The 288,358-nt window shown below is 50.5% G+C and overlaps 1 protein-coding gene across 4 annotated transcripts; it reads right to left on the reverse strand.

The window, feature by feature from the left end:
* Positions 1-23,527: 23,527 nt before the first annotated feature.
* EXOC2 (exocyst complex component 2) lies at positions 23,528-147,046 on the reverse strand. Of its 4 annotated transcripts, XM_052647748.1 has the most exons (28): positions 146,695-147,046; positions 122,924-123,081; positions 118,249-118,425; positions 115,340-115,466; positions 108,193-108,306; positions 106,766-106,890; positions 105,501-105,581; positions 97,803-97,948; positions 97,591-97,672; positions 96,757-96,859; positions 93,523-93,641; positions 86,016-86,141; positions 83,063-83,187; positions 76,540-76,605; positions 76,209-76,366; positions 75,675-75,796; positions 73,970-74,031; positions 68,450-68,530; positions 68,153-68,212; positions 67,358-67,419; positions 65,844-65,910; positions 62,375-62,491; positions 56,234-56,375; positions 33,128-33,183; positions 31,122-31,244; positions 27,901-27,962; positions 26,577-26,636; positions 23,528-25,020 (listed from the first exon to the last, which is right to left on the reverse strand). In XM_052647748.1, exons 2-28 carry the CDS (start codon positions 123,039-123,041, stop codon positions 24,927-24,929), a joined length of 2,775 nt encoding a protein of 924 aa, XP_052503708.1. In that variant the 5' UTR covers positions 123,042-123,081; positions 146,695-147,046; the 3' UTR covers positions 23,528-24,926. The 4 variants fall into 4 exon arrangements, with proteins under 4 accessions (XP_052503708.1, XP_052503710.1, XP_052503709.1 ...); XM_052647750.1 differs by lacking the exon at positions 86,016-86,141; XM_052647749.1 differs by lacking the exon at positions 62,375-62,491.
* Between the last annotated feature and the right edge of the window lie 141,312 nt (positions 147,047-288,358).

The raw sequence follows: 288,358 nt of genomic DNA on the forward strand, positions 1-288,358 counted from the left end.
CAGCGGACGGGCTCTGGCCTGTGTCCAGGGTGGAGGCCCGACCCACAGGGGCGCGTGAGCACGAGGCCTCGCGCAGCCCCGGGAGCCACTAGGAGACGCCTCCTCTCCATGCTGAGCGTCGCTCCTGCCCTCAAGCAGCCTAAACCACGCTCTGCCCGCGGGGCTTGCGTGCAGCTGCCTCCTGGTGGCCGGGCCTCCTCCCGCCCGCCCTCTGCTCAGATGCACGTGGACACACGCTGGGCCCCAAAGAGCTGATGGGCAGTGGGGGCTGAGGACAGAGAGGAGAGGGGGTGGCAGGGACATGGCTCGCCGGTCAACAAGCTCTCGCAGCCCTTTCCCGGCCCTTGGCGTTTCTCTCTGGCTGCACAGAGTGCAGAAGGCCAGGACCCAGGAAATGAGCAGCAGCTCCAGTCAGGGTCTGCGGTCTCTCCTCTCCTGGCTAGCACACCGCACACTCCCTGAGCCCCTGGTGGGCCGTGCTGTGCGGATGCGGGTCCTTGGGTGCAGGCGTCCTCTGTTCACTGCGTCCTGGGGCTGCTAGTGCTGTGGGCTGCGTTTGACTGGACCCACGTCCTCAGGGACTGACACCTGGTTCCACGCTACAGTCTTGCCTCCTGTCCCGGCTCTGCCTCTCCTGGGAAGGGGGAAACAGAGGGGAAAGGTGAGCAACCTCAAATGAGTTCTCTGCACAGCACCTCTGACCACACACACTCAGAATGGATATTTCATAACTGACATAAGAATTACCTTAATCACAGAAGCGGCCAAGTGACACCAAGCGGGGTGCGTTCCATCCCCCCAGGCCAGGCAGGAGCGCCCAAGGACCCTCTGTGTGCTGGGTATCTGTTCTCTATGCCAGGGTGGGGGCTTGCCTGCGAGCCCCCTGGCCTGCAGGGCAGCGAGGCCGCAGCTAGGAGGAGCCACAGCCAGAACGAGCGGTCAGAGCAGTGACTCATCTTGTTCCGCAGCAGCAATCAGCGTTCGCTTTCAGGGGAAAACGCCCAGGTCAAACGCAGTTCCTCAGTTATTGGAAACGCTGTGTGGTTCCCCGTCCTTGGCCCGAGTCACTGGCACAAGCCAAGTGTGCGAAGAGAGCCGCCCGCTCACTGGCCTCGCTTGGTTTTGATTAAGATGAACTTTGTGTTAGAGACAGGACATAGCAGGTCTTTCTTGAGGTTCTAGGGCTGCGACTGGCTCAGGACCTGCCGAGGCAGGAGTTCTGACCCAGAGGCTCCTGCGCGGAGGTCTGCGACCGGAGGGTCGCGCGCCGACCCGCCCTGCCTCCCGGCCTTGGGGCCTGCAGGCCGGCCCGGGTGCCGGGGCTGGAGACGCTGAGACGGCCCCACGTGTGAGCCCCGGAGTCGAACGCGGCGCCGCCTGCACCCTGAGCAACGCTCGGCTGCCTCCCCGAATCAATCTCACTGACGCCTGTTGTGAATTCTCCCAAGAACCTGCAACCTGTGCCCCGGAGAAAGACTTCCCGAGGGCAGACGCCGGCTCGGACTCCAGCTTCACACGCAGCACGTCACACCGACCGTCCTGATCGCGCTGACGTGACGGCCCGGCCACCAGACGCACAGCCACCCTGTAGCGCGGCCGCCACCACACAGCGCTCCCCTGCGAAGCCCAGAGCGACGCCCGCCCACCTGCAGCCCGCCCTCGCCCGCCGCCTGCCTGGGCGCCTCCGGGCCTCCCGCGAGCGGAGCCGAACGGCGGCGTTTGCCTCACCGCGCCTGGTTCCCTTCACGGGGCGGCACGTTCTGAGTCCGTCCGCGGGGCAGCCGGGTCGGGGCCCCCTCCTCCTGAAGGCCGAGTGATACCGCGCCGTGCGGATGGGCCGCGCTGTCTGTCCTGCAGCCGGACACGGGGCTTGCCCCCACCTCCCAGCCGCTGGGAGCCTGCGAGCGTGCACAGCTCCCGAGGCCCCGCTGTCCTGTCCCCCGGGTGCACGCCCGGCGCGGAACTGCTGGGCCACGTGGTCCTCCCTGGCTCGGGGTCTTGAGGAGCCGTCAGGCTGCTGCCGGCGAGGGCTGCGCCGTGTCGCCCGCGCTCCTCTTGGTCCAGGGGCTGCCGGCTGTCGAGACACGTCTGCCCCGCACGGTTGTGGGGGTGAGGCCAGGACAGCAGTGTGGGCAGGCGCGCTGTCTGGGAGGACCTTTCCGGCGCACAGGTCTCACGTGGTGGGTGCTGGGGGCACGGGAGCTTTCAGGGTCCCTCTGACTGGGCCACCAGCCCCGAGTGATGAGCCTTGAGACCCAGCCCTCTCCCCTTGTCCTGAGACCATTCCCTTCAGTCAGTTCAGCCACTCAGTCGTGTCCGACTCTCTGCGACCCCACGGACTGCAGCGCGCCAGGCCTCCCTGTCCATCACCAACTCCCGGAGTCCACCCAAACCCATGTCCATTGAGGTGGTGATGCCATCCAACCATCTCATCCTCTGTCATCCCCTTCTCCTCCTGCCCCCAATCTTCCCAGCATCAGGGTCTTTATTGGAAAACACCCTGAGGGGTAGGGTTTCAGCAGATGAACTCGGGGTCACAGGCATGCAGACCACAGCTGTCCGGGACCGAGTATTCTCTAAGTTAGAGACAGGCAGGTGCAGTGGAGCTGCGGACGGCGCTGGGCCCCGGGAGAGCCTGCCAGCTGACCAGCGTTTCTGGGGCCTCTTCGGGGGATGTGTCCTTGTGAAGGAGTGCACTCTGGCGGGAGGCAGGGAGGGTCACCCATGCGCTGGGCGGCGTCCTCGATGGGGATTGGGGAAGCTGGAGGTGAAGTCCAGCCGCTTGAACCTGCCGAGACTGCAGGGGGACCACGTGCCTGGGGAGCACGTGGGGCTATCAGACTTCGGGAGCCTTTTTGGCCCGGAGGTGGATCTAGGGGAGTCAACTCAAGGGACCTGCTGGTAGGAGTTCAGACACTTTGAGGGCAATAATCACAGTAAACCTGCAAAGAGCTGTGATTTACAGGTGTCCGCGTACTGACCCCCTTCACAGGTCCACGAGGGAGGAACCACAAGCCCCCACTTTACACACGTGAAGAGCCACCCAAGGTCCCGCCACGGACAGGGAGGGGCCCGGCTTGGGCCGGGTCGTCTGGCTCTGCCCTGGGCTCTGCCTTCTCTGCCCGACACCCAGGCGCCCGCCCCCAGGAGAAGCAGACACAGCCCGGGGCGGGCTGGGGCGGGAGGGAAAGCCCGGAATGTTCTGTCCATCTCTGAGGCGGCTCCTTAAGGGCCCGCTGCGGGGGTTCCACGTCAGGCGACACCGCCGAGGGCCCTGTGAGCGCGGCTCCAGCCGGGCTCCGTTTGCGGAAGCTGACGTTTCACTTCTGACGAGCGTGGGCCCCCAGGACGGGGTGGGGGTCTTGTGCCCTCATTTTTGCCTTAGATGTGTCTCTACCAGACACTGTAGCAGGGTCTGCACAGCACGGTCCATGGGGCCAGGCCATTTGACTGGGTTTGTAGTTTTCACCAGCCTTAAAAAAAAAATGTGAAACACTTCTTAGACCCCATTGAGTGGTATTTGACAACTTCCGTCATCGACAGCAGCACCAGGAACTGCTCTGATGCCTTAAATGACCTTGATGCTCAAAGTGTGAATAAAACGACGGTTGCGCCATCAGCCACTCCCAGCACACAGCCCAGGCCCGTGCCGCAGCTTCTCCGGGGTTCCCTGTCTTCGGTAGGGGTCTTGCTCCACCTGTGACCCCGACGCTACTCTCACTCCCAGAATTAGAGTGAAATGACTCCAAGGCATCACTCCAAGAAATAAATAAGCTTTAAAAGCACATATGCCTTAGAAAACTTTTTATTTAACATATCAAGCAAATCAATTAAGGATTATATTAAAAGTCCATGATTTTGTATTGCTCAGATTCATCTGGGTTTACCTCAACATTTCCTGACATAAATGCGCCAAAGATGTCTCTCGAATCTAGTTGACCTGAAATCACATTCCAGTGCACATTCATTTGCCAAAAAAAGAATGGTCAAAGAGAACATCACGCAATATTAGAAATACAAGAAAGTTTCATTTCCCTGGAGAGCCCTGTGGACGTACGGCCGGAGGAAGCCCCAACGCGGACGGCTCACAGGCGGCGCAGCTCAGAGCAGAGCCGTCCCTGACCATCAGCGCTTTGTGCTTGGAGCCCAGGGCGTGAGGCCGGTGTGACGCCCACCAGCAGGCTGGCAGGTGCCCCCTGGCCCCGGGAGTCCGCCGCCCCCCGACTGCATTTCTGGGAAACTAGCAGATGGTGCCTACATCATGTGGGCAGAGAGCCTGGTGCATCAGCCTGTTCGGGGGCTGCCTTGTGGGTGAAGGAAGGTCACTCAGCCCTGCTTTGAGGAGGGAACATTTCAAAGCCCCCAGTTCCACCTTCATGCTGGCTGGGGTCTCCCACCCTGCGTCTGCGCTGTGTCCACACCAGACATGGCATGGATATGGAGGGTGAGCAGCCCCCCTTTGCCCCCTGAGGGCCCCGGGACACAGGCTGGCCCCCACATCCAGGCTCAGGGGGAGCAGCCTCCTCACTGCTAGCATGCCGTCTCCACAGCAGGACTGGGCCACCTGTTGACCCCGCCTGGATGTTTGGGGCACAGGCGGGTTCAGAGCACCCGGAGGAGCGGGGTGGGGGGCAGTGCCAACCTCAGAGGGGCAACAGGGGGCATCAAGCCTGGGGGCCTGGGGGCACAGAGCAGGTACGAGGGGAGTCCATGTGACGATGTTGTGCTGAGTGTTGAATGAACTTGAAATCAAAGACGAAACCACAGCCCATGAGAGGAAGCAGAGAGGCTGCAGAGAGAGTGAGGCTGCAGGGATGGAAAAGCGGCCGTGGGGCGGGGCTGCAGAAGCCCAGAGACGCGGCTTGTTCCTTCCCTGATGACAGCGGCGATTGTTTTGCTTTTCAGACTTTGAAGTGATCCGTTAGGGGATTCGTAAGAATCAGGGTAAATAAGCAGCCGCATGCCACTGGCCTCTGTGGTTTCAGAGCAGGTGTTACAACAGAGTCTGGAACAAACACGGGGGAGGCGTGGAGCTTCGCCCAGAGCCCAGGTCTGGCCTTTCCAGAAGCTGTCGTGGGAACCGATCAAAGAAACTGCAAAGAAGCTGGAAAACGGCAGCAAGTGGATCAGCCACGATGAGCACCTGCCCTCGGCAGAGCACGGTGGAATGAGCGACAGAGGCAGAGACGGGCAGGGCAGGGGGCCCTCGGGGACCCTGGGGCGGAGCCCCCCGAGTCTGCAAGCGCACAGCCCTCGTGGGCCCTGGGGCGGAGCCCCCCGAGTCTGCAAGCGCACAGCCCTCGTGGGCCCTGGGGTCGGGAGCCCTGGGCGCTGGACTCCAGCAGGTCCAGCCCTCGAGGAGATGACGGCAGGGGCCTTGCTCACCGTACACGCAGGGGCATCGGACCTCTGCAGGCTTAGCGCCAAGTCACGGTTTTAAGGGACATATTTGCGTCCTGTCCCTGAACGCCTGCCCAATTCAGATCCTGTGTCCCCTCTGGGCTGGGGCTCCCCATCCCTCCCCAGCTGATTCCCAGGACACAGAGCCTGCTGGTCCCCTCCCCTGGCCCGCCTGGGAGGATGCAGAGCGGGACGCTGCCCGTGGGGCAGGGGGCACGGGGGGTGAGGGGGAAGTTCTAGAGCAGCGTGACCAGAGGGCTGCAGGCTGACAGGAGGGGCCCTGCTGCTGTGGGGGCCGCAGCCGCCCACCCGGGGTCCCGGGCTTCCAAGGCTCCTGGCGCTGCTGAGCAGGCATCACCCCCGGCCTGTCCGGAGCCGGGGTCGGGGGGGCGCTCTACTCTGTTGGGAAGGTGGACGGCGGATGAAGAGGGGCGCTCACTCCTCAGAACTCACCTGGTGACTTTAACACACCACAGGACAAACACAAACAGCCCCCTCTCCTGAAGGTCCCGGGAGAGCGGGTGCCTCGGTGGAAACAGTGATGGAGCCGCGAGGTGCCTGGGCAGCGGAGCCACGGCCCCGGCCTGACTCAGGGAGGAAGTCGTCTTTCCACTCAGCTCAAAACAAGTGGTTTCAGGACGGCGTGTGTGTCACCGGCATTTCCCTGTCGTGTTTATGAGATGAGGTGGGAATAGGCCCCGTGGTTACTCTAATCTTGTCTTTTACAAGAAACAAGAAGCCCCCAGTGGAACACTGGGAGGGGGCTGAGAGGCGGGAGACGCCGGGGAAACCCGAGGATGCCTGCGGGGAGGGGGCCCGCTCCAGGCTGTGCCCCAGGCCGAGCCCCCTGTCCAGCGGTGCCTTCTCGAGACGGGCCGTGCCAACAGCTGACATCCGGGGGCGGGGGACGCAGGTCCACCCCAGGGCCAGGCCGGGCTGGGAGCCCTGGAGGACGGTCAGTGCGCAGCAGGTGTGCGGGGTGCCGGGACCCTTGAAAGGCTGGGGCCCAGGCGTCCTAGGGGCCCTGAGGTTGGCAGTTTCCCCAGAAACCAGTTCAGAGGTCACAGCTCCTACCCTGTAGGGACAGGGCTGAACTGGTGAGGGCTGAAGCGAGAAAATGACTGTTTCGTTGACATGTGAATGGTGTCCGCCACCCTGGGGAGGTGGCCAGACTCCTAGAACACAGCGTCCGTGGAGGCCCAGCCCCAGGCCCCGGCTGTGGAATGTGGGCCAGGGTCCGGGGGCCAGGGACCGGAGGCCGGGGGCCAGGGGCCAGGGGGGCCGAGGGCCGGGGGCTAGGGACCATGGGCTGGGGGCCGGGGGCCTGGGGCTGGGGCCCTGGCCTCCTGCCCTCGGAAGCAAGGTTCACAGGAGGCTCCAGGATGAGCAGCCCGGGTGAGCTGCCTTTGAAGTGCCACACCGGGTTCGTGTCTATATTTAAACCAGAGTGAAAGACAATAAACCAGATGAAAGAGTTCGCTGAAAACACCCTCCTCGGCAGAGGTGACGCCGGGCAGCCAGGCCGTCTGGGCGAAGCGTGTGTTCCACTCACCTGTTTGGGTGGTGATCAGGCAGCAAAACAACGGGAGAAAAAAATCCCCACTTTTTCACCAGGAGGCTTTACTGGAAAATCTTCTAATAAACAGAGTCGGAAGCACAGCAATCTCGAAACCGCCTTCTCTGCGCTCAGTGTTGTTTTCACGATCGCCTCTCTCTGTGGCCAGCGCCCTGAGGCCTGGGCACCGGGTCCCCTCCAGTGGCCGGCAGTCACACACTGCACCCTAGACTGCAACCCTGTCATCCGTCGGGGGCGGAACTGGTCCCTTCAAAATTCATGCGCTGCAGCCCTAACCCTGCACCTCGGGTCTGGAGACGGGCCTGTAAAGAGGGGAGGTGGGGTGCCTCGGGTGGGTCCCGACCCCACTGGACTGGTGTCTCAGGCCAAGAGGAGACGAGGGCACAGGCAACGGGCACGCAGAGGGCGATGCCCGCCCGGGGGCAGGGGTGCGGGCAGCACGCGCAGGCCCAGGACAGCAGCCTCGGGAGGACATGCTGGGCCCGGCCGGCCAGCCTCCAGGGCTGAGTGCGGACAGCCTTCCTGGCTTCAGCCGCCCTGTCTGTGGCCCTGCTGCTTGTGGCCCACACCATCTTTCTAGACACCTCTTTTTTTTAAGAAAGAGGAAGCTTGGAAGTAGCGAGTCCCCCGAACTTTACAGACGAGAAAAATGAGCCCCCAAATCTGCGATGCATCTGAGCTCAACTCACAACCACTGAGCGAGTTGACAGGCTCCCCCTTCCAGGAGGCCGGCCAGGGCAGCCTGAGAACCGAGGCTGCCGGGGGCAAGTTACAGACACACTTTATTTATTTATTTATTTTTAATTTTTATTTTTACTTTATTTTACTTTACAATACTGTACTGGTTTTGCCATACATTGACATGAATCCACCACGGGTGTACATGTTCATGTTTGGGACGGACACACTTTAAAGGGAGACGACAGGATCTGCCAATAGATCCGACGTGGCCGAGTCCCAAGACCGGGCTGCAGAGACCGGAGGTCCGGGCTGGGCCGGAGGCCCAGGCGAAGCCGAGAGGGCACCTGGGGCCAGTGGGAGGGTCGTGGGCGGGGTGAGGACGCTGGAGGGGCCGCGGCTCAGCCCTCAGTGCGGGAAGGGCTGCTGGCCGCTCCTCCGCCCCTGGGTGTCCATGAATCCTATGTCTACAGGTTACAGACCCCATGACACGTTTTCCTACTTTTGGCTTAGACAGGCTTTTAAAGCAATTAAGAAAAAATGTCTTTGATGTATATTCTTTCTCATTTTAAAAACAGTATTCTTCAGTGTGTGTGTAGGTAATAATTTCCACCTAGCATCTTCCCCTTTGATTGAAAATCTTCCTTGAACATTTCTTATAAAACAGGTCTTTGTTTGCCGGAAACGAACTGCCTCAGCTTTACTTTGTCTGAAAGCACCTATACTTTACTCCCTCATTTTGGAGAGCTGCACTGACTTGGTAAAGAACTTCAGATGGGCGATGTGTTTCAGTGCTAAAGATGTTTATCCACTGTCTTTGGCAAGGTTAGTCCTCCCATAATTTCCACTCATTAAATCCACCTGTTTAGGCTAAACATAAGTTCAATACATCTTCTATGAGTTAGCCATTCAAATACTTGAAGATAGGTCTTATTCAACAGAATATTAAAGACTCAGTGTCAAGGTGCCAGGTACTCTCACAGGAAATCAGCGTTAATTCTCGCTTTCCAAGACGGTGTGGCAGGTGAGCCTCCATGGAGCCAGTGAGGCCTGGCTGGTGAGGCTGAGTCAGGGGCCGCGGCCGCCCTATCCATGGGGAACCACCACCCCAGCCTCACTCAGCATCGTGGGTCCTGCTGAGAAGCGGCCTCAGTGGCCGGCCAGGCCTTACCCAACTGGCTTGAGGCTGGAGAGGCTTAGAATGCGGGGAATTTATGCTGGAAGCCTGAAAGTGAAAGTGAAGTTGCTCAGTCTTGTCCGACCCTTTGTGACCTTATGGACTGTAGCCTACTGCGGGCAGGAATCCCTCAGAATAAATGGAGTAGCCATCATGGTCAACAAAAGAGTCCGAAATGCAGTAATTGGATGCAGTCTCAAAAACAACAGAGTGATCTCTGTTCATTTCCAAGGCAAACCATTCAGTATCACAGTAATCCAAGTCTATGCCCCAACCAGTAACACTGAAGAAGCTGAAGTTGAATGGTTCTATGAAGACCTACAAGACCTTTTAGAACTAACACCCAAAAAAGATGTCCTTTTCATTATAGGGGACTGGAATGCAAAAGTAGGAAGTCAAGAAACACCTGGGGTAACAGGCAAATTTGGCCTTGGAATACGGAATGAAGCAGGGCAAAGGCTAATAGAGTTTTGCCAAGAAAACACACTGGTCATAGCAAACACCTTCTTCCGACAAACACAAGAGAAGACTCTACACATGGACATCACCAGACGGTCAACACCGAAATCAGATTGATTATATTCTTTGCAGCCAAGGATGGAGAAGCGCTATACAGTCAGCAAAAACAAGACCAGGAGCTGACTGTGGCTCAGATCATGAACTCCTTATTACCAAATTCAGACTTAAATTGAAGAAAGTAGGGAAAACCACTAGACCATTCAGGTAAGACCTAAATCAAACTCCTTATGACTATACAGTGGAAGTGAGAAATAGATTTAAGGGCCTAGATCTGACAGATAGAGTGCCTGATGAACTATGGAATGAGGTTCGTGACATTGTACAGGAGACAGGGATCAAGACCATCCCCATGGAAAAGAAATGCAAAAAAGCAAAATGGCTGTCTGGGGAGGCCTTACAAATAGCTGTGAAAAGAAGAGAAGCAAAAAGCAAAGGAGAAAAGGAAAGATATAAGCATCTGAATGCAGAGTTCCAAAGAATAGCAAGGAGAGAGAAGAAAGCCTTCCTCAGCGATCAATGCAAAGAAATAGAGGAAAACAACAGAATGGGAAAGACTAGAGATCTCTTCAAGAAAATTAGAGATACCAAGGGAACATTTCATGCAAAGATGGGCTTGATAAAGGACAGAAATGGTATGGACCTAACAGAAGCAGAAGATATTAAGAAGAGGTGGCAAGAATACACAGAAGAACTGTACAAAGATCTTCACAACCAAGATAATCGCAATGGTGTGATCACTCACCTAGAGCCAGACATCCTGGAATGTGAAGTCAAGTGGACCTTAGAAAGCATCACTACGGACAAAGCTAGTGGAGGTGATGGAATTCCAGTGGAGCTATTTCGAATCCTAAAACATGATGCTGTGAAAGTGCTGCACTCAATATGTCAGCAAATCTGGAAAACTCAGCAGTGGCCACAGGACTGGAAAAGGTCAGTTTTCATTCCAATCCCTAAGAAAGGCAATGCTAAAGAATGCTCAAACTACCACACAATTGCACTCATCTCACACGCTAGTAAAGTAATGCTCAAAATTCTCCAAGCCAGGCTTCAGCAATATGTGAACTGTGAACTTCCAGATGTTCAAGCTGGTTTTAGGAAAGGCAAAGGAACCAGAGATCAAATTGCCAACATCCACTGGATCATGGAAAAAGCAAGAGAGTTCCAGAAAAACATCTATTTCTGCTTTATTGACTATGCCAAAGCCTTTGACTGTGTGGATCACAATAAACTGTGGAAAATTCTTCAAGAGATGGGAATACCAGACCACCTGACCTGCCTCTTGAGAAACCTGTATGCAGGTCAGGAAGCAACAGTTAGAACTGGACATGGAACAATAGACTGGTTCCAAATAGGAAAAGGAGTACGTCAAGGCTGTATATTGTCAGCCTGCTTATTTAACTTATATGCAGAGTATATCATGAGAAACGCTGGGCTGGAAGAAGCACAAGCTGGAATCAAGATTGCCAGGAGAAATATCAATAACCTCAGATATGCAGATGACACCACCCTTATGGCAGAAAGGGAAGAGGAATTAAAGAGTGTCTTGATGAAAGTGAAAGAGGAGAGTGAAAAAGTTGGCTTAAAGCTCAACATTCAGAAAACGAAGATCATGGCATCTGGTCCCATCACTTCATGGGAAATAGATGGGGAAACAGTGGCAACAGTGTCAGACTTTATTTTGGGGGGCTCCAAAATCACTGCAGATGGTGACTGCAGCCATGAAATTAAAAGATGCTTACTCCTTGGAAGAAAAGTTATGACCAATCTAGACAGCATATTCAAAAGCAGAGACATTACTTTGCCAACAAAGGTCCGTCTAGTCAAGGCTATGGTTTTTCCAGTGGTCATGTATGGACGTGAGAGTTGGACTGTGAAGAAGGCTGAGAGCCAAAGAATTGATGCTTTTGAACTGTGGTGTTGGAGAAGACTCTTGAGAGTCCCTTGGGCTGCAAGGAGATCCAACCAGTCCATTTTGAAGATGAACCCTGGGATTTCTTTGGAAGGAATGATGGTAAAGCTGAAACTCCAGTACTTTGGCCACCTCATGCGAAGAGCTGACTCATTGGAAAAGACTCTGATGCTGGAAGGGATTGGGGGCAGGAGGAGAAGGGGACGACCGAGGATGAGATGGCTGGATGGCATCACGGACTCGATGGACGCAAGTCTGAGTGAACTCCGGGAGTTGGTGATGGACAGGGAGGCCTGGCGTGCTGCGATTCATGGGGTCACACAGAGTCGGACACGACTGAGCGACTGAACTGGACTGAACTGGAGCTGGACTGTTGCCTACCAGGCTCCTCTGTGCATGGAATTTTCCAGGTAAGAGTACTGGCTCCCATTTCCTTCTCCAGGGGAACTTCCCGACCCAGGGATTGAACCCAGGTCTCCCGCACTCCAGGCAGACCCTTTACCACCCGGCCACCTTGGTGAAGAGCCACTGGAAGCCTGGCTAGAGCCTTTTGGGTACACAGCCCTGGATTTAACGGAAAGAGGTCCCGCAGGGAGAGGAGCGAGGTAGGGGGAGGACTGGGGACCGGTGTTTGTGAACAGTGCTCAGAGCAGGGCCCCGGACAGTCCAGGACGTCGGTCAGCTAAGGCACCAGGTCTGAACACCTGTAAAAAGTGGGCTTCAGTGTGACCTCTTCCAGAGCCTCTGTGTCCGCCGGGACCCCTGGTGCCTCCTGCACCCGCCCTGACCCCTGACCCAGGAGTTCTGCCCTGGACCCGCCCGTCTTCCTAGCTAATGGGATCCGTCCCTCCGTGCCTTCTCGTTCTCACAGCCCTGGGGGTCCTGAGGGGCACATCCAGCTTCTTCAAACGCAAGCAGGAACGCTGGGCTGCTGGGCGCGAGGAGGCTGGAGGCTGGTAGGTCAGCCGAGCGTGACGGGGGAAGGGCCCCCTGGTCACCGGGCGCCGGGCCTGGGGGCGGCGCGCAGGCCTTGCGGCCTGGGGCTGCGGCGCCTGGGCCGCGTCCGGGCCGGGGTCAGGAGCTGGGCGAGCGGCTGGGCCCCGCACGCCCGTCCCGCGTCGCCGGCGGGCGAGGGACTTCTCCGAGGCTCCGAGAGGGGCCCGCAGGGCGGTCGCGCGGGCGGCACGCCGGGCGCCGGCTCCCGCGCGGGCTCCGCGCCCTGAGCTGAGCCTCCCCGCCCTCCGACGGCGGAGCGGCCGCGTGGGAGCACAGGGCCCCGTGGGAGCACAGGGCCGCGCGGGAGCACGGGGCCCCGTGGGAGCACAGGGCCGCGCGGGAGCACGGGGCCCCGTGGGAGCACAGGGCCGCGCGGGAGCACGGGGCCCCGTGGGAGCACAGGGCCCCGTGGGAGCACGGGGCCGCGCGGGAGCACAGGGCCCCGTGGGAGCACAGGGCCGCGCGGGAGCACGGGGCCCCGTGGGAGCACAGGGCCGCGCGGGAGCACGGGGCCCCGTGGGAGCACAGGGCCCCGTGGGAGCACAGGGCCGCGCGGGAGCACAGGGCCCCGTGGGAGCACAGGGCCCCGTGGGAGCACAGGGCCGCGCGGGAGCACAGGGCCCCGTGGGAGCACAGGGCCCCGTGGGAGCACAGGGCCGCGCGGGAGCACGGGGCCGCGCGGGAGCACGGGGCCCCGCGGGAGCACAGGGCCCCGTGGGAGCACAGGGCCCCGTGGGAGCACAGGGCCGCGCGGGAGCACAGGGCCGCGCGGGAGCACGGGGCCCCGCGGGAGCACAGGGCCCCGCGGGAGCACAGGGCCGCCTTGCTCCTGAGAAGCCGCCGGCGTGCCCCATTCGCCCGCGTCCGGCTCCGCGCGCCGCCCACCGTCGGGTCCGCCTCCGCCCGGCCTTCGCGGCCGACCGCGCCTGCGGAACCCGTTTCCTTTGGGATCGGTGCTTCTTCTTCCCTTTGAGTCCGACGCTTAGCTCATGGCCAGCATCTCCTCCTCTTGGAGTCTTCCCTTAGCTGCGTCTCACATTTTGGTGTGAAATTATCATTCAGCTCTCGAGTTTTTCTACTTTTTGCGATGGTTTCTGTTTTGACCAATGTGTTCTTCAGAAATCGGGTCGAAAATTCACACGTGTACTTTTTTTTTAAGTTCCCTCTCATCACTAATTTCTAATACAGTTTTATTGTGGTTAGGGAACGTGATGCTGATCCTGTTATTTCTTGACACTTGCTTTGTGGCTACTATGACTGCAGCCATGAAATTAAAAGACGCTTACTCCTTGGAAGAAAAGTTATGACCAACCTAGATAGCATATTCAAAAGCAGAGACATTACTTTGCCAACTAAGGTCCGTCTAGTCAGGGCTATGGTTTTTCCTGTGGTCCTGTATGGATGTGAGAGTTGGACTGTGAAGAAGGCTGAGCGCCAAAGAATTGATGCTTTTGAACTGTGGTGTTGGAGAAGACTCTTGAGAGTCCCTTGGACTGCAGGGAGATCCAACCAGTCCATTCTGAAGATCAGTGCTGGGATTTCTTTGGAAGGAATGATGCTGAAGCTGAAACTCCAGTACTTTGGCCACCTCATGCAAAGAGCTGACTCACTGGAAAAGACTTTGATGCTGGGAGGGATTGGGGGCAGGAAGAGAAGGGGACGACAGATGAGATGGCTGGATGGCATCATGGACTCGATGGACATGAGTCTGAGTGAACTCTGGGAGATGGTGATGAACAGGGAGGCCTTGCGTGCTGCGATTCATGGGGTCGCAGAGTCGGACACGCCTGAGCAACTGAACTGAATCATAGTAGGGTTCTATAAACTTCTGCCAGATTGCTAATTGTGCTTTTCAAGTTTTCTTTACATTTTATAATTATTTTGCCTTCTTAATCCATGAATACTGAGAAGAATGTTTTAAAAAAAACAAAAACCCTACCAATCTGTGGATTTCAGCAGTTTTAAAATTATATTTCTTGAGATTATATCATTAAGTGTACCCTAAATTTAGAGCTATTTTAGCTTCCTTGAGAATTATTACTTTTACCATGACATAGCAACTATTTTTATTCCTGAGCACATTTTGCTTTAAAGTCTCCTTTATTTGATATCAAATTAGCACTACTGCCTTCATCAATATTTTCCCAGCATACTGGTTTATTTTTTCCCTGGTCTGGCATTCTTTTGCTTTCAATCTTTATGAATCTTTATCTTTTAGGGCCCGTGCGTGTCTAGGCACTCAGTCATGTCTGACTCTTTGCGACCCTGTGGACTGTGGCCCGCCAGGCTCCTCTCTTTGGGATTCTCCAGGCAAGAACACTGGAGCGGGTTGCCATGCCCTCCTCCAGGGGATCTTCCTCACCCTGGAATCAAACCCGTATTTCCTGTCTCCTGCACTGCAGGCAGATTCTTTACCTGGTGGGCCGTCAGGGAAGCCCACTTAGGATCCAGAAACAACGTATTTAAAAATACCATGTACATGGAATTTGTTCTTGTTCTAATCTGAGGTTCTAGTTTATCTGAAAACATTGTGATATTGTTTTAATTCGTTTAATTCCTCACCAACATACACTGATTTGAAAGTTTTCTATATTTTTCTTTAAAAAAAGGCAATTTTTCATTTTTAAATAATTTAAGACATAAAAAGTTTCAAAAAATAGTATGAAGGATCCACATGCTCCTTCTCTTCGCCCAGCTTCTCCAAATGTTAGTCGCTGCACAGTGACCCACACCAGGAGGTCCACGCTGGAAAGATTGTTGATGCATCTGCCGATCTTATTCCAGCATCGCCAAGTGTCCGTGGAGGCCCTTTTCCTGGCTCAGGACCACCCGTCTCAGGGATGTCGTGCCTCCAGCCCGGAACAGCGCCTGGCCACCTTCCGTGACGCTGCACTCCGGAGACGGTCGGTGCGGCACTCTGTGGACTGTCCCTTAGTCACGCTTGTTTCGTGCTTCTTTTTGGTTAAATTTATGAGTATTGCTTCTCTGACAGTTTTGCCAAAAAGTATGTTGATGCTGCCAGTCGGCAAACTGGGAGGTGTTTCATTCCAAATACTGTGCTTATCACATACAATTCAGTGGGACGAGGTCAGCCCCAGGCAGCCCACTGCCTCCCGCAGCCCAGAGAAGCTGCTGGGGCAGCTATTGTAGCGGCCTCTTGGGAGCTGGTCTGGAGATTGAGATGGTCTGGTACTACTCAGAAGGGTGGTTTATTCAAGTGTAAGATGCAGCGAGGTGTGCTTCCTTCTAGACATTAAACCATATTCTAAATTACTATTGCAGGAATCCAGTAACTTTGAGAAAGAATCTCCTTTAATGAGAGCTGGGACAAATCAGAGATGCTCCTTGTACCTGTCTTACCAGAATTTATTTTGAGGCAGAAGATTTTGACTTTGCTCAGTATCTGATTAAATCTTAAAAATCATGCAGGCAACTTATAAGGGGAAATACACCCAAAGAACAAAGACAGTGATTTTCCAAGGGCCTCCGGAGCAAGTCAAACAGAAATCAGCTCGGACCTCCTGCCTCTGGTTTGCACCGACTGTGAGAACAAGGTCACTGGCAGGGAAGTCAACCATCTGGTGCTTGAGACAGAACTGTTTGTGCCACGTCTGTGCCCCTGGGAAACATCTGAGCACTGAGAGAACACGCCAGCCAATCTTGTAGCCTGGAGACACGATTGTACTTGGAGGCTTCATTTATTTGGCGTCTTCACTGAGCAACTACCAGCACTTGCCTACGGTTACAATTCCACTTCGGTTGCTTTCCTGCCTCGGAAGCACCTACAACCTAGAGCACGGAGTGTGGCGTCTGAGCCCGACCATTTGCTACAGATGAGTCAACAGATGCTTTGAGAGTTGGAAGCGTTCCCGGCTGCTGCAGAGCTGAAGTGGAGGCTGGACAGAGGGCCCACCCAGAGCCGCTCAGAGCCGCCCACGCCGTCCTTCGCCCACTCACGCGGGCTTCCTCTGCTCTTCCCAACCACGGGCGCGGAGAGCGTCTATCCACTGCCACCTCCCGCCTAAAATGAGCCTTTAAAGCCCGCAGCCCTTCTCTAAGCACTCCCCTAGCTGCATCCCCCCCAATCTTGTTTTCATTCAGTTCCTTTCTATTTCAAAGTATTTTCTAAATTCTCTGGTGATTTCCTCCTTGGGTTAGGTTCCAAATATTTCGAAGTGTGTTAACTTCCAAATATTTAGCTTTATTTTATTGACTTCTAATAAAAGTTAACAGTTTATTGACTTCTTAATTCTCCATCCGACGTACATGTTGTGTGTTAGGTCAGTCTGTCCTGGTGAATGTTCAATGGACCTTAACAGCGTGTATCCTACAGGTGCTGAGTGTAGTTTCATGAATGCACTCAGGTTAAGACAGGTGGTGGTCTTACTCAGAACCTACATCTTTCCTGATTTTTTTTCTTTTTGGTCCAGCTGTATCAATTGCTAAGGAGTTTAAAACCCTCCAAATATGGTAATATCAGAATTGCCCATTCCTCCCTCTCTCATTTTTTCTTCATGTATTTCAGTGCTCTATTTGTTCTATTATTAGGTCAGACACATGCAGAATCTTCTTTCTGAATGTTTTAAAATCATGAAAAGTCCTTCCTTGTCGCTTGTGACATCTTTGTCTTGAAATCTGCTTTATCTCATTAGTAGAGCCACTTCAGCCTTCTTTATGCTTAACTGTTTGCATGGTGTACTTTTTCCATCCAGTTACTTTCAATCTAGGCTTCCCTTGTGACTCAGCTGGTAAAGAATCCACCTACAATGCAGGAGACCTAGGTTTGATCCCTGGGTTGGGAAGATCCCCTGGAGAAGGGAAAGGCTACCCACTCCAGTATTCTGGCCTAGAGAATTCCATGGACTGTATAGGCCATGGGATCGCAAAGAGTCGGACACGACTGAGCAACTTTTACTTCACTTTCAACCTATCTGTGGTTTTAATTATAAAGGACATATTTTTTCCATCTTTAAATATAAAGTGAATCTTCTGTGTATAGCATAATTTGGGTTTGTGTTGCTTAATATCCATTTTGACATCCTTTCTGCCCTTTTAATGGACATGTTTAGCCTTTTAATGTTTAATGAAACTGCTGCTATGGTTTTGTTTGGGTAAACCACTCCATTGTTTGCTTTCTATTCTTTCAAACATTTTAAATATTATTTGAATACAAAGTATTATTCCAATTGTAACTGAACTTTTCAGTTTTCCTGTTGCTTTTCAGCTGTATCCCCCTATATGCCTGTCTTCGTGACTGTGTGGGGCGACAGTGCACCCCTCCGCACAGCCCACTTGCGGTCAATACCCATTTCATGCAACTTGCAGAAAGCTTGCAGCTGCCTGTCCATACCTTGTTCTCTCAAGTTACATCTACAAATTCTGTAAACCCACATGACAAAAATTGTTCGTTTTTACTCTAAACAATCAAATGTTATGTGTGTGTCACATATAAGTCTTAACAGAGAAGCAAAAAAACAAAAACAAAACAACAACAAACCTCTGCATTTCCTGAGATGTAGTTCTACGGTGCATGCAAGCGTCTGTACAGATGCTGAGAGGTACCCGCCATGCCAGCTGCCTTCGGTCCACTGCTGAGGAGTGGAGGCCTCATCAGATGCCACCCCCTCTCAGTCTGAAGAGCTCCCTTTAGCGTTCCTGTGGCCCAGTTCTGCTGGCAACGCGTCCTCTGAGTTCTATCTGAAAATGTATTTTGCCTTCATTCTGGAAGAGTATTTTCACTTGATGTGGAATTCCGATTGACTTCAGACACGGCCATTTCACTTTTCTGGGCCTGTGGTTTCTGACGTGAGGCCAGAGTGAATCCAGAATTTGCTCACCTGAGACAGCTTGTTTCTCTGCTGCTGCTACTGGATTTGCTCTTTATCTTTTTGCCTCTCTCTGTTATCCTCCTAGAAGTCCAGTTACACATGTCACACTATCTGACAACATCTAACACTTTATCCCAAATATTTTCCTCTCTATTCTACATTTTAGATTAAACCCAGTGACCTGTAGATGTCGGTCTCAGTTGATTTTTCTGTTCTCTTGAAAATGTCCTCCATTTTCCTTGTTCACGTGTTAGGTGATTTGGGGGTTTTAATTCTAGATCAGTTCAGTTGCTCGGTCGTGTCCAACTCTTTGCGACCCCATGGACTGCAGCACACCAGCTTCCCTGTCCTTCACCAACTCCTGGAGATAAACTGCTAATAATCTGATCAGCAACCAACTGCAAGTGGTTGGTTAGACTTACGGAAAGAGTCTGTGCGAGTTTCTTGCCTGTAGCTTTCATCTCAGGCTGCATCTTGGTCTTTAGCTCAACTGCTCCACGTCTCAGGGGTTCAGGGGTGTTGGCCAGAAAGTTAGGCAGCAGAATTTGGGGATCTCATCTCTGGCTCCTTCTTCCCTAAAATCCCTCCTCTCTCCAGTACGGGCGCTTTTCCAGACACAATCTTCTAAAAGCAGAAACACATCAGTTCCCCCCAAGAGCCCCTTGCCACCCTCCTCACCATGCCAACTGCACCTGGTTCCCAGCTACAGGCCACAGAAGCAGGAGCTGCTCCAGGCTTCACGATCGTTGAGTGGACGCCGCTTGCTCCATCCATTCCTCAGGGCCTTCAGGTGGTTGCCTTATGGACGATAGCCAGAGTTCTCGGTTGTCAACCCCAAGACTCATCCGAGAGGATTTTACCCAGCAAGGAGAATTAGAACCCTACCTTTCGAAAGACTAAGCTTTACTCTGATGGTAATTATTATCCCCTGAAACACTAATACTCCTAGGATGCATAAGGGAAATACCTGTGTTTTTCTACGTAAATTCGTCTCCTTTCATAGAGGTCATCTTTTTCTGAGAGTTACTTTCAGAATACACCCACAGCAATTTGGCAGGAAGGACTGCTCCACCCATCAGAACCTGTGGCTGGTGCCACGGCAGCAGCCATCAGCGCCCTCTTTATGCTGAGGCGAGACTGCAGCTCCGATTCCTCAGGACATGACCCAGGACAATGTGCCTTAACCAAGAGCCTCAGCCACACCTTCTTGTTTGGCAGTGCATGTGGGCAAGTGGTGGTGCTCACAGTGCCTCACGGCCCCTCGCTGGGCCTGATGCTCCCTCACCCTCCAGACATCTCTATTCAATCACAAAAGGGCCCCCATCAGTCACCCCTACTAGCTCTACTGATCGTTACTGTTCTCAGCGGCTCAGTCGTGGCCGACGCTTTGCAACCCCATGGACTGCAGCACACCTCCCTGTCCATCACCAACGCCCGGAGTTTGCTTAAACTCACGTCCATTGAGTCGGTGATGCCGTCCAACCATCTCATCCTCTGTCACCCTCTTCTCTTCCCATCCCCAATGTTTCTCAGCGTCAGGGTCTTCTCCAGCTGACTGTACTTTAGTAAACGGAGCCGGGCTATTCAGTGGCTATCTCTGCGTGTCTTTCCTGTTTAAAAATTTACTATGGAAAATTTCAACTGTATCAAAAGTGAAGAGAATGATATATATGTCTCTCACTTTAAGCTTAGTGAGGAAGGCACATTGAAAGGCGAGATGGACCCCTCCTGCCAGCTAGCCAAGCTGTAACAGTGAATGAAAAGTTCTTAAAGGAAATGAAGAGTGCTGCTCCCCTGAACACACAGGTGATAAGAAAGTGAAACAGCCTCACTGCTGATAAGGAGAAAGTGGAGAGAAGAACAACCAGCTGCGTCATCCCCTTCAGCTAATGTGCGATCCAGAGCAAGGCCCAGCTCCCTTCACTGTGAGGCCAAGGCAAGTGAGGAGACTGCTGGAGAGCAGCGTGAGACCACAGAGGCTGGCTCGCGGGGCCGCCGGGAAGCTGCCGCCTCCAGGACGGGAGTGCTCTGTGAGGTGCTGGTGCCGAAGCGCAGGCAGGTGCCGAGAGGACGCAGCCACAGTGGCCACGGGGTGCCGCCAGCCACGGTCCAGCAGGAGGAGTGCCGCCCAGGACTCTGGTGCCCAGAGAGGCCCACGCCGGCGCCCAAGCTTCCAGGGGAGGCTGACGCTCTTGGGAGCAGCTCTGGCAGCTGGTGACCAAGTGAGGCCAGTGCTCATCTACCACCGGGAAACCCTGGGCCTTAAGAATCGTGTTAGGTCTACTTTGCCCGTCCGTGCTGTGAATGAATAGCAAAGTCGGGACGACAGCAGAAATATTTACTGCGTAGTTTACTGTTTTAAAAAATTTCCTGGTGACTCAGATGGTAGAGAGTCTTGCAGGAGACCCAGGCTTGATCCTTGGGTCATGAAAATCCTTTGGAGAAGGAAATAGCAACCCACTCCAGGAATCTTGCCTAGAGAATTCCATGGACAGAGGAGCCTGCTGGGCTACAGTCCGTGGGGTCACAAAGAGTCAGACATGACTGAGCAACTAACACTTTTTTTTTTTACTATTTTAAGCCCACTGTTGAGACCTACTGCTCAGAAAACAAGGTTCTTTCCTGATTACTGCTTGCTGACAGGCACCCGCTCCCCCAAGAGCTCTGACGGATGATGAGGCTCGCGCTGTTTTCACACCTGCTAACACAGCCAACCTGCAGCCCACGGAGCCCTGACTTTCAAGTCTTGCCATTTGAGAAACCCATCTCACCAAGCTATAGCTGCCACAGACAGCAGTTCTTCGGTGGATCTGGGCAACCTTCTGGAGAGGAGTCGGCATTCCAGATGCTGTGAAGAACGTTTGTGATCTGTGCAAAGAGGTCAGAATGTCCACAGTAACAGGAGCTGCAGGAAGTGGATCTCAGCCCTCAGGGATGGCTTCTCAGGGCTCAAGATTCTTATTCATGTACGACAAAAACCCACAAAATTCTGTAAAGAAATACTCCTCAATTTAAAAAAAAAAAGGAGAAAAAGGAAGAGAGACTTCAGTGGAGGAGCAGCAGCAAGTGTGGTGGCGTGGCAGGAGGCCTGTGGTCATGCACGGAGCCTGAAGACGGGACTGAAGCGCACGGATCCCGGGGCGAAGTCTCAACAGAGGCGGCACTGCTTCCCAGGGGTAAGCAAAGGAAGCGGTTGCTTGAGACAGAATTTACTCCTGGTGAAGATGCTGTGAAGACTGGAAATTATAACAAGGGTTTAGGATGTTCTATAAAGCTTAAAAGCTAAAACAGTGGCAGAGTTTGAGAGGATGGACTCCAATTTTGAAAGAAGTTCTGGGTAAAATTCCACCAAACAGCAGTGCTACTGCAGAGAAGCCACTGGTGAAAGGCAGTCAATCCACGGGGCAAAGTTCACTGACTCATCTTAAGGAACGGCCACAGCCACGACGACTTTCAGCGACCACCACTCTGCACGACGACTTTCAGCGACCACCACTCTGAGAACCGGCAGCCGTCAACACAGAGGCGAGACCCTCCACCAGCAGAAAGACTGTGACTCACTGAAGATGATGTTTCGTCAGCACTGTTCAGCAATGAAGTGTGTTTTAACGGAAGGATGTACACTTCTTAGGTATGCTATTGCAACTTACCGTGCAGTGTACACACACTCTTTGAGAATCCACCCATCTTCATGCTTGCCCCTTCTGCTGCGGGGGCCTGGGCTGAGCCCACGGTCAAGGCCGACCACAGCAATTCCGCTCATCGTCCATGGCGTGTTCTTCACTCCCCTGTATTTCCTGTAGATTATGAGGCAGGCAGACCCAGACTTCAAATCTCACTTTTTAGCAAGAATTCGTCATTGTATTGTGAGACGTATTTCTGATTATGGGATGAAAGGTATGTTCTGCATACTCAGTCTGACTTGGCACCATCGGCTCCCGGCATGGGGAATGGGGTCGTCAAGACAGGAGGCTCATGGCTCCTTTTTCAAGTTTTAAAAGTTGCCATAAATGCTCATGTGTGTGAGCAACAAATACGAAGCACGCGTGTGTGAGCAGTTTGGTATTATGATTAAACAGAACAAAAACAAAAGGCTAACCTGAACTTTCAGTTACGGACGGCAGACTGAAGCCACACATCAACCGTACCTCTAACCAAAGCCCCACTTAGATGCCAGAGCAGCGTGCGCGCACAGTGCATCCTCTGCACACAGCACAGAGGTCGCTGTACAGAGAGGTAAACCACAGTCAAATAAACACACAGGAGTTTACCAGCTGCCGAGGACATGGGTGCGTGGAAACTGACGGGGTCAAACTTAGGTCCTTACTTGGCAGTATGAGAACAAAGATGCAACCTAGTTCACACTGCAGAACTGAGCCTGAGTCAAGAGCTTACGCTACGGGAACACAGTCCATAAAGGCTGTTGAGAAAGACGCAGCTGTCCCCAACCCAACCCACCCACCCACCACAGTGGAGCTGGTGCGTCCTTCTCCTCAACGGTGAACGCAGGAGCCTGTGTGGTACCAGGGCCAGAGCAGCGTGGACACCTGCGTGAAAAGCTCTGCTCCAGTCCCGCCAGAGAACTGACTAGGGACAGCTACTTCACACGAGTGTTAATACATGACAGACACTCAAATCTACGTATTTTAGGGAACTTGTCTTCATTAAAAACTGGTGGAGACACGTTTTGACCCTCATGCAGCCACCGGCCGAGCCCTTAGGCACATGAGCAGGACAGAGGCAGCATCGTCTGGAACCACGTCAGAGCAGAAGGCCATCTCTTTAGTTCACCTTCAGGAAAACCGGCTGTAGGACGGGGCAGGACTGACTCGGGTACCAAGACAAGGCAGTGATGCTTGTCTTCAACGATGGGGTCGTTTCTGGAATGCACTTTCATGGACGCCAAGGTCTCGCAAACCCAGACTGTTTCCAGGACTCTCCTAGCGCAGAAGGCCAGGCCGACATGCAGCTGTGGCTTTGCCAAACGCAAGGTCCTCAGCACACCTCACTTCTCAGCACCTCTTTCCCTCTTTGTAAGGTTGCTCCATGTTCTGCTCTGCCTCTTGGCTTCCTCCTAACACCACTGTATCCAGCGATCTCCTCAACTACTAAATTCTCTTTCACAGCCTAAGCAGGTCTTCTCCAGGAGCTGCTTCTTCCATGAGCCCGGCTTTGAGTCTGGAGTTCGTGTGTGCCCACACTCCACCCAGAGCTGGAGATCCTGAGTCTGTGCATCACCGCCACTGTCCTCAGGCGCTGTGCGGCTCTGGGCCCGACACTCTCGTCTGGCTCCCAGGGGCCTGGTGGCAGGGAGCCGCCGACAAGAGGACAGTTAGCAGGACACCTAGTAATGGTGTCCAGCAGTGATCAGAAGACACAGGTAAACCGGGACTTAAGTCTTTATTCGGGCGTTAGAATCAGACACACAGAAGAATCACACAGAATTAGGTCTTGTACTAAAGACACATTCTTTATTGACTGAAGGGTCTTCGTCATCCACTTAAAATAAGGCAGATGTTCAGGACTGTGGCTCTGTGCTCTGAGTTACAGCCACAGTGGGTACAGGCGTGAACATGCCTAGAGAGCCCCACCTTCAGTGTATTTCTTCATAGGTTTTGTTCAAGACAAAACCTCCCTGACACCAAAGAAACAAGCACAAGACTGACTGACTCCAAATGATGGACACAGCACATGGCCACGGAGGACCTCAGAGCTCCCTGCACGAATACACTAACGCCAGCATAGAAAACGGGCCTGTGGCACTACCTAAAACCTGATTCAGTTTTCTGAAGCAAATGGTGTGACGAAGGCAGGCCAGGGAAGCCGAGTCTGCAGGAGGACATGGCAGCCTGACCTGTTCTGGTGACAGCGTCACTGGTGGCTCCTGTGCCTGGTGACAAAGACACCACCAGAGCAGAGACCCCGAGCTAGCGGGCAGCACACTGCAGAGGCCAGAGCCAGCGGGCAGCATACTGCAGAGGCCAGAGAAGCAGTGCGGGTGGGCGGCAGGGCGCCCGGTTCTGGAGGAGACGCTGACGGCAGCCCCTCACGTGTGCAGGGGTCACGGGGGCAGGAGGCCCATGTCAGGTTCAGGGCGAGTCACACAGAAAAGGCCTGACGACCTGAGTGCTGTGAACACAGAAGCCAGGCAGCGAGTCAACTCTGGAACCGAGGCCCACAAGTAACCTCCCCAACGTAACAGCTTGGTAGGCGGGCCGCCCGCTTTTCTGAAAGTCCACTTGGGTCAGGAGCGCTAGAGCCATCGGCGTGAAATGAAGGCTTTCACACAGCTGCACAGTTCAGGGCGGCTCCAGGTGTTCATGTGTGACTTTCTGCTAACCCACGCATCCCCTCCCAAGGTGTCCTGGAAGCTGCAGGAAACCCGGGAAGAAGCCCTGGGTCTGAGCTGCCCTGCCTTCTGTAGCCTTCACCATGCAACATGTAGCTTTGAGATGCTCCCTAATTTTTAGAAAGGTATTTTAAAGCCACACTGTGAAAGTCGCTCAGTCGTGTCTGACTCTTCGCTACCCCATGCACTGTACAGTTCATGGAATTCTCCAGGCCAGAATAGGGGTGAGCAGCCTTTCCTTTCTCCAGGGGATCTTCCCAACCCAGGGATCGAACCCAGGTCTCCTGCATTGCAGGTGGCATACAAGGCCTAGGGTAATAAGAATAGCAAAGCAAATACTTCCTGGGCATTTTAAATCAGGTCAATTTGGTTGAAATAACACATACACCAACATCTTTCTAAGCTCCCCAATAAAGGGAAAGAAGAGAGAGAGGGGCAGCTTGAGCTTCCATGCAGACACCTGTGGGCGCTCAGCGGAGCATGACCTGGAGGCTCTATGTCTTCACGGCGGGCGGCGGGGCAGCCTGGAAGCAGGCCAGCTGCAGATGCATGCCGCTCTTGACCCGGCTCAGCAGCTCCTCCAGTAGCCTGCGGGAGAGACACACAGCCACATGGCTCCTGCCCTGCGGTGCTGCTCCAGCCAGCAAAGTCATTTTCTATGGGCTCTGAACTCCATGGCAAAATAAAGTCAGCTAAAGGAGGGCTCTAAGGGAGCATCTATCTGTAGACATACTTACGTTTATGCACAAAACCATCCTCCTGCCCCTGCCCCTGGATTAACTGGACCCCTCCCTAAACAGACTGATGTCTGGGGTCCGGGCACTCCAGAGCTCTGACAGGCACTCTGCGACTCTGGTAACACAGAGCAGCGTCTCATGACCCCCACGTCAGGACAAGCCCTCCTGTGCTGCCCACCTGCAGTCACCTTTGCCCTCACCCCACTCCTTGGCAACGACTGGTCTATTTTCCATTCTTCTTATTTTGCATTTCTGCCTTTAATAAGTATTGGAGAGGTGAACTGAAGGGGTGAAGCAGGCACCCACAGAGTCCGGGTAGTCCAAGCGGCAGCAGTGACTCCATCTGGCCCCCGTGCTGGCCAGACACAACTGGATAATTTCACGGCCATGAGGGGTCTGGATAGCTCACTGGGCTCAGGTGAAGCAACCAAGAAACGAGCTTGCTGGTGCTTGGGTCACGGGCTCGCTTCCTGGTTTAGCGATGCTCCCAGCAGACCCACAGCAGCCCCGCCTGGCCTTCCTCACGGCGTCTGCTGCTGTCGGCTGCCCCAAACCACTAGTCTTCTGAGCAGATGAGTGAGCCCCACTTGCACGGGCTGATGGTAAGTGAGGCTTTAAATCTTTCACTTCATTATGGTAAAGGACTGCACAGGCTTTGAACATGCGGTCAGTGAGGAGGCGGGACGGGAAGGCAGGGCTGCCCAGCTCTTCTCAGACAGACCAGGTCACCCCGCCCTCCTAGCCTCGTCCACGCCTCCGGGGACCCCCTGCCCGTGCGGGTCCACCACGCTCCCCTGAGCCGTCACAGCTGACCCCGAGGGCTGCACGCAGCCGGGGCTCCGTAACTGGCCACGACCCGTCCAGCAGCTGCAGGGTGGGGGACCTCGGCTGGGCTGAGGAAGAGCCCAGGCACGCTGACATCTGCCTGGCCTAGGCTGTGTCTCAGGTCAGAATTTCCTGTTACGTGAGTAGCAAGTTGAAGGCCAGGCTGAGGCTATTAATTCAGCACTAGCGGAGCATGTGTGACTTCATTTCGTCACGTGTGCACACTTACTCTCCATGCTTCATGTCGCATGGAGCACGAACGTACACGCTGACCTGCTTGACAGACGAAGCCCAAGTCCTGCCTTCACCATGCCGTCTCCTCTCACGTTTCTCTGAGTGCTATCTTCTTAAAAATTTTAAACTTTCTTATAAAAGTTTAAGCGACTGGTATAGTTACTTAAAAAAAGGAAAGAACTAATTTCTGAAACGTCATAAACCAGGTTCCACCTCCTCCTGCCACGTGGGAGACGGGCTAACACAAGGCGTGTCTGAGAGCCACCGAGTCCCACCTCCCTCTGGGCTCCGCGTGAAGAGGAGATGTCCAGGTGGCAACACGCCACCCGAGAGCAGCTCGTGACTTACTTTCTGTCGGCTCCGCCCGAGAGCTGAGGCAGGGCTTCCAGGGCCTGCTTGAAACTGGATCTGTAAGAGACAGCGTCCCAGGTGGAGACACGCCGGCCCCACCGGGAAGAGGGACGTTAGAGAAAAGCGTGTCTTATGTTCAGAGGAACTCACAAGCCGGCGAAGCAAGTAGAGCAGGAGGGAAAGTGAAAATGAAAGCGAGGTTTGCAGAAGCAGGGCCAGAAGAACTAAACCAGGAAATAAAACATGACTTTAAAAGCAAAGGAGAAACTGAATTCACACAAGGTGCTTCTACTGGTAGATGAGAGCTTGGTATGGAGTTGTTAAATTTATAAAGGTCTTTACTTTCAAACCAAAACTGAACTATACAAATAAAGCAGCTGCTAAGAAAGGAAGGGAGCTAGGCAGGAACAGGGGTGATCTTGTGCAAAGTGATACAAAGGGGGCACTTCTGGAGTCGACACGAGCCGGGCCTGACGTACAGCCAATTTCCTACAATAAAGGAACACGTCTTACGAGCACTTAGCTATTGCATCTAAAACCTGTAAGATAATGGAGAGATATGTGCATACATGTGCATAACTCGACATCATTTCATTCTGTGAAATGCAGAAAAGGGAGAGAAGTTTTTAAACGATCTGGTATGTCTAAGTTTCTAAAGAAGAAAGTACCAGCAGAGTAGCTAAGTCAAGCAGTGACGCAGAGCAGACAGCGGCGGGAGCCACCAGACAGGCTCCTGGTGAACAACCTCACACCAACTGCGTGGTGACAGGCAGGATGGGGGCCCGAGCACGCCATCCAAACAACGGCAAGTGCATTGTGGGACGTGTTCAAACAGCTTCCTTGTGGACCTGGCACTTCCCAGGCGGCCCTGCCAGTGGGGTAAACAGTCTTGCGTAGGCAGAGCTGTTTCAGTTCGCCTAATGATGTCTCAATGATAGGAAATCCTGACTTTCATTCAAAACAGCTAAAAATTATCATCAAATTTCCACTACAAAATTTTGCAGAGAAACCACAAGGCTTCCTCTTATGCTGATATTCACTAAGAGTCTGCAATGCGTAAACTGACTCAATTCTTATTTTCTCCTTTTCAAAAGAAGTACATGATGCTCTGTGACAACACTCACAAGACCGAGGCTCATCCCCACCTTGAGGAAAAGCCTGTGTGTCCTTGGCTTGGTGTCACTTCGTGTGTTTAGCAGGACAACCGGTCAGATGCAAACACGAGGTTGCCGAGTCACGAGTGCACATGTGGGCCCACCACCCGAACCAAGGCCTCGTGGAGGCTCCCGGGGCGCGCGGGATGCAGCACGGAGCAGCTCACCTGCTTTCCAGCGTCAGGTGGGCCGCTACAGTGTCCCGCAGGGTGCAGATTTCAAGCCTGGCCTGGGGTGAGAAACGGACAGGTGACCACAGGGAACCACGTCAACGGTCCAGCAGAGAGAAGCGAGGATGGGCCCCAGCCTGCTCCCCGCAGAGCAGACCGCCACGGCCACAGCAGCAGCTCCTTACAGCAGACCTTTTGAATTTTCCCAGAGAGCCTGGCTGTGACAACGTTCCCTGTTACTGAACAAGGGCACAAGCTGTCAAGTCTGACTCCGTGAAGGCAGGGGTCTTGCTCTGAAGGATGCAGACTGTGCCAGGGCTGTCCAGCCCCCAGACCTCACCATTCAACAGCACCTCCCTGTCTCCTCGGGGAAGAAGTGAGGCCTCACTGCACTGAGGCTGACGGGGATGGAGGGACCCAGGCTGCCTCGCTGCCCCCTGCTGCCTTCCAGCACCATGAGTGCCCTTGGCGCCAAGTGCCACAGACTCACGCAGTGCAGTGAAAGCTATAGCTGACTTTTCTCTTTTGTTTTTTCTTTTCTTTTTAAAAACAAAACATGACAAGTTGGCCCCAGACAAACAACATGGCAAAGGAGTAGCATCGTTAGAGAAACTCAGACCTCCAGGCTTCAAAATGTACTGCAAAGCTACGGTAATTCAAACGGTGTGGCACTGGCACGTGGGAGGACACGCAGGTCAATGGGACAGGACTGAGGCCCAGAAGCAAACCTGTACATCTACAGCCAAGTGGCTTTCCGCAAGGTGCCAGGGCCACTCGCTGGGGCAGACGGCCTCTCTAATCCGTGGTCCTGGGGCAGCAGGACAGCATGTCTGCACTCCCAGGACTGAAAGTGAGTCTCTGCCTTAAAACAAAACCTAACTCGAAGTAGAGCACAGATCACGTGCACAATGAGACTGTAGCACGCCGGGAAGAAAGCCAGAGCGGACCTCTGCGGTGTCGGGCCAGGCCTGCCTTCTCAGGGATGACAACAGAGGTGCAAGCAACAGAAGAGGAGGAGGACACGTGGGATTCCTCAGGGTAACACATCCTCTGCCACCAAGGACATCGCCACAGGCGCGAGGATCACACAGGAGACACCCTTGGCAGACACGGGGATGGCCACGACCAGCCAGTCACACTGCCGCTGAGGATGTGGGGAATCTGGGATCTTCGTGGACCGCTGGGAGGAAAGCAGCTGCAGCTGCTCTGAAAGCAGCCTGGAGTTCACCCGGCGATTCCAGTCCCTGGAATGCGCCCAAGAGAAGTGAGAACACGTGGCCGCAGAGAATCTGCACACACGCGTTCACAGAACCATGTCTCCTATCAGCCAAACAGCGCAAACCCTCATGTCCAACAAATGAGGAGCAGACGGACACGAGGCAGCGCACCTACACGGTGGAACCTCAGCCACAGAAAGGCCCAACGCAGGCGCCGCGCGGACGGGCACGACGCAGGCGCCACACAGACGGCCCTGGAGCTGCCCAGGAGGCTGTTTAAGACACATGGCCCTCAGCAGCATGGGCACACACACACAAGCAAGGATGAATGCCAGGGCTGGCTTTAAATTCACCAACAGAGAGGAAGGCTGACTTACATAAGGTAAACGTGCAGTATAGAAAGCAGATATTTGGTCCCATTTTTCAGTGGGTCAGAAGCCTGAAACAGCTCATAATGAGAAAGTGTTCATGGGACTATGTGTCTTTACTGTTTATGTTCTGTGTATATACAAAAATGGACCTACAAGGAGACTATCAAAGAGAAAAAATTAGGCAGAACTGTCAGCTCAGTATTTTAGGAGATCGATTAAATCACTATAAAACTAATCTTTGCTAGAAACTATTCAGACAAAGTGATAAGCTGCTTTAATTGGCCTATGAATTATACCTACTGTAAGAGCTGATGATTCACACAAAACACATAGGCTGCTGGCCAGCAAACGCTCCTCCTGGCTGGCTCTCAGGAAGGTCTGAGACTGGTGGCCGCTCAGCCCTTCATGTTAGGCCCTCTCGGTCACCTGCTGAGGAGGAGGTCACACACAGGAGGCCCCAAGGGCAGCGGGCAGAGGTTTTCAGAACAGAACTGAGTGTCTCCAGGGGGCACAGGGCACGGGAGGCCAGGCGGGCATGGAGGCTGGGCCTCCAGCTGATTCTGACATTGCTTCTGGCCCCTTCCTGTCAGCCGTGAGAGAAACTCGGCCACCAGCTAGACGGGCTGCAGAGAAGGTGTGGGGAGGGGGGATTTCTGTTGTAATTCTAAGACCCTTTGGGCTTCCCCTGTGGCTCAGCTGCTAAAGAATCCGCCTGCAATGTGGGAGACCTGTGTTTGATCCCTGGGTAGGGAAGATCCGCTGGAGAAGGGAAAGGCTACCCACTCCAGTGTTCTGGCCTGGAGAATCCCATGGACTGTACAGTCCACGGGGTCAGAAAGAGTCAGAGACGACTGAGCGATTTTCACTTTCACTTTCAAGACCCCTTAGGCCCAAAGCAGATACTGCAACTTCCCTTTGATTCATCTTCACACACAAGGTTCCTGTTATGAGTCTTCAGGTTTTTCTTTTTACTGATACATTTTCTTATTTTTACTATTACTCAGGTTTAAGTTGTTATCTGAAGGGGGTTAGGGCCTCAGCCAGTACTAGAAGCAACACTTCCGGGATTTTTAGCAACCCCCACAAGGCCCTTGCCATGAGGCCCGTGGGTGGGGCTCTGGCCCCCACAAGTCTGCAGGCCTGGCTCCTACAATCTGGCCACATGCAAACCCAGACCCATCTGACTTGTCCAAGTTACATTTGTTACTGTAATTATGTAATTCCATGAAACGCAACATAAACCAAAGGAGTATGAGTAGAAAGAAATAGCTGTCATTTCTATGCAAACTGCACTGACTGCTCTGGAAAGACTATTTACAAGTAAGTTGCTAAAAATTTCCTGTTAAATTAAATGTAGTGAAGACATTTGTAAAAAAACAACAAAAATATCACTGAGCTGCAGAAGGGCTCTGCATTCAGACCGGCACACAAGCACTGCCACACTCTCAAGGGAGAGCAGTTCTGGGACCACTGACGTCCTGGATGTGGTCCCAGGGGACGATGCACCCCACAACTCGCAGAGCCACCGAGAAGATAGCACAAAGCCTGTGCGGACCTCTTGGGACTGCAGCTGACACACATCTCTGCGGTTCAGACAACTGGGTCCACGTGCACAGCAGCAGCACGGTACCTGCAAAGCTCCGTTTCTGCTGAAGGACGAGACGCACTGCATGAGCCGGCTCAGCTCCTCAGAGACTGCCTCCACCACCCTGGACAGCACCCGGGGCACCAGGTCCTTGGAGACAGTGAACACCTGATAGAAGGTTGGAAACACAAAGAAACGGTGTGTTATGCAGACTCTCCTTGACCCGAATGTGTTAGAAATAAAGGGACGCACACAGCAAAACCACGCCCAGGTCTCCTCAGCCAGGAATGGAAGGGAGACATGGCTGACACTCAGGCTGTGTTCACCACGCTCAACAGAAGGTAACCTCCGAAAATAGATCGGCAGACAGAATTCTGAAAGGTGCTGTTGATGGTGACAAGGTGAAACAGTTTTAAGGATTTTTTCCTCCTCTCAACCTTTTCACAAGAAGAAACGTGATTTCTAAAGAGGAAATTGGAGAAATAAACACATACTGGGTCAGGCTCTCCTTGGACCAAAACAACTGCTACTTCACACTGGGTGCGTAACTCTGTATTGCACAAGCGTTCTCAATTTTACTATCTGCTGAATTAAAAATAGGTTTCCTTTCATTTGACAAAAACACCACTTGCAAGTCTTGAATTTTGATAGTTTCAAACTAAGAATTACTATATTTGGCGAAACACTACGATCCTGACTTCTATGTTAAACTAAATCATATTTTTTTTTAGCTTTTCCATTTTTCAGATTCAATCCCTAGTATTAAACCTTCGGGTCAACCCAAACATAACCTGAGCATTGAAGAAAATTCTGGGCAAGGTAAGAGTGCTTGCGAACAGTAAATAGTAAATGTTATGTACAGAATTCTACTTTCGGCCACTGGGATGTGCGGGAAACGGACTGGAAGAGCCTTTCTGTTTGTGTGTTTGTAAACAGTGACAGTGGGTGCCTCAGTCGGAGCCACCATCATCACGCCAAGGCCTGCGCACCCTGCAGTGCCCTTGGCACCGCCTGCGACGGGCCTTCCCCACCGCCTGAGGGCCTGACGCCGCACTGACTTTCCCAGAAGCTAACCTAACAGAAGAGCGTTCTTATAAAGGTCTCTGATGTATAAAAAGTATCCAAGTTGAAAGTATGTCACTCATCATAAAAAGGTGTGCGTGCTAAGCTCCCGCCTGAGCTAAACCATGTAAAACTTTATCTCACGGAGGACGAGTGTGCTGTGCCTCACAAGGGCCTGAGGGGGGGGACCCCGTGGCCGCTTTCCGGGGAGGCTGCTGGGCTTGGCTGCCTCGGCAAGCAGGCAGCATTGTCCTCTGCTCACACTCCGGTTCAGCCTCCGTGACCACGTGTCTCCAGGCCACCGAGGTGACCCAGACAGCACGTGTGGGTGCAGAGGGGGAGGCAGCCCCACCCCCCAGCGCACCTGCACAGAGGCAGACACTCAGGGGGAGGGTTCTGGCAGTGGCCACTGCAACAGCAGTCTTCTACCGAGAACCTCTGCTGGATGACGGCCCACGGGCTGCAGCCAAGCCGGAGCGATGGTGGACGGGACACTAGCGGAAAGCTCCCCGGGAGCGGGCCAGGCGTGACCGGCAGCACCAGCGTCCAGGAACCCTCGTCAGCCACACAGGGGAGGCCATCGCCTGTGCCCTGCCGCAGGCTGAGCCTGTCCTCCAGCATGCCCCACGGCTGCCAGAATAAGACGCCAGTGCTCACTGGTACACTGGTGAAGACCAGGGCAGCGGGTGCCCAAGGTGGAGAAAACACCCTTTCACTCTCTTATCTCTTTACCTGCCAAATATCCATTAGTCTTAATTATAAGGAAAAAACATACTGTATTTCATAAAAAAGACTCTCACAGTTAAAACATGCATATATATGCGTTGAAACAAGATACTGTACTGTACTCAGTAAAACACTCAAATCTCTGTTTTACTCAGACTAGAAATACATTGTGAAGGGAGAAGGCGCCCGTAAGAACCACTGAATTTACCCCTTCTCTCTTGCCCAGTCACCCACACCCCGCAGGAGCAGCAGCGACAGCTTACCTCTGCGTGCACGGCGATTATATTCACCAACGCTTCTTTCAAGTAGTTTCTGACACCTGCAATCAGACGGGGAAGGGAAAGGCACTCAGTGGAGACGCGAGTGCCTCGCGCCTTCCAGGAGGCAGAGGGCCAGCACAGGCCCAGAGCTCCTGAGGGCACTTCCGTCTCCGTCTCCTCCTCACAAGCCAGGACCCACGGCAGGAGGGCTGGGAGACCACCTCATCTCCCATCCACAAGTGCCAGGTTCGCACCCTCATGGGGTTGCAGTGAGGAGGCCCTGGTGCTCACAGGGTTCCTAATAGCCCCAGTGCTATTTTGCAAGAAAAAGTATAAAAACAAAATACTGCTCTAGTAACTCCAAAATAATTACTTTCACTTGGAGGAGAATAGTGTTTCAGGATGCCTTTGCAAGTTAACAGCACAAATTGAGAATTTCTTCTGCATGAAACAGAAAATCATACTGTGTCGCAAAGTTGCGTTCCCCACAACCTGCCCGGGCTGCTGATTAGCTGGAGGGCGGGACCACAACTCGCGAGGGCCCAGCGCATGCCGGCTCTGCACACACCGCTGCGCCAGGCTGCTGAGCTCCGGGCCATGTGTGGGTATGCTCAGTCTGTGAGGGGCCAATCTCATAAATATTTCTTTGGTTCTGTTTTGTTGATGGAATAACTGAGAAAACAGATTGAAACATGATTAAATACAATCCAGAAGTAAGTTGGTTCTTCCTGAGAACAAGGACAGCTGCAGGGTAGTGGGTCCTGTCTGGGAGGAAAGAGCCGTCCTAGCAAAGGTGAAAGGTGGAGCGTGTGGCTAGTGTGAGGACCAGCAGAGCTGTCTCCCAGAGAGGAGGACCCCAGGCCAGGCAGGGGCTTGTGGGCCCCAGTGCTGTGCTCTGGTCAACGCGACCACTGGGCTCTAGACTTGAGTCTTTAAACCGAACCATGTGGAGCGCTGGCTTCTGCACATCCAGAGGTAAACACAGTTCCTGGGCCTGCCACAGCGACCATACACACACACGCACGTGCAAACACACACGGAGTCCTTGGGAGGCTGTGAGCCCGCTGGGACTCTGGTCACACTCCGCACAGGTTTGGGAAGGATGGTGCGTGTCGCTTGCCCCAGGGAAGGGGCGCCTGGCTCCCCGGTGACATCGGGGCATTGGGCTGAGCGAACCCAGAAGTCCGACCTGCGGGCCGCAGCCAGCCCTGACCTCAGGCCTCCCTGGTGGCCGTGCTCAGCCTCCCCGGAGCTCCTGCACGGCCCTGACTGGTGGGCTGCCTGGGGCTGCAGCAGAGATGCTGCCCACTCCACACAGGGCCATCTCTCAGAGGACAGCAGGGTGGGGAGCTCTCCCCAGTGCGGCCACGCCGGCATGCAGGCCCCCCAGGCACCCCGGCCCAGGCCCGGCTAACACTGTCTCCCAGCCGGACTGTCAGCTCCATGGGCACGGGGCTTGTCCCCTTCACCGCACCTCTGGAGCCGCAGACCCACCACACCGGCTGGGCAGCAGCTCAAGAATGTTTACGCATAAGAAACAAAAAGGGCAATGGCAGCATATGCTTACTCACAACGACGCTCCTAGGACTGAGCCCTCTTAAGCTGAAAAGTCAATGCGTGAGTGAACAAACAGGCGAGAGAAAAAGTACAGGCAGGTTCTGTAGTGCCCACAAAGAGGGTCAACACTGGGTGTCTGTGTGAAGGGGATTCTGTAGTGTCCACAAAGAGGGCCAACACTGGGTGTCTGTGTGAAGGGGATATCTGCTAAGGCAAGTCTCTCCCCTTTCAAGGGATTTAAGAAAACAAAGACAGCCTTCTGAAATAAGTTTTCAGGATCCATTTGAAAAATACAATTTGAATAAAGAAAGTATAGCAGAATACAATATTGCTGAGGCTAAATACATCTGTTTTCAGTCTGATTTTTCCAGCTGTATCCCTGAGCAAACGGCCTGCCCCAAAGAGCAGATCATTAACACGGCCTCAATGCTCACAATGCCAGGTACTTAGAAGACGCCCGCTTCCCAGAGCGGTGAACACTCGGGACAGGTGCTGGCTCTCGGGTCGGCCCAGCAGCAGCGGGTCACGAACGCCAGCCTCACGGGCCTCGGGCCGGCGGGCACGCACAGGAAGGGCAGAGCAAGCGCCGCTCTGTTGTGATGCGGCGGTCGGTGTTGTTTGTGAGAAGGTTCCTCTTAGAAGAACGCCCACAACTTTCCATGTTCTTCAGATACAGAATGACAACAGCTTCTAAGTATTTACAATCTTGCCTCCTCAACTCTGAATGTGGAATCAGAGTGTGTCACGGTATCTGACGAGAGAAGTGTCCCCACCCACACAGCACCAGCCCAGACCGTCACCGAGCCGCGCGCCCAGCGGCCCAGTGGGAATTCCCCACGGAGAAGGCAGAGCCCAGCTCTTCTGGGCAAGAGTCCCCGTGCCCCCGGCAGAGTGGGCTTCTCATGTGGGGGCCTGGATCTCCGAACATGTTTGCCAACAGTGAAGGTCTTGTTTTTCATACATCAAAGTGGAAAAGAAGTCTCTCTTCTAGCTGTATTTATTGGTTTCCTGTTTCAATCAGATAGGGAGGACACCATTCTGGGATACCTACCAGGATTTTTACTGAATGCCTGTTCCTATTGCCTGCCAGACTCTGTTCCATGTGCTGGGGACACAGGAGTGGCCTCAGGAAGAGACTCACAAAAAACAAAGCCCCCTCACGCCCCTGAGCACACGGCCACTGGGCACAGGAGGGCGCCGTGGCGGGCTCGGAAGCAGCCCTCAGGAAAGCAGGCGCCAGGAGCAGACCGCTCGCAGCAGCCAAGCGGAGCGCCTCTGCCTGACGAGACCCGTCAGCACTGTCTGTGGAGAGATGGGCCCTGCCAGGCGGAAAGGAAGCAGAGCCCCTCTGCGCCTCCCTCAGGACACCCAGCGACAGGCTGAAACGCGGGTGCACGGGGGCACGCAGTGACTGAAGCTTCGGGTTTTCCTCGAAATACGGGAGACTGTTTTTTTAATTAAAAAGTGTTATACAGGCAGACTCGAGTTTTGCTATAATAATTTGGACAAATGGGAAACTCTCTATTCAATTAAAAAGTGTTATACAGGCAGACTTGAGTCTTCCTATGATAACTTGGACAAATGGCTAGGCAGACCTCTCTAGAGAGTACCCACATTAAAGACCAGAATAGTGAAAACTCTGGACTGATCAAGCCTATATGCTTGTTTTGAAACTATTAAGTGCACACTAAAAAGAAGACACAGAACTGCAAGGCCCCCTACTAACAAGTCAAAGCCCCGTGAGCGCCGCCTTCATCCTCCTCCCGAGCACGCTGTGCCTGCTAGATCTTCTGCTATGAGTGCAATTCTTTTTTTCCTAAAAAGCGAGTCTTGCTTGCTTCTTTCCCTGATGTCCACACACTCTTCTGTGCTGGTGTGCACACACTGACCGTATCTTCACTGGCTGCTGAGGGTTCTTTAGCATGGATGTCCTGTAATTTACTTATTCTATTTATTCTAAGTTGTTTCATTACTTCTCCTTACTCGTAACTACTTGGCAGGCATGCTACCTTTCGGTATACACCACCATAAACACCACCACGAGGCTACCGGTCCTTACATTCTCATAGAATAATTTACTCAGATACCTTCCAGAAGTGAAACTGCTGAGTCAAAGGTTTTGATCCATTCTGCCAACTTGAAATTGAAAAGGCTACTCAAAATTAAACCCCCACTTCCTCATGCCTTTTTCACTTTCTTAACTTGGATTCTCTACTTACTATAATTAATAAAAACCATAATATACGCTTCTCAACTATGATGATGACAAAACTTTCCATCAAAACACTCTAAGAAAAATTCAAGCAAAATGCAAAGGTCAAAGGAAATTCACTTTGTTATACAAGACTTATATTCAGGCCGACAGAATAAGAGTGTCTGAGAAAGAGGTGGACAGAGAGACACTGCATGTACTGAAGACACGGGTGGCCCCCTGCACACACACGCCCAACTTTCCTCCAAGGCACTTCCTGTGAAGCCCTCCACACACACACTGGCCTCAGGCACCCTGCCTCCTGCTGTTCTGAAACGCTGCACTCAGTCAGCAATAAAAGTCCGGCTCTGGAAACTCTGGAGAGACTGCCTGCTTTATAGACCACATTTCCTGTTTTTAACCCTTGTGCCTAAATCAGTTACCAGTCCTAGTCTGCAGATAAAAATAGACTGAAAAATACTATAAATATCCCACAATGTACTTTTTTTTTTGGGTCAAACTGAAACATTACATGAAAGAACTTTGGGGCATTTCTTTTCAAGTAAATCATCTATTTAATTACAGTGTGAAGACACATGATTGAAATCACCACCTATTAGCAGCAACTACAAACGGCACCGACTGTCAGTTAGAAAGGCTCGAAACTTCGGTAGCAGAATCACTTGTGCTGGAGCAGAGAGCAGTTTCAGGTCCAGGCCTTTATGTGTAACTCACTCTTTCTCGACATATCCGAGATTTATACATGAATGCTTGGGGTCAAAGTAACGCATTTCGAATGCAGCATGTGAATGAATAAACAGGTCTCTGCAGTTTCCTATCTTCTTTCTCAGAACCTTTTTTTTTTTGGCTTTAATTAGTATATGTCAGATCATGGGCTCCTTTTTGCCAAATTCAGACTCAAATTGAAGAAAGTGGGGAAAACCGCTAGACCATTGAGGCATGACCTAAATCAATCCCTCAAGATTATACAGTGGAAGGGAGAAACAGATTTAAGGGCCTAGATCTGATAGACAGGGTGCCTGACGAACTATGGATGGAGGTTCGTGACATTGCACAGGAGACGGAGCAAGACCATTACCAAGAAAAAGAAATGCAAAAAAGCAAAATGGCTGTCTAAGGAGGCCTTACAAATAGCTGTGAAAACAAGAGAAGTGAAAAGCAAAGGAGAAAAGGAAAGATATAAGCATCTGAAAGCAGAGTTCCAAAGAATAGTAAGGAGAGAGAAGAAAGCCTTCCTCAGCGATCAATGCAAAGAAATAGAGGAAAACAGAATGGGAAAGCCTAGAGATCTCTTCAAGAAAATCAGAGATACCAAGGGAACATTTCATGCAAAGATGGGCTCGATAAAGGACAGAAATGGTATGGACCTAACAGAAGCAGAAGATATTAAGAAGAGGTGGCAAGAATACACAGAAGAACTATACAAAAAAGATCTTCACGACCCAGATAATCACGATGGTGTGATCACTCACCTAGAGCCAGACATCCTGGAATGTGAGGTCAAGTGGGCCTTAGAAAGCATCACTATGAACAAAGCTAGTGGAGGTGATGGAATTCCAGTGGAGCTCTTTCAAATCCTGAGAGATGATGCTGTGAAAGTGCTATACACACTCAGTATGCCAGCAAATTTGGAAAACTCAGCAGTGGCCACAGGACTGGAAAAGGTCAGTTTTCATTCCAATCCCTAAGAAAGGCAATGCTAAAGAATGCTCAAACTACCACACAATTGCACTCATCTCACACGCTAGCAAAGTAATGCTCAAAATTCTCCAAGCCAGGCTTCAACAATACGTGAACTGTGAACTTTCAAGTTCAAGATGTTCAAGCTGGTTTTAGAAAAGGCAGAGGAACCAGAGATCAAATTGCCAACATCCGCTGGATCTTGGAAAAAGCAAGAGAATTCCAGAAAAATATCTATTTCTGCTTTATTGACTATGCCAAAGCCTTTGACTGTGTGGATCACAATAAACTCTGGAAAATTCTGAAAGAGATGGGAATACCAGACTACCTGACCTGCCTCTTGAGAAATTTGTATGCAGGTCAGGAAGCAACAGTTAGAACTGGACATGGAACAACAGACTGGTTCCAAATAGAGGAGTACGTCAAGGCTGTATATTGTCAGCCTGCTTATTTAACTTATATGCAGAGTACATCATGAGAAACGCTGGGCTGGAGGAAGCACAAGCTGGAATCAAGATTGCCGGGAGAAATATCAATAACCTCAGATATGCAGATGACACCACCCTTATGGCAGAAAGTGAAGAGGAACTAAAAAGCCTCTTGATGAAAGTGAAAGAGGAGAGCGAAAAAGTTGGCTTAAAGCTCAACATTCAGAAAACAAAGATCATGGGATCCGCGCCCATCACGTCATGGCAAATAGATGGAGAAACAGTGGAAACAGTGGCAGACTTTATTTTGGGGGGCTCCAAAATCACTGCAGATGGTGACTGCAGCCATGAAATAAAACTCTTGCTCCTCGGAAGGAAAGTTATGACCAATCTAGACAGCATATTGAAAAGCAGAGACATTACTTTGCCAACAAAGGTCCGTCTAATCAAGGCTATGGTTTTTCCAGTAGTCATGTATGGACGTGAGAGTTGGACTATAAAGAAAGCTGAGCGCTGAAGAATTGATGCCTTTGAACTGTGGTGTTGGAGAAGACTCTTGAGAGTCCCTTGGACAGCAAGGAGATCCAACCAGTCCATCCTAAAGAAAATCAGTCCTAATGTTCATTGGAAGGAATGATGCTAAAGCTGAAACTCCAATAATTTGGCCACCTGATGTGAAGAGCTGACTCATTTGAAAAGACCCTGATGCTGGGAAAGACTGAAGGCAGGAGACTGGGACAACAGAGGACGAGATGGTTGGATGGCATCACCGATTCAATGGACATGAGTTTGAGTAAACTCCGGGAACTGCTGATGGACAGGGAGGCCTGGTGTGCTGCAGTCCATGGGCTTGCAAAGAGTTGGACACAACTGAGCAACTGGACTGAACATATCTCCTAGTTTTTAAGGAAAATTCTGTCCTATGAAAACAGAAAATAAAATATCACCATCCATGAAAATAACAGTAAATTTATTTCATGGCTTATTTTTTCCATTTCTAAGAGGATTTATACGTGAACCGTAAACTTCCAGATGTTCAAGCTGGTTTTAGAAAAGGCAGAGGAACCAGAGATCAAATTGCCAACATCCGCTGGATAATCGAAAAAGTAAGAGAGTTCCAGAAAAATGTCTATTTCTGCTTTATTGACTATGCCAAAGCCTTTGACTGCATGGATCACAATAAACTGTGGAAAATTCTGAAAGAGATGGGAATACTAGACCACCTGACCTGCCTCTTGAGAAACCTATATGCAGGTCAGGAAGCAACAGTTAGAACTGGACATGGAACAACAGACTGGTTCCAAATAGGAAAAGGAGTACGTCAAGGCTTTATACTGTCACCCTGCTTATTTAACTTAGATGCAGAATACATCATGAGAAACGCTGGGCTGGAAAAAACACAAGCTGGAATCAAGATTGCCGGGAGAAATATCAGTCACCTCAGATATGCAGATGGCACCACCCTTATGGCAGAAAGGGAAGAGGAACTAAAAAGCCTCTTGATGAAAGTCAAAGTGAAGAGTGAAAAAATTGGCTTAAAGCTCAACATTCAGAAAACGAAGATCATGGCATCCGGTCCCATCACTTCATGGCAAATAGATGGGGAAACAGTGGAAACAGTGGCTGACTTTATTTCTGGGGGCTCCAAAATCACTGCAGATGGTGACTGCAGCCATGAAATTAAAAGATGCTTACTCCTTGGAAGAAAAGTTATGACCAACCTAGACAGCATATTCAAAAGCAGAGACATTACTTTGCCAACAAAGGTCTGTCTAGTCAAGGCTATGGTTTTTCCAGTGGTCATGTATGGATGTGAGAGTTGGACTGTGAAGAAAGCTGAGCACGGAAGAATTGATGCTTTTGAACTGTGGTGTTGGAGAAGACTCTTGAGAGTCCCTTGGGCTGCAAGGAGATCCAACCAGTCCATTCTAAAGGAGATCAGCCCTGGGATTTCTTTGGAAGAAATGATGCTAAAGCTGAAACTCCAGTACTTTGGCCACCTCATGCAAAGAGTTGACTCATTGGAAAAGACCCTGATGCTGGGAGGGATTGGGGGCAGGAGGAGAAGGGGAAGACAGAGGATGAGATGACTGGATGGCATTACCGACTCGATGGACAGGGAGGCCTGGCGTGCTGTGAATCATGGGGTTGCAAAGAGTCGGACACAACTGAGCGCCTGAACTGAACTAAAGAGGATTTATATTCATAAGAGTTTAACTTTCATAAACTTCAGAGACAAACTGTACCTTTGAAGATTCCAATACAGGCAAGGGAGTCATATTCTCTCCGATTTGAAAGTCAGAATCTGATGTGCAAAATAGTCTGTGAACTTATTCTAACCTAAAATAGTACAGAACACGATACATTTAGGATGAAATATCAGTTTCAACATTCAAAACTGATACTGAATTTTAGACTTAAAGGTATAAAAATATAATTAATATAACACTAACATAAATCAATTCTATTTGTTTCAATTTCTTCTTTTGGCAGGAAAACCATGTTTCCATCAGAAGGCAACTTCACCTAGAAAAGGGACATGACGGAGCCAGGTGGACTGAGGTGCATGAACCCAGAGCCTGTCACACAGAGTGGAGTGAAGCACAGACAGACACTGCTCATCAATCACAGATACGGAATCTAGAAGAATGGCGCTGACGGGTCTATTTGCAGGGCAGGAACAGAGACGCAGACGTGGGGGACAGACTGTGGACACAGCGGGCGAAGGGCAGGGTGGGGCAGACTGAGAGCAGCGCTGACACTATACACGGCCCCGTGTGAAACAGCCAGTGGGGAGCCGCTGTGTGACCCAGGGAGCTCGGCTCGGTGCTCCGTGACAACCAAGAGGGGCAAGTGGGACTGCGGTGGGAGGGAGGCGCAAGTGGGGAGGGACACATGTGTATTTGTGGCTGATTCACGTTGTTGCATGGCAGAAACCAACACAACATTATAAAGCAATTATCCTTCAATTAAAAGTTAAAAATATAAAGGTGACAAGACAATGGAACTAACTCTATGCACACAGACGCGCTCTGCTTCACACTGTGAGGTGTCACAGTTATCGACTTACTTGATAAAGGTCTGCAGAATCTTCAGGTTCACAGTCTCCAGGAGCCCCGCCCCAGCCCTCAGCAAGAATGACCTCAGAGGAAATCAAACTAATAAATGCTTGTGAGGGAAGCCAGCCAGCAGACCACAGCTCTGGAGCCTGACAGCCTGGGTCAGGACGGCAGCCCCGCCGTCTACGCCATGGCCACGGCCACGGCCGAGGACGCACATGGACAGCCTGGGTCAGGACGGCAGCCCCGCCGTCCACGCCACGGCCACGGCCACGGCCAAGGACGCACATGTGCAGCCACTGCAGGCGGCCTGGCCCTCAGCAGCTCTGCCCGCAGTGCTGGAGCTGGCATGGTGAGCAGAGCACACAGTGCCCACTCTCAGGACCGGGTTCCACCCACAGTGTAAGAAGTAAGGGACAACTAGGCCACATTTCTGCTATTAAACCAAAGAAAAGGCCTTGGAATTGAAGACAGAGGAGTTGTAATAAAATCAGAGGCAGAAAAAACATGAAAGCCAGGAACTGACCTAGAGCTTCGTCTTCATTTGTGTCAGAAGGGATCTCTGGAGTCGGCGTATGGAGAAGTGTAATTGTGAGGAGGGGCTGCAGGCCTGGCCGGTTGCAGTGGAGACCTTGACCTTGCAGCTATCAGAGCTGAGAGAGTGCCAAGCTCCACGTGGCAAGTGAGCCTGGAAACAGCGCCGATGGTTATTTGCTGACTGTGCCGTTCCGCTGGCAAGGTTCCTACGTCTGCAAGTCGGAGTTGTCCCCTTTACTCCAATTAAGCAGGACTCGCGTCGAGGAAAGCACACAAATCCTGTGTTTCCCACGCACACATGTACCAGCATCCTGACGGAGACGCGGCAGCCTGCTCCCCGCAGGCACTCCTGCACCTCGTCCCTGTGGGCTCAGGACTGGGAGGTCGCCCTGCTGCCCGCGCTCCCCAGCAGAGGAGGGAACGCACAGCAGGGCGCTGCCCTCCAGGCTCTCTTCAACGTCATGGCCTGGCCTCGGGTGGGACGGGTCTCCCTGCCTGGACCAGCACATCATGCTCACGTGCCCATTCCACGCTGTGGGCACTGACTGGTCTCCAGCTTCCGGTTACTTCAGACAGAGCTGCAGTGGAGACGCCGTCTGCTGGTGCAGAGACGCTCCCCTCGGGGCATCCTGGGAAGGAGTGGGCCACTGCCAAGCACACCGCTGCCTCTGCCAGCCTTCTCCCGGGGAGAGCAGAGCGACCCTGCATCCCAAACAGCCATGTCGGGGGCAGTCTACGTGCCGTCTCGGTGGATATGGGCCCATGAATGTGTCCAAAGGAGCATCTGCTCTAGTTTAAAGGAAAATGGACTTCTGCACCTGTTTTCCTTAGCATAAGATGAAAAAGCCACAGCACAAAGGGAAAAAGAGAAAAAAGTCTGAGAATATACACAGATTTTTCTTTTCACTAATACAACCCAACCGCGCAATGTAAGAAGGCGTGTACCTTTCATTTCCATCACATCTGAAGTCCCTGAAACTGTCTTTGTGGTTTCATAAAGCCTACCATCACCTCTCCTTCAATACACAAACCTGCTCAGTGACGTGCACTCCACGCATGTCTCAGGCCCTGCTACTGCCACCACAGGCTGCCACGCCGTTTGCAGTCAGCAATGAAAAAGCAAAGCTGGAAACTGCGTTTTCAAATGTATCATGCTTGTGAATAGACTTCGGTTGTCACTCAAACGCTTCGATTATTAGTATGAGATATTGACAGAAAATTGAAGTAGAATGATCCAAAAGAATACTCTTACTCAAGTGCCTTCCCGCACAACATGAAGGCTTCATTCAGTCTCTCCCACTGGCTCCTGTGGAGGGCACCCGCCCTGTCCCCAACACCTGATCCCCAGCTGACCGCGGGGCAAGCTGTCCCGCGCCCCACCTGAGTGGCGGAGACAGGCGGCTGCCAGGGAGCCGGCTCGCTGAGGAGTCTACACAGCAGCCCTGCTTCTGCCAGCCATGCATCCTCGGCTTTAGGGAGGGAGGCTGGCCTGGAAGTCTCCGTTCTATCGTGGGCTCCCAGGAAATTCTCGAGATGCTGCTTTAAAACACACACTCACAAGTTTTCCACCAGCATGTGAAGAATAAAGAGCCATCAAAATGGCTAACTGTTTAGCTATACTCAGAACAGTCAGGGGCTGGCTTTCTTGGCTCATTTATATTAAGAGAAGACAGTCACGAAAGGTCAGCTGGAGTTGGGAGAGACACAGAGAGCTGGCATTTCTGGTCCAGCTGTGACAGGTAAGAGGTGAGACATCCAAAGACCATTCTGTGGTTTGGTGTTCTCACAAAACCCGGCAGGCGTGCGCGCTCTGCTGGAACCAGCGAACTTGGCAGTTTCCGAGCGTGCAGTACACGCAGGTAACAACACTCCCCAGGTGCATGAGACTCCGGGCCAGGCTGCAAAGGCCAGTCCTGCGGAGGAGGAAGGGCTGGAAATGCCAAGCGAGGGTGAAGAGGCGTCCCTGAGCACGCCCTGCGAGAGACCTGAGCGTGGGAAGCCTTGAGGCCGAGCTAGCAGGGGCTCGGGGCTCTCCTCCCCCAGCCCGCGGTGGGGAAGGCACATGGACGACAACTTAAATGACATGACACACTCTGGGGTTCACAGCAAACCCTCCAGAAACAGTCACTGCTGTTCCTGCACAGAGGAGAGCAGCTCTGCCTAGAAGGCAGCAACTGGAGGCCCTGACTGCCCCAGACCACTCCAGAAACCAAAGGGAAACGGGGAGTTCACAGCAGAAACTGCAGGACGGCAGGCGAGGGAACACAGGCAGCGGGAGTGAGTACGGAGGGTGAAGAAAGTTCTGTCCTTAACATCTTTCTACCCTTTCCACACCGAGTCTTCAGACCTGTCTACCCATGGCTGTTCCCTAATTTCTCTTGCTCCCTTTGAAATCAAAACGTCTGCACCACGGTTGGAGGTAAGGCTGTCTTGGGAGGTGGAAGTGGTGTGCTGACAAGGCTCACTAGTCCTGTGGGAGAGGTAACAATGACATCATGTCATCAACGACTGTCAGTAAAGAGAGGAGACCATGTACACACACACGCACGCACACACACACACACACACACACACGCACACACACACACACACCTGTGCACCAAGCTTCCTGGGTTTCCTTTAGCCACGGTCTGTCCTCAGTTTCACTACTGTGACTTCAGTACTTCAGAGTCTGTTAACCACTAATTTATTAAAACACTTTGATGGTGACCTAATTTGTTAAACAGTCAAAATACAACAGCTGGAATCATCTGAACCTCACCCTTCTACTGTGGTGCGTGTTTTAAACAACTGGGAAAGTGAGCGCTGGCCACCACTTTCAGGTTAAAGCAACAATTTGGAGTTGTCTTCTTACCACGCTACTCATGCACCCCATGCCCCCAAGAACAGGGGCAGCACAGTGCTCCAAGGAAACCCGTACCCGCGCCGAGCAGCGCCAGGAGGACGGGCACACGCCTTTGGCTCTGAGGAGGAGTCTGAGTGGAGGCAGCGTGGCTGCAACAGCCAGGCCAGGCGCTCAATGACGGGCCAGTGCTCCTGGGCTGAGCCGCGGTGTCCGCCCCGTGGACGCGTGGGGGTGCCCGCCTGCTCGTGGGCTGGGCTTGTGGACAAACGGAGGGGCCGCTGTCGGCTCAGCACGCTGGGCCACGGCCCCCGCCAGCCTCCAGGTCGTGCGCTGAGCTGGAGAGCAGAGCCGGGGCAGACCCTTTGGCGCCCTTTCAAACTCCTCACCCAGAGCCATCTGCAGACAGACACCTGTAAGTTCAGAGTGTGCACTGAGCTCACAGCAGCCAAGGTCACAGGAGGCAACGAGCAGCTGGGAAGCATAAAGGAGTGCCCAAAGGGCAGGATGTGCATGAGGGCCCCCGCCACCTCCCACGGCGCACACACGTTTTAGAAAATGACTCTTGGTCATAATTGGACAAAATCAGGCGAAGTGAGTGAAAAAACCTCCGACACTGTTCACAAGACCCAGGAACAGAAGTTCTGCAGGCACAGTTATGAGACGTCCATGCAGTTTCCCGAACACCAGAGGGGACACAGCCTGGCAGGACCTGACAGGCAGGACCCTGTGGTTAAGGAATGGGCCAGCTGATGCGACTGAGCAGAAGCGATGGCACTGCCGGGACTTAAGAAAGCAAAGGAATGCAGTGCTCGTCCAGTCATGCAGGACTTCCGGGTGCGGATTCACGGGAGCGAAAGGGGTCGCAAAAGGCAAGGGGGGTTCCAGGGAGGGCGACGCACACATAGAGAGAGTAGGACAAGTTTGACAGAGGGAAGTTTTCCCGCATTTCCTGTCATTTCATTCCCGACTGACGGCTGGCTGCACATCCAGGAAGAGAGGGCACGCAGTGGGTGTGGCCTGGACACAGAAACCAGGCAGGGCCCCGAGCCCCTGTGCAGACTCCCAGCCAGAGAGGGGACAGTTTCATTACTAAAACAGCAGCACTATGATGATGAATTGAAACTCACTTAAATATGCTGAAGCGGAGTTAGAAAAATATGCTCAAGCCATGATAATTACAAAACATCTTCACTACCTTTAAAAAAAATGGTGAGGGAACCAACTCATTCTGAAAACGAATTAGAGAGTGAAATCAAGGTTTACCCTGCCTTTCCTGTATGAACTGGACTTCAGAGTAACTGAATCGTTGATGAAATTTTTTATTTTTTAATTTCATGCTCCAGCTACCAATCATTAGTTTGCAATCTCCAAGGAAATAAGGCCAATACTTTGGCCACCTGACGAGAAGAGATGACTCACTGGAAAAGACCCTGATGCTGGGAAAGACTGCAGGCAGGAGGAGAAGGGGATGACAGAGGATGAGATGGTTGGATGGCATCACCAACTCAATGGACATGAGCTTGAGCAAACTCCAGGAGATGGTGAAGGACAGCGAAGCCTGGTGTGCCGAAATCCATGGGGTCGCAAAGAGTCGGACACAACTCAGTGACTGAACAACTAGGAAAAAAAGGATCATGGCAACAATTACCAATGGTGCTAAAACTATTAGATGAAAAGTCTGACCGTTTTAAAGGGTGGAGCGAGCTGATAACACTTGAATCCAGTTTTCAATCTTAACATCACAAACAGGGAGACACATTATGGACTCTGGTGACAAAATCCAAAAATCAAGCCTGAAACTGATAAAACTTCGTTAATCCTAAGTTTGGAAACACAAGGAGCAGAGAAACATGCCACTTGCACAAGGAGGAAGCCATATGGAAGCTCCAGAAAATGAGAGCATCCACAGAGCCATGGCTCACCCACAGAGCCATGATTCACTCAACAAGCAAGCTGAAGGGAAGGCCGTCAGTCAGTTCACTCGCTCAGTCATGTCCGACTCTGTGTGACCCCGTGGACTGCAGCACGCCAGGCTTCCCTGTCCATCACTAACTCACAGAGCTTGCTCAAACTCACATCCATCAAGCTGGTGATGCCATCCAACCAACTCAACCTCTGTCACCCCCTTTTCTTCCTGCCTTCAATCTTTCCCAGCATCAGGGTGTTTTCCAGTGAGTCAGTTCTTTGAATCAGGTGGCCAAAGTATTAAGAGTTTCAGCTTCAGCATCAGTCCTTCCAATGAATATTCAGGACTGACTTCCTTTAGGATTGAAAAGACCCTAGAGATGGGAAAAATTACTTCAGAGATGATGAGTAAAAGCAACACACAGACCTTGGCAGAAGCCCTGATCTGACCGCACTGTCTAAAGAACTTTTATGAGAATGGACGCTGACTGTGTTCCGGAGCCTAAGCTCAGACTGCTTGCTGCAAAACAGGCCAGTAATCGAGAGGTGAGCTGTCAGGACAAGGAACATGGCTTTATTCGGAAAGCTGGCAAACCGAGAGGATGGTGGGCTCATGCCCCAAAGAACCTTGTTGCCTGAGTCAGGATTCAGGCTCCTTCTGCACTGGAAGGGGAGGGAGTACAGCCAAACACTTCCCTGTCCCTGCCAGCCTCCAGAGGGCCTGTGTGAATTCCTCCTTCCCTGCAGCCATTCGCAGGGGGCCTGCTCAGGAGGCTTCCTGTGAGCTACACCAAAGCATTTTATTAGCTTGATGCTCATGACCTGGGAGGCAAAATTCTCAGAGATGAGCCATGTACAATCTAAGCTTACAGGCACCATCGCTCTAGTGATTAACTTGTAATAGAATACAAAAGGTTCTTTCCTATGCAACTGGATATTTGATAAAATTAACGGATTGTTACATTTTTTTCCAGATCTGATAATAGCACTGAGACTGTATTTTCAAAGACATCATCCTTATCTGATCCGTGTGTGGATGAAATGACCCTTCATCCAGAGAGGGCGGGGGACTGGCCATGGGCTCAGGGCTGCTGAAGCCGCCACGAAGTCAGCTCTGCGCTTCCCTGTTCTGCTGTGATCAACCTCTAGGAATGTCCAAAATAAGTTCAAACAATGGCCTTTTGCACAACAGCACATTAATTTACCCTGGTGCCAAACAGCTATCAGTTTAAGACATAATAAAATAAATACTTCAACAGATAATACATGCAATGCCGAAAGCATGTAGGCCATAGGTCATCTCAAGGTTAACACATTTCACATTGAACAGCATCAGAGCCAACACTTAGCTTTACTGAAAATGCTTGGCAGACATTCTGCAGCCAACTGTCCAAAGCGCTGCACGGTCTCACCTCCCTGACAGCGACGCAGTGAGCTGCTTATAAGAAAGGAAAAACGGCTGGGAGAAAAGGAAAGGTAAACAGTGAAAGTGCGATTCGAGAAGAGAGGACCAGGCCACCCTCCTTTGAAAAATGTAAAACTGCTCTTCTCCTATACGTAGATGAAATACAAATTTATTAAAATCTTCCTGACAGTATTTTTTAAGTGAAATTAAGAAAAACAGTTCAAGGAACTGATAAAACTACTCTGAGTTCAGCACCAGGAAAGACCACTGAGTTGGATGTCTCTCCAAAGGTGTAACTCACTCAGCTGGGCTCTTTCGGTTAAAAGCAGAATCAGTAAGGTGGCAGGCTGGCCTGCGCGCAGGGCACGGGAGACCTGTGGAGGGCGGTCAGGAGTGTGGCAGGCCAGTGGGCACTGCCACTCGGGTGCCACGCCAGAGGCGAGAGCAGACGGCACACGGTCTAACAAACAGCACCGGGAAAGGGATGCTCATCGAGGCGCCCTCAGAGTTCTGTAAGGCTCGGTCTTCAGAGCAAATCTGGAAAGGTGGACTGACACTCAGAGACCTTTGGGTGACACCTATTTTATAATAATCTAATTACTTCTAAATGAATAGCTCACATCGTGTTTTTGGTAACTGTTTTCTTATTTAATCAACCAAAATTCTCTTCTTCAACATTAAACTGAATTAAAAGATAATTCAATCTGATATCCTGTTGAAAATACCTATTAGGGTAAAAGCCAAACTGCAAATTAGTATTTTACTGAACGTGTTTTCCCTGTTACCTCCAGCTTGAGTAATTTATGCCAAGGTGTTTCTCACTAAGCAGCCAACCGATGGAGGAATGTACTAAGGCAGGCTTTCTCTACACTGGCACCCAGGAGGGCTACGGCACAGAGGGAGGCCTGGAGACAGTGGGGACGAGACAGGGGAGGGAGCGGCCCTGGGTGTGCAGGGCAGACACTGCTGAGGCCCTGTCTAGCTCCACACGCGCTGTGGACTGGCCCTTGGACGGCTGGCTGGGGTATTAGAAACAGGAGCTAATATTCGGATGCTGAAATCACTCCTCTTCTTTGTAATGGGACAGAACAAACTCTTTCTTTGCTGAGCTCAGCTCGGGCCTTTTGCCGGCACGCCTGGAGCCAGCCTTGGCTGGAGACTGGGTTTAAGGAGAGAGGTGCCTCCCGGCGCTGCTGGGTTCCGAGAGGGGCTTCCCCGAGGGAGGGAGGAGAGCCTTCGTCCACCTCTGGGGGAATCTGTCCCCTTCTTCTCCGCTCCCCGCCTTGCCTGTGGGAGGCAGCGAGAGGGCAGAGCAGCTGCCTGCAGGAGGAGCTGGCGAGGGCTGGGATCGCTCGGCCCCCACGGCCCCCACGGCCCCCACGGCCCCCACGGCCCCCACGGCCCCCACGGCCCCTGCGGCCCCGCCTGCCGGTGCCTTTGTCTTATCCTGTGATTAGTGTGAGGTCAGGAGAGACGACTGTCCTTCACAAGTTCTGGGCCCAGAGATTCTAATGGTGTTTCCTGCCTTTTCTGCATGCAGGCTGAGGCAGCGACGGGTGACAGTCCCTCCTCTCCGCCCCTCCGACACAGGACACGACTACTCCTCTCTAAGGAGGATCCAAGGAGCTATCCCAGCACTTAGTAAACCTCCCCACATGCTCCAGGAAAGGATTCTCCCTAGGGGTGTGCACAGTTTAACAAGGAGTGAGATGGGTGTTTCCAAGGAGGTGCTGCTTTGATGAGACAAACGGCAGGCAGCCTGCCCACCACCCGTGTTCTTCACTTGAGGTTAGTGCAATTAGCTCATTGGAACACAAGGATCTGGTTAAATCACAAAAGAGTATTAGAAGAAAAGTGTTAGGGAAAAAAGAGACATACAATAGGCAATCAAGATACTCTTCACACAGCAGTGGAAATGCCTTTATAGGCAGGAAGAGGCGACCAAGCAGGATGAAGAGCGCCGACTGCAGGCTGGTTTCTGCCTCCGCACGTGGGATCCACCGTGAACAAGGGAAGCGCCCAGTGTCCCACATGAGCCGGCTGCCCTCCCCGGCCACCTGGCCCCCCCACACTCACAGCATCCACTACACAGATGTCTTCCCTCCCCCGATACTTCCAATGACTACAGTTAACAGGAAAGCATTTTGAGATAAAAATCAGTTAAGTACTTATTTAAAAATGGTTGATTTTATATTAATCTATTACCTTTATGAATATATGTAAACATACATGTTCTAGATAGAAAACAAATATTTAAGCGACAATTTAAAGAAAGATTACTTCTCTTATTTAATATGTTTTTAAGATTTAAACTTTCAAGTGTACTTGTAAATGAGATTATTTTTAACTGAGCTAAAACTTATTAAACGCAAATACTCAGAGCTCTTAATAACTGAGGATAACAGGAAAATGAGAGTCAGGTAAGTGACTCAGAACTAACCAGAATAGCCCTTCCTGACATATATATAATTAGAGAGGTGATCAACTGGATTCTTTAAAAAATTACTACAGTGTCGGAAACTAAATTTATTTCTAACTACAGCAATACACAGGTACCTATATGATTTGCAAAATTCAGCTCTGAAATGAAAAATGAAATTGGAGATGAAAATTCTAAAGATAATACTCAGGTAACTGAAATTCTTTTGGAAGACTAAAGTCAAACTACTGTGGCTGCTCAGCTTGGTCTCAAAACTTCAATCAACTTTAAAGAAACAAAAAGTCGCTCTGTGACTATGAGAGACTGAGGTTCAGCTGGGGATCCAGTCAAAACTGCAGAGAACAGGACTCGATACAACTCAGAAGAGTCTGTAAAAGGCGGTGTTGGTCTCTAAGCGTCTCGGCGCCAGAGGAATGGCACGTGACGGGCGGACGGCGCAGTGGTGTCATGCATGCTGAGAAGAGGGTGCTTGCCTGAAAGAGAGCACCAGGGCCTCCATGCCACAGGCCAGCAGCACCTCAGCTTGTGCAGAAAGCTCCCTGGTAACTACCACTCACGCTGTGGGCTGGGAAGACGTGAGGGGCAGAGAAGGACCTCAGACCTGGACACTGAGTCGGTCCACACCTGGCAGCAGGGAGACCGTATTAAAAACTGAACAAGAAGATTAATGGAAATGAGAACATCACACAATTTCCTATCGAAAAACAACTGAGAAAAATCACTGCTGAACCACAGAACAAATACGCGAAAGATAAACTGAGGCATGACCCACGTTTGCTCAGACTCTGAACCATGAATTCCCACTGTGCGACTAGAGCTTGGCAGGGAGATGCGGCCTGGGAACCAGGAGAGGCCCTGGCTGCCTGGAGGCGGCGTGGGAGGAGCCAGGAGCAGGAGGAGCAGTGCCCATGAGCCAAGGTCTCAGCCTGGGAAGGGAGGAGGCCCGAAGGGTTGAAGCAGGGGTGACAGATGGGCTTTGCCAACAGGCGAGGGGCTGGGGACAGGAAGACAGTGCGGCCCTGCAGTGACACGGGGCACCCTGCAGGGACCGGGCACGGTGGGGACAGAACTAGGGTCTGAGGAGGAGCGGCACCCTGGCGGCCAACCCGAGGGGTGAGGAAGGTGCAGGAGAGTCCGGGCGGGGGGACATCTGTCCACAGAGGAGGGAGGCCTGAAGCTCAGAGCAGAGGGCAGGCCGCAGAGTGGACGCTGAAGGCACCAGTCAGCTTGCTCGAGGGGATGGAATCTTGGAGTTTGAACAAAGATTGGCAACCCCAGGGGGAGCCGGCGTCCAGGGCCATTCCCAGCGCAGGGGTTGCAGGAGGAGGCTGGGGGCCGCTCACCACAGGGGGAGGGCGGCAGGGCAGGGGGGGGGGCGTCTCTCCCAGGAGCGGGACCAGCCTGGAAGCGCTCTGCAGAGCACCAAGGCCAGCACGCCCACGGACCCCAGGGTGGCTGGAGGCACAAGAGACACGAGAGACACGAGAGGACACAGGGGCCTCGGGTGGAACCTCCGAGGCGCCGCCCAGACGGCTAGTTCACGCTGGGCTGTAACGTGGAACATGTGGGGCTGTGAGTAGTCAGAGCAACAGGAGCTGAGGGGGTTCAGAGCCTGAGGTCCTGGCCAACCCTCCCCTACCCTCCGGAGGGAATGAGGATTTGTCTTAAGACAGCTGAAATTTAGACAACTGTAATAAACTGGCTTAAAGCTCAACATTCAGAAAACTAAGATCATGGCATCTGGTCCCATCACTTCATGGGAAATAGATGGGGAAACAGTGGAAACAGTGGCAGACTTTATTTTTGGGGGCTCCAAAATCACTGCAGATGGTGACTGCAGCCATGAAATTAAAAGATGCTTACTCCTCAGAAGGAAAGTTATGACTAACCTAGACAGCATATTGAAAAGCAGAGACACTACTTTGCCCACTAAGGTCTGTCTAGTCAAGGCTATGGTTTCTCCAGTGGTCATGTATGGATGTGAGAGTTGGACTGTGAAGAAAGCTGAGCGCCAAAGAATTGATGCTTTTGAACTGTGGTGTTGGAGAAGACTCATGAGAGTCCCTTGGGCTGCAAGGAGATCCAACCAGTCCATCCTAAAGGAGATCAGTCCTGGGTGTTCATTGGAAGGACTGATGCTGAAGCTGAAACTCCAATACTTTGGCCACCTGATGTGAAGAGCTGACTCATCTGAAAAGACCCTGACGCTGGGAAAGACTGAAGGCAGGAGGAGAAGGGGACGACAGAGGATGAGATGGCTGGATGGCATCACCGACTCGATGGACGTGAGCTCGGGTAAACTCCGGGAGCTGGTGATGGACAGGGAGGCCTGGCGTGCTGCGGTTCACGGGGCCGCAGAGAGTCGGACACGGCCGCGCGACTGAGTTGGACTGAGCACTAAGAGGCAAGCATGCACAGGCTCGCGCGCCACAGGCGCGGCGACTGACACTGCGAGGAGTAAAGCGCCTAGCGTGCACACGCGCGCCCACAGCTGCCCATGTGTGCACGCGCGTACATGTGTGCAGGGCCTGCGGTACAACAACTCCTTTATTTGTGAACCAGGGATTGGCTAACTGTTGTTACAGGAGTTTGGTACGGCAGGGCCCAAATTTTGGTTGTGAATTTGCAAACTCCCAATAACCCTTCATGGTGGCACACGTCACCTGAACTGATAAGGATCTTGACCGTCACTCCTAATCTAACCTCGCTCACTTCCCGGCCGGCATCACTCCTGGAATGTAACATGAAGCGTGGCATCTGCACTGTATTGCCTTCCTAAAGCTCCCAGATGGTGAGATTCCCAAAGTCACCCAGCCCGAGAGTTTTGAAAAAGACTGTAGATCGAAAGCTCCAGAGGCTGTTGACAGATGACCTTGAGACCAGTGATCCACCCAGGGAGTTAGGTTTGCCCATGCGAGGTCAGGAACTGAGCTTACACTGAAGGTGTATGTCATCAGCTGCCCTGGGTAACTGACCACTACCCCTGAGCTCACAGACTGGGCTGTAAGAAGCTCCACCAATGTAAAGGGCAGTGCTGGAACCAATGGACAGGATACTCCCTGGTAGGTAATTATCTTGCACATGAAACACGTGTAATTCCCACAGGGTCCATCTAAAACATGACGCCCACCCTCCAGCAGCCATGTCACAGGTGCAGAGTGGACGCCTGAGGACCAAGGACTCCTGACCACATGGGCAACGGAAAGACCCCGCAGGGAGGACGTGGGAGGTCTTCCCTGTGTGCTGCGGGCGGCTGGCGAGGCCGTGGGGTAAAGTATAGGGTAAGTACTGACTGCGTTGCACATTTTGCTGTAAGACACTACAAGAATTTTAAGCAAGTTTCTGACAAGATCTGACATACTGTAAGAGGATGCATTTGGGATGTGAGCTGCCATCCAGTCTGGACACAGAAAAGAACGTATGCATGAGCAAACCCAGCTCCCGGCGGGGGGGGGGGGGGTGGTCACTGGTCTCAAGGTCATCTGTGAGCAGCTTCTGGAACCCTCCATCTGCAATCTCTCTCTGAACTCTTGGGCTCGGTGACTTTGGGAACTTTAACATTTGGGAGATTTAAGAAGGTAATACAGGAAGGAGCATCTAGGAAGGTAATGCATGGCCTTGGGGGAGAAAGATCAACTATGATCTCCTTTAGGCAGAAGGCTCAAACGTCTGTAATGATGGATGGTGACTTCAGGAATTAAACGGCTACAATCACATAAACATTACTAATTTAATGATTCTGATTCTTAGCTTATACTTCCGGCATCATGATCCCTAATATGAACAACTTGATGCTTTCAAATGGTGGTGCTGGAGAAGACTCTTGAGAATCCCTTGGATGGCAAGGAGATCAAACCAGTCAATCCTAAAGGAAATCAACCCTGAATATTCATTGGAAGGACTGACACTGAAGCTGAAGCTCCAATACTCTGGCCACCTGATGCGAAGAGCTGACTCACTGGAAAAGCCCCTGATGTTGGGAAAGATTGAGGGCAGGAGAAGAGGGCGACAGAGGATGAGATGGTTGGACGGCATCACCAACTCGACGGACGTGAGTCTGAGCAAACTCCAGAAGACGGTGAGGGACAGGGAGGCCTGGTGTGCTGCGGTCCACGGGGCTGCAGGGAGTCTGACACGACTGAGTGACTGAACAGCAATGTGAACAGCAACAATAGAAGCAAAACCATGTTTGAATAATGACGCCACCACCATCTAATAAAAGCGCCACACAGCAATGACGGCAGCATGTCACAGCAAGCTGTTGAACAAATAAAGGTAACACAACTTTCCAGCAGGTCACGGGTACAGCCACGCGCGCCCCAAAGACCTGACATCTAATAAGAACAGAGCCATTGTCACACCAGGCAACACCAACATGTTAGTAGGTGGCCTGGCTTTGTGTATTCCACGGTACTTCAAACAAAGAAACAAGTGTCTGATCATCAAAACTGTATCTTTCAATGACAAGTTATTTCTAAAACACACATTATCAAGCGATCTAAGTGACATTTATTTGACGTCACAACGATAATACCGGAACCGTCTGCCATCTTTCCGCAGCTGAATTTTCTCTGCTCGATTATGATGCTCTCACTCCCATACCTTCTCCTTGAATCTTTCATATCTTCGGCAACTGTAACTGGGTCTTCCGTAGAAACGATCAAACGTCTTAAGTAAATTTTTCGATGGAGGTCACAAGGTCACTGCAGAGAACAGCGCTGGCTACTGCTTCTATGCAGGCAAGAAGCACCCCCGGAAGCAAGTGTGTGTTACTGAGATGATCACACACTCTGAGGTGTAATTAATTATCCTCTGGAATCTAAGATGATCTCTAAGCCATTTTAAGCACTAATAATTTAAAGTCTCCTAAACTCCAAACTATTTACCTAATAAAGACTTAAAAACCAAGTCAATCCCTTAGCAAATATGAAAAAAATGGGAACAAAAAGAAAAGCATCTTAAGCATGTATCAAGAGAAGCAAATCCACAGTCACAGCTCAGGATGCATGGACCTAGAGACCAGGGACCTGAAACCACCCACCTGTTGGGGGCAGGCAGTCCCTCCAGTCGAAGTAGCCAGCGTAAATGCCAGGTTCCAAGGAGCCCACGATGGGGTCTGCCTTCAGCTCAATGTAGCTTTCAAACAGCCTCTGGTCCAGATCTTTGAGTGAGGCCATGCTCACCTGTGAGCACAGGGAGGGCACACCAGTGAGGCCGCGCCCGCTCACACGCACAAGTGGAGCACGCAGGGCGTCTACTCGCGGGTGGAGAAAACAGTGAAACAACGTAAGTGAATGCTGAGTAGGCTTGAGCAGCACTTACCGGCTTTCCCACAAAGAGGCGTGACCTTACTTCGCCACAGGTAATAAAGAGCATTGCTGCATGGCAGGCGCCCTGCTTCCCCGCTTCCCACACAGCGCTCTGAAGCCCACTCAAAACGGGTACAGAACAGGAATGCATGGTTTTATTTCAATGTTTCCAACTTAAATTTTCTAGTTTACTATTTTTAAAACTTTTTTGGTAACAATAGTTTGTAAAAATTAAACTTCTGAGAAAGAAAAAAAATAACAGAAAAAAAAGCCCTGTTATTTTCATTTCAAAGATGACAGAAAGAGCACTTTTAACTAAGCCAGCGCTATAGAAATAAACTCACTATATAATCAGAACCACTATGGGGAGCAGTGGGCGGGGTGTAAACTGCTGGGTAAGACAGGCTCAAGAGGCTCAAGGATGGACTGTACAAGACTCTAAGATGAGGAACAGAGCCACTTTTTCGTAGTAACTGTAAATGGAGGGTAACCTTTGACAGTTGTATTAAAAAAACAACAAAATTTTAACTAGAATAATTACAGCAAAAAAAATTATATACAATTATGCTAAAAATAATCAAATATGTAAAATATGTTGCCTATGGCTCAAGTGACTCTAAAATCGTTAAAACTGTTTGCTGTAAAGGAGTTTCCCTGGACTTAAAAAAAAAACAAAACCTGTCCTTTCTCTACCTTCACGCTGAAATACTGGAAAGAGATTTACAGGCTTCACAGAAAACCTCACTCAAGAATTGAATGCCAAACTAAGAGAGTTCACATGCCTCAACTAAGACGTGGCCCGGCCAAATAAGCAATAAATACGTAAAAATGAGTATACATACCTAGAAAAGAGAGCCTTCCCTCCCTGGCCTGTGAATGTTTCAGGAGATAGGAGAGGTTGGGGGTGGGGGCCCCATCCCATTCATTTCTCTCTAGGCATTCCACTTTAAAAAAAATAATAATTTAACGCCAGGCTTTAACGGCAATTATAACATTCTTGGGTAGATCAAAAATCTGCAACTATCCAAACTGCAAATTAGATCATTCTTTTAAAAAGACTGGCACAGAGTAAACCAGCTTTTTATATATGTAAAGGTCATTCCTTGGGTTTATGTAATTACAGCTACTAATAAAATTATAAGCCAAAGTTTATTAACCATACAGCTCTGGTTTTCCCTTCTCAAAGGGCTCAGAGGCTGCAGGCCAGTCTCTCTAAAGAGACCGTTCTGGCCAATGAGCATATGAGAAAGTGTTAACCTGCTAAGCAGGGAAAGACATGCAAAAGAAAACACCACAAGGGGATGTTTCCTATCAAATGAGAACTAATCAGCAGTGACGGCCAAGTGTGAGGGCGCAGCTTCTGGACAGCAGCCCTGGCGGCAGCGTCTGCCGGGAGGGAGCCTCTGGGGCGGCAGTTCACGTCCAGGAAGTCACTGTGAGGAAGGGAGGGGGGCGACGCAGCCAGCGTCCCCTCTCAGTGACAGCCACAAAGACCTCCTGAAGGTTCCCAGCAGGAAAAAGTGAGAGCAAGGGTTTTACAGTGGCACGTGCAGCAGTAACACATACTGTAAGCCATGAGGCGCACACCTGTAGAGGAGGAGTGCTCTCAACAGAACGGCCGAGAGAGAGCTGTGCTCACCACGAGCTGAACTCAGAACACTGCTCCACAGTGCGGCGGCATGTCCAGACACAGGCCCATGGAAGAGACTGATTACTACATACTCTAAAATAAGACAGAGTTTATCTTTGGTGGATTACAGGTGATTAAAAAAACCTTTTTTAGGTTTTTCAGTATTTCTCCTTTTAAAAAATGATTAAGTTTTACTTAAAAAACAACACGCTTGTTCTCGGCTGTGCTGGGCCTCTGCTTTTGCGCAGGCCATCTCTGGTGCGCTCCGAGGGCTTCTCGCTGCGGCTCCTCGTGTTGCGCAGCGTTGGCCCCAGAGTCTCAGCAGTCCTGAGGCATGCACGGGCTTAGCTGCCCTGCGGCATGTGGAACGTTCCAGACCAGGAACTGAACCTGGGTCCCTGCACTGGCAGATGGGTTCTTAACCACTGACCACCAGGGGAGTCCAGAGGTCTTATTTTTATAATAAGAAAAAGAAAATGCACGATAAACAAACACTTCTAACACTTGAGACCGGGAGGCGCTGGCACCGCACGTGGCGGCGCGGGCACGCAGGGCTCCCCAGCACAACCCAGCGACGGCCTCCAACAGGGCTCGTCCGGAAAGAGGATCTGGAAATGCTGACAAGTTTCATGTTTATTACTTAATGCTGTTTTATAAAGCTCAAAATGATACACACTTAACCAACCAGCATCAGATCCTACTCCTCTGGTGTCTTCTCATAGAAACAATTTTGTCCTTTTCTTTGGCACATGTATGATGCCAGACCAGCAGGCACTCTGGACTCAGCCTGAGAAAATGTGAACTGAAGGCCTGCTGTGCTAACCTCCCTCTCTCTGAGCATCTTTCTGCATGAAAAACGGAGTTAATAATACTTTCCTTAATTACTTCAGAGAGCTATTTTCATCAAACAAAACTGTAAAAAAAATCATGCTAGTTTTAAAGGATGAAAAGTGAAAAAGCAAGTTAGTCGCTCAGTCGTGTCCGACTCTGCAAGCCCACGGACTGTGGCTCACCAGGCTCTTCTGTCCATGGGATTCTTCAGGCAAGAATACTGGAGAGGGTTGCCATTCCCTTCTTCAGAGGATTTTCCCAATCCAGGTATCCAGCCTGTATCCCCTGCATTTCAGGCAGATTCTTTACTGTCTGAGCCACCAGGGAAGCAAGCCCCAAAGGATGAATGATAATTAAATTTTAATAAACTCCTAACAAGCATGATTATTTATGTAAAACTTAATTCTACTCTTGCAGATGAAGAGTAAGATAAAGGGAACTAAAAAGGCCAGTGAAGCTCTTGGTGAAACAGAATACAGAAGGAACTGTGCCTGGAGAAACTGTGGCTGAGTCCCTGAGCTCGGCTCGGGGGAGGCCTGTGAGAGATGGGCTCCGAGGGGAGAGGACGCCCAGCAGCAGCTCTGAGGCGGCCTTCCCTCTGACAGCAGACCGGAGCGTGGGTGACCAGTGTTCAGGGGACCTGAATGCCCCAGACTGCTTTCGGATCTGGGCCTCCAGAGTTACGTTACCTGAGAAGGGAACCATGAGAAACAGGGGCAGCTGGCAGCTTTTTTACCTGAATGCAAGAGATGTATTTTACTTCACTGTCATCATGAAATTAATGAATTCACTCATGAAAACCAGAAATAGCGCAAAGACTATAAATCTGGTTTACTGTCTATTCCTTTAATGCTCAGTTGAATGCTTTCAAAATATTCAATTCCAAATTCTGAGTGCCACAAACAGGACCCCCCAGGTCCTCAAATCACCTTAGTTTCAGAACACAAGAGCCTGGACAAAGACGTGGAAGGACACAAGAACCCACCTGCAGGTCAGTTTCATTCTGCTTCTTACTGACACAGACTGGATCTAATAGAAAACCCCCACTTATAAGAAATGCTCAAAATTCTCCAAGCCAGGCTTCAGCAATACGTGAACTGTGAATTTCCAGATGTTCAAGCTGGTTTTAGAAAAGGCAGAGGAACCAGAGATCAAATTGCCAACATCTGCTGGATCTTGGAAAAAGCAAGAGAGTTCCAGAAAAATATCTATTTCTGCTTTATTGACTATGCCAAAGCCTCTGACTGTGTGGATCACAATAAACTCTGGAAAATTCTGAAAGAGATGGGAATACTAGACCACCTGACCTGCCTCTTGAGAAACCTGTATGCAGGTCAGGAAGCAACTGTTAGAACTGGACATGGAACAACAGACTGGTTCCAAATAGATAGAGGAGTACATCAAGGCTGTATATTGTCACCCTGCTTATTTAACTTCTATGCAGAGCACATCATGAGAAACGCTGGGCTGGAGGAAGCACAAGCTGGAATCAAGATTGCCGGGAGAAATATCAATAACCTCAGATATGCAGATGATACCACCTTTATGGCAGAAAGGGAAGAGGAACTCAAAAGCCTCTTGATGAAAGTGAAAGAGGAGAATGAAAAAGGTGGCTTAAAGCTCAACATTCAGAAAACTAAGATCGTGGCATCTGGTCCCATCACTTCATGGCAAATAGATGGGGAAACAGTGGCAACAGTCAGACTTTATTTTTCTGGGCTCCAAAATCACTGCAGATGGTGACTGCAGCCATGAAATTAAAAGACACTTGCTCCTTGGAAGGAAAGTTATGACCAACCTAGACAGCATATTGAAAAGCAGAGACATTACTTTGTCAAGAAAGGTCCGTCTAGTTAAGGCTATGGTTTTTCCAGTAGTCATGTACAGATGTGAGAGGTGGACTATAAAGAAAGCTGAGCACTGAAGAATTAATGCTTTTGAACTGTGGTGATGGAGAAGACTCTTGAGAGTCCCTTGGACTGCAAGGCAATCCAATCAGTCCATCCTAAAGGAGATCAGTTCTGGGTGTTCACTGGAAGGACTGATGTTGAAGCTGAAACTCCCAATACTCTGGCCACCTGATGCATTTGAAAAGACCCTGATGCTGAGAAAGACTGAAGGTGGGAGGAGAAGGGGACAACAGAGGATGAGATAGTTGGATGGCATCACCGACTCAATGGACATGAATTTGAGTAAACTCCAAGAGTCGGTGATGGACAGAGAGGCCTGGCGTGCTGCAGTCCATGGTGTTGCGAACAGTCCAATGTGACTGAGCGACTGAACTGAAATCTTTGCCTGCTCTTATATGCAATTCCTAATCATTTCATATATTTTTAAAATAATAGAAGACTTCTCCAGGAATAATGTTCGTGTCATTATTATTCCTGCATGAAAACAAAATGCCCCCTTTTTCTACAAATACTAACTTTTTACTGCAAGAGAACACCTTGCAATTCTCAACCAAAACTTTCTGGAAATAAACTCGACATTTGGCCCTTAAGGCTTAAGTCACAACATTTCTCATCAGGATGATTAATCTTTACGAAAAGGCAGGAAAACAAGACACAGCCACCCACTCTGACATTTTCAATCTTTAAAAAAAAATCCCAATCAAGTTCATGAACTGGAACCATCATTTGTGAAAAGTGTGCAATCCACCCCGAGCACTTCTGATTGCAAGATTAACGAGATCGCTATCTCGCTCTTCGCACTAAGACAGCTACACTGACATTAACAGAAGTGGCTCCAGCCTGCTTTACTTGGGAACCCGAGAGCGCTCCGCCCAGGAACCAAGCAGCCTTCAATAGCAGCAAGACTGCTTCACTTTTCCTTTCTGATTACTTGAAAAATGTAAACACCAAAGTGCAACATCATTGAAAAAGAAACAAAAACGCTCCAATGATTTATTTATGCAGGACTCATTTTTGTCCAGTTCTCCTCATGCAGGACGGCAGAGGGGAGGGGGCGTGTTTTTCGGGAAAGACAAAGCAACCTAGAGCCACGCCTGCGTGCATGTGTGTGCGCGCACGGGTGTGTGTCTGCACCGCACCTGTGCAAATGCTTCGGCAGGCACGCAGAAGCTCCGCTGCGGTCCCCAGAGCAGGAGACAGGAAGGAGAGGTGATTGTGCAGGCTCGGGGTTTGCTGTTGCTAGTGACAGCTCTAACCCGAAAGGAGCCGCACCTGAGGTGCCTCTGGAAGCCTTTCTCTCCTTTCCTTCCCTCAGTTTTGGGAAGCCTGGGTGGGTAATATCCCAGCTCTAGCCCTGCAAGGACTTTGCTCCAGAGAAAGAGAAGAGCATTAACTTCAGATGAGCTGTGAGGAGAGGGGACCGGGAGGTGAGGGTGGAGGAGCAGGGCGAACAGCTGAAACTAAGCGGGTGCCAAGACCACTGACCCTTCACAAGTCATTACCTGTGTTATTTTTTCTATTCCCTGGAAGTTGTGTTTTTCAAAATGTTCTGCTATGTTTAGGAAGGTGTGACGTTCTAGGTAGCAGCAATTACTTAGGACTATCAAAAGTCGCTGTTCCTAAAACCAAAACAAAATTTTAAAAATTACATTTCCAGTAACAAATTGTAAGCCTAACAGATTAACACATTTAGCACTTGCTAATTACAGTCTCTCAGTGTTTCCTATCGATATTCAGCACTTTCCCTTGGTTCCTTCTTCCCAGTAACAGAGAAACGTGACACAGAGCTGTAACTCTACTAACTAATCACCTAACACACTGAGGAGTCAAATCATGTTTAACTCAAATTCCTTTGGAAATCTAACAGCTGTACAGAAGGCAGACGGGCGCAGCACAGGAAACCAGTGAGATGGGGTCAGATGCTGTTCTTAGGTGGAGAAGGCAATGGCAGCCCACTCCAGCGTCCTTGTCTGGAGAATCCCAGGGACGGGGGAGCCTGGTGGGCTGCCGTCTCTGGGGCCGCACAGAGTCGGACACGGTCGAAGTGACTCGGCAGCAGTAGCAGCAGTTGTTAGGAAAGGGGTTCTATTCTACTTCACATGTTTTGCGCCCAAAATAGCTATAAAAATGAATATTAAAAATAACTACCAAAAAGCGTTGAAACTCTTGGAAAATAACTTGTAAACTTTTCATAACTTGGAAGAAAACTGTAATGGCGCCTACAGACGGGCTCCCTCAGCCACGAGACTGCTGCAGCCCTCCTCATGGAGAGTCTCCCTCCTGCGGGGAGAGAGGGGACAGAGCCGGGCGCCCGCCCAGTCAGCCACAGAGAGGGCCATGCTACACCCCCAGACTTCTGGCTGCTCACGGTGATTTCACATCAAAGTGACCAGACCCCCAGGCTGACGAATCAATCCTCACCGTAGAGTTCAGAAGAACCGGCTTGTAAGGAAAGTTCTAGGAACGGCTCTGTCCCACCTCCTCAGGGGAAGGTTTCTCCAGAATAAGTGTGAGTAATCCGAGGCCTCGGTTTACATCCTGACTGGACTCAAGGGCAGAGCTCCTCCCCAGGAGACACGCCCACCCGTCCTGGGCTCGCTGTGGTGCACTTGTGGGTGACTGCGGTCAGCGACAGAAAGGCAGGTGCGCAGACCACGGGGCCACCCTGGCTGGGCCCACGTCACCCAAGAATCCCATTCAGTGTCTGCAGTGTGTAGACTGCTAGGTCTTTTTTTAAAATCTTATTATTTAGTTCTGGCACAGTGTGATCTACTTGTCTTTTGTGGTCATCAAAAAAATATAATTAAAAGGCCCAGAATTATTACGCTGCTTTTAAAGCAACGAAACGACCTGGATGACTCTATGGAGGAGAAGTGGAGGCTGAAATAAGGAAAATGGGCTGTCATCTACCCTCCTCCACGCTCCATGTTCAAACCTCGTGAGATGGGCACTGTGAGACGGGTGGCAGGCGAGGCTTGGGGAGGCCAGACCTCTGCCCGCGCCCCATGCCGTCATCATGTGGCCCTTGTGAGGCGCTTGGGATGTGGACACGTGACTCCTCTGCAGCCAATCTGATCTCAGCTGGTCTCCCAGGCCCACAGTCCATCCTTACTCGCCTTCCCTGGGGAGCCGGCCACCCAGCACCGCCCCCGCCCCGCCTGCCAGTGGCCTGCCCCGCCTGCCCATCGCCTCTGCCCTGCTCTGTGGCCCATCCACGGCAGGGTCTGCAGACGGAGGACTCCATGGCCTCAGGCACTGTCCTGGCCCCCCGCAGCATCTGTGATGCGGGCATCAGGCTGCCCTCAAGCCTGACGGTGGTACGCGAAGCCCTTCAGTCAGGGAACAGCAGCTAGAGGAGGACCAGAGATGAGCCCCCTTTCTTCCCACGCTGCCCTCACTGAGAACCAGAACAAGACCCTACAAACACCTGAGTCCCCAGGGGCCAAATCTAATGCAGTACCATCCAGTGGAGGCAAGCACAGGGACTGAGCTTGGCACCGAATCTGGGACAGTATCAGGAGAGGGGGCAGGAGACAGTGTGACTGGCTCAGGGTTCTGGCTGAGAGCAGGCAGACGGAGGCTAAGGCGCGGTTCAAGGCGGGGTCCAGGCTCTGAGGAGAGCTGGGCCCAGCGGGCGGTGTCAGCCCGAGAAGGTGAGCAAAAAGGGCCTGTCCCACAGGCCGGGAAAGGGGCAGCCCTCCCCTCCACAGAGAAGGAAGCTGTCTCGGCATATGCTTCTCCAGCCTCCTCTTCCTGTTCACGGTGGGAGCGTGGTCTGGGCTCACCAGACGGCCTGCACTCCCCCCTGGCCCAGAGCCCGCAGCGCCCCACAGCCGTCCACACGCCCCACGAGCCCTGGCTCCCGTCCGGCCTGCGGGCACTCCAGCAGCCGCTTTCCCATCTGGATTGCTTCCTCTTGAAGCTTCCTTCTCTGGAGCTCCCAGGCTCTCTCTTCGGGCCTCCCCTTGAATCCTGAACCCCAATATGATTTCTATATACATGGTCTCCTCTCTAGCCACTAGGATTGTCCCCTGAATCCTCATCCCTTCCCAGGCCTCGCACTGCTGATCTACGAATCTGTGCCTGGACTTCTCTCCTGGGGGCCAACTGCCCGCTAGACAGCCCATCTGAACACCTCTCATTCAACACACCTGGTCCCAAACTGACGTTTTAGTCTTTCTGTAGACCTATTTTCTTCCTGAATTCGCTCTGTGAACAGTACTATTATCTGCCTAGTCACACAAGTAATTAAACCTACAACAGCGTTTTTAAAAAAATTATTTTGATTATACTTTTTCTAATAAAACAAATCCTTACTTAGGAGTTGATACTTATAACCGCAGAAATGATATATGGCAGGAAGTTAGGTCACGTTTCCTTTCTTGAGAGAAACATACACAACCATCCTTCAAGCTAATGACAAGTGGAGAGGGTCACTACTAATTTTTAAGAAAACTGGAGTTTGAATTTTAACAGCTAGATTAACACACAGAACAAAGCATGTGTGCGAATCATCCCTAAACCCATGCATGTGTTTAAAATACACGTGAGTTTATAGGAAAGGTGATTTGGTTTTGCCATGGAATTCTGAGTTTAAATAAAATGCTAATAGGGAACTTACCAAAAAAAAAAAACAGAGAAGAGCAGAGCTTCTCTGATTAAAGAGGAACACAGGGAAATGGTGCCTGTCCTTTGCCTCCTTTCTGCCTTCAAGCACTAGAGCGTGACACGATGCAGAGGCAGACGGAAATGCTTGTGCTGTAAGGTTCAGCCAGTAGGTGTGGGCTGCGCACAGCGTTATATTTTTACTAAAGCTTCCCCAAAATAAAATGAAGCACCGAAGTAAGGGCAGCATGCCACAGGAATAGCGCGGCCACAACGGACGCTCAGGCGGAGCTATGAGCAGCCATTGTGTAGTTTCCAACGACATGCTTCACTTTCTATCTACCATCTCTTTACAATCTCACTTACAGAAGTCAGACCGAAGTCTTCATGGATACTTCCAAACAAATCAGGAGAAGAAACGTCAACGGAGAGACTGAATAGAGAAGTAAGGAAGAGAACAGTTATAGTTAAAGCACTAAAATTAAAAACATTAATACAATATGTCAATTATACCTCTGTAAAAAATTCTATAAAATCTGTGTAAATTTGACTTTAAAATTTTTTGGTCAAAAATCATATAATTTTCTGCTTTTTAACATTTAACACCTAACAGCTCAAAGTAGAAACTGAGAACTATCTGTTAACGTGGGCCATATAGAATGTGTTTGTGGGGTCTTCCCAATAGTTTAATTTCTAGGTATAGACTCTCATAATCGAAACGTTTTTGCCCATCACAATCTAGAGGGAACTTGTTCAAGCTCATGTTCACAGTAAATGACTAACAGGACAGCTGAGTCAGGAAATTAGTTACTAACCCACAAGTGACCAGATACACAGAACTGCAGGGGAGAGACACCCAAGAGCTACCAGTAAATTTACAGACACGGCAGGTGACAAGTAACCCCTCGCCAGGATCTCTTTCTTTAAATCTAACCATCTGATTTCAGAATTCATATGGAAGATGAAAAAGATATCAAATAATATTTTAAAATAGAAAAAGCAATAAAAGCAATCTGAACAAGAGTTAAAATAATGATAATTAAAACAATGTAAACTGCTAGGAAACACCTGTGAGTAAATAGAGCAGAGAAGGCTAGAAACACCTTCACTCCTAGGGTTCAGTGACACGTGGAACAGAAATCACACCAAAACAAGACTTCACCAAAAATTATCAGCGAACGGCTGACAATATGAATTCCTGGGAGACGAATACGCCAAACCTAAAAAACCAAAGTCAAACCAGAACTGGAACCTTATTAGGCCTCAGAGGATTCAATGTCTCATACAGTGAGAGGCAAAACCCGGCAAATATGGGAAAATCTCCAGCTGTCAGTTCGATTACAGCTTTAATTAAGAGGCATTTATCTCAGTATTATTTGTGTGCAAGCAGAAACCTCAGGTACAGCAAGTCCCATGTGCCAAATATTCAGAAAGACGAAGTTTCCACAACCCCAGAGAGCAGCACAATGACAGAACGCTCTCTCGGATCTCAAGCATCAGGACGCAGGTAGCTGAGCTGGCCAGAACATCACCCCACCCACACTGCGGGCCTCTAGCAGCAGCTCGGCCAACACCCGACACATGGCTGCCAACAACGAGGAGGTGCATTTTCACCCTATTATTAAAACCCTGCTTCTCTGGATAGTTAGGGAGCTAACCGTGTACTCAGTTTGCTCACAGGGCCTCTAGTAAAGCTGAGACAAGTCCAGAAGATGAGGAAACTGTGGAAAGAGTCCAGGCCAAATATAGAAACGTGTGATTCCCATGAACACTCGCTCTCTTATTGCTAAGTCTCAGGATGCGAGACCAAACACAGCGCAGGAGGCTGTGTTTTCAGTCGGCACAGACGCCCCGGCGAGGCTGATCTCGGCCCTACTTACTGCGCAGTGTCTACATCGGCGTCAGGCTTGGTGCTCAGCTGCTCCAGGCAGTACAGGAAACCCTAGGTCAAAAATGGGACATTTCAGTGACAGGAACCCTCAGAGGCTCATCTGTTTGGACAGCAAAGATAATTTTCCATAAATAACCAGAAATACAGTGTATCTCCTGCACGTGGTCTATATATATATATGGGCCTTGTTAGGGGTAAGCTGCATCCCACATACACAGCATATCTGCACACGCACATAGAAGAACATGAGCACCGGGGGCACGTGTCCCCATGTATAACGCTGAGTGATTAAAAAAGCGTGCAGCACCTATGTTTCGATCCCACTGTTAAGTTCTTGAATATATTTCATTTCCCTCCTCTCACTCACTCACGTGTTCAGCTGTGTATTCGTGCCCACAAGGCACTGGCCCCAAAGAACTTGGGGCTCTAGATAAAATGTAAATCACTGTCATGCCATTTAATCTGTGCTCCAGCAGAGACATATATACACATACATGTACACACATGTACACACACATGTACACACATGTACACACACATGTACACACACAAAGTCCCACGAGAACACCGAAGGGCAGCATAACAACAATGAGTCACTGGGGGAGGTACTGCTAAGCAAGCTGCAACTACTCTTGCCTTGAACCTACCTACCATAAACTATGATGGACTCACACAAAATGAAAAGGACACACGTAATTGTCAGCATCTGCTCTACACTGATTATAAACAGGAGGGAGACCGACGGTCTGCACTGCCTTGGGTCTCCACTGCTTCCACCAAGTACCTGCATGATATTGATGCTCAGCTGGCAAACCTCTTCCTGGGTTTTAGGGTGCTGGAAGACCTGTAAGGAGGAATGAGAATTTTTGTACTTAGCTAAGAAAACCTTTTGTTCATGGAGCTTGATGTGAACAGTGAACATGTGGACGAGGGCATCCAGGGTGGACAACCCGATTCTGAAAGGGGACGCAGACAGACATACAGCCTCCAGCCGAGCGACAGGGCGGCAGTTCTGGCTCCGCACTGACCCACGCCCGTGTGCTGGGCGCCCCCTGCCCAGGAGCCGCCCCCCGACACTCACGCTGGCCTCTCCGGGCTTGCACTCCAGGACGCCACGCAGCGACTGCAGGGACAGCAGCACACAGCGCTCGAACCGGCAGGGCTGCGGAGACAGAGCAGATGGGCCTGGGCGTGCAGCCCCCACACCCGGCTCCCCAGGCGCGAGGGGAGGGCAGGGCCCCAGGCGGCGTCCCTGCTGCCCGGGCCGGCACAGTCTGCACCGGGTGTCGGCAGACAGTGGCCCCAGCAGGGGAGAGGACGTCTAACTCAGCTAGAACACAAACCAGGTAAAGCGAGAACCCTTCCCCCGCAGTCTCTTCTGGAAGAGGGCAGGGGCCAGGATGAAGCACAGCCGTGACACACTCTGGGAGAAGCGTGCGCCCCGGGCCTCGCTCGTCTCTGGACCCATCAACACGAGGTGCTGGCAACCATGACCGGAGGAGGGCTGGCACCTGCCATTCAGAACCCTCTCCACAGACTCCTTCTGTGTCCATCGAGTCAGAAAATGAAACTTGGAAATATCTCATTTGAGATGAGTCTGCACAAGCCTCAGCTGCTCCTACGGGTTCCCTCTGTGCAAGTCCATTTCAGGGGACAGCAGCACGCATTCTTGTTACCTGTACATTCTGGAGTGGAATCAAAACTGTCACTTTTTACAAAAAAAGGCACAGAAATAAAACAGTGGATTCCAAAGTAGAGTAGATGCAATGGAGAGGAGGACTGGGCCCTCAGAGGAAGACAAACAGAGGGATCTGTCTCGGCAGGAGAAGCCCCTGGGACAGCGAGACCTGAAAGACAGGGCCGGTCCCCATGGACAGAGTCGAGGGGCCCATGGGAGGTGGCAGAGCCTGTGTGGACCGCCCCATGCAGAACCTGCAGGCAGAACTCTCCTCCATAACATACTTGTTATTAACAACTTAGGGGGAGACACTGTATACAAACCAAAGAAACACAAGTTTATACTTTCTCACAAGAAGGAATCCAGGCCTAAGAAAAGCTAACAGCACCTCAACTTGATGTCATTTTAATACTGCACTGTGGAGCCGCCAGAGGGCACCAGAGAGAACATGCCGAAGTCCAAGCGAGAAAAAGAAGGTTGGGGGGGACGCCGAACGGAATGCCGCCCGCACCAAGCATTTAAGGAATGGAAAGCCTCTTAGATCAGACCTGATGAGCCTGCCTACCTTCCCCAGAAGGCAGGAAGATCTGAGATGTTAGCACAGGAACACTCGGAGTCCAACCCCGAATGTCAACGGCGGGCAGCTGGGTGCTGCTTCCCTGTGTGGCCATCTTGCTTTCCTGCACTAGGGTCAGGGTTCGGGTCAGAAAGCGAGCAGAGAGCCCCGGGGCCAGAAGGCCCGGGGACAGGTGAGTCGACACGGCGGCGGCGGCTTTTTTCATGAAAAGAAAGAAGAGGCGCCGTGTCTGCATTGTGCCAGGGCATCGCCCAAGTCAGCACATTGTAACCTGTCGTGGTATCATTCCAGTTTTTCTGAAAGAAGAGAATTCTCAGAATTATCCGAACTGAAAGAAGGCAGGAAACATCCTCAGCACTCGTAGAAAACAGGATACTCTCCAGCGAGTGTCTCAGGCGCAGGCAGGGGGCAAAGCTTGCCTGCGTCTCCTTAGCTTGATAAGGACTCACAGGAAAAGCAAAGCAGCCTCATGTCGAACAAACGGGATCAGTCCTACCAAATGCTAAGACGACAAAGTCCTGCATGTAACAACCTTTGAAACCACTGACTCTCTGTTCAAACCTGAGAACCCCAGATGCACTCCAGGCCAGCACTCATGACTGGGCCCTGTCTGTGGCTCCAAGCCTGGACTCATCCCTCGTCCCGCAAATCTGTGCCCGCAAATCTGTGCCCGGGGCTGACAGCCGGCCGGCTCCAGCAGGCTGATGCGGTGAGCACGCTTCTTCAACAACGGTCATGAGGTACGCTGGCTGGCGCCAAATCACCGTGAGTGGTTTAGGCCTCTGGTTCATGTGTCATGAGACATGAATCAATGATTCTACGGTTACAGTTTCTCACCACATTATAGTTTAACTTGAGTAGAAACAAGTCTCTACAGTAACCATTTCAGAGGACCTTCCAGGGGATTCATCGTCTACAAACAACCTCAGGCGTGGCCATCTCTGCACACACTGTGGACCCAGATGTGCACCCACCACACACACTACACGTGTGTGCGAGGGACACCGACCGGCAGAAGCACTTGAAGTCAATCCCTTCTTTATGACTAACCTGTTCGATTTCTGTCAGACTTTTTTTTTTTTTTAAATGAACAGAAATCCCTGAAAGCAGATGCTGTGTTTTCTCACAACGAACATACATCTTTCTCTTCGTACACGATGATCTGAAGCCGGCACCAAGGCCCAGGGCCAGGCCGGCGCTACCTGCTCTGTGTGGCTTGTGTCACTCCCGGCAGGTGTTCAGGGGGGCTGCTCCGGAGATGTGTCTGTGGCCTGCCAACCAGGCTCACTGTGATAACTAGGGAGGACAGGAGTATAGGAAGAGCTCTGGTAACAGTAAGGCTTCATGTAAATGTAGGGTACTTTTATTACAGTGGTAATAAAAACTCCTCTGTATATGTGTAAAGCTTTTTACAGCTTTTTTCTACAGCATCTTGTTTAATTCTAACCAACAATACAGTGAACAAAGGTTCTGCTGCTTCTTTAACTAGAGGCAGAGCGGTTAAGTAGCTTCGGAAGATGCACCGTACTGAGGCAGCCGAGGAGAGCCAGGTCAGGCGCTCAAGCCGCGCGGCGCCGCCTGCTCACCACGCCCGACACAAGCTCAGTGCCAGCCAGACGCACGCTGTGCATGAGATGTTTTAGTTTCCAGGAACCACAATCCGGAAAGTGAAAGAAATTTTAATTTATAACATGCAGTATTTCAAAGTATTATTTCAACACATAGGGAACATACAAAGTTGAGATTTTTTTGAGGTGTTTTGAGTCTGGTTTGCGTTTTGAGTCTGAAGCTAGGTGCCAAGTGGCTGCATGCAGTTTGAATGGTACAGCGCGGTTCCATACCGCCTCCTCCTAAATATTTAGTTATAGGAGAGTTTGTATTTAAACACAAATATGTGAAAAATAAACTACATAAAACAGAAATTTTTAAAAATCCTTTAAAATATAATTGTAACAAAGTTATAATTTCAGCATGATTTAATTTACAAAAATTCAGAAGCATGTGGTATTCCACACACACACTTGCATATCTTTGTATTAACTTAAAAGAGAATCTTGAAAAGAAGGAAAGAATTTCAACTTGTCAAAATTCCCCAACTGTCAGAGAAAGACTATGGACATGCACACAAAAAAATTCAAGGACGTGAAGAAACGTTACCCGGGACGGCTGCTCCTCAACAAGCTCAGCCCCAACACCCTGTAAGTGTGGGCAAGGCAGACCATTTTATTCTAGCGTCCCTGTCCCCTAAGGCAAGACAAGTTACTGGACAAGCAATGTGCTTGGCTGAAAAACTAGATATTTTCCCCAGCATCTGTTGCAGATAGTAGTGGGCACGTGGATAAATTCTGGCCAATTAGATGTAAACAGAGCTGTCAGCTGTGGCTCCTGGGAAAATGCTGGACTTCCCTGTGGACAGGAATAAGGCCTGATGTGATGGCTGGAGTTGCAGTTGCCATCCTGTGACCATGAGGTATCCTGAGAAAGAAGGCACACTAAGGCCCACAAAGCAGGGGTCAGAGGAGCCCTGGACCCTGCCTGCACTGCATTACAGCTGCCACACCAGTACCGACCTCTTCAGTGGGAGAGAAAAAGGACACACCCCTTGTCTAAGCCACTGCATGTTTAACCTTGCCGAACACCCACCTGAGAAACGCTGGGCTGGAAGAAGCACAAGCTGGAATCAAGATTGCCGGGAGAAGAAACATCAATCACCTCAGATATGCAGATGACACCACCCTTATGGCAGACAGTGAAGAGGAGCTAAAGAGCCTCTTGATGAAAGTGAAAGATGAGCGCGAACAAGGTGGCTTAAAGCTCAGCATTCAGAAAACTAAGATCATGGCATCTGGTCCCATCACTTCATGCGAAATAGATGAGGAAACAATGGAAACAGTGGCAGACTTTATTTTTGGGGGCTCCAAAATCACTGCAGATGGTGACTGCAGCCATGAAATTAAAAGACGCTTACTCCTTGGAAGAAAAGTTATGACCAGCCTGGACAGTATATTCAAAAGCAGAGACATTACTTTGCCAACAAAGGTCCGTCTAGTCAAGGCTATGGTTTTTCCAGTGGTCATGTATGGATGTGAGAGTTGGACTGTGAAGAAAGCTGAGCACCAAAGAATTGATGCTTTAGAACTGTGATGTTGGAGAAGACTCTTGAGAGTCCCTTGGCCTGCAAGGAGATCCAACCAGTCCATTTTGAAGGAGATCAGCCCTGGGATTTCTTTGGAAGGAGTGATGCTAAAGCTGAAACTTCAGTACTTTGGCCACCTCATGCGAAGAGTTGACTCACTGGGAAAGACTCTGATGCTGGGAGGGATTGGGGGCAGGAGGAGAAGGGGACGACCGAGGATGAGATGGCTGGATGGCATCAAGGACTCGATGGACGTTGAGTTTGAGTGAACTCTGGGATTTGGTGATGGACAGGGAGGCCTGGCGTGCTGCGATTCATGGGGTCACAAAGAGTCGGACATGACTGAGCGACTGAACTGAACTGAAAACCCACCTATAGGGCTGTTGTGGGATCCATGAAACAGACTTGAAAACACAAAACTCACGATCCCTGACCTTAATTTCAAGGGGACTCTGGAAAACCTCAAAGTCCCATCTGGGAAGATGACAGCGCCAGAGTGAGAGGCTGCGGCTCTAACTGCCCACCTCGCCTCTGTGTGCATCTGGAGAAATGCTTACTGCCCTCTGTTCTGCCTTAGGGTCCAGCAACAACATTTTGGTTTTTTGTATCCTGCTGTTCTGAAAAATTCAAGTTGTTGGAAAGCTTAGCATTAGATTGAAAAATGTTAACACAAACAAACAGGAGTTACAGGATGAAGACTGATCACTCTAGAGGCGGTCCACTGTTTCACTAATTTTTAAGCATATGTGGTTCGGAGAAGGCAATGGCACTCCACTCCAGTACTCTTGCCTGGAAAATCCCATGGACAGAGGAGCCTGGTAGGCTACAGTCCATGGGGTTGCTAAGAGTCGGACACGACTGAGCAACTTCACTTTCACCTTTCACTTTCATGCATTGGAGAAGGAAATGGCAACCCACTCCAGTGTTCTTGCCTGGAGAATCCCAGGGACGGGGGAGCCTGGTGGGCTGCCGTCTACAGGGTCTCACAGAGTTGGACACGACTGAAGTGACTTAGCAGCAGCAGCAAGCATATGTGGTTAGTGTTAACCAAAAATGACTATGAGAAGGAAAACTTTAAGAAATTTGCTTTTCCATTTCCAGAAAATTTTTAGGGTTGCAATAGTGCATCACTCATTGCCATCATAATAAATCAATTATTCTGAACGTAACAGACACTAACGACTAATCATCTAGAGGAATTTAAACTTACTAGAGACGTCAGGCCTTCGCTGTCGACAACCCAGTCCTCCTTTTCAGCCAACCTCTTTATGTCTACAGGGAAGACAAGCACACAAGCACATCTTACTACAGTTCTTTCACTGAACTTCAGAGACATAAAAATCCATAAAGGTTATGGTTTTTAATTGTTTTATATAAGTTCGCAAAAAATTAGTGAAAACAGGGATAGGCCTCCTTGGTGGCTCAGACAGTAAAGACTCCCCTGCCAGTGCAGGAGACCCGGCTGCGACCCCTGAGTTGGGAAGATCCCCTGGAGAAGGAAATGGCTACCCACTCTAGCGTTCGTGCCTGGAAAATTCCACGGACAGAGGGGCCTGGTGGGCTACAGCCCATGGGGTCACGAAGAGTCGGACACAACTGAATGACTAACACACCTAATTCTGGAAGACTCAAGGATTTAAATGTGTGTTATTCACTGGATTTTTCTATTAAAACATTAATGTAAATAAAACTGTCTGAAAAATGCCAGGCCAGGTTCACTGACAACTTCGCATTACTCAGCACTCCTGATAATATTCAACAGGTACAGTGTAAGACACAAGGCATTTCCCCTGAGATGTCTAATAACCAGTGTGGACTCTCCCTGTCCTGCACGTTCCCAACAACAAAAGCGTGATGCCCACGGCGGGAGGGACAGACCTGGGCGCGGCCCCTCAGCTGGGCCGGGGGCAGACCAGCCGGCCTATGACACAATTTTCTAATAGCCAGCGTGGACTGTCCGTCCTGCACGCACCTAGAACAACAGCGTGGTGCCCACGGCGGGAGGGACAGACCTGGGCGCGGCCCCTCAGCTGGGCCGGGGGCAGACCAGCCGGCCTATGACACAATTTTCTAATAGCCAGCGTGGACTGTCCGTCCTGCACGCCCTTAGAACAACAGCGTGGTGCCCACGGCGGGAGGGACAGACCTGGGCGCGGCCCCTCAGCTGGGCCGGGGGCAGACCAGCCGGCCTATGACACAATTTTCTAATAGCCAGCGTGGACTGTCCGTCCTGCACGCCCCTAGAACAACAGCGTGATGCCCACAGCAGGAGAAACAGATCTGGGCACACTTGAGGGCGCAGCCCCTCACCAGGGCAGGGGCCAGTGTCACGCAGACATGGCCGGGCTACGACAAAGTCCCAAGGAAGACACTAGCGGCCTGCACCGTTCCTAACAATGTTCTCAACTGTTTCTGAAACACGTCACACCCAAAAGGCTGCTCCATAATCTTCTTCTTATATATGCAAAAACCCTGAAAACTCTAAAAGTATTAAGAAAATGAGCATCACCTGTAACTTCTGCTAAGAGAAACTTAAGTCCTTCTTCTGACTTAATGCTGATGTTTCTAAATCAAAAATTTTTTAAATTTTAAATATACATGTATATTTTCCAAATTAAGATCATACTTTATATACACTTTATAGTCTACTTTTTCCACTTGACATTTTCCATAAGGATGGTCTTACATCCTTAAGTATTTTTCAAGAGTATCCATTTAATTTCTTCATGGCCTGGCATCTCAAAGTTAACAGGATTTGAAAGAAAAAAAAAAACCACATTGAACAGCAACAGATAATATGAAATATTCACATTTGCACAAGAGCTCCCTTCTTGTTTCTGAGGGTTTGGGAACTGGAAAGAGGTGGCGTGTGCATAGCTGCTGCTGAGCCAATGCCGTCACTGTTCCCGACGTACCTTCGGCTGTGTGCTGCAGCGTGACCACCACGCAGCGCACTCGGAGGTCCAAGACGAGGTCCTGGATGGTCTGCAGCAGGTCACTAGGGATCTCAAGGGCGGCCAGCGAGTCATACGTCAGCCTGTGGGACAAACACAGCGAGACGAAGCTGAGCACAGGGGCCTGGAGTGGTTCCCAGCATCGTTCTGCGTCCCACCACGCTTCATGGCGGCGCTGACGGGCTTCTGCTGTATACTGAAGACAAGGGCTGTAACGCCACAGTGACTCTGATTGAACAGCAACAAAGAACACTCTCATCAGGCCCGAGCACCCGGGAGGCTCAGGAGCTGGGTCATCAGATGACACGCAGCAAACAGTGGACACAAAACATCAGGCCCGAGCGCTGGGGAGGCTCAGGAGCTGGGTCATCAGACGACATGCAGCAAACAGTGGACACAAAAGGGCAGAGCAAAATTCTTTGCTGAGTGTGTCTTTTTCTCCCCTAAAAAGACAAAAATATTTGCCCCTTCTCTGGAGAATGCACCCACGTTTACCTGAGGGTCTGGATGACGTGGGCCAGCCACTGTCCAGGGAGCTCAGCCTTCCCCTCCCAGCCTCCGTGCTGCCGCCCGCCGCCCTCCGCCGCGCCGAGTGGGAGCAGGGCCCCACGGACCAGCTTCACCAGACACTGCATGACTTCCTGGATCATTTTCTACACATTGATGAACAAGCAGAACTGCATTAGAAGGCATCAAACTTGCCTGAATCAATCACATTTGTCAGCCTGCACAAGACAAATGTCTTGAATGGGGATCAGGCCTTCCAGTCACTTTGTTTGAGAAAACCCTACCCCAAGAAAGAGTCTACACACTTCTCCTTACTTACCTTGAAATCATTTTGTCTTTGCCTTACATTCTTTGATCTCTCAATGTGGCCTGACTTCTCAGCGGTCTGAAAAATGAAAATAATAAAAAACAAAAAACTTATTAGTTGTCTCTAGAAATAATTCATAAAATAAGAAAGCTTAGCTGTTTTATGTAAGGAGAATATGAAATATGGTTATAACTTGATTAAAAGGAGCGTATAAGTAGTAGTCTCAGTCTCTGATTAACGGCAGGAACACACAGAAGAACTGAACAAAAAAGATCTTCACGACCCAGATAATCACGATGGTGTGATCACTCATCTAGAGCCAGACATCCTGGAATGTGAGGTCAAGTGGGCCTTAGAAAGCATCACTATGAACAAACCTAGTGGAGGTGATGGAATTCCAGTGGAGCTATTTCAAATCCTGAAAGATGATGCTGTGAAAGTGCTGCACTCAATATGCCAACAAATTTGGAAAACTCAGCAGTGGTCACAGGACTGGAAAAGCTGTTTTCATTCCAATCCCTAAGAAAGGCAATGCCAAAGAATGCTCAAACTACCACACAATAGCACTCATCTCACATGCTAGTAAAGTAATGCTCAAAATTCTCCAAGCCAGGCTTCAGCAATACGTGAACCATGAACTTCCAGATGTTCAAGCTGGTTTTAGAAAAGACAGAGGAACCAGAGATCAAATTGCCAACATCCGCTGGATCTTGGAAAAAGCAAGAGAGTTCCAGAAAAACATCTATTTCTGCTTTATTGACTATGCCAAAGCCTTTGACTGCATGGATCACAATAAACTGTGGAAAATTCTGAAAGAGACGGGAAAACCAGACCACCTGACTTGCCTCTTGAGAAACCTGTATGCAGGTCAGGAAGCAACAGTTAGAACTGGACATGGAACAATAGACTGGTTCCAAATAGGAAAAGGAGTGCGTCAAGGCTGTATATTGTCACCCTGCTTATTTAACTGATATGCACAGTACATCGTGAGAAACGCTGGGCTGGAAGAAACACAAGCTGGAATCAAGATTGCCGGGAGAAAGATCAGATATGCAGATGATACCACCGTTATGGCAGAAAGGGAAGAGGAACTAAAGAGCCTCTTCTTGATGAAAGTGAAAGAGGAGAGTGAAAAAGTTGGCCTAAAGCTCAACATTCAGAAAACAAAGATCATGGCATCTGGTCCCATCACTTCATGCGAAATAGATGGGGAGACAGGGGAAACAGTGTCAGACTTTATTTTTTTGGGCTCCAAAATCACTGCAGATGGTGACTGCAGCCATGAAATTAATAGACGCTTACTCCCTGGAAGAAAAGTTATCAACAACCTACATAGCATATTCAAAAGCAGAGACATTACTTTGACAACTAAGGTCCGTCTAGTCAAGGCTATGGTTTTTCCTGTGGTCATGTATGGATGCGAGAGTTGGACTGTGAAGAAGGCTGAGCGCTGAAGAATTGATGCGTTTGAACTGTGGTGTTGGAGAAGACTCGAGAGTCCCTTGGACTGCAAGGAGATCCAACCAGTCCATTCTGAAGCAGATCAACCCTGGGATTTCTTTGGAAGGAATGATGCTAAAGCTGAAACTTCAGTACTTTGGACACCTCATGCGAAGAGTTGACTCATTGGAAAAGACCCTGATGCTGGGAGGGATTGGGGGCAGGAGGAGAAGGGGACGACAGAGGATGAGATGGCTGGATGGCATCACGGACTCAATGGATGCGAGTCTGAGTGAACTCTGGGATTTGGTGATGGACAGGGAGGCCTGGCGTGCTGCGATTCATGGGGTCGCAAAGAGTCAGACATGACTGAGCTACTGAACTGAACTGAATTAGAAAACCCTCCTTATTTCAACAAGAAGCTATTTATCTTTCTAAAAGCTTTAAGTACAATTCCCGAAAGTAGCCCTAAGTATGAGGCTGAAGCTATCCTTTCTGTAGGTGCATGTCACATGCCGTTCTCATCTGCGACTTTCTACGGTTGGACCTACAGGCATGGGGCCCACGACGGTGCTCCAGAGTTGCTTCCCGGGCTGGAAGAGAAGCGGAAGCAGGAGCAGCTCTGGCCATCTGCGGTGCCCCGGTCCACCGCCCCCCTCCCTCAATGTGTGTGTGCTCAGTGGTGTCCGACTCTTTGTGACCCCATGGACTGTTGCCCTACGAGGCTCCTCTGTCCGTGGGATATCCAGGCAAGAACACTGGAGTGGGTTGCCATGCCCTCCTCCAGAGGACCTTCCTGACCCAGGGATTGAACCTGCATCTCTGGTACCTCCTGCATTGGCAGGCGGGCTCTTTACAAACGCACCACGTGGGAAACCCTGCCCCCACACTCCCCCAAAGTATTCGAGACTATAAGCATGAATGGTGGTGTTTTGTTTTTTTTTTTTAATTACACATCAGCACTCTTCTTCCAGGGATTTTAGTCCAGTTTGGAGGGAATGTATTCTAGAACTGACTGTAGAATCATGTTTCCCTCTGATTTCTCTTTCTCCTTAGAGCAGTGTGTAGAAGACCACTTTACACTGATTAAGAGAGAAATCTCTTCAACTGGATTATAGTTAACTTTTTATTATCAAATTTTCTTACAACCCAATATTATTCTATAGAATGTCCTAGCAGGACAAACTTAGGACACTTTCCAAAGGAACAAGTCATCATGAAATGGCATAATATAAAAAGACTCACCACCATAACGTGAAAAGGGAAAACAGTGGTGTATTTAGGTGGAATAATGCATTATAAATGACTATGATACTGACACCAAGGTAATTTTAAAATACTTCAGGTAATGTCATTTTTTTTTAGGTATAAGCTACAGAAACTGTGGAGAGCCATCTACATGGTCAACACTTTTGACCCGAAGGAGGAAGACAAGGATAAGGACGCTGGTGTTTTCACCAAGAGGCAGACACCCTGATGGACAAGGCCAGCCCACACAGACACACACCCCTCTCTGGCAATAACTCTCACTTCTTGTGCAACTTTTAAAGATTTTTTCTTTGTAGTGATGCTTTTTTTGAAAGAACGAAAAATCACGATAATAATTCAACAAGTGAATTCCTAAGTCTCTTGGCCAGCAACGCTCAAAATTCTTTGTACACCAGGATTTACAGAAGTTGATGCTTTTCTCCCTCTAAGACACTTGAGAAGCAACTGAGGTGATGCAGAGCTGCGGTGAGGTGCGAGCGGAGGGGCTCACGGCGGAGCCCGACCAGCCGGAAGGGCAAGAGGCAAAGGGCGCGGTGTCCCCATCCCCAGGGCTGCGACTGAGGCGTCACCGTGCAGACACACCTGACGAGATCCCTGGCGACTGAACTCAGCCTTCAGCCCTTCTCTCTGGGGCGGCACTGAAAGTTCCTATCCTCTAAACCCACGGCCGGTCCTCTGGACAACGAGCCTGGCCTCAGCGGGGAGATGAGACACTCGCTAACATGCCTGCACACTTACGAAGTCACAATATCAGAAGTGAAGACCAAATACATACTTCTCATTATAAGTCACAAGATCACAGCTCCAAATTCACATTTCCAGCCCAAATCTTTCCTCGCAGAAAGATCTCCTTTCCAAATCTGAATTTCAGATTGCCTTCTTGGTGTCTGCAGATGGCCTGAGCAGAACAGAGTGAAAGGGTGGCTTTCTGGGTCTGGAGTCTGCTGGCCTGCAGCTGGGAACCACAGGGCCTCCAGCACACTGACTATGGGCCCTGGGCCATTAACTCCGCAGTCCTGGGAAACAGCTCCTTGGAATAAACCCACTCTCTCCATACATATCCTGCTGAAAACAGAGCCGGCGTCGTTTGTTTTCCTGAGCCCTGACCATAAGGCCTGGCTTGCTGTGCTGCACAGGAAGGGGAGGGACTCTCACAGAAGGCGCAATTTGTCTCCGTGAAGGGCTGTGCCCATATAAAACTAAGTATCCTGACTGCCGGACGGCGTTTTCCTTGTTGTATCTGCCACAGCACTAAATGTCTGTCCAATGGGAAGATTACTTCAAAGTCCTTTGTCCTGTGAAATAGCTTGGAATCAACAGAAAGAGTAAAAATCAACTGTTAAAAACATCATACTAAAATTAAGGCTAAACTTTTCCACAACAGTCTCGCCCACCAAACAGGTGCTAGTACGTGCATGAAGACGCCGATGGGACAGAACAGCTGTTTAGACTCCGAGGGCATCTCCAATCACGTAAAGAAGTGAGCAGCTGGAGTGAGTGGGTGGGGGAACCAGTTGTAAGGCCTTCCTCTTCCAACCGGTAAAAAAATTTGTTACTTATTGTTTTTGTTTGATAAAGAGTTGAATATCTCCAACATGCTGAATTATGTGCCGTTTGCCCTGTTTTTAAAAAGAAAATTTTGCAACAGGAAGAACATTTTAATTTACATACTATGAGTTATACAACTTTTTAAAATGCTGACTCCTAATATTTAAAAATTTGGCTACTTTAAAAGTTTTCACCTGAAAATACACTATATTTAAAAGATATCTAAAGGTGAGATCTTACCCTACTATTAACCATTTCACTAGCTAAACCCTTAACTCTTTCCTGCACACACAGACCAAAACTGCTCTGTGGTCAGACCGACGGTTAGACTGCACTGTTTTGATTCACACGAGTCGCTTCACGTGGCCGTGACTCGTCTGAAGAACTATTTGTTAAACTGTTGGAAACTCCATCTAAATCTTTTAACGGACGAACTCTAAATAAAAAAAAAATAGTTTTACAACAAGAAAAGAAATTCAAGTAAGTTGTAACTAAATATTTCAGAGCTTTCCTGTATGAAATGAAATACCAAAACCCTGGAGCTCTTCCCAACACTGACTCCAGTCTCTGGTTCTGACTCATGGCATGACAGGACCCTCTCCTCACTCGCCCACTCCCTCCACTGTCCTCTGGGGTCTTCCTAGCTCTCTAGTAGAGGGTAACTTAGTTAAAAACACACCCAAACCTGTGGAGTAAACTGCACTTAACTAATAACATTACTATAAACTTTTAAGAGAAGTTTATAACTATAAATAGGTAGAAACTCCACAGGCAAATCCAACTGATACAACTAGTTACAAGCGATTTTTTTTTCAGGGCCAATATTATTCCTGAGCTCATTTATTTTTCATCTGCAATTAAATACTTCATCTAGACATTTACCACAACTAGGTATAACCTGTAAGGCAGGAAAATATAGTCCCTTTTCACTACATTATTCCAGATCAAAAACTCTAAAAAGACTCAAGATGAGATAACTACTGTCCATGTGGAGGGGGAGAGCACCTCCAGAAACTGATACAACTAGAAGGAAAAACACTCTGCTGGGGAAAAAAAACAATGAGCTTCAGGCAGTGTCTAGGGCACGCCTCCCTTAGGTATGTGAGCCCCTGCCTCAACGCTGCCCCACACACCTCTGGTCACCACCACTGCCGCACTTCTTACAGCTATGAGACACCTACTGTGTGCCAGGCCAACAGCACTTCAAATACTGGAAAGAATACTTTCTCCAAATAGAAAGAGCAGCATCTCATTTATCCGCCAGATTCTGTCATAAGCATTTCACATACTGTTAACTGCCACATCACAGCTAGTCAGCGACACACACTGGGTGTTCAAACGCTGACACTCTGCAAAAGAAGCTATGAACACACCTGTCCAGGCGCTGGTGTGGAGGCACCTCCTCTTTCCAGTCTCAAGAGGGACCTGCTTTGGGGGGGCAGGTAAGAGGGTGAGGGTGCAACATGGCGGGGGGCCCGTGTGCAATGGAGCACTGACGAAGCTGCTTCAGGGCGCCTGAAGGCACACTCCTCCTTGGGAGCAACAAGCAGCTCTGCATGTGTGAAGGCCAAACTCTGTGCACGCTGTACGGGAGGCTGCCCTCTGCACAGAGCTTTCTTCTAACCACTGATAAAAAGCCTCGGAGTCTACACCCTGGGACCTGGGGGCCTGCCACGGGTGAACAGGGAGGGAGACAGCAGAGCCGCTTCTTTGCGTCCCTAACTTCCGTGCTGCCAACTATCTGTGATCAGGACACTGAGCACATGTGCAGCTTCTGAGAACGTAAACACTTAAACAACTTCTCAGGTGGAGCACACAGGGGCCAGAAAACAGGATCTTTAAGTTCTGTCCAACCAGGAAAGTCCTGCTCACCTGAGACCTAGGTGCAGGATGCAGACATTTTCTCCTTGTTTTATCACTTGCTTCCTGCCAACTGCACCACAGTCTCACCCACAGCACGGCCTGACTGGCACTGTCCTCACCCCGGAGTCTTGTTCTCTGAGTGGCCGTCTCCCCAAACCCTCACCCACCTCCTGGGAGGCACTCACTACTCACTCTACAGTCGAGGGCCCAAGGCCAGAACAGGGAGGGCACCTGATCAAGGCCACACAGCTATCAGTGTTAGGGCTGTATAGAATTTTCAACTAATCTTAAAATATCTGACGATAGAGGCTCTGGGCTTCTGAGGTTTTAAAAAAGTCACTTCAAAATCTAAAATGATTAAGACTAGAAGCTCACAATGACTGAGCTACATCTACAGTCAAATCTGCACACATACCTCGCTGAAAAGGCTCCCATTGACATATGAAATCCAGAGTTTCCAGAAGTTGGGCAGCTGACTTAAAACAAGCTTGGTCAATTTTTCAACAAATGCCACCCGATGAGGGGTCTTGCATCTCCATGCTAAAGGGGAAAAGAAGCGAACAGTATTAATACACTTCTGAATCAAGAGTGAAAGTCTCTTTGAACACACTGCTGTACCCACAACTAACTTCACAACTGGGCAGTGGTGCAGTCAGGGGCCCGGGAGCCTCACAGCAGGGCAGTGGGGAGGGCAGGGGCCCGGGAACCTCACAGCATGGCAGTGGGGAGGGCAGGGGCCAGGGAGCCTCACAGCCGGGCAGTGGGGAGGGCAGGGGCCAGGAAACCTCATAGCAGGGCAGTGGGGAGGGCAGGGGCCCAGGACCCTCACAGCCGGGCAGTGGGGAGGGCAGGGGCCCAGGAGCCCCACAGGCAGGCAGGGAGCAGTCCTCCTGACCAGCCCAGTCCTTTCAGCCGGGGCTCTAGAAGGAAGGCTACTGCTCCAGCAGATTAACCACAGGCCTTGCCAGAAACACACTTATTCCCAAGTAACTGATGAAGTCTCACACTCTTTAAAGGGAGACAACAAAACCCAGACACTCAACACTGAACATTCCCAGTGTCTGAGAAACAATAAAACACGACTAGCCAGAATGAAAGGCAGGGGAAAGAGAATCAGAACCAGAAAACCGGGAGAAAACTAGTTAAGAGTAACTAGTTAAGAGTAAATGACAGAGGTGAAATTAACCCACAAAGACAATGTTCAAGTAAAAGAAAACATGAAAATGATGAGGAAAGAAAGGGAAGAAATTCAAAAGAACCAAATGGAACTTCTAGAGATGAAAAAACAATGTGAAATGTTTAGGTTAGCCACTGAAGATAAAACATCAGAGAAGCTGAAGGCAGAGTAATCAACTCTATAATGGAGCAGAGTGGAAAGACAGGTGAGGATCAGACCTCTGCAGTCTATGGATAACCCACTGGATCAACAGATATGCCACTGAGGTCCAGAAAAGGAAGCAGAAAGTCTGACAAAGTGATTGCCCAGAATCTCCCAAATTTGATGAAAACTTTCAGAATTGGATAAAGCAGATGCAAGAAGCTTGACAAAACCCAGGCAGGATAAATCTGAACTACTCGAGACGGATCACGGCAAACTAAGATCATGGCATCCAGTCCCATCACTTCATGGCAAATAGATGGGGAAACAATGGAGAGTGAGAGACTTTATTTTGGGGGGATCCAAAATCACTGCAGATGGTGACTGCAGTCATGAAATTAAAAGGAAGCTTGGTCCTTGGAAGAAAAGCTATGACCAACCTAGACAGCATAGTAAAAAGCAGAGACATTACTTCACTGAAAAAGGTCTGTCTAGTCAAGGCTATGGTCTTCCCAGTGGTCATGAATGGATGTGAGAGTTGGACTGCAAAGAAGGCTGAGTGCTGAAGAACTGATGCTTCTGAACTGTGGTGTTGAAGAAGACTCCTGAGAGTCCCTTGGACTGCAAGGAGATCCAACCAGTCCATCCTAAAGGAAATCAGTCCTGAATATTCATTCGAAGGACTGATGCTGAAGCTGAAACTCCAATACTTTGGCCACCTGATGTGAAAAGCTGACTCACTGGAAAAGACCCTGCCTGATGCTGGGAAAGATTGAAGGTGGGAGGAGAAGGGGACGAGAGAGAATGAGATGGTTGGATGGCATCACCAACTTGATGGACATGAGTTTGAGCAAGCTCCAGGAGTTGGTGATGGACAGGGAAGCCTGGTGCGCTGCAGTCCATGGGGTCGCAAAGAGTTGGACACGACTGAGCGACTGAACTGAACGGACTCGGGATGACGATGATATAATTCAGTCGGCCTCAAGGGTCACTTCTGAGTTAAGCCTGTTAGAGGGTCAGCTGGCAGCAGGGCAGCACAGAGCAGCCAGGAGAGGTGCACACAGCGTTCACAGACTCCGCACCACCCTCGTCAGGGAAGGAGGTGTGCCCTGACACTCCGCAGTCTGACTGTGGATCAGACCCTGCTGGCCTCTGCTCACAGGGCTACACGCTACACACTGGACAGAAGCGAGTAGCCATGTTCTTCCCGGTATTTACTCCAGTGTCTGGTGGGAACACGGTAAGAAGGGGGAACATTGACAGTTACACAGAGAACCTTTCATTTAGCACAAAAGAATCGTCTGATTTTAAGTTGTGCTTACGATGTACATTCATTCGTATTATTAATAAATCTCTACTCCAATACTTGAAAGAATAATACGAAATACTTTGAAATAACCTTCAGAGGTACTTGAAATTAGGTAAGATGCATTTCTATTGCCTCATTTGCATCCCTTACATTGATTACTGAGACTATGAGCCATCAGCGACTAACTGTTACATGAACGCACTATGGCCACGTGTTTTATATCTCACACGTGCAAACAAACAGCGGTAAGTGTCAACCTCAGGAAAAAACGTGACACAGTTACAATTTGAGATGCCTTACTTACCCCAGGAACGATGGTTACCAATTTATGATTAATATTAAATGAGCAACTCTTTTTCAAACCAAATTCTAAAATTCGGTAAAAAATTGTCTACTATTTTTCTGTACTGCCTACAGAAATTAACTTTTGTTGCAACATTCATCCTGAAGAAGTTCTCAGAGAATTTTTTCTGTGGCATATTTTGAAAAACTCAACCACAGAAACGTGAGTAACACTGACCTATGCCCAATGGTTTCTTAAAAAATCAAATGGCATTTCTTTAATGTGCAATGTAAAATACATCATGATTATCTAAGTTTAATTTCTGGGCTGTCACTTAACAAGTAGAAAGCATGATGGCTGGTAACAGCAGCAGCAACACAAGTAATTATGGAACTTTCCAGGAGAAAAACGGCAGCTACACAAACACAAATCTGAAAGAAGTGGAGGGAGACACGCACCGTCATCCCGACCAGGCTGGAAGCTGCTGCCCCTCTTCAGCGACGCCGTCTGCCCGAGGTGACTGGGCGCGGAGGCACGCAACTCGGCGTCGAGGTCCAGCGAGGTGCCATGAAGGCCCGGGGGCCCTGAAAAGAGAGGCGGTGTTTTCTTGGACTCCCGGAAATTACTAGGTGATTAAATGGACCGAAATTTAGACCTCGCTCTAAATTTCCATCTTTTAAATAAGACATCAACTGAAGTAGAACTAGAAATATTTTGTCTAAATAGCTTTTAAAAGTCACTCCCACCATACAGATATGGATGATTAAATCTGTTACTCTGGCTTAGTACAGACACAAAACTTATGTATCATTTCAGAATCAATGTCTGGCAAAACAGGGGGGGGGGGGGCATGTACATGAACACCAGGGTGAAACTCATCTTTGAAAGCAGCTTGGCTGGAGAAGGCAGGCACGGGGTCTAGTGGAGCCGACTTGCAGCAGAAAGCTCTGCTCCTGCCGTTAAGCCTCCAAATTCCACGATTTCTTTTTGTGGGCCGTGGGACCTGGCTTCCCATTTCTGTTCCCGCTGCCAGCTGCCCGGCCTGGGTCCTTCCCAGCCCACACTGTGAACACCCCAGAAGCTAATGCGCCACTGACAGGACCGCGGGAACGCTACCCTGTTGCAACAGTAAATCAGATGTTCAAGTGCCAGTGTACTTATTACTAGTCTCCATTTTAATGTGGAAGCTAATTTTGTCTTTTCAAATTAGATTAAGAAACAAATGTACAATCGTGTAAAATCCTGCTGAGCTGCATCTAGTACGAAAACGGCTTAAATAAACTTGCACCGCTGACCCACGGGTTTCCCTGGCAGCTCAGACGGTAGTCTGTCTGTCTGCAATGCAGGGGACACAGGTTCGACCCCTGGGTTGGGAAGATCCCCTGGAGAAGGAAATGGCAGCCCACTCCAGTATTCTTGCCTACAGCAGCAGCAATTTCTAATGGGAGGCATTGTGCTTCGGATTCACAGCACCCTGAATATCATCTCAGTATCTTCTCCTGAAGAAAGGACAAAAGCAAAAGGACAACCAGACCCCCACTGTGCTGGAGAGACGGCTGTTGCCACTGCAGTCACAGGCTGGTGCTGTTCTCCGACCCCTCTCTCCTGGATCTACTTTCTTCTGTATATCCGCTATGGCTTACAAATCTCAAAGCAAGCGAATAAAATCCCAGTGCAAGAGTCTGGAGGCACTGACTCTTCTGAAGCCACTGAAGCAAGGGCGAGCAGGGAGGGCACGCCACGCAGGACTCGGGGTGGGGGAACACAGCCAGCACTGCCCCTGGGACTTGCCTTTTCTCTTTAAATCAACACCGTGATCAACTACGTGCAAAACATTCAGGAGAGGAATTGTTTTTTTAAATCTCAAAAAAATAAACTTTAGAAACTTCCTAATATATATCCTCATTATAACAACTTTAAAATAAAACTTATTAACACATCTAATATATGTATAAAAACACGTGACTTCCCTGGTGGCTCAGACGGTTAAGCATCTGTCTACAACGAGGGAGACCCGGGTTCGATCCCTGAGTCGGGAAGATCCCCTGGAGAAGGAAACGGCAATCCACTCCAGTACTGTTGCCTGGAAAATCCCATGGACAGAGGAGCCTGGTAGGCTACAGTCCACGGGGTCGCAAAGAATCGGACATGACCGAGCGACTTCACTTCACAGAGCTGTTCTCATAGTTTTGCAGAAGACTTGAGGACTCTGGAGCAAGTCTCCTAGTGGAGGCTACACCAACCAGCTGCCCGGAGCCACCTGAGCCTACATTATGGAGACACTACAATTAAATTTAGTAACTGACTGTCTGCATAAAGGCCCCAGTTGTATTTTTTAAATATCAAGAAAATACAGTTTAGTTAAGCTGCACAAATTCACAAAACCACACATAAATTTGAAATACAGTTTACGCATGTACTGTGATGAGCTTGACTTGAAAAATATAGCCTTTTTATATTTCAAGACAACTGGATAAACAAACGTTTTTATTTCCGCAAGTAATTAACTTAACAATCTGCTCAAGGTCTGAAATATTTAAAAGAGGAGATATTTAGCACAGCCTCTATGCTTAATCCCCTGGAGAAGGAAATGGCAACCCACTCCAGTACTCTTGCCTGGAAAATCCCATGGACAGAGGAGCCTGGAAGATTACAGTCCATGGGATCGCAGAGTCAGACACGACTGAGCAACTGCTCGCCTGCCCTCCCTATGCTCGATGTTTCCCCTTATGATAGAGCCACACTGTGATGGTTCAGATTAAACCTTTCAGGTGTGACGCATCAGTCTACGTTTTCAAAGAGAACCTGCGCCACACAGAAGCGCACTTCTTTCTGTCGTGCGACTGTGCACAGGAAGCTCCTGCTTCCATCTGCTCTAGAAGCGCTGGTCCGCCTCTGCCCGACCCTGTCGCTGCTGAGTCCTATTGATGCTCCCTGGAGTTACTAGATAGAGTCAGCATGTATTTTAAGACTTAAACTTGTTTTCAGAACAAAGGAAAAAATGCCTTTGAAGGCTACCTTTAAAAATCCTGTTTGAGAATGTCAGTAGGGGGTTAAACCAAAGGCTTTTCCTGACAGGAAACCTGACGATTTAGTCTCATTTTGGCCCTATTTCATAGGAATTTTAAGAGACAAACGACACTTCTTATAAGGCGGTAAAAAGTTTTGGAAGAGAAGCCAAACAGTTAACTAGCCCAGACTGGAAGAAAACAGACTCGTCCACAGGCATTTACGCTTTAAAGATGAATTCTTTAATGCTGATCCTTATTTTTGCTCTTTCCCCATGTTTGTCTCCCCTTAGAAAAGCCAAAAGATAGCATGAGGGCTACAGAGGCAGGCCACGAGGCGCAGCAACGCGCTCCCTGGTGCCCGGCTGGCCGTGCTGAGGGGCAGCGGTCACCTCCTGTCTGAGTCCTGGTGTGCACCCTCAGGCCCACTCACCAGGCTGGTCTGTGCTGCGGCCATAAAGCAGGCATCCAGAGGAGGTGCTGCTGCAGTGCCCACAAGAACAGCACCCTGGGACCTACCTCTGCAGACAAGCTTCATATGCAAACAACCTGTCCTGGAAAAATGTGGCTTTTACGGAGGACTCAGCTCAGCTCGGTTATGTCTGACTCTCCGACGGACTGCAACACACCAGGTTTCCCTGGCTCCGAAAATCTACCACCATCTCTGCTCATGAGCTTTTCTTGCAGACCACGAGACAAATACAATCGGCATTTTTAACACAAACCACCATGTAGAAGGAAAGGGCACCCCACTCCGGTGTTCTTGCCTGGAGAATCCCAGGGACAGGGGAGCCTGGTGGGCTGCTGTCTATGGGGTCGCACAGAGTCGGACACGACTGAAGTGACTTAGCACCATGTAAAGCTTCTTAAAAATTGTATCAGGTTCCTTAAATTAATGCATGAAAACCAGCTTTACCTACAAAGACATCTTCTCCTGTCTGAAGTATTTACACTCTATCTTTTAAAGCTGTAGTTTCACGTCACAAACACTGTCTCAGGTCGTGACCCTTCTGCCTAGGGTAGGGGAATCAATTTCTCCTCTTTGGTGTTAAAGGCTAAGTGCAGATGACACAACGCAACTCACAATCCATGCTCCAGACTTAAGAGCCCAACAAGCCTTCGCACTGAACACAGGTTCCTGAGAGGACCTGAATGAAAGTGACGGAGCTTCGCAAGAAGTGGGAAGTGCTGAAAGAGACGCAGGCACTGCCGCCACCACGCCGTCAGCTCATTGCGTCCAGAAACCCAGCTGATGGAACATTAGCTTCAGCACCAGAACAGGAAGGTCCGTGGAACTGTGTGCCCGACTCAGAGAAGCTGAGCAGTCATGTGGCTCCTCTGAGGCAGTCACCTCACATGCAAAATGTAGACCCGAGTCATGTCTGAACCAGACATCCCAGGTTTCTACCAGACCCACAGGGTGTAGTTATGAGAGGGTGCCAACAGAAAGTCCAAATGATACTTAGGAGTCCTGCTCCGCACTGACCTCATTTCTGTTACACAGAACTCGGATATCTGTAAACCGGGAGTCCGTCAGAACAACTGGTTGTGAATTAACAACAACAAGAACAAAAAACTATAGTTATTCCCAGCAAACTTGTAACTAAGGCCAATATTTTACATAAACATCCACCCACAAACACAATCACCTCAGATACGCAGATGACACCACCCTTATGGCACAAAGTGAAGAGGAGCTAAAGAGCCTCTTGATGAAAGTGAAAGAGGAGAGTGAAAAAGGTGGCCTAAAGCTCAACATTCAGAAAACGAAGATCATGGCATCCGGTCCCATCACTTCATGGGAAATAGATGGGGCAACAGTGGCTGACTTTATTTTTTGGGCTCCAAAAATCACTGCAGATGGTGACTGCAGCCATGAAATTAAAAGACATTTGCTCCTTGGAAGAAAAGTTATGACCAACCTAGACAGCATATTAAAAACCAGAGACATTACTTTGCCAACAAAGGTCCATCTAGTCAAGGCTATGGTTTTTCCAGTGGTCACGTATGGATGTGAGAGCTGGACTATAAAGAAAGCTGAGCCCCGAAGAAGTGATGCTTTTGAACTGTGGTGTTGGAGAAGACTCTTGAGAGTCCCTTGGACTGCAAGGAGATCCAACGAGTCCATCCTAAAGACCAGTCCTGGGTGTTCGCTGGAGGGACTGATTTTGAAGCTGAAACTCCAGTACTTTGGCTACCTGATGCGGAGAGCTGACTCATTTGAAAAGACCCGGATGCTGGGAAAGATTGAGGGCAGGAGGAGAAGGGGACCACAGAGGATGAGATGGTTCGATGGCATGACTGACACAATGGACAGGGGTTTGGGTGGACTCCGGGAGCTGGTGATGGACAGGGAGGCCTGGCGTGCTGCGGCTCATGGGGTTGCAAAGAGTCAGACACAACTGAGCCACTGGACTGAGCTGAACCGCACACACATGCCTTCACTACGTCGTTACAGTGTCTGCACCGGGCACACAGGTGCACGGCACAGAGCGGCCATGCCCAGGGGCACACACACTGATGACGGCAACCAGGGAAGCGTCCAGGGGCCAGCCGGCCACCGTGGACGCTATGTCACCAGCGGCTAACTCCTGCAAGAAACACGAGTCCTGCCTCCATCTGCGTGCCGCCTCTGCGCTGCCGCCGTCTGCCTGTGCACCGACCACTGATTAAAAAGCCACAGCATCTATGTACTTCAAGAGCTACTGGACAAATCGAACTGCTTTTGAAAGTGACAGTTAACTAAATGCTTGACACCAAGAAAGTGCTGATAACACTTCAGGCAATGATGATAGCTTTTGACAAGTTCAAGTGACATAGTTTTCACAAAGTATGTTTATCTTTGAAAATTACATATTGAAATAACTATAAATGAAATGAAGTGACCTGCTTCAAAAATAGTTCAGGGTGAGGGAGGGGTTGCAGGTGAAATGAGACTGGCTGTGAGCACATAACTGTCTAAACTGGGCAGACACAGAAGAGGTCATGGGATCACCCTTGGTGCTCCTAAGTATGTTTGGAATTCTCCAAAATAATCAACTCCTTCTGATGTGAGCTCAAAGAATATACCAGCTTTGCAATTAAAGAGCATGGACTTGTTAGGACTGTCTATATTGTTTATATTAGCTGTGTTGCTGACAACAGGTGGGTATGGCTCAGGATGTTCTTCTGAACGTCAAAGGACGGTTAAAATCATAATCTATAAACATCTGGCTTATGGATTTAGGAAACTTATACTATACTGTCATGAAATTTGTGGAGTAAGTTGAAAGAGCTATAAACTATTATGTTGCACTTTTCAATCAGAAAGACCAACTTATGGAAATAACTTTACGTAAACCTCATCACTAACAAGAAATTCCAGTCAATGCACATTCCTTCAACTATGCCGCCAGCAAGGACAACCTCTACAACAGGCTCGGTCAGAGTAAAGAAAAAGGCCGGTCCCCAGCCTCCCAGAAGCGAGTGTCCTTCTTCCCTGGAGACGCTGCCTCTCGGCGGTGCTGGGTGAGTAAGTTTAGCTAAATAAAGGGGCAGGTCCCCAGCCTCCCAGAAGCGAGTGTCCTCTTCCCGGAGACGCTGCCTCTCGGCGGTGCTGGGTGGTGAGTGTGACAGATGACAAGGGCGGGCTCCACCAGGTGAGGGCGCCTCTCCATTCACCTCCAGGAAGGACCCAGGCTTCAGTGACGGGACACTGAGCATCAGAGCTTTCGGGTATGGATGCAATGACAAGCATGAAATTTCCTGTGTGGTCTTTATAAATCAGACACGTTTTCCAGAAATTTGCATATCTTCAAAACTAAATCGTGCAGTCGGATTGTTTCTTACAGACCTGAGCAGGAAAGCCTTCAGACAGACCACAGCCCGGTCTGTAAGCCGGGCCATCTGACCACCCTTCAGCGGCCCTTCCCTGGAAAACCACACTCCTCCTCGAGGCTCAGTGGCAACAGCATCTCCTCCAGGAACATTCCAGGGCCTCCGGTTAACCAGGCTGAGGAGGAGTTCTGTACTCCCCACTTCGGAATACCTCTCACAATTATACTTATGTGACAAATAAACACCTATGTGACTTTTTAAACCGCTTCTCTCTCACTAGAGGACAAGCTCCAAGAGGCTGCAGACCACCTGGGTCCGCCCAGCACAGTACTTCAGTCCCGAGCACGCATCCACCACACTGCCTGCCAGCCCTGCTGCAGCAGAGTCACCTGGAAGCTTTAAAACCACTGACGTGTGGACGCTGCCAGAAGAGAGTCTAACACAGTGGGAGGGGAGGGGAGGAGGCTGGGGAGTGACAGTCTTTAGAAACACCAGGGGACTGTGTCAGGCAGCCCCGGGCGAGAGCCTGCCCAACCGAGCAGACTCCGAGCACAAGAAACGAAGGCCTCCAGAATCCACACCCGCCTCAGGCTGAGCATGCTGCTTGATGTTTTCACTTGCTAAAACTATAAAATAATTAGTGACACAAGAGGAGGTTGGATATGGCATCAGGAAAAGAGATAGTTGGGTTTTCCTAAACATTAATAGAAAAAAACTGATTCACAGCTGGAGAACACTCACATCCAAGCCAGCTAACCCACCACAGACTAACACACACCTGCGGCCTCCCTTCTGCGCCAGCCTCGCTCCCACACTGCCTCACCCTCCTCCCAAACCCAGCGTCACCGAGAGGTGAGGGCAGGGCCCACGTCTGCACCCCTGGACTTAGCTCAGGGCCTGGTGTGCAGCAGAGCTCAACAGGCAGCTAGCTGGTGGAGTGACGAGCGCATGCTCCTGCTGACGGACACGGGCGCCATCCCTATATGGCACGACACTCCCGCTGGGGTTACCGTCCGCGGCCCAAAGCTCCATCCACACGGCCAGTCCGCACAAGGCAGGCGTGCTGAGGCTTACCCCACGCCTCTCAGTCCCTGGCTCAGGCAGGGTGCTCACGGTGGGGGTGGGGTGGGGAGGGCCTTGCCTTTGAGGTCCCGCACGCAGCCCTCCCGGCAGCCGTGCATGAGCTGGAGGATCCACCGGTGCTGGGCCCCGATGCACTGCCACGCAGGGTCGCCAGGCGCGTGGAGGTCGGACAGGTGCCTGAAACAGCAAGGCAACGGCTGACCGAGCCAGCTTCTGCTGCTCAGCCATAAGGTCAAAACGGTAGCTAGCGTGTCTTAAAGTCACAGCTTTTAAGGATGCCTAAAACTCTGTGAACTAGTAAAGCATTCAATACTTACTCTTTAATATTCCGTTCTAAATGAAACATATTCAAACTTCTTTGCATGCAGTTAACAACGAAAGTACATTTCAAAACGCTAGGACTTTATAAAAAGCCAACCACGGTGACAGAGATGGCGCGCAGTGTCCTGATCAGGGTGCGCCTGCTCAGCTCTGGGCGGCACAGGAAACGCCAGCAGGGTCTCCGCCCGGTGACCTTCCTCTCTGGTCTGAAACTCACAGCCACCAGATGGCAGTGTGACCCTGCTTTCTATATGCTCCCAACAGGGCAGCTGAGATTCAGACCACAGTACAGAGGTTTGGTGACAGCAAACACTGGCCTGTAAGTCTAAACCCTGATTCATGAGGAGACAGTCCTCAAAAAAATACAGTAGAGGCGCCATTTTTCTTAGTCTTAAAATAGGTTGAAAAATATTTAAAGTCTTATCTGTCTGTGAAAGTTTCCAACCCAGATGGACAACTGAAGCAGATTTCTGCTGAAAAACTGACATATATTCAAAACTCACCCCTCAGGAAAGACGTAAATATAGCAACTTGAAGCAAATTAAATCAACTCCCAAAGCTGGACTTGCTGTCTTAAAATTACTCCAAACCTTAAGCTGTCTACTGTCTTGGGGCTGAAGTTTTGTTTAAGAATAAACTGTCACTAATGGTGACAAGCGTGACGTCTCGCAGGGACACCCCTGGGCATCTCTCCCAGGTCCCTCAGCACCGTGCACTTCCTCACTCAGGCGTCTCAACCAGCAGTTAACCAGAGGAGAAACAAGTCAGTGATAAACAACACCTGGCATTCGGGAACAACCCCCTCCCCGCCCCAGGACGAAGCGGGCGGTGGTTTTCCAGGAGGGGAGGCTGTGGCCTCAGGCAGGAGGAGCCGTGTGGGCCCCCGAGGCTCCTGCAGCGCCTCCTCCTGCCGCCTGGGCTCACACAGCACCCTCAGAGCCACACCAGCAGTGAGCACAGCGCCCCCCCGCCCCGCGCCCGCCCTCCTCTCTGAGGCACGCGTGCAGCAGCACGGCTAGGAGACGGAGACGCCCCTCTGCTCAGCGCCCCCTCAAATTTAAGGCTCTTCAGTCCTTCCGAAATTAAGAATAATCCTCTCTCTACCATCTTGTCAATGGGTATCACACAAAAGAGTTTATAAAGAAAGATAAATTTGTTGTCTCAGAAACTCTGCAGTGTTTCAGTTCAAAAGTACAACTTGTGTTAAGGCTTTCCTTCCCCTGGTAAATGACTTAATTCAGTAACTTTCTTTTCTTTTAGGATATAAAGACATGTAGTTTCATTTCAAAAATCTTGGCTTAGAATCTGATACGGATTATTGCTATTTCCTTCTAAACTTCATTACCAAAGAATACTTTTTAAAAAGGCTTTTTAGTGGGGAAAAGGTAAGGAATGTTAATTACGGTGAGCACAGACTCAAAATTTTAAAAGTTAAGGGTTAGAGCTGTTAGGCATACTTGGACATGATTGTTAACAAAGACCAAGGAGAGAATCACACTGGTACGGAAGTGCTGCTACGGGGCACTCTGCTTCTTGATCAGGCTGCTAGCAGCAGCGGAGTAGGGAGAGAGGAGACTGTGAGGATGCCTCGGGCCAGAGTCAGCACTGAGCCCCGCACGGCACGGGGGTGCCCATGCTCACGCCACGCACAGCTCCCAGTGTGGGGCTCGGACACGCAGCCCTGCTGGCGATCGAGCTGAGCGCCCCGCCCCCCACCTGGTGCTCACAGGGTGGCTCGTCACAGATCCCAGACTCCAGCAGATGTCTGGCGTGGCTGTGACGTGATTCCTATTCTTTAATAACTAAACCCTTAATTTTAAAAGGAGGATAACTTGCTCCATGTAGTCTCAAAGTGTCAAAAATAAAGATTAAAAAGTAAATAAATTACTTGACATCTTCAGTGACATTCTTGTTCTTTTCCTTTTGAAAGGACAGAGAATAAAGCAATAGGCCATTTAAAAGAACCTTTTTTAATATCACTATCTTTTAAATGGTATCCAGTAGGTTAACCGGTCACGGGAACTATCATGAGTTATCTACACAACGGCAATTCACTACATAAAGGAATCCTGCACTCGATAAGGTCTAACATCATCTTCCTACCAGGAGATGTAACAGAATAACTGTAATTATTAGTGAAGCAGCATGGCAGAACACAGACAAGACGCTAACAGCTTCGTATCCTAGATGACGGGTTAATCTTCCTGGGACTCTGTTACTTTACATGTTAAAAAAAAAAAAAAGCAGCTGGCTAACAACACACAGTTAATTAGCAGCATTAAATTTCCATGATTCTACAAGCCAGAAAAATTCCTCAGTGTGTGCTTTCTTCTGGGGACACTTAGAGAAAAGCACAGACAGGCTGGGAAGGCAGACAGCCAGAGGCCCCCACCTGTGGAGGAAGTGTGACCAGGTGCCATGCGGCGACCGCGTGTCTTGTTGGGGGGCAGCCGGCATCCCAGCTCCCAACTCCTGCCCACGTTAAAACTCCCTCCCTCTCGAGCAACGCGGTTCCCACCACGCTGTGGGGTCCACGTTTCTGCTGCTACTGCTGTCCTTTCCAAGGCGGCATCCCCACCTCCTTTTCAAGCCTGGAAGCTTTCAGAACCCTCAGCTGTCGAGCCCTGCCCCACCTGCCGCACTGGGGCCCCGTGGGACAGCACCACCCCCGAAGCGAGTCAGGGAGCAGCCCCCCCAGCCGGGCTAGACCCTGTGGACAGGAGAGGGGCAACGAAGCTGCTTTCCCTTCGTCCAAGCCGGCAGGATTCTCTTGCCTTTAAAGGGCGACTGCTCCCCAGTCTCAGTACATACAAGACCGGGTGACCTACATGGGTCCCCAAACTTCTGCTGCTTGTCTTCCCTTCTGCTGTCTCATCGCTCTCTCAGTCTCCCCGAGTCTCTGTAAGAGCGACAGGACGGTCCGGCGTCACCCTGACACATGTGACTCTTTAAGGCTCTCGCAGCAGGCTACCTTATGTAACGTTTCTGGTCATGCAAAGTCGACGGGGTCTCAAGCAGCTTCTCCAGAAGCAATTCTCTTAAGGCTTCAATCCGTGTTTCTACTTCAGCATAATCTGATTAAAAAGGGAAGAATTACATGATTTACAGAATGAAAGTTTAAAATCGAAGTACGGAAAGCAGACTGGCTGTGCGGGACAGAGGGGCTGACTGAGAAGAGGCAGGAGGGGAACTGCCCCAGCAATGAAGACATTCTCTGCAGGACTCGGGTTACAGGGTGTGTGTACCTGCCAGACTCACTGGTCTGCACTGTGTGAGCCTGTGCGTGCACACACACACCCCCACTGTGCATGTAAATTTATCACACTAAAAATAAACCTTTCTGGGTCCTTATCAATTTCTTTACAAATTTAATCAAGTCCTGTGATACTTCTCCCAGGTAATAGGCATTTTAGGCTTTTATTTTCTATAACTCTACCATAGAGATAATTTCAAAACTTGCTTAAAGTAGGGTTAGAATTCATAAATATATTATTAGTCTTTCTAAAGAGGGAAGAATAAAATGTAGATTTCCATTTCTGTAAAACATCTGTAACAGTTCTTTCCAGTAAAAAAGACCTAAGTAGCATCACAATTATCAAGGATCAAAGAATGTCCACCCACCCTATAGTTCTCTCTCCAGGTCAGTAAGAAATTCCACTATGTTACTCCTGAAGTACCCATCTTACACTTGAAAAAGGGCACCATATAAACAAAAGCTAAAATGCACGTAAACATTCTTTGCAAAATTCATTCCACAATTTTCTGATCAAAGCAAAGTAGAAAATCTTAAAGTAATAAATCTTACATTTCTTGAAAACTTGCACCTCTGTTTTCCCAAAAAGTGATTTGGCCTTTTCATAATCATTAATAACCACATCATAATCACCCTTTAAAATAAAGAAACATTTTGGAGATTGTCAGTAAAGTTTAATTAATTTGGTTAAGATAAAAAACATCTTAACAACTCTTGAAAATGTAAGACATCTACGCCCACAGGCACACAGACAGGCCCTGTACCTTTTGGATGTTCCTTTCAATATTCAGAGGGAGGTTGAAAAGAAACTTGAATCGCTGGAGCACATTGAGTGCGTTTCTAGTGGAATCTGCCTTGTCCTTTCGACCTAAGACTTCTTGAAATAATGCATCTGCAGTGTTACTTGCTCCTATTTTAAAAGGAGAAAAAGAAATTTAGATAAAAACTAATTTTGGTCAGAAATGTGCAACTGGACAAAAGAAACGAAATGCTAGACTGCTATTATACTTGATTTTATAAAGCTCAGCACACTTTTCTAAAAGTCAATTATACTGGAGTTTTTATTTTTTTACAGTTTGCTAAAACACAATTTCCATCTTGCTTGCTAAGTCTTTTCATATGTGTACACCAATTAATGGTAGCCAATTAAGAATAACCATACTTACCAGGCCCAAATAAATTCTCTAATGTCAATCTACATTTATTTTAGCTTCTTTTAACTTTTACAGCATTATGGACCCTTAGGTTATTTCATTAATTCAGATAATAGGTTAAAACACACACATATACACAGTGTGTGCACACACAAGTACGCTAGTTAAATTCTCTGGATTCAGTATCTATATATTCATAGTAATTAGAGAAAAAAGGAAGAAAAACTTTCCAGAAAAGTTATTCACAAGAAGCATTTTAGATCTAACCCTACTTCTGTGTAAAATCATCTATGCAGCAGGCAGAAAAACTACATAAGCAATTTAAAATATCGAATTCTAACACACCATCATTAATGAATAGTTCTTAAACCAGCTTAATATTTCTAGAATGATACACAAACTGGACATTTTATATTTACATATATATATGTATTTTTTTTACCTTAAAGGCCTCAAATTATATGAATCACTAATAAACGTTTATCTAAAACAAAACTTACTGTATATAAAAATACTTAAGCTTTTTCAACTTGTGAATTATTTTTAATTAGTCACAAGGAAAGTAGAGAAAAAGGATAAACTCTTTTTGGCTGTTTGATCACTGCTCATATAAAGTTTCTACATTATCTGGTCTAGTGACTATACTTTAAGCAAAGATGAAAAAAATGACCTCCGTCTCGCTGGGTGGCTGGCATGCCACATTCTCTAGTCCACACTGTGGGTGGCCTGAGTGTGTTAAAAGTCGTCTTTGTAACATAATTATTTTATCTAAATAATGTTTAAATTCTGTTGAAATTTTAAAGGCCTGATATAAAAACTTTGTCAGTATAGCTATTTTCACCACGTTATTTAACGTAGAATACTAAATTTCTGCTATGAGAAAAATATATATATTCCCTTATTGCCACCAAATCATATAATGATGAGTAAATGAATATTGGAAATCTGATTAAGGTTAAAAAGTGTTTTTCTTGGAATGCTTATTATTAAGCATTTATCATTTAGAAACAGACTTCATGAATTGAGGCTTCATAAATGAATACATTTGTGAATGAGGACTGAATATTTTTAAAGGCTGATTACCTAGGTGTGTGCTGTGAATGTTAAATCCTCAAGCACTTTCTCTACAGTGAAAGAGCACAAAACATCAAAACTAGATTTTTTTCACCTTAAAGACAATAAACCAATACTAACTACTAATTTTAAACACTCCTAAAAAGCACGAAAACAAGTACAGGTAGAAAATCCACTTAAAATTAAATAATATAAACATTTAATACAGAAACCACAGAGGCAGAAATTATAAGCTATCAAACTCTAATTATACAGAATATACATAAAACTTTAATTTATACACAAATTCTAAGTTATGAAATTATCTTAACTTATAAAACACTGTCCATGAATTATCATTCTGTCGTGAACTTTACTGCATTCACAACAAAACTCTGGGAGCTCGTAACTGGTAACTGGACGATTATATACAGTAAGAAAATAATGGAAGCAGTGAAGCCAAGATTTGGGCAAGCAGACAAAAAGCAGCAGCAGCTCACCAGCCACACTTGAGGCCTTCATTCTGCAGGGCAACTGAGAAGTAAAGGACAGGCCGGCTCCTGGAGCTGAGGCAGGACGCCCTGGAGCAGCCCCACCGCGCACAGCAGCCCCAGGCCCGTCCGGACTGGAGGCCGTCCCTCCCCCTCGCAGGGACAGCGTGCCCTGCTCTTGGGGACGGACACCCCCAGCACAGACAGCAAGCACAGAGGCCTCAGCTGGGCTGGCAGGGCGGTGGCAGGTCCCTCGGCCTCAGACGGGGCGACCGGCGTGGGCCTGGAGGGCTCCACGTTCAGGCAGCCAGAGGCAGACAGCGCACGGCTCCCGCTCCTGGAGGCAGGCAGACGGGGCCGGGGGTGGACGGGCGGCCTCAGGAACGGAGCTGACACCACTGCAGGCAGCCGGGTGGGGACGGCAGCACTGCCCCAGGAGAAAGCCTCGCGCCCTCTCACCACAGGCCACGTGCGGCACTCCACGTGGCGCCAGTCCCGGGTGTGACATGAGGCGTCACACATGGTCACCCAGCCATCACGTGGCGCGCCTTGAACTTACACGATATCCGTGTCACGTGCTTCTCAACAGAGCAGGAGGACAAGATGGGGAGATGGGCCACTGCAGCGCGGCCCCGGATCTGAGGTCCTCAGCGACGGGGAAGCCTGAGCCTGCGCCAGGGGCCGTCGCCCCCCAAGAGCGCGTGCGGCTCCGGGGTGCCTGGCTGCCTCGGGCCTGCCTGTCAGAGTACGCTCGAGCTCTTTGGGGTCCTGCTCAGGGCGCTCGCACCGGGCACAGAGTGCAGCCCAGGCGGCGGCGACCCACGTCTCTGCCTGGGGAGCTAGGGCTCCCCCCGACCCTTGAGGCTATTCACCCCCGGAACAGGAAAGCTAACCAAAGTTAAGGAAAACTTTTCAATGTACAGTTAAACTCACAGCAAGACCCCGACACAAAGAGGCTGAGCACCCTGCCACGTGTCTTGCTTCTCCTAACAAACCCCAGAGAGGGACAGACAGGCAGGCTTCACAGGGCAACGCGGGCTGACCAGGGGCCTCTGAGCCACCAGTGCTCGCCCCCGGCCCGCCTGAGGCCGAGCCCCCACCAGCCTCAGGCCCCGCTCACGCCTCTCCCTGGCTCCTCTTCTGTCTGCACCCAGCTTCCTTCCAGTCCACTCCCAACAACTGGCAGCATGTTTAAGTCCACAATGTGACTGCTTTATTTAAAATCCTTCCGGGGCTCACCAGCAGCCTCCGAATAGACAAACTCCACGACATTGCATGGAAAGCTCCTCACAAGCAGACCCCTCGACCTGCAGCCTCCCCCCTCATTTCCTGCTTACTGAACCGCAGCGGCTCCCTGACCAGGGATGCACGTGGGCCCACGGAGGGCAGGGCAGCACAGGGCTGCGTGCAGGACCGCATCAGCGATCGCGCAGCTGAGCGAAGCAAACAACCCTAACCATCAATTGGAAGACGACGCTTCTTCAGTGACTTCTAAAATTTTTGCTGAAATGTTAAAAACTTGCTGTTGGTTAGAAACTGAAAAAAAAAGAAAAAACAGTAAAACTAATTTTCATTTAGTACACTATTAATATAAAATATTAGAAACACTGAAAACTCAAGTACTTAATTTCTTTGTATACAACATTATCAAGATAGCCTGCCTTCTCTTCTCGTCATAAAATCTGCAGCATGTATCAGGCACCCTTTCTGGGCTCCAACAATCACCCTCGTGTCCACACCTGTCCACCGTGTCCCAAGCATCCCAGGTGAGTCCCTCGTCATACCCTCCTGGTTTCCGTGGGGACGTGCACCCTCACCGAGCTCCTTGGGGCTCCCACACGTGACAGCGCCCCACTGGTGCCTGTCTACACCCCCGCTGATGGGCTCTGAACCCCGCTTCCCCGTGCTGGTGCACAGTCATCTCTGCAGACCCCGTCCTCCTGCGAGCGCCTCTCTGAGAGATGCGGAGGCCACACACAGGCACGCTCAGCGTCTGAGCGTGACTCTACCCCGAGGGCAGCTGGGCGTCCGTAACTGGTGAGCGAGGGGGGTGGTCAGCCAGAAGCCAGCGAGCACCGATGCCAGGCGGTGCAGACACAGGGCCCCGAGAGCCACGAGCTCCAACCCAGCACAGCCGTCCGCAGTTTACAGCACAGACTCAGAGCCAGGCCTCCAGACCCAAATGCCACTCACTACGGGAAGTGACTCAGGGAACGCACGGCGTCTTTCTGAGCCTCAGCTCTTTCATCAATAAAATGGAGATAACAGAACAAGCTTCCCAGCTTGCAGGGCTGAGCACCTGTAGGGTGTGGAAGCAGCCCCTGGCCAGGCTGAGGGACCGAGGTCTGGCCATCACAGCTGCAACCACAACGCCTGGGCCACACTGTCTCTCCCTGCAACCGGCGCTATCTAACCCGCAGCATCAGGCACATGGGTCTACTTCAAGTGAAACTGAAATTAAAACCTACATTCCTCAGTGACACTAGCCATGTTTTAAGTGCTCAACAGCTACATCTCCACGGCCCCTGAAGCTGCTGGCTGTACTCTCCTGCAACAGGTGGCACACAGAGGAATGCAGACTCCACAGAAATCAACACTCGTCACTGCACACAGAAGCAGTACTGGACATGTCGAGTGGCTGTACTCTCCTGCAACAGGCGGCACACAGAGGAATGGGGATTCCACAGAAATCAACAGTCGTCACTGCACACAGAAGCTGCTGGCTGTACTCTCCTGCAGCAGGCGGCACACAGAGGAATGCAGACTCCACAAAAATCAACAGCCGTCACTGCACACAGAAGCGGTACTGGACAGTGTGGCTGTACTCTCCTGCAACAGGCGGCACACACAGAGGACTGCAGATTCCACAGAAATCAACAGTCGTCACTGCACACAGAAGCGGTACTGGACAGCGTGGCTGTACTCTCCTGCAATAGGCAGCACACACAGGGGAATGCGGATTCCACAGAAATCAACAGCTACATCGCCACTGCCCCCGAAGCTGCTGGCTGTACTCTCCTGCAACAGGCGGCACAGAGAGGAATGCAGACTCCACAGAAATCAACAGTCGTCACTGTACACAGAAGTGGTACTGGACAGCGTGGCTGTACTCTCCTGCAACAAGCAGCACACACAAAGGAATGCGGATTCCACAGAAATCAAGTCGTCACTGCACACAGAAGCTGCTGGCTGTACTCTCCTGCAACAGGCGGCACACAGAGAAATGCAGACTCTACAGAAATCAACAGTCATCACTGGACACAGAAGCGGTACTGAACAGGGTGGCTGTACTCTCCTGCAACAGGCAACACACACAGAGGACTGCGGATTCCACAGAAATCAACAGTCATCACTGCACACAGAAGCGGTACTGGACAGCGTGGCTGTACTCTCCTGCAACAGGTGGCACACACAGAGGACTGCGGATTCCACAGAAATCAACAGTCATCACTGAACACAGAAGTGGTACTGAACAGGGTGGCTGTACTCTCCTGCAACAGGCGGCACACACAGAGGAATGCAGACTCCACAGAAATCAAGTCATCACTACATCACTGCTTTGAAATTAAGAAGGAATTATTGAATACCAAAGCAAATATGAGAAATGTATCAGTGAAAACATGTTTTCAAGCATTTCAGTGAAAGGTTTCAAAACTGGTAAATTCTGAACCAAATGGACTGAATTTCTTACGGCCAACATCACCCTTCAGAATCTTAAAGTGAGAAGGGTTTCCCAAATCTTAAGAAGTTTCATTTAAAATAACTCAGGAAAAGCACATGTAAGTTAGTATGTGATCATGCCCCAGACGGTGCTCATACTCCTGTATAATCTCTGCACGGCTCCTCAAGAGCAGTGATCAGGTCCCACTTTCTGGGCCGGGACCTGCTTGAGGGCGGCAGCCACATGCCCCCAGCTCTGCACTGGACGCTGGCCCAGCACGACCCTGGGCACATCAGCGTCAAGCTGGCCGAGTTCACCCGGACCACAAGCTTCCCCTACGACAGCAAACACCAGCACACGGCCGACAGAAACTATCTCTGGGGAAAAGGGACTGTTACAAAGGAACATATTCTACAGAAAATGTTCATCCCAGAAAGTCATGGATCTCAAAGGGCTTCTCAGAGAAGTGACATTCATGGTAAGCCAATTTACTCAAAAAAGAGCAAACTTCAGTAGAAATTTAAAAGGACACGTTTCTAGAAAAGTTTGTGCTTATAAAGGAATAGAAGTGAAACAATTTCCCTCACAAATTTTACTACCGCAAGTCTCAAGGGAGAACTACCTCAAGTGCTGAAAAGAAAAAAGTGATGCTATCCACTACGCTGGGCCTCAGCATGAAACAGATCTTAATTTTTTCCGACATTAACAAATATCCATTTTCGTCTACTGAAACAATGAGATACTTACTAAGCCAGCTTGTTCTCACAAATCACCTTTTCAAAGTTAGCTATCATTTTTTTTTTAAACAGATATCATGGTTTGATGGCAATTTCCCCAGGGAAAATAGCATCCCCAAGTAGAAAATAGCCTTCCAATCCTTTAAAATGTCTGACTATGTTAATACAGAAACAGATTTAGTAAATGCTTGTTTGGGCTGAATTCAGACTATATTCATTTGAACAAAGCTGGTGACCTGATACTCAGACAAGAAAAAGAAATGAGGTAAAATCTCAAGGCAAAATGATAGTAATACAAAAAAACAGAGAGAAAAGTATTTAAAGTGTCATAAAACCCATAAATTTTGAGATGAACTTGAAGTACTCAAATTCTACTACCAAGGAAAGCCTATATCAAATTAAAATCTCTTTCTAGAAAACCCTTATTATCAGAGATCCCAAGGTTTATGAACAGGTCATTACAAAAAAGCTCAGAAACTTCTGCTGATGGGACTAAGTTAAGACAGAAGTGCAAAACTGACCTGTTAGTACAGCCCTACATTACAGCATCCCTAAAGGGCCGATGCTGGGGGTCTTCAGTACCCTAGCTACTCTCGAGCCAACTTCCTGGTGAAGCTGCGTGCTCCACACGCTCACATGTGACAACAAGGAGAGTCCCCTGGACACCACTGCTCCTTGTAGAGTGTTCCACTGTGTCCGTGGAGACAGCAGTCTAGTTTCGAGCCACTAACATTGTAACAGGGACTGACTTATCTGCTGAGTTTCTTCTAAATCTGTAGGGTAAGTAGCTGAAGTTCATATGCCAGCAAAGAAGGGGAGGTGGATAGAGCCTTGAATTCCATGCATCAGTTTCTCTTGGCCTACAGTTCTTACAAAATGTCTCAGAGTTAGAAGCACTCAAGAATGCAGCTGTCTTAAGTTTGTTTTGGAAAAAGGCATGGCATACACAGACAGACAGCTCGGGGCCTGCCCTTCCAGCAGCTGATGTTATCCGTGCTGCCGCCGGCAGATGCTTGGAGATACTCCTCTCCGTTCCTGGTCAACGATGATCCTGGCGGCCACCGCAGCAACTCTTTACCTTTGATGGTGTCATTTATGCACTGGTCTCCTTTGCAGTAGCAAATTTTACTTTTTAAGCAGCACACTGGCTTGCTCTCAAATGATGATTCTCATAAATAAAATGCAAACAGAAAGAGAACATTCATTTTCAACATTTTTATTCTCCTCTATGCTCATTAAATCACTATTTAGAAATAAATACCAAAATACAACTTAACTGCCTTGTTCTGTGAAACCAGGTCCAAGAACTGTATCAAAGCTTGTTATCAAGTCCATAAATAAGTTTGGGTAGTGGGACAAAACTTACTGTTCAGAACATTCTCCAGTTTCTGTGTCATGGACCCTTCTACTTTTTCTGTTCCATCCGCTTCTAGTTTTTGATGGATAGCTAGAAAAAAAGCACCAAGTTAAAATGTAGGCTATTTTAATGGGTGGGAAAATGATACATCAAAAAAGATATTTTTAAACAGCTCAAAAAATGGTTCTATTTTCACTGCTAGAAAGAAGCACAAACACACAAAAACTCTGCAAAGTAACCAGCAGACACCAGTCTAAGTCACGGTAGTTTAATGCTATTAAAACAGTACATAATACATGTACTTAGTCATCTGATCATGAGGCCTGAGGAGTAAAGATGACTGAATTAAAAAAAGGAAAATAAGCTTAAATTACTAATATGTTTGGCATTTGGCCACAGGAAAGTCATTCTTATTTCTCAGTCTCACCATCTACAAAACAGAAACACTGCTGCCTGACGTCCGCCTCAAGTGTTTACTTTCAGCCGTGGGGCACAGCACGGCGAGCGCGCATCGCCCGCGCTCTGCTCAGTCTGCACTCCCTGGAGGCTCTCAGGAAGCCGCTGGTGCTCTCCACCAGCGCGCCAATCTGTCGGCGTGCAAGTTACATCCGAGTTTCTTGCTAGCGTTTATATATGTCTACATGAGTCTGGTAAAGTGTCAGGAAATCATTAATTTATATGTAAAACCTTTTACCTACTAATGAGAGGAAGTTTTAAAAGCAAACAGGTTTCCTCAAGTGAATCACTAAGAAAATTTTCAAAGTAAATCTCTGAAATACAATGCGAGATCCAAAACTGTGACACAGTTAAAGTAATAAGAACAGCAAGGTAAACGTCACTGAGACATGACCTTAAGCAGACACCACAGTAAGCTCCTAACACACGATGTGCATCCAGTAAGAAGCCAGGGATGAGGTCCTAACATTATTCCTGTTTCACAGACGGGAAACCATGGTTCAGTGAAATTAAATAAGTTGCCCAAGGTCACGCAGCCAAACCCAAAATTTGAGCCAAGGCAGTGCGATCCCAGGACAACAGCTTCACCCCATCCGGCCCACACTTCGTGGGCAGATGACAAACGCCTCCACCTCTTTCACGCCTGTAAATCGGGAACATAGAGCCGTGTGCATGGGAACAGCGTTCAGTCGCAAAGAGGAGATTCTCTCCACGGTAACAGCCGTGCACACAGCCCCAGCACCACTGCCTGCTAGCCCTCTGCAAGCTCAGGACTGCAGTCAACGGGGAAGCCCCAGCAGACACCGAGGGTTACCTACCTGAGAGGGCGTCCTGTGCCTCAAAGAAAGTGCTGAGCCCCCCTTTCACGTACGCCAGGCTGCCCTCGCTCTTCTTGTTAGCCTGTCTCTTCAGGTGGGTGATCGCCATTTTGAGTTGTTCAAAACTGAAGTGAAATGAAGCCACGAGAAGACAATGCATTAGTTGTAAAATACTGAAGCTACACTGGAGAGACACAGACTAATACAGTATGTAATCAGATGAGACCATGCTTTCAAAGTCTTTCCCAGATCTAACCCTCTGCACATTACAGATGCCAAAGTCACAGCGGCTGTGCAACAGCTTTGCACAGCCCTCACGTGTCAGACCCCTGAGAAGTTAACTATACATGCAGATATGCTTACACTTGACCCAAATCAACACAGGGTTTGCCAGGTAAGGAGTTCTGAAGAGCATCTCCCAGGTGCAGAGGCCTGGACCACACAGGGGTGGGTGGCGGGACCCCTGGACGTCCACTCTGTGCACGTCGCAGCCAGGCCCGACCATTAACAGTGATTTCACAGGAATCATGGGGGTCGGCTCAAAATTTACGTGACTGAACAGACCATACTACTTCATCTTGATAACTCAAGCAGAGAAAAATCGGCTGGTCTCTGTATTTGAGAAGTTTCATTACCACTGAAGCTAAGAAAATCTGGCTATAAGTTGTTCACTATGTTCTTGAGTGCCAAGACGGTGCTACACAGAGACTGGAGATCAGTCCTGACTTTCGGTAAGAGAAGCGCATCTATACCGTGAAGTCAGAACCATCTTCCCCAAGACAGACTTCAGACATTTGCTCTAAATTTACCAGGCCAGATTTACTCTAATTGTACACCAACTTCTCTTGTTTTCTATGATGGTTTTGATCCCAATAGGTGAAGGAAGAATTTCTTCTAAGGTGTATTTTAACAAGTTGGGGTGTTTCAAGGATACCAATTTCAAACAATAAACCATTTAGTCAAGCATTTCTACTACAGCAGAGTGCTCCAGCTAGCCTTGCATGCGAGCCACAGGCCTACTGTCGCCCAGAGGTCAGGCAGGCTCTTAGGCAGCGGGAACAAAGGGGCCCTGTAAGTGGGTGTGTGGCCCGTGTGCACCTTCTGCTGATTCTAAGTCAAGTCTTTGAAAAATGACAAACAACTCATCTTCCTTTGCTCTCTGGTCAGGAAGGAGGTGTCTTCCTTGTTTCAGACCAGTACTTGAGACCTCTGCTACCTGAGCAAGGAGGGGGTCACACGCAGACACAGGACAACAGCTGAGACCCAAGCTTTACCGGGCGGCACAAACAACGGAACATACAGAAGCGTCAGGGCAGGAGGAGACAGGGCTCCTGGAAGTAATGATCCCATTTTACAAGTAAGGAGCCAGACGCTCTGACATGCTCACAAGCACCCCGAGAAGCCACACGGCACGGCCCGCTCCTCACCTCGCGCTGGAGTGGTTCTCAATCAGGTACCAGGCAGCGGAGAAGTTCTCACTTGTAAAGTCAGCACTCATTCCAGGGAACAGCGTTTCTAAGTCCTTCTGGGGAAATTTACCTCTGAGGGAGGAAAAAGGCTTAAGATGTGTTTAGAGTGCTATTGCTACAAAGACGTAACCAACAGGAATAAGCATGGACACACATCACTGCAATGATACATGGCGCACTATGGAGTCTAAGTCTGTGCATATCCCACACAACTGTAGATATAAGCTTTGTGTATATATAAGATAGCAAATTAGTTACAATGCAGAAATTGTATCAATAAAAGAATATAAAACTTGAAGAGGCTGCGTTGATACTTCATGAAATCTATGCAAATATGAAATCATTTCCTATCCAATAGACAAAATTTGGGTACACTGACATTAAAAACAGTACATCAACCTGTTAAAATACTTTCTGTCAAAGACCTATGTGAGAGCTGGCTTAAGACACACTGATGCCGATGCACGGCAGTTGCTGACCCAGGCAGATCCACCCAGCACTCGCGCTTCTACGCACACGTCTAGATCAAGTCCAAGGAGAGCTGACGCTGAGGGACAGTCCCTTACCTGCGGCCCCTCTGCAGCCAGGAGGGAGTCTGTGCCGCCACAGGCGGAGGGCGGCAGGGCCAGGCTCCTCACGGCTCAGCGACACCTCTGGGTCCTGACTCAACCAGTCGTGGAACCCACTATCTCTGGACTTCGTATGAGAAATAAATATCTTCCTTGCTTACACCACAGTGAATTTTTGTTTTCTATTACTTACAGCTGAAGGCACCCTGAATCTACCCCAAAATAAGATCTGTTACACAAACACCTAGAAAGCTGACAGTGAGTGACACCGCTGAAGCAGCGATGCCCCGTGGGGAGCACGCCGGCAGGCGCAGAGGCAGCTCAGGGCAGTGTGCACAGGTTCACAGAGTTTCTGAATAACCTTGAGGAAACCTCTTTACCTCCCTAAGGCTCCATTTATTCATGAGGATAATGAGATCATAATCTCTTCCTCTTAAGAAAATGCTGAGGATTAAAGTACATAATGCATGTGGAAGGCTTAACAGGTTTTGACACTTAACAAATGCTCAACAATGTTACTTTGTTACCTTTATTGTTTACACTTGGTTCTCTATATTTAATAGATTCTTTCATTAAGAACCATTTTATCTGATTCTAACAACATGATGAGTTATATAACCCCATTTTACAAAGAAACAGCCCCAGTACTTCTATTGCCAAACAAAGAACCGGAGGATCTTATGGAAAATGTCTGCAGACGTAGCTGGAAGTCTAGAAACACAGAAAGTGAGAGAGAGATTCCGAATGCAGGGAGCTGCTGGCGGTCCTGCTCAGAGCACGAGCGAGAGCAGAAGCTCTGTCTCACAGGAGCATGCAGTCTGGAGGCTTAGCGCTTGGTCCAGGGTGACTGGGCCTGGGTCTGACCCTCCACGTGAAGCCACAGATGAACAGCAAGGCACACTCTCAGTGACGGACTAAACCCACACTTCAACCTCACGAACCACAGAGTGCGAGCAACAGGCTAACGTGTAACACGCGAAGTGCTTCCACTAGGGAACCAACAGTTCTAGCAGCTGACAGCCCTCGTGCCCCCACAGCGCACGCTCCCCATTAGATGCCCGTGTGAGCTCAGGTTACACCTTCCGAAGGGTTTGGCCATGAGGACCCAGGTACAGGGGTCAGGTGCAGGACTACAGGAATGTCCTCAACTCAGCAGCATTCGCTTTCAAAGAGGAGACTGACCTGGCGACCCCAGTCAGCAGAGCAACAGAAGTCCTTCTGAAAAAAGTTCCCCGCCCCTGCAGAGAGGGCTGGGTGCAAGTACGGCTGCGCCCAGGCCCGCGCCGCAGCTCCCGACTGCAGGCAGGAGCTGCAGGGGTATGGGGGTGCAGGGGAGCGCGGCCCCCCGCCCCGGCCGGGCCGCACGCGGCCACACGGCTCTCACCCCAGCTGCTCTCTGTGTTGAGTGTCATCAGCCTGCTGGAGGCTGCGCGTTCTTTCCGTTTTGGTCTCACACAGTTTCTGGGCGCAGGCACTGTACCACAGTCCACAAGCCTGTTTCTGAAACTTCTAGATGGCCCTCTTTTCCAAGGCGCTTCCCTTCCGCACTCACACTAAGAACTACTCGCCACCTTCCTGCTTTCTGACTGGAGCAGGAAGACTGGTCACCTTCTCTTGCTTCTGGAAGGCAGCCTGCTGAGGACACACCAGACTGCGCGGCTTACAAAGCCTCTGTGGACACAACCCAGAGGCCAGGCGGGCATCAACGCACTGCTCGAGACGCCTCTTCCCAGGCAGTAACTCCCAACAAACGGTGAATCATACAAAAACGGGGTGTGGTGTGGGGGGGAGAAGCTCCATTGTGATGCCCTCACTCCCACACACGCCAGTCAGTCTAGTCACTCGGTCGTGTCCGACTCTTTGAGACCCCATGGACTGCAGCACACCAGGCCTCCCTGTCCATCACCAACTCCCAGAGTTTACTCAGACTCGTGTCCATCGAGTTGGTGATGCCATCCAACCATCTCATCCTCTGTCGTCCCCTTCTCCTCCCGCCTTCAATCTTTCCCAGCATCAGGGTCTTTCCCAATGAGTCAGCTCTCCGCATCAGGTGGCCGAAGTACTGGAGTTTCAGCTTCAACATCAGTCCTTCCAATGAATATTCAGGACTCATTTCCTTTAGGATGGACTGGTTGGATCTTGCAGTCCAAGGGACTCTCAAGAGTCTTCCCCAGCACCACAGTTCACAAGCATCAGTTCTTCAGTGCTCAGCTTTCTTTATAGTCCAGCTCTCACACCATAAATGACCACTGGGAAAGCCATAGCTTTGATTAGATGCATCCTTGTTGGCAAAATGATGTCTCTGCTTTTTAATATGCTATCTAGGTTGGTCATAGCTTTTCTTTCAAGGAGTAAGTGTCTTTTAATTTCATGGCTACAGTCACTATCTTCTGTGATTTTGGAGCCCAAAATTATAATAAAATCTGTCACTGTTTCCATTGTTTCCCCATCTATTTGCCATGAAGTGATGGGACTGGATGCCGTGATCTTAGTTTTCTGAATGTTGAGCTTTAAGCCAACTTTTTCACTCTCCTCTTTGACTTTCATCAAGAGGCTGTTTAGTTCTTCTTTGCTTTCTGCCATAAGGGTCCTGTCACCTGCATATCTGAGGTGATTGGTATTTCTCCCGGCAATCTTGATTTCAGCTTGTGCTTCATCCATAAAACTACCATCTCCAAAAGTCTCACTTACAAATACTCTCCTACTAGGTAGAGAGGACTTTTAAGAAATAAAACCTAGGGAAGGCTTTCACTTATTAATATGAACCTGTTTTTATCTTCTTTTTCTTTTCTTTTTAAATTATGATGTCTCCATCATAATTTAAGCAGTGCAAAAAATGCCCATTTGTGACAATCAGTATAATAAATTAGAAATACAGACTTTTTACGAGCAAATTCTAGTCTCAGTTCAAGTGAAGTTATTTTTTTCCAAGTTATTAGTAACATTTTTGTAAGTTTCAAGGCTCTGCGTGTGAAAAACATCAGTTAAAAGCCTAGGAGGTGAAGGCCTTCAGCAGCGGAAGGAGGCCATCAACGCCCGCCGCTAGGCCTGTGGGCAGAAACGCAGCCACGCCCCGCCGCGCACACAGGGAGGAGCCCCCCTCGCTGCCTCTCACTGGCGGCTCCCACTCAGAGGCACCGCAGGGCCCCCGGGCTCCATCCTGCGCATGCGGCTGTGGGGCAAGAACCCCCATCAACACTCACACGGCCAGACAGGAGCCGACTCCTCTCCCACAGGCGGCCTCAGCACTTCTGTCTGGGAATAAATCAGGACCACAGCACTTTACAGCAAGTAGCTGTAATTCTTCAAGCATTCTCAGTGCATATGTTTCAACAAGCAAGTAATTAGATCCTGCTACTCCTTCTCTGATGACATTTTTTAAAAAATTGAAAATGGGTTGCCTCCCATCTTCTAACTATAAAAGCAGCCCCAAATGACATTGATAGACAGAAATAAAAGAAACAGTAAGAGGAAATGTTCCCAGGGCTTCTAACCTGAGTGCAACACCGCTGTCTACAGGGACCAAAGCTTTTACCTAAAGAACATGAAGTGGGCCAGGGAGATAAACCCACACCCACATAACACCGCTGTCTACAGGGACCAAAGCTGCTACCTAAAGAACATGAAGTGGGCCAGGGAGATAAAATCCACACCCACATTTTAGCATCTGTTCCTTCTCTCCCATCCTCCTTTCCTAAAATACGGCTTCTCTATTTGAGGTCAGACTTCAATAAAACAAATGCAGCTTTCCTGACAGTATCTTTAAAAGCTAAGAAGGAACCTGAAAAGCATTTTTCTGGCCAAAACTACTCTCTTCTCTTGGTTTCCATACATTTTCCGACTCTCGCCTTCTGTTTTCTTGCTTTCTGGAATCTCTATTCATTCTTCCTTTTGATCAGAACACTTGTGAGACTTCACATGGGCCGTCCTTCCGCAGTGTGGAGGCCTGCCAGGGCCCCACGCCGTCCAGGCGCGCCTGCTCTCTGTGTCACAGAAGCGGAAGTGGGGGCTGAGAGCGACTGGGGGGCCGGCACAGAGGCCTGTCGGGTGCGGGTGCGCCCGGGAGACCGCCAGGCCGGGGGCGGGGGCCGGGGGCGGGGGGGGGGGGGGGGTGTTCCGGCGCAGCGCCGCCTAGCACTGCCCACTCTGCCTGTGCCCTGGGACTCCCTCTCAGCTGGCTTAACACTCCACTGGGCTCCCCATTAATTAATGAGTTAAATAAAAGTTTGGACATGTCTGCATTTTGTATTTGTATGACAATCAAGCTTCTACCTTTTCCAAAACTACCCTTTAGTTATTCCACGGCTGAGCAAATTATTAGTGAAACTTTCAAGAACAGCTTGGAAGAAACCTTATAGTCAATTCTCTCACCGTCTGAGCACTTCTCGAATGTACATCTCACTATCTTAAGATCTGAATACAATGCATCACCTGAAATCCTGAGTCAAGGAAGGACTCTCCTCCTGGGCAGCAGAGCCCTGACCAGCAGGCTGCTAGCACACACCCGCCCCTGCCCCACCCACGCAGCACGCGCGACACAGGCCCCTGCCTGCAGCCTCCAAGTCACCTGCAGGCAGCGGGAGGGCCCGGAGCCGACTGAGAGAGGGGCCTGGACCCAGCCAGCTCCTTCAGAGGAGAAAGGCAGACCATCCCCAAAGAGTCGCACTCTGAGTGCCTTCTGGCTGGCCACCATTACGTAAGGATTATCCTGAAGCCTATTCAGAAAGAGGGCTCGACTGGATGGGAGGGGTCTGGGGGAGAACGGACCCAGGTGCATGTGCGGCTGAGTCCCGTCACTGTCCACCTGAAGTCACCATGACATTGTTAATTGGCTATACCTCAATACAAAATGAAGTTTACGGTCTGAAAAATAAGATAAAGGAAGAGGGCAGTAAGAGACAGTTCAAGCCCCCTTCACGGTTGGCGGCAGCGGCAGTGACAAGACAATCACAAGGTGAGAGGGCATGAAAAGGTCAAGAGACTGAACTGCGGGTGGATCACAAGTTAAACGAAAACTCAAGGAAATCATTTTATGATAGTGAAAGTCACTCAGCCGTGTCCGGCTCTTCATGACCCCATGGACTATACAGCCCATGGAATTCTCCAGGCCAGAATACTGGAGTGGGTGGCCTTTCCCTTCTCTAGGGGATCTTCCCAACCCAGGGACCAAACCTACAATGTCTCCCACATCGCAGGTGGATTCTTAACCAGCTGAGCCACAAGGGAAGTTCATTATATGACAGGAAATAGCCAAGTTAATCCTAATTTTGATAGTTCTGTCTAAAGCTCAAACGAAAGTCACAATGTATTCCTATACTCCTGTGTGAATCTTTTTCAGAAGGAAACCCAGAGGGCCCTTCTGCTCCACACTGCATGCGGTGGACCTTAGGAAGCAGCGGAACCCAGGGCGCTGAGGCAGGCCACTGGAGGATTTACTCTCAACCACAAGGTCCCCTTGTGCAGGAAACACTGTTCAAATAAAGACCCAGCACTTACCTTTCTTTCCTGGATGTTCTTAATCCTTAAACTCTTAATTTATCAGGCACTGAAACCCTTCAAACAGCTCCAGAATGACCCATGGTGGCCAAAGAGCTTCACAGCTGTGACCCAGAACAGTCCACACTCACTGAAACCGCCTTTTAAAACCCTCAGGCCTTTTTCAAAACAGGACAACCTCCCAAGACACACACGTGCCCCCTACCCCCTCAGCTGGCAGAAACCCTAGCAGGGGAAAGCAGCCGGCTGGTGGCCAACTGGTGGTCTTCAAGGGGAGGCCTGAAGGTTAAACATATCGAGGTTAGTGGTCAACCGTCCCCATTCCTAGAGAAACCTAGAGAAGCAAGGCTAACGGCTAGCAGATTGCTCCGCGGCCTGCAGGAGTGTTTATGAAGCGACGCTCCGCAGCACTATCGCCAGCAGAGCCGCCGAGGCTGACGGAGAGATCAGACAGGACTGCAGTGCAGGGAGCCTGTGCAGGAAGGCGCGAAGGCCCAGGCGCTGGCGCAAGGGCTGCGAGCACCGCACTCGGGACGAAGAACCGGGAACGCCGGGTCTGGCCCAAGACATGTTGAAAGATACCATTTACTCGCCGTAATTCTGGTAAAGTAAGCCTGAATTAAGTATGAATTACAGGTAGAGAATATAAACAGAATGACAAGACTACACTGGGTCTAATTACGGTGGAATATCTCCTGAAAAATCAAGCACATGGAAAATTCTATTTTAATCTCAAATACCATCTAAATACTTAAACTTACCAGCTCCAGACAACACACTAACTCTCATATCGTTAGAAGTATGTTATTAAAAATTTCAAAATACTTTTTTCCTTCACAAAATGAAAACTCAAAAACTAAAGAGGTAGGTAGTTTTGCCAACACTTTAATTGGAACATTCTCTCTGGCAGGCTCCAGAAATGACGCTGACTCCCAACGATAGAGGCATCTTCAGTTGTGCTTCCTTGCATGTTTCTGGAGCCTGAATACATGAAACTCAGCACATGGAAAGCAAGGCAACTGAGGCGAGGCAGGACTCACTTTTCAATCTCGATGCCGAGTGGGTTGGCAGGACGCAGAGACAAGGGAGGAATCCCTTTATTCCTGTCGGTGCGCATGTCATAGTAATTCATCTCATCAACCCACACAGCGGACTGATCCAAAATGCCTGCCGAGACAAGGAGCACGGGCTTAACAGGGCACACACTCCCCAGGCCCTGTCTAAACCTTACTGTACTGCTTTACTGTTTTAATACCTATCACAAAATGCACACTAAAGTAATTTTTTAAAGATCTGAGAGCACAAAAACTTTAATTTCTTTCTTAATTAAAAGCACTGAAAATCCACAGAAAGGCAAAAAAAACACCTCTTCACTGTACTGTTCATTATTCAAAACAGAAAATAAATTAACATCTGAGAAAAAGTTCTGCTAAAACAAATGTATTTTACAAATAATAAGCAGTACAGTTAAGTTGATACATCAAGAAAAAGTTCTGCTAAAACAAATGTATTTTACAAGTAATAAGCAGTACAGTTAATTTGGTATATCAAGAAAGTATCCAACAATTCCTTATATAAAGAAATCAGTCAAACATGTTCCAAGGAATGCACAGCTTGGGTGATGGAAATGGCTGAGACATTCAGGAAAAACAAAACGTCATCTCTGAAAGCAGCACCCGCTCTCACGTGACTGAGTCTTTCTTCACTCTCCCTGGCACGATGCTTCCCGTGGTCCACTCTCAGACCCAGGGGCTGGGCAGGGAGACGGGTGAAGCAGAATGCAGGGCAGGGCTCGAGCCCCCTGAAGGGAGGGCTCTGGGCCCAGGCAGCCTCCAGTGGCAGGACCCCCGGTGAACCTTCTGTTTCGATCAACACCACACTCATGCCAGGACGCAAGGAGGCTGTCAGGGGGAAGTGCAGGTCCAGACACTCCCAAGTACGGCTCCGTAAGCCTTTCCTGAGCCTGTACATGTTGAGTCCTGGGCAGAGCACTTTAGGATAAAATCAATACTTGATAATAAGTTCTCTTTGTCTGCTGTAAAAAACATGATACAAGACGGCACTGCTGGTGCTGCTGCTGCCAAGTCGCTTCAGTCGTGTCCGACTCTGTGCAACCCCACAGTCGGCAGCCCACCAGGCTCCCCCGTCCCTGGGATTCTCCAGCCAAGAACACTGAAGTGGGTTGCCATTTCCTTCTCCAACGCATGAAAGTGAAAAGTGAAAGTGAAGTTGCTCAGTAATGCCGAACTCTTAGCGACCCCATGGACTGCAGCCTACCAGGCTCCTCTGTCCATGGGATTTTCCAGGCAAGAGTACTGGAGAGGGTTGCCATTGCCTTCTCCGACAAGATGGTACTAGGTTCTGTCAAAATGTTTGACAAAATCAAAAAGGTTCCTCCAAAAAACTGAAAACAAGCTCCTACTTTGTAATTTCACAGTTCAGTTTTCGAAGACATTAAACAAAATTAAGCAAAAATAAGAATACTGTGCATATAAAAATGTATACGTATATTTGCATACACATTTGTATACCTATGTACAGGGATTCCCTGGTGGCTCAGACAGTAAAGAATCCGCCTGTAATGTGGGAGACCTGGGTTCAATCCCTGGGTTGGGAAGATCCCCTGGAGGAGGGCATGGCAACTCCAGTATTCCTGTCTGGAAAATTCCATGGATAGAGGACCCTGGTGGGCTACATCCACTGGGTCACAAAGACTTGGACATGACTGAGCAACTAAGCACAGTACAGCAAGTACCTATATGTAAATCACATTTTGAATTTTCCCTTAAATCCCTCAAACTTTTATTTAAAAAAATTTAAAAATCATTTATGTATTAAAAACTTTAACGATATAATGGTAAAGAAAGGTTTTATGCTCTAAGACAGAACACAATATTTGCAAAATTCTTTGCTTTCCTATATGAGAGAAGTATGGCCTGGGTTTAATTTTGCCTGTGAGAGCTCCACATTAGATGAGTATCTATCTGCTGACCATGTGCCAGGCACTACAGAACCACAAAGACAAAGCAGCGGAGACGCTGTGCGCAGGGAGAGCTGGAAAGAGCGGCAAAACGATCGTCTGTGGAGCACTGGCTCCTACTCCACGCGAAGGCCTTCGCTAGGCTCGCCCCTGAATGTCCCAGCTCATCAGACCTCTGGCGGAGGCGACCCTGGGACGCCACTCCCACCCACAGCTGCGGGCCGCGCGTATGATCAGTCGCGTCTGACTCTTTGCGACCACACGGACTGTAGCCCGCCAGGCTCCTCTGTCCACTACAGGCAAATGCACTGGAGTCGGTTGCCATTCCCTCCTCCAGGGACCATCCTGACCCAGGGACTGCACCTGCAGCCCCTGCGTCTTCCACGCTGGCAGGCAGGTTAGGTGCCACTGTGCCACAGCTGGGGCTGCCCCCAGGCTATCCCGAGTCCTGTCTCACACCAAGCCCCGCCCCAGACGAGGAAGTGCAGCGAAGTGCACAGAGGGAACACAGAGCTGCCTGGGGCCCAAGCAGCGGGCTTCTCTAATCTGGAGACGAGAGGCACACCTCTGCCAGCCAAGTCTTGTCCAGGCCAGGAACACAGGAAGGGAAGAAAAATGAAACCCGATTTAGATGGTATCACTGGCTAATTTGTGTCCCAGAAAGAAATGTCATTATTGTATCACGATCAAGAAACTAAAACTGGCATTTTGACATGTTAAATGAGCAGACTTTATATAGAACTTAAAACAACATTTGGTCTAAGGATTATCATCCTTAGGGTTTACGTTAGCTCAGTACACTGCTTTTTCAAAAGTAATACAAATTTTAACCAATATCCTATTCCTAAAGAAAGAAAGAAACTAAATCTGAGAGTAAGTAAATTTTATACTAATTTATCGACTGTCAATTTTAAAAGACAAAACCCAACTTCAGTTTATTCTTGAGAGAAAAGTCGCAGGAGACGATACCTATCTTCTCAGGTCTGAGCAGCTTGAAAGACACCGTGGAGGTTCCTCTGCCACCCGACTTGGTCGTGACGATGATGTCTCCTTTGTCATTCTTGGCCTGTCCCACTCGACACACGATTTTACTTGCAGACATCCACTCTGCTGTCAGGAGGCAATTATGCCCACAGATTGTCAGACCTGAAAGTAAAAGCACGCACTGTAACAAAGTCCAAACCGACGACTATTTCCATGAAAAGACAACTCTGTCAGTGTCGCTAGGCCTTTTCCATGAACTGAAAAGCAAACACAGAAATAACATATCCTGGTTCATTGGTTATTCTCATTTTTTAATATACCCAATATTATTTGCAGATAAACTACGGCCTCTACTGGATTCTGTCTGTTTTTTCTCTAACATTTAAGACTCCTCTAGATTACAGTTGATTTTCTGCAAACATGAGTGGAATAAGGAACTAATAACATGACAACGGCTCTAAGCATTCCAGATTACTTAACTATAAGAGTCTTGACTTGCTTTCATAGGAATCAGAAAGGAAACTGTTCTATTTTTAGAAGCCTAAGTTATTGCTATAAAGTTCTAAAGTGTATTATTAATAAACGCGTACATCATTCTGGGAAAAAAATTTACCGTTTTCCTAACAAGTCTGCAGATGCTTCTCCTGGTGTTTAGTTACGTGTAATATTACAGAATAAAGCAAGCGTCACGTTGAGCATAGCCTGGCGTCTGCTGAGTCAGCAAGTGTCCTCAGGCATTACTGGACTGCTGGTGCGCTCTTCACGGCTGCGCGTCACTCCTGCAGTGGTGCCGGCCCGTGCTGCCTCAGTGACTCCCTAAGGTCCTGTCGCTGCACTACACTCTGCTCCAAAAGCTCAGCCCGCGCCTGGCATCTCTGCCCACCCCACGTGAACTGTGGGGCAGTGAATACACAGGGAAGACGTGGTCCCAGCAGGGCACCAACATCCCCCCACGCACGTTTCTGCAGCATACACACCAACGTGGTAAACATTCAGGGAGAAAAGAGACCAAAGTGTATGTGGCAAACACATGCACCTTTTCTTCTCATTTAACTTCTGATACTGCTTAGCAGTCAAGTTTGACAAATGTAATATTTTTTTTAAAAATCAGATACCAGGAACACCTCAACTTATGCCAAATTCAGTTTTAAAAAATGCAGCGAGGGATTCAAGCCATCTTTTGTTACAACTTAAAGCACTATTTAGTAAGAATGCTATATTAACCATAAAAGAATAAAAACAACTCCATTTTATTTATTGAAATAATTACTGAAAATAATTATAAATTATAATAATTTATTGAAATAATATTCAACCCTGAATATTCACTGGAAGTACTGATGCTGAAGCCCCAGTACTTTGGCCATCTGATGCCAACAGTCAACTCATTAGAAAAGACTCTGATGCTGGGAAAGATCGAGGGCAGGAGGAGAAGAGGGCAACAGAAGATGAGATGGTTGGATGGCATCACTGACTCGATGGACAAGAACTTGAGCAAACTCTGGGAGAGGGTGAAGGACAGCGGAGCCTGGTGTGCTGCAGTCCATGGGGTTGCAGGGTCAGATAAGACTCAGTGAATAATAACTGAAATAATTAATTTCAGAGATTTTCCTACAAGATCTATTATTATTTATTCACATAAGAAATTTAGTTTTTCTATTGCTAGCCTGGGGGGCTGCCATCTATGGGGTCGCACAGAGTCGGGCACGACTGAAGCGACTTAGCAGCAGCAGCGCTTAAAAGCTCCTTTAGAGTGAAGTTTCCTGGTGTTCTTAAAGTGCTGACATTGACATAGTTTAAAATGCAATCATAGCTCAAAATTATTTTTCAAAATGGGAATGTTCATTAGTTTTCCTGATGCTTAGTTTCCATTATGAAAAATCTAGGCAATTTAAGAAGTTGTAAACACCCCTGGAACACCTTTCCATCTCCAAGATAAGCCTGAAAAACACTTCAATACATATTTCCTCAAATATCTTTTATGCACACATTCATCAGACCATGTATTTAAATAAATGGAAATAAATGTTTTAACTTATGAACTGTTTAATTACAGATGCTGGATATTTTGATATCACTGTAGGTCAATACCTAAGTTGATATTTTTAAGTTTCATAATATCAAGATTCTGTGATCTGAAAAACTTCAGAAAGGAAACAACCCAATGGTAAACATCAGGACTCAATGTACCACAGGTCCTAATGTGAGGTCACTGCTGGGGAGCCAGCTTACAGTTCGCACTGAGAACTGGGAGACCTCAGACATGCCAAGTCGTGAAAGCACACACGGATGAGCAAGCACGCACGACCGCCACGATGGCCCGCGTTCTCAGGGAAAGAGCCAGGGCAGCCGCTCGCTCATCCCACTGCAGCGGCATCAGCCTCAGACTCAACAGGCCCTGTATTTTAACTAAAAAAAAAAAAAGAATAATCATCATATTATTTAAAACAGATTTAAACAGGTCATTTTAAATGTTATGGAAATTAAATAAAACCATAAGATCTATTTCTTAAGCATGTTCTGCTAAGAAATCTGCTTCATGAAATATAACATTTTTAAAAATACCTTGTAGAATTCTAAATAAAGTGTTTTTAAAGTGTTTTACTTGGCTAGTATAGATGTCATCAGAGTTTAAAATGTTTAAATTATTTAGTAGGTTAAATCTGCTTTTTAAAAAAATGGTTTCTTGGCAATACCTGGACAAGCTGGAAGCTGAACTATCAGGTTCACACAAGTTCAAAACACTCAGTCCAGCAGACGCAGTCAGCATCCACACAGGTCTGTGACCATCCCATGCAGGGGCTCAGGGGACCACCAGTTTAACTGCGGGATAGAACTTCCAGCTAGACGGTCATTTCCAAGAATTCTAGGGATGTTTCCAATTTTTATAAAGAACAATCTGGAATGAGCTTTGTCCAGAACCAAGACATAAAATTAGACTACTTTCATAAGGGTAATAAACTTAAGTTTTATTTACGTAACAATCACAAACTACAGCTAAAGAAAACAGCTTAAAATGAGACATATTTAAGTAACACTAGTGAAAAGATCAAGCTGGGAAGGGCAAGACTCAATAACTAAACATGGTACCCAACTCCAGTCAACTTTCTCCTCCGCAAGGGATTTCTGGGCAGCCACAAAACAATGTCAACCAGCAGCTATACTGCAAGAGAAACAGGCGCCAACTCATAATCTCCAGTGTTTACCCATGGCGTCGCTGTTCAACTGCTAAGTCGTGTCTGACTCTTTGCAACCCCATGGACTGCAGCACACCAGGCTCCCATCTTCCACCATCTCCTGGAGTTTGCTCAAACTTGTGTCCATGGCGTCGGTGATGCCATCCAGCCATCTCATCCTCATTTCGTCCCCTTCTTCTCCTGCCCTCAGTCTTTCCCAGCATCAGGGTCTTTTTCCATTGAGTCGGCTCTCTGCGTCAGATGACCAAAGTACCGGAGCTTCACCTTCAGCATCAGTCCTTCCAATGAATATTCAGGGTTGGATTCCTTTAGGACCGACTGGTTTGATCTCCTTGCTGTCCAATGGATTCTCAAGTCTTCTCTAGCAACACAATTTGAAAGCATCTGTTCTTTGGTGCTCAGCCTTCTTTACGGTCCAACTCTCACATCCATGCAGGACTAATGGGAAAACCATAGTTTTGAGTACACAGACCTTTGTCGGCAAAGTGATGTCCCCCACTTTTCAATATGCTGCGTAGGTTCGTCACAGCTCTCCTTCCAAGGAGCAGGTGTCTCTTAATTTCACAGGTGCAGTCACTGCCTGCAGCGACTCTGGAGCCCAAGGAAATAAAGTCTGTCACTGCTTCCACTTTTTCCCTTCTGTTTGAGATGAAGTGTTGGGATTGGAGGCCATGAGCTTAGTGTTCTGAATCTTGAGTTTCAGGCCAGATTTTCCATTCTCTTTCACCCTCATCAAGAGGCTCTGGTTCCTTCATAAATTACGAAATGAGTCAACAGAATGTCTGAGTCCAAATACGTTAAAGTGGGAAATCAGAATACATATTCAGAAGCACATCCTGAGACGCCTCCCTTCCTCGCCCTGAATGTATCTGCACACCCTCACAGAGTTGTTCACAACTGACCACACAATGGACACTGACGGTTTGCTCTCTACCCACGGGCATAAGTCTACAGACAGCCTGTGGCTGTACGTCTGGAGCCTTGGTGATCCCCACCTTGAAGGGCATCTTCGTGCTGACGGGTGGCCCGCAGGTCCCAGGTGTGGCCAGGCAGAGAGCACAGGCTCCTCCAGGCGGAGGGAGTGTGGGTTTGGCTCCAAGAGCAGCAGGACCAGAAGAGGCTACGCGGAGCCGCGCCTGAAGAGGAATGCAGACGGCCACGCAAGGACAGGGAGGCGAGCCCAGCAGGAAAAGCCAGCACTGAGCAGGTAAGGCAGCGCCCCACTGCCGGGGTCTGTCTCAGGACCAAGAGGAAGACAGCACAGACAGGAGTTGATAAACTAACGCTTTTAACAAAAAGTCAGAAAACCAAATAATTCTTTCATTTCCATCCCGGTGACCCTGCACAGACCAGGGGTGCTTTCCTATCACCGTCACTATTTCCAGCAATGACCTGGCACCTTGCCTCGCTGCCAACATAAAGACGCCTGTACTGGGAACACACAGCACCGGCCCTGCCCTTACCTATGAGGTCCGCTGGCCCCGTCCCCAGGTTTTCTCCTCTAATCGTGACCTTCGTCCACGGGATGCCTTCATTCGGAGAGATGCCTGTCACAAGAGGGGGCTGTCGGGATCGAGACATTGTGCTTGCTGACGAAACGAGGTCGCGCTACAGAAATGACCTATTAAAAGGAAAAGAAGAGTTAGTGCCGACTGAGACCAGCACGCATGAGAAAGGCCAGAGGCGCACACGGGGCCACACCCGGCCGCCTTCTGCACACACTGGTGCTGGATTTCAGCGGCCGGTCAGCCCACTGGCCACATCTCCTGAACACGAGTGACCCAGGACACGAGCTCATGCAGGGAGGGAAGGCAGGCACGTGGACTTCGCGTCAGGAAAGACAGAGGCCTCCTGAGCTCCACACACCACCTCTGCACCCCAGACACACGCTGGAAGCGCCTCAAAGAGGAGGTTCTGACCCAAACAGATTCATGACAGTTAAAGAACGTCTCCGTTCTCACAGGTGTATGGAACTTCATTTTGTTTTCATATTAGACTTAGCACAGCAACTTTTAAATGTGCTCAGATCGATACACTGACAGTTCCAACAGGCAGGCGGGAGCAGCGACGTGCCGCGTGCCCCCGCGCGGGGCAGCGGGCGTGACGCTCCTGGGTCAGAGGCCCTGCCCTCTAGCCCTGGTGCTCCCCCGCAAGGCGCAGCACCGAGCGCACAGGGTGCCCCACGTGTCCGACTCTCGCGACCCCGTGGACCGTGGCCCGCCAGGCTCCTCTGTCCATGGGATCCGCCAGGCCAGAGCGCTGGAGTGGGCTGCCATAGCCTCCTCCAGGGGATCTTCCCCACCCAGGGATCGAACCCGGTCTGTCTCCTGCATTGGCAGGCGGGCTCTTTACCACCAGCGCCACCTTGGCAGCCCGGTAAATGAAGAGAACTCTTCAAGGGCTGAAGACTTGAGATGCCCCAGAAGACGAGGGGAGGGTGGGCTCAGGGGAAGAGCACGGGGGCGTGCTGGCTGCCTGTGTTCACGGGCAGTCTCGTGAGCTAGACTGTGGCCCCTGCCTTCACCCAGGTGAGAAGTTCAGTCTCTGATGTGACCCAACAGAAAGGACCAGGACTCGGGGACATCAGGCACGGGGGAGGAGGGTGCCCACCCTCTAGCCTAGCTCCACCCTGTCCGGGCAACAAGAGCCACTCTGGGGAAGCTAAGGGGCCCTGAGAAGAGGGAACCAAAGACTCCAACAGGGAAGGTCCTCCCGAGAAGAAGGCCTCATGCAGCCACATCACCCAGAGAAAACCCAGACACAGATCAATTCTGCCCACGCACAGATGAGACGAACAGCTGTCACAGCCTTGTCCTAAAATACTCAAGGACAGAAAGAAAGTGTACGGTGGTCAGGGAAGATGCGAGAGGTGAAAGATCTAAGACCCAGAGGAAACAGAGATAAGGCTGGTGGCGTGGGCTGAAGTGTTTCCCCCAAACTTGTGCTGAAGTCTGTCTCTCTGTATCTAACTGTGCACACTGTTTGTTCAACCCATGGTAGGCAAGGCGCGAGCTAAGAAGCTGGAAGATGATGCAAGGAGCCGTAGGTACTGCAGACACATTTCTTCTCTCCCGGCTGAGGCAGCAGCCGTTAGCAGCAGCCATCAAATAACTCCAAGTGCTTTCCAGGTGGCACTTATATACGCTTACAGCATGGAAGCAGCCTGGGGCCAAGCGAGCGCCCCGAGGCGTGCACGCGCTGTGTGCAGGGCTGCACGTCATCTCAGCGTTCACAGTCGTCATCTACGAAACTCGGGGCACGCGGGAGAGGCCGCGGGGCGGGAGAGGCCGCGGGGCGGGAGAGGCCGGCCGCGGGGCGGGAGAGCCTGGCCGCGGGGCGGGAGAGCCTGGCCGCGCCGTCTTGGCTCATCTGCTCTTTCTCTACCAAGTCCAGAGGCAGGGCCTCAGAGAGTGACTGTGTTTATGAGTCGGGACTCTGCAGACCGTCCTCTTTAAAGTGAGGGAGACGCGGTCACGAGGTGGGCTCTGATCCCACAGGACCAGCATCCTCACGGGAAGAGGCGCGAGGACACAGACACACCGAGCAGGGCCACACGGCAACACGGGGGAAGGTGGCGCCCGCGGGCCCAGGGGGAAGGCCGCCGGAGAAGCCGGTCCTGTGACACCCTGATCTTGGACTTCTAGCCTCCAGATTGTGAGAAAATGATGTCTGTTGTTTCAGCCTGCTGTACTTTGTTATGGCAGCCCCAGCAAATTAACACAGTGGCTAACAGAAAAAAAAAACCACACCCTTCAAAAGTACAGTAAACTTTGACCCCAAATAAGTATCTGCAGAAGGAGAGAACTCTTACGCTTAAAAGAACAAGATGCCACCTTCAAAAGAGGCAAAAGAAACAAGATTTATATTGTCCTGTTAATGTAGGAACTTACTGTTGGTTTAACCAAAGCGGTAACAAGGCTGCAGACAGGCAGGTGCATTTCTGGGAAAAGGAGGGAGTTTTAAACTTCATCCAGAAGTGACCATCAGGACACTGGCAGATTAGCCACGGGGCCCGGAAACACGCAGGCGGTGCTGGCAGAGAGCTCAGCGAGTCTGGGGTGTGGGGGATAATAAGGAGGTGACGGACCTCTGTCCCTGGGTTCTGGTGGGAGATGCAAAATCCAGGGAGTGTCTTCGCTTTCCACAAGCCCTAGTACCATTTGCGCGAGCTCCTCGGGGCTGCCAAACCAGCCCTGAGAGAGCAGCCCTGTGAGTGGAGGGCTGGGGTTCTGAGCCAAGCGCCTTCAGCTTGCTCCTCTGGAAAAAGCGAGGAAGCTGGAGACTGGGTTCAGTCAGCCTGTGTGACTCACCCAACACGACTGGAACAGCAAAGCAGCAGCAGCAGAGGGTGTCGGGCCAGAGCACGTCACTGTCCCTCCCATAAACCAGACACGCAAGCCGAGGCTATCTCCAACTCCCCTCCCTCGCCGTCACGCCCCGTGAATCAAGGCCCCCTGCAGAAGCGCTAGGCCGACTGCTCCTCTCCGAAGAGGCCACCCGAGACTATTTTAACTCCCCTCCCTCCCCGTCGCGCCCCGTGAATCAAGTCCCCCTGCGGAGCGCTAGGCCGACTGCTCCTCTCCTGAGAGGCCAAAGCCAGCCAGCTCCTGCCTGGCCGCTCTGCCCCCACCAGCCCTCCCCTGCAATCCACCGTCAGCAAACACCGGTGTCAATTCTCCAACTGGTCAGACCTCCAATTACAGGCCTAATCATCACCCCTGATTCAAAAACAGCCTCCAAGACGCCCACCGCTCAGTGGTCTCCAGTGCCCACAACACGCTCAGCACTTGTTAAACCTGCGCAATCAGACCTGTCTACCCCTACCCGGCACCTCATGCTCTCCGTCATCCACCTGACACTAGCTGCACAAGCCCCTCACTTCTCGCGAGCCACCGAGTTCTTTCACGCCTCCCTGATGTCATCTGCCTGATTCGACTGAATGGAACGGCTTTCCAAGTTTGTTAGATCCTTACCAATGTTTCAAAGTCAAGCTTACATGTTACGGTCTCGCTGTAACATCTACCCACTACACCAACTGTCTCACTGTGCTCACTGTTCGCTGAACCCGGGGTAGGCAAGGTGCGCGGGGAGCTGGAATGAAACTCGAGAAGCTGTAGCAACTGCAGACACCTTTGTTCTCTCCTGACTGGTGCAGCAGCCACAGTGTAGCCACAAGGCATTTTCAGGTGGCGCTTATATGCTTGCAGAGCAAAAGCAGCCCGCGGCCCAGCGTCCATGCGCAGGGCTATGAGTGATCTCAGCTGCTGCGTCACCACGCATTTACGAAACGAGGGGTGAGGGTCAGGGCTGTGGGGCGACAGAGCCTGACCACGGCCCTCTTGGCTGATTGGCTCTCTCCCTCAGGTCACTTTCTCTAAGAAGTCTCCTGGATCCCTCCTTCCACAGAACTTCATCCTGCTGTGAAACAGAACTGAAATTAAAATACCTCTGGACTCAAAAAAATTTAAAAAAGCAAGCATGTGTGTGCATATATACACACACACACACCCCCAAAACAACTAGGACAGACAATTCAGTTTACTCCCAAATTTCTAAATCCATTTTGAAGGCATTTACAGAGGAGCATAATCTTACTTTTGACATCTCAAAGCTTGTCCAAGTAAAACAAAGTGGTGTCTGGTAATAACAGGTAATTAATTATCTGGGCCACAATGGACAGTCATGAATCACAAGCACAAAATCTATTTTCTTATTTATGACTGAAAAAGTACAGCTCTACTCCAGACACACACATCAAAGGCAGCTGAAAATCCAGTGTTCATTACATTGGTTCATATGCAAAAATTAGATGGCATTCCCTTACCACGAAGCATCATCTACGTATCTTCAAGCGTGGACAAACCCTAACCTCAGGAAGATCAGTGAGCCATTTAAATTACAAATATAAGAGTATCCGCTGTCTACAATCCAACACCCTCAATGCACAGGACAGTGCCCACCCACAAGGTACGTACTCCGTAATTATCTATGGAATGAATCCTGGAAGATGTCTCTTTTCAACCCACCTCCAATTAGAAACATCTAGCGTTACAACTAATGTTTTAAAATTTAAAATCAAAAATACATGAAGTATATTACTATCATTCTCAAGAAAGACTCTAAGCCTCAAGAAAACAGAATTTAGGTTATGAACATTTTCAGTTCCATAACTCATGCTAAATTAACAAGGATACTTTTAAAGGGAAACTTTCATCTACAGTTGTCATTAAGTGCCTACGGATTTTCCTCACAAGGATTTTACAAACGCAATGAAGCAACAGTCTGAAACTCTGTCATAAGATCTTTCTTATATATATACACTGAACGGAGGTTAACAAAAGTCTGACTTTGCTGTCATAAGCCTCGTTCTTTAATTAAAGCGATGTCCAGCCTTTACAACACACAGCCACGCGAGAGCAAAAGAGGTGAGGAAGAACAGTGACCCATCTAAGACCACACGCCACAGGCTAATTCTATCTTTTGAAAGCAGAATGAGAGAGGCAGGGGGTAAAGGAGCCATCGCTACTCACGTAAGGAGACTCAATACAGACACAGAATAAGCCGTTTTCAGGGCACTATCCTCACCCAAGCACACTAGTAATAAAGGATTCAGTGATACAAAGAGACAAGTGGCAAAGGCGGACAGCACTGGGGCAGAACTTCACACACGCACAGGCGTGGGCGGGGAGCCACAAGTCACTACACACTGGCTCTCAGCCTCAGCTCCACACTTGGTGCCGATCAGGGCTACAGGTTTGCTAAAAAGGAATCATACGAGAATCTGCTGTGTTGCTAAACAGAATGTAGTTTCTAAACATCTTTAGTTTCACAGCTCATGCCAAACTAGCAAGAGTGTTTTTAAAGGACAGCTTTCATCTACAGTGGTCTTTAAGTGCCTAGAAAGAAAATAACCCCATTTAAAATCACACCAAAAAGAATTAAATACTTAGGAAAAAACTTAACCGAGGAGGTGAAAGGCCAATACTTCAAAAACTATAAAGCATTCAGGAAGGAAATGGAAGATGATACAAAGAAATGGAAAGATATCCCATGTTCACAGACTGAATGAAATAATTTTATCAAAATGTCTGCACTACCCACAGCAAAATACAGATTTAAAGCCATTCCTATCAAATTCCTATCCATGACATTTTCCACAGAACTAGAACAAACAATCCTAAAATGTGTACGGAACCACAGAAGACTTCATATAGCCAAAGCACTCTTGAGAAAGCACAGAGATGGAGGAAGCACGCTCCAACTTGAGACTGTACTACAAAGCGACGATGCTGGCATGAAAACAGATATACACATCCACAGAACAGAGTGCCCAGAAACACACAGTTATTCACGGCACAGGAGGCCAGACTACACAAGGGAAACAGCCACTTCAGCAAATGGTGCTGAGAGAACTGGACATGCAAACAAACAAACTACGTTTCTCACACCATAAACAGAAATTCAGAATGGATCAAAGACCTGTATGCAAGAAGGCACAAGAACTGCACTCTTTCACACTGACTTCAGCAGTGCTTTTTGTCTCTGTCTTCTCAGCAAGGGAAACGAAAGCAAAAACAAATACACGGAGCTACAGCAAACCAGAAACCTCTGGCACAGCAAAGGAAACCGTCATCGAAACAAAAATGTAACCTACTGAACATAAGATGTTTGCAAATAATATGTCTCATACGGGTTACTATACAAAATATATTCACACAGCTCAGTATCAAACAAACAACCTGAATAAAGGCTGGGGAGAGGGACCAAACAGGCACTTTCCCAAAGAAGACACGCAGACGTGAAGAGGCGCGCGCAAAAGATGCTCGACGCCACCAACCGAAGTGCCGATCAAAGCCACAACAAGGGTCACCTCCCATCTGTCAAAGTGGCTATTCACAGACAGAGGAGAGATGAGCACCGGCCAGGATGTGAAGAACCCTCATGCGCCGGGTTGGTGGGGATGTGAGCTGCTGCTGCCACTGCGGAAAACAGTACAGAGGTTCCTCAAAAAAAACTAACAATAACTATCATACGATTCAGAGAGTCCACCCTGGGTCTGTATCTGAAGTAAACAAAAACAATAATTCAGAAAGATTCACGCCCCCTGCCCAAGTTTATGGCAGCTTTATTTACAACAGCCAAGATACGGAAACAGTCCAAGTGTCCATCAACAGAAGAACAGATATACACATGCGGGGTGTGTGGGTGTGTGTAGATGTACACACAGGTACACACACAGACACACACATTCGCACACACGGGAACACTGCTCAGCTATTATGCAGAATAAAGTCTGCCATTTGCAACAACATGGACGGTCCCACAGGATATCATGCTTAGAGGAAAAAGTCAGACAAACAAAGACAAACACGGTATCTTTTCACTTGTATGTGTGTGCTAAGGTACTTCAGTCGTGTCCGACTCTTTACGACCCCATGGACTGTAGCCCACCAGGCTCCTCTGCCCATGGGATTCTCCAGGCAAGAACACTGGCGTGGGCTGCCATGCCCTTTCCAAGGGCATCTTCCCAACCCAGGAATCGAACCCCCATCTCTTATGCCTTCTGTACTGGCACACACGTTCTGTACCAGTCTTGCCACTTGGGAAGCCCTGACTTATAAATAGGATTTAACAAAGAAAGCAAACGAATGAAAACCACAAAACAGAAACAGACTCACAGATACGGACACCAAACCAGCGGTCACCAGCGGTGGGTGGGGGATGGGATGAGTCTTATTGGGGATGGGGAGGAAGAGCAAACCACTACGTATAAATCAAAGGGTGCAAAGTACAGACAGGAAATGCAGAACTGCTTTATAATAATGTTACCTGGGGCACAATCTATAAATACTGAGCCACCACGCTGTGCACCTGGCACTAATACAATCCGCTCAGTCGTGTCCGACTCTCTCCGACCCCATGGACTGCAGCACGTCAGGCCTCCGTGTCCTTCACCAACTCCTGGAGTTTACTCAAACTCATGTCCGTTGAGTCAGTGATGCCATCCAACCATCTCATCCTCTGTCGTCCCCTCTCCTCCCACCTTCAATCCTGCCCAGCATCAGGGTCTTTTCAAATGAATGAGTTCTTCACATCAGGTGGCCAAAGTATTAGTTTCAGCTTCAGCATCAGTCCTTCCAATGAATATTCAAGACTGATTTCCTTCAGTATGGACTGATTCGATCTCCTTGCTGTCCAAGGGACTCTCAAGAGTCTTCTCCAACACCACAGTTCAAAAGCATCAATTCTTTGGTACTCAGCTTTCTTTATAGTCCAACTCACATCCATACATGACTACTGGAAAAACCATAGCTTTGACTAGACGGACCTTCGTTGGCAGAGTAATGTCTCTGCCTTTTAATAAGCTCTTTAGGTTGGTCATAACTTTTCTTCCAAGGAGCAAGCGTCTTTTAATTTCATGGCTACAGTCACCATCTGCAGTGATTTTGGAGCCCAAAAATACAAAGTTTCTCATTGTTTCCACATTGATTTGCCATGAAGTGATGGGACCGGATGCCGTGATCTTCGTTTTCTGAATGTTGAGCTTTAAGTCACCTTTTTCACTCTCCTCTTTCACTTTCATCAAAAGGCTCTTTAGTTCTTCGCTTTCTGCCATAGGGGTGGTCTCATCTGCATGTCTGATGTCACTGATATTTCTCCTGGCAATCTTGATTCCAGCTTGTGCTTCACCTAGCCCAGAGTTTTTCATGATGTACTCTGCATATAAGTTAAATAAGCAGAGTGATAATGTACAGCCTTGACATACTCCTTTCCCTATTTGGAACCGGTCTGTTGTTCCACGTCCAGTTCTAACTGCTGCTTCCTGACCTGCATGCAGGTTTCTCAAGAGGCAACTAATACAACAGTATAAGTCAATTATTTGTTGCTGTTTAGTTGCTGACTCATGTCTGACTCTTTTGTGACCCCATGGACTGTAGCCCGCCAGGCGCCTCTATTCTTGCCTGGGATTTCCCAGGAAAGAATACTGGAGTGGTCTGCCATTTCCTTCTCCAGGGGATCTTCCCAACCTGTGTCTCCTGCATCGGCAGGCAGGTTCTTTACCACTGAGCCACCAGGGTAGCCCAAGTCAATTATATTCAACTTAAAAGTTTTGAAAATTTTAAACAGCAATAATTCTGACATGTCTCCAGACTCATGTTAATTTACCAAGAAGTTTTCAACTACCTGAACCTGAATGGGAAGAAACAGGACTACGAGGACCCTTACAGGGATTAGACAGACAATTCTCTCTTTTCTTTTTATGTTGGTATGGTGTTGATATGTTTACACTGAAAAAAACATACACTTAAGAGTGATTTTTTTTTCAGTAATGGAATTAAAAAGTCACTGTATCCTATGAATTGCTGGTCTAGTTTTAGCGAATCGTATTTAGTGGAACAATAAAACTGCACTGGAACATTTCTGGATGTAAGGAAGCACTACAACACTGCGCTCTGTCAGTGACTTATTCTGTAGATGAAATGAAAGCTAGAACCTAAGTGTTCTCTTGCTTCTCAGCGCTGTTTCTCTAAAATAAAGACCTGGAAGAAGCTGAAATAAACTCTAAATTTGATGCCTTTTTTTTTTTTTAATGTGAGGTACTGGTTTACCACACAGTTATCATTTTGTGGCAAATAAATTCCTTCCTACCTATAAGAACAAAGGACGTCATACTAGGACAATAAGGGTATCTTCAAAAAGGTTTTAGACAGTCGTTTAAATTTTATCTTTTTAGGTAACAGATCACATGGTGATCTAGACATATTTTAATAAACCAAAAATATTCCAAGCTATAGGTCTCTGAATGAAGCTTTGATAGTACAGCCTCAAAAACTGAACATCTATTAGCAGTGTGGAGATCTGGGCTCTGGGCTGGGCTCTGGCACGGACAGCTGAGAGCCCTTGCTTTCTTCCATGTGCTATCAAACAGTTTTCTCATTTGCATATAAGGCGGTTGGATGAGATTACTCTTAAGCTCACTTTTTAGCTCTTGATTCTATGAAAGTCTTACTAATTAGGACAAAGGTTTTAAATTCAATTACTAATGTAGGGCTATAGAAACTGTCCTTCCTAGCTTTTAACAATTAAGCTATAAAAGCATGTTGTTATTCATTTAAAAATTCTTGTACTTATTATAAAAATTCCTATATATCAGAAGAATCTGAATTTCTAAGGTCTTATATTTCAGTGTTAGGGTTTTGAGGCCTAATTATCCCCTTCATTTCTGAAAGTTATACTGCAAAGACTCCAAAGGTATCTTTGCAAGATGACTTCATGTCTAGGCTGCAAAGCTTTTACAGATACTTCTAGAAATAAATTATTAGAAGTGAGGCACTGTAATGGGCTTCCCTGGTGGCTCAGACAGTAAAGAACCCACCTGCTACCGCAGCAGTCATGAGAGGCGTGAGGCGCAGGCACAGTCCCTGGGTTGGGGAGATTCCCTGGAGAAAGGCCTAACAATTCACTCCAGTGTCCTTGCCTGGAGAATTCGAGGGACAGAGGAGCCTGCAGGCCACAGTCCATGGGGTCGCAAAAGAAGAGGACACAACTCAGCAACTGAACAACAGCAGCAAAGCACAGCCACAGTCGCCACAGACTGAAGCGCACAGCTACTTGCTTTGAAACGAACCACAGGCTTTTCATTTCCCCAGTTTCATTAAAGAAGAAACAGAGAACGAGATGGACAGACAGAGGGAGGGAAGGAGGGGGGATGTATCATTTACGTAGAAAGAGAGAATTTAACTATAGCGTAGAAATTCTCATTTAATTAATAGACCAAAGGAAAATGTGGAAAAGATACCAGAAACAAGCATGATATGTCATTTCTGTGTGATGGCACAATAAAAAAAAATACAGATCATATAATTTTCTGTGTTAAAGATCTGTTTTGTATTTTTTATCTTTCATTTAAGGTCTATAAAAATGCCCACAAGGTCAAGGAATTTTAAAGCATTAAAAGTAGTTTTTAAAACAATCTTCACAAACAGCTTTGAAAATATTCACCAAGCACTTGAGTTTAACTCAGGAATCAGAAAGCAAACAGCTTCACAAAGCTTAAACTTTAACTCTGAAATGGTTACGCATTATTAATTTTAAGACACTACTTTTGAAAACAAGTTTAACTGTCCTATACTATAACCTCCAGAGAATCAGAATCTATTCAAAACCAAAACAGACTGCAGTAGCCAGACTTCACGGGACTGTACTATAGCCTGCAGAGAATCAGAGTCCACTCAAACCCGAAGCAGCCTGCAGCAGCCAGACTTCACGGGACTGGCCTAGGTCTTGCGTTCCTGTGTTCTTTTCAAAACACCAGGAACGGAATTCAGAAATCAGCAAATAAAACAAATTAACGAAGTATTTTATCACCAAATCTAGTAGGAAATTATTCATTACTGATGGAAATAGAGTTGTGGGAATTTACTGAGTATGCAAAAATAAAGGCTGCCAAGTTAGTGCTTATTGCCTAAGTTATTAACAAACGAACATTCAAAGAACATGAACCTCCCCTCTTCACAAGATTTTAACTCACTGTACTAGCCTTTTATGATCTCTTCTTCCTCTTAAACAAATAAAGCAATAAAAATTATTTTCTAAATAGAATACGGAATACCACGGGGAAAACAAGGGAATTTGGTTTGCATAAATTACCCATAAAACATCTTGGTGCACATCAACTTCACTGTTTCTTTGAATCCCTGTGTGAATAAGCGGCGCTGGGCCCCAGCTCTGCCCACCGTGAGCCAACACCAGCTTTGGGGTGCCCTGGAGTCTGCACCCAGCCCTGTCAGCCATGGGCCCCACCCACCAGTGGGCTGGCATCAGCTCAAGGGCCCCCAGGACCCTGCAGAAGATACTCAGGAACCTGCTCTACCCACCAGTGAGCCCACTGGGCCCGGTCTCCACCCATGTCTGTAAATACAAATCTACACTAGTTTCAGGCTCCTCAGTATTTCACTGTATGGATACATCATCAAAGTGGCATTTACATGGCTTCTGATTTTTTGTTATGGGACCATAACAATGAACACTTGACCACAAAAGGTTTTTGCACATTTACCCAGCTATTAATAGTTCCTTTCAAAACATTCGAAGAGGGATTGCTGCCAAAGGGTGTGACATGAATACCAAACTGCCCTGCACACTATCAGCACACCCTCCCACCAGCAATGGCGGGCGTCAGCAACCCGTCTCATCTGCAGCTATCTGACAGGCAAAACGCAATCGATAGCTTCAACTTCCACTGTGTGCGATCCCATCTTCATCACCTTTGCACCTTTTTATTAGGGTTAATTCCCTTAATTATAGAACCTCTAATGAGAATGCTCACTCTCTGTCTACACTGTCCAATCTTCCCGGTTATCACTGGTTTTCCACATTGCTTATGCTGCTCCTGAGGGCTTCCAGGTGGTGCAGTGATAAAGGGTCCACCTGCCAAGCAGGAGACGCAGGTTCGACCAATCCCTGGGTCAGGAAGATCCCCTGGAGAAGGGAATGGCAACGCACTCCAGTATTCTTGCCTGGGAAATCCCATGGACAGGGGAGCTACAAACAGTCCATGAGGTCGAAAGAGAGTCAGGTACGACTTGGCAACTAAACAACAACAGTGCTCTTGGCCCTCCAGAAATCCTTAGTCTTTTAACAGCAAGCCCATAGTCACACGTTCAAAGTCAAGTCCTGGTATTTTAATGCTGTTTTACCTTTAAGATTATTTAACTCATTTGGAATCCATTCTGGAGTACTGAGACTAGCTGGCTGACCACAATAGCATCTCACCAAATGACCCAGTTTCCTCCACTGATCTGAAATGCCACTTTTACCACTGACAAAAGTTCTCATTTTGAGTCTGTTTCTGGACGTCTTTCACCCTACTGATCTAATTTGCACCGATGACATAATTTTACATTATGATCAATTGTCTGATAGTACGATTAACCTTTAACAAGTTATCTTAGCCACAGCACACAGATACTGGTCCAGGTGAACTCTAAAATATTTTATTTCATTATAAAACTAATCCTACTAGGATTCGGATGGCAAGTATCACCACCCTGAAACACTTTATTATTTTTTCGTCTGTGTCTACTGACTCGAGTTCCAGCAGAGAAGGGGTTTTGTCTGCCCCACACACTGCTGTGCGTCCAGAATGCAGGACAGAGTGTCATACAGTGAATACTTAAGACACACCTGTTAAATGAACAAATGTATCAATTGCACAGAATTTCTGGGTAATTTCAGAACAGTTAAAGTATCTACAATGTTGAATCTTCCCACATACTCACTTTTTTTAATGACCATCAAGAAACTATTCAGCTCTGTTCACAGGAAAAGTTCATGTAATTAATCTGAAACCAACTTCTTGAGTCTCTCTCAATTGAAATCACTTCCCAAAAGATCTTTTATGTTGTCTCTGCAGGAAATCTTATTGCCTTCAAATACTGTAACAACTCTGGCTCTTAATCATCAGCACTTGCATCATTTGCTTCAACTGCTTCACTGCGTTCGCTGCAATGTCCCAAACGGTGCCGACCACGGCATTCCAAGCAGACCGAGCACACCAGGCAGCCCTCAAGAGCCTCGCTCCTCCATCTGTCTCACCTCCATCATCTGTCTCACCTCCATCATCTGTCTCACCTCCTCCATCTGTCTCACCTCCTCCATCTGTCTCACCTCCTCCATCTGTCTCACCTCCTCCATCTGTCTCACCTCCTCCATCTGTCTCACCTCCTCCATCTGTCTCACCTCCATCATCTGTCTCACCTCCATCATCTGTCTCACCTCCATCTGTCTCACCTCCATCATCTGTCTCACCTCCATCACCTGTCTCACCTCCATCATCTGTCTCACCTCCATCATCTGTCTCACCTCCATCTGTCTCACCTCCATCTGTCTCACCTCCATCTGTCTTACCGTATCGCCCCAGGAGAAGCCTTTCTACTTAGGTCTTTTTCCTAGTCACTCCAAGGAAATTCTAACATCACAAATATACTGCAAAACCTGCATCACGTATCTATGTCTATCTGCACATCATACACGAAGGTTTAAGAATTTTTGGTCCCTTCAAGAGCTAATTCTCCGTTACTGCGCCTGTTAGGAACACATGCTCTAGCATTTTACCACTAAGATGTCTGCTACTACTATCATGTGGTTATACTGCAGAAAATCTTTATTCTCATTTACTGAAAGTTACTTTTTAAAATTAGAAACCGATTTTATCAAATATTTTTCCAGCATCATGATCATCTTTTACTCATTAATAGAGGGAACTGAGATAATCTCCCTATTGATGGATTATCTCTGTCCTAAGAGTAACCGTACTTGGCTCAGTTTTGCTAGTCCTTCAGGCATTCCTGGATTTAATTTGCTAATTTAGGAGCCCTGCATCTCCAATCTCATTCACCATTAGTCAGCAGCTCCCTTCTCTTTTATTCCACTGTCTGCGGTAGTGTCCGGAAGCATGCAGCAGTTTCCAAGCGTCACTGAGAACGCACTCTGTCCGGAGTGCTATGCTGGCTTACAGAAAGGATCTGAAGTTTTTCATATTTGTCGTCTTATACACAGCATAAGAATTTTCTATTCCTTGTAGGTTTCTGCTACTGGCCTATAAAACCATCTCATTCCAGTACCACACTGAGTATAATTATTGGGTGTGATTGGGTATTATTTGGGTATGATTATTTCCTTCATGATCATGAAGGTGAAAGTCGTTCATTTGTGTCCGACTCTTCGCAACCCCATGGACTACACAGTCCACGGAATTCTCCAGGCCAGAATCCTGAAGTGGGGAGCCGTTCCCTTCTCCAGGGATCCTCCCAACCCAGGGATCGAACCCAGGTCTCCCGCACTGCCAGCGGATTCTTAACCAGCTGAGCCACCAGGGAAGCCTAACCCTAAGCATGATCCTGGGTCTGTAGTTTATAAATCTTAATGATCCCAGGTCTACAGGTTATAAATCTTAATGATTCTGGGTCTACAGTTTATAAATCTTAAGGATTCTGGGTCTGTAGCTTATAAATCTTGATGATCCTGGGTCTACAGTTTATAAATCTTGACAATTTTAGTGTATTTTTCAGAAAGGCAGTTATTTTGTTCTGATTTTCAAGTTGAATTTCACACTACTTCTCCCAGAGCCATGATTTTATTATGTCTTCCACTGCCTTGAGCATCTGTAACATCTCTTCATGGCTAGACTCATCAATACTTTGTTTTAATGACCTTTTATAACAGTCCGGATGTAAGCTATACATTCTATCTTCTTTTTCAGGAGCAACATTACTAATTCATTTCTGACAACTTCAACATGTGTTAACTCCTCTTCCTTGTATTTTATTTTGCTTTTCTGTATGTCTGGACTGAACACTTACTTAATTTGTTCTAATCCAATATAATTCTCACTCTTGACCCCCACAGGTAAGGATGCTTTCCCTCTGGCTCACTTCAAGATGTCTGCCTTGTGATTCTCTGCAGCTTGAATGTAACGTGATCAGAGGCACACTTTCTAGCACTGATCCTGCCTGGTCTTCTCCAAGCTTCCTGGATCTGCGGATTCTTTAACACTGGAAGAGTCTCAGTCACTATCGTTTCACGTCGTTCCACAGAGAGGCATTCATGCACAGGAGACTCACCCGCCTGCTACCTAGACCCTGCCGCCCATGTTCATCCCTCCACCCCGTCCCCTAAACTGTATGCTGAATAAGAAAACAACAACAACAATCCTTTAAAGTGGCTTCTAACAGTGGTTTCTTATAAGGTCACAGCGAGAAAAGGGCCAACAGTAGCTGGAGGCAATCCACAGTGGTTTTCTCACTGTTCTGGTTGCAAGGCCCCTTAAACTTTTTAAAAAAGAGAGGGGGGACCTCCCCTAAGGGACCTTTGGTTTATGTAAGTGATAGCAATTGATATTTACTTCATTAGAAACCTAAACCTGTAGGATGCTTCAGGGCTTCCCACGTGTTGCCAGTGGTAAAGAATCGGCCAGCCAGTGCAGAAGACTAAGAGATGTGGGTTCAGTCCCTACGCTGGGAAGATCCCCTGGAGAAGGAAATGGCAAGCTATTCCAGTATTCCTGCCTGGAGAATCCCATGGACAGAGGAGCCTTGGCGGGCCACAGTCCATGGATTGCAAACAGTCAGACATGACGGAGCACACACACAACACAGGATGCTTAAGTGGCTTTTTACTTCTAGTGTGGAAAGCTATAGAAAAAGCTCATAATGTCTGCACTCTAACTCCTTTTCTTTAAGCTAAGTGATTGGTCCAACTTTGCCAACAAAGGTCCGTCTAGTCAAAGCTATGGTTTTTCCAGCAGTCATGTACAGATGTGAGAGTTGGACTATACAGAAAGCTGAGCGCTGAAGAACTGAGGCTTCTGAATGCGGTGCTGGAGAAGACTCCTGAGAGTCCCTTGGACAGCAAGGAGATCCAACCAGTCCATCCTGAAATCAGTCCTGAATATTCATCGGAAAGACTGATGCTGAAGCTGAAACTCCAATACTTTGGCCACCTGATGTGAAGAGCTGACTCATTGGAAAAGACTCTGATGCTGGGAAAGATTGAAGGCAGGAGGAGAAGGGGACGACAGAGGATGAGATGGCTGGATGGCATCACTGACTCAATGGACATGAGTCTGAGTGAGCTCCAGGAGTGGGTGATGGACAGGGAGGCCTAGCGTGCTGCAGGCCATGGGGTCGCAGGGTCAGACAAGACTGAGCGGCTGAGCTGAGCTGAAGTGACTGGCCTCAAAGTGATGCCACGAATTAGCTGACAGGGTGATACTCTAAATGTTCTGAAAAGAATGCAAGACCAAGAGAACACTAAAAGTGGTTAAAAAAAAAAGACATAGGTAGGCATACGCGTGCACACGCACACGCGCACACATGCGCACACACACACACATATTCAGCTAAATATCTGTCATTTCAGAATACTTACTGCCAGAAACTTTTTCTATAAATTTTAAATTATATATTTTTTATATATACATATTACACGTACTTATATATTGTAACTTTTATAATACATGTATTTAGCAACTAAATACATAAACTTAGCGACTAAACAACCAAAAATACCTACACACACACACACACACACACGTAACGCAGTACACAAAGCTTCCACGGGGTAGCTTCCTGACCATATGTTTAGAGAAGCTGCAGCCTGCACAGCAATTGACCTTCCTGGATAAGACCCTGCTGTGAAGAAAGAGCAAAACCTGCCCAGCTGGCAGCAGCTCAGCACAGAGAGCCTTGAGTTACTAGGGAAACCCCAGAGAGCCTCCAGGAACAGGTAAGCCTGGTCCTGACCTTGGAGGCCTGGGACCCCCAGGAGTGATGCTGGGCAAGCACCACTGTCCCTCCTGGCCCCTGGGGCCAGAGCCAACCTGCAGGTCCAGATGCAGGAAACAGGCCGGCCACCTCAGCCAGCTGTGTTTGAAGAGTATCAGCTTCCTCAAAGAGGGCCTAGAAAGTCCTAGAAAAGGGCCCCAAAGCTGGCATGAAGTGACTGACTCTTGTTTCCTGCAATCAATTGAACGGAAATTCAAGCTCTGAGCTAGTAATTTATATGAGCACTTTCAACTTTTGCAAATAAAAAATATAATTCCTTTTTTAAAAAAAATTAGATTATACAGATAAATGTTACTATATAGTTTATATATATATATTGATTTTAGAATGTATAGAAAAAGTTCAGCATTCTAACATGCTGAGAGTTTGATTAGTAACGGTGAGACCTCAGAGATCAGCTTGTCCACAGTCACAGGACAGAGCAGCAGAGCTGAGATCCGTCCAAAGCCAGGCTCAGGGCCACGCTATTTGACCCTCTGTGTGATTAAGTTTTTATTATGGAAATTTTAAACATACGTAAAAGAACAGAGCCCAGCATAAGGAACCTCCACATTCCCATTTTGTCCGTTTTCAACCACATCTCCTCAACATACGTTTATGCCGTTTTCAGTGAGCACTTTAAAGCAAATCCCAGGTACACCGTCTCACCCATAAACACTTCAGCGTGTGACTCTGTAAAGGGATACGCTAACTGTGCTTAAGAACTCCTGGGAGCATTAGGTTATCACTATCACCACGAACACAGAACCCCTCAAAAAAGGACACAAACAGGAAATACAGGATTGCAGCACTTAAAAAAGAAAAAAAACTTCTGACATGACTAACTTCTAAAATCTTCTGATTGTGGCTCAGATGGTAAAGAATCTGCCTGCAATACGGGAGACTTGGGTTCGACCCCTGGGTTGGAAAGATCCCCTAGAGAAGGGAATGACTACCTGCTCCAGTATTCTGGCCAAGAGAATGCCATGGACAGTATAGTCCATGGGGGTCACAAAGAGTCGGACACGACTGAGCGCCTTTCATTTCCAAGGCCAGAATGGAAATCGAGCAAGGGACAGGAGGGAGGCTTTCCCTCTCAGATCATTCACCGAAGTTCAGGGTCAGCGTCAGCAGGAAAAGCAGACCAACCAGCCGCCTATGTGAGCTCCTCTGGCGAGCGCCAGTGGCCCAGCCTCCCCTCCTGACAGGCACTGGCGGCACTGACCCCATCCCAGCTAGACCGCCGGGAAGAGGAAGCGGCTGGAAGTGGAAACCCAATACCGTCAACAGTCTATACGTGTGCTCACTTAAACCACGAGACACTCAGCCTTCTCAGCCTTCTCTGCGAGACTGTTCAGGAATGACTGAGGAATGCAATCGAGAAAACTACTGCTCGATTATTTACAATGAGCAAATCAGGGAAAAAAGATATTGTCCTAAATTTAGATTACTGCATAAAAACAAAGTTCCATTTGGTCCACGGCGACATGCTCAGCACAAGCACTCCCATATGGGGCCTGCTGTCTCTTTTTTTTGCTAGTCTTGACTTGTGGAATCTTTACTACGAATAAGTCAATATGACTGTTAACAGATAACTACAGTAAACGGGTATGCCAAAATCAATGCAGATTTTCAAAAAAGGTCAAGGAATCAACTGTCAGTTTAAATTGGTCACTTTTATTGAAATTGTTAAACATGACAGAATGTCACTTAACTCCCAGATTCCTTTACATGAGCAGAGCTGGATTAATTTGACCCAAATTTTACATAATGGCTTTCCCAATTTCTAAAAATGCATCAACTTTGTCACTTATCTTAACACTTCTGCTTTAACTGCCTAGCTCTATCTCAAAAGAAACTTCCCCAAGGCCACAAATTTTGACACAGTGAAAGCAAAATCCCGCCACACTCAGCAGCGCCATCATTTCTGAGCCTGGGGATCAAACGGGGAGACGGCTCCGGAGGAGGCTGCAGCCCAGCTGTGAAGGATGAAGCTGCTGCAGCGGAGCCGGCTTAGGAGGAACTCTGGGCACAGTCCCGGCATCTGAAGTAACATAAACAGTCGTGCTCCCTCCCATCCAGCCTGTTAGCAGCCTCTTGGCTGAGGGAGACCACACACTCGGACCACACAGCGCCAGCTCAACTCGCACGCAACGTCCACCAGCTGTCACTGCGGGGGAGGGGAGGCGGCGGAGGGGAAGGGACGGGAGGGGAGAGCAGGCGGGCGGAGGGGAGGGGGCGTCCACCAGGGACACTCCGGAGGGAGGGAGCGGAGAGGGGACGGGCGGGGCGGGGCGCAGCCGCCGCGAAGGGCGGTTTCCCGAGAAAACAAGCCGCCAGGCCCGGCGTGGCCTTGACCTGCACTCCCCCAACCAATTTAGTAGCTGATGAAGGATTAACAAAGCATCCATTTAACATCAATTAACCTCCTGTCCATCACAGGTCAAAAGAGAAAATTACCATTATAAAAGCCTTTCATTACGATAAAGACAGATACGTTTTCTTATAATCTATAATAAATACTTAAATAAGGGCACATTCTTTTAGATTTATATTACCGTTTATTTTAACCTGCCTTCCTCTTTTCCTTTAATGAAACACACAACACGAATGTGAAGTGTTTCTGCAATAGAGATCAGAAAATTTTAATTCTGTATTTTTTCCGTATATCACTGTGGAACAATCTTTAATTTTTCAAAAGACTTACTGGTAGAATAAAAGACAGTAAATGGTTTTTTACATAACTTCAGAGTAAATATACATAGAAAAAAATAACAAGTAGTGGCATTAGGGGAGAAAAAGCAGAAAATGTAAGCCCAAAAATAGGATTAAAAGGATTTAAATCAATTTTAAAGGATTAAATCAATTTTTTAAAACTATTTAGTATGGAAGAATTTTTATCTGAATAGCAGACAAGGAATGTGAACAAACCAAGGGATCAGGTGATCTTTCCCAGTAAGGTACTGAAACAGAGAAGGGGGCAGGCACAAACTTTCGAAGAGAGGCTACAGCTGAGGACATGACATAAACATCCGGTCCCATCACTTCAGGGCAAAGAGATGGGGAAAAAAATGGCAACAGTGACAGATTTCATTTTCATGGACTCCAAAATGACTGCAGACAGTGACTGCACCCATGAAATTAAAAGACGTCTGATCCTTGGAAGAAAAACTATGAAAAACCTAGACAGTGCTTTAAAAAGCAGAGACATCACTTTGCGGACGAAGTCCACATAGTCAAAGCTATGGTTTTCCAGTAGTCCTATATGGATGTGAGAATTGGACCGTGAAGAAGGCTGAGTGCCGAAGAACTGACACTTTTGAACTGTGTGGAGTTGGAGAAGACTCTTTAGAGGACAGCAAGGAGATCAAACCAGTCAATCCTAAAGGAAATAAACCCTGAATATTCACTGGAAGGACTGATGCTGAAGCTCCAGTAATCTGACCACCTGATGGGAAGAGCCAACTCATTGGAAAAGACCCTGATGCTGGAAAAGATTGAGGCCAGGAGGAGGAGGGGACGACAGAGGATGAGATGGTTGGATGGTATCATCGACTCAGTGGACATAAGTTTGAGCACGCTCTGAGAGATGGTGAAGGACAGGGAGGGCTGGCATGTTGGAGTCCATGGGGTCACAAAGAGTCGGACACAACTGAGCAACTGAACAACAAGAATGCAACAAAAGCTAGCATCATCATCATCCCCCCCCCCCCCCCCGCCGCCCCCACCGCCCCCACCGCCCCCCGCCGCCCCTGCCTAATCACAGCACTTTACAAGCGGGTGTGGTCCTGAACAGTTCACAGAAGCCAGCCTTGACATGGGCAAGAGGCAGAGGTCAGCTCTTCAGGGTTGCAGGACTCCTGAGAGCTACCCTGCGGCAGGCACACCCTAGGTTGGGCCGAGGACCTACACTGTGCAGCTTACATTCTAACAAAGATCCAGGCTTCCTGAGCCCCGCGGTCCACCGTCCTTTCCATCCTGGCACCAAGCTGTAAGTGGGAAAGAGCAAGGAAGGAACCACGAACGCCAAAGCCGAAACTTAATGCAAACTGTATAGTCCATCCCAGTCTTAAATGCCACCGACAGTGTTAAAGGGTGTTAATGAAGCTTTTGAACAAACCCAGTACAATTTTCCAGGAAAAAAAACAACAGCACACAAAGAGCCTTATTAAGTCAGTTCCAAACTCCCTCGGCCTGAACTCCAGGCATTCCATCATCTAAAACGCACTCACCTCTCAGCTCTGGGCCTCTGTTCCTAGTAAGCCAGCCAGACATTCACGTGCCTTCTCTCCAGAGGGCCACATTCTCCCCCATTAGGGTCTGATTTCCATGCTGCTGCTGCTGCTGCTAAGTCGCTTCAGTCGTGTCTGACTCTGCGTGACCCCATAGACGGCAGCCCACCAGACTCTCCCATCCCTGGGATTCTCCAGACAAGAACACTGGAGTGGGTTACCATTTCCTTCTCCAATGCATGAAAGTGAAAAGTGAGAGTGAATTCGCTCAGTTGTGTCCAACTCTTACAACCCCATGGACTGCAGCCTACCAGGCTCCTCTGTCCATGGGATTTTCCAGGCAAGAGTACTGGAGTGGGGTGCCACTGCCTTCTCCGCTGATTTCCATGAAGCCTTCCCAATTCTTTCAACCCCGAAACATCCTCTCTCCTCTCCGAATTCCTACTGTATTCACACTGACTATTGCAGCTTAGTTCTTGACTATTTAATCGAGTAGACAAAAGTATCCCCTTCTGAATCCAGACTGCTTTTATTTCTAACATGTGTCAGGCATATGTTAAAATTGGGAGACACGAAAATGACTAAGACTAATCCCTGTCTGGCAAGAGCTTCTTCTTTTGACAGACGTGTAAATAGCTGCAACCCCTGAGATAACACAGGACAGGACACGTGCTAAGTGGTTACAGGATCCACGGAGCTGGAAACTTTCAGAGCAGGAAACTCTGAGATAATCTGGTTTTCTATATTCTCGGGAACAAGGAAACTGAGGCCCAAAAAGACTGCTCAGCACCTCAGCCCACGCTACAAGGCGGGGAAGGGAGCACATGGGCCAGGGCGTGGGGCCTCCGGGGCGCGGGGCCTCCGGGGCGCGGGGCTTCCGGGGCGCGGGGCTTCCACTCCGTGCTTTCCAGCCTGAAGCCTAAGGGCGCCGGCAGGCGTGTCCACAGCTCCACGGGGTGCAACTTCTCCACAGTCACTGTGAGTCTGTCTGTTTGTATCAATAATTCTTTTAAGCTAACATAACAGTGTGGGGAGTCACGTGACTGTAACTCAATACTTCCCACCATGTGGTCTTACCAGGGGACCACTCCAGGCGACTCAGGAACACCTTCCTGGGAACCTGAGAATAAGCAAGGCCCTAGCACACTGCTCATCAGAGTTACCAGCGTTACTTCCCATTCCAGTCAATCTAAAATCCTCTTAAATCCTAAATTTAGGCCAACCTAAAATTGGCCTGAAACTCACCTACGCAGCAAACATGTAAGCTCCACTCTGTGGAGGTGCTGATCTAGGAATCCTGGCTAGATGAGATGAGTAAACTAGAGAAAGGGTGGGAAGTAATGGAGACCCTAACTGTACAAGCAGCACTGCCTACGTTGCCTAAAGGTGCCAGGCCTGACACTAGAAATTGTTCTAGATGTATTAAAGGGGTATTAAAGGACTGCCTGCGCAAAAATATTAAGTACTAATTTCATTTCCCACCAGGTTTATCCATAACAGGCTCTCAAATTTTCGTGGAATGAATGAAAATTTAACTTGTCAGGTTAATATCTTTTAGAGAGGTAATTTTCAAAATGATATTCAGTTTAGGAAATTAAATACCTGAAAAGAAGAAAACATCATTTTCTGAAACTTCCAAGCATTGTTCCATGTTACACTGGGGGATTTTCTGTTTAAAACCACAAAATTTTTACTTAACCAGACAGAAAGGAAGATCTCAGTACTAAGCATACACCATCCTCTCTCTATTGCCTCCCTGTGGGTCAGCAGCTTTTACCACAGAGGTCCCTTAGGAAGCTTCCTGCTTCCAATCCCAGACACCCTGACACCACGCCTGCCTAGAAAATAATCAAAACACTACTATGCATTGGAAAAGGAATCCACACAACCTCAGCTAGAATTAGCTTTTCAAAACAGTACACCCAAATGAACTCGTTAAGGTTTTTAAAGTATTTTTTTTAATTTTCCTTATAAGTTTACTCAGACTAAAAAAAAAAAAAAAGGTTTTCTCACACATATTAGAAGGAGCAGTCTTCAGCGATGTAAGAAAACCTTACTTCCATTCAAAGACAGCTGCTTCTTGGGAGAGCACACAAGAAGAGTTCAGGCCCAGGGCCTCACTGCAGGCTGTCACTGGCAGATAAACACTGAGTAACTGCACGATTTCAGGGTACTTACACAAGCATTCTGAGCTTCCGTCTCCCGGTCTGTAAAACGCTGATGATACCTTCAACCCAGAGAAACCCTGACCGGCACCGAGTTAAGTCTCAGTACAGATCTCCAGTGACGCAACCGAAGGTTGAAACAAGCAAAACCTGCCTCTGGGATTCGCTCTTCACCAATAAATACTCAAACTTTACAGAGTGACAGGTGAGCAGGTGCGCCAAGGGGCAGGAGAGGCCAACTGCAACCCATCCCCGAGCGTCAGCCCGCTCCAGGGGCGCTAGCAGAGAGGAAGGGCCGGACTCCGGGACGCCCGCAGCTGCCCAGGAAGCTGGGCCCGGCTCCAGGACCCTCTCGGTTCCCTGGTAGGCAGGGCTGGGGCTCGGGACGCCCGCAGCTGCACTCCAACAGTCCGGGCTGCAGAGCGACTGGGGCCTGACGGCGGCTGCCGGCGCCCTCGCCCGCCGCCCGCGCCCCCGGCAGCCTCTCCAAGGCCTCGGGCCCCACACCTACCTGCAGGCCCGCACGGACAGGACCCCGCGCCGCGGCGGCCCGCACCCGCACTTCCGCCGTCGGAGCGCCGAGGCCGTCGATCGGCCGCGCGACCGAGCGTCGAGCGCCCGATGAGCGGGCCTCGGGGGCGGGGCGCGGGCAGGGCTTGGGAGACGGGGGGGAGCCGAGGACCCGGCCGCGACCCCGGTCCCTCAGAAGCCGCGGACTGACGCGCGTCTGGCAGCAGCGACACGCGGCCCGCGAGGGCGCGGTGCCAGCGGCCAGGAGCCCTGAGCGCGGACACTCGGACGCGGCCGCCGGGCCCGGACACGGAAAGACGGCGCTCGCGGGCCCGGCCAGAGGAAACCGGCGGCCTGACGGGGCGGCCGCCGCGGGCCGGCCGGAAGTGACGCGCCGCCCCGGACGCGGCGGGGCCGGAAGGGGGCGTGCTCTTCCGGCCGCCGGGCTCGGCGCGCGTCCGGGGCCGCGGCCCGCCGGGCTCTGCTCTGCAGGCGGCCGCGCGGTCACTCCAGCGGGTGCCCCGGCAGATGGGCCCGGGTGTCGCCCCGGGCCCTGGGGGTGCCGCGGCGCCGACCGCGGTAGAACGGCGCGCTGCGGCCGCCCCGCGGTGCAGCCGGGGAACCGGGCCCCGCTTCCCGGAGGTCAGGCAGCAGCTGGTGGCTGGCGCTTTCCTCGGAGCCGGATACGGGCGCGGGTTCGGGTTAGTCTCCCGTGACGGCAGGGCTCGAGCAGGCGCTGAGCGTCGCTCCTGGTGTCTGCTGGATCATCCTGAGAGTCCCGGGTGGCGCCTGGGACAGGCCCTTCAGAGGCAAAGCGCTGTGACAGAGGGGCCGGCGGCGCAGGACGCACTGCCCTGCCCCGCACCGCGCACCCAGCAGCCGCCATCCGCCTGGGATGGGAGAACGGCCGCAAGGGCACGGCTGTGGCTCCGGCCGGGAACAGCGCCTTGCAGCGCTGGGTGCAGTGCTGCGGGCCGCACGGGCTCCTGTGAACCTCATACCACACTGGTGCGGTGTCTCCAGTAGAGCCCTGGCTTCCGCGGCAGGGAAGGATGCTCTGCCAGGGCGTACGAAAGCCCCCTCGACCCTAAGACCTCTCCTCTGGGCTCCTCATACGGGCCACAGACAAATGCCCCTTCTCGTTAGGGGAAAATCGGGGCAGGGAGGGATACTTCTGGACTCAGGGCGCTCCCTGGGCATCTTTTCTGTGCCTGGTGATTCCAGCAAATGGGTAAAGCAGCACCCCTGGCCTGGCAGACATGGCAACAGGAGCTCAGACCCCACAAGGACAAAGGTCTGATCTCATCGTCAAGCATGCAGCCTAGGCCGGCTGGTGGAGGGTGAGCGAAATCCAGAATGAGTGATAAAAGGAGGAAGGTGAATCTGTGGCCCCAGGACCAACTGCGGCAGGAGCCCATAGCTCCACCTGTCAACACTCCTGGTGTGGCTGTGACATCAGTGTGAGGAGCCGAAGGACCACCTGAGCGCAGCAGGGCGCAGCAGCGCTCCCCAGAGCCCACGCACACCCCTCTGCTGCCCTCTGCTCTCACAGCTGCCCCTGTGCCTCGGGACTTTTCCCCTGGACACACGGCGGCTGAAAGCTGCTGCTGCTGCTGCTGAGTCACTTCAGTTGTGTCCGACTCTGTGTGACCCCATAGACGGCAGCCCACCAGACTCACCCGTCCCTGGGATTCTCCAGGCAGGAACACTGGAGTGGGTTGCCATTTCCTTCTCCAATGCAGGAAAGTGAAAAGTGAGAGTGAAGTCGCTCAGCTGTGTCCGACTCTGTGCAACCCCATGGACTGCAGCCTACTAGGCTCCTCTGTCCATGAGATTTTCCAGAAAAAGAGTACTGGAGTGGGGTGCCATTGCCTTCTCCAGCGGCTGAAAACAGGCTGCAGCAAAAGACCAGCTGCCTGGCTCCCTGGGCGGCTGGGAAGCGGATCAGCATGTCCAGAGCTCCCCTCCTGGCTGGGGCCCGGTACCCAGGGGACCCCCTTCACCCACACCTCTTCTTGCTTCCTCCCCTTTCCCACTGACTCCTGGCCTCACTTCCCAAGTTAAATACTAGCCTGGAAACCATATCTCAGGGTCAGCTTCTGGGGAATCCAGCCAAGATAGTCGTCATCCCAGAAAAAAAAGGAACCTATACTTACTGCAATTTGAATATGTGTGGAACACCTGTTAGAGAAATACATCCTGAGAAAAAGGTAATAATTTTGAACAAACACTCTGGGTTGTGGGACTTGGTGTGACTCAGTTTTTCTCCCCCTCACCTCGGAGGAAGTGCTCCCTCCCATGTGCAGTGATTCAGCTGCCCCAGGATCAGCCACCCTAAACACAGGCAGCTGGCTCTACCTCCTCGTGGTGAAGCTGAACCTGTTTCTTGCTCCTTCTGTCTCCATGATGCGTCATGCCGAAGTCAGGCGATCCTGCCATTAAGCTGGTTTGAATGACTTGAGGACTCACAGGTCTCTCCTGGATCAAAAAAAAGACAAGCAATACTGTATCCCTGAGACAACAATCAGAAGGAGAGAGAGAGTCTTTTACGAATGTAAAAATTACGGGTAGTGTTTCCCTTTCTTCTTAGGCTTCTGGTCCACATTCTGGAGCCAGCTGGCAAGCGTTAGTGCCGTGCGTGCAGAAGCTGGCCGGAAATGAAAGCATTAAACCCCAAATCGCTGTAGTAGCTGTTGAAGCAATTAAATACCATTGTATAGCTTGTGTTTTCAATTCCGCATCAGATTTCGTTTGACCTAGAGGAAAAAATAATTTCTGAAGCATGGAATTCCTTTGGTTTCAGTCAGGAAACACTGATGTCACAGTTCGCTATTCTATAGGGTTGTGTTTTTTTTTTAACATAAAGAGCACCTGAAGTGTCTCCTACTACACGCATGTCAGTTCGTAATGGACCACAGCCAGTACAGATTCTACTCCTCAGGCCAGTTGTGATCTGCCATAGCTAGTGATCCTTTTTACCAAAGACGGACCGTCATTTGTTCTGTTAACGCACAGCTTAACAAAGCCCCTTGCCGACAAATTCCTGTCTGTATTGTAGATACCACAGAGTCTTACACATCAGGTGTCCAACCCAGCGGGCCAGCTGCCTTGTAATAGCACTAACCACAACCTAAATAAATGTTGGAAACTGAAAGTATCATGACAATACGTTATGATAGTGGCAGAGTTGGAGAGAACTTCTGTTTCAAAACATGCCTAAGGCTCACTTAGAAGCAACAATGGTAAGCCAAGTGTGCTCTGTAAATCTTGACCATATGTGAATTGTGGAGATGTTTTATCGAGTACCACCCAACTTTGTCATTCTGTGGTGGAATCCTTTATGGTTTAAGACCGCAAAGACGGTTTGAAACCCTCCAAGGTTGTAATGGTCATGAGGCTGTTTCAGCGATTCTTGGATTGGGCCTACTGGTTAAGGAGTCTTGCTACCCTGTACTCTTGCAAATGCCTTTGTGGTGCTTGATCTGTCTGTCTCCAGCTTCAAAGCTCTGTAGCACAAAGGCCTCAAAGTAAATGTCTCTAGTTTTACTGCAAAGCAGAGCCCTTATATTTTTCTGCTTACCTTCTATTTGCATATTTTGTTAAGAAAATTGTAAATAAAGCTTGGTCTACACAAGGATATGGCGTAACTCCACGGCTGCCACCCAGCACAAAGACGCAGCTGTGTTTATTTCGGGCTCTCTCCTGGGTGTCTGTAGGTGGTCTGGCAGAGAACAGAGGAATTGTGGGAAGTCACTTGACTGCTGTGGGGACGAGAGGTGTGCAGCCCTGCTAGGTCCTGCTGCTGCTGGGGATCTCCGACTAGGAGTTTAGACCTCTTTATGCTCTAACTGAAGGCCTTCACTGAATATAAGGTTGCATTTTCATTCGTTTTAAATCGCTAGGCAGTAGGAGGTGGTTGGGGGCTGTTTTTGTTTTGTAGGTTTTTGCGTGTGTGTGTTTTGTCTTCAAACTTTCTACTCGAAGGTCCTGTGTGCCTTGCCTCTGTCGGTGGCCATGGGAAATGGTGCCATGTTTCCAGCTGATTCCACTGATGTGACCCTGCCCTGATGAACTGGGGCTCGGAGCCACCGGCTGGCCAGGTGGCCCTTCTCTGCTGTGTAGGAATGTCACCATTTCGGTTCCACCCAGGCAGGGAGAGGTGGCTTTCATGTAGGATCCCAGTCCTCTGGACACTTCTTCGTGAAGGCTTGCCACTTCTCAGGAGTTTCAGGAAAGCCTCGTATGCACAGATAGTCAGCCTGGCGTCAGATCTTATTCCTTTGATTAATATCTGAGTCTTCATTGCTCGGCTAACACCTTGTTTGCCACAAAGTTGATTAGAGATTTTAAACTCCCTGAAGGCAGTTTTCTCATCCTGTCTTCGGTAGGTTTCACCTACATTGTGAACTAAGCTGTCCCCTCTTGGGTAGTGAACATGAACTGGGGGGGCTCATCCTGGCCCCCGGCCGCCTCCCGCTGGGAGCTCTGCCCTCTGCAAGCAGCAGCCGGCCCCCAGCAGGGCGAAGCTCCCTCTGCACTTGGCGTGGCACAGAGGGGCAAGTACCCAAAAAGTCAAAAGCCGAGGGAATGTCCAACCCACTCTGCAGACAGCAGCCTTACCTTTGTTCTTTCTGACTGGACCCTCATAGCAAAAGTGATGACATAAAGTGTAGGCACCTGATTTGAGTAAGGACTTATTTTTGTGTGCTTCCCTGGTAGCTCAGCTGCTAAAGAATTTGCCTGCAATGCAGGAGACCCCAGTTTGATTACTGGGTGGGGAAGATCCGCTGGAGAAAGGGAAGGCTACCCACTCCAGTATTCTGGCCTGGAGAATTCCATGGACTGTGTAGTAGATGGGGTCACAAAGAGTTGGACACGACTGAGCGAGTTTCACTTTCACTTTATTTTTGTGCTCCTGGTGGAGTTTGAGCAGTGACATACTAAAAATAAAGAAACAAATATCCACGGTCCCTGAAAAACCAGGAATTGACTATATTGCTGTTGGTTTAAATATAAATAGTGGGATTCCCTGGTGGCTCACATGGTAAAGAATCCACCTGCAATGCAGGAGACCTGGGTTCAATCCCTAGGTTGGGAAGACCTTCTGGAGAAGGGAATGGCAGCCCACTCCAGTATTCCTGCCTGGAGAACCCCATGGACAGGAGCCTGGTGGGCTACAGTCCACAGGGTTGCAAAGAGTCAAACACGACTGAGACACTAACACTTTCACTTTCATGGACCGGAAGATAGATAGGGATAGAGATTAATTACACTGAGAGTCCAAAAACCCACATTCTGAGCCTGGCCTTATGTGAACACTGATCAGAGACATTCTCTGACCCCTTGAGAGTTCTAGTCATCTCATTTTTAAAATAAGGTGGTGGGTTGGAGACACTGCAAAGTCCTTTAAGCTCTCAAATCTCATGACCCTTCTTCCCAACAAGCAGCTATTCCACAGTGAATTTTGGCTGCACTGCAGGCCTTCCTCTGGCAACTCCATCTGAGCACATGTATAGGACAGGATATGGGAGGAGTTAGTGGAGTTTTTCCGAAAAACTCTATATGCCGATGGTAGTGGGTCGCATTAATTGTTCTTGGTATTTAATTAAAGGAATTTTTTGTTCCTTAAATCTGCCACCTATGAGGCAGTGCATTTTAAAACAGAACTCCTGGGTTACTTTCTCTGAACTTGAAGCCAGTCGTTGACCCTGCGCTGTCTGCCTGACTTTTGCCCCTCCATCCTGAATCACATGCGCCCCTCCGAGCTGCCCGCAGCCCTGTGAGCCGATTGCATTGCTTCTCTCCCCCTGGCCCGGTGCTGAGTGGAACACCAACAACAGGTTAGCTGTGAAGGGGAATAAGAGGAGAGCAGTGTACTGTAGACATGAGGGGTGATTGTCAGCCTTGTGTTTTTACTGAATTCCTCTCTTTCCATAAAGTAATTCCTTCTGAGCTTGGCCTCGTGTTTTTGGACCCCAGGTGTGCGGGGCAGCGTTGATTCGCACTGTTGCGCTTTGCATGCACGCATCATGCTGTGTACACACCCCGCTATCAGAGGCGCTCAGACGCGCAGACACACAGACACATTTCCCCCGTGCATATGCTGTCTTTCTAATACTCAAGAGCTTTTCAAACTGTAGACGTGTGAGCCTCCCTGACAGAATTCTGTCTGAGAATTTGTGAAGACTGCGTCTCTGATGCTGTGATTGTATTTCATCCTGTAAACGTCTATGCTCTGCTTGCTGATTTCAGGGTGTGGAGGGAACCCCGGCGGCTGCTGGCAGCCCGTTCACGCCGTTCAAGCTTCGCCATGTTTACATGCCGCTCTCACTGCTGTTGAGCGGCCTCTGTTTGTGAGCGTGTATTTGTCAGAACACATTCAGAAGGAGGTTTTTGTTCTGTGAATGAATAATTTTTGAACCAGAATTTATAGAACGTACTTTCCTTGGTCACAATGCTGGCTTGGTCTGAGGTGCTAATTCTCTTTCGCTGTCTAACAGGAGAGCGACCAGCCAAGGTGTGACAAGACACAGTATGGATTAATAGGAAAAAGGTAAGCACCATCCAGTTCAATAGTGCTTTGCATAAACTTGCTGCTGTTGCTGCTGCAGTTTTGCCACTGAGTCACGTCTGACGCTTTGCGAGCCCATGGACTGTAGCCCATCAGGTTCCTCTGTCCATAGGATTTCCCAGACAGGAATACTGGAATGGATTGCCATTTCCTTCTCTAAGAGATCTTCCCTGCCTGGGGATCGAACCACCTCTCCTGCACTGGCAGGCAGATTCTTTATCGATGAGCCTCCTAGGAAGCCCAGCTAGTGACTGACTTTAAATTTGGCAGCAGGTAATATAATTTCAGACCAGAAATTATGATGCAAAATGGAACATCATCCAAATAAAGCGTGCAGTGCATTGCTGCACAGCCCTGTCTGGCCCTCCCGTGCCCTGCCCTCCCCCCCTGGGGTGTTGGCATACTTTAAGAGAAATGGAGACAAATTAATTCTTAAAGAATTGAGAATGTCTTCCTGAATGAGACCAGGCAGTGTCCTACATCAAACAGAGGCAAGCTTTTTGAATTTTTAGTTTATCTCCTGTACTTACAGAATGTTCACGTGGCTTTCCTTGCTTGGTTTACACACCATCACGCTCTTTCCTTTAAAGATGTCTAATTTCCAGACTCACCAAATTGTATACATTAAATATGTGTGATTTTTGTGTTCAATTCTACCTCAATAGAGCTGGTAGTAATGTTTTTTTAAATGTCTAAGATATCTATGTTTAATAGATGCTAGAGGCAGTTGAATTCTAGAAAGCACTTTCAGAAGTTTATTTTCTGCACGAAACTGATCGTCCAACCAGTGATGCAGACGCTCTCTCCATACGAGCACTTGGCAGCCGTCCGAGCTCACTCTTCAGATCAGCGAGCATTGGCGCCACACCTCACAGTCTGGGTGCTGCTCTCCTCTCCTGCACACCCTTTCTTGGTTTCTGCGAATTAAGCTTATCTGCCATTAAAGACATTATAATTATCACTTTTTGCAAGATTTATTTTTCAAAAGTAAAGTAAGAAAAATATATTTTGGATTGGTGGGAGGTGAGGATGATAAATGGAAAATCCTGCTTTTCGTCTTTGTATTTTTTGTGTGCAGGTCCTGTTTCATAAATATTTACAGTTCAGGCCAAAACAACGTGATTGCCTGAGAGAATCTTTTGGGGGAAGACATTTAACAAATAAGAAAATAGCAGCTAAACACTGAAGAATCTGACTCCTGCTTGTTTTTCAAGCATACGCTAACATATTTAAATCAGCAAATTTTGAATGGAAACAAGTAAAGGACTGGGATATTGGTGAGGTTTGAGTTGATAGTTATGTAAGCCATGTTAGGGGTGGAAATAACCCTGATAAACTTGCTGCTTTCAAAGCGAGTGACCTATACACTATTAACCTTTGAATTTTTTAAAGTAATCTTATTCATATAGGAAGCAATATATATATCCACATTATATGCACACACATTCACATTGTTGTGATCTCTATGGAGACATAGAAATATAGGCCTTTGGTAAGCTTCATATGAGAATACATTTGCAATTAAATATACATTATTACCATTATTTTTGGAAAAGGACAATAACAAATCATTCAAACGTGCTTTGAAACTATATGCCCATCCTGATTAGAAATCTAATAACTACATGTTAAACAGTTTTAAATTACTACAAATGTTATATATTTCATGACATTTTATGAACCTAAATTATTTAGAACACTGGCCTTGCTTATAAAATATAGATTGCAGGTAACTCTTTTGTGGAATCAAAGCTAGCTCCTTTACCCAGTGAGATTTCATATTGTCTTAGCATTTAAACAGCAACAGCAAACTAACTTATAACCTTTAGGAACTTTACATCTGTTAAAGTGGAAATTAGAACAGTTCTCTTTGCAGAAGCATTTTAATGAACTGCACTTCTAAGAAGACTAGACAAGCAGCTGACTTAGAGATGAGAAAATTAAAAATAACCATTTTAGCAACTCTGGCATATGAATTTCGGCTGACTTGGCTTTTTAACATACCTGTAATAGCGGGCAGACGAGGGCCCTCAGCTGACGAGTGAGGATGGGGGATCAGATGGAGTGGGAACAGGGGCGTCCACATATGGGGCCTCCCCTCCTGCACGCTCCCCTCCCACTTCCATTTCTCAGCAGAGCAAACGCTTCTGAGAAAATGAAAAGAGTCTTAAGTGACTGCAGGGGCTTTGGCTTTCACCTTGTTTAGGCCACCTCGTTTATGCACACACATGTATGCATGCACACCCACATGTGCACGCACACCCACACACGTGCACACACCCACATGCGTGCACACCTACACGTACATGTATGCACATGCATAAGCACACCCACACGTGTGCACACCTACACGTACATGTATGCACATGCATAAGCACACCCACACGTGTGCACACGTGTATATGTACACAGCCACATGTATGTATGCGCACACACCCATATCCAGACACACACCCACAGAATGAAAAGCCGAGTTTGGAGGAATCGGCAGCTGAGAAGACTACAGGACAGTGGGGGGCTGCCCTGGGAGGCCCAATCCCACGGATGCTGGCGTGAGGACTGGGGCGCCGTGGGGGCTGCAGGCATTGGATGTTCAGATTCCACTGTCTTAGCCCGGTTTAACCCACCTGCCTCATCCTGTCTCATCAATCACAGTTCAAATATTTATTTTCCTTGCATCTCTTTAATCTTTTCTGTGAATTGAGGCCTTCGGCAGAATTCTGTGTGTATGAAAAGAATGCTGACAGCGGTGTTCTAATTTTTAAAACATTCTGCGATTGACACCCTTCTCTTTTGTGGCTGCCTCCTCAGCACAGGGAGGTTGCAAACTGCGCTGTGCTTTCAGCAGCTCTTGAGCGCGTCGGAGGCCGTGTAACTGGAGAGCCACGCTTGGGAGGGTCTGGGCTCCGGCTCTCCGTCTTGCAGTGGGTGGGCAGCCCACGCTGCGGAGCCTTGGGTGGGCAGCCCTCGCTGCGGAGCCTTGGCCTGGAAGCCTGGTAGGTGTCTTGTTCTCTTAGCTATGCGCTGCAGTTTGCCTTTCTTACAGGATAGTGTTCAGAAGAACCAGCTTATTTTCTCAAGAGAAAGAAATCAGGACCAAACTGGGTTGTTTTGCCTTATGCTTTGGAGAAACTGATCAGAATCAGGTGAATTGTCAGTGTGTACAGTTGGATGTCAGACGCGGAAAACAGCACACAGATCCAACAGGCCCGTTCTCCAGCAGTGTGCGTGCGCCTCGTTTGCTGTCCGAGTCGTTAAATTCCAAGAGGAAGCACAGATGAGACGTTCATAATCAGGCTTTCAGTTTTCTCTTCTGCGCGACCCTCTTGGCCGCCTGTGCCCCCAGAGCCCACGCTGCAGGTAACAGCCACCCCATCATAGAAACCCTCAGCACAGGCTGGGAGTTTTACCAGGAGTAGTTTAGACATTTTCAGAATTAATGTCTGCTGGGCAGTTCCTAAATTCCGCTGTGAGCTATGTCAACGCACAGGTTGTAAAGTATGCTCAGCGTCGTACAGCCCGACCTCAGGGAGCAGCAGCAGCTCTCTCCAGACACGGAGCAGGGCTGGTCACAAGCAGGGGTTTGGATCTCGTTTCTCCTGTGAAGTACATTTCGTTTTTAAAATATTTTGCCATTTCACATCTAGGGAAGAAATCATCAGCCGTGCTAAAATTTATCGTTAACTCCAGCAAAGTGGAAACGATAGTGGGAAATATTAGAAGTATATAAGTTAGTTTTGAGACTCTGTACACGCAGTGGAGCGTCACCTTCCCCCGAGTCTGTTCTGACTCAGCGCAGAAGGCGAGTCTCCTAATGCCCTGCATCTGACGGCATTTATTTTCTTTAAAGGCCTGATTTGCCCAACAAGACAGACGCAAAAAGAGGCCACTACTGGGAGAAGCGATATGAATGTGGATGATGTGATTTCTTTTTAACGTTTTATTAAAACAAGTGAAATGAAAAGAAAAACTCCTAAAAATTTATCTGAATTTACCAAATTAGTGAAGTTCTGCCAGCCTGTTTTCTAAGCTGTTCAGAAGGTCAAAAGAGCTACACTGGATTAAACGTTTGGCACGGCCATCCAGGGTCAAGTGTCTTCTTTATTTAAACTGTAATATTTTCCTATTTTCATGCTTGGTTCCATTACTATGTCTATATTTTTAATAAACATAGACTTACTTTCCTTTAGTACCTTTTCTTAAAGCACATACTTTAATGTGCTTTTTAAACAAGCAAGCCTTAGAGAATTATTGTGAACCTCAATTACATATGTTGAAAAAGACTTTTGTAGTTTATGAAGAGCTGTGTAAACATCAAGTGTTACCGTTATTACAGGCACAGCATTTCTTATAGAGTGACTTTCAAATACATAATCAGTAGCACATGAAAAACCATAATTATGTTGTTCAGCTCACATCTGTACATTCAGAATCAGAACTTCAGCAATATTTGCATAGTCCAAGCAGACATTTTCCTGTTTTAGCACCTTTAATTTTAAGACAAAGTATATATGGAAAAGGAATTCTATTTAAGAATTAAAGTGAAGTTTTAAGAATTATAGTGAAGTTTGATCACCTGAGCAGCCAGACACCTTTATGTGTTTATTTTCATGTGAAGATATGTGCCATCGTCATTGGTTTTTTTTGACAGTTTAGCACTATTTCTCATTTTTTGAAAAAGTAACTCAGAATAGCAATTTAATGTTATTGTTTGATTAAAATGAACAGATGAAAACTTTTATTTCCCGTATCAGTTGTCCAAACTAATTAGCACAAATATGTTTGAAGATTTTACTTTCAGATCGCATCCTTGGCAGTTTTGCTCCACAGAAAGGTCTTATTAACGTCCCGTTTGAAGTGAATTGACATGTGACTAGTGTGCCCATCAGTTACGCCAGGGGCAGAAACATGTAGAGACCACGGGAAGGCAGCTCTCCCGACTAAGGAAGCGGCCTAGACCAGCCCCGCAGAAGACTCAAAATGGGAAATTTTTTCACCCTCAGCTGGCATTCTTTCAGGGAGTCAAATTAAAGTACTTGTCTTTGTTAACTAATTTACTTAACATGTGTATTTGTTTTTAACTATTCTAAATTATGATTTTAAAATATTTCATGCAAAATGTATCAGATGTTAAAAATTCACTCTCTCTGTGCACACTCATTTCAGAAATAAAAGACGCACACATTCAGGATGAAATGGAAAGTCAGTTTTAAGGTGTAAATTCTCTAAGCCATGTGTATAATTCGATTTTTGCCAACGTTGTGTTTTTATACAACTTCATTGAAGTAGATTCCCCTTTGAATATTAGGCAATACAAAATTTACAGCAGTGGTAGATTATTAGAACAACATGGGATAACATCTTGATAAAATTAAAAATTCCACTGTTAGCCTTCATATTCCTAAAGAGAAATGCCCATGCCAGCCAGGCTGTGATCTTTAAGAAACTCTAGTCCTGCCATGAAGCCTTCTTACATGCATGAGTCCACAGAGGATTTGAGCCAAAGCATCTTATGAAGATTCAGACACAGACAGTCAATTGTTGAATTTTACCAAAGAGTTCTGAATTTTACCTTCTATTTATTGTTCATCTTCTCTGGTAACTGAGTCCATCACTGGGTTTTCTTTCTTTCTTTTTTTTTTTTAAAGGAGAAAGCCAACTTGTCTTTTTAGTTTCCTGAAAAAAACAGGCATTTCTGATGGTTTACATTTAGTTGCAATTTATAAACGCTGTCCTGCAAAGCCAAATGGGGCACAGTCATCTTTTGCTGACGGGGACTGGCTTTTCTTCTCATTGTCCTAGTTTGAAATGGAAACACTGAACTGCTGAGAAAATGCCATGAAAATATAACCTACTGCATTCCAGGAAAATAAATAAGCAAGGCCACCCAAATTTTCAATTAGAGCTGTGCAGAATGCAGGAAGTGGCAGGAGATCCGTCCCAGCGCCCCAGGCAAGGTCGCGGACGCGGTGCAGGAGGCTGGAAGGGGCTGCAGGGCCATGTAGAGACGGCCCGCCTCCAAGGAAAACTGCAGCCCACTGGGGGCGCTGAGGCTGGGGCTGCCGGCGGCCTCCCACCCTGCCCGGGAGCTGCCAGGCTACACAGCTTGTGGGTGTAGCGGTGGAGGAACACTTGAAAGTTCTGCTGCGTTATGTGTTAAATCCCAAGCTTCCTGAACATTCTCACTGTCCCTCACATACGGAGTAGTAGCCGCTGGAAACAGACATGCTCCAGACACTCGGTAAAAATTAGAACAAGCTCGTGAGTCACGGTGTCAGGCAGGTGGGTGGCCTCGCCGTGGTGGCACAGCCTGCAGCCCGTGGGTGTATCGTGAGCCGGGGATCTGGGGCCCTTCCTGCCCCAAAGCGAGGGCCGGCTTCTTCTGAGGACAGGTGTCTGAGGGGTAGACAGTCACGCTGCAGAACTTCCTTTCCTTAAGTGTGTTTCTGAGATGCTCAGTCACTGGTTTAAAAGTAGGAGAGCTGGAAGAGAGCAGACTCTTCAGAGCTGTGTGTCTGTACCTGACTCATGTTCCCTCGCTGGCGTTCTCTTTCACTTCTCAGGTTTCACGACGGCATTTGGAGTTTTGCAGCTCATCATGTTGAAGTTAGTTAAAGAAAAAGGGTTGTTTTCCAGCCACACGATGTTGGTTGAGCTCCAAAGCAGCCCCTGATATTTTGATGGGTTTTATCTACTTGTGCGTCTACTTGTATTTAATTTCAATCCACACTAAAGCCTTGGGTCACCTTCACACTACCCTGATGGAAAGTGAATCTACACACTGGATTTACTCTTACGACAAGGAGTGAAATAATAAGTGAGGCATTACTGTGGACTACAATCGTTAAAACAAGGCGGGAACTCACAGGTGGGCCAGGGCTGGTGGAAGACTATGCCCGGCTCTGCAGCTGAGGATAAAGCATGAAGCCCACAGGATGCTTTGTCATTGTTGAAGCGAGGATACCGTGCACTTATCGTAAACACAGGAGATCTTCTAAACACCGATTATTCACCACCTTACAAACACAGAGTCAAGGAGGCCTGAGCAGTGGCTCTCTTTCTTCCTAGAGAGTTCCTTCTTGTTGGAAACATTTTCTTGGCAAATCAGCTGTTTTGTTAGGGTCGAAAGGCTATCGTTTCCTTTTCACAGTAAAGTCACGAATGCCCATTTCACACAATGCTGCAGCAATTCCTACACAATAATTGAAAGCTTATGGTTTGGTGGTGTGCTCTTTACTCAGTTTTCCTACACAAAATAAGAAACAGGGGAAGAAAAGAAACCTCTTTTCATTTGCAATAGTTTCTCTCTCTGTGTATGTATATATATGCCTTCACATTTAGTAAGTGAAGCAGTTTCCAGCCCTGGGGAGATCTGGGGTCCAGCCCTGTGGGGAGGGAGCTGCCCTCGGGGGTCCCCGTGAGCCGGGCACCCCAGGCCCCCGACTGCCGCCTCCTTGTGTCTTCTCCCTCTTCTCTCCCGTCTTTGCCGTGACCAAGGCCATCGAGGAAGCCACCTGAGGGATTCCCACTGAAGTGTGTTATTGGTTGCTGCTGCTGCTGCTAAGTTGCTTCAGTCGTGTCCGACTCTGTGCGACCCCAGAGATGGCAGCCCACCAGGCTCTCCTGTCCCTGGGATTCTCCAGACAAGAACACTGGAGTGGGTTGCCATTTCTGTCTCCAATGTGTGAAAGTGAAAAGTGAAAGTGAAGTCACTCAGTCGTGTCCGACTCTGTGCAACCCCGTGGACTGCAGCCTCCCAGGCTCCTCCATCCATGGGATTTTCCAGGCAAGAGGACTGGAGTGGGGTGCCATCGCCTTCTCTGGCGTTATTCGTTAGGTTGAGCTTGTTTATTCAGCAAATGTTCTCACGCGCCACACTTGGTGTGAAATACAGAAATGACATTGGTGTTTGCCCTTTGGATAAGACACTGAAACAGATAACCAAGTGGCAAGTCTTCGGGCTCGACTCAAGACCGCGTGGACTAAACCTCTGATTTTATGGATCAAGAGGTGGAGGCCTAGAGCCTGACAGCCGGGATAGTGGCTGTTTTCAGTAAAGCTCTGCAGGAGCCTGCTGGGCCAGTTCTTTCTGAGTAACTATGGTGGCTTGTCTTTCTCACAGGCCATGGCGGGTGGCAGTCTTCCCTTCCCTGCGACGGGCCCCCCGTCCCCCAGGCCCGGTCTTCCCAGGCTTGTTTCCCCAGGGGAGCTGCGGCAGCACTGGAGGGATGGCCATCGCCGGCGCTGTCCCTTCTTCCCCTCTTGGAGGACGTCTGCCTTGTTCTGGATGAAGACGGCTTCTTCAGTCCGGGTCCTGGGAGAAGGACTGGGTGGAGCAGAGCCTCAGCCAGGATGGGGACCCCAAGAGCCAGAGAGAAGCGCTGCCATCGTCAGCTCTGAGGGTCCAGGATTGTTATGGCAGCAAAGCCCTGCTCAGGCGACGTGGTGTTGCTGCAAAGGCAGACGAGGTCCCGTCCTTCTGCACTGCTTCACCGTGATTGGGATTCCCTACGTCACTGTCCCAGTTTTTTGCACTAAGTTCAAACAGTGGGCTTATGGAGGGCAGAGGCCCACGCCCCCGGCTTCAGAGACCTCATCTGACCAAATGTCAGAAGCATCAGCTAGGCGCCACTAGAGGAGGGTCTTTAGAAGGAAGGAGGCAGGAGAGCTCTCTGCCTTTGGTGCCTGCAGGTCGTCTCCACCAGGGCCGTGTGGCCCGCAGGCGAACGCCAGAGAAGGCTGCCATGCCGGGCAGAGGATGGTCTGTCTCTAAGGCAGCAGGAGAGCCTGCACAGAGCGCCCTCTTGGAGGAGGCGGCCTTTCTGCTGGGCTCTGAGGAATGAGCGGGAACTCGCATTCCAAGCTCATGGGTTCACCGTGCTGAACCCAGGCCCAGGAGGAAGGCCTGAATCCTTCCAGAGTGAGCCTTAAACTCGAAGAATCCGTATTTACTACATCAGGGCAAGTGTTTGTTTGTTTAGACCGGAGACAAGGAGCAAAATGCAATCTGTCTCTCCCAGAAATTGCTGGCAGTTTGGCTCAAGTCCTGCATTCGCACGGTTCCTCTGCTCTCACTCCTGTGTGTCCACCCAGCGCCAGGCGCTCAGCACAGGGCAGTGTCTGGCTAAGCCACGCTCCTGAACCCGGGCGCTCAGTGAAGAGCAACCAGTCCAACTTGCCAGCCTTCCTCATGTAAACATAACATAGGAAATAGTCACACTTTAAGAAGCGAAGGAAATCCAGGGCTGTGCTTAACACGTAGAAAAAAACCAGAGACGTCAAGATTTGCCCAACATTTACGACTTTTCCTGAGCAGCAAGTCACGTGTCTTCTTTCCATGAAGATCGTAATTCACAGCTAAGCTGTATATATTCCTATTTTATATGGAACTGTATGTGCCTTTACAATTTCATCAATGACTAAAATTAAAAAACAAAAAAACAAACCTTAAAAAAGCAATGTCTGATTGTCCTTAGAAATTGACTGACACACTGTGGCTTTTTTTCAGCTCAGTGTTTTATTTATTTATTTTTTTTTCAAGCTGGTTTTCTTTTCTTTTATTTATTTATTTTTTTAAACAAATTTTTATTTTTACTTTATTTCAGCTCAGTGTTTTAAAATGATGTTCCCCCCCCAAATGAATAAATAAAATGATGTTCCCCAGAATCTGAATGTCTTGTCCTGTCTCAGCTCCCGGAGGAGCTGAGAATGTCCCTGAGTCCAGAGATAGAGGCTTGGCGGGCAGGGCAGGCAGTTCTTGCAGGAACGTGCTTGTCCGAGTGCATCTGTCTGCTGATCAGTGGGCAGCTGGTGGGAACTGCCAGGTTGGGTCAACATGGAAAGAACCACAAAGACTGTCTAGTCCAATACAGATTTCCAAGAGGTAACAAATTTCTTAGCAGAAAAATGACCAGACCAGAACGATTTATATAAATAAAATAGTCACCATATAAGTCAGAGTGCATTGCTGCCCTCCTCACCGGAGGCGGTGCAGATAAACATGCAGAGATGGAAATAGGCCTCAGGACCCGAGACACATGTGAAGCCCTGGTTCTGCCTGGCGGTGCTCTGGGTACATGAGCCCTCCACTCATCAGCTGTGGAGACCATGTCTTCTGATTCCAGCATCGTGGTGTCTAGCACAAGGCAGTCGCTCCTTCTTTTCCATCTAAGTAATTATTCACCACGTACGTGGTAAATGTGAAATACTCATCAAGTTCCTTCTTGCACGAGAGGTGGGCTCAGGGTGCTGCCCAGGACTTCCCTTTTCCTGCCCTTCAACCCCCTCCCCCGCCTCCTGCTGAAAGACAAACCCAAACCAGAGCCTGCTCAGAGGTCATGGCAGAGGGCCACCTCCAGGGGAGCAGGCCACTCTGGGTTTGAATTTGTCACCATTTTCCTTAGAGGGAGTGAGAGGAAAAATGAATTTAATTTAGTATTAAAAATAAACATTTCTGGGTACTGGAAACGTTTGTGGGGTTTAAGAGCTGTTATCATTAATCAGTCAAGCGTGTTTACCCGGAGTCCTGACGGCTGTGAAACTGAGCCGCTCGCCTGAGCCCATCAACAGAGACGCCCCCGCAGCTGGGAAGGAGGGACACGCGTGTCCACAGCCACCACCCTGTGCCCACCGACTTGGGACGGGGCCAGCAGCGGAGTGCCTTCCAGGGCTGGAAGTGGGGTGGAGGCGGGCTGGGAGAGTGGACCGGAGCATCGCAGACCCCCTGCATCTGCGGCCAAAGCCTGTTCTTGAGGTTGTGTTTGAACAGTTTCCCCGCTGCAGTTTCGAGAGGTAGCATCTCCTGTGGGCTCTCTTTCCTGGGTGTGAAGTTGTGGGAATTCTCTCCATCAGCTGATCCTCTCACGCAGAAGGAAGCACGGCTCTCGTGGGGGTGGGGCAAAGTTGCTCAGGTGCAGACTTGCAGCATCCGCGGTCCAACAGGTGGGAGGTCTGCGATGGGAGCATAGCTGGGACCTTGTCCTGTGATCGTGCTTCTTCCATCTACAGAAGGAACTTTCCTAAGAAACCAGGGCACAAAGGAAGCCCAGAGCAGAACATGTAAAGCCTTAAAAGCGAGCAGGTTTCCTGCTGAGAACACGATTTGCCTCTAATAGGCATATATGTATTAGTGGGTATTATTACCATCATTAAGAGTGAGTTCAGGGTGGTGATGGAGACGCCTGGAGGCGACCATCAGGAATCCTGCTTGAAGGTGTTGCGTGGAAGAAGGCTGAGCCGGGAGTGGCCGGACAAGGGCGGAGCTAGAGACACAGATGTGATCTTGAGAGCAAGGGTCCTGAGGACGATCGAGAGCACGGAGCAGCTGGGGAAATGGAGGTGCCAGGAGAGGTGCAGGAGGGCCCATCGGGCTGGAGGGTGATGGAGCTTCAAGCAGAGGCGTGCTTGGCTGTGTTTATTCTGCCCCAGCAGTCAGTACAGTGGAGTGTGGTACATGGAGGTCTTGGAGACTGGGGCAGAAGGGGCTTCCATGAGGTCAGAAGTGGCCTGTGTATGCTTCGCGGGAGGAGTAGAGGAGGTGCAGGGGCCCCTGGGGTCAGCACCCTGGTTCCATCACTCATGTTGTCCCACCTGGGGTGTGCAAGCTCCAATCTTCAAACCCTCAGCCTTCAGCTGGCACTTCTGTAGGGACCATGGTGTTCTCAGCACTTCCCAATATTTCCAAGAAGAATTGAGAGGCAGCGGTGATAGTTCAAGCACTTAAGGAGTGAAGCCGCTAGACACATTTATCCAAATGACACAGAACCTTGCTTGAAGAAGTTTGCAGGTGTCGTTTGGAAGCTGAGGGATCCTATGTTCTAAAGCTAATCTATAGATTATGCTCTTCAAGTAACAGAAGGTTTTCTTGCCCTTTAAAATGACCATACGTCCTAATTTTTCCAGTAGTCATGTATAGATGTGAGAGTTGGACTATAAAGAAAGCTGAGCACTGAAGAACTGATGCTTTTGAACTGTGGTGTTGGAGAAGACTCTTGAGCATCCCTTGGACTGCAAGGAGATCCAACGAGTCCATCCTAAAGGAAATGAGTCCCGAATATTCATTGGAAGGACTGATGCTGAAGCTGAAACTTCAGTACTCTGGCCACCTGATGTGAAGAACTGACTCATTGGAGAAGACCTTGACGCTGGGAAAGACTGAAGGCAGGAGGAGAAGGGGACGACAGAGGATGAGATGGCTGGATGGCATCACTGACTCGATGGACATGAGTTTGAGTAAACTCCAGGAGCTGGTGATGGACAGGGAAGCCTGGCATGCTGCAGTCCATGGGATTGCAAAGAGTCAGACACGACTAAGCTGAACTGAACTGAATGTCCTTAATATATAAAATAAAAGACATCTGTAATAGCAATGAAGAATATCAGGGAGCTCATATCATTTTGGAAATCATTATAAATGTTTCTTAATCTAAATGAGTCTTCTTCCTGTTATGGACTGAATCATGTTCTCCACAAATTCATGTTGAAGCCTCACCCCAGTGTGGTGGTATTTGGAGATGGACCTTTCAGGAGGCAATTAAGGTTAGAGGAGGTCACTGGTGGGGCCCTAACCCCCAAGGACTGCTGTCCATACACAGACGCACACTGTGAGATGTGGCCTCCAGCAGGTCCAGGAGAGAGGAGGCGTCGGGAGGAAGCAGGACGCCTGGCCTCGGCTCTGGCCTCAGAGCTGAGGGTGTGCACGTGGCTCGCTGGGGCAGCGTCTGCTGCAGCCCCGCTGCTGGGGGCTCTCTCAGCCTCTCACCGAGACACCAGCTCTACTGCTGCCATCTCTCCTGCGTATCCGCTCTCCTCTAGTCATCCCGGGGCCGTGCCTCAGGCACTCAGCTCTTTCCTAGACTGTTGGAATCGCCTCCGTGTCTGTCTCCACTCATCCTTCGTTTGCCTCTGGGACCAGAGCCGGGAGGAGAGCAGGAGTGGGAGGCCCGCCTGGTGCCCGGGACGTGGGGCCGAGGTGGGGATGGTCGCAGGCCCAGGCCCTGGACACAGAGGGTCCAGCGGGGCACCGCACCATTGACTCCTTCGTTGTTTGGTTCACGAAACAGGCCACGTCACGAGCGCTTGGCACCCAAACCCGGTGGTGGCTGAACAAGAAGAGACCCTTGACCGGGACGAGCGTTGCTCTGCTGGCGGAGCGCCCCCCCACAGCAACTGGCGAGAGGATGCGAGATGGGGAAGGCGCCTGGAGGCGGAGAAGGTGACGCAGCGGGGGCGGGGGTTGTGTGTAGGGGGCAGGTGTGAGGGGGGTGGGGGGCGTGTGTGTGTGGGTGTGAGGGGCGGGTGTGAAGGGTGGGTGTGGGGGGCGTGTGTGTGGGCATGTGAGGGGGCGGGTGTGAGGGGTGAGTGTGAGTGGTGGATGTGAGGGGTTGGGTGTGAGGGGCAGGTGTGAGGGGTCAGGTGTGAGGGGCGGGTGTGAGGGGTTGGGTGTGAGGGGTGGGTGTGAAGGGTGGGTGTGGGGGGCACGTGTGTGGGCGTGTGAGGGGTGGGTGTGAGTGGTGGATGTGAGGGGTTGGGTGTGAGGGGCAGGTGTGAGGGGTCAGGTGTGAGGGGTCGGGTGTGAGGGGCGGGTGTGAGGGCTTGGGTGTGAGGGGTGGGTGTGAAGGGTGGGTGTGGGGGGCACGTGTGTGGGCGTGTGAGGGGTGGGTGTGAGTGGTGGATGTGAGGGGTTGGGTGTGAGGGGCGGGTGTGAGGGGTTGGGTGTGAGGGGTGGGTGTGGGGGGCACGTGTGTGGGCGTGTGAGGGGTGGGTGTGAGTGGTGGATGTGAGGGGTTGGGTGTGAGGGGCAGGTGTGAGGGGTCAGGTGTGAGGGGTCGGGTGTGAGGGGCGGGTGTGAGGGCTTGGGTGTGAGGGGTGGGTGTGAAGGGTGGGTGTGGGGGGCATGTGTGTGGGCGTGTGAGGGGTGGGTGTGAGTGGTGGATGTGAGGGGTTGGGTGAGAGGGGCAGGTGTGAGAGGTCAGGTGTGAGGGGTCGGGTGTGAGGGGCGGGAGCAGAGGTCTGGCAGGTGCTGGATGACCCAGCATCTTACTGGCCTCGGGGACTGAGTTTCCTTCTGTTTGCAGTGGGCAGCAGGTGGAAGTTCATGACTTGGGGGGTTAGTGGGGCCCAGACCCCCTTAGGAAGTAGGAAGGGCATCGAAGGAGCCCTGGGTGTGGCCAGACGAGGCAGCACAAGCCAGCGTGCGCTGAAGGGGGAAGGGGGCGGGGGCTGAGGCAGAGGCCAGGGCAGCTGGAGGGGACAGCTGTGCTCAGAGGGCCGGGCTGTGGGAAGAGGCTTCATCCCAGGGTGGTCTGGACGGAGGGATTTGGCACTTAAACAACGGTGCCAAAGAAACTGAAGTCAGGCAGGTTGATTCCTCCAGGTCCATTCTTCTTTGTCAGGATTGCTTTGGCTTTTCGAGGTTTTTTTGTATTTCCATACAAATTGTGAAATGATTTGTTTTAGTTCTCTGAAAAATACCATTGGTAGCTTGATAGGGATTGCATTGAATCTATAGATTGCTTTGTGTAGTACACTCATTTTCACTATATTGATCTTGATTTGAGAGAATAGCATTGAAACATGTATATTATCATATGTGAAATAGAACGCCAGTCCAGGTTTGATGCATGAGACAGGGCGCTCAGGGCTGGTGCACTGGGATGACCCTGAGGGATGGGATGGGGAGGGAGGGAGATGCGAGGGGGCTTCAGGATGAGGAACACATGTACACCCATGGCTGATTCATGTCAATGTACGGCAAAAACCACCACAAAATTGTAAAGTAATTAGCCTCCGATTAAAATGAATAAAATTTTAAAAATTAAATGAATTAAATATAAAACAATTTAAATAAGGGGAAAAAAAGAAACTGAAGTCAGAGAATTGCAGTTTCTCCTAATTTTAAATGTTCTAAACCTTTGCAAAGATATACAGTTTCTGTCTTCCTAATTTTTGTAGAGCAGACAATTCATGATTAAAGAATTAACTTTTATCTTTCTGTGCTTTGAATATTAAACACTGTCTCTGATAGGATGTCTAAGTATTAACATTAAAATTATACTATTAAGGACTAGTTTAAAGAATGGTTAAGCAAATGCTGCACTAGAGTTTGCCACAAAGTAAAACCCTGTCCCTATATTTCCAGTGCAGTGAGGAAAAGGTGCTTTTGTCTCAGAGGGGTCAGGCATTAGCCGTGGAGCTTCCTGGGGACTTGAAAGTCCACCTTACGTTCTGTCTGCGGAGTTCTGAGACGCCCTGTTCCCTGGCTCTGAAGGAGCTGCCAGCAGAGGGAGTCTAAGGGTTCTGGGAGGACAGGCTGCACACAGCCTTGTGCAGACCTTCCTCCCGCAGCCGCCTCTCGCTCTGGCTACTGTCTGCTAGCTGGTCGACTTGGTGGTAATGCCACAGCTGAAGCTGGGAAAGTAAAATTTCTCTTTATTCGAATATTTCTCCTGTAAAAGCACATCTGTTAACAAAGTTTCAGTATTTTTCAAAGTTTGCAGAGACACATCCTTTCCTAATGTCTGTAGAGATGTAAAAATGGGATCCAAGTCCAAAGTGAAATAATGACATATTCTGAAATAAACCCTCTGCTATGTTATGTTCTTAACTAGCCTTAATGGGAAATAAAAATGTAGGCGTCAGCTGCTACTTCTTTGTGGAATTGAAACCTAGGAGACCCCTTCCCCTTCTGAGCAGTCCGCTCCCTGACTTTCAACAGTCAGTAGGTTCCCAGCCCTGAATATTTATTGGAAGGACTGATGCCGAAGCTGAAGCTCTAATATTTTGGGCACCTGATGGGAAGAGCCGACTCATTGGAAAAGACCCTGATGCTGGGAAAGATTGAAGGTGGGAGGAGAAGGGGACGACAGATGATGAGATGGTTGGATGGCATCACCGACTCGATGCACATGAGTTTGAGCAAGCTCTGGGAGATGGTGAAGGACAGGGAGGCCTGGCGTGCTGCAGTCCATGGGGTTGCAAAGAGTTGGACACATCTGAGCAACTGAACTGAGCAACTGAAGTTCCCAGCCAGGGAATGAACTTTCCCCTTGATGTTTTTCTGTGGTTCCTTCTGATGGTGTGCAGAATGCTCTGTGGCTCTGTTTACCTCTGCCTGCCGTCCCCAGACCTTTGTGGTTTCCTCTACAGCTGTGGGTCTTTCTCATGTGAAACCACAGGTCAGTCCAGAACCACAGAACTGATCTTCACACTTGGCATTCTAGCCACTGTCCTGCAGGGTTTTCGGAGCCACAGGTGGCTCCATGCCTACACCCAGATCATAGAAATTGAAAGTGAAGTTGCTCAGTCGTGTCCGACTCTTCATGACCCCATGGGCTGTAGCCCACCAGGCTCCTCTGTCCATGGGATTCTCCAGGCAAGAATACTGGAGTGGGTTGCCATTTCCTTCTCCAGGGGATCTTCCCGACCCAGGGATTGAACCCAGGTGTCCCGCATTGCAGGCAGATGCTTTTAACCTCTGAGCCGCCAGGGAAGCTGAAGAGCATCTCAGGCCCTCTGTGCCTACACCCAGATCATAGATGAAGAGCATCTGATACTCAGACGGTCACTGTTTCTCTAGTGGCCCTGGGCCAGCCTTTCTCAGGTGGGTGCCCCCTCATGATGGAGCCCTCTGTGACTGGAGACGCTGTGGGAATGAGGGTGCCACAGCCCCAGTGCTAGCCCCCATTCTTGTCTCTGCAACAGGAAAGTGCCCTTCGCAGGGTCTCAGACTGAGTTCATCACCAGAAACCCCTGAGGGCTGTGCCCCACCCTCAGAGTTTTCAAGTTGGTGTGTCTGTGAAGGGTCGTTAAGGAAAGGTCGTTAAGGTAAGGCTTCATTCAAGAGGGCACTTCTGCTGAGCCGGTACCCAGTTGGATCTCAGCAGAACTCAGCTCCATCCGCACAGCCAGCTCAGCACCCTCTGCCCGCCTCCCCTTTCTCTCTCTCGCTCAGCCCTCTCTGCACCCAAGTCTTCTCAGGCTCTGCCCTGGGGAAAAGTCCACACTAGGACACAGACTACTCAATATCATTCAGATGCAAAGGAAGTAGAGAGCAAAAGTGGCTCAAAGCTCTGAGAAGCGCCACAGTGCTTAAAGAACTGAGGGCGGAGCTGCAACAGCGGAGCAGGCATTCTGTCTTTCTTCCAAGGGAGAAAAATGGAGAGCAATTGCTCTAAATTCTGCAGAAGACTCTCTGTCGCCGCTTTTCCCATGGCAGGCTCACACCCCAAACCCTGCTCCTTGGGCTCACCTCACAGCCTAGCTCCCGAGCAGCGACTTCTGATGAGCCGAACCCTCGACCCTGCACTGCCTTCGACAGACAGCAAAGTCGCCCGCAGCAGCCTCTTCCTGGAAACTTGCCCTGCTCCGGACACAGGCTCCGCGGTCTCTGCACCTCGTTCTTCCTCACGCTGCTCACTTCCTATAGTGCGGCTCTTCTGTCGCTTTGTTTGATAAATAAAAGTTGCTCCCTCCACCCCACGTTCCACTTATTTGGGCTGCTTATTCTAGAATGTAAGCTAAGAAGCAACCATTTGAAAATAAATTTCCTTGATTCATACTATTTTCATTGATGTGGGGATAGAAATATGGTTGGAACACCTAGAAGATTTATGCTTGACCCCAGACCTGCAGAACTCGTAACATCGCAGGTACGGAGTGATTAATGTGTCGACTGGTGCGATTTGTCATCTTTGAACCATGTGTAAATAGTGATCTGTTTGACACCTAGTAAACTTCAAAGAAGATGGTCTATCGTGCAGTCCTGTGTAAGGGAATATGGTGATGAGTATGTAATCATGAGAATGATGGGGAAAATTGGAACTCCAGAAAAAGATTTAGATGACTGAACAAACATAGTATGGTTCTTCTGAGATGTACTTTATATGACAAGTGAATGCATCTTCAATAGTTATTTCTACATGAGAAGGTTGGAAAACATATCTTAGCACAACACTGCCAAGCAGGGTGCCGTTTGTGGGCCAGAGGTGCCTAGAGTTGATAAGGCATCAAGATACGGGTGTTTAAAGATTAGAGGGAGCAGCCTCAACCTGGAGCTGAAAGAAGAGCTTGGCCCTGTGACCTTATGAGCGTCGACTGAACCCATGCCGTGTAGGCTGAGCGCTCACTGTTTTATTGGAGCACGTTTGATCCCCAGGGTCTGCTCTGATATTAAATGCTTGTTCACAGTAAGCAGAAGCGGCCCGTCTTCCCTAGCAATAGCTGATCTGCGTGGGAGGAGGGCTGCTCTCCCCGCAGGAACACGGTCGCCCGTCAGTCGCTGGGCTGTGCCTGCCTCCTCTCCCCGACCCACCTCTCTTCACACTCAGATGTTTGCACCTTGAACTGCACACGTCACTCTTCGTAAACATCGTGCTTTTCTCTTTAGCTCATGCCTGAGCTCCTCAGCCAAGCGCTTTACGGTCGTGCAGGAGAGGGAATGTCACATAAAATGGAAAGGGTTGTGAAAACAGGCAGTTCCCATCTCTCCCAAGACTCGGAGATCTCTGGACAACCTCCCAGGAGGGGAGCGCCACGGCATATTCCAATTTTATAGCATGAGGCTCAGGATATTGAGCGAAACACAGTTATGACATGACTGGAAACGAAATGCTTTTCTGAAAGCGTTTAAATGTCCGGCGGCGCTAAGATAAGTTTTACTGCACTCAGGATGATTCTCTTTGCTCCTTTTTCTCCCGTGTGGGCCTGCAGCAGGGTGGAACAAAGGGCAGCGTTCATACATTCGAAGCTATTGTCATTTTTCTTGTCAAAGATGGCGTTGTCGGAGGCAGAGTGTATGAAATTTCCTTCCTGCTGAGCAGACCACGTGGAAAAACGCTTATTTTATTTTTTCTTATAGGAATAAAATTGCAGTCTTTCAACAGAACATGTTGATTGTGCCATCTGGCACATAATTTCCATGTTTAAATTAAGCTGAGAAATCAATTCAGTGTTGAAAGATATTATCCGTTTAACATTTTTTCACCTCCAAGCAATTTGAGAAAGTAGGGCAAAAATAAGTTGTTTTCATTGCTAAGTATGTGAATGATATAGGTCTTGAATATTTTCTTCCACACAGAGGGAAATTATAATTTAAAAGTGGATCACAGTGACCCTTGGGATTTCTTGTCCCGCAGTTGAGCCAAAGCTCTACTGTGTTTCTGGGGCCCAGCAGGGGGTTCTGGTGACTGGGGGCGGGGTGGGGGTGTGTGTGGCAGTTTCAAGAAGTGGATGTGTAATTATCCAGTTAGTGCATGGGCCTGTCCTGCGACTTGTTCATTTTGTTCAGACTTTTCTTAGTTAAGCAGTTTGTGAGTCTAGGTTGTTGTCAATACTAAAGCTCAATAAACAGAGTATAACACACAGATTAGGGCTGTTACTGAAGCTGAGCAACTAACAGGTGGTGGAAACTCAAAATAAACGGAGTGAAACAGTCACTTTCTGCTGGGGATCCGGGTTGTGGCATCAGGATCTCCCGGTCATTGCCCAGCACCCAAGAGCTTCCCACCAGCCTCTGAAGCCGCAGGACTTTGCCCACGCCCTGAGTGGTAGGTTGGGCAGCCCAGACATTCACCGCAAACTGCTAGCAAAAGGGAGGTTTGAAAATAAAGGCCTAGATTCATGTGGTAGATGGGGAAAAGGTAACAACTGGTTAGATTTCTGCTTTCATTTCTTTGATTTTAAAAAGTCAATTTTAAAATAATAGTTATCATTTTGCTATTTAGATGAAGAGCAATTTTTTTAATTAAGAAAGAAAGAATGGGAAGCTCGCATTTATGCAGGAGGAAGAGCTACACAGCTTTAATGTTCTGGGGTCACCCTGTCCCTAAGGCTCTGATGCCCACCTGTCTGTCACGGTCAGAGCTCCCCTGTCCACTGCCTGAGGCGCCAGAAGATTTGAGTGTTTTCACACCAAACAAAGCTTATGGAGCTGCTGCAGCAGGCAGATGGGGTTTTTCAGATAGTTAGGTTCTAGTTCCAGTTCAGCAATTCAGTTCATCCCATGAACCGCAGCATGCCAGGCCTCCCTGTCCATCACCAACACCCGGAGTCTACCCAAACCCATGTCCATTGAGTCGGAGATGCTATCCAACCATCTCATCCTCTGTCGTCCCCTTCTCCTCCTGCCCTCAATCTTTCCCAGCATCAGGGTCTTTTCAAATGAGTCAGCTCTTTGCATCAGGTGGCCAAAGTACCAGAGTTTCAGCTTCAGCGTCAGTCCTTCCAAAGAATATTCAGGACTGATCTCCTTTAGGATGGACTGGTTTGATCTCCTTGCTGTCCAAGGGACTCTCAAGAGTCTTCCCCAACACCACAGTTCAAAAGCATCAATTCTTCAGTGCTCAGCTTTCTTACAGTCCAACTCTCACATCCATACATGACCACTGGAAAAACCATAGCCTTGACTAGACGGACCTTTGTTGGCAAAGTACTGTCTCTGCTTTTGAATATGCTATCTAGGTTGGTCATAGCTTTGCTCCGAAGGAGTAAGCATCTTTTAATTTCAAGGCTGCAGTCACCATCTGCAGTGATTTTGGAGCCCAAAAAAATAAAGTCTGACACTGTTTCCACTGTTTCCCCATCTATTTGCCATGAAGTGATGGGACCAGATGCCGTGATCTTAGTTTTCTGAATGTTGAGCTTTAAGCCAACTTTTTCACTCTCCCCTTTCACTTTGATCAAGAGGCTTTTTAGTTCCTCTTCACTTTGTGCCATAAGGGTGGTGTCATCTGCATATCGGAGGTTATTGATATTTCTCCTGGCAATCTGGATTCCAACCTGTGCTTCTTCCAGCCCAGTGTTTCTCATGATGTACTCTGCATATAAGTTAAATAAGCAGGGTGACAATATACAGCCTTGACGCACTCCTTTTCTTATTTGGAACCAGTCTGTTGTTCCATGTCCAGTTCTAACTGTTGCTTCCTGACCTGCATATAGGTTTCTCAAGAGGCTGGTCAGGTGGTCTAGTATTCCCATCTCTTTCAGAATTTTCCAGAGTTTATTGTGATCCACACAGTCAAAGGCTTTGGCATAGTCAATAAAGCAGAAATAGATGTTTTTTTTTTCTGGAACTCTCTTGCTTTTTCCATGATCCAGCGGATGTTGGCAATTTGATCTCTGGTTCTTCTGCCTTTTCTAAAACCAGCTTGAACGTCTGGAAGTTCACGATCACGTGTTGCTGAAGCCTGGCAATAGATTCAGTCATTTTTGAAAGTAGCTGCTGAAACTTTCGCCACAGGAGCTGTTCACAGTAGTGACAGTGAAGGTGGCTACGGCACTGCTTCCTGCGCCCGTGATGTCCTGGGACTGAGGCTGTGACTGAGCAGCTGGGCAGGCAGACGCGCGCGCCGGGGAGACCTTCAGGGCCACCGGCGCCTGCACTCGGAAAGCTCTCTCATTTGTTTCCAGATTGAAAGTCGTAGGGAATTTCTTGCATTAAAAACAAGGGCAGCACGTCTGGGAGTCTGGCTGGGGGCATTCTTGGGTGACTGTCCATGTGCTGCTGAGCCTGAGACATGAGGACCGAGGAGCCCCTTCCCGCCTGTGGCTGTCGGTAAGGATTCGGGCCGCTTCCCTTTCCTCCAGACCCAGGCTGTACTTTTCTCCTAGACACTGTCGTGGGGACTGGGCACCATCCTCCTGAGATGGAGAAATGGAGACAGAGAGACGAGGAGAGACACAGAGATGAGAGAGAGATGAGGAGAGACATGAAGATGGAGAGAGAAACCGAGAGACACAGAGACGGAGAGAGAGGCAGAGAGAGACACAGATGGAGATTCGGAGAGGGAGGAGAGAGAGGGGCCCAGACAAGAAGCTGGAGGAGACACAGCACATCGGCAGGGACAGCCGTGGCCCAGCTCTCTGGCTAGAAGACTCCGGCTGAGTCCTCAGCCAGAGGGATGCGCACAGTGGCGGCCTGGGAAAGAGCTGCTCTGATCGACGCCTTAGCTTTTGGGGGCTTGTCGCAGTGGATCGAGTCCCACCATGGAAGGAGGGAAGCTGGGATGGACCCCAGAAAGCACAGAGCCCCCACTGCCTGGGAGCCGTGGGGCCAGACTGCCTGCCTTTCCTCGTCCGGCCCCTTGACTCCAGGAGCCACCAGGGGGCTTCTCCAATTTTTCTGTTTGTTCAAGAAATTAATTTAAAAGTAGATTAAGTTGACTATTAAGTTCAGATTCATCTGGTTCACCCCTGGGCTGTGCTTCACGCCCAGCAACGTCTCCCAGCTTGCTTGACTGTTTTGGGAACTCCTGCCAAAACCTCCCAGTTACAAAAAGTGATCGAAATGATTGACCTCATTTTCAAGGCTGGGCAAAGGTGTGAGCAAGAATCTCTAATAAAATGCAGGCTCTCATACAGCTTGAACTTCCTACCTCTGCAATATGAAATGCACGTTTTATACACAATTTCCATGGCCGTTTACAGGTGTTAGATCAGAAGCAGGAGTCAGGGCAGACGGGACAATCGAATAAAACAGCCACGCGGTTCAAGCAAAGTGTGTTTCCTTTTTATATTATCTGGGCATCTGCAAAGTTTCATGCAAATCAATCTTAATTTACCACGTGTTTTGGCTTTTTCATAAAATATTCTGACTGTGGTATTTCTACATTTTAGCTGTAAAATTCTCCATAACTGGGGGCACTTATTACATTTTTAATATGTGAAACGATTCTGCTAGTACAAGAATTCAGGAGAAGTACTTATGCCAGGTAGAGAAATCAGCTTCTCAGCGGTTCCCAGGAGACTGCTAACACCGGTGTGTTGTTCGGGGCGCGGCCGGGGGCAGCGGGGGGCAGTGTTGGAAGGCAATACCCCTCGTAACTACCTGCTCTTCTCCTCCCACGATCGAGGTTACCTGTGGCCCAGGCTGTCACACGACGTGAGCGCTTTGCAAGCGCTCTCAGGTAAGTTTGGGCTGAACCAAAGAGTCGTGTGGGTCACTGAGCCGGGGCTTGGCTGTCCTGAAATCTACCGGTTCACGATCATTTTGGAGGATGGTGAGGAGAGGCCACCACAGTTTAGGGTTTGAAGAGAATCAAGTATGAAGCGAGGAGGTTATTCTCAGACAGGGGTGGATTAGGCCAGTCCAGTAAGCGTCATGTTAGGAGGACACAGCAAAGCCTGGCACCTGGGGTCACTTAGGGAGAGTCTGAGGGCTTCCCAGGTGGCACCGGTGGCAGAGAACCCGCCTCCCGAAGGCGGGAGGCGTAACAGACGCGGGTCCCACCCCTGGGTCAGGAAGGTGCCCTGGAGGAGGCAGTGTTCCTGCCTGGAGAATCCCACGGACAGAGGAGCCTGGCGGGCTGCAGTTCTGGGGCCGTAAAGAGTCAGACGCGGCTGAGCAACTGGGGACACGCACGCACAGGGGCAGGCTGAACAGCCAGAGGCTCCTCAGCTGCAGCCAGAAGGACTGGGGGCCAGGGAGCCCCGGGAGGCCCCTCAGGGTGCTCTCTTGAGCATGTGAGTGTGCCCTTGTCTTCACGGGAGGACCCGAGCTGCAGACCACCCGCCTGTCTCATGCAGGGTCCCGCTCCCGGAGGGAGGCGAGCATCCCGGGATTTCTGCTCTTGTGCTGACCTGTGACGAGGGCTGGTCAGGGAAGGGGGTCTGGATTTAGCATGCTCAAACTCATTTCTTTTCCACATTCCAAGGGGATTTCTTCCCTGAAAAAGAAGGGACACAGGAAAGAAAGTTCCAGTGTTTTTATTCAAACATAATCCTTAATATCCTTTCTGGGCGCTCCCCAAAAGGACCGTTGTTTTTAAAAGGAAAATATCAGTTAAGACGAACCATGTCACTCTGGGACCTTTAAAAAGCCAGTGGGCCTCTCTGCTGGACCACACTCGACGCAGAGATCACAATCTACCCCTTTCTTGAAAATCTCCAAAGTGTTTGGAAACGGCTAGTAATAATAAACGAGACAAGGGAAGCCAGGTGGCCGGCCGGGAGGAGCCGCTCCTCCGTGAGGCAGGTGTCCAAGCCGTGTGTTCTGAGCCGCGGCGTCTTGTCCCTTTCGGAACGCGTTCTTCTGTTTTCGCTCTGGCGGCCGGGGCACCTGGGTTAGCTTCATGCTGCTGCGTGGGCTCTCAGAGCAGGCGGCGCTGGCCAGCCAGCTGCTGTCTCACCTGCGGGAACAAGGAGCAAATGCCTCCAGGAACTTCGAAGCGCGGAGTCGTTTGGAACACACCCCACATTGGCGGTGAATCAGTGTTGCTTCTGTTTATAAACTACCCGATTTTAAAATGAGTGAACAATAAAACCTCGGCTCTTCTTGAGGGTGGAAACAGTGACAAGTGGAAAGGCTCCCTCAGCCCCGCTCTGACCCTGGCCCTGGCCCTGACCCTGACCCTGGCCCTGGCCCTGACCCTGGCCCTGACCCTGACCCTGGCCCTGACCCTGACCCTGACCCTGACCCTGGCCACCGCTCCCGTGCTGTTGGCTGGGATCACCTTGGGAAGAGGCAGGGCCGGGCCCCGTGTTGCTCGTGGACACTGGGCATTCCTGGCTCGATGTCTGGCAGGACTGCCCTGGGCAGGGCAGTACCCGTCCCACAGATGCCGCTAGGAACCCCAGGAGGAAGCTCTTGGCATCCTTGATCTCCAGATGAAGCGGGGGAGCCTGCTCAAGGGGTGCCAGGCAGGAGCTCAGGCGGCGGCTGAACCACGGGCGGCGGAGGAAGCCACGCCAATCTCCGTTACTCTGCATGCTGGCACATCACTGCCGGTTCACGGCTGAGCCTGCAGAGCAGGGCCTGCCCCGTGTTGCCAGCGGGAGCTGTCGCTCGGGGCTCCTGGTCACCACGCAGGCCTCAGCTCTCCCGTCCTGATCCTAACCGCCGTCATCATTCCTTGGTGAACATGCACCACGGAAGATGCCAGCAGAAGAGAAGAGAAAGAAATGCGGTGTGGAAAGCGCCCGAGAGACGCGGCCACGGACGGCCGCTGCGCCTGCTCCCGGCCCTGGGCTCCGGCTCTGGGGGGCTGCCCTGGAGTTACTGGGGGTGTTTGGCAACATCTGCTGATGTCAGGGAGCTTTCTCTAATGTTCACCTGATTCAACAGGTGGGCACAGCGGGGTGTGAGCGCTAATGAGTGTCCCCTGCTCTGCGATCCTGGTGCGGCTGTGAGGCTCGGAGGCCACCTGACGGCCTCGGAGTCAGACACCCTGGGCGCCCCGAAGGCCCTCGGTGCTTCTGCCTGAAGCGGGTGAGCTTGGGCGGCCCCCTTCTATCCGCTCACTTGAGAACACTCCCTGCTGTCTGCTGAGTTCCGGGCTCTCTTCCGGTGCTGGAGATGCAGCAGGAACAAAACGGAACTCCCTGCGGGCGCAGGGCTTACACTCCAGCAGGGAACGCGGACAACAAAACCCGTGAGGAGTGTGAAGGCGTCAGCCGCGACGGGGACCATGAAGGAGCACGTGCCGAGGACCTCAAGCCAACACGGTGAGCAGAGACAAAAACGCTCCTGTGTGACAAAGGGTCAGTCCCACAAGAGGCCGTGATGTCTTAAAGGTTTGTGCACACAACACGGGACTCCCAGACAGGCGAAGCAGGTGTTGACAGACGTGGGGAGAGGCGCGGCCGGGTGCGGTCCAGGGCGCAGGCGTCCAGCCGCAAGACGGGCGAGGTCTGGGGGCCTCGTGTGCAGACGGTGACTGCTCCGTGATGCATACAGACGTTTGCTGAGAGAACAGGACCTGAATCTTCTCACCAAAGAAGAAGATAAGGAGGAGGCCTGGGGCCGGGGGGCTGGGGAGGGGCTCACATAAAGCGAGGACGTTGAGGGGAGACGCAGAGACCTGGACGTGGGCGCCAGGCTGGAGCTGTCTGCGTGGGAGGACCAGCACAGGTGCCAGGCAGGAGTGCCCCCTGGGTTTGGGGTGAGCAGGAGGCGGAGCTGCTGGTCTAGAGTCCTGCCTTTGAGAGGTGCATGCAGGGCCATTTGCTCTTGGCTTGCAGCTGTCCTCAGGACGCTAGGTCTGAAGGCTATAGGTATGCTTCAATTGAATCTAATTAAAATTGCAAATCACAACATCTACTTTAATTTCTTCAAGTACTTAAGAGAGAAAATATTAACTTTACTATTTCAACAGCTGGCATCTTCTATAAGTGGTTTGTGGGCTGTCAGAAACAACTCTGCATTAATAAAACATTATTTGGTTATAATATAAATTAAGGAAATCACTTTAAAAACATAACACAAAGTTTTTGAATTTGGAGTGAACGTTGGCCTCCTCAGTATTGTTGTTTGGGAAGCTGGACCCATATTCTGGTGAGCGGCCATTCCTTGAAATGAGTACTTTACGTCTCCTATTTGGGGTTGTTTTCAAGTATTGGAAAATTAAAATAAAACCCCATTTGTGGCCATTTCTTGGGGTATGTGAATTTGGTTTTTAGAAACTTGCACGTCATTCTTAGCGATCCTGGTGATTCTGAAGGGCCACCTGTTAGGGTATGACGGCAAAGCGAGGAGATAGGCAGCTTCAGCATCAGACAAGGCCCGGCTCAGTGTGTCTCTGATTCCCCAAGAGCAGGGCACTGGTGATGAAGCAGAGAGGCAAGTCATTGCGAAACTGTCGTGAAAGCAAGTCCTCTGGAGGGACTGTAGATACACAGATATTAACATGTTACCTGCGCTTTTTGTGGGCAACAAAGGTCATTTTCTAAATTGAAATTGCCCTTGATATTTCGACATGGGTTTGACTTCAGTAGAGGTATTCCACATCGGGCTAAAACAGCCTGATGGAAAGAACGCGTGGAGAATTCGGGGAATAAAAAGGAAGTGAGTCCCTGGGTGCCAGCGCTAAGGTGAGGGGAGCACAGTGCAGCGGCCTCCTCTCCTGTGCCCCCTCCCTCCTGGCTGGAAGCACGCCCCTCCTCCAGCTGTTTTCTAGTCTCTCAGGGAATCTTCCAGCAGTGCAGGTCCTGGCTTTGTCCCTCTATTCCTGGGGGCAGTCCACAGAAACTTAAACTTGAGGCACCCGGGACAAGCACAGGCCCTCCCACAGGCTCCAGAGCCTGCCTCCGCCTGGGGACCAGGGCCCGGCTCTCGGCAGGGAGGCAGGCGTCCTCCAGCACCCGGCACTTCCGCCACACCGCCTGCTCCCTCAGGGACTGGTTTCTGTGGATATGCAGTCCTCCAGGCTTTACACTGGACTGCCACTGTGAGAACAGCTAGCTCTGAAAGATGGTCTTGTAACACTTCTGGCTTCCTTCATTCAGTGAACACGTTTTGGATGATATGACGCCAACAATTTCATGACAAAGGGGAAAAGCCGGCTTCCAGGCGCTGCCATCAGCTGAGTGTTCTGTAACGAGGGAAAGCAGTCATTTTTAAAGGAAAATGCTAGAAGATAGCAAGGGAAATAAGCGCAAGGAGAAGTTAAGTGCCACTAAGGTCTAATAATTTCAGAAGTAACATGTTCCTTCCTAGGACTTATTTAATGACAGCATCCAGGCCAGATGCCTATTTCCTTGGTTTTCCTGATGCACCAAATTAGAAAGCGTCTAGGAGCGTTTTTAGTGGGAAAGCACTGTGCTCGTAAGTCCATTTTCCACCTCACATCAGAACTCTAGCAGTGTTTAAATGTGTCACCGGCTTACGAAGCCTCACTGATGGAGAACATGCTTTTATGTGGGAGGAGATTTAACCCTGGGAAAGTGGGTCAATTCCCATAATTCTACCCTTATGTTTGAAGCTCTGGCCAAAGGGCATTAAATACTGCCATCAATTAGAACTCATTTGACAAGATGTCGGACAGTCAAGCTAAGTTCTTGATTTCAAATTGTGATTTGCAAAGAGTGACCCAGTGAAGCACTTGCCTCCATGTCAGCACCCAGCACCCAGATGAGGGGAGTAGGGTGGTACAGCCTCAGGCTCGCCCGACGGGAAGTGCTGGGCAGCTTTAACACGGATCGCTGGCCTTTTGCTTTCATTAATTAACTCCTTATCTAAATAGTAGTTGGACTGTTCTTAAGACTCCCTCATTTAATTTTTAGTGAACTCCTTTATATCTTGAACACTGGTTTCAACATTTTTTCATCCTTCCTCATCTGAAGCCTGGCTCTCCCTCTGTGCCTCCCCCGCAGACCCTTCCATGAAGGGGGCTGGCCCTTCTCTGCAGGCTCTTTCTTTCTCTAGATCCCGCCTGCTTGCGTTTCAGAGAACTGTCCTGGAATCTCTCCTTGCATATGCACCTCACTCACCCTGTCTCCAGCGTCCTCACTGTCAGAACCGACACCTTGGACACCCTCTTGACAACTAGACCACTTGTCTTCCTCCCTGACCTCTTGTTTCTGAACTCAACTGGGTCCCCTGCCCGGCAAAGCCGATCTACCGACTTGGGGTTGTGCTGAAGGGAAGCCCGGTTTACTGAAGGCTCCCAGCAAGGAGAACGGGCAGCTCAGGCTTGGAAGGCCGGGAAGTGGTGGTGGTTGTCAGGGAAGGCATTCTACAACAGGACGAGGGGGAGGGCTTCAGGAAGCGCGATCGGCTTGTGGACCCTCCGGATTAGTGGGTGGTGGGGTGACAGGGTGGAGCTTCGGGAGGCCGCATCCTCAACCTTATGGTCCTAACCTGTCGGGGTCCGTGTGCTTGCTTCCATCAGGGCGAATCTGGTTTTCATAAAACCACTTAGGGATGCATGTCAGACAGCGTCTCCTGCGCCCTTCAGCGAGGAGCCGAGGTCCTGGACACTGCGGCTCTGCTGTTTAACTTGTCCTTTGTTCCCTCGTCCACCAGGCATTCACGTTTTCTTCATTATTAACTCCTAAGTCATGCATCTGGGGCTCCAGGGAGGCCTGGAGCAAGGCCCTTGAGTTCAAGAGACAGGGGCCCTGGGGTGGGGGCTGTTAAACCCAAGAGGGTCCTCAAGGGTCCTGTTTCATGGCTGCTGCCAAGCCTCAGCCCCACTGGGGCGTCTTCCCGCTTCTCAGCCTCCTACGCCCCCAGCTTGCTTCTGCACACCACTCCATGGGATGGACTCGCAGTGTCTTACCCATGTCCCCCGGGGTCCCCCAAGTGTGCTTCTCCCCAGCACCTCCCACCAGCCCTCAGGAACAGGGAAGGAAGGCATTTGAGTGCAAGGGTCCTCCGTCTAGACCTTGGAGGTGATGTGTGAGAAGGCATCTAGCTGTCCACTCCAGACTGTGCGCTTCGTGGAATGCACCCCTGGACGAATCGGGCTGCTTGCGAAGAGCTGGAGTGCGTAGGTTCCACAGGGGTGAGACGCGCCTGTGGACATGGTTCGGGCTGGCTTTCACTCTCGCCTCAGCCAGGACCTACCTCGTCGTGCACGTCAGCTGTAGAGACGACCAAAGACAGAGCCAAGTTCTTGGATTTGGGAGCCTGGATTTGCTCGTGTGGAGGGTGACTACTACCTGAGACCTCAGAATCCCGCCCACAGACAAGAGACGGGTGTTCCCAGGAGTTGTGTCAACTGTAGATGAGCTCGAGGCTATGAGGTTTTGGTACCGTGTCCAAAGGGCCTGCTGGGCCAGGTGAGTGGCGAGGACGTTCCCACACACCCAAAGCCTCAGTTTGGCTGATGTGAATGTTATTTAGATTCTGTGTAGTTAATGCAGATCTCTTCCTTCTCATGGCGACTCCGTTTCTAAAGGTTGTTCTCAGAGCATGAAAGTCAAACTACGTCCTGTATACAATTAAGTTTTGCTTTTAAATGCATTTTATCGTATGATGAATTTTTGAAAATGTATGCTTCACATGTGAACAAGAGGGCAATGATCGTTCAGGACATTCAATGCTGAATCCGTACGTCCAGCCCCACTGCAGAGCTTATGTTCCACGCTTTGCTGATTGTCCTAAACTTTCTAAAATAAGCCTGTATTACTTTTAGGGATGCAGAATAATTCTATATAAAATACACACGTATATAGTTTGGAGTGGGTAACCGCTCCCTCCTCCAGGTGATCTTCCCCAGCCAGGGATGGACCCTAGGTCTCCAGTATTGCAGGCGGATTCTTTACCAGCTGAGCCTCAAGAGAAGCCCAAGAATATTGGAGTGGGCAGCCTATCCTTTTTCCAGGGGATCTTCCCGACCCAGAAATCCAACCAGAGTCGTCTGCATTGCAGGCAGATTCTTTACCAGCTGAGCCACCAGGGAAGCCCCTATTTTATACATATTATATATATACATGATACATATTTCTGCTCTGGTGATCCTTCCTGAATTCTATACCCATCTGCTGGAAATTCAGCGCTGCTGTTTTTTTGGTTGTTGTCGGTGTTTTTAGGCATCAGCGAGGAGCTTGCAGGATCTTAGCTCCCACCCGGGACTGAACCCGCGGCCTTGGCAGTGAGTGTGCAGCGTCCTAGCCACTGGACCACCAGGAAAGGCCCTCAGATGCCGTGTTTCACAAGCGCCTAAGACCATCCAGTCTCAGATCAAACTCCTACCTCGCATCTGGGATGAGCCCCTCCATGGAGGCGGCGATCTGAACCACCTTCTCCACCATCCTCCTCCACCTAACAGGGGGCCTGGCCTGGAATTTTCAGAACTTCTCCTCCCACTTGGTCTTTCTTTACTGTCCCTCCGACCCGCCTCCACAACGTCATAGGGCGATCATTCTAAGACACAGACTAGCCAGGCACCTCTGCCACTCGGACAGAAGTCACTCTCCTCAGCGTGCCCCGGGACTCCATTCCTGACTCAGGCCAAGGTAAGGTCGTCCCCGTCTACTCCCAGAGGTCCTGCTCCCGCCTGCCGGACCGCAGCAGTCACCCTCACCTGCCTGGCTGACTCAGCCGTGCTGCGTGTCCACCCACCAGCGGCCACCCACATGCCTTTCCAGACTGAACGTAACCTCCTACTCTGAGTCGTTCGATCTACCCATTTTCCACCGCAAATGCCCTATGGTTTTTATCGCCTGTCCTGTGATGAACTTGGAGCCTTTGTCAATTCCCTCTGCGTTTCCAGGCCTGTTTGCATAGCTAGCAGAGATCATGCGATCAGGGGCCTGTTCTGGGACTGCAGGGCTGGGGTCTTCCTGTTTATTTCAGGCCATCCCGGCAGCTGTGCTGGGGAGCAGACTGGCCGGGACTCGGTCTGTCGGCCTCATGGTCAAGCCTTGACTGTGCAGGAATAGGCTTAAGTGAGCGAAGCAAACAGCACACCGAGAAGCTGGCTGCCTGGGGGCTTTCCCGAGAGCCATTCTGGGCGCTCAAAAGGAGCAAACACCTCCAGACTCGCGCTTGGATTGAAGGAGTTGGTTTGTCAACGGGTGCTTTGCTGTGTAGACGCAGCTGGTGTTAGGCCTTTGCATGGGATTGTATTTGACTTATTCTGACATCTAAATCTACTTTTTTGACAGGGAAACCTAAAAGAAAAAAATCTGCCTTAAATTTTGAAATGAAAACCACGGCACAGATTCCTCGTGAGACAGGGCTGCATTCAACTCGTGTCTTCCACAGGAATCGGAACTGTGTCTTTAAAGGAAGGAGGAGTTCTGGGGGACAGTGGAGCCACGTTTCTGTCAAGCTCTGTTACCCAGTGGGAATGGAAACAGAGAGGAGAGGAGTGTGTCAGGGCGCAGGGGCGGCCCGCCGTGACCCTCTTCCTGTGGCCTAATTATAGCGGCTTTGTGGAGGGCTAGTCATATAACAGATACGTTGAGAGATTCTCGAACTAGAACGCTCTGCGCGGGGAACGAGGCCTGCGGCAAACTGACGTTCCACCTGGAGACTAGCTTCCCTCTGCTGCGGTGCCCTAGTCCTAAGAAGCCTGTTGCACGAAGCGTTACAGTCTGGCGACGTTGTAAAGATCGGTGGTCATATTGTCTATTTTAGAATCATCTTTCCCTTTTTTGCCATCACCAAGCAGCTGCCCCAGCATTTGCAAAGCAGCTGTTTCATGGCTAAATGGACCCCAGCTCCAGCAGCCACCAGCTCACTACTGATACACCCCGAACAACTCCATGATAAGTGAGAAAGTCCTCATGTTTAGGTGTGTTCTGACGTGAATCACACCCGGAGAATCTGGGGAAGAGAAATGGGAAAAGAACACAAATATCCAAGCTTTTCGTTTGTTTGTTTCAATGTCACATGTAAGGTTACTGCCAGAAGGCTCATTCAATTCTCTTGAGCAAAAGCCTTCATTCAAAAATGTCAATATCATTTAACAGCAAAAGCAGTATAATTACTCTATTCAATAAACAGCTAACAATACACAGACATTTTCAGCTAAAAGAGAACTTACCAGAGTGTACCTTTTAGCAATTTAGTAGTTAATTAGTAAAAAAAAAAAAAAAAAATTTAACCACATCTGGTGAGCAGTCTCTAATTTCTGAAGCTTTGGAATGAAAATCCACTGCACAAATTCATTGCTATGAACAGTCTGCCGGTTGTTTACCTTTATGCCAATCTCATTCCCTACCAGGAAAATATATTTCAAATGTGTTTCTGCATTAAAAACCGGAGCATAACAAAATGCAATTTCAGATTTCTGGGCATGACATTAATGCCATGCAGTTCACCAGCTGCCGCACGTGGGTTAAAACGCCATCACGGCCTTGGCCATGAAGTTGGCCGCGTGGGACAGAAAAAGGAAGGACGGTCGTCCGTCCGCTTCCAATTGCCGCCTCCTCTACACTGGCCGAGCCCAGGGGCCGGAGGCGGGAGGCGCTGGGCGCCCACCTCACGGTCCTCTCCGTGTCCTCTCCTCCGTGAGAGCGGGGTTGGCCTCAACGACCTTAGGGACACGTGCGGGCGTGTCTACATCCGTGGAGGCGCCGGCCTTGCCAGACTGCGGGTGCTGCCGCCGTAACCTCCAGGCCGGCCGCGGGCAGCGCCCACAGCCTGAAGTACTTACGCTGTTCTGCAGTTTAATGACTTGCCAAGGCCCGTCTCTTTTAAAATTTTTAAGAAGGTTTTACGGCTGAGTTAATTTACATGCCTGGTTTACCCAGACAATATCGGGCTACATTTTGCTTTGAAATGCATGACATTGGTCACTGACATGTATCGGGGTCAAAACTCGATCTTATTAGAGTGACACCTTGAACTGATTAGAGCTCTTTCTTCTAAGTAACACACAGTGTGTACACATTCACAGCCTGTGTCCTCAGAGAAGCCACTTGAATTTTCCAGGATAAAGTATAGCTTCAGTTTATCGGTGAGAAAATAAAGATGAAGGAGCCAATTTAATCAGAAAGGTGAGGCTCACTGGGAGGTGCTCTTTCATGGTGAGAAGGTCAGGCTCTAAGTCTAAGGATGGGCTGAGGAGAGGCTGACCGCCCATCGGCTTTCAGGGCTGAACAGGACACCCGTTCTTCCAGGGACCTGGCTTCCCCATCTCAAGTGGAGCTAAAGTTCGGTTCATTTTTGTAGCTTCTGTAGAACTGTAGACTCAGAGTTGCAATGGATACTAGGTATAGGATTGATATAAAAACCTTTTGGAAAAAGCCCAGTTTAGACCCTGCCCAGGGAAAGGTCTCCTAAGAAAGAAGACCTGGGCGTGTGTGTCTGGGGGTGCGATCCGCAGTTGCCGCCCTGGGAGATGAGACCCACCCCGGGGAAGGGGGATGTCACTGCGAGGCTCTGAGTGGACCCTGCAAAGTGGATTTGGGGAGGAATTGTCACAGGTCTTGTAGGGAAAGAGGAGGTGGGACCTGAGGTCGTTCTCAGGGAAGGAAACCCAGGGAAAGGAGGAAGCTGCTCAATGGGAACCTCATTACCCTCCCTTCTGGCTGTGTGCAGCTGGGATCCTCATCCACGTGCCCGGGGTTCTGTGTGGACAGCCCAGTGTCACCTGCAGGGGTCTGGCTGGACTGCAGCGCAGCTGGGGAGAGGGGCTGGCCTGTGGGGTTTTGGGAAGGTTGTGCCAGGGGCTTCCTTCCATCCAGGTGACAAGCGAGTCGGGGAGGACCATCTGACCAGAACCCGGCAGGTTACCTGCGGGGTACATCCCATCGCTGCGGTGGTGTGCCTCACTGTACTAATTAGATCTCTTCTGATCACTTGATCTGTCCTGGGCTGAGATATGTGAAATAAAGGTTTCTGAGAATAATGGACTTCTGTATATTTCTTCTTACAGCAATTATTAGTTTGATTTATGAACGCAGGTATTATATTATTTGGTTTATAGAATTTAATGCATTTACCTTCCTTGACTTAATACTTTTGCTCTAAAATCAGCCTTAAATAATATTAAAAACAAAGTTTTTGGTTTGTATTTGCCTAATATCTTTCACCATCATTTATTTTAATGGTTAGATTGCTTGCTCGCTCAGTTGCTTGTTATATCCAGCTCTTTTGCAACCCATGGACTGTAGCCACCAGGCTCCTCTGCCCATGGGGACTCTCCAGGCAGGAACACTAGAATGGGTCGCTATGCCCTCCTCCCAGGGGTCTTTCTGACCCAGGGATCGAACCTGTTTGTCTCTTGCTTGGCAGGGGGATTCTTTACCACTGTGCTATGTGGGAGAGTCTATGGTTAGATTACATATGACAGAACGTTGGGTTTTGCTTTGTGGCACAACTCATAAGTCTATTCTATTATTAAGCATGTTTTGCCTATTGTATTTGTTAATCTGATTCTTATACCGGTTGCTACATGCTACGATTATTAACATTATACCTTTTCAGTTCAGTTCATTTCAGTCGCTCAGTCATGTCCGACTCTTTGCGACCCCATTGAATCACAGCACGCCAGGCCTCCCTGTCCATCACCAACTCCCGAAGTTCACTCAGACTCATGTCCATCGAGTCCGTGATGCCATCCAGACATCTCATCCTCAGTCGTCCCCTTCTCCTCCTGCCCCCAATCCCTCCCAGCATCAGGGTCTTTTCCAATGAGTCAACTCTTCGCATGAGGTGGCCAAAGTACTGGAGTTTCAGCTTCAGCATCATTCCTTCCAATGAACACCCACGACTGATCTCCTTTAGAATGGACTGGTTGGATCTCCTTGCAGTCCAAGGGACTCTCAAGAGTCTTCTCCAACACCACAGTTCAAAAGCATCAATTCTTCAGCACTCAGCTTTCTTCACAGTCCAACTCTCACATCCATACATGACCACTGGAAAAACCATAGCCTTGACTAGATGGATCTTTGTTGGCAAAGTAATGTCTCTGCTTTTCAATATGCTATCTAGGTTGGTCATAACTTTCTTTCCAAGGAGTAAGCATCTTTTAATTTCATGGCTGCAGTCACCATCTGCAGTGATTTTGGAGCCCCAAAAAATAAAGTCTGACACTGTTTCCACTGTTTCCCCATCTATTTCCCATGCAGTGATGGGACCAGATGCCATGATCTTCGTTTTCTGAATGTTGAGCTTTAAGTCAACTTTTTCACTCTCCTCTTTCACTTTCATCAAGAGGCTTTTTAGTTCCTCTTCACTTTGTGCCATAAGGGTGGTGTCATCTGCATATCTGAGGTGATTGATATTTCTCCTGGCAATCTTGATTCTAGCTTGTGTTTCTTCCAGTCCAGCGTTTCTCATGATGTACTCTGCATAGAAGTTAAATAAGCAGGGTGACAATATACCTTTTATCTTTATTTAAATGTTTCAGAATATGGTTTGTTTTCTTTCCTTTTTCACTATTTCTTCTGATAACTTGGATGGGTTAAATTTTTGTTCTAATGATCAACTTATAAGTGTCCCCTTCTTTAGACAATATCCTTTGTCTTCCTTCTATTAACAGTATTATGATTGATGTATTTTCCCTTCTCACCTTTTTATTCCCCCATCACGCAATTTTATTTTATTCTTATGTTATCTTATATCTTTAGATATACTCTTATTACCGGATTCATCGGCTCCAAGTGGCATCACAGTCTGTCCAGAGGAAAAGATGTGGGCGAAACTAGCAAATGCATGCTTTATTTGCACTTTCTTCTTTTTCCTTCTCACGCCATTTGTGGATTGTTTCCACGGACAAGACTCATGGAATTCACTGTTCTCGACCCACGTTCAAACTCCCGCTCCTGCAGTTTGATGGACTGGGTGCTCACTGCTAGCTTTCGGCCAAAGTCCGCCCTTCAGTGACTCCCTTAGTTCAGGGTCATGGGAACTGAGCTCCTTCATGTTCTGCGCTTTTGCTGTTGACTTTTTATGTGAGAATTCAGTTGACATGACGTTCTCAGGCCTTCTCCTGTGTCACTAAGCCATCACAGGCATCGTCACCTGTCTCCTGAGTCACTTCTGACTTTGGGAGAAGTTGAGGCTGGCCTGGCAGTTTCTTCACAGAGAGATTCATCTAACATGTGCTTCTTGTCCATTTACTTGGGACACTCAAAGAGTTCTTTCCCGAATTCCAGCTACTTTCCTATGGTTGTTCCTTAATGTTGATCACTCTTTGTGTGCTTTTTTGGGGACTTCTTAATTATTAAACTCAAAGCTAATTGTATTACTTCTAAGCACTCCTGAAATATATATATATTTAAATTATAAAATAATTTAAATAAACACAAAGTATAGAGAATAATAGAAAAAAAGTCTCCGTAACTACCCCGCACTATCAAATTTTAAGCTTTACACCTTTTGTAAACCAAGATTTGTAGGAAAAGTGTGAAAAGATTCCTCTATCATGGATCTGTTGCTGCAGTTAAGTTGGTTTGTTAAAGTGAGTCTGACCTTGTTGGCCTGGAAATCCATCGGCTTCGTTTTTAGAGAGTGTAGAAAGCAGTGGCAGTCCTCGGAACCTTTGATAGGTGGTGGTAACTTAAGGTGTTTGTGGCCTGATAGCCTTGATGATGGCTTTGTGGTCATCACGTGATCTGCCATATGACGGGACTCTCTGGCTGCAAGACAGTTGCAGAAAGGGCAGACTTCGCAGTCGTCAGAGGAGCCTTCATGCCCACATCTAGATGTCACCTCAGACACAGGACGTGTTTGAAGCGTGGTCCTCGCCCTCAAGAAGCAAGTGCGTGAAGCATACGTCCGTGAGCAAGCAACGGTGCGGACCAGCCTGCGGTGAGGCCGTGATGGAAGCAGAGGGCAGATGCTCATGACAGAGACGTGGTGCCCCGTGTGTGGGAGCCACGAAACTTTCCCCTCCTCCCCGACTCAAGCTGCCCCACCGCGATCCTGGAGACTAGGCACAGCCTGCCTCCCACAGCACAGGGAAGCTCAGGTTGCCAGTGGAATTAAGGCTGCTAACTGGCTGGCCCTGAGGTAGGGGGACGATCTTGGCTTGTCTAGGGGGACCCAGGGTCACCAGAAGTGTCCTTAGAAGTGGGTTCGGTGGCAGGAAAAGTGAGTCGGGGGAGATGTGACCACGGAAGGTCAGAGAGATGGGACACAGCCAGCTCTGAAGATGAGGAAGCATCCTGAGCCCCGGATGTGGGGCCTCTAGAAGCTGGAAAGAAGACGGAGTCTCTCACAGAAGCCCAGCAGGGCTTCAGCCCTGTCAAACGTGCGACGTTAGCCCGAGGAGCCTGAGCCGACTCCATCCCCACCGATGGTGAGAGGACTGCACTGACACCAGCCCCAGCGGCGGTCCTCAGTCACCGAAGCGGCACGGAGACCGGAGCGTCGTGTCTGGGAGGGAGAGAGGGGGACGTCACAAGAGAGGGTCCGGGGTGGGGGCTTCCCCCTGGTAACACAGGCGGCCGTGGGCTGGAGCTGGATCTGGAAGGACCTCAAGTCCTGGGCCTGGTCAAGAGTCAGTGGCGCATTTGTGCAGCCATGAAACTCTTGGTTTTGTCTTTTACAAGGAGAAGTGGTGCTTCCAAGTAGAGCAGAGCCTGGGGGTCTTTGGGAAGGGCAGAGGCGTGCTTCGGTTTTGATGGCCTCTGCAGAGGCTCTCTGCTCTGCTGGAATTCCCAGGATGAAGACTCTGCACGCCAGCTTGCAGGGGCGGGTATGGGGCAGGGGGCTGCCCACGCTGCTTTCCTGGGAGGCCCCCGATCACCAGCTGGCTGGTGCATTCTGGCCTCTTCATCACGTGTCCACGTGAGGGCGGCCCACTCCAAAGCTGACTCCTGTTGTTCTGCCGACAGTTGCTGCCTTGGGTCCCCTCTGTCTCTAGGTCCTGTCGTTGGTCTGAAGAACCAGCTGCACAATTAGCCAAGCTGATGGGAGAGGAACTGGACGTGGGGACAGCAGGATATGAAAGAAAGGCCGGATCAACTCTCCGCCCTCTTCTTCGCCTACTGTGCCGGCTCAGGGCCAGCCCCTGCCCACTGTGCCCAGCCAGTGAGGCCCCAACTGCCGCCACTCAGCATAAGCTGGGAAATCTCTGGGTAAGTAGAGCGATTTAACTGTGAATACCTGTGCGGAAAACCTGCCACATGTCCCTGGCTTATTTGTGAAGTCCTTTTGCCAGGGCTCCTCCCAGCTGATTGGATTTTTCCTGAGGTCTCCGTGGCACCAGAGCACGGAGACCAGGGCGTTATTATACTGTTGAATTCTGTTAGTATATTATACCAGGCCTTGAAACTTGATGGAATTTACCTGCTCTGTTTTGTACTTGCCTGAGACAGGCGGCCCTTTTGGCCCCCTGCCTTGACTAGAAAGCCAGTCTGCCCACCTCCGAATTTTCCAGGGTCTTACCCATATCTGGCTGATATGATGAGATTTGTTTGCACTTTTGCACTCGTAGGTGATGCTGAGGTAAGACCTTGGGGAAGCTGGGGCGAGGTGAGTGTAAATTGCACTTTACACACAGAGCACACTTGGGGGCAGTGGGGCTGCTCTAGGCTGGGAGACTGTCCTTCCAGAAGCCACATCCCCCTGGGATCTCAGAACGTGATGCTGTTTGGAAACAGGGTCTTTGCAGGCGTTCGTAGTTAGGATGCGGTCATACCTGAGCAGGGAGGAGGCCGGGTGGCCGGCTCCAGAATCGCGGGAGGAGGAGCGTGCTGCTGCCGGCTGAAGTCGTCCGGCGAGTGCTTGTTCTTGCGGCCGTTTGTTTCCTCAAGTCCATGTCTCCGTGAAGAGGCAGGAAGCAGCGAGAGAAAGGGGAGATCACCACGCTTTTCCCGGCCTGGGTGGCGTGTGCCCCCCAAGAGCCGGTGACAGGCGACATGAAGTGTGAGGGGTGAGACAGTCCAGATGGCCACTGGGGCCGCATACCGTCCGGCTGGCTGCAGTCCAGGCCACCGGGCAAGGAGCCAAAGGCCAGCCTTCCGGCCCGCCCGCCCTGGGAGCTCCCGAGATGCTGAGAAACGAGCGTCTTCTCTGGTCATCGAAGAACAACAAGCTCCTTGTGGCGTTTTAGCCTCTGATTTCCCTCTTGTTGCTCTCTGATACTGACCGCCTGGGTCGAGGTTTCCCTGGGGATTCACACACCTGAGCTTGCTCTCAGGCCGGAGTGTTTACTGTGGGCAAAACGCAGCTTCCTGTTTCAGAGAAGAAGGACTTAAAAAGGCTTTTAAATGGGCTTCCAAGATTCCTTGAATAGCAAACAGCTTTTAAGAGACAATGCTTTAATGGGGGTATGGGTAACCAGTCCAAAACCAAAAGGATTGAATATCCCTTTAAATGTATGTGGGCGTAAAATGCAAGAAGGGGACAGATTTGGCAACGTTTCTTCTGGATTTTTACAGAATTCAAAACGCTTGAAAAATCTTTCCACGTGTGACCAGACACAACTGCAAAAAATTTATGAACGATCCAGAGAGACAGCAGAAGTGCTCGTGGAAATCCAAGCAGCTTGTGGGCGGCTTTGCCTGAGAGGAAGGGTCCTGTCTCCCGGGCCCCTCCAGGCGGGGAGGGTGCCTAGTGGGGGCTTGCCCTGCGGAGCCATCTGGGGCTCTCATTTGGACAGTGGACGGTGGGTCTTCATGGCAACAGTGGGTTCTGTGAATCAGAATGAGCGCATTCACTCGGCAGAAGGTGAGCAAAGCCTGGTGCCGGGCCATCCAACGGAGACCTTCACCTTGACCTGCCTAGTGAAGTGGTGCTGAGGAAGCCCAAGCACTAACTGTGCTTTGTAAGCCCAGGAGCCTCCTTCGGGGTGGAATCCGCGTGGTCGGCAGCAGGCCAGTCCTGCCTGGTCCATAGGCCTCTGGGCGTGCAGCCGTCTCTCCTGGGCAACCTGGGTCTTGACCTCATGAGTTACCACACTGGTTTCAGGGCAGAGAAGAAGGATGCAGACCCAGTCAGTTCTGCAAAGCCCCAGCCTCTGCTGAGCACAAGAGGGTGGTGGGAGAACCTCCCAGAGCTCCAGGGAAGGGGGCCGGTGGGGTCTGCTGGTCTCCGTTTGGGCCCCAGAAGCAGATGCCGGCGTGAGGGTTGAGGACCACCTGGGTGTGTTTAGGGGTGACCCCAGAGCCAGGGCAGAATCACAGAAGAGGGGAGGCCAGCCGTGGGCACCAGCTAGTCCCACCAGGATTCCCCGGGCGCCGCACAGACAGCCTGAAGCTGGTCCACCCCCGCGCGGAGACGGCAGCCGTGCCCGGCCTCCCCCTCCAGGCGGGACCAGTGGGAAAGCGGCAGGTTCTGGCAGCAGCTTCTTGGCAAGCGCCGAGGACCAGTCGGGACCTCTGTGACACCTGCTGTCGTGATCACTGGGTGAAGGTGTGCGTAGCAAGTGGCGGAGTTCAGAGGAGGGGGGACCTTCATGGGACGTGGTGAGGGGCGACCTTTACAGACAGTCAGGAAGGTTGGGGGGTTGGTCTCGGGGCTCCTCCTGAGAGCCTGAGCTGGTGAAGGAAGTCTGATGAGCAGCATGGCACGGGGCCCGGTCCCTCGTGGACTGTGTTGATAGGGGGACTTTGAGCAGAGACACACGAGGAAGGACTAGGTGTGGAGGCCCTCCTGTGTGCTCCCCCACACCATCCTCGCATCTCCCAGAGCAGAGGGGTTTTCACACACATGTGCCCACATGTGAGTGTTGGCTCCCGTGACTGATGGGTGCACCCGGCTGAGGAAACGGACGGTTGGTGCTTCTCGGTAGGAGTTTCGGGAGCAATCATGTTAAGCCACTTAAGCTGGCATTGAAAGTGGAAGTGTTGGTCACCCAGTCGTGTCTGACTCTTTCCTGCCAACCGAGCTATCGGGGAAGCCCCAGCTGGCATCAGGCAGTTAATAAATTGTGATGTTGCCTGTTTACAATCCAACCAGGTAACATAGCCCAGATCGTGTAACACGGCCCATCAGAGATGAAAGGTGAATGTGCTTTCACCCTCAGTGGCTTTGTGATGCTTGTTCTAAACTGAGATTAGAATTAAAGAAAGTGAAAAGTGTGAAAGTGAAAGCATTAGTCGCTCAGCTGTGTCCGACTCTCTGCGACTCCTCTGTCCATGGGATTCTCCGGGCTAGAACACTGGAGTGGGTTGCCGTTCCCTTCTCCAGGAGATCTTCCCAACTGAGGAATCGAACCCGGGTCTCCCTCACTGCAAGCAGATTCTTTACCGTCTGAGCCACCAGGGAAGCAAGGCACCAACTGTGTGTCCCTGGTAGCTCAGCTGGTAAGGAACATGCCTACAGTGCAGGAGACCCCGGGTTGACTCCTGTGTCGGGAAGATCCCCGGAGAAGGGACAGGCTACCTGCTCCAGTGTTCTTGGGCTTCCCTGGTGGCTCAGGTGGTAAAGAATCCGCTTGCAGTTGGGAGACCTGGTTTCAACTTCTGGGTTGGGAAGGTCCCCTGGAGGAGGGCATGGCAACCCATCCCAGTGTTCTGGTCTGGAGAATCCCCAAGGACAGAGGGCCTGCTGGGCTACAGTCCATGGGGTCGCAGAGAGCTGGACATGGCTGAGCACTGTGTATAGGGCTTGTCTCTTCACCAGAAGCACCAGACCAGCATTATCTGCCAGCTAATTAATATCCCAGGGATGGTTTGGGTCAGTGAGCAGTGGGGTGCCCAAGAGCCCCTTCCCAAGGACCTGGGGACCACGTCTCCTCTGTTGGGTGCCCCGTGTGACCGGCACCCTGGGCCCACATCCCTGGAGCTTCTGGGGCAGGGGCCTCAGTGCTGTGAGCGGAACTGCCCCCTGTAGAGCCTTGTGCCTTTCAGGAACTTGGTGCCTAAATGCCGGAAAGAGGTTCCCCGGGATGGTGATGCTGGTGCAGGGTAGAGACTCAGGGTGTGTGTGGAATAAGTGAGGTGATGGAGAGCAGGGCTGAGAGGTACCAGGCCTCCTTGATGGATCGCTGACCGATCCAGGCCTTCAGGAGCCTCTCACCTTCCAGAACCGCGGTCCCCGGGGGCGGTGTCCACCCAGCTTTCGTTGAAGTTTCTTTTCTCTGACGAAGGTTCAGAGAGACTCTGGCCCTGCCCTTGCCTAACCAACCTCTTTCTGTAGATCGATATGTAAGCTCATGTCTTTAGTTTTTATTGGGCAGTAATTCTGCGACCCATATGTAATTCATTAGCATGTAAAATGCTCTGCTATTTGAGCCAAAATAATATCCAGGCTGTCTGAAAAGTCTGGCAACAGAGGATAAACTTATTTCAAATAGTTTATTAGTTACATTTTCAAATAATATACTTAATATGTTTCCCCTCAACCTCCAGACACCTTTTAGGTAAAGTAACTAAATTTAAAATAAGAAGTTTGATCTTTAGCCTGAAAAAATACAATAAATATACTATTTCCCCCATGTTTCCAGAATATTTGGAGTGTACTTATTGCAATTTTGTTTCAGATTAACAATAGGATCATTGCTTTAAATTTAGAGGTACTTCATCTGAAAAGCTGTCTGGAGGTTGAAGAAAAACATGTTGAAGATATCTTTTTCATAATGTAAATAACATGTTTAAAAGTAAGATTTTCATGTGTTTGCGGAATTTTTGTACATCGTGTAATTGATAAGCGTCTCGGGGAGTTTATTTTAAATTCTTTGTTATGGATTAGTTAAAAGAGACCAAGTGCTTCGACATTTATTTTCAAGTGTCTACTCTTAATGCGTTCAGAAATAAAACATAAAGACTGAGGTTTTCGCTTGATCCAAATTTTACACTTTGCAAAAAATATTTTAAAAGGAGAAAATAATAAATTAGAAGTAGGAAATAGGGCAGAGCGCCCAGCATTCTCCATCAACAGTGTGTCTGTGTTAGAGCTCCACAGGCTCCATAAACCCTTACGGGGTCTTCATGGGTGGGGTCTGCAGGGGCGGAATGAGAGTTCTTGCAACTGATGCTCACAGGCCGAGCCTTCACGTCTGAGCAAAGCCATCTTGGTAGAAGGGGGCAGACTGTTTCATTGTCAACCTGGGTCAGGTGGCCTTGGGATCCCTGGGTCGCTTGGAGTGGTAAACAAATCTGTTTTGTTCCCAGAGGTGTTCACATCCAAGTTCAAGGTTGACAGGAGAAGCTCAGACTCACTCTCTGCATCACGACATGAGTCAGGCGAGACCTGCGCCCGGAGCCCCTTCAGATGAGTTTGCATGTAAGTCCGTCCCAGGGACCCAGGACCAGGGAGGGCTGTGCTCACAGGGTTCATGGGCATCAGCCACAGACCCGAAACTGCCGTGGTTGACAAACTTGAAATCCCAGCAAAAAGGAGGAACGACAGAAATTCAGTAGAAATGGTAAGAGCCCATTAAGACATTCTAGAAGAAATCTGCTTCCAAAACAAACTGGGTTTATTAGTGTCAACCCTGATCACGGACCTAACCCTCCCCAGCACCCTCCGAGGCCTGGAGCAGAGCTGGGCGGACCGGCTCCCAGGCTCACGGTGTAGCCACACCTCTTCACAGCTTTTCGAACTAGTGCTTACTGGCTTGAAATGTAATATATCTTATGCTCCAATTTTCTTCTAGTTCTGTCTACATGTGCCTCCGGGGGAAAATGCTTGCATAGCCCCCTGGCCTCTTAATAAATCACTGCCGGTCTGCTCTGCACCTAGCTGCCTGTGGACTGAGGTTCTCTTTGGGGGCGTATTAGAGGCCCACCTCGGTCGGGGGTGGAGGGGCCGTGACAAGAGTGGGACTGTCCGTTTAAGGGGCCCGTCCGTCCGTGTAGACCCGGAACTGGCGGCCAACAAGCTCAGGGCCTGACTCTCTCAAGACGCGTGCAGGCTGACCCTCACCTTGATGCAGAGCTCTACAGCCTCATGGCGACGGCCGGCGTCATGCACTGTGTGACGTGTGACCGAGTGGAGCCCCGCCTCCGGGGGTTACGGAGGTGGGAGCCCACTGTGGCCACAGGACCTCCTCCTTCCCCATCATACAGATAGGCCTATGTGACCAGCGCAGACTCTGAAAGTACAGTTTACATTCTCAGCCGCTGGCAGAACCGCTCAGGACCCGTAACAGGCAACCATCGGTCTTGGATGAGACCGTTTCTGGTGAGGCTGCTGGGCGTCACGGGGACCCCAAGCCGCGGCGTCCATGGGCGGTGGGAACGGACCATCTACTGGTGAGAAAAGGAGAACCAGGCAGGGAAGGTGGGGTTTGAGCTTGGCCTTGAAATGGAGAGTGTTGTCCTGTTTTCAAAGCTGAAGAGTGGGAGAGACCTCGTTACAGGTAAGCATGGCCCGTGGGTGTGGCCGGCGTGTGGGTGCGGTGGGGAGGACGGGGCCGCAGGAGGAGTCGGGTGCGGAGCCGGGAAGGCGGTCTGGCCGCGGGCTGAGCGCTCAGGGCCGGGGGCCCTCGGACCCTGTGATGGGACCCCGAGCGCCCAGCCACAGCGCCTCTGTCCGTCTCTGCGGCCCCTCACCCCAGGCCTTCCTCCAGAGCGCAACGCTGTCTGTACTGGAACCGCGTAATTATTTCTGTGAAACTGCAGTCAGAACTCTGTTTCTTAAACTTGCATTTCTAATAAATTTCGGCGGTTTGTTCTCGCCCCTTCTCTCTGGGCCCGGCGGTCGCTTGGCGTGGGCCGTGTCTCCTGCACCGGCTGTCCCTGCCAGCCCGGTGTCTGCTGCAGCGGCGTCACCGAAGCCGCCCCACCCAGGCCACGGGGAGTCTCTGGCCGACAGACACGCCCGACAGTTTCCCTCAGTCCTCGTTTCTCCGTGATTCCCCAGAGACGACTAGATGTGGTCCACGCACGCTTCCCAGAAGGGGCTGTACCCAAGTGCCAGTAAAAGGTGCCGGGAAGGGGCTTCCCGGACACGAGCAGGTGGCCACGCGGCCCTCAGGTGGCACCCGCATCTCACCTGCAGGAAGCCTCAGGTCCTCTTGCACCGCCCGCCACCCCAGCCTGTTCCCAGGCGATGCGGGAGCGGCAACTGGCAGTCACAGCCTGGCAGGAAGGTCACAGTAAATCCAGCAAGTGACCCCAGGAAGGCCTGAGAGAAGCAGGTCTGGAATCGATTTGTAGCTTTTCCTGACTCCACTCTGCCTGACGGGCACTTTAACAGAAGATCTGCCCTGGGGGGCGGGCGGCCCTGCTCCCCGGGGGCTGTGGGCCCACAGAGAAATCTGGGTGTCTCTGGGCTCCAGGCCCACCCAGGCTGAAATTAAGACCAGCGTCCGCGTCTGTGATAAGACTTTCCCTCTCCACAGCTGCGCTCGGCGATCACGCAGGGCTGAACCTGTTCTCTCTCTGAGGGACGCGGGCCTGCTCTCCCACCCCTGACGCCCAAGGGATTTATGAAAAGACACCTGCGAGGCAATGCCGCTCCATCCACATAGCAAGGCCGTTTCTGCTTTCCTTCTGTTCAGGCTGATGCCCGTCCTTTTCTGTCCCGCCGTTGGTGTGCCCTTGAGCTGGCTTTTCTCGTGTGTGTCTTCTTTGGTTTAGCACCGGAAATTGAAGTGCTTCAGGCTTTTCGTTCTCACATAAAAGCTTGGCGGCTTTTTCTCTCAATATTGGAAAAGTCAAGGTGCCAGGTGGGTCGCCCACACACGGGGTGGGGCTGGAAGGGGTCCGGGGCCCTGTCAGTTGCCTCCCCTCCCTCCCCTCCCCACCCCCTCCTGCCTCGGACTTGTTTGTCCATCTTCAAGGTCTTTAAAGTGAAAGTTGGTCAGTTGTGTCTGACTCTTTGCAAACCGCATGGACTATATGGTCCATGGAATTCTCCAGGCCAGAATACTGGAGTGGATAGCTGTTCCCTTCTCCAGGGGATCTTGCCAACCCAGAAACTGAACCCAGGTCTCCCGTATTGCAAGCGGATTCTTTGCCAGCTGAGCCAGCAGGGAAGCCCAAGAATCCTGGAGCGTGTGGCCTATCCCTTCTCCAGGGGATCTTCCCGACCCAGAAACTGAACCGAGATCTCCTGCATTGTAGGCAGACTCTTTACCAGCTGAGCTACCATGGAAGCCCCAAGGTCCGTAAAGTCCCCTGTAAACTCCCATCCGTTACCCACTCTCCCTGGAGGCATCTGATTCCAGAATTACTCACTGATGGGAACTGCGTTAGCAGTCTATTGTGTGGACCAACTGGCAGGGAAGCTCTTGGAACCACAGCTGCCTCAGGGGTCGGGGGTGCTGCACGCAGACCTCAGCAGGCTGCCGTGTGGTGAAGACTGAGACCCAGTTTCCTTCTGATTTAACGGGAACAGGTCAAAGGGCCCTGAACAGTACACAACACCCAGCTCAAAGTCGCTCTCAGAAGACTCTGAAAGGAGGACGAAGACGTGGGGTGCTGTGGGACGGGGTCTTCATCCTGACCCTGTCTCGATTTTGATTAGCTGTGGATGTGAGACCAAAGAGAGGCTTCCCCTGTGAGCGGAAGTTCTGAGGAGTGGCAGACGCCCTCTGTCTCGGCACGCTCAGCTCCCCAGACCCGAGCACCAGTCTCTCCGTCTCTTGTCCTTCGGCCCTGCCTGCTGCATTGCTGTGAACTGTGGCCTTGTGGGAAGCAGGGCACAGTGCTTTTATACCAGGCAAGTCCACCAACGATGGAAAGCTATCGAGCCATCGATCAGCCGGCCAGTACTGCGTTCCCCGAAGTCTGTGTAGAGAGGTCTGACTACTTACCTGAAACCAGGGTGAGGCAGGAAGGGACTGCAGAAGGAACAGAAGCTCATGGAAGGCAAGGAGAATTCTAAAATGACAGTTGCGAGGACACTTAGAAACAGTCGTCTCCAAACTCCTGTCCTGTGAACAAGTCCTCTCTACCTCTTGCCTTACCAGTGACCCTACAGTCTTTGCTGAAAGATCTTCAGTGCTCAAACCTGCGACCTAGCAGTGCGGTCGTTCTGCCTGCCCTGAGGGTCAGCAACCTTCTGTATCCTCAGCCAGAGTACATCAGAGAAACGCTGGGCTGGGTGAAGCACAAGCTAGAATCAAGATTGCCGGGAGAAATATCAATAACCTCAGATATGGAGGTAACGCCACCCTTATGGCTGAAAGGGAAGAAGAACTAAAGAGCCTCCTGATAAAAGTGAAAGAGGAGAGTGAAAAAGTTGGCTTAAAGCTCAACATTCAGAAAACGAAGACCATGGCATCCGGTCCCATCACTTCATGGGAAATAGATGGGGAAACAGTGGAAACAGTGACAGACTTTATTTTGGGGGGCTCCAAAATCACTGCAGATGATGAATGCAGCCATGAAATGAAAAGACACTTGCTCCTTGGAAGAAAAGTTATGACCAACCTAGATAGCATATTAAAAAGTAGACATTATTTTGCCAACAAATATCCATCTAGTCAAGGCTATGGTTTTTCCAGTAGTCATGTATGGATGTGAGAGTTGGACTATAAAGAAAGCTGAGTGCCAAAGAATTAATGCTTTTGAACTGTGGTGTTGGAGAAGACTCTTGAGAGTCCCTTGGATTGCAAGGAGATCCAACCAGTCCATCTGAAAGGAAACCAGTCCTGGATATTTGCTGGAAGGACTGGTGCTGAAGCTGAAACTCCAGTACTTTGGCCACCTGATGCAGAGAGCTAACTCACTGGAAAAGACCCCGATGCTGAGAAAGACAGGACCAGTCTAATGGGACTTGGGCTCTAAAAGGAGAAGGCGCACACCACAGCGGAAAGGGCTTCTTTTCCACGGGAAGCAGCAGGGCTAAGTGGCTAGCAGACTCAGACCCCCTCAGCATGCTCTTGGCAATGAGACAACCGTGGGTGCACGGCCAGCGCTAGAAAACCAGCTGGTGCCGGTCGCTAATTCTAGGAGGGTCTTTTAGGTAGCTCTTCCAAGAGAAGTCTGTGCCAGTCTTCATATATTTTTCATCAGCTGTGATTAGCGTCATGCTCAGTCGCTCAGGCGTGTCTGACTCTTTGTGACCCCATGGACTGTAGCCCTCCAGGCTCCTCCGTCCATGGGATTTCCCAGGCAAGAATACTGGAGTGGGTTGCCATTTCCTTCTCCAGGGGATCTTCCCTCCCCAGGAGTGGAACCTGTGTCTCCAATGCCTCCTGCATTGCAGGAATATTCTTTCCTGCTGAGCCCCCTGGGTCATCAATGTAGCTTTAAATCCTGGTCTCCGTGGGAGGAGAAGTGTGCTCACCTGCCCGGTCAGTTGTACAGAAGCCTGTGAGTGTGTGCTCTCCCCTGGACTGTCAGCCTGTTACAGACAACATCCTCCTCCTTCTCACCCACAGTAGGGGGTGGGGGAGGTGGAGCCATGCACACCCTATCCCTCCGGGATTGGGTTTCTGTGCTATAGATCTGAAAATAGTTGAGGCCCATGATCTGGGGACACCTCCAATCTCACCATCTGGTGATGTAATGCATTTGTGGCGGAGAAGCTTCGAACAGGCAGAACTGGCAGTTTCAAGCTGGGCGAGCGGGAGTTTGCCTTGAGCCTTCTCTTCTGAGCACTGGGCACAGGGAGTCTTGGTTATTCAGTGTGTTCACCAGAATTTTCTTTAGAGTATCCAGGGCCCTAGACCCCAGCTATATTCTGCTCAGGAAAGGTGACTTTTCTTTGTAAAACGGCACTTAGAAATCATTTTGCTGCTTTTAGCAAACTTTAAAGGAATTAATTCCATCAGTTTTTCATATGCATTGTAAGGCTCCCTTACTCATGGAATTCCCCAGGCAAGGAAACTGGAGTGGGTTGCTATCCTCTTCTCCAGGAGCTCTTCCCGACCCAGACAGCAAACCAGGGTCTCTTGCACTGTAGGCAAATTCTTTACCGTCTGAGCCGCCAGGGAAACCCAAATACATGTATACCTGTGGCTCTTTATTGTGTCCATAGGAAGCACTTCAGTGTTCAACATCAGCGTTAGTTTGTGACGTGCACACTGGTCTGGGATGTGTCATGAGAAGTGATGACAGGTTCTGAGTTTAATCTAGGCAGTGGACTCGCCCACAGACCAGCAGCGGCTTTGGTCAGATGCCTCCTTAACACTGGATGTTCCTGAGTGCCTTTCGTGACGGTGGCTTCACCCGTCCCTTGACTGGGCTGCTCTGCTGGGGAGGGTCCGTGTGGGGTGGGGCATGGGGTGGGAGCCCAGGATGACCGTGACGTCCACTCTGAGGAGGCAGTGAGGGGTCTGCTAGAGCAGGGTGGGGTTGCCAGGTGGGCGGGAACCTCTCCAGCCCTTTCTGCCTCCTTCTTGCCTACTTACTTGTCTGTTGGGGAACAGGGGTGTCCTGTCCTCTGTCTGGGAAGCCCCAGACGCTGTTAGGCCCCAGTCCTCTGGTGCAGAGAGCAAAACTGAGAGAGGAAGATTTGGAGGTTACATCTTTACATTTTGTTGGGAAATTAAAAAACGGTTTCTTCACAGGTTTGATGGCACATAGAGCTTTGTACCCATGTTTGTGTGAGATACATTCAAGATAACCCTGGGAGGTCTTTAGGGAACATCACAGTCACGCGTCACTGGTTCAGAAGAAGATGCCAGTGTCCACTGTGCAGATGGAGCTGGGACCCTGGTCACTGGCAAACCTCCCGTCGCCCCCGGCCCTGCCTGCAGACAGGACACGCCCGTCACTGCCGCCTGCTTCTGGGTCCCCATATGGACTTAGGTCTGAGACACAGAAGCAGGTATGAGCAGGCTGGTGAGAGATGAGCTACAACCAGACACCCTGAAGCAAAAACAGGAGCTCCTAGCAGCGTGGAGGTGCTCAGGACCTCTCGGGGTCGTCGGTGAATTCTGTCGGGGGCTTTACCGGGGTCACCAGAGGCCGGAACAGCACGTCTGTCTCCGGGAGGCGCTCCCCCTTCGCGTGCCCTGCGGCCAGGCTTCTGGTCCGCAGCGTCGCCCGCCCGGGAGCCCGCTGCTAGCACGGCTGCTTCTGCCATGCTGCCTTTGTCTTGGTCCTCAGTCTCTGCGTCCTCAGCAGAACGCGTGTTTTGCTGCACTGAAACTCCAGCTGCTTCCTCAGTACACACCAGTGTGTCCAAGGGCCACGGAGGACTCCCTGGCCTCATCACAGCCTGTGGAGCCTGAAGGGTGACCGGCTGCTTTCTGAGGAAAGAGCTCCTACGGCACAGCCCCTCTCCTCCCACAGCCCTCAGAGCTAGACGCCACCATCTAGCATCCCCAGCCTGGACAGGAAAGCACCCTCTGATTGTCACTACTTTGGAGGGATGGTTAAGCTAGTTTCTGACCAAATGCAAAATAAATTAATTGATAAAAATACTTAAGAGTTTCTCTTTGACTTTTTGACAAAAGTGAAAGCAAAGACGCAAAAGCACGGAAATATTTGTTTAAAAGAGAACCCACAGGAAATGAGAGAAGTTAATATTCTTTGTAGGCTTGAAATATATGAGAAACGAGGCTGTTTTATTTAAGAGGGGACAGGCTGGATCAGTTTTGTGGGCAGTGCTACGTAATAAAGAAGGCCAGGGGACCCACCCAGCATTATTTTCTATATTAAAGTGTGTGCATTTTGCCACAAGCAAGAGGAACTGATGGTAGTGAGTAGGGAAACATGCTTTAAATGTGGCAGCACACACACACACATGCACACACCCGCACCCACACATACATATACACACTCACACATATGCACACACACACTCACACACACACACACAATGTACACACATACACTCACACACGCACACACACATGCACACACACACACACATACACACACACACACACACACACACACACAGGTCCCCCTGGCAGCCCTGAAATGCCCTGATCTCTGGGATGACGCTGGAGCCACTGCTTGGCCCCTTCCTCCCCAGTGACAGATGCTGACTGAGATCCCTGGTGCAGAGCACAGGAAAGGGCTCCTGAGCCTGGTCTGCTTTGTCAACCTTCAGAAAAGAAAGCTTTATGTCCAAATGCAGATCCAACGCAAAATCCCCTCTTCCTGTATGTTGCACATATACAAAACTTTGTATTTTTCAAAGGACATAATTTATTATCCCTATCTTATACATTGCAATATTTTATTAAAAACTTAAAGTATAGTAAACCCAATGCACATCCTATAACTCAAAAGTTTATTTATTTACACATAAACTGATTAAAAGTTTCTTTGCCTCAGGTGGTACATGGCTATGTTTTAAAATTTCCATAAGACAGAATCAAGTACTTGCTGTGAACTTACCCAGGACTCACAAATAACAGTGAAGCAGCGGAAATCCTCATAAAAGCAGCATCTGCTCCCAAAGGAATTCTTTATGTATTTCTTCTTTGTTTTAAAACCAGGAGAGAAATTCAGAGTGATGTGTATTAAATAGAGCATTCACTTCTGAAAGTTTCTTAAAGTTTCTGCAAGGTTGGAGATGACGGTTTTGAAAAATGGCTAAAGGCCTAGTGACATTGCTAACTGTGGAATCTGAAGCACTAGTCCTAGGATTATGCCGTTTTATTAGCAAATCAGAAATAATTGTGATGTTTACAAAGCTGGAGTGCTAAACATTACATGGTGAAGGCCACAGAAAGTGGTTTGTAAATTTTATTTTCTTTCAATGTTTATTCAAATTTCAAAAAACTTCAACCCTTAAGGTTAAAAAAGTTCAGTAAATATTAAAGTTTCAATTTTAAAACCACTTAAAAATTTAGAAATTCTGAAAGAGCAATAGATACTGCTAGCTAACTAAAAATAGCTTCACACGGGGCTCTGAGCCTTCAGTTGGGTCGCTCAGTCGCGTCCACGTTGCCGACCGTGACTTATTTAACATAAGGTGCTCTTATTTACGCATGTTTTGAATTTTTATACTTCTTCCTTTTCAATCAGTAGTCTTCACACATGGTTTTAGTAAAATCTTCATCTCTCCAGGGTCTTATTCTTTTAAACAGTGAAGAAGGAGCTTTCCAAGATTCAGCATTGTCCTTGTGAAAGATAAAAAGGAAAGGTGGCATTTTGGGGCGAGGTTTTGATAAGAGCTTTAGAACTAACTGAAAGCTTCATAATTTCTAGGGAAAGGATAGGAATCTTCCGTCTTATGACAGTTAATGGTGCTGTGCAGCGTCTCAGGAAGGCGGGCCGCGCCGGCAGGGGGCGGCGGTGGGCAGAGCCCAGGATCCCCCAGAGCCCGGGGCCCCCCAGAGCCGGGCTCCCCGCCGGGAGACCGTGTGTGCCCGCCCTGCGGAGCCCCGATCATTGACAGAGAGGGTGTCGAGGTCTGAAGACGTTTCTGGCTGTGAATTGTTTTAAAATGGCTTTAACTAGTTGAAAGGACTTTGTTTTGTTTGGTTCCATTTACACGAAGTGTCCTCACCGGGCGAAAGGGCTGGGGTGGGAGTCCGGAGAGGGTTAGGGGGTGTGCGGGGTCCGGGGTAAGGGTGGGGTGGGATTGGGGCGGGAGGGGGGTGGGATGGGGGTGGGCCGGGGTTCACTGGGGTGGGGGGGTAGCGGGTGACTGTGGGGGGATGGGGGTGTGGGGGGGGATGGGCCCGGGTGCGGTGGGGTGGAGGGGGAGGTGGGGAGAGGGGTGTGTGTGGGGGCTGTGTGAAAGGGGTTTGGGGTGGGGTGTGTGTGTGTCGGTGTGTCTGTGTGGTGTGTGTATGGTGTATGTGTGCGGGGTGTGTGGTGTGTGTGTGTGTGTGTGGTGTATATGCGGGGTCTTTGTGTGTGGTATGTGTGGTGTGTGTGCGGGGTGTGTGTGGGTGTGTGGGGTGTGTGTGAGTGCTGTGTGTGGGGGGTGTGTGTGTGGGGTGTGTGTGTGTGGGGTGTGTATGTGTGCTGTGTGGGTCTGGGTGTGTGGGGTGTGTGTGTGCTGTGTGTGTGGGGTGTGTGTGTGGAGGGTGTGTGTGTGTGCGGTGTGTGTGTGGTGTGTGTGTGTGTGCTGTGTGTGCCGTGTGTGTGCTGTGTGTGTGTGTGCTGTGTGTGTGCTATGTGTGTGTGTGGTGTGTGTGTGGTGTGTGTGTGCTGTGTGTGTGTGCTGTGTGTGTGGTGTGTGTGTGTGGTGTGTGTGTGGTGTGTGTGTGTGGTGTGTGTGTGGTGTGTGTGTGTGCTGTGTGTATGCTGTTTGTGTGCGCTGTGTGTGTGAGGTGTGTGTGTGTGCTGTCTGTGTGTGTGTGTGCTGTCTGTGTGTGCTGTCTGTGTGTGTGTGTGCTGTGTGTGTGGTGTGTGTGTGTGGTGTGTGTGTGGTGTGTGTGTGTGCTGTGTGTGTGGTGTGTGTGTGTGTGCTGTGTGTATGCTGTTTGTGTGCACTGTGTGTGTGAGGTGTGTGTGTGTGCTGTCTGTGTGTGTGTGTGCTGTCTGTGTGTGTGCTGTGTGTGTGTGCTGTGTGTGTGTGCTGTGTGTGTGTGGTGTGTGTGTGTGGGGGTGTGTGTGTGTGCTGTGTGTGTGGTGTGTGTGTGTGGTGTGTGTGTGTGCTGTGTGTGTGTGCTGTGTGTGTGCTGTGTGGTGTGTGTGTGTGGTGTGTGTGTGTGGGGGTGTGTGTGTGTGTGCTGTGTGTGTGAGGTGTGTGTGTGTGGTGTATGTGTGTGTTGTGTGTGTGTGCTGTGGTTGTGTGCTGTGTGTGTGTGGTGTGTGTGTGGGGGTGTGTGTGTGTGTGCTGTGTGTGTGAGGTGTGTGTGTGTGGTGTATATGTGTGTTGTGTGTGTGTGCTGTGGTTGTGTGCTGTGTGTGTGTGCTGTGTGTGTGCTGTGTGTGTGTGCTGTGTGTGTGTGCGGTGTGTGTGTGTGCTCTGTGTTTGTGTGCTGTGTGTGTGGTGTGTGTGTGGTGTGTGTGTTTGCTGTGTGTGTGGTGTGTGTGGTGTGTGTGTGTGGTGTTTGTGTGTGCTGTGTGGTGTGTGTGTGGTGTGTGTGTGCTGTGTGTGTGTGGTGTGTGTGTGCTGTGTGTGTGTGCTGTGTGTGTGGTGTGTGTGGTGTGTGTGTGTGGTGTTTGTGTGTGCTGTGTGGTGTGTGTGTGGTGTGTGTGTGCTGTGTGTGTGTGCTGCGTGTGTGTGCTGTGTGTGTGAGGTGTGTGTGTGTGTGCTGTGTGTATGCTGTTTGTGTGCACTGTGTGTGTGAGGTGTGTGTGTGTGCTGTCTGTGTGTGTGTGTGCTGTCTGTATGTGTGGTGTGTGTGTGCTGTGTGTGTGGTGTGTGTGTGCTGTGTGTGTGGGGTGTGTGTGTGTGTGCTGTGTGTGTGCTGTGTGGTGTGTGTGTGTGGGGGTGTGTGTGTGTGCTGTGTGTGTGGTGTGTGTGTGTGCTGTGTGTGTGTGCTGTGTGTGTGCTGTGTGGTGTGTGTGTGTGGTGTGTGTGTGTGGGGGTGTGTGTGTGTGTGCTGTGTGTGTGAGGTGTGTGTGTGTGGTGTATGTGTGTGTTGTGTGTGTGTGCTGTGGTTGTGTGCTGTGTGTGTGTGGTGTGTGTGTGGTGTGTGTGTGGTGTGTGTGTGTGTGGTGTGTGTGGTGTGTGTGTGGTGTTTGTGTGTGCTGTGTGGTGTGTGTGTGGTGTGTGTGTGGTGTGTGTGTGCTGTGTGTGTGGTGTGTGTGTGTGGGGGTGTGTGTGTGTGTGCTGTGTGTGTGAGGTGTGTGTGTGTGGTGTATGTGTGTGTTGTGTGTGTGTGCTGTGGTTGTGTGCTGTGTGTGTGTGGTGTGTGTGTGCTGTGTGTGTGTGCTGCGTGTGTGTGCTGTGTGTGTGAGGTGTGTGTGTATCGGGGGTTGGGGGGGCCGGGGTTCCCCGGGGAGGAGCTGCCGGTTGCCTGGATGCGGACGGGAGCCGTTTTGTGGGGGAGGAAACATCCTCTAATTGTGGAGGTGGATTTACGAGTCTAAAATAGGACAAGTCGTTTAATTCTACGCTTTAAGTGAATGGATTACATGGTGTAAGAATTGTGTCTTTACAAAACTGTTGCTTGAAACTCGTGGCATTGAAAAATCTTCGCGTGGAGCGCGTCTCTGGCGAGTGTTTATCAGGTGTACGCACCTTGGCGACTGGACTCTCCGCGGGGCCCGCCGTCCGCGCGGGCGCCTCATCCACTCGCGCTCTGCGGTCTCCGCGCTGCGCTCGCCGGGCTGACGGGCTGCCGGACTGGCGGACAGACGGGCTGACGGGCTGCCGGACTGGCGGACAGACGGGCTGACGGGCTGGAAGCCGAGGGGGCTTTGCGATCCTCCGAGACTTCTGTGCAGCGCTCGCACATCCGAGGGAGGGTGCAGGAACGGTTTTATTGTCCAGCGTTTGCTGAGCCCACTTTGGAAGCAGATGTTTGAATCTTTTGTTCAATTACTAGGGTTTGGACGTCTGAATAAAACATTACTTATATTTTAAAGTTTTAATAAAATTAGTTTTTTATTAAAATATTTAATTAAAATCATAAGAATTTCCAAAATTGGAATTTTATGTGTAATAAATGATATAGCAGGCACTCAGATTCGTATATATTTCATGAATATATGTCTAACTACACTGCCTGACTTTTTAACTCAGCGTTTTTTTAAACTCAGAAAACTGGTGATATGTATTTTTCAGACATAGGAAAATTTTTGGAGAAATGTGTTTCGAATCACAGAAAGAAATTCCAAATTGATTAACTTTATATTCTTTCTTTATAAAGAAAAATCTTTCATTTCACTGGATCCTTACACGGTCAGTGACTGGGAACATACTAGCTTATTTGTTTTCTCTTCCTCTTCAGGACAAGCACTTTAAAGACATCAAAACACAACGTCGCCCGTCTGGTTCTCCGGAACGGGGTTCCGTCTGCAGGGGTGTCCGGCGCTCGGCGTCCTGGAGCAGCAACGTTTGCCTTGACGGCTTTCACGCCGCACTTCTCCCGCTGCCCGTCCCTCAGGGCTGCCCCCAGCAGCAGGCACGCACACAGGCCTGGCGCCCCCCGCCGCAGCGGCAGCGCCGGGCCTGCAGGAGCGGCCCCTCCCGCCGTGGCGCCGCGGCGGCCCGAGTCTCTGCGGTCCGAGCCTTCGGCTGCAGCGGCCGCACCTTCCCGTCTCTCCGGAGGCTATTTCTTTGTGTTGGCCGTGTCCGCTCTCGAGCATGCAGAGCATCTCCCATGTACGAGGAGAATCTTGGCGTCTTAGAGCTGGCAGAGGGCTCAGAGGTTGCCTGGCCCCCACCCTCAACCCTGTGATACAAGTGCTCTCGTCAAACCCCGAGTGGAGGGTACCGTCTTAGTTTCTCCAGAACAAGCAGCCACGACCTGCTTTTGGCTGCCGTACAGCTCACATGCCAAGCCTTGCCCTGCCTCACACAGGGGCCTCCCTACCTGTCCAAGGCTGCCTGTCACCCCCAGGCCGCCCGACCCCCCGCTGAAGCCAGGGCAGCTGACTGCCTCAGGCCCCGGCTGTGTCACTCAGACCTGAGGGAAGGCCACCAGGGAAGACCCTTGCTCCCCGCGCAGGTACAAACCTGGGGTGCCCTGAGTGGTGGGCTCCACCTACTCATATAATTTGTGTTATAGTATAAATACCACACTAACCCTCCTGCTCACTTCAGAATCATGAGATGCATCCGTGTACTTTTATCGGGAACAATTGCCTTAAAAGGTTTCTTCTTCACAATCAAAAGGCACCTCCTGGCAGTGACAGGCTTCGTGCCTGCTCTGTGGTTTCACAGAGAACTTGTTGGTCGGTGTCTGTCCTCCGGGCTAGTGTAGCTTACGCAGTAAGGAGGCTTGGAATCATGCTGTAATGATGCAGAGATGGCAAAATGAGACGTTCAAGCTGTGCACAATTTAGACACTTACGTGAGGACCATCTTAGTACGGTTCAGCCTCACGTGGGTGCACACGCGCGCGGTGCCTGGATGCTGAGGCGGGTGAAGCCAGCGGTGCGCCTGAGGTTGGAAGTGCCGGAGGACACACCGAGGATGGAGGTGTTGGTTTGAGCAGTGACTCTGGGGCTGACCTGCCGAGGGTCCCCGAGCTCCTGCAGGCCCCGGCTGCCGCGCCTCTGGGGTCAGGGAACCTGCGCTCGGCACGTGAAGGACAGGCACCCTGACGCGCGAAGGTTGGGCGAGGAGCGTGCTGGAGAAGCAGAAGTCTAATTATGCAAACATTTTACGTAAGTATTTGTAGTCACTGTTGAAGTTAACACCAAGATAAACCCATGAGCTACAGAAGTAAGATTTCTCGCAGGTTATTTACACAGTGTGTCTATGCCGCAGACCGTAAAACAGCGATCGCGTCTAACCACATCTAGTCAAGCATGATGTCACTTGCAGAGCTGAGCTAGGTGGTGGGGTGTCCATCTGCTGCATTTATTTACCAACTCTGCACCCCACAATTTGCTGCAATCTAACCTAATTTCAGGAATTAGGTGACATGCATAATTTTCTCTGAGGAAAGACAACTAGATTTGCTTTTAGAGTTGCCAGAAGTCCGCTTTGAACTAGGCCGCCTGGCGTCTGAGCTTTCACCTTGTGAACAAACTGGGCCCGCCAGCTCTCAGCTCCCTGACAGGTTCTGGGTGAGGCGCCTCCGAGGGTCCAGGCCCAGGGCATCTCGGGCCCTGGGGACGTGGGGACGCTGCCCTGCCGTGTCCCCGCCAGGAAATGGGCATGTTTCTCGGAGGATAAACATGTTTTCAGCCTCAGGCTGTGATTCAGTGGAGAAAGTTTTCTTTTTTCTGGTCTATAGAAACGCTGCTTTTAGGGTAAAGAAAGGCTGATAGCTTTATTTAAAAAAAAAAAAAAAGGCTGGTGGCCAAACAACAAATCTTTCTCTCTTTTTTTTGCCAGCATTTAAAGTGTTTTTCTTTAATTTAAAAAATATTAATGTTCTTTTCAGTATTTTCTTGTAAAAATAAAATGTCTGGCAGTGCTTAGTTAAACATACACACACTCATTTACACAGCAGTTCTGCTCCTGGGCTTATACACTGAAGAAATCACACCTCGCTTTGCAGGGCAGGAGTCCAGGAGGCCCGGGTGTGCATCGAGGGACCTGCAGGGTGGACTGTGCGAGAGGCTCAGTGCTGGTCACACTCGAGGAAGGGCGTGAGCCACAGCACCTTGACGTGCTTCTGCACGCTCACTCGCTCAGCCGTGTCCAGCTCGGTGCGACCCCCTGGCCTGTAGCCCCCCAGGCTCTGCTGTCCATGGGATGCTCCAGGCAAGAATACTGGGGTGGGTTGTCATGCCCTGCTCCAGGGGATCTTCCTGAATCAGGGACTGAACCCACGTCTCTTATGTCTTCTGAACTGGCAGGCGGGTTCTTTATCCCCAGCGCCACCTGGGAATGCTGGTTCACGTGGTGGTTCTCGTATTTACTGAAGACCATCCATACTGTTTTCATAGCGACGGCACCATTTCGCATTCCTGTCACTGCACAAGGATTTGAATTTCTCCGTGTCCTCACCAATGCCTGTTGGCTTTTATTTTTGATAATGGCCACCTTGACAGGTGTGAGATGGTGTCTCCTTGAGGTTTGATTTGAATTTCCTTGATGTTTGGTTACACGGAACAGTTTTGTATACCTGTTGGAGATTTTTATGCTTTATTTGAAGAAATGTCTATTCAGGTTGTTAGCCCATTTCAAAATCAGTCATTCGTTTTTATTGTTATAGACTTTTCCTTCTGTACTTAGGGAGGTCAGCCCTTGTGAGACATGTGGTCCCCCCACTCCACTCTGGAGGTTTTCCTTCTGTACTTTGGGAGGTCAGCCCTTGTGGGACATGCGGCCCCCACCACTCCGGAGGTCGCCTTTCCATTTTGCTGTTCCCTTCGTGCAGAAGCTCCTAGGCTGACGTTGTCCCTTTTGTGAATCTTTGCTTCTATTGCTTCTGCTTTTCTGTCAAATCATCGCCAAGGCCAATGTCATGGCGCGTTCCCTCTGTTTTCTTCTGGAAGTTTCACAGTTTTAGGCCTTAAGTTTAAGTCTTTAATCTATTCTGTGTTGATGTGTGTGTGTGGGACAATAAGACTACCATTTTATTCTTTTGCGTGTGGTTATCCGGTTTTCCCAGCGCTAGGGACAATCTCTTTCCCCTTGAGTATTGTTGAAGGTCAGTCCGCCTTGTGTGTGTCGACTTACTTCTGACCTCTCTCCGTCCCATCGATCTATGCATCTGCCTCCTGCCAGTGCCAAGCTGCTGTGATCCCCGGGCCTTTGTAACACATTTTGAAGTCAGGAAGTGTGATGCCCCCGGCATTGTTCTCTCTTAGGATGGATTGGGCAACCACGATCCTTTCTGATTCCTCATGGATTGTGCAGTCTAGTTCTACAGAAAAGGTCCGGGGATTTTGACAGTGATTGAATTGACCCTGTGGATCTCTGGGGGGTGTGGACATGTTGGCAATACTAACTTTTCCAACCCAAGGACACAGGATGTGTGTCCATTTGCTTGTGTCCTCTTTAATGTTTTCATCAACATTTAATAGTTTTCAATATCCAAGCCTTTTACCTCCTTCGTTAACTACACTCCTGAGTATTTTATTCTTTTTGGTGCTATCGTAAATGGGATCGTTTTCCTAATTTGTTTTTCAGAAAGTTTGTGTTTGGTGTTTAGAAATGGAACTGACTGTTGAATGTTGATTTTGAATCCTGCGACCTTACCGAATTTGCGTATTGTTTCTAACAGATATTTTCAGTGGGATCTTAAGGTCTTCTGTATATGAGGAATGCTATTTATGAAGAGGCACATTCTTTCTTTCCGATCTGAATGCCTCGTGTATCTTTTTCTCACCTCACGGCTCTGGCTAGAACCTCCAGTGTTTTGTTGACTAGAAGTGTTGAGATTGGCGCCCTTGTCTTAGTCCTGGCCTCAGGGGAAAAGCTTGGTTTCTAGAACCTCCAGTGTTCTGTTGACGAGAAGCGCTGAGATTGGTGCCCTTGTCTTAGTCCTGGCCTCAGGGGAGAAGCTTGGTTTCCTTGTATGATGTTGGCTGTGAGCGTTCCTTTACGGTTCATGATGTTGTGGTGCGTCTCTTCTACTCCTTTTCGAGAGCTTTTGTTCATGAAAGTGTGTTGGATTTCAGCAGACCTTCTTTCTTTTGCTGAGAAGACTGATTTTACCCTCTATTCTGCTGCTGGCGTGTCGGGTCACTTGCTTTTTGTGTGTTGAGCCGTCTTCGCATCCCAGGGGTAGCTTCCACGTGGTCATGGTGCTTGATCCTTCGAACGTGCTGTTGGACTCTCATTTTGCTGGTATTCTGCTGAGGACTTTTGCATGTATTTATAAGGAATATTGGCCTGTAATTTTCTTCACTTGGGATGTTTCTGTCTGACTTTAATATCAGGGCCCATAAAATGAGTTTGGAAGTATTCATTCCTTTTCAGTTTGAGGGGGGAGTTTGAGAAGAATTGGCATTAATTCTTTAAATGTTTGGTAGAATTCACCAGAAGCCATCTGGTCCTGGGTTTTTCATGGTTGGGAGGTTTTTGTTTATTGATTCAATCTCCTTACTAGTTAAAGACCTGTTTAGACTTTGTATTTCTTCACGATTCTTGAAAGGGCGTATGTTTCTAGAAATTTAGCCATTTCTTCTAGTTTTTCGGTGCATAATTGTAAGAGTCTCTCACGGCCCTTTGTAGTTCTGTGGCATCGGTTTCTTTTTTACATATCTGGTTTTATTTATTTAAGTTTTCGCTCTTTTTTTTTCCGGTTAGTCTAGCTAAGAGTTTGTCAACTTTGTCTTTTCAGAAAGCCAGCTCAGTTTCATTGAGTTTTCCTATTGCTTTCCTATTTTTTATCTAATTTATTTCTGCTGCACACTTGTCTATCTTTTCCCTTCTACTCACTTTGTTCATCTTACCTGGCTCCTTGACGTGTAAAGTTCGCACAGTTGTTCAGAAGGGGAGGGGGCAGGAGTAAGCTCCCCTACAGTTTGCTTGCCTTCTGTTCTGAGGTGGTGCTGAGCACTGAAAAAACTTGATTCACTTACTGGGCTTCCTTCGAGGAGAGACAAGAAGAGGGAGGTTAGGGTTAGTTGCTGAATTTGATGCTTTATTCCAGAACCGTTTGTTTCTTTTATCGGTTGCCAGATTTTAAGATGTATAGGATTAAATTATTCTGTAGATGGTTTTTTACATTGCGGTAATAACACAGAACATGGGACCTGCCCTGATAACAAAACCGTAAGCACACAGTGATGTCCGCTCTAAGCTCATAAGCAGACAGCCAACCCCTGGAGACTGTTCGCCTGTGTGCCTGACACTTAGTACCTGTTGAATCACAATTCACTGTCTCCCGTCCTCCAGCCCCTGGAAACCCCCACTTCACTCTCTGCTTCTGTCGTCTTGATTAGCTTAGCTTCCTCCTTTATGTGGAGTCATGCGTGTTTTTTCTTCTGTAACTGGCTTATTTCACGGAGCATAAAATCCCTAAAATTCATGTAGTTGCAAGTGGCAAGATTTCCTTCTTATCAGCTAAATACCATTCCAGGTTTATGCGTCTACCACGTTTTCTTTATCCATTCATTTACTGACGCACACCTAGGCTGAAGGGGACTTTTGTGCGGCTGCAGCGTCGGGAGATCTTGCAATGTCGTTTCCATTCACTAACTTGGCACCAGACGCGAGCCACCACCAGCGCCAAGGGTGGAGCTGGAGTAGCCGCCGCGGGTGGACGGAGAGGTTCGGAGCCACGTCCACACGGGCAGCACTGTGGGATCCCGGCCTCCAGCGGACGACAGGCCTGCTTCTTGTTTAGGCTCGGGACCTGCTGTCTGACTCATTGCTTGAGCAAGTGTCAACCCCCGACTCGTGCAACCCCTCGTGCACTGCAGTCGTAATCCTGCTGGCTGCCGTGGGCCCCTGCTTCCTCCGGTGCTTTATTTCGTGCTTTGCAGGTCGGCTGTGGCACTCTGCGGTCTGCCTGACGTTTTCATCTGGTCGGAGAGGAGGAGGGGGACTTTAGACTGTGCTATGCCTGCCGTCTTGACCCCAAGAATCAGCCCCACAGACGTAAACTGCCTGGCATCCCGAGACAGAATTGGGTCTGGGAAATAATAGGTATTAACTGGTATATTCTACTCGTCAAATAGTCATGCACAAAATGAAGCTTAGAGAGTAAAGGAAACACGCAGATGAACATACACGACAGGGAGATGAAGCGCCAAACCTCAAGTCAGGCCATGAAGCCCGGAACAGAACCGGAATACTGAGGAGAGAAAACAAGTCGAAAGAAACTGTTTTTCAGGCAAAAGGGAAACATGCTCTGCAGCCCAAGTGGAGTGGATTTGCACCATCCGAGCGCGGAGCACGCCAGGGAAAGGGAGGAGCCCTCATGAAACCACCTAAGGTTTTGCAAAAAGCCAGACGTTCTTTATGGAAATATTTACCTGCTGTAGATGGGCCTTTTGAATACTCTTCTGCTCTTTCTTGGAAGCAATGGTACCTAAATGTGGTGAATAAACATCACACCACACCCTTCCTAGAAAAAGCACTTCTGTGATTTATGGATGAGGTTGTAAAAGGATGTTCACAAGCATCTCACAAATTTTAGAAGGACACATGCATCTTATTATGTTTTTTAAGCTTTTCAGACTTTAATTTGACCATTGCTTGAGAGCTGGCAATGTTCATAAGAAAATTCGTGACTAAAAATCTCAGCACTACAGAATAACGTTATGAAGGAGTCAGAGCAGACAGTTAACATGTATTGAACACTGCGCGTTAAAGTCGTGAGAGCAAGTTTGTTTACAACTTTGTTTAACAGGATGTACACGGCATGGGGCTTCCCCAGGGGCTCAGCAGCAAAGAATTCGCCTGCAGTGCAGGAACTTCAGGAGACACAGGTTCATTCCCTGGGCTGGGAAATCATCTGGAGGAGGAAATGGCACCCCACTCCAGTCCTCTTGCCTGGAGAATCCCATGGACAGAGGAGCTTGGTGGGCTACAGGCCATGGGGTCGCAGAGAGTCAGACACGACTGAGCAACTAACACTTTCACTTAGTAACATCTATTGCACCTTTTAAGGTTGCCCCGTTTCTGCACATTATTACCCTAAACATCTGGGAAGAGAATTCGAATAAGGGGCAACATTTCTCTCCATGCTTCTTTACGGTGAGGGGCAAAACAGGTTTGCAATGAATGGTATCCCAGTCCCATGTTATTCTCACTAGTAAGTCAACAAAAGTTATCAGAGAGGGTGTCAGGAAAACACTACGATTTTGATCCAACAAATTTCCAAGCAAACACAAGAGACAAATAGTTGCTACTTGTTGCCCAAATTCCTGCAGAATTTATTTGTGCCAAGCCCAAAGCCCAGCGATCTTCCAGGCCTCCTCCATTGTCGGTGTCTTTCCTCACCACTGGCCGCTGTCAAGCTCTCTGGAAAATGTGATTCTTGGTGGTGAGTCCTCAGGATGAGGTGAGTGTGAACTGCTCAGTGCTGACTGGCTTCCCAATGTCTTGTGGGCACACGCTGGGGAACGTACACGCCAACACTCATCTCCTGTGACCATTTTTTAAAATATGTGTTCACGAGATCTGCAGACTGGGTCCAGCATAAACTGGTAACGACCCGCTTCGGTCGCCAAGAAGCTCGTGGACACCTCTGTGGTCCTGAGTTTAGAGAGAGGACAGGCCTGACCTCTGGGCATTCTCTGCACCATCTGAAGACACCAAGCGGCACTGCACCATCCCCCGTACGCAGCCTGCAGCGTCCCCGGTCAAGTCACGCTGTCGACTTCACGATGCTCCGCATCTGCCTCAATTCCTAAGGCCAAGGCTGTGTCCACTGGGGGCCCCATGAGACTCTGGGCTACTCCACCCAGGAATGCTTTTGCTTGCACACATCTCATTGTTATTTTGAAAAACAGTCATGTGATTTTGACCACCACATTAGCAGAATATCTTGGGATTGTTAATGAACATTAAATGTAAAACCATCTTGGAGGCTCCCATGGATTTTGAGTCGGAAGGGTGTGAAGGTCAACACAGCTCATGGTGGGATGCTGGATACGACCTGCCACCTGCCTTTTGTTCTACGATGATCTTGAATCAGGAGAGGAGGACCTTGGGCTAGGTCAAGATTCAGGCTCCTTGGTAGAGAAGAGGCTGTGGTGTCAGAGGAGAAGATGCATTTAAAAAATGCACAGAACATTTGGTTAGGAGGAACTTCAAAATGCCCATCTATGTGACTTGGAAATGAAATCAAACAATAGGTTGCATGGAAATCTTTCCCTCTGCCAAGCCTGCAGCAGCTTGGACCAAACCTAACACTGAAATGGAGGGAAGATACTTTCAGTTTGGGCTTCTTATGTTCTCCACGCTGCTCAGCAACTTTGTCAAAGTGGCTGCTTCTTAGCCCATGAGCCAGGATAGTGAAACTGTTCTCGGGTAACCCATGCCAAGAGTTCCAAGCAAAGCATATTAGCCATATTTTTTAAAAGATTGTTGTGAAGTGCTTCCAAGTGGGGAAGATTTGAAGTCTTATAATCAAACCCAGGTGTGCTCTTATATAACCATTTTTTTTTTTATTACCGTGAAGGGAAATAAGAATCACTGAAATTCACAGTTGACCATAAACCTCTAATTTTAGTCTTTATGTAATTATCTTGCTTTCCAATATTTTGCAAGAAGTATTGAATATCAGTGAAGCAGACTTTGATGGAGCTGACCTTTTCCCTTTGACCCTGCATACCTTCTGTCTATAACCAGTGATGAAATGACCAGATTTCAGGGTCTGCGGGAGGTGGCTCTGCATGGCTGTGAGGAGGCTCTAGACACTAAACTGTCTTTCTGCTGGCTGGTCCATCCCAGAGCTCATCTTGCACCTTCTATCTCTCTTTGTTGAGGCAGGTCCGAGGCTCAGATGCCCCAAGATCCAGACAAAGTCTGTCTTCACCTTGGTTTGGGTCTCAGCCTTTAGAAGACCAGACGGGAGATGTCCATCTAGAGTCATGTCTGAGCATCTGTGCGGCCAGCGATAAGGATGATCATCACACCCGGGAGGCTTGACAAGGTCTGTTTCACTTACGAGGCATTTGTGTTTATTGCTGGGTCTCCCCAGTGGCTCAGCAGTGAGGACTCTGCCTGCCACGCAGGGGATGCGTGGTCAGTCCCTGGGTCAGGAAGATCCTCTGGAGGAGGGCGTGGTGACCCACGACAGCATTCTTGCTGGGGGAATCTCATGGGCAGAGGAGCCTGGAGGCTGCAGTCTATGGGGGCTGCGGAGTCGGACATGTCTGAAGTGACTCACACATGCTTATTGTCCATGTCTGAATGCTTACTTTCAGGTAGAATGCCCTTTAAAGATGTGGCTTGGAGCACGGTAATATTCTTACTCTTATGCGCTTTGTAGGTTGGTACTGCAGGGTTCAGTGGGGCAGAAGTGCATGTTCATGACTGCAGACTGCTTTAATAATTGATGGGTACTGCGTGCAGGCCAGCTTGGCCCCTCGCAGGTCCAGCTTCTATGAACACGAAGTATCATTTATGCCTCTGTCTCTCTCACATGGTTCTGAACCCGGGGATGTGTTGACTTCTTGATGAAGGCTTACAGAGCAAATGTGTCTCATGGCCCAACCCCAACTCCATGGGCTGAGATCCTAGGGGTTTCCTGACCTGTGACTTCAGTTTTGTTCCCCTTATATTACAGGATTTGTGTCCACAAAACTAACTGCACTCGCCTGAGCTCACTTGGCATCTGTCCCTTGAACCTATGCTCGGCGCCGGAGACCGAGTGCCTTGTATTAATAGTTCATGGGGCGACTTCAGGCTCTTCAGGAGCTGCATCTACTCAGTGGTGATGTGAGCGATGATTTCTGGTAAAGTGAAAAGGGCTAAAGGCTGGAAAGGGAAGTAATGCTCCCAAGGTCACGAAAGGGAGCCTGGAAAAGGAGCTGGAAAGGGGGCCTGGAGAGAGGTGTCTGTGACCCCGGTCTCTGGCCGCGTGAGTCCATGGAGAGTTCAGGGCCCTGGACTGGAGGCGCTGGAGGAGCTGGAGGCGCTCAGAGCCTGAGGATTAAAGGAACAGGCTTGGGGGTTATTTAGGCATAACAACTTAAGCTCTTTCATTTCACTTTCAGTTCAGTTCAGTTCAGTTCAGTCGCGTCCGACTCTTTGCCATCCCATGGACTGCAGCACACCAGGCCTCCCTGTCCATCACCAACTCCCGGAGTTTACTCAAATTCATGTCCATCGCCATTGTGATGCCATCCAACCATCTCATCCTCTGTCATCCCCTTCTCCTCCTGCCTTCAGTCTTCCTCAGCATCAGGGTCTTTGCTAATGAGTCAGCTCTTCCCATCAGGGGGCCAAAGTATTGGAGTTTCTCCTTCAGCATCAGCCCTTCCAATGAACATTCAGGACTGATTGTTCCTAAAGGACTGATTTCCTTTAGGGTGGACTGGTTGGATCTCCTTGGAGTCCAGGAGATTTCTTAACTTGGTTATAACTATGATGGTTTTGAAGAAGACCAAAAAATAGCACTCCCCGCCCCCCGGCTTCTGTGTTCGGAACAGAGTGCGAGATAAGGCCCGGGAGACACTGGGGTGGAAATCCAAGTCCTAGGTGTGCAGCTGATGGGGCGGCCGGGCCATAGGCATCAGCCTGGCCCTCACGGCCTGGAGGGGAGCACCTTCTCTGTGTGGGTGGCTGGACGGCGGCCACGGGCCCAGGAGGCCCAGGGGAACCTGGCGGCTGGGGGACGGTGGAGCTAGCTCTTTCTCTGCTGCTCAGCTGTCCCTGGACTCCCTGATCTGAGCACCAGCGCGCTGGTGAAGGAGGCAGGATGGGGCGGGGCGGGGCGGCAGCACGTTGACACCCACCCTACACTGCCAGGGGCTTAGGAAACCCACGTGCCCAGCCCACCCTCCACAAGTGACACTTCTGCGGGTGAGACCCGGGCACGAGAGCCCGGCGTCCAGCCAGGGCTGCCGTGGACTCTCGCAGGGGATGTGGGGCTGGGGGCAGCCCCCCCGGCGCCTCCCAGAGAGACCAGCGGGTCGGGGGCTCCGTCTCTGTCGTGGACGCCGCTGTCTTCCACTGAGCTCTTGAGGTCTTCTCCTTAACTGTATCAGTGTGGTTTTATTCTGAGATGGCTGTAGATTTACATGCAGTTGTAAGAAATGATGCAGAAAGAGCCGCGCACTCTCACTCCAGTTCCCCCTGGGGTGGAGGGGGGACGTCTGCAAATGGGCTCGGGTGCCACCCCCAGACTCTCCCTGGCACTGCCCAGTTCTGGGCCAGCACCTAGACACATCATGAGTGCAGGGTCCCGAGACACAGTCAGGGCCCAGAGTCGGGGTGGGGGGATTGGCCCTGGGACCTCTGTGGGTCTCAGACGTGCGGCAGACACCCAGGCACCTGACCTGACCTCCGTGGCCGCAGGCCTGCGCTCCATGTCTGTAACTACTGCTGAGGAGTGTTCCCTGCTGTGTATGTACCACCACTGGGCTAATAATACACCCATTAAAGGACATTTGGCTGGTTTCCAATGAAAGAAACATCTATTAGATGTTTCAGACCGATACCCCAGGGGGACCCCAAGACCCTGCATGATGGCCTCAATGTGCCCCCGTCAGGACCCTTTCTTCTTGCCCACGTCTGCCACGTGATGTTGCCCTGCTCCTGCCGGCATCGCTGGCCACTGTAAAGGAAGAATCTTTCTCTAAAATCAGAGGCAAAACTCTCCCCAACCTCAGGATAATCGCTCATTCTCTCTTTGCTCCGTTTTTCCCTTCTATATATGGAGTGAGTGTTTCTGCTTCGTGTGCTGAAAAGGTTAATGGTATCACTTCTGTTTACAAGGCTGAGGAGACAAGTGTGATAAAGATAACGCAGACGCCCAGGTGTGGACAGGGGCTCCAGGGCTCGAGACCAGCTCCCCCACCCGCGGCCCGCGCCCTTCCTAGGATCGCTGAGCTCCCAGAACCCTGCCTTTCCAGGCCTCAGTGCTCAGAGTTCGTGCAGTGCAGACCGCTTAGTTCAAGTTGGCAGGTGCCCCAGGTTGCTCATTGTCAGCTACTTAAGGAGGAATGAGCTGAGCCTTCAGAAGACTGGACTTGAAACTCAATTAAGAAGTGAGCTAGAGACGTGACTTGATAAAGCTCGGGCAGAGCCACACGCATGTTCTCTCCAGGCTTAAAGTTTGCCTTTTCTGTAGAGTCTGTGCTTCATTTGTCTTATTTGGATTCATCCAAGTACCCGGAAGGAATGCTGGTGTATTTAGCACCATCATGCTAGAAGAAATGCTAGAAATTAAAACTCAGTGGAATTCCAACCAGGCTCCAGTCTGGATGGGGACAGACTCCTCAGGCTGCAGGGCCACCGTCTGGGCATCTGGGTCCATGAGCTGCAGCTCGGAGGGGACGTGGAGCCCTGCTCCTGGTCCCCAGCCTGAAGCCGAGCACCTCCGCCCCAGGCGTGGGTTCTGAGGTGCCTGGTTTCTAGATCTCCCCAGCAATGGTTATCACCAGCTGGGCACAGGGAACCCATTCCAGGAGCGTGGAAAGAGCCCCGTGCACATCTGTGTCTCCTCTGGGAGCACGCAGCGTCAGGAAGCAACGTGGAGATGCAGAAGCGAGACCTGGAGGGGAGGGAGGCTGGACATGCGCATCCCAGCGGGGGCTGCGTGGCCCCAGCGGGTCCCTGAGGCCGAGCCTGTGTGAGTCCAGCCGTGGTCGGTGGACACTCAGTGGACACACTCTCTCAGGCCACCAAATCCTGCAGTCTGATGGGGACCAAGCTTCCTGGCACAGATCAGTGAGGACAGTCCGACCCTGGGCCCCCGGGAAGCCGAGCAGAGGGAAGCGATGTGAACGTGTGAGAGCCGGTTCCCACACGTGGGTGCCTTCAGGCACGGCTACATCACAGAGCAGATGCCTGCGAAGTCTGGGCGCTGTGACTGCCCGGCCTGAGTGAATTCCATCTTTAATTCTGTAGCCCAGACATCTTCTGAGGCCTATAGGAGTCTGGAAACAATGACTTGTCCTGTGAATGAAGCTTGTTCCCAGGAAGCCACTCCCGCCAGTGGATGAGCGCTAGTTCTCACTACATTCGTATGAAAATTCAGTACTTACTTCATTCAATAAGCATTGATCATCTGTCACAGCGCAGAGGTAAGAGTGAGAAAATGATATTCCCAGCGGCGCTATCTGGGCACAGTGCAAGGAAGCTAAAAATGGTGAGCCAAGACTAGAGCAGAAACGGCCTTTTAAAAAATTTGCTTTCAAATTTTAAAACATGAAATTTTAAAACCTTCTTTAAACAATTCAGGTAGAAATGTCAATATAAAGAGACACTAATTTTAAACAAATTGATGATAGTGAACGTCCTGCAGATCAGTGTCTGTGTCTACATTTACATCAGTAATGAGGAAAGACCAGGTCCTTTTGTGCTAGTCATTCAGTCGTGTCCGACGCTTTGCGACCCCATGGACTATAGCTCACCGGGTTCCTCTGTCCATGGACTTCTCCAGGCAAGAATACTGGAGTGGGTGGCCATTTCCTTCTCCAAGGTCCTTTAGAGCCACCTAAAAAAACATTCTACATTGTTGGCCTGAACTGGTCACGTGAACCTGCCTGTGGGTGGGGACCTGCCACTCAGAGATGCTGGACTTGGGGAGTCGAGCAGGCAACCCCGCCTGCTCACACACCCCGTTTTTGTGCAGCAGGTGATGTAACTTCTCACAAAGGTTGTGTGGTATTTAAGAATATGGGCTCCAGAACCACACTGTCTGAGCTACTCGAGCTTTGCTACTTTCTAGCTGTGTGCCTGGGTCAGTTACCGAGCGTCTCTGAGTGGAGTTATCTCATTTATATCAATAAAATGAGGATGCTAATAAAACTTACCAGGAACGGTTGTTGTGAGGATTGTGCTCACGAACACAGCCAGACACTTGTGATTTCAGCATCTGCAAGTGTTAACCCTTAAGGTGCTTTTCTGGATGGACACTACTGGCTGGTAGATGCAAGACCTGGTAGAGTTTGAAAATTTATTGTTGTTCGAAGGCGGGCTGTTCTTTTTTTGCATGTTGCTGGAAAACCTTCCCAACCCACGTCCCTCCGTCCCATCCTTCCTTCCGCTCTCTGTGCCACACAGGCGAGTGAGGCCTGAGGCCAAGTGACAGACAACACACCTGTTCTGATGTTTCTCAGAATCAGAGGCAGTGACACCGGACAGATTTGAAGGTCTTTAGTTTTCGTGGGATTTCAGAGAAATTGATCTCCATGGTTCCCATTATTTTTAAATGAATTAGCTCAAAGTTCACTGGTGCTCAAGATGATGTTTTAATCGGGATTTACATGGAATTCATTCTGCATTTCCCCCGCTCCCATCCCTCCAGAGACTCTGTTACTGACAGACGTTTGTGCTCTGGGGTCTGAATAAGACCCTTATCAGAGGGGCTAAGCTCTGTTCTCACCACCATGTCAGGCAGGAGTAATCTCTCTTTACTAACCGCCTCGAGGTCTGCAGGCGTAGAGTTTCATTCGAAGGGTTTTGTGGGGGTTTATACACATGTTCAATGTTCCAGTGGATATTCTCGCCTAATCCTAGAGTTTTACGGTTGCTCTTGGTTATGCCTGTTATGAAACTTACAGAGTCTTTCATTCATTGCAAAGTCCCAGGAAGATTCTCACATGGAGGAAAGCTTCTGACCAGTGGAGCTGAAGGAGCCCCTGCTAAGGCAAGAGCTCAGGAGAAATTACTTCTGACCAGTGAAGCTGAAGGAGCCCCTGCTAAGGCAAGAGCTCAGGAGAAATTACTCCCTGTGGTTGGCTTTTGTTTTCTTAGACCTAGATCCAGCTGAGGACGTCTAGATCCAGCTGGGGACATCATCTCCCTGTGGCTTGTACGTTGGTCTCTGTGCACGCAGCCGAGGTGTTTGAGGGTCTGCAGCAGCCCCAAAGCTGTGTTTATTTCACGTTTAATCAACACTCAGTGAAACTGCAAGGAAACAGCACGTGTACGTAAAGTGGCATTGTAGGCACACACACAGCGCATAAAGAGGAGTGGGAAGTGTAGGTACAGGGTAAGAGCAACGTGGGTGGCTGCCCAGTGTCTATGCCAAATGAGACACAGCAAGGTTTAGACAGTTTAGTAGACCAAAACAGCAACCCTAATTTCACGAGCACTCTCAGGAGGTGGAACAGAAGTATTGTGCAGATGAGGGGACAGGCGCGTGCAGGGGACACCCAGAGGCCCCGGGCGGCCTCCGTGTTCACAGAGCCCAGGGCCATCCTAGGGCTGCTGGTGGGACTCGGAGCAGCTGGAGGCCCTGACTGCTGAGCGTCCGGTCCTGCATTGAAGGGTCGGAGTGGTTTATAAATCTTAAAACAGCAGCACTTTAGTTTTCTTCTGAACACCAGGTTTGACTACTGCAGCTTCATTTCAAAGGGCCCTGGAGGTGGGTGGAAACAATAAACAAAGAACACAGCTTTTTAGCAGATTTAATTAACACTTTCATACTCCCGAGGCTTCAGTGGTGTTGCCATTTTTGTGGGCAGTGAAGGCAGTCGGGCTTCTGCCGTGTCCCCAGAACAGCTGCCCGAACCCCCCGTCAGTGGCATCAGTTTTGCTCAGGAATGCCGTCTGGCCCCGAGGTCTCGACCTGCCCCTCTGCAGCAGGTTCTAAAATCACGGAGGCCTGGAGCTTCTGGCGGCTTCACCGGGGAGGTTTCCGGCTCCTCCGCACACGCAGAGACGTGGACGGCAACCGCGGCAGGAAGGGGACGCGTCTTCACTCGGGGAGCTCGGTTGGTTGCGGAAAGAGCCCGTTTTACGCGGAGACAAATCCCATTTCAACACGTTCACAGACCTTTCGTTGAGCAGAGCGTTGTGACCACCCCAGGAGCCTCGAGAGGTTGACAAGTCGCGACCACCCGTCAGCCCCAGCCTCCTGCAGACCTGAGCCCGGTGCTCTGAGGCCCGTCCCCGCGCCCCGAGAGCAGCGGGCCGGAGATAAAGGGCCCAGCGACCACGTGGTCAGGCCACGGGCGGAGGCGCGACGGCCGCGCACGGGAGGCTCAGGCCGCCGTCGCAGGGGGTGACATTTGCGGTGCACGTTGCAGGCCACCGGGGTCTCTGGAGAAGCAGCGAGAGGGCGTTCCTGGTCCAGAGAGGAGCCGCTGCAGGGCGCGAGGCTCCCGGCGAGCTGCTGCCCTAGCCGTCCTGCAGGCAGGGCCGCGGCCGCCGCTGCCCCGGGCTGGGGCCGCTTCGCCGGCGGGTGTCTCCAGGCGTCTGCTCCGCGAGTACGTCCTGCCCCGCAGCCACAGCAGCCCCTCGGGCAGAAGCAGCCGTGTCCTGAGCCGCAGCCGCTCCTCTGGGTGCTGGCGTCGCAGCGAGAGTCCATCCGTTGCTCTCGTTGCCCCGGGTGAGTGAGCGTGAAAGCGGAAGTCACCGCTGTAGCCCTCGTGGTTCGACGCACGGGCTGGGATGACCTCCGTCTTTTCCCCTCTGTGATATTAGAATCTGGTCTGTGAGATTCCACACGCGTCTCTGCACTTTTAGGATCACTGCTCCTGCCTTGCTCAGCTCATGAGCATTATGTAACATAAGGAAGTGACGTTCGGATCCTTGAGCTGTTTCCCGGACTCCCACCACGGGGACCACTTGGGGGGAGCTTGATAAGCGGAAAGAAAGACTTGAGGGCTGGCCCCTGGAAATCCTGATCCAGGGGAAGGGGAGGGCTGTGGGCTCTTTATTATGTTTTTAATAAATTTCTGAGCAATTTCTATGGTGAGGCTGGTGAGGGAAACACATGTACTAAGCACATTACGAAAGTTAGGCGTCAAATGCTTTCTACTACAGCGTACCAGGCAGCAGGATGCTGGTGGTAATGAAGCTGTGTGTAGAAAAACTGGCATGAAAACTCACCGTTAGTAAGGGAATGGCCTGGCCTCGAATCGAAGCTTTGGGTTCCCTTCCATTATAGACTGAGTGATAGACTTAAACATGGTAAGATCTAGTTGGGACATATCAGGGCTTCAGAAATTAACTTTGTTTTTTTTGGACTCCATTTTTCAAAGTTACACTACTTCAGATGGCCATAGGTTTTAATGTGGTAGTGATTAAAAATAGTTGTTCAGAGCTAATCAAGCTAAGTTCACTTTGTTGGAACTGAAACGTTATAAGCCCAGAGATAGCTAAGTTAAAATAGCTTTTTTTTTTCTTTTGCGAAGAAGCCTATATATTGTTTAAAAAGTTAGAAGATGTAAATTAAAGGTATGTGTTTGTGTCTTTTTAAAATTAAACAAACCGAAAGTAAGTAAATAAAGCAAATCAACACACAAAAGTAGACGAGAATTATTTTATGGCAATCCAATTACTTTCTCACTAGTTATTTCCTAAAACCGGCTCTATTTGCTAAGCAATACTAGTTATTTTAGCTCACCTTAATTCATAATTTTGTATGAACCAGATTGAAATTTGACCCTGAATTACTCACTAGTAAGCTGTTTGCTCATCAGATTGGTATCATAAGGAGCTCCAGAAAAAATAAAATGCATTTTTCAAAATCTTCTGTATAAACGCAGTTAATTACAAATCACTCAGCACAGACCGTACAGAACCTATGTAGTAACCAGTGCCATTTCCTTCTCTAGGGGATCTTCCCTACCCAGGGATCAAACCCAAGTCTCTGGCATTGCAGGCAGATTCTTTACCGTCTGAATCACTAGTTCAGCTCAGTTCAGTCACTCAGGTGTGCCTGACATTTTGTGACCCCATGGACTGCAGCACACCAGGCCTCCCTGTCCATCACCAACTCCTGAAGCTTACTCAAACTCATATCCATCGAGTCGGTGATGCCATCCAACCATCTCATCCTCTGTCGTCCCCTTCACCTCCCACCTTCAATCTTTCCCAGCATCAGGGTCTTTTCAAATGGGTCAGTTCTTCGCATCAGGTGCCCAAAGTATTGAAGTTTCAGCTTCAGCATCAGTCCTTTCAATGAATAGTCAGGACTGATTTCCTTTAGGATGGACTGGTTGGATCTGCTTGCTGTCCAAGGGACTCTCAAGAGTCTTCTCCAACACCACAGTTCAGAAGCATCAGTTCTTTGGCGCTCAGCTTTCTTTATAGTCCAAATGTCACATCTGTACATGACCACTGGAAAAATCATAGCTTTGACTAGACGGACCTTGTTGGCAAGGTAATGTCTCTGCTTTTTAATATGCTGTCTAGGTTGGTCATAGCTTTTCTTCCAAGGAGCAAGTGTCTTTTAATTTCATGGCTGCAGAAACCATCTGCAATGACCCTGATTTTGGAGCCCCCCAAAATAAACTCTCTCACTGTTTCCATTGCTTGTGCATCTATTTCCCATGAAGTGATGGGACCAGATGCCATGATCTTAGTTTTCTGAATGTTGAGTTTTAAGCCAACTTTTTCACTCTCCTCTTTCACTTTCATCAAGAGGCTCTTTAGTTCCTCTTCACTTTCTGCCATAAGGGTGGTATCATCTGCATATCTGAGGTTATTGATCTTTCTCCTGGCAATCTCGATTCCAGTTGGTGCTTCATCCAGCCCAGCGTTTCTCATGATGTACTCTGCATAGAAATTAAATAAGCAGGGTGACAATATACAGCCTTGACGTACTTCCTTCCTGATTTTGAGCAAGGCCGTTGTTCTGTGTCCAGTTCTAACTGTTGCTTCCTAACCTGCATACAGATTTCTCAGGAGGCAGGTCAGGTGGTCTGGTATTCCCATCTCTTTCAGAATTTTCTAGAGTTTGTTGTGATCCACACAGTCAAAGGCTTTGGCATAGTCAGTAAAGCAGAAATAGATGTTTTTCTGGAACTCTCTTGCTTTCTCCATGATCCAGTGGATGTTGGCAATTTGATCACTGGTTCCTCTGCCTTTTCTAAAACCAGCTTGAACATCTGGAGATTCACGGTTCATGTACTGTTGAAGCCTGGCTTGGAGAATTTTGAGCATTACTTTACTAGCATGTGAGATGAGTGCAATTGTGTGGTAGTTTGAGCATTCTTTGGCATTGCCTTTCTTTGAGATTGGAATGAAAACTGACCTTTTCCAGTCCTGTGGCCACTGGTGAGTTTTCCAAATTTGCTGGCATATTGAGTGCAGCACTTTCACAGCATCCTCTTTTAGGATTTGAAACAGCTCAACTGGAATTCCATCACCTCCACTAGCTTTGTTGGTAGTGATGCTTCCTAAGGCCCACTTGACTTCACATTCCAGGATGTCTGGCTCTAGGTGAGTGATCACACCATCGTGGTTATCTGAGTCGTGAAGATCTTTTTTGTGTAGTACTTCTGTGTATTCTTGCCACTTCTACTTAATATCTTCTGCTTCTGTTAGGTGCATACCATTTCTGTCCTCTATCGAGCCCATCTTTGCATGAAATGTTCCCTTGGTATCCCTAATTTTCTTGAAGAGATCTCTAGTCTTTCCCATTCTGTTTCTTTGCATTGATCACCGAGGAAGGCTTCCTTATCTCTCCTTGCTATTCTTTGGAACTCTGCATTCAGATGCTTATATCTTTCCTTTTCTTCTTTGAGAAAAGGAGTAACAAGAGAAGCCCCATTTTATGATGCATTCACTTTAAGTCATTATATTTGTTCTCAGTGATTAGTTCAACATAGAACAGTTTTACTAACCTCTAAAGTAGGAGATGTTGCTTCCTGTATGAACTATGTTTCAGTCACACATGATGGGTGTTGGGTTTTCTAGATTACTTGGGGTAGGCTGTGATCATAATCCTCACGGTGGGAGCCATATTTGTGTATATCAGTTCTGTGTGTTTATGCATTTATTCATTCTGGAGTGAGGATGTAATAGACTCCTAGCTGGGTGGTTGGAATAGGGACCAGCAGAAGCCTTCCAGGAGCTCCCCATCAAGCAGGGAGGTGGGTGATGCCCGGTCATTCCCTGGTATCTCAGGAGGTCAGAGGAAATCATTCCCTCCTCTGGGAATGCAAGGGGCAGGGGACTTTTTGGACGAAGATCCTTTAAAGACGTGTCAGTTGACCAGGTGGAAAAGTTGAACCTGGGGGTGGGGAAGAGGGCTGGAAGTCCAGGCTGGGGGTGCTGGCCAGCCCCCCACCACATGGCGTGTTTTCCCTCACTTCTTTTGTGATTCATTATTACTGCCACTTAACCAAATTTATTTTCCCTTGTGGAAGTCTCTGTTTATCTTATGTGGCATATGTTATTCTGGAATAAAGATTATTTTGGTTAAGGCATGTTACATTTTTGGTGAGATATCCAACTAAAAGTTATGTCCACACAAAAGTTAGAATTTGAAAAAGTCTAGCAAATTAAAGGGCTTCACAGGCAGTGCTAGTGGCAGAGAATCCACCTGCCAGGGCAGGCGATGTGAGAGGCCAAGAAGCCTGGAATCGGCCCTAGGTGGGGAAGATCCCTGAGGAGGAGACGGCAGCCCACGCCAGCGCTCTGGCCTGGGACTCGTGTGGACAGCAGAGCCTGGCGGGCCGCAGTCCTGGGGCCTCAGAGAGCTGGGTGAGGCTAAGCACGGACCTTCCAAAGTCAGGACTCCACTTTTCAGTGTCCCCCGCCCAGTGTTTCTATGCTTGAATAGAGAAAGCCTCGGGGACTGGACTCTTATCCACGGCAGCTCAGTTTAGCACTAGGAGAAATGAATTCTGGGCCGCTGATTACTCACTGGCAGAATACTCATGAGAAGTAAATTCTAGTTAAATAGTTTTGCTGCGAGTCAGTCCATTTTGGAAAATGTGCCCCAGTCTCATTGCTCTGCAGGAGACCAGCCTGAGGTGTCTCCCTCAGGTCACTGTCGCCAGGGGTCTGCCTCTGGCAGGTGGCCTTGAGTGGCACTCCTCTCCTCATCCTGCTCACCGTGTTTGGCTGCAAACGTGGGGCTTTATGTTCAGGAACATATGTTGAGTCACAGATCAAGGCCCTCAGCTGACATTTTTCCACCACCACTGACCTCCCAGCCATGCAGGAAATCCCAGGGTAAGCAAGCTCCCGCCCGGCCCCGCTGTTTAGTCTGTGCCGTGCCGGGCAGGGCTCGCTTACTCCGTTGATTGGCAAGCCCGGCACTAGGAAAACAAATGCGCCAGGGGTCCCACAGAAGCTCACTGCCCTCTGTCTTCCCGGCCTGCAGACGCCTTCAGATCTGTTTGGACTGAGGCTTGACAAGAGCGTCACAGGAAGCCCACCCTCCTCCCGGAGCGCTGCAACGGGGGACAGGTTCTCACAGCTGCAGCGTCCAGGCTGCAGGGACCCGTGCTCTCCACGGCCTGGGAACTTTGAGTCTCGTCAAAGAAGGAAATAGCTCAAGTGGTTTGTTTTCACTGAAGATGAAGTTAATTGTTTGACTGAATCTGCAGTTCTAATGACACCATGATTAAGACGAGCAGAAACAGCAGGCAAGCCACGACGCGAGGTTCAGGAGAAAAAAGAAGAAACAGATGTGAGGATAAGGAAAATCAAGGAAAAAATCAAATTTCACTTTTTTAAAATCACAAGCAATAAAAGAAAAAAATGGGTGAACTAGACTCACTGAAACCGTAACCTTTTGTGCTTGCCAAGGACACTGTCACAAAAAGAAATGAGCAGACAACCCGCAAGTTGGGGGAAAATGTTTGCAAATCATAATCTGACAAGAGACATGGGTTTAGAACGTGAGAGTTTCTGATATTTAGACTTAGACTTAGAGCTTAGAGATCTTACAGCTCAATGAAGAAAAGATAACGCAATCAAAAGCAGGTGGAGAATCTGGATGGCTCTTCAAGAGCAGCCCACACACGGTCACACGATGAAAAGGTGATGGTGGTGAGCCATCGGGGCCCCAGATCAAAGCCGCAGTGAGACACCGCGTCCCCCAGCCAGGGTGGCCGAAAAGATGGACCGCGGCGGGCGGGGTGAGGACGCGAGCGTGTCCCCCGACCAGGGTGGCTAAACAACCAAGACGGACCGCAGCGGGCGCGGTGAGGACGCGAGGGTGTGCACACTCGGACGTGGCAGGTGGGGATGCAGAACGCTGTTGCCACTTTGAAAGGCAGTTTGACAGTTTCTCAAAAAGTCGAGCATAAAATTACCGAATGACTCGGCAATTCCAGTCTCAGGTAGAGAACTAAGAGACCATATGCCCACACAAACACGCAAACTACTGCTGTCTCATTATCCCTTTCCCGCATTTCACGCTTATTTCCTGTGTTCCAGCTTTGTGGAGGCGTGATTGACATAGAGCTTTGCATCAGGTCGGGGTGTAGGGCATGATGACTGGACACTCGCACATGTTGTGAGATGATCACCACGGCATCTCGCTGGCGTCCCTCAGTGAGCATGATTACATGTTCCCTTGTGATGAGAGCTTGTAAGACCTACTCCCTTAGCAACTTCAAATATGCTGAGTTCAGTGCAGTTAGCTGTAGCCGTCCTGCGGCATCGTGTCCCCAGGACTCGCTTATCGGACGACTTGCCCCTTCTGATCCCCTTGGTCCCTCTGCCCGCCCCCACCTCTGGGAACCACCAGTCTGTCTTCATTCCTAAGAGCTCAGCGTTTTAAGATTGCACGTATAAGGAAGAGCAGGCAGTGTTTGTCTTTCTCTGGGTTATGTTGCTTAGCGTGAGGCCCTCATGGCCCATCCACGTTGTTGCAAGTTTCCTCCTTTTTATGGCCGGATAGTGTCTCATCATATGTACTGCATTTTGCTTTATCCAGCCGTCTGTTGCTGCATTAGACGGCTCCCGTGTCTCGGCTATCATGAATAGGGCTGTAGTGAACACAAGGGTACAGATGTTTCTTCAAGATAGTGACTTCACTCCCTTTCGGGGCATAGACCCAGGAGCATAAGCACGGGATCATTTGACAGTTATTTTTAAATTTTTGACAAATCGCCATGTGTAATTGGCTGCCCCGATTTACGTTCCCTCCGAACGTGCACAAAGGTTCCCTTTCCTCCACTTCTTCACCAGTGGCAACACCGAGATTGTTATCACTTATCTTTTTGTAAAATAGTCATTCTGAGCTGTGTGAGGTGATACCTCATTGTGGTTTTGATTTTCACTTTTCCAGTGATGAGTGATATTGAGCATTTTTTCATATATCTACTGGCCACATTTTTTGGAAGAATATCTATTTGGGTCCTTTGCCTTTTTTGATTATTTTATTTTATTTTTTGCTCTTTTGTGAGTTCCTCGTGTATTTTGAATAGTCACAGTTGTCAGCTGTGTGGTTTGCAAGCATTGTATCCCATTCAGTAGGCTGTCCTTTCCTTTTGTTGATAATCACAGCTTCTTATCTAGACGGCGTCCGACTGGTTTGTTTTTTATTCGGTTGCTTCTGTCTTGGGAGGCATATCCTGGAAATTTTTGCCAAGATCCATGTTAGGGAGCTTTACCTCTGTGTTTTCTTCCAGGAGTTTTGTGGTTTCAGGTCTCATGTTTAAGCCTTTAGCCATTTTGAGTGAATGTTTGTGAGCAGTGTAAGTTAGGAGTCTAGTTTCATATTTGCCTATGAATATCCATTTCCCCAGCACTGTTTACTGAGGAGGCTGTTTTTTCCCTGTTAAGTATCTTGGCTCCTTTGTCAAACACTAGCTGACTGAATTTGCACAGCTTCATTGTTGGGGTCTTGATTCTATACCTTGGTTTCTGTGTTTGTTTCGTTGCCAGAACCACACTGTTTGGGTTAGGGTAGCTTGCAACCAGAAAGTGTGATCCCTCCAACTTGGTCCTTCTTCCTCAGTACTGCTTTGACCATTTGGGGTCTTTGGTGATTCCATGAAAATTTTAGGATCATTCCTTCTACTTCTGTTAAAAATGTGGTTGCAATCTTGATGGCATTGGATAGTATGGACATTTTAACAATATCAATTCTTCCAGTCTGCGAGCATGGCTAGCTTTCCAGTTGTGTGTATCTTCTTCAGCTTATTATGTTTGCATGTTGACAAATTACCCTTGATTATATGTCCATTTTCTTACTGTAAGTTTATCCAAGGGCACTGAATGGAAAATATGAATTCACAGGTCACATCAGCCTCGAGTATGCAGACATTCACTTTCATGGAAACACGGGGATCCTCCTGGATGTGGAAGGTTAGATCCCATCCTCACAAACTGATGAGCCTGACACATGGTCCCAGTGATGGACATGTGTCTGACACTGAGATGTCTTAGGAGGATGCACCTTTTCCATAGCTACAAGGTGGCCTTTTCTGATAGGGCTTCCCTGATAGCTCAGCTGGTAAAGGATCCGCCTGCAGCGCAGGAGACCCAAGTTCAGTTCCTGGGTCGAGAAGTTCCCCTGGAGAAGGGATAGGCTACCCACCCCAGTATTCTTGGACTTCCCTTGTGGCTCAGCTGGTAAAGAATCCACCTGCAATGTGGGAGACCTGGCTTTGATCCTTGGGTTGGAAAGATCCCCTGGAGAAGGGAAAGGCTCCCCACTCCAGTGTTCTTGCCTGGAGAATTCCATGGACTGTATAGTCCATGGGGTCACAAAGAGTTGGACAAGACTGAGCGATTTTCACTTTTGCTTTTAAAAAGTGGCCTTCTGTATAAAATTCTAAGTGAGGAAAACATCTTTAAAAAGTTAAGCATGGGCAGAATCCAGCCATTGAAAGTGTGTGCCCTGGATTTCTGAATTTTCTCAATACTCGAGCACAGCACGGGCCTGTGACCTGTGGGTGAGCTCTGAGCTTTCTGATTACAGACAGACCCCTGCTCTCCTCCTGTTTCACTGAATCAGCCTTCTGTGCTGCTCTGAAAGACAAGACATGGAGGGAAACGCACCTAGGCTTCTTGACATCTCCGGCCATTGATTATCAGAGGTTGAAACACAAATAGTTCTTCTAAGAGAAAAGAAGCATTGGTTTTTCTCCAACAGTTTTTATTATGTGACAAGTGGACTGTCCTCTCGTCCACATGAGTGAGCCCCCAGCTTCCCAGAGGCAGCAGCACCCCGAGCGGCTCAGACTGCCCTGGAGGGATGAGCGCAGAAATGGCGCTCTCCGCCTCTTCTGTGTTTGGCTCCGGCAACTTGGAGGCTTGGTTGTCAGAGCGGCAGATGTTTTTCAAAGACTTAAAGGGGAAGAAGGTATCAGACTTCATGCCCGCGCCCATCACGAATCGCCTGCCAAGACGGGGCATCTGAACAGAGTGCCTGGGGCAGGGATGCACCGAGGCCTGCAGGGAGGCCCTTGGAGATGACTGTCTTCTGAAAAAAGGAGTTCGTTCTCAGGGCTGGCTCACTCTGAGTTTAGCCCTCAGGTGCGGTTTTATCATCAAAGAGGGAAGGAAGCCCGACCCGTGGGGCCCTGAGCGTGGCTGGGCGGGTCTGTCTCCTGGACCCTCACTTCACCCTGACTTTAGCCTGGAGTATTGTGGTCGGTCGCTATGTATCTGGGCTCTGCAGTTTCCCAGAAGATCACCAGGTTGAAAGCCCCCAGGGTCCCCAGGGTCCTCGGATCCGAACTCCACTTTGATGAGTTATAGTTTTCCAAAGAGGGACGCGAAAGATGGGCTTAAAGGACGCAAGCGGCAGCGGCTGCGGGGCGGGCCTCAGGAAGCTGGTGAGCAAGGCTGTGCCCTGCGGGGTAGACCAGCCGCACTGGACTTCGCCCGCCTTCTCTCCCGTCCCCAGTGGCCTGCCTTTGGCTGTCCTGAGTGTCGGTGGGGCTGTGGGCTGCACGGTGACCAGGTTCATATGTCAACATCCTAACCACCAGCACCTCAGAGATGGGAATTCGGGAGGTGACTGATTTAAAATGAGGCTGTTGGGGTGATCACCGCAGCTCAGCCCAGGATGAAAACCACCAGATTTCAGAGACTGTGATGCAGGAAGACCAGCTGGTGCGTGATTTCATTCAGAAGAACGGGCAAAAGCCAGCCTGAAACCGATCAGTTTATACCATTTGTATTTTCATTAAAGGCGATTGTGTTTAAGTGCCTGCCAACCCAGGGGGCTCAGATGGTGAAGAATCTGCCTGCAATGTAGGAGACGCGGGTTGGACCCTGGGTCAGGAAGATCCCTGGGGGAAAGAATGGCAACCCACTCCAGTCTTCTTGCCTGGAGAATCCCGTGGACAGGGGAGCCTGGCAGGCTATCCATGGGGTCACCAAAGAGTTAGACACGACTGAGAGACTGACGCAACAACCCTACACGCCGAGCCAGGAAGACACAGGAGTCGAAAGAGAACCAGTTCAGTTCAGTCTATTTTATTTTGAATTCTTTTGCTCGTAATTTGACCAAAAGGTTCAAAAGCGGTCCTGCGTCTGCTCCTGCCCCTGCCGGTCTGGTGCTCAGCTGGGAGTGTCTGGCTGAGGCCGGAGCTCCTGTAGGATGGGAGCTTCTGCTCCGCCAGATGCTCCTGCCGTTTGCCCGCGGCCTACCCTCTGAGTCCGGTTGGCCCTCCATCCAGCGAGAACGGGAAGAAGACGGGCTACCTGACTGACGGGGGTTCTCACATCAGTTCTGACTCTGAGGTTGGTTTGTTGGCTGCCCAGCAGGGAGACTGCAGACCAGGGCTGTCGGGGGACCTGGAGTCTGTACCCACCAGGAGGGCACGTCAGCCCAGTTCTGGCGGAGGGAGGGAGGTGCAGAGTGTGGATGCCCGCCTGGGCCCCGCCTGGTGTCCCCCGACCCCGACGCCAAGGCCTGCCCTGCCTCCTCCCCGGGGTGTGCGCTTTCTGAAGGACGAGGCACGTGGGCAACCTGTGTGGCGAGTGTGGCTGCTGGGCCCCGTGCCAGGCGCAATCACAGCTTTACTGCTGCAGAGCCATCGCCTGTGCAGCATCTTTGCGCTTCCTGAGACAGGCAGGAAAGGAATCCGCCCAGACCTCCCGTCCCCTGTGGGAGGTCTGGCGGGGAGGGGCCGGGGGACTGCGGGAGTTCTCCGAGGCTAAGCAGTTCCTAGTGACCTGTATTTTTTTTAAAACTATGAGTAAACTGTATGTACCGAAGAACACATTAGTGTACACACACACACACCGTCCAACCACTCCCCTCACCCCCGCCCGAACAGAAACACTTCCAGCGTTTGGGATCTGGTTTCTGCTCTCCTGTGAGCAGCTGCTGTGCTCCTTGATGGGAGGGTTGGCTGTAAGAGGAGCAGACACCCAGAGCACTCTGGGCCGTCGCAAGCCTGGCGGCTGGGACACACTGCAGGCTGACTCCAGCTCTCCCTCTAAGAGTGTAATCCCATAATGCAGAACAGAAAGGTTTTGCTCCTTTGAATTAAAGCCTTAATACTATGCTTGATTTTGCTGAGGGTTTTTTTTCTCTCTTTTGAGTAAAGAAAACCTAATCCAAAATTGTCATGTGAACTCAGACATCCCTCCTCCATTTTAAGTGTGCTCCCTCTTGAAACCATCAAAGAGGAGAGCAGGGAAGGTCTTGTCCTGGGCGGGTTAATGCCTTCCTGATCAGGACAGAGGCACGTGAATGCCAGACTGAAGCCCTCTGTCCAGCGGTGACGAGATCGGCAGGACGTCCGTCGCTCTGTGTCTCGCACCTACTGAAATGATCTCCCAGCAGGCCGGGGAGGTCTGTGTGTGGACCCCCCAGCAACACCACAGATGTGGCCCCCAGTCTGAGAACAGCCCCTCTCTCCCAGAAGGCTCCGTCCACTGTGCAGTTCACAGCTGCAGAGTCTGCAGGCGAGACACACAACCATGTCTGTCAGTCAGTCGACCCTCGTTTCTGGATGAGGAAGCCAGGTGCAGGGGAGGCGAGTGATGGGAGAAAACCACCTGGCAGGCCACCCCAGGCTGGCTGAGGCTGGGGCCTGGGGGGCCCACATCCTGCGCTCTTCACAGAGAGGAAAGCCAGCTCAGGGCCTTCCAGCTTCTGCATCCACAGCGTTTTGCAGGATGGAGTTCGAGTTAAGTCTACTTCCTGGGACAGAATCAGGAATCATTTTCTTTCCACTAGTGCTCTGACTCACCAGTCGAGCATCTCTCGAGCCGAGTCCCGAGACCACTGGAGTTTGCCCGCTGGTGGTGGGAGCCAGCAGGAGAGTGCCCTTCCTCTCCACTCGCTGAGGACACCAGCTCGTGGGCACCTGGGCGCCCGTGGATGACGTGTGGCAGCCTTGCTCGCCGCCCCGCTTGTTGAGTAGCAGATGTCTGGTTTTCCAGTCCCTTGGGAACAGAAAGTGCTGTAGTGTATTCAGCACTGAAGACAGGAATGCCGAGATGTCGGTGGTCCCTGGAGCCAGACGTTCCAAAATCCTTCAGCTGCAGAAAAGCGGGGACAAAACAGGAAGCTTGCTCGTCGTCTGGGAAAACAAAGTCTGTTGTAGCTTTTTTTCTCACATTGAAAAAAAAAGATGGTGTATTTGCATGAGAGAGAACACTCACACGATCCTTACAGGAACGATGATGCCACCGCAGCAGAGGGCACGCATTCTGCTGAGGGCATCCCAGCCGCCCTCCATCGGCCATGTCAGAACGCAGCCAGGTGTTTAAGCTTGTGGCACCACGTAGGCAACTTCCCACAGGTTGGTTCCTTCAGATGAGAATGAGAAATTAAAATTTTCTAATTTTCTAGCAAAGCTTAAACCTCTGAATTTAATATGCTGGGAGATCTGATAATGTCGACTATGAACTGTGCTGACGAGAAAGAACATCAGCTCGATGGGAAATCCACATCACTGCCGCCCACCCACCCGTCCATCTCCCCGCCCACCCACCCATCCATCCACTCGTCCACCCATCCACCCACCCATCCACCCATCTATCCATCCATCCAACCGTCCACCCATCTAGCCATCCATCCACTCATCTACCTATCTGTCCATCCACCCACCCACACCCCCCATCCACCCACCCACCCATCCATCTCCCCACCCACTCACCCACCCGTCCATCTCCCCACCCACTCACCCATCCATCCACTCGTCCACCCATCCACCCACCTATCCACCCATCCACCCATCTATCCATCCATCCATCCATCCACCCATCTATCCATCCATCCACCCATCTGCCCATCTCGCCATCCATCCACTCATCTACCTATCTGTCCATCCACCCACCCACTGGGAGGAAACAGCAGAGGAACCACCTTCGAGGTGGCGCCAGGGTTCCATGGGTGCTGAGCTGGAGGGGAGTTTGGAGGAAACCCTTTCTCTGGGCTTTGATAAGATTCAGTAGCGATGGGCCTTGAACTGTCAGGAGATGTGGTGTTTTCCAGACATTTAACCGCAGGGTCTGGGATGCTGTGTGTGAGCTGCTGACTCACACCTGTGGCCTGTGCTCCGAAACACAGCTGGGGGCGGTGGGGCAGCAGGGCCAAAAAGAAGGCCCCGGGGAGGATAGCTGTCCTGTCCCAGAGCTGAGCACATCCTGAGGCAGCCTGCGGCGCCGCCACGGGGCACGGAGGACGCAGCCCAGGAAACGAGCCTCGGAGGCTCGGCGCGCCCAGCAGAAGCCCTGAGACGCCCCCTGGGATGGCTGCCTCCCGGCACGCCAGTACTTTGCTCCAGCTTTCAGGTCGGTGGCAACGTTGGGGACAGTGAAGTGAGTGGCTTGTACCTCTGGGCCAGGCCCTGAGCCAGGGGTCCCACTGACCCTGAGGCTCGCGGCCGCCTGAGGGGCCCTCATTTGGTGGGATGGGGTCCAGCCCAGAGCCTTTCACACCCGGCAGGGCTCCCTGCTGGAGGCGCCGTGTCTAGCAAGGCCCAGAGTGGACACCAGGCGGAGACTCCTAGATGGCAGTCCTGGGCCAGCTGGGGCTAAGCCTGGCCCCTGCACGAGGAATGGCAGGTCATCCCACGGGGCCCCTCCTCCCGCTGCCCTGCCCTGGAGACAGCAGGCCTCACGGGCGTGTGGACGACTGTTTCAGATGATGTTTCTGTAGTTAATTCACAGTTTCCAAGGACTAATCTCTGTGGGGTTTCTCATGCTGACTGTGAGTGGAGTACACCCCTTCTGTGACTCCTTTATCTTACTCAGATAAGGACAACAGATACTGACTGGCTCTCTCACAAATTCACACCTTTCCTGAAAGAAAAACGGCGATGATGTTGAATGGGCCCATTTATCAGCTTCTGTTTCAATACTGGCACTTGGAAGCATAAACAGTGATGTAAGCAGCTACCTAAGATAAGGGTTCACTGGTCAGAACAAGCCGGAGGCCAGGACGAGAGCGGAGACTGGGGAGAAGGAGCAGCCGCGAAAGCGGGATGGAGTGAAGCCCGAGGGGAGGGAGCCGCCGCCATCCGCCCGCCTCACCGCCTTTCTGTGGCCAGAGGGGGCAGAGGCGTCCTTGGCTCGTCCTGGCAACGCCCACCCTTGGGCCAGACGCTCCCCCCGTTGCAGACCCAGGCAGCTGAGGGAGGCTGGGGCCTTTCAGCTGGAGGTCGTCAGTGTCCGGCTGAAATTACTGAAATTACTGTAGTTGTTGCCCCCAAAGAACCATCTATGTTGAAAATATCAAATATGGCAGATCTCTTCCCTAAAAAGGAATAAAGGGCAGGCTTACTTACTTGTGCATGTGTGACTTTTTTTTTCCTCCTCTGGTGCCTCAAATAAAGGTAAGTTGCCTGAAGGAAGTGTGATGAGGGTGGGAGGGAAAAGGTGAAAGTCTAAACTCAGACTTGACATTACTTATCTTTGGAGACCACAGATGAATAGACCAGTTTGTACCAGCAAATCGGTCAGTGGACTATCACTGTGCATTTAAGTTTAAGAGAAACAGAAGAAGTGCTGATAACATTTGAAGCTGCCGCCTCCTGGGGAGCAGGGTTCGAACCATAGATCCAGCGCCCAGCGCGGCCTTAGCGACGCTCTGTTCGCTCCCCAGCGCGCCAGCACGACTCTCAGGAAGGTTTCTCGGTCATTGTGATTTCAAAGTATGCAGCACACACAGAAAACAGGTAATTTGCAGATCTACCCACGTTAGGCGAATTCACCTTTGCTGGGATGCAGAGCTTTCACACGAGCATCAGTCACAGCAAGCGTCCCATGCACGAGCAGCACTCTGGCCGAGCTACAGCCTGCGTCTGATGTCACAGAAGCCCCTGGCTCCACTGGACCCACAGGTTTGGAAGTCGAGCCCAGGCGTGACGGGTCAATAGTTGGTTGATCTCGAGGACCTTGAACTCTGACTGCTAAAGGAAATGACGTTTCGCGGAAGAGAACCGAGTTTTAGGGTTGCAGTCTGTCTTGAAGATGGATGGGGTGAGTCTCTGGGTTCACATGTCCTCCCAAGTCAGTGACATCAGCCAACCTTGACCTTTACCCTGAAACCATAGGCTCTCCGTGGCCAGCTGTGACTTCAGGGCTGTTGGACCGAACTTCACCTCAACCAGGACTCTGCTGGGCTCTTCCCGCGTCTCCAGCCCGCCTCCCCTGGACTCTCATTAAGGAAAGAGCAGACTTTCCTTATCTGAACTAACCCCACTTCCCGCTCCTCCCTCCTCCCGCTCTGCGACGCTTGCACGTGTGGGGTCGTTGCCAGCTGGCCCGGCATTTTCACGTCGCGCCCTTGGCCACCTGAGGTATTCGGCTGTTTGTGCCTCCACTGCCCTCAGACTCTTTTCCCAGGGGCTGGGGAGACCCTGCAGGTGGAGGCCTCTGGAGAAGTCTGACCCAGGAAGAGCAAAGCAGGGCCCCCCCACCCCAGGACTGAACTCTGCCATCTGGCCATGGACGGGGGTGTGAGGGCAGAGACTCCAGGGGAGGCTGCCTGGCTGCCCTCCCCGCCCTGCACCCTCTCACCTGTGACCCTGGCTGCCTGGAGCCGGGGCAGGAGCTGTAGACCCCAGGCCCTCTGCTGGCCCTGAGGCCCCCAATTCAATAAATTCGACAGTAGGATCCTCAGGACTTGAGCCAGGAGACGGTTCTCCTTGGCTTTCCAGGGACTTCTGCTCTCCATCCAGGAGACTCCCGACCCCTCTGCCTGCTTCCCCCACTGCACACACAGTCAGCAAGTGAGGGCAGTTCTGGGCTCTGAGTTTCAGAAGCCTGGGCTTACGACGGGCCCCAGCCAACTCGCTGAGCTTGACTCGTGACACACGGCTGATGGGGTGATGAGGGCAGGTGACCAGCATGGACGGACCCTCCCCGGGGCCTCTGCTCTGCCCTTCTCTCCCGGGCTGCTGGTGGTGTGCGTGGTTGTGGAGAAAGTCATGGGAAAGAGCCTCAGTGCCCCCAGAGCTGGAAGAGGGGCAGGGAGAGCGCTCAGAAGTGTCTGGTCTGGAGCAAGGGGATGTGGGCCCCTGGAGGTGACGTGGGCGTGGCCCAGAGGACAGGTGTGAGGAGGCCATCTTCAGGGCCCAGGGTGACCCCGCCAGACCAGTGGCCAGAAGTCAGGACTGAGCTCCGGCGGGCCAGGCCCCAGCATCCCATGGCCCTGGCATCCCACGGCCCTGGCCTGCCTCCTGTGCGGCTCTGGGGTCACCTCAAGCCAGTCCAGTGGTCCCCATCACTCAGGAACAGGGCCCCCAACAATGTCAGCTCACGTTCAGCATGAGACAGTGGTTTCTTATAGCAGTCTGTGACTGGAGATGGACGCCAACATGGGTTTGGTGACGAACCTCCCCTTGTTCTGAGTTCAAATGCCTAATGTGCCGAGAGGAAGCCGGGACACACCATCACCAGGCCAGCACGGGGCCACGGCCCACGTGTCAGGGTGAATGGAAGGTGCTGAGGGTTTGAGAAGAAATATGTAAGCTTTCTCCATTCATTCTCGATGCCAGGAAATGCAGTGATAAACAAACCAGCCAAGGCCGCTCCCTCGAAGGCCACAGACATCTCGTCTTTGCAGCGTGCCCACCGCCCGGGGGGACATCCACCCAGACCACGTGGCCGGCGGTGCCCAGGGGACAGTCCTGGGTGTTCCGTGTTTACTGTGGACTTTGCTGGGGCCGAGCCCTTGCTCCTTGCTCCTGAGGAATGGGGCGAATAGCTGATCACACCAGAGATGCTAAGTGCTTTCCTTGTGTGGCTGCTGGAGCTGTGTCCTGTTCCCAGTTGAGTCTATAAAAGCATCGGCAGCCTCGTTTTCTCATGGGCAGGACTAAAGTACATATTGTCATTGTTTTCCAGAGGCTGTGGGATAGGTGCAGGAGCAGGTTAAACTGCCTTACGTTAGGCGTGGCGGGCGAGCGTTTCCTTAATGACAGTTTCGTCGAGACATAACTCACGGGCCCCACACAGCATCTGTGTAGAGCGCACGACCCGATGTTTTCAGTTCTTTCACACCGTGCACCTGTCAACACACTGGGTTTCAGGACGCGGTCAGCACCCCAAGCCCGTGGCCTCCACGCTCGTTTCCTCCCGCCCACCTCCTGCCCTGGGCAACCACCAGCCTGCTTCCTGCTTCCACAGAGCTGCTGTTCTGGACACTTCATGTGGCTGGAGTCACACAAACCGTCTTTGTGACTCTTCTCAAGGTGTATCGGTACGTTACTCCTCCTTACGGCTGAATGTTGTCTCACTGTTGGGTGGGCCACGTCCTTGCCCACTCACCAGCTGATGGACCCTGGGCTGTTTTCTCTCTGACTATTGTCAACAACGCTGCTGTGAACGTCCATCTCCGAGCTTTTGTGGACACGGATTTTCGTTTTTCTTGGGTGTAGACCTAGGACCGGGCTGTCTGGGCCCCATGGTCTACCCGTCCTCCTAGTCGAACTTCCAGGCTGTTTTTCAAAGCAAACGAACATTTTACATTCCTGCCAGCAAAGTGCTGTGTCCCCGCTTCTCCGTGTCCGCACCTCCCAGCACCTGCTCTCCTCCATCTCTGTGGTCACAGCCATCTGACAGGCGGTGGGGATCGCCTTGTCATGTGTTTGTGGGCATTTGTGAGGCTTTGGGGAAATATCCAGCCACGTGTGTTGTCCATTTATAAATCAAGTTGTTTGCCATTTTACTACTGAGTTGCAAGTTTTCTTTATATGTTCTCGATACAAACCCTTCATCAGACACATACTTTGCAAATACTTTCTTCTGTTCTGTGGCTGCAGAAGATTCTGGAAGAGATGGGAATACCAGACCACCTGACCTGCCTCTTGAGAAGCCTGTATGCAGGTCAGGAAGCAGCAGTTAGAACTGGACATGGAAAAACAGCCTGGTTCCAAATAGGAAAAGGAGTATGTCAAGGCTGTATATTGTCACCCTGCTTATTTAACTGATATGCAGAGTACATCATGAGAAACACTGGGCTGGAGGAAGCAGAAGCTGGAATCAAGATTGCCGGGAGAAATATCAATAACCTCAGATATGCAGATGACACCATCCTTATGGCAGAAAGGGAAGAGGAACTAAAAAGCCTCTTGATGAAAGTGAAAGAGGAGAGTGAAAAAGTTGGCTTAAAGCTCAACATTCAGAAAATGAAGATCATGGCATCTGGTCCCATCACTTCATGGGAAATAGCTGCGGAAACAGTGGAAGCAGTGTCAGACTTTATTTTTTGGGCTCCAAAAGCACTGCAGATGGTGACTGCAGCCATGAAATTAAAAGACGCTTACTCCTTGGAAGGAAAGTTATGACCATCCTAGATAGCATTTTCAAAAGCAGAGACATTACTTTGCCGACTAAGGTCCATCTAGTCAAGGCTATGGTTTTTCCTGTGGTCATGTATGCATGTGAGAGTTGGACTGTGAAGAAGGCTGAGCACCAAAGAATTGGTGCATTTGAACTGTGGTGTTGGAGAAGACTCTTGAGAGTCCCTTGGACTGCAAGGAGATCCAACCAGTCCATCCTAAAGGAGATCAGTCCTCAGTGTTCATTGGAAGGACTGATGCTGAAGCTGAAACTCCAATACTTTGGCCACCTCATGCGAAGAGTTGACTCATTGGAAAAGACTCTGAGACTGGGAGGGATTAGGGGCAGGAGGAGAAGGGGACGACAGAGGATGAGGTGGCTGGATGGCATCACCGACTCGATGGACATGAGTTTGAGTGAACTTGGGGAGTTTGGTAATGGACAGGGAGGCCTGACGTGCTGTGATTCATGGGGTCACAAAGAGCTGGACACGACTGAGCAACTGAACTGAACGGAACTGATTCTGTGGGTGTCTTTTGAAACACAAAAGGTTTAACTTTAATCAAGTCTAATTTACCCATTTTCTCTTTTGGTACTTCAGGTTGCAAATTCTTGATCTTAAACAAATAAACATTTTTGAATGCCAGTTTTCTTTAGAGATGACAGATGTTTTTAAATGTGATGTTGAATATAAAGCACTTTAAGTTTTCAGTTTAGAGGTAGAAGCTTATGGTTATTTGGAAACAGGATGTTTACTGTATTATTGACACAATATGATAGCTCTGTTTCTATTAAATGTCAGACTCACCTGGCAGGCTCTTTTATAAAGAGCCTCTTGGACAGCGTGTGAGCGTGTGTGCTAGAGCCTTCCCGCCATCTTACTGCTCTGGAGACAGTGGCTCCACTGCACCTCACTGGTGGAATTACGGTTTCTCTCTGTTCACTTTGCTCCGTGTCTGAGCCAGAGGAACGCTTCCGGGGCTGTTTGGAGGCTGTTTGTGAGGAGCGCTCATGAAGTCAGCTTTGCCTTTCTGAACTGACCAATGGACAAGCTAAAGCAAAGCTTGGGGACTCTTCTCGGGGAAGAGGACAGCCAGGCACTCACTGGCAGAGCCGGGGAACCAGGCCCACCCCTGCCCCCCACCGCTCCCAAGGCTGGGGGCTCAGCCGTGCCCGGAGCTGGTGGGGGTGACCCTTCCTCCTCCTTGGCCGGACCAGAGGCGCTGAGTCTCGGTGAGAGTGGACACGGATCAAACTGTAGAACAAACTAGGCCAGGCCAGAGTCCCAAGATTCACTAGTATGCACTTGGCTGTTAAAAGTGGACAAATAAAGAGCAAGTTCAAATCCACAGGTAACGCTTCTGTCCCACCCACCTGTTTGGGCTGAATGGCGTCCCCTCAGAACTCACGTGTTGAAGCTGAAACCCTGCGTCCTCAGAAGGCAGTCTGTTTGGAGATGAGGCTTTAAAGAGGTAATTAAGTTAAATGAGGTCACTGGGGCCCTAATTTAACCTGCCAGGGTCCTCACAGGAAGAGGAGCTGGGACACAGGCGGGCACGGAGAATGACCACGTGAGGATGAGACCTCAGGAGGGAACAGCCGGCCAACACCTTGACCTCAGCTTCCGGCCCCAGGACTGTGTGCGTCTCTGTGTGTAGGCCGCCCCACCCGCGGCGCCTGCTGCAGCAGCCGGAGCAGACTAATGGGCCATCTATGCTCACTAGCTTCTGTGAACGGCCGATTCTTTCCCGTTAGAAACTGGTCGAGTGTGACAGGAGGATGCGCATTCTCTCCTGTGTCTGTTGCTGGTGCCTCAGGCAGGTGTGTATTTTCCCAGCTGAGCTCTGCAAAGCATTCAGAAAGCACTTCTGTTCTGATCCTCATCACTGATCGCTAAGGCAAGCATGTGAGGTCCCGAGTATTACCAGCCACAGTTCACACTGGAGAAGCGGAGACTTGCCCTAAGAAATCCAGCTGGTGAGCAGCAGAGAAAGGGCAGCCCCCGTCTGGAGCCCTGAGCCCCTCGTCCACGGGCGAAGGCTGTGTTCCTGGCAGCAGGCTGGTTGCTTCTGGGAAAGGCACTGTGAGTTGAAATGATGTCAGTCCAGCCCAGTTTATATTATGTGCATAAAAACTTTACGTGATTTACGTCATAATGGAGGTGAGAATACGGACCCAGTGCTGAGTTCTGAGATGATTACTCAAAGAACAAACAGCACCTGTGCTCAGGGCTGAGCTAAGCCCTGCACTCGTACCTGCTCCAATGAAACCTCACTTCATCTTCAACGTCACCCAGGAGGGACTGCATGAGCAAAGTGGGGCGAGGCTGCAGGTTTGCCCAAGGCCGCGGGCTGGAGGGGCCGCAGGAGGGGCTCCGGGTGGCAGTTGTCTGATGTCTGCCTGGGACGCTGCCTTCCCAGGGCCGTGGGGAGCCGGGTGTGCTGGCTGGGGGACCCTGGGCACAGCTGGGCTGTGTGGGTCTCTGGCTGAAACCCATTGGTTGAGAGAAGCCTCAAGCGTCCTTTGTTTTCAGGGCAGCTGGAGGGTCCGCAGCAGCTGCTGCTTTCTTGTCAAGACCTGCCCGCCGAGGGCCAGCACCTGCCTGGGGCAGCACCCGATACCTGGACAGGGCCCCTTTGCCAGGAGGACGGGGTCCAGCTGTGGGGCAGCTTCCCCGCAGCCCCACCCCCAGCCCCGGTCTCCAGCAGTGAGAACTGTCACCCTGGACGTGAGCTAAGAGCGTCCGCGGGGTGCCTCTGGCCATCTGTGTTCAGGCTAACGAAGCAGGAAGAGGCGGCTGTTTTCTTAAGCAAGTCCCTGTCCTGAGCCTGCAGCTGGAAGGAAGGCGCTGCTGTTGTTTTTTGGGGCCCTGAGAGCTCAGGCGGGAGGGGCGGCAGCCGGGCTGGGCTCTGCGTGGCCTCCGGTCACGGTCGGTGCCATTGCCGGGAGGCCCAGCGGCTCCCCTGTGTCCTCTGATGGGGAAGGCAAACTTGACGCCATCGGGAAGATGGGACGAGACCGACGTGACCTGTCACGCCACTTTGTCGGCATCCTGATAGGGATCTCAGGGCAGCCCAGTGAGCAGAGAAGCTGAGGGCTTTTCACTCGCCCACAGACTCCACTCTCTTCTACTCAATTTTAAACAGAAACAAACAAAAAGCAACCAAAGAACAAAAAGCTCCAAAAAGCAAGATAGACAGCTTTGAGGCTATTGGTCCCTCTTCTCTTTCCCCTTCCTGCCTCTCTCGCACGCTGCATCTATCCGTCTTTCTGTCTGTTCGTCATCTGTCCGTTACGCCTCTGTCTACCCATCCATCATCCGTCCGTCCACCACCTACCTGCTGTCTCCATCTACCTGTCCAGCTATCGCCAATTCAGCATCTCTGTCTATCCATCGATTACCTCTGTCCCTCTATCATCTACGTGAATCTGAGTGGAAGCCAGGGAAGCAGGGCTGTCTCTCGCCCCCACAATCTAGTGGGACCATGTGCTGTGAGACGCCCCTGGTGACCCCGACAGGACTGAGCCCCCTGAGGGGCCTCGTGCCTCCTGTCCTCATGGACCTGAGACGGGAGAAAGAAAAAGCGACTGCAGGCTCCCTGCAGAGTGTGAGAGCAGCTGCCCCGCCGTTTCCAGGAGGAGGGTGTCCCCAGCGCTGTGCTTCCTGAGGGTGGGACTCGGTGCGTCTGTCTCTCAGCCTCCCGGTGGCCGCGAGCTGGCCAAGGGCCTTCCTGGAGCGCGCCCCAGGGCTCCCGTGTTTCACAGCGCTCTGCTGGGTGCCCTGGGCGAGTGTGCCAGCCCGGGTGTGCCAGCCTGTGTGTGCCAGCCTGCATGTGTCCAGCCCACATGTGCCAGCCGCGTGTGTCCAGCCCTCATGTGCCAGCCTGAGTGTGTCCAGCCCGTGTGTGTCCAGCCCGCATGTGCCAGCCCGCGTGTGTCCAGCCCGTGTGTGCCAGCCCGGGTGTGTCCAGCCCGCGTGTGCCAGCCCGGGTGTGCCAACCCACGTGTGTCCAGCCCGTGTGTGCCAGCCTGGGTGTGTCCAGCCTGCGTGTGCCAGCCCGGGTGTGTCCAGCCTGGTGTGTCCAGCCCGGGTGTGCCAGCCCGCCTGTGCCAGCCCGTGTGTGCCAGCCCACGTGTGTCCAGCCTGCATGTGCCAGCCCGGGTGTGCCAGCCCGGGTGTGTCCAGCCCGCATGTGCCAGCCCATGTGTGTCCAGCTTACATGTGCCAGCTCGGGTATGCCAGCCCATGTGTGTCCAGCTTGCATGTGCCAGCTCGGGTATGCCAGCCTGGGTGTGCCCAGCCTGGGTGTGTCCACCCCGGGTGTGCCAGCCTGCGTGTGCCAGCCCATGTGTGTCCATCCCACATGTGCCAGCCCGCGTGTGTCCAGCCTGCCTGTGCCAGCCCCCGTGTGTCCAGCCCGTGTGTGCCAGCCCACGTGTCGCCAGCCCGGGTGTGTCCAGCCTGGGTATGCCAGCCTGGGTGTGCCCAGCCTGGGTGTGTCCAGCCCGGGTGTGCCAGCCTGCATGTGTCCAGCCCACGTGTGTCCATCCCAGGTGTGTGTCCAGCCCGCGTGTGTCCATCCCGGGTGTGTGTCCAGCCCATGTGTGCCAGCCTGCATGTGTCCATCCTGGGTGTGTGTCCAGCCCGTGTGTGTCCAGCCTGCCTGTGCCAGCCCACGTGTGTCCATCCCAGGTGTGTGTCCAGCCCGCGTGTGCCAGCCCGAGTGTGGCCAGCCCCCGTGTGTCCAGCCCGCGTGTGCCAGCCCGAGTGTGTCCAGCCTGTGTGTGCCAGCCTGGTTGTGCCCAGCCTGGGTGTGTCCAGCCCGGGTGTGCCAGCCTGCGTGTGTCCAGCCCGCCTGTGTCCACCCCAGGTGTGCCAGCCCACGTGTGCCAGCCTACGTGTGTCCATCCCGCGTGTGGCCAGCCCGGGTGTGTCCAGGGCTGGTGCTCGGTCTTGCTGCTCACTGTGCGTCGCCAGCACAGCGCCCTCGGTGCCCTGCACGGCGCCCCGGCCCCCGGGAGCTGCGAGGGACCCATGGTCTGATGCCGGATTCTCGTGAGAAAAGCGCAGGAGGGACAGGAAGCGGGACGGCGGAGCCAGTTCTCATGACTCGGCTCGGGGCAGACGGCGGGAAGACCGCTCGCCCAGACCTTCAGCTGGTGTCTTTGATGTTCTTCCCTCCTCCCGACCCTCGTGCTATCCTCTCCGTGGAAGCAGGGTCTTTGCACAGAGCCTGTGCCTGCGAGGAGCTCCCACTCCTCCTCCTGCAGACTCGCGGCCCTGCTTCTCGGCACCCGGGGTGTCCTGGGGGGACGGGTCTGGACTGAGGCTCTCCTGCCTGCGGCTCATCCCACGGGGTGGAAAGAGATGCCCTCCAATTGACAGAGTCCTGTTTACTTAAAATGATCACAGCACAGAAGATGGAGCACCAGTAAGAACATCAGTCGTCCTTTCGATGCTGGCGAGGATGCCCAGTCCAGGAAAGAGGGGCCCTGGGACAGGAGCCTGGTCTCCAAAGAAAGTCCTCTCTCTGAAGACCTCACTTTGCTCACACAGATGGCATCCTAAGAAACGGAAGATCTACCTACTGCCAAGCAAGACTCTTCTCTGGCTTGAAGGCTCTGCGGCCATGGGGAGACTGGAGGAGAGCTGTGTGGCCTGAAGTGCAGGAGCCTGGCCCCCGACGGTCACGTCGCTGCTGAGCCACATGTTCGAGGCAAAGTTTGCTCAAGCATATTACCTGGTTGGCCACAGGCCAGGAGGCCTGATCCTTCTAACTCGTTTTTAGTTTAAACTGAATTTACAGCTCCCGGGTCATTGGGTAGCAAAGCACGGAGGGTCATGAGCAGCTTCGTCACTTGTGAAACCGATGGTGTGACAGGTGCGGTCAGCTGCCGGCGTGGTGGCGGGCAGGGACGGGCCCTGCAGAGGTTCCTGCAGGAAGGGTGTCTCTGAGTAAATCCCTGCGATACACAGACAGACTCACAGGCTTTGAAACCAGACTGTGATGAGCACAGGGGGCGCGCTGTGGTGGGGATGAGTCAGGCACTCGGGATCGACATGTACACACTTCAGTTCAGTTCAGTTCAGTCACTCAGTCGTGTCCGACTCTTTGCGACCCCATGAACCGCAGCACGTACACGCTACTTTACATCAAATAGATAACCGCCAAGAATCTACCACACAGCAGAGGGAACTCTGTTCAGGACTCTAAAGATCTAAAAGGGAAGAGAATCTGACAAAGAATGAATATATGGATATGCATAGCTGAGCCACTTTGCTGTGCAGCTGAAACTAACACAGCATTGAAATCAGCTACACTCCAACAAAATGAAAGAGAGAAGCATCTACATAAACAAAAATAGGGGGCAGGGTGACTAGTTGGGGCGATGGGGTGCATCACAGTTGGACCAGCCCAGGAGAGGCGTGGGCACCCCAGGTGCCCACCTCCAGCCCCAGAGCGTGCTACGTGTGATCAGATGGCCTGTGTTGCTGAGAGGCGACCTGAGCTAGCCAGGATCCTGCCCTGAGTCCTCTGTGGGTGATCACAGGGTCTTGGACACAGACATGCCCTGGCCTGGGTCCTTGAAGCATTGTCTCCTGCCACGGACATCCCTGGACACACAGGGTGACCAGCGGCCCCTCTGCCCAGGCCTGAGGGGTTTGCAGGAGTGAGGGGCCTCTGGTTCTAAGTCAGGGACTGTCCTGGGTGGTCTGGGATGAGCTGGTCACCCTAAAAGGTCATTACCCTTCTTCCTGTACGGCTTCAGACGGAGAAAGGAAGGTACTGGGTTAAAATCCCTGTGGACAATCTGCAGGAGGCAGGAGCGTCTCTGAGAAGCCTGGGGCCAGAACACAGGCCTGTCTACCAGGTTTAGGCCTCTGTGCTTGCAGAACATGGGCCTGTCCATCAGCTTTAGGCCGCTGTAATTGCAGAACGCGGGCCTGTCTACCAGCTTTAGGCCGCTGTGCTTGCAGAACGCGGGCCTGTCCACCAGCTTTAGGCCGCTGTGCTTGCAGAACGCGGGCCTGTCCACCAGCTTTAGGCCGCTGTGCTTGCAGAACGCGGGCCTGTCCACCAGCTTGAGGCCGCTGTGCTTGCAGAATGCGGGCCTGTCTACCAGCTTGAGGCCACTGTGCTTACCGAACGCGGGCCTGTCTACCAGCTTTAGGCCGGTGTGCTTGCAGAACATGGGCCTGTCTACCAGCTTTAGGCTGATGTACTTACATTTAGGGGCCTCCTTCCTTCTCCCTCTGCGCCCCCTCCTTCCCTCCCCTCCTTCCTGCCCTCCTCCCCTCCTTCCAGCCCTGGACATTTCACTTGATGCCAGGTTCCCCGGCCAGTGGAGCACTCAGGCCCGAGCCTGGCCCCTGGGAAAGGGTCATCTCCCCAGGCTTGTTGTTTTTGCCACACACGATCTCCTTAAACAAGTGGCCTCAGCAAACTCACCTACTCATTGTTGCTTGTTTGTTTGCTTTTGAACTGTCTGTATACAGAGGAGAGGGATTTATTTTGCCAAAAAAAATCAAGGACAGCATCATCTACCCGGCCGGGCAAGGGATCAAAGCTCAGAGATGTGGTTCTGGCTCCTGTGATATCACGTCTCCGACCCACTGTCCTGTCAGTAAGGCGGGCAATAACCTTGTCCCCTTCCTCCTCCTGTGCTTCTGGAATTCTAGCAGGGACGTGGCTGTTAAGATTTCATGGAGAGGCTCAATACAAGATGGATGTTAAAGAATAGGCAAGATTCTGTTAAAGATAAGATGAAAGAGGAGAGTGAAAAAGCTGGCTTAAAACTCAACATTTAAAAAACTAACATCATGGCATCTGATCCCATCCCTTCATGGCAAATAGATGGGGAAACAGTGGAAACAGTGTCAGACTTTATTTTGGGGGGCTCCAAAATCACCGCAGATAGTGGTTGCAGCCGTGGAATTAAAAGACGCTTACTCCTTGGAAGGAAAATTATGACCAACCCAAATAGCATATTCAAAAGCAGAGACATTACTTTGCCAACAGAGGTCTGTCGAGTCAAGGCTATGGTTTTTCCAGTGGTCATGTATGGATATGAAAGTTGGACTGTGAAGAAAGCTGACTGCCGAAGAACTGATGCTTTTGAACTGTGGTGTTGGAGAAGGCTCTTGAGAGTCCCTTGGACTACAGGGAGATCCAACCAGTTCATCCTAAAGGAAATCAGTCCTGGGTGTTCATTGGAAGGACTGATGCTGAGGCTGAAACTCCAATACTTTGGCCACCTGATGCAAAGAGCTGACTTATTGGAAAAGACCCTGATGCAGGGAAAGATTGAGGACAGGAGGAGAAGGAGATGACAGAGGATGAGATGGCTGGATGGCATCACCGACCTGATGGACGTGAGTCTGAGTAAACTCTGGGAGTTGGTGATGGACAGGGAGGCCTGGCGTGCTGTAGTCCATGGGGTCGCAAAGAATCAGACACGGCTGAGTAACTGAAGAACACCACCCTCTTATGAGGACTCTGGAGTGCTTATTTTAAAAATCACAGAGATATGAGAGTAGGATAACCTTGCCACCAGACGCAACCAGTGTGAGAGGAAGGTTCCTGCCTCACTCTCACTCGGACCAGGAGCCGGGCCTGGGACAGACGATTGTCACCATCCGGAGCGCACACATCTGGGCTGTGACTCTGGCCCGCCGGGCAGCCCAGCTCGTTTCCTCCAGGGGCTTTCCTGGCCGAGTCATTTGACCAGGTCTGGGGTGCCGAGGACAGAGCGGAGACTCAGGACACTCAAGCAGCAGGTAGGCGGCCATATGGGGAGCCGAGCCTCAGGGGCCTGCTGGGCTGGTGAAGGGACGGCCAGTCGGCCCTGGGCCTTCTGCTTCAGGGTCTCAGGTTCAAAGCCCCGAGGCTGGGGACTGTCCCCCAACCTGGAGGCAGCCCGAGGGAATCTTCAGCAGCTCCTCAGTGGAGGACACCCCCAGCGCTATCCCCATGGGCTCGGTGGACTTGAGTCCTGCTGGGACAGGAGCAGCGGGAGCAGGAGGCAGATGGGGCGAGTCTGGTCGGAGCCCCGCCAAGTCCATGTCGGGAGAGCGTGCTGCCTTCGACCTCCATGCGGTGGTCCTCACATCACACCTCCCATGCCCTGGACAGGCAGGAAGGGGCGCCATCGCAGGGCCAGGCCCTGTTCCGTCCTGAATGGATGGACGGATGGACAGACAGGTTTCCTGCTGGGGAGTCAGAGCCTCTCACTCCAGGGTGGGGTGGGGAGGAGGGTAGAATTACTGCGACTCTGTCCCCCCACCCCCCCGCCAGGAGGAGGCTGCCTTGACCTTTCTCCGGTCTCCACCCTGCACCGGCAGGTTCTGTCCCGCTTGGTGACATCTGTGTGTGTGCACATGTGGTGACCGTGAACACAACACACTCTCTCTCACACACGCACATGCATGCACACACACACACGCGTGTACACATGCACACCTGGGCCACCTCCGGGTTGGGGTACAGGCGGCAGCGATCTGCTTGTAGCAGCTCCAGGAGTCTTTGCAAGCCCCCGAGCCCAGGGCGTCCCTGCTGATCATCTTTTTTTTGGCCTCAGAGAGTGTGTGGCTGGCTACACCAGGGAGCAGGGAGCTTACGTGCTGATAGGCGCAGCAGGGCTGGAATGGGCAGCATCTCCTCCACAAGCTCGGGGACGGTCACAATCGTCTGCTTGACCCCTGCAGCCCCCATGCGCCTGCTGGGGATTCCTCAGGCCGGGACCTGGAGGCAAGGGGCTGTGAGGTGCGGAGGGCGAGGTTGCTCGTCCTGGACGTGCACAGGGCTGCCCTGTGACCCGTCCTGTGACTCACAGGACGTCCATCTGAGAAACGGGCTCCAGGCAGTTCGTGCCCTGCAGTCCCTGGTCCGGGTGGGCCCCCCAGTGCCCCTGAAAGAACCTCCAGAAGAAACTTCAGTGCAGACTGCCTTAGGGAAAGTTTGCCAGAAATGTGTATTTTTAAAGATACACTTCATGGACCAGGAACTTAGGTGAAATTTCCTGCCAGTTCACCCCACAGGACTCTTCCCAGGTTGGAAGGAACTTGAACTCAGCTCTGAAAGCCTGTGATCGCTGCTCCATGGACACTCATGGGGAAGTTAGTTTTCTGTGTCAGAGGAGAAAACACCCTTGCCTGGGAATGGGAACTGGAAGCAAACTGAATTTATTATGAAATTACTTGAAGGAAATGTCTTCAGCGTCATGTAGATACATCAAGATTCCTCCCGCCCTTTTTGGTTTGAAAACCAAAATCAGTTTTAATGGAAGTAATCTGAAATGAGCGGCCTCTGTAAACTACTGCGGTCTTAGCACCAGCCAGACCCTTTATCCCGCAGTTTGAACAGATGGCGCCACTGCTTCTGGCGCTTATTCTGCGCTGTGTGGAGGTGCCCCTCCCTGCGCGAACACGGCCGTCCGCTCACGGCCCTGGGCTCCGGTCAGCAGGGGCTGCGCCTTCTGCCGGCATCCCCTCCCCTTCCTGGGCCAGGGGCTGCCCGCGCCTGCCGGGGCCCCGGCCAGGCGGCACTGGGATGACCCATCAGAACCAATGAGCACCCTGAGGACAGGGTGGACTCCAGCTGTCCTTGCAGACTGTGGGCCCTCTGAAGCCCCCTGGAGGTTTGTGGCTGAAGCGCCGGACTTGGGGGAGGGTCCCCCCTCTCCTGAGTGTGTGTTGATGGGCCGTGAGCGACGGCACACCTGGTCCCCGGGGGGCTGAGGCCGCACGGCGGGAGGGCGAGGATGCCCTGGTGGCAGAGCCTGGCGTGTGAGCGCAGAAGCCCCTGTGTGGGGCCTGGGCGTGGGGGCCGCTGGCGGGGGGCGTTGCCGCAGCCAGAATGCTGTGCGCCAGCCTCTCGTCTCGTGGACTGGGGGCTCCAGGGGGGCATTTTCAGCCTGCACCCAAATGGCTCCCAACCTGCGGGGCTCCCCACCCCCGGAGCCCAGGAGCCCTTTGGGGCTGTGTCTGAGGGTCAGGACCTGGGGAAGGACGCCTTTCTCTTCCCCTCGGTAGAAGTGACCAGTGACAGCAAGTCCCGCCTTGCCTGGGGCCGGTGTGACCGAGACGCGTGCCGTTTCTCGGGGTCCCTCTGGCAACTCCCTTCATTGCCTCAAGTCTCATTTTCTTAATGGAAACTGCAGCAGCTGCTCCAAGGGGCGCACGCACTCTGAAGGGTTAAGGCTGGTTGAGACATAGGCTGGTATGATTGATATTTTTACTTATGTTAGAATTTAATTGAAATACTTAGTTTATTGCCACCAGTTAATCCAAGTTATTTTTTCCCTCGTTAAGGAACATGCCAACAGCTGTAATTTGATCATTTTTATATGAACCAAAATAGACTTTGGCTTCAGGACGGGAGGAGGGACAAAGGTGTTATTCCCTTTCAAAACTGGCCTGACAGTTTAACTAGCAAAGTTAACAGAAATGAGAAGAAAGAAATTTCATAGGAAAGAAAAGCTATGAAAAGCCTGCGATGTTTTCACAGGAACCTGCCTCGTCCCTGCCTCAGCTCCCAGCATGGACAGGGCGCTCTCAGACCATCTGACAGTCCCCTTGCTGGATGGGGTGGCCGCCGAGCTGCGGGAGCCAGAGGGGCCGGTCGCAGGGAGGGGGCGGCATGTCCCAGACGGGCCGGGGTTCCATGCCTGCAGCACAGCCCAGCCCCCTGGGCCCCCGTGCGGCCCCGAGGCCCTGGCCCAAACCTGCTCCTTAGCCGCAGGTGTGGACGGGCCCCTCCAGCCAGCCTGAAGCCAGCGTCCCCGACCACACGCCCACAGGGGCAGGCTGGGCAGGAAGCAGTCAGCCGCGGAGAAGAGACCCAGCCCCCGCGCCGAGGTGCTTCCTGCCTCGTTGGGCGTGCAGTGCCCGCAGGTGGTGGGCTTCAGATACAAGACTGCGGGACCAAACGTGTCCGGGGGTCACTGTCGTCCTACCCGGCGCTGCTCAGCTGGCTCAGGTGGATGTCAGACGCACATGATGAGACTGGGAAGACGGGAGGTACGAGGCCTTGGTACCAGTCAAGCCTTGGACGCGTTCCTGAGGGCGTTTCAGGCTCGTGGAGTCTGTCCGCCGCCCCCACCAGCACCGCCTCCATCAAGGTCACCCCTCCAGTGCAATCTCGCCCCTGCCAGCGCCCCCTGCAGGCCCCTCCGCAGGCCCGGGCGGCGGGGGCAGCCTCAGCCTCAGCAGGGGGCGGGGGCGCACAGGCCTGGGGTCGGAGGAGACGCGGTCGAGTGAGGTGCTGCCTCCTGGGTCCAGGTCGCAGCCAGCTCCCTGTTCATCCCACGTGGTCCCTGCACTTGGCAGTGATCAACCATAAAGACCGTAATGTTTCCTTCTTCCTGCTCCCAGGGACGTGGCCGATATTATTTATTTATTAATTAATATTTATTTATTAATAAAGCAAAGTTGGCGAGGGGCTTGGAAAGCAGTTCATAAACACAGAGCATCGTGACCCTTGTGGATCCGGGGACTTTATCCTTGTGGATCCCGGGACTTTATGATTTTTTTTTTTTTACGTGAGATACAGCAAACGCTTTAATCAAAATGCCTTCTTACTCTAATGAAAACCACTCAAAAGCGGTCAGTTTACTCAACAAAAAGGAGCGCTCCACTTTCCAGCGGCCAGGCCTGCCGAGCGGGGCTGGGGCGGGGGTGCGGTGGGTGGTCCGCCAGCTGCTCCCCTCGCTGGCGTGTGGAGGCTTGGAGTAGGCTCTGGTTCCCGACCTGCCCTTTCACACGGGGAGTCGCGGGTGCAGGTGGAGAGCTGTGGAGCCACGACTACGGGTGAGGCGCCAGCCCTCTGCTCAGCGCTGGGTCACCTGGCAGGTAGCTCTGAGCCCACGGGGCCCTGTGGGGTCCCTGGGGGGCCAGGAGCATCTTGGCTGTTCCCGCTTCACTCCTTATACAGCCACTTTGGGGGTCAGGAGTCTGCAGAAAATGTTTCTGCGAGACCAGATTTCTGAATTTTCTGCAAAGATGTTTAGAGGTGTTTATGCTGAATTGTCTGAATGAAGCACTTGGACGCCTGGCGTCGCCCAATCTGGTATTATTTTGCTCTAATGCAGGTCCTGGCAGAGAGCGCGGTGATGTGATCTGGCCTGGTCCCCCGTCCTCCCCCCTGCTCTGAGGATTGTCAGCAGCCCCCCACCCCCGCTCCAATGCTGAGTGCCAGGGCCTCATGGCTCAGGAAGAACGTGGCCTCTGCCTCAAGCTTTGCTCAGGCCCCTGCCCGCCCTGGGCCCTGCGGGAGCTGCTCTCCAGGCTGGGGGTCCTCGGGCTCCCAGAGCCTACGGGAGACGGGTGGACAGGAGCAGGGGGAGCCAGCGCTTCTTCCTACCCACGCCCGTCTGCGTCTCCCTCCGCTCACTCGGGGGCGTGCTGAAGGTGAGCTGGCAGCCTCGGTCTGGGGGTCCGGGTTCTGGCAGAGCCTCCCACTCGCTCCCCATTCTGCTGTGTCTCTCCAGCCTGGCTCCCGCAGGCCGTCACCCGGAATCCGTACCCTGCTCTTCGCTGCCCATCTGCCTTCTCTGCCGCAGCATCGTGCGTGTGGGAGCCCAGCCTGCCTGTCGCCGGTCCACCGTGCCCCGCTTCCCCACCCCCGGCACACCCGGGAGGCCGGGCCGCTCCAGCCACATGCTGCTCAGCTGCGGGGTCGGTGGGTGACGGCCTCGCCGAGGTCGTGGGTGCCTCACGGGCCTTGCCCGGTGGGACGTTCGTGCATGGAGACACCCAGTGACTGTTTGGAGCACGAATCTATGCTGGAATGAATGAGAGAAGAGACGGGAGCTGGCCTGAGCGTTTCCCTCCAAGCACCCACCAATGACGCATCAACCAACCAGCGGAATAGCCTCTTCACTAGGTTGCCAGCGGAGAAACCCAGCAGGTGCCGTGCTCACTGGGAGTAAAGCACCGTCCCCAGCAAGGTCGGGGCCCCCGGACACAGGGGACAGCACCGCCTGAACACACAGAGGACAGGCACCAGCCAAGCTCAAGTCAAGGAGCGCTTTTTCCAAGTAAAGACCTGGACTTTTCAAACGTGTCGAGATTGTGAAAGACGAGACGGTTGTGGCTGAAGGACTGGTGCTCTGAACCCACAGGCAGCCCTGGGCCTGTGAGGATGGGTCCTGCACCTCAGTCAGGCAGGGGATGCGATCAGTGAAGCTCAAGGGGGACTTGAGGGCTGATGGCACCGTTGGGTCAGTGGGATTCCTTGATGTTGATGGTTGTATTGTGTTTACGTGGAAAAATGACACTGTTTGTAGGAAAGACACAGTCAAGTCATGAGCGCTGGAGCATCCTATGTGAGGCTCATCGCGGCGCGGTCCAGGAGCACACACGTGCATACACACATGCACACACACGAGTGCACACACACGAGTGCACACGCACACACACACGCACACACACAAGTGCACACACGCACACACGTACAATGCACACACGCGCGAGTGCACACATGCACACACATGCATGCACCCGCACACACATGCACGTGCACACGCACACATGAGTGCACACGCACACACACATGCGCACGTGTGTGCACACACATGCGCATGCACACAGACACACACACATGCAAGTGCACACACGCACATGCACACACTCACGCGCACACATGCGTGCACACACGTGCACCCGCACACATGCACACACATGCACACGCACACAGAGGTGCAGGCGGTGAGATGAGGTGTAACCCCTAGGGAGTCTGGGTGCAAAACATTAGGAAGCTCTCTGGCCCTCCATGTCCCTCCCAGGAAAAAGGCCAGGAGGGATGCCACAGGGCTTGGGCCAGACCCAGGACCGCTGCACCGGAGTCTGACCACCCAGCACCCGGTGGGGGATGGCCCCAGGGTAGGGGCAGCAGGTCAGGCTGCCTGACCCGTAAAGCCAACCCGTAAAGAGGTGACGATTGTTGAGTTGCTGGCGTCCCTCTTGTTTCATCCCCCGAAAGCAATTTCAGCCGCTTCATAGTGCTGACCTCGTGCAGGGCACCTGTGCCTGTGAATGCCTGGTCTGTAAGCATTTTCAACGGCCTGAGGGCGGGTCCGGGCCCCCAGCTGCCGAGGGCCCCGGGGCAGGCACAGCTGCTTGGCTGACAGATTTGGACATGTGCGGGGCAGTAAACAGGAATGAATTTTCCCTAACCTTTATGAGTCAAATATTTATTTTTGGAATATTAACAAAATCAAAAGAATTACGGGGTTCTTTTAATTTTGAGTCAAAACACAGTGACTCTCAGCTTTTAAGAAATTTTATTTAATGGGTCGTATTAAATTGGAGCAGAAACAAATTCAGAAATTCTGGGATTTCTTGCCAGTGTATACAGCACTGAGGAAAGATTTTTTAAAAAATCTTTAATGCTCTATAAAAGAGGTAACGAGATCCTGCTTTCTATAAACCGTCCATCAGATACTGATGACACCATTAAACCTCCCAAGTATTCTGTGGATAGAAAGCTCTAGGATGTGTGTGTGTGTGTGTGTGTGTGTGTGTGTGTGTGTGCGTGTGTGGGCTCCCCGCTTCCCTCCTGGAAGCACATGCCCTCAGGTAGGAGGATGGAGGGGTCGCTGTTTTCTGGGAACAGCACATGTTTTTAGTAACAGACAAAAGGAAATTCACGCTTTCTCTGGGGTGGAGATGGATGAACTACAAATCTTCCCAAACGCAAAGAACTGTTTCTGCTTGTAGACTGCAGTTTCAGAAAGAGAGTCCCTAGATGCCAGTCACATTGTCTGAGAAATGCTTTACCTCTGGGCCCTCTCGTGATCATGCGTTGCTGGAGAACTTGGTATAAAGGCGACTTGACACACAAAGCACCCAGCACCAGCTACAACAGGTCCTGGCCCACAGCAGAATGAAAGTTCAGGCCCTTGTTCAAAAGGATTAAGGATTTCAGAGCCGAAACGTCAGCCTCCACACACACCGGGCCCTTTGCGGCCGCCTGGGTCTCCCGCCTGTGAGTCTGTGTTTCCATAGTCAATAACGGTCAGTGAGTGAGCCCCTGCTGAGATCAAGTTTTAATTTGAGTCTCTAGCCAAGTTCAAGGAAAAATTATTATCATTATTTTCAAACCAGTAGTCGCAAGTAAGACTTCACAGTTTGAATCAAAGGACTTTGTGGTAAGAAGTTTTCAGAACCTTAATAAGTTTCACAGCTTGTCAAAAATAAACCTCTCTCCTCCTTTGTAAAATAGAGCTATGACATTTAAGCATTCAGGGCTGGAAGGGGGCTCTATTAGGAGCCCTCCAAGTTAATGAAATAAGACCCCTGAAAATACAGCGACTGGGAATCTGAGTCTGCCCCTTGCACCCAATTCTTGACCCCTTCTTCTGTCTTAAATTCATTTCTGTGTTTTCTCTCTCGTGAGGTGGGTACCTGACTCCATAGGAAAAAATAAATCAGTTGAGTGGATTGACAGACTGGTTACAGGTGGCCGTCTGGAAGCAAAGGGGGCAAGCCTCAGCTCCCAGCCCCCCACAGGCTGCCCACAGAGAGGCTGAAGAATCGGTGAGCTGTGGACAACAGAAACTCTAACACACTTACACACCGCTGGTCAGAGTGTAAACGGTCTTGCGGAGCGCAGCTGCAGCTTTGCAACTTAGCCATTCTGTTTAAATATTTATCTCACAAAACTGTGTGTGTGAGCTCCAGGAGACGATTTAAAAAACAGTCATGGTAATATTCTGTGTAAAGATCCCAAACTGGAAACAACAACCAAACCTGTACAGAAAATGGACAAATGCACTTTTGGATATTTATGGCCTCAGATGCCGAACAGCAGTGAGAAAGAAGAAAGCACAGCTACCTGTGTGGATGGTGGAGGGAAGAGTCACAGAGTTGCAGAAAAATGCAAACAGGCTGATGTCTCACGTGTCAAGTTACAGAGACCTGAAGAACGCTGCTTGAGGGTGCATATGTATAAGAAACATCGATGATACAGCTAAAATCCAGGACGATGATTACTTCAGGAGGAGACTGGGTGTCACGGGGCTGGGGGCACTCAGGGACGAGGAGGGGTGCAGAACTGAAGCCACTGTGGTGAGATTCAGCTGCTGGCGTGGCCACTCTCGGCGCCTTACGGTCAGGTTGCGTCTACCCCCCTGTGTATCTGTCTATCATCTCTCCATCCATGTATTCCTTTCTCAGTGGGGTGCAGTTCATAAAAAATGCATAGAGAGTCAACGTGGAGGACACTGACTCAAGACACCACATACACACTTGTCTTTTTCAGGACATTTAATAATTATGAGAGAGAAATGTATAGGGAGAACACAATATTGAGGTTCTTTGCATCTTATCAGTTTATTCCTTATCTTACATCATCAATTTGAACTTCTGTTTGGCTGTATTTAACTGAAAATTCCATGCTAAGTGGTTCATATGAGAAAGACGTTCATGTTTGTTCCACCTAAAAAGGAGGTAGGTCACTAGGGACTTGAGCCCTTTCCCAATCCCTGTTCCATCATCCACAGGGCATGAGCCTTTTCCTCATGCTCACAAAACAGTTGCTGTCACTCATGCCATCACATCTATGTTCCTGGTTCAAAGAAAGGACGGGGCAAAGGGCCCAGAGGCAAGCTACCAAATCTGTTCACTTGTACAGAACTTCCCTGGAGGTTTCATCCAGTGGCTTTTGCTTGTATCTCATTGGCCACTATGAGCTGCAAGGAAATGCCCTTAATAAAATTGGTCCTGTTAGTAAGAAAAAGGAGAATGCATAATGGGTAGACAATCAGCAATCCCTACATACGAATATATTTGGATTTTATTATATGGAAATATATTTGAATTTTATCAGTTTGACTGTATTTATTAATTTATATATGACTGATACATTAAACTGCTATTTATCCAGAGTCAAAACAATCAGAAAAGTTAAATACTCATTCAAGAAATGTTATATTGCTATCATTTCTAGCTTTTCCCAGTTGCTATGTATATTTAACTGCACTCATTTTTTAAAGTCTCATTAATTGATATACAGTTTATACATAATTTTGGTAAATCAGAACAATTATTCAACTAATATTGATATAAATGATAGTACCACTTTTCACAGGGTGCTCACCTTTTATGTAATACTTTCAATATGAATAACAACACATTTCTTTCAAGCCACTTAAGCCCTCTCTTTCATATATATCTGAAATAGTAAAGAAAATATTTGGAAACCAAGTTATTTTTTCTGTGAATTAAAAGAAACAACTTTCCGTATCAGAAATTAAAAGAGGAGGTTTCTTTAGTCCTCTGGATTATTTTTTAAAGTTTGGCAAAAATGCAAAATTCTGTGAACTTGCAGAGAATTCAACGGCCAGATAAACAAAGATCTAAAGTGGACCCCCGCCGCTGAGAACAAATTCCTCCAGACAGGAGCCAACCCACGCCCGTCACAGCAGCTTCGGCCTATTGTACGTGCTCCTGTAGACAAAACACCCCGCGGCCCTCAGATCTGCCTGCGAGTCACCGCCCTTGCCTGCGACTTCCTCTGAGAAGAAGCACAAGAGGCTGCCTTTGAAGAGACCCCCGCGCGGCGGCTGAGTGCTGGGTGGGTGGTGCAGGAGCGCCGCAGCCCTCCCCATGGCCCCCACGCTGCCCACCCCGCGGCCCTCCCCGCGGCCCCCACGCTGCCCACCCCGCGGCCCTCCCCATGGCCCCCACGCTGCCCACCCCGCGACCCCACCCCGCGGCCCCCACGCTGCCCACCCCGCGGCCCTCCCCATGGCCCCCACGCTGCCCACCCCGCGCCCCCACCCCGCGGCCCCCACGCTGCCCACCCCGCGCCCCCACCCCGCGGCCCCCACACTGCCCACCCCGCGGCCCTCCCCATGGCCCCCACGCTGCCCACCCCGCGCCCCCACCCCGCGGCCCCCACGCTGCCCACCCCGCGCCCCCACCCCGCGGCCCCCACGCTGCCCACCCCGCGGCCCTCCCCGCGGCCCCCACGCTGCCCACCCCGCGCCCCCACCCCGCAGCCCCCACGCTGCCCACTCCGCCCCCCACCCCGCGGCCCCGACGCTGCCCACCCCGCGGCCCTCCCCATGGCCCCCACGCTGCCCACTCCGCGCCCCCGCCCCGCGCCCCCCACGCTGCCTACCCCGCGGCCCTCCCCATGGCCCCCACGCTGCCCACTCCGCGCCCCCGCCCCGCGGCCCCCACGCTGCCCACCCCGCGGCCCTCCCCATGGCCCCCACGCTGCCCACTCCGCCCCCCACCCCGCGGCCCCCACGCTGCCCACCCTGCGGCCCTCCCCATGGCCCCCACGCTGCCCACTCCGCCCCCCACCCCGCGGCCCCCACGCTGCCCACCCTGCGGCCCTCCCCATGGCCCCCACGCTGCCCACCCCGCGGCCCTCCCCGCGGCCCCCACGCTGCCCACCCCGCGGCCCTCCCCGTGGCCCCCACGCTGCCCACCCCGCGCCCCCACCCCGCGGCCCCCACGCTGCCCACTCCGCCCCCCACCCCGCGGCCCCGACGCTGCCCACCCCGCGCCCCCACCCCGCGCCCCCCACGCTGCCTACCCCGCGGCCCTCCCCATGGCCCCCACGCTGCCCACTCCGCGCCCCCGCCCCGCGGCCCCCACGCTGCCCACCCCGCGGCCCTCCCCATGGCCCCCACGCTGCCCACTCCGCCCCCCACCCCGCGGCCCCCACGCTGCCCACCCTGCGGCCCTCCCCATGGCCCCCACGCTGCCCACTCCGCCCCCTACCCCACGGCCCCCACGCTGCCCACCCTGCGGCCCTCCCCATGGCCCCCACGCTGCCCACTCCGCCCCCCACCCCGCGGCCCCCACGCTGCCCACTCCGCCCCCCACCCCGCGGCCCCCACGCTGCCCACTCCGCCCCCTACCCCGCGGCCCCCACGCTGCCCACCCCGCGGCCCTCCCCGCGGCCCCCACGCTGCCCACCCCGCGGCCCTCCCCGCGGCCCCCACGCTGCCCACTCCGCCCCCCACCCCGCGGCCCCCACGCTGCCGGTGCCGCGCAGGGCCCGCAGCCCCCGTCACAGCCATGCCGGTGGCCTTTCGGTGGCCCTCACGCTCCCTTTCCGTCTCCGCTCGTCTCTCCCGCTCCCGCCGGTCTGCAGATTCCCACAGAGCTCTGAAGCCGAGGGCCGGGGACAGGTCCCCTGTTCTCTCAGCGTCCCGACGGCGCGCGCTTAACGGCCAAGACGCCCGTCTGCGCAGCTTCCTACCTGACCGTCCTCTTTGCTCGCGCTCAGGCCTCTGAGAGGCCAGGTGGCGCTGGTGCGGACAGCTGGTGTGGACAGGGCCAGGGGTCCCCCCCGCGGGTGTGGACAGGGTCAGGGGTGCCCCCGCGGGTGCGGACAGTGTCTGGGGTCCCCCGCTGTGGGTGAGGACAGGGTCAGGGGTCCCTGCCCGCTGGTGTGCACAGGGTCAAGGGTCCACGGCCTCTCCAGGCCTCAGCAGACAGGAAGTGGTACCTGCCCAACTTGCTACCCCACCATATTGGGGGGTCACTAGTAAGTGAGAAGAAAGGAAAGTCTCTAATAAACCGTTGCCGGCGTCACAGGTAACAGCAACTCTCCCCTCACGGGCACCGGGTGTGTCTGGAGGTGACGTTCCCCTGGCCGCTGCTCTCCTTCGCTGCTGGAGGACCCGGAGGCCCCTGTCGCAGCCAGGACCTCCCGGGGCCCCCGCCCAGACAGGAGAGGACCGCTTCCTTCTTTTGCCCAAAGTGGAGAATCTCGGGGACTCCAGCCTTCCGAATGAGAGCCGTTCGGCACACGCTGGGCTTCCATCGTCTCCTGGCCTCTCTGGAGGGTCCCAGCAGAGCGGCCCCAAGGCTCTCGCGCCAGCCCCGACGCGCAGGCCTGCGTGTGGTCGACCGCTGGGTGGTAGAAACATGGGTGAGAGAGGGCTCATGTGTAGAGACGTGACCTCCAGGGGGACTGGGACCTCCCTGCCTGTCCACCCCTTGACCCCTCAGTAAGTGACCAGCACGAAGCAGGAGGTGGGTGCTCGACACATACGTGTTAACTGAAGAATGAACAACAAACGTGTGTTTTGACGGCGCAAAATAAAGGACTCACAAAGCAAGAATTATCCTTATGGCGAGAGAGCACGGCCTCAACCGCCCTGAGTTCTGGGGGCTCCAGAGGGGAGAACCCATGTCCCAGAGGCTTAGCTACACATCCTCTCCAGCCCCGTCCAGGACAAGACACACTGTCCCTCCGGCCGGAGGTCACTCCTCACATCCGTGGTGTCTGCTTCATGGCCATGAGCCGAGGACGTGTTTTTAGGGGGTCCTGGGGTCCAGATGGGCACAGCCATCTGCATCCTTTCATCACCCCCGTCAGCAGGCATTAAGCCAGGATGCCCTCCCCAGTATCTGTCCTCGGGAAAACAAGCTCAGTTCTCTGCAGCTCCTGGAGGGTCAGCCAGCAGGTCCTGGCGCTTTCATTTCTGCTTACGTTGATCCAAAAAGCAGAAGCACGCTGTCTGCCACCAGAGGACAGCAGTGGTCCGAGGTCCAGGTGGGCAGCCCACGCTTCCACCCGCTTCCTGCCTGGCCTGCAGGGTCCAAAGCCTGGCTTTGTCCCCTCCCAGGGTTCTGATTGGAAGAGATGCTCGTTTAGCAGAACAAGCTGAGAGAACCCCAGGGGAGGTCGGTCCGGCCAAGCTGGAGCGCTGCTGCACTCCATGCTTCGGGAGTCTTCCTGCGTCACTGCTAATACCAGAGCCTCGCTGAGAAAAGATGGGGAATGATTTACTTGAAAAGGCAGAACAGACAGAAGTCCTCAGGGGTCTGTGGCTCTGTAGCCTTCCTGGGCTCTGATTTGAGATTTCAGCGGAATCTGCTTCTTATAAAGATCTGCTGTTCCTGTATCTTATATCACAACGAATTTCACACAGTGATCCTGCCAAGCTCTTTGGCTTTCATACGTTCTTTTCACTAAATAAATGTCTTATTTGAAGAACATTTACCAAGCCCTTCCTACATGCCTAGGATATGCAGGGTGTGCTGGGACACAGTGACGGGCAAGCCGCCGCTCTGGGGTGCAGACCACGGGCGAGAGGGCCCGACGGGGCGGCGCCTGGGGGGCCGGAGGGGCAGCAGACAGGGCTGAGGGGTCGCAGGAGGAAAGTCCCCGGGGCAGGTTTGACCCCCGCTCCTCGCCCGGAAGCCCTGCTCTCCTCCGACAGCCGGTGTTGGTGTGGTCCGTTTCAGGGCGTGTGCTCGGATATCTCCACACCTGGCTCACCCCTTCTCCACGCATTTGGGGGAGGCGTCAGGACAGCCCCCTGAATAGCTGCAGAGGCTGAGGTCTGAGGTCAGACCGAACTGCGCAGGGTCCTGCGACAAGTCCCCGGGCCGGACATGGAGCCACGCCGCCCGCTGCGCTGGACTGCCTTCCTCTGCCCCTGACTCCCGGCCAGACACCTGCCCCCCAACACCTCGGGCTTTTCTGGGCCCAGGGCTTCCCTCCACCTCCTGCTTTTCCTGGGTCAGACCCTGGGACATCCCACCGTTCAGGGATGCTGGCTGCATGCCACCCCCTGCCCTGAGGTGGATGCTGTGTCCAGGCTGCCGGGGATGGGGGGCAGGGGGGCGTCCTCGGGGGGCCTCCTTTGACCGGGTTTCCAGATCGCGACAGTCTCCCGATTCTAAGCCAAGGCGTTTCTCGTGCCAAGTGCAGGCCTGGCGTGTCCACCAGGGAACCTTTGTGTGCAAACCAGCAAGTGACCAGAAGCGCACTCTTGCCATTTAAGGGCGGCTCTGCTCCCTGGTGGCCGGTGTCCCTCTGCCTCTGCTCTGTAGGCGCCGCTCCTGGATGGAGCCTCTTGGAAGGCCCCACACCCTCTGAGGCCCCCGGATCACCATCCTTCACACACTCACCACGTGTTCACGTTTCTTGAGCCGCATTTTCATGTCAATTGTTCTTTACCCTCCAGGCTCTGTCTCGCTGGACAAGATCTTAATTGGATTCAGTGAAACCACGTTACCGGACACAATCCATTTCAGGGCAGGCTGTTTGAACTGAAACTATTCATGTTCACTTTTGAAATGAAAAACAAAATTCTACGTTTAATTCAAAGACATTCAGTGGCGTCGATGGAGGCGGGGGAGTGGAACAGGACCAGCACTTGGATGCCTCCTCACGTCCCCCGGGGACACCTCTTGTCCAGGCGTCACCGATAGCTGCTGGGCGGTGCCCATGGCTGGCTGTGCCCCAGCCTTGGGGGAAACGTGACTCTGTGAAGCAGGACCCTGGGGCCTGGCCCAGGTGGTTAGGCTGCGTTCTCCATAGCAACGTGTCGTCCAGCCAAATAGGGTGCCTTCTCCCAACCCTGGGGGACCACAGGGCCAGGCGAGGGGTGGAGACCGGCCCCAGGACCCCTCTGTGGTGGGCTTCCCAGCTGTGTCCTGCTGCCCCGTGTCCCCCCGCTTCATGGATTTTCCAGAGGACGGCACTTCACAGGACAGTTCTGTAAGAGTCTTGGTCGGGCTTGTGGGGAAAGCTTGGGGATGAACCAGGGTCCTCTGGTCTTGACGTGCAAGGCAGGGCTGTCCCCTCCCGGGGATGGGCGCGGAGATGGCTCTGGGGACTAACCTAAATGGACCGCGTGGGTTTGGATGTCTGTGACGTTCGCCATTGTCGCTCAGGCCCGAAGGGGGAGGAGTCCACCGCTGCCCAGCCTCTAACCAAAGTCTGCGCTTGCTCGCGCCCCTCAGGCTGCGTTTTACGCAGTTTCTAGACAGTGTTGCTGGGAGACTCGTTGTCATGCTTTAGACGGGTGTGGGGGGGGTCGTCTGGGGCTGCGTGTGGCGGATGCTTGTAACCACCGGGCTCAGGAGTTACCAAACTGCACACCAGGGAACCTCTCCTCTGCCTCCTCCCCCTGTCTCTCTCTCTGTCTCCGTCTCTGTGTCTCTCTCTCCATCTCTGTCTTTGTGTCTCTGTCTCTGTCTCTCTGTCTCCGTCTCTGTGTCTCTCTCTCCATCTCTGTCTTTGTGTCTCTGTCTCTGTCTCTCTGTCTCCGTCTGTCTCCATCTCTGTGTCTCTGTGTCTCTCCATCGGTCTCTGTCTCTCTGTCTCTGTCTCTCTGTTCCATCCCTGTGTCTCTGTCTCCATCTCTGTGTCTCTCCATCTGTCTCTGTGTCTCTGTCTCTGTCTCTGTGTGTCTCTCTCTCTGTCTCCGTCCCTCTGACTGTCCCTTTCTCTGTCTCTCTGTCTCTGTCTCTCTGTCTCTGTCTCTGCGTCTCCATCTCTGTGTCTCTGTCTCTCCATCTCTGTCTTTGTGTCTCTGTCTCTCTGTCTCTGTCTCTGTCTCTCTCTCTCTCTCTGTCTCCCTCCCTCTGACTGTCCCTTTCTCTGTCTCTCTGTCCCTCTGCCATGAGACCCACCGTGATGAGTCCCCCAGGACAGCACTGTTCACCTGAGCCAGGAAGAGCGACTCTGCTCACCTGGGCTCATCCCAGAGGGAAAGCAGGTGCGTGGAATGTGTGCTTTTAGAGACGTCAGGAAGCATTTAACAGGAGGCTTCCTGTGTGCTGTTTTGGACCTGGCAGGAATCCTCTGTGCCTTATTAATTCCTGAATATTCAGGAATTACGAGGAGAGGCAAGCCTCTCCCAGGGCTGAGGGATCCAGGCATCTCCTTCATTAGTTTTTCTGTACGGTGATAAGCACCATCTTCCTTCTTGTGAACCCTACGGTAAAAGTGATGGTTTACAACCCTCTCTCTCTTTAATATGGATCGCCTACATTTTTAAGCCTGGAATTTTAGTCTTTATCTTTGCTGAGAATAACCACAGTGTATATGCCCACAGCGTGTGGATTAAAATACCTTTGCTCCATCAGAGCTCTGGTCCCCGTGTCTTGCTTTCTCTTGCTTTCTCTCTCTCTCTCTCAGTCTAATCTCCTGGAGCGCAGAGGCTCTCTGAGTTCACTTTCCTGCCCGGGCTTCTAAACCCTCTTGAGAAGGCACTCTGCGCCTTCACCCCATCGAGAGGACGCCTGAGGCTGTCGTGAACAGAGCAAGCCCCATGCGGGGCCTTTATTAGCTTTCTGCGTAAACCAAGGAACATCAGCCTCTTTCTCTCTCCTTTACTATCATCAACTCTGGACCACCAGGTTCCAGTCCATTAAAGGACTTCAACAGAAGAGAACTTGGAACCAGCGTGGCGCCTCCCATCTCCGACCCTGGAAAGGCTGTTCTGGAATCAGATGTGCCCCGGATGGAGTAAGAGAGCCCGCTGGACCACTCGCTGGTGCTGGGAGAGGAAGGCAGGAAGGGCAGGGTTGGTTGGGGTTTTAAGCGGAAAGCCGTGCACCTGCAAGCTTTGTGGGGCTCAGGTGCCACTTTCCTACTAAAAGGACGGTTGCTTTGCTTAAAATCAGAAACCTTGGATATTGCTTTTCATGTTTTTAGCTTTTTCTCCTGTCTTTACTTTTTATTATGTTTTATTTAAGAGACACCAGAGTAGTTCAGACTAAAGGCCACACTCAGCTCTCAAGAAGCCCCAGGGTCAGGGAGGGGAGGGCTTTGAGGTGAGCTGCTGACCCCCATCCCAGCCCCTGGGGCTTCTCTCAAGAGTACATTTCTGGCTGATGAGAGTTTTCTCACATGGAATAGAGCTTTTTACTTGATGATGGGCTTACAAAACTAACAAGCAAACAAAAAACCCTAACCCTTCCCGGATTTAGCACTTGCTGCTGGGCGTTTCGGTGGTATCTACCGTCCTGAATCGGGGCTTCCACGAAACAAGGCCCAGAATTCATGGAACAAGGCCCAGAATTCACGGAACAAGGTCCAGAATGCAAGACGCCATAGGCTCCGTGATGGGGTAGGGGCGGGGAGGTGGGGGGCAGGGGAGGCGTGGGTGGGGCAGAGAGGCGAGGGGCAGGGGAGAGGGGTGGGGGCGGGGAGGTGGGGGTGGGGCGGGGGGCATGGGGGGTGGGGCGGGGTAGGGAGGGGGTGCTCCTGGGGCCCCAGGCCTACGGACCTCGGGCTCTTGTGCCGCTCTTCACACTAAGGACGTAGTGGACGCTGCTGAGAAGGGGCCCCACCTGAGCCCCATCCCCAACCAGCTCTCCAGCCCGCCCTCCTGCCCCTCAGGGTGGTCACGTGGGGCTATTTTGTAAGAACGAGGACAGAAATAGCCGTGAGTGGAGATAACCCCGAGGCTTCTTCTAGATAACAGCATCTAGAGTGATTTGCAAAGACAGTAGAAGAACAAAAAAAGGTGAAAGTACTGACGACATGGACCCCTTGCGCATGGGTTATCCAGTGAGCGCAGAACCTTGACATTTTTTGTGACACTTTTTTATGACTTAATGGACAGGGGACCATTATGTGGTTATAGAATGACTCTCAGGGCCTCTGGCTGGACTTTTTAAAATGCATGATCATGAAGCAAAATCTCACTGTGATGAGGCTATTTAGATGGGATCAGTTGCTTTAAGGACATAAATCCCAGTGGAAAGTTTCCAGGTATTTAATAATTGTTTCCAGTTCTAATTTCCCTCATATGAAGGTCAAGGAGAAGCAGACATTTTAGGCTATTTAGAGAGTCCATTAAGAGATGATGAGTTGGAAAAAAACAGCAAATAGAGGAGTACTTTCAAGATAGAATTACAGAAATTCCAAATACTAGCAGGTGGTATTTACCCCAGCAATGCCCCGGTACCCAGCGCGATGCTGCAGGCATTCGGGAGCCCCTGTCATTTCACCTCTCCCTCCTTCCTGCAGACCCACAGAGGCTGCCTGCAGTCGGACCAGGTCGTACGCTAAGCTGAGTTCGCTGGCCAGTCCTGTCTCAGACCCCGAGGGTAGGAGAGCTCAGCTTGGTCGACTCTCTCTGGCTCGGGGGGCAGGGTGGGGGTGGGCGGCACTCTGCCTGTGGGTCTCCAGGAGGGTCTGGTGCAGCCCACCCGCCTCCTCTGTAGGACAGAGTCATCGCCTGCTCTCTGAGTAACTGTAAAGAAAGTCGCTAGAGGAGCCCCGCGCCAGGCTGGTTCTGAGCAGGTTGTGAAGAATCAGCACACTCTCGACTGTCGAGAACTTTCCCTTTTTGCTGGTGGAGGAAAGGCCAGAGCAAGACTGCCTTAAAAAGCAAAATGAAAGCAGAGAAACTGCCTCAGGCAACCCGGGCCACACCGCCAGGGACAACCTGTGCTGAGACCACGTGCCTGTGGTGTGAAGCGGAGCAGTCCTTGTCTCCAGGGTCTTCTCCCAAAAACTCCAGTCTGATCAAGACAGGAAAACTCGACAAGCCCCCGAGCAACATTCAGGAAAGTGCCTGAGCTGCCTCCTGAGAACCGTCAGGACCACCAGCCCGGGAGGTCTGGGGAAGCGTCACAGCCCAGAGCACCAGGGGCCTGGGGCCTGAAGGAGGGCGGCACTGGCAGGGCCTGGGGCAGGGAAAGGCCCCTGGCCTGGAGCGGGCTTAATGAGAACATATCTGCATCAGCTCCTCAACTGCAACAAGGGAGCTCTCCAAAGCAAGAGCTTAGAGAGAACTCCACGGACCATGTTCAGTTTTCCCATAAATCTTGGGCTATTTTAAAATAAAAGTGATTTTTAGGGACGAAAGGGGAAAGAGGTGAATTTGGGGAAGAGAATACAGGCAGTGTGAGTGACCGGGGCTGAGGCCCCCAGAGATGCTGCTCCTCGAAGCGCTGAGCAAGAGGCGTCTCCCTCATCCCGTGGCGTCTGGGGCTCAGAGGGAGCCACTCTCTGAGGAGGCCCTCACTCCCCTGCACCCAAGGTGAGTCCAGATGTGCAACCCCTGTGTGTTGGTGGGGTGTGTGTGTGAGTCGCTCAGTCGTGTCTGACTCTTTGTGGCCCCGCAAACTCTAGCCCGCCAAGCTCGTCTCTCCATGGGCTTCTCTAAGCAAGGACGCTGGAGTGGATTGCCATTCCCTTCTCCAGAGGATCTTCCCGACCCAGGGATGGAACGCTGGTCTCCTGCATCACGGGCAGGTTCCTGGAGGGGCGGTAAACCGTAGTTTTGAAAAAACCCACAGTAAAGTGAATGAGCTGAATCTCCATGCGTGAGCGAGGATGAACCTGACGTGTTAAGTGTTGAAAGCTGGTTACAGGGTGTTGTATGCTGTGCACTTTAATTTATGTGATATTTGAGCACACAGAAGAAGAGTACACGCTGGTTTTAAATACATGCACGGGCAGGAAAGACCGAAAACGCACGGAGTAGCACACACCAACTTGATAAGAGGAGGGGAAACAGAGGGTTTGTCTGTGTTTTCCTGTGTTTGTGATGCTTTATTTTTTTAAATGTCAGCATCAATACAGGAAATGTCAGCTTCTGTTTGTTCTCAGTGGACGCGATCGTCTGTTCACTGTTGCTCTGAACTGCTTCTCTGTGTTTAAGGTGTTTCCCAAGTCACAACGGAAGAATGCAGAGCGATGACCGAGCACTTTTATTTTTGTTAATACACTCCAGGGGGTGTACTTTCTTGGGTTTGGACAATTGTAGGGACAAGTAGCCATCTTCATAGGGTCACACAGGCTGGCATCACTGCCCTAAAAATCCTCTGCCCTCCCCCAGTAGCCCCTCAACTCAACCCCTGACCGTCACTGACTTCCTAGTGTCTTCAGAGTTCTGCCTTTTCCAGAGGCAATTACATCTTAACAGTGAAATTTCAGGGAGGAGTAAAACACGCTAAGAAATAGGGCGCCAGTCGATAGATCTGGGGCAGAGAGGAAGGGGCCGCCACCATTCCTCCTGCTGGTCCTGCTTATGTGAATAGATTTACACTAATGTAGATAAGTAATTGAATAAAATGTAAATACTATGACTACAAAATATTAAATTATAAGTGTACATAGCCCTAAGTATTTGAACATAATATTGACATGTCACCCCTAGATATTCTAGGGTGTTTGTGCTAAAAGTAGGAGCAGTCTCCTGTGGCCACAGTGCGCCGCTAAGAAGGCCGCCGACGCCGCGCCCAGCATCCAGGCCACGGTCACATCTCGCTGACTGTTTGAAGGAAGGTTGCATAGCTGCTTTTGCTGGTTTTTAAGCGAGGGCTCAATGTGGGTCACACACTGCGTTCTGTTGTGTCTCCTCCGTCCTTCTTAACTTGAGCCAGCACCGTCGACATAGGCACACGTAAGTACGCTAGCTGCCACATTAGAAAGTGAAAAGAAACAGCTGAAATGAACCATAATCACGTGTTTATGTGTACGATTTGTACGACTCTATCTAAATTAGCATTACACTTTCCCCCACACTAAGGCATCACTATCTGGTGTGCACTTTACATTTCCCACAGATGTCGGTTGGGACCAGCATGGACATGGCGGTCTTCCCACAAGGAATCCCTGCATTTTCAACAGTGTTTACTTCCTGCCCTTTAGTTTTGAAAACAAATTCAAGGCTGCCTTCAGTTAGACAACTGACAATCACGCTGTAATTTCAGGGTTTGCGGACGCTGTGTGCTGCTCGGGGACGTCAGCGGCGGGACCTTGGGGTGAGTAAGGGTCTCCCGTCAGCATCACCGCCTCCCCTCGGCCCCTCAGTCCCGGTGAGGTCACAGCACACAGAAGGAAAACAGTCCAACCGTCTCTGATGTCTCAGCCCCACTCAGGCACAGCAAACACTGAGCAAGCTTATGAAGTAACTGGTCATTTTTAAAGAAAAGCAAGTTAGGAAATTTGAGGTCTCTCTTTAAACTTACTGAATAAACAGCTTTTTAGAAACTGGGGTTCTGACTGGTGGCAAGATGAGGACAGCGGCGTGTCTGTGCAGGGCTCTGGGCGTCCGTCCACCCGCCCCAGGTCCACGTGTGGGGAACGACAGCATGCTGCACGAAAGCACCCAGGCTCCGAGGCTGCACCCGCAAGCACACAAGGGCCCGCTCCCCCTTGGCTATGCCCCAGTGGGTGTTGGGCCAGGACAGAACTTGCCACCTGAACAAGCCGAGTCTGTACAGAGGGTGGGGGGGAGATTGAAGCCAGAGGGACCCCGGGACGGCCTGGGGGGCAGGGCAGGGGCGTGAAGGGAGACCTCGTCCAGGAGGGGCAGCTCCATGGTCTTTGGCTCGTCTGCCTTCCCGGTGAAATAGGAAACAAGGTCACGGTCTCAGCCCCGGGGAGGGAGCGGCAGCGTCAGAGCACAGCGGCAACGTCTCCCGTTTCTGTTGGCGTGGACACCACCTCAGACTACGCTCTCCTCATTCCAGCCTCACGGGGGATCTGGGCTTCTCACTGTCTCCCCAACAAAAGTCAACAGACATCCATATAGTCAAAGCTATGGTTTTTCCAGTAGTCACGTATGGACCATAAAGAAGGCTGGCATCAAAGAACTGATGCTTTTGAACTGTGGTGTTGGGGAAGACTCTTCAGAGTCCCTTGGACTGCAAGGAGGTCAAACCAGTCAATCCTAAATGACATCAATCCTGAATATTCGTTGGAAGGACCAATGGCTGAAGCTGAAACTCCAATACTTTGGCCACCTGATGTGAAGAGTCAACTCAATGGAAAAGACCCTGATGCTGGGAAAGATGGAGGGCAGGAGGAGAAGGGGACGACAGAGGGTGAGATGGTTGGATGGCATCACCAACTCAATGGACATGAGTTTGAGCAAGCTCCGGGAGATGGTGAAGGACAGGGAGGCCTGGTGCGCTGCAGGCCACGGGTGGCAAAGAGTCGGACACGGCTGAGCGGCTGAACAGCAGCAACACCTCTCCCCATCTGACGCCTCTTCTGGCTGAATTCATCCTCCATTCTCCAAAGAGCGACCTTAAACATCTTACTCCCTAGCTAGAGAACTTTAGTCAATGGCTTTCCGATCACCCACTTCTCAAGCCTGAAGTCCCAGCTTCCCAGTCCAGACGGCGCACCTTTGAAGAGCTGGCTCCTTCGTCCACGGTCCCTGGGCCCGTCGTGGCCCTCTGCCCGGGCCAGCCCAGTGCAGCTTTGCCACCCTGTCGCCTCTCATCTTTGTAAGCGCTCACTCCCGCCAGCCTTCCATCACTCCTTCAGCCTCTAGCCTGTGCCTCTTCTTAGCTCATGACAAAAACGCATTCTGTGTTACTGGTACTGGTACAGCTTTCATTCATTCCGTCAACAAACGTTTCGGGAACATGCTGTCTGTAAAAGGAGAGTTTTCCTAAGCACCTGGCTAGCTTTTCACATGGTCCTCTGTTTACCATCACATCTTGCTTTTTTAATTAGCCTATGTATTCTTATAATACGTAAGAATTACAGAGCCAGCTTCTGGGATTAAAAGGAGAGAACACCTCAGAGGGAGGTAAGCAGAGAGGAGATACGGCACCAAAGGCGTCCTCGGTTGCGGGACCGCGAGCTCGGGAGAGCTGTCAGTGGAAACAAGCCCCTCCCTTCAGCGGGTCGGCTCCGGCCCTGCTAACGCAGCCTGGCGCCGTGGATAATAAATGGAATCCGATTTTTTTTCAGGTGGGGAGGGGGAAACTTTACCCAAATCTTAATGCTAAGTTTCCACAGACCATTTCATTTTATATCTAGGCGCTGGGATATCCTCGATTGATTAAGCAAACAGCGAGTGAGAATTTGCCAATATTTGGCCAGCAAATACTCACCAGTCTGGCGATCAATGTTGGGAGAGGGGTCAGACAGCCGGGAACCGGTGGGTGGGGCATTACGGCCCTCAGTTCAGCCCCCTCCTCTCCCTTCCTGGTTCCAAACCTGCACCTGCAGCCTTGTGAGCAGGGCCAGGCCCACAGCCCTGCGGACAGAGCCAGACGCTGTCTCCTGTGAGAGCCGCCCCGGGACGCGCAGCGTCTTCTGCAACGAAGTCTGTGTCCATTCCCGCTGGAGAGACATCGGGGCACCGGACCCCGCCTGGCTGCGCCCGGACGGCGTCCCGCCGTGCCGTCTCCAGCCCCTGGTTTCTTCCCGATAAACGTGTTCGTCGCGTTTCCCTCCTCCCTCCTGTCCCTGCATACACGCTCACACCTCACTCTGCTCTTCTGTTATGAAACTAGGGTTTTCGGTGGAAGATGCAAGCAGTATATTGATACAAAATACAAAGAAGCAAATGAAAGTTACTCACGATTCCTCCACCTTCTACCTTTTTCTACGCAATATTATTCCGTAATATTACATATTATGTAATATCATTTCATAATGACAGCCCCCCTGCATCACGGTGAAGGACAGGGAAGCCTGGCACGCTGCAGCCCGTGGGGTCACAGAGAGTCGACTTGGCTTGGCAATGGAACAACAGCAACAACAAACAGAATGGTGTCACACACTTTTGCTGTGAGGACTTTCCCCTGGTATTGAGTGCTCCTTACAAGATATGCTTCTAGCTATGGTATAATGTTTTACTGAGTGTGCAGTTTAACCACTATTTTGTGTTGAAACAGCTACCTGGTTTCTGGCATTTAGCGAGTAAAACGTTTCAAAAAGAAAGTACAGTCTTGATCATATTCTTGGTTGTTCTCTGGGATAAACTCTTACAAGTGAGATTCCTGGGTGACTCTTGATACACCTGGAAATTTGCTTCCAGAAATCTGTGCTAAATTTAAATTATTCCCGAAGAGTTCCAGGATGACGTCTGCTCCTTCTCTGCACGCTGCTCCTTCCTAGCTGAAGGCCAAGAAGCGTGACGCCCGACAGTCGCGTCTTTCGTCTGCTCCGCGGCCGTGGTTGGTGCCTCCAGCTTCTGTGGCACCACCTGCCACCGGGCCACCCTCCTGCCATCTGTCCATGACCTGCCCAGTCTTCCTGAGAGCCTTGGGACTGCCCTAGACACCCACGCTCCCCCGTCCACTGACAGTGGAGCCCCCACACTCTCTGGCCACCTCCTGCTTCTCTGATCTCTGCCTTTTTAACTTGTTTTTTTCCATCATCTTCTAACCCTCCCTTCTTAGAATTCTCAGCACACCTTTGAAACATGTTATGAGACAGTTATGAGATTCTCCTACGGTGTGCGGAACTTGACTGTCACAAGAGTCTTGTTGACCTACCGTGAAGTCACCCCCATCTCTGAGCGGATGGTTTCCTGCATCTCCTTCTAGCCCCCTCACTTGGTCCTTCCTCTGCCTCAGATCGGATTCCCACCCCTTCTCTCCCTGGGGAGCTCGGCTCGCTCACAAGGCACGTCTTCCCTAGCTGACCTGACTCCTTCCACCAGAGCTCATACCTGAACTTCCCGTTTGCTGTGGTGCCGCCCACGTTGTGTTCGCCCACGTGTAATGTGGTCACCTTCCCCTCTGAGCCCTGGGAGGTCAGCACTGTGTCCCTTGTGCCAGCCACAGGGAGCAGTGCCTGCAGGCAGCCTGGGTGCTGTGTTCCGCACACTCGTGAGTTGCTTTGTGTCTGTATAGAGTCGTCTTCTCCTGACCATGTGCTGGGCTTCGTGTGCACTCACTGACCATGGTTTTAAACCATCCACAAGATGTGATTTAATCCGTAGCTGATTTTTAGATTGTCTTAAAAATCATATTGGCCCCATTTATGGTCTACTGCTAAGAAGCAAACATTTTAAAACCAGTAAAATCAGAAGCTTGCAAATGCTCTGTCCAGAGGACCCCAGATTGGAAATACCCAGGGTTGCTTATAATTCATGGTCAACTGATTAGATATTTTGTCTTGTCCTTAAAAATGTTCAACACTTAACAATAAGCAATTAAGCTGTGAGAAACCGGAAGGACCTAGAGGCTGCAAAAGACAATAGCCTCTAGTAAATTAGGATAATAATAAATTATACATTGATCCAGTGAACAGTTCCTGTTATCTGTAGGATATTATGTGGTCTTAGGAGGAGGATCATTCTGTGGTCAATTCAGCTGTTTTCCATACATTGGGTGGTTGTGGTTTTCCTCTTGAACTTGAACTTGATTTGCAAATGCCAGCAACAGCAGCTTCTCTTTTCCTTCCCCTTTGATCACAGTCCTAAGAGTTTGGGGCTAGCTGTGCTACTGTGAAAGGTTTAATGGTTCTACAACAGGAAAACCAGCCTGAAATATCTTCCTTTGGCCAGAATTTCTCCTTCTCTTATCACCGGTTGCACCAAGGTTTCAGATTTCCGTGTGTGGTTTATTGCAAGGAGCTGGGAGGGTTTCCATCGACTTCAGTCCTGGTGAGCAGACCAATGGCTTCCTGGATACAGATACTGTTTCTTAGATTAGTACTCTAAACGTATGAACCTGTCTTATCAGGTAACTTAAGCAAGCAATCTCTGTGCATTAATTGCAATTGAAGTCAATGTTATTTATAAAATGAAATCAATATAATCTCTATTGCTCATTAACTGAGATGTTCTGGGCTCAATTCTATTTTATTTTCCAATTAGGTTCTATTAGTTTTTATTGGCCCTTGAAAAAATAGCTGTGGAAACAAACAATGGTTCAGAGTCAACAAAATGTCCTAAACCCTATATATTTGAATCTAAAAAGGATCTAATGTTCAATTATTAGAAATTACAAGATACTCTAATATATGTGTGCTCAGCTGCTTGTCCAACTCTGTGTGACCCCATGAACTGTAGCCCACCAGGCTCCTCTGTCTATGAGATTTTTCAGGCAAAAATACTGGAGTGGATTGCCATTTCCTTGCAAGGGCATCTTCCTGACCCAGGGGTCGAATCTACGTCTCCTGCCTGACAGACTGATTCTTCACCACTGCAGCACCTGGGAAGGCTGGCGGCAGGGAGTAACAGCCTCAGAGCTCACCATTCACTACATAAAGCGCAGGCCAGGGGCCCCGTGCACAGACACCGCTCCTTAGACTCTTTCGCTCACGTGTTATTTGCGCTTGTTACAGCACGTAACTTCCCCATGTCAGCCTGAGGGTGTCCAGCTCTGTCTGATGCTGCGTCTGAAGGCCAGGATCAGAAACACGTCCGTCATGTTTACACTTTTAGAAATCATTTCCCACTAAGTTGTAGCTACCTTAATAATTGCTTGAAAAAACGTTGCTCACAAAGCACTCTGATCAGATGCTCCCTGTATACACTGTCCACCTATTTTTATATGAAAGGCAAGTGGCAACAAGCATTGTCTCCAACAGATTATTTCTGCTGTTAGAACTTTAACAGTTTGTTGCCTTCTAAATACAGCCGTATTCTAACGTAGTAATAAAAGATTTAGATTATGTTGAATCTTTTCAACCTCCCTCAATCTACTTTTCTTGCTTTCCTGGAATAAATTTCTTAAAAAATGAATCAACAGTGTTAGAATTTATATGATCTGCATTTTTTGTCTATTTTTGAGAGCAGGTTGATTGACCTCCGGCTACTTTGTCCAGCGTAGAGCCACCCAGCCGCGCATAGCTGTCAAACACCGTAAGATGACTGAGTCGGAGAAGAGCCGTGAGTGTGAAGCCCGTCAATGATCTTAAAGCTGACTGTATGCCAAAATGATAGTTTCCCGGATATGTTGCGCTAAGGGCTCTACAGCCCATGAGGCTACGAAGAGTCGGACAAGATTGACTGACTAACACTTTCACTTCCATTATTTAGATTAATTTAATTTTTTTCCTTTTAAAATGCAACAACTAGAAAAAGCACAGGTGATTTGAATGTTTGTCTTTGTTTCCTTTAAACAGAGCTAACCTAGAGTCAAATGGCACTACTGGTGGAGTCTGTCTGCCAATGCAGGAGACTCAAGACTTGCAGGTTTGATCCCTGAGTCAGGAAGACCCCCTGGAGGAGGAAATAGCAACCGCTCTAGTATTCTTTATTTTTTCACTCTAGTATTCTTGCCTGGAAAAATCCCATGGACAGTGGAGCCTGGCAGGCTACAGTCTATGGGGTCACAAACAGTCGCACACGACTGAGCGACCTAGAGTGTGGAAGCCCCTTCCTGGTTTCCAGCATCTGGAAAAGTCAGAGCCGTCCTTTTAACCCGGGGCAACTCTCAAGAAGTCAGTGGAACCGTCACTTAACTAAGTTGTACCATTTGATTGTAAACTACAGTCTAGCAGCAAAAAGCACACAATTCCCCCTCCAAACAGGCTCCCTTTCGAGTAGTGAGGGAGTTTCTCCAGGTAAGTGTGGCTTCATAAACTCTAATTGATAGTGATACCAATAAACTAAGGGAGATTAATTTGCAATTATGGTTTATAGGGAACAAGCAGCAGAAAACCCTGTGAATGTACCGCGTTGCATACCACATATAAAGTAGCCGTGCAGCAATATATACCACATATAAAGTAGCCGTGCAGCGATATAGCAGCGAGCTGCATGCTTATATATCTGTCTTCACACTTGCCTTCCTGGCTTCTGGTAAACTGGCAGAGGTTTAAAATACGAAATTAGCTTCTTAACAACCAAGCATAATTAGTTGTAACATTCTCCGATCAAATCGTTAAACACACACGCATGCGATGACTTGTAAGAATAATTCACTCTTGTTTCTCTGCAGGTCAGACCTCCTTGTCTCTCCGCTTCCAGTGTAGCCCAGAAGAGCAGGTGCCCTTGGAGATGGCGTGAGGTTCTCATGGGCTGAATGCTTTGGAGCTCCCTCATCTGCCAGGTGACCCCCGTTTCTCCTCCCACCCTTCTGGCTGCTGGCCCTGCAGCCCTCGTTCATGGAGACCCCCCCCAGGGCTGGTCGGGCATGCAGGATACAGACCCTGAGGGGCTGAGGCCTCCTCAGGGCTGGAGCCCCGCCTGCCCCCCACCCCCCACTCTGCCCACCCGGCCCAGGGTATCCGGGCTTCTGTCTCAGGCTGGCGGCGGTCCTTCTGGAGGAAGGCCCCTGTGCTCATCTGGGGGGCCAGGCTGGGAGGCACGGCTATCCTGGACTCTGGCGTGGTTTCTGGGGTCTCCCGGACTTTCCTTTCCCAGTTTCAGACTGAGCAGCGCACGTGCGTTTGCCAGACAAGCCAGCACCTCGCTCGCCAGCCCTTGCCCAGCTTGCTCCCTAGCTGCCCTCTTGCTCCTCTCCGGGGTGACCTGTGACCCCTCCCACTGTTATCACCCCCACGCCCGCAGCTCAGTGTCCAAGGGCAGGTTTTCTGGATTGCCCCGTTTCCCTTCCAGCTTTCCGCTTCCTCGGCCGTGACTCCCTTGGATCGAGGCCCTGCCTTCCAAGGGCCCTGGTCACTGACCTTCTGAGGCCCCACAGTCGTGCTGACCCCTCCTCCCAGCCACCGTGCAGGGACGGTTCCTGGAAGCTTGAAGGCTGGCTTCTCTCATCACTATTTTAAAAACTACTTTTGTCAAATTAACATTTTATAAGCAGTTATGATATCATCACTATTATTACTATTTTAAAAATTCAATTTCACTCTATTGATCTATAGAAGGTCCTTTTTCCCGTGTAAGTTGCCTCCATATAACTGGTATTTCCTTGGCCTCAGGAGCTCTTCTGACTCACATGCTGGCGATCTCCGACCCTAGTTTCCAGCTGTACCTTTCACACTTTTTTCTTCAGATGGTTTAATTTTTTGGCCCAATCACTGTGGTTAATTCCCTATATTTAGGAAAACTATATTTTGAAAGATAATGCCAGTTATTTTAAAAGTCCAAATTATTGTTTCTCTTCTATTTGTCCTTAACTATACAGAGAGAATCAGAAGATAGACACCATTTTAGGCTCTATCAGTGATTAACATAAAAATGCTTTAAAACTAATATTTCTTATTTGTAGTAGGAAAATTTCGTAAGAGCCCAAATGTCCAATTTCTAGAGAAATTGTTAAAAAGTTATCAACATTCATATTGTGAAAGTTTCCAAACAGACGATGTGCTATAGAGGGTAATTGGGCAATATTTGTGCTCTTTATCCCAGAAATGCCAGTTCTCAGAATCTGTCCTCTAGAACCTATCAGAAATGTGGTGAAGGGCTTACATACAAGGATGCCTCCTGAGTGGGATTTGTGAAAAGAGGAAACACTGGAATCCGTTCAAAGAATAATTGTGTAATTAAGTACTATTGAGCCATAAAATCACGTGTTTGAAGATTAGCTATAATAAAGTGCTCATGAGACCACGCTGAATGTAAAAACTCACAAGACAGAAATATACGGACGGGCTGACCCTCAGCTTCTTGTATTTCCTCTAATGGGACAAAGTCTTTTTATGTCTTGTGCTATTTTCTTCCGGGTTTTGCTGCTGATACAGCGAGATAGATGGCATGTTTTCTAGCGTCTGTTCACACACAGAACGTCTGCAGCGGAGAAGCACTGGCCTTCTGAAACACCCCCCTCCCACCCGAGCACACACTGGGGTGATGCTCAGAGGGGGACCGGAGTCAGGCCAGCCCCCCAGCTCATCACCGACTAGTATTTCACTGTGTGAGCAGGCCTGTGAGGTGGGAACAGACCAGGAAGCTTTGGTCAAAACGAAGTGTCAGAAGAGAGCGGGTTCTGCTCCCGGCCCTTTGCTCTGAAGCACTGGGGAGGAGGGCGTGGATGCCGGGCAGGGACTTGAAATCTTCTGCGTTTAGTCACCAGCAGAGTTTCGAGCAGCACAGCCAGGGAAGCAGAAACAGATGGCTCCGATTTTCTCTGAAATGTGGACAGATTGAGGAGGAGGAAGCTTGGCACGGAGACGCTGGGGTTCGGCCAAACGGAGAGGCTCTGAGAGACGGCATGGAGCACTGGAGGGACATCAAAGTGCCCGAACGCTCCCGGAGAGTGTGATGTGCTGGGGCCTCGGGAGACGGAGCCAGGCAGGGTGGGACCTGCGTGTCATCGTTGTCTCCTCGCTGGAGGCCGGGGGCGAGGAGAGGGTCTCGGCTTCAAGGGCCCAGCTTCCGATACCCGCCTCTGCCTGCCTCCCTGGGACCCGGACACATGTACGCTACCTTTTGTAGAAAGTAAGGAACAAAAAATGTCCTCAACCCCGACTGCCAACAATGAGGGGAACAACCAGACTGAAAATGAGGGAGGAAACGGAGGTCTCGACGCCGGGGTAAACCCACAGGGTTCAGGCGATGCCAAGACCCCCACCAGCAAGCAGCAGACACATGTGCTCCCCAAGTGCACACGGCGGTGTCCAGATTAGACCTCAGTTAGGCTGCAAAGTAAGCCTCAACAGATTTTAAAGACAGACATCACACAAAGTTTCTTCTACAGTCATAGTGAGGTGAAGTTAGCAACTAGTAATAGAAAGGAAACGGGAAATCATGGACGTGTGGAAATTAATACACTCAATCAATGCATCAAAGAGTGTCAAAGGGAAATTAGAAAATACTTAGAGATGACTTAAAATGAAAACGAAATACAGCATATGAAAATCTTCTAAAGATACTTGTTTGGTTTTTTTTGCATATTGGGGTTTTATCAGCTTGGATGCTTTGTTCTGTTTTAATAACAAAAACTCAACTTCAGTATCTTTAACAATAGATAAAAAATTACTTTGAAATATCTAGGGGTAGTTCTTCAGGTGAGATCTGACCTAGCAGCTCAACTGACAGGATCAGGATTCGGCACCCAGTTTCAAGCTATTCCTTCAGTCAGCTCCATCCAGGCGGGTGTGCTGGGCCTCATGGCCACAAGATGGGGGGTGCTGGGCCTCATGGCCACAAGATGGGGTGTGCTGGGCCTCATGGCCACAAGATGGGGGGTGCTGGACCTCATGGCCTCAAGATGGGGTGCGCTGGACCTCATGGCCTCAAGATGGGGTGTGCTGGGCCTCATGGCCTCAAGATGGGGTGTGCTGGACCTCATGGCCACAAGATGGGGTGCGCTGGACCTCATGGCCACAAGATGGGGTGCGCTGGGCCTCATGGCCTCAAGATGGGGTGTGCTGGGCCTCATGGCCACAAGATGGGGGGTGCTGGGCCTCATGGCCACAAGATGGGGGATGCTGGACCTCATGGCCTCAAGATGGGGTGTGCTGGGCCTCATGGCCACAAGATGGGGTGTGCTGGGCCTCATGGCCACAAGATGGGGGGTGCTGGACCTCATGGCCTCAAGATGGGGTGCGCTGGACCTCATGGCCACAAGATGGGGTGCGCTGGGCCTCATGGCCTCAAGATGGGGTGTGCTGGGCCTCATGGCCACAAGATGGCTGCAGAAGTTTCTTGGGCTCCAGGCCTCCAGGCTCAAATCTAGTAGAAAACACAAACTCTTGAAGACTAAAAACAAAAACCACACAACCTGGAAGATGAGAATGACATTTTGCTTCCTGACCTTACTGAGGACCACAGCCTAGCACACAACTTCTGAGACTGCTCCAAGGGACTATTCCAAAGACGTAAGGGAGGAGCTAGATTATGAGTTTTTGCTGAAAAAAAAAATGTAGTAGAACATCAAAATATAACTGCTAATCACAAAAAAGCCAGACCTCGAATGAATGATTTTAGTGCTTTTCTATGTATGGGAATATTCAGGAGTCTGGGCTTATTAAAATCACTCCTTACAGTTCAGTCAGTCAGTTCAGTCGCTCAGTCATGTCTGACTATTTGCGACCCCATGGACTGCAGCACACCAGGCCTCCCTGTCCATCACCAATTCCTGGAGCTTGCGCAAACTCATGTCCATCGAGTCGGTGATGCCATCCAACCATCTCATCCTCTGTCGTCCCCTTCTCTTCCCACCTTCAATCTTTCCCAGCATCAGGGTCTTCTCAAATGAGTCAGCTCTCTGCATCAGGCAGCCAGAGGATTGGAGTTTCAGCTTCAGCATCAGTCCTTCCGGGGAACATTCAGGACTGATTTCCTTTAGGATGGACTGGTTGGATCTCCTTGCAGTTCAGAGACTCTCAAGAGTCTTCTCCAACACCACAGTTCAAAAGCATCAATTCTTTGGCACTCAGCTTTCTTTATAGTCCAACTCTCACATCCACACATGACTACTGGAAAAACCATAGCTTTGACTAGATGGACTTTTGTTGGCAAAGTAATGTCTCTCTTTTTTTAAATAACTGTCTAGGTTGGTCATAACTTTTCTTCCAAGGAGCCAGCGCCTTTTAATTTCATGGCTGCAAAAACCATCTGCAGTAATTTTGGAGCCCAAGAATATAAAATCTGTCACTATTTCCATTGTTTCCCCATCTATTTGCCATGAAGTGATGGGACCAGATGCCATGATCTTCGCTTTTTGAATGTTGAGTTTTAAGCCAGCTTTTTCACTCTCCTCTTTCACTTTCATCAAGAGACTCTTCAGTTCTTCTTTGCTTTCTGCCATGAGGGTGGTGTCATCTGCATATCTGAGGTTATTGATATTTCTTTCTCCCAGCAATCCTGATTCCAGCTTGTGCCTCATCCAGCCTGGCATTTCACATAATGTACTCTGCATAGAAGTTAAATAAGCAAGGTGACAATATACAGCCTTGACGTACTCCTTTCCTGTTTTGGAACCAGTCTATTGTTCCATGTCCAGTTCTAACTGTTGCTTCTTGACCTGCGTACAGGTTCCTCAGGAGGCAGGTAAGGTGGTCCGGTATTCTCATCTCTTTAAGAATTTTCCACACTTTGTTGTGGAAAGTCAAAGGCTTTGGCATAATCAATAAAGCAGAAATAGATATTTTTCTGGAACTCTCTTGCTTTTTTGATGATCCAACAGATTTTGGCAATTTGATCTCTGGTTCCTCCGCCTTTTCTAAATCCAGCTTGAATATCTGGAAGTTCACAGTTCACATACTGTTGAAGCCTGGCTTGGAGAGTTTCGAGCATTCCTCTGCGTGCGTGTGAGATGAGTGCGATTGGGCGGCAGCATGCATATTCTCTGGCACTGCCCCTCCCTTGGGGTTGGGATGAAAGCGGCCCTTTTCCAGTTTCCCTTACATGTGCACCCTAACCGTCCAGGGCCAGCGGCCTGTTTGCTCCACCCTGAACCCCACAGGTGCACCATCAGGGGTGGCAGTGGCTGCTGGCTGCAGAGAGACAGTGTCCTTTGTGTAGGAAATGGCAGGGGACAGACTTTTGGTCCACACTCTTCTTCCCAGGAAACTCAGAAAACAGTCCTGAGTCATGTGTACACCCCTGAACCAAGGCCTGTGATCAGGACCCTGACTGGCAAATCACTGATGGTCCTGCCTCTGAGGGGAGACTGGGGTTTCCCCCATGACCTGGGAAAGCAGGACAATGGCCAGGAACCTGAAGAAGGGGTGCGTGTAGGCAAAAGGACCCCATCCCCATCAAGTCCACAGGTGTCTATGTTTTTAGATTTTTTTCCATACATATAGAATATATCATACTCCAAAACAGATTAAAATAAATATTCTTTCTTTCTTGATCTTCTTTCCTAGTTCAAGAAGATGAAGATCACAAAGGAAAGAATATTTATTTCTTCTTTCCTAATTCAAGTGCTTCCCTAGTAGCGCAACTGGAAAAGAATTTGCCTACAGTGCAGGAGACCCCGGGTTGATTTCTGGGTCGGGAAGATTCATGTGAGAAGGGACAGGCTACCTGCTCCAGTATTCTTGGACTTCCCTGGTGGCTCAGCTGGTAAAGAATCCAACTACAATGTGGGAGACCTGGGTTCAGTCCCTGGGTTGAGAAGATCCCCTGGAGAGGGGAATGGCCACCCACTCCAGTGTTCTGGCCTGGAGAATCCCATGCACTGTATAGTCCATGGGGGCAGAGAGTCAGACATGGCTGACGGCTTTCACTTCACTTCCTAGTTTAAAGTCATATGACAAACTTACTGGGAAATATCTTCAACCTTTTAATAAGAAGATGTGATTTCCATTAGGAAATTTATAATACATTCTAGGATAACCTCATACAGTGAAAACTCCTAAAGGTGACTGAATACTTGTTTTTTCCCCAGTTAGAAGCCTAGTGGACAGAATAGTCAAGTACATCATGAAGAAATGAGTGACAGGTAATAAAGTAACGTGCAAGCAGTCACACGGTGTCCAAGAGGCGGACGTGACCCTGGCTCAGTCTGAACAGTTTCGTATGAGGACAGGAGTTTTCAGTAATTTAAAGAAAGCTTGTCCTCTCATTTCTAAGTGACATGGATGGAAGTGAAGAATTTGAATGTTGAAAATGCAATAATACATATGGTGCAGGTTCTGGAAAAGAAAAAGCAAAATGAAGCATCTCGTTTCTATTTAGGAAAACATGTTCCAGAATCACGTCCCCAGAAAACAAGAAGCTGTGTGCTTGTCAGAACAAGCTGCTATTTCAGTAGGTGCCAGGTGAATGTCTGTTTACAGGAGAAAAGTTTCAGAGGCGCATGTACCTGTCTCCTGGGACGAGAACCGCAGACGGGGGTGGGGGTCGCACACAGCAGGAGCGTGTGTCCGGCGGAGCTCGGGCAGGCGTCCGCACTCAGCTCTGCTTCCCCCAAGTCCCCTCCCCGCCACCGTCTCCTTCTGCATCTTCACACACGTGGGCTTTCCCTCCTTCTGTGTTTGTCGTGGTCCAAATGTCCTCGTCTCCTAAGGAGGCAGGTGGTCTGTGTTAGCGTCCACCCCATGGCCTCATTTAAACGCAGTTTCCTCCTTAGAGACATTGATTCCAGGTACAGTCACACTGCGATTCGGGCGGCTTCAACATATGAATGGGGGCACAGAGCAGATAAACGATAAACCACAGGAAGAGAGGCCGGGTCCCCAGGAGGGTGCTGGGGGTGGGGGGTGGGCTGCCTTTCCTGGTACAGAGGCTGTGTCCCGTGCTCTGGCGGGAAGGGGACAGACATGCTCCGCGGTGGGCGGGCTGACCTTTGAATTCTCCACCTCCTCCTCCGGGCACCCTCTCCCTGTCAGCCGTTGTCTCTGCACAAACCGTCCCCCATTGGGGTATGACCTCGACCAGGGCCCAGGGAGCCGGGGTCTCCGTGTGAGGGGTCTGGGCACAGCCATCACGTGGGGGCTGGGGGACGCTGGCTGTGTGCAGGCGGTGGGGGCCGGCTCGAGGCTCTGGTGGCGGGTCTGACGCCTTTGACCATACCTTCACACTGGGTCCTGACTCTTAGAAAACTTCAGACGCTTAAAGTCGGGGAGGGAAGCAACCTGAAATGGGGGGACTTGTAGATCCTTGGATATCTGGTGAAAACCTCACTCTTTCCAGACCGAGACCTCAGCACCATGAGTGTTTTCTGGAAGGACGTCTGCCTTCTAACTCAGAGCTGTGGTCAAACCCTGCAGAATCTAGATCTTTCCCACTGGGATTTTCACCTGGGTTTCCTTCACATAATAAACTTATTTTAAAAAATATTTTCTCCTTAAAAATCTCTGTCTTCACCATTTTGAAGATGAAGTATAATTATATCCCTGTCAATGAGTATTTTCATTTATCCTATGCCTTGGATGTCATAGTCAGCAACAGGGGAAAAACTGCAATAAAGAACTTTTAAAAAGAGACTGGCCTGAACTGTGGGCTCTGGGCGATGACCTGTCAGCCCAGGTTCTGGGGAGGGACCCTGATACTGGGGAACCTGTGGAAGAGGTTTACGCAAGCTCACTGTGGTTTTTGCTTCTCTTTGCTTTGGAGCCTAAAACTACTTAGAAAACAGTCTGTTTTTTTTTAACACACAGAAAAGCTGAGAAGAAGGGTTTTTTAGAAGCCGGCAGTATCTTGCACAGACCACAGAGCCTCTGCTCCCTCCTGCAGGGTTGGGGCAGTGTGTGGCCCACGTGGAGAGTCTGTGGACGCCTGCCGGCTGGCCCTGCCCCTACCACGTGCTCAGGCAGCCATGCGCGCTTTCCCTGCATCGCCCCCCGCATCGCTCCCCGCATCGCTCGGTCCCCCTGTGTCTGTGAGAGCTTATCTGGCCCTTACCCAGCTACAGTCACCCTAGTAATTCTGCTTAATTCAATATTTTGATGTTTTTTAAACACACAAAACATGTTTGAACGCTAAAGAATCATGATTCAGTAGTGATTGCCAGGAAGCCCT

The sequence above is a fragment of the Budorcas taxicolor genome, chromosome 11, assembly GCF_023091745.1.
Source record: "Budorcas taxicolor isolate Tak-1 chromosome 11, Takin1.1, whole genome shotgun sequence".
In the NCBI taxonomy this organism is placed as follows: domain Eukaryota; kingdom Metazoa; phylum Chordata; class Mammalia; order Artiodactyla; family Bovidae; genus Budorcas; species Budorcas taxicolor.

What these genes read in the sequence shown, in the direction of transcription:
- EXOC2 (XM_052647748.1), bottom strand. Translation starts at nt 123,041, where the DNA reads ATGTCTCGATCCCGACAGCCCCCTCTTGTGACAGGCATCTCTCCGAAT. An exon ending in GACCAGAAACGTTACATAAG is followed by an intron (nt 93,642 to 96,756) that starts GTAGCCTGCTGC and finishes TTGCTGTTTCAG; the next exon opens with GCACCTGTCCGACCTCCACG. An exon ending in AAGACTTCGGTCTGACTTCT is followed by an intron (nt 62,492 to 65,843) that starts GTAAGTGAGATT and finishes TTTTGGTTTTAG; the next exon opens with GAACAGCGACTTTTGATAGT.